Source organism: Gambusia affinis, linkage group LG04, assembly GCF_019740435.1.
Source record: "Gambusia affinis linkage group LG04, SWU_Gaff_1.0, whole genome shotgun sequence".
NCBI lineage: Eukaryota > Metazoa > Chordata > Actinopteri > Cyprinodontiformes > Poeciliidae > Gambusia > Gambusia affinis.
This window is the reverse complement of record NC_057871.1, coordinates 8,019,578-8,250,618: the sequence shown is the minus strand read 5'-3', so window position 1 is coordinate 8,250,618 and position 231,041 is coordinate 8,019,578. Positions and strand designations below refer to the sequence as shown.

Sequence of the window (231,041 nt, the reverse complement as noted above, 5' to 3'; positions counted from 1 at the left end):
AATAGATAATATCTCCATGCCAACCAGTCATTTTAGAGGCTTTCCAGAAAATAAGACCATGCCGTCACAAACATGTGAAGTTTGTTAAACACCACTAGTACTTTTTGTTACATGAGTCCTGTCCTCGTAACTCAGGTAGTCAGTGTGGAGGGTCTGGTTGCCTTTACTCTGTAGGTGCAGATTTGCTCTGCAAGAGGAGGGATAATGGAGCATTCCCTATGTTGCATAATTGACTTCATTCAGTAACTTTGAACAATAAACCGCAGACAAAATAAATACTAAATTGGCAGGAGAGATAAAGAGTTATATCTAAAATTGTTGAGGAAGCTTCTGTGAATTTCACTGTATCCACAGGCTTTGGTAAGAATTTTACCAAAGCCTGTGGATAAGAAGATAATATCTAAAATAAGGTTTTTACCGAAGTAGAGGAAGTGATGCTGTGGGCATGTTTAAATGTCCTACATATGAGGAAACTGAAAAGGATTCATATGATCTTTCAGCTGGACAACTATTTAAAACATATGTCCAAATCATCCTGAAATGAATAATGGGAGAGAACATCAACATTTTACTTTGACTATCTCTGTCCCTGAACCTAAATCTCATTTAAAACGATGTTACATTTGGGCAGGTTTAAGCTGTTTGCATTTGTCTTTTGCTGTTTTTTTATACTTTCACTTCATCAAACATTTGGGTCCAACTAATATCAGACCTTTGTATTCTGGGTTGATCGATAGCTTTCATCAGGAGAAAAAAAAAACAATTAAATAAGAACCTTCAAACTAATTAGATTTTGTTTACTTGTCTTTGTAATTCTGGGCAAATCCGCTGCTACAAAACATGAACTTTTCCCACATGATGCATTCAGCATTAGTATCAGACGGAGCCCTTACTCCTGCAGGAATTTTAGATTATAAATAGAATTTTTTTGTGTACCCAAAATGCTGAATATTGTGAACACACAAAACTACATTTGGAAGGGATAAAGAAGTAGGAAGAAAATGCAGACAGAGCCACTGCCATGTTGCTGATGCAGGTCAGGTTAAGAATTTTTGCATTAAAGAATATATAGTATTCCAGGCATGCTTCAAAGTAAAGCAGCCAGAGGAAGAGATTGCAGCTCAAGCAAGAGAATAAGTGCAGGAAAGTTACACTTTTGGCATCTGTACAGCATTTGGTATGCTGCTTTTTGCGTTTCCCCTACCAAAGTTGAAACGGTAAACTTGCTTCAAGAGTTACATCCATGTCAGATGATGGTGTTCGATAGCTGTGTGAGAGTGAAACTAATGAATTAGAGAACACAGGGTGTGCAGAGTGCATGCAGGTCTACAGGGAGCTCAGTCAGCCAAGGGTAACGGAGAAGACGGGAAGCCCACCTTGAATTTCAACATGCATTCCCGCTTCCAAATCAATAACCTCACCGCCCTTAAACGCTGAATTACGCAAAAGTGTGCACATCACGGTCATCTGCATAAACATACATACATGCATGCACTGAGCAGGATTTCAACAGGGAATATTCCATGTAAATACTCCAGGTTGTAGACCAAATATCATTACATAGTACAAAGAAGAACTTGGAGTTACTCTATCTTACCTTTCATTCTTTTGGTAACCAAACCTCTCCTATTTCCTAACTTGTGTCCAAAATATGCAGATAATTTTAGGAGAAGTTCCAGACGGACATTAGTGGAAACATGTGTTTGAATCAGCCATCCAAACACTATCAATCCCACAATCAGAACATTTTGAGCTTCCTCCGTGATTGCTTCTTGTTTAACTGAGATGCTTCATCTCAAATTCTTTTAACTTTGGCTCAGAGTTGGGCTGAGAGGAAATCAGGAGAATTTATAAGAGACGGTTATACAATGAAGTTCAGTTATCTTGGGAAAAATTATATTTGCCAATTTAGTGCTTTCATAATAATGAAATTGGCGCTACTGGCTATTTTGCATCTTGCAGACTACTGGTCTCTACTCCTTTTTCATGCTACATTGCAACCTATCAGCCTGAGTGGGATTAACTGATCCTGATAGCAGTACAAAGTGGTATGTGCTGGCACAGATTAGCATTTTGGTGAAAATTTTCACTCATCCAGGTAACAGTATTCCTCAGGTGTCAAATGAAAGCCAACTGGAGCAGCAGATCTTGAGGTTTTTTTTTTTTGCTTGTGACCCACTTTTCAAACTGTCATTTTTCGTTGATTTAAATTGCTGTAAGCCATATTTACACATTTTCAAAACATAGACTCTGTGAACTAAAAACCATGAATGACAATTTCGTCCTTCCATCAGTGCATAACTTTACATGTGAGATCAATTAAAATAGTCATATTAAATAAGTTGGATTATACATTCTGAAGAGGTTTGTTTGTTAGATTAAAATTACATTTTGAAAACAACAACCTTTAAGCAGCTATTAAACATTAGGTATTAAAAAAATATTTCTTATAAGTCTGATGTAATATTCTAATGCAATTCTTGCATTAGTTGTTAGTGGAAAATCATAATAATTCACAAAAATAAAGGTTTTCAAACATATATCTCTGCAAATTTGTTCTCTGTAATGTGTTTCACTTTAATAAAATTCTTAATTAAAAGGGCTTAAATAGGCTTTTCAATAATAGGTATCACCTAAGCAGGGTACTGTAGTTTTACATTTTATGTGATTTCTTGTTGCTCAAATAATATAAACTTACATTTATGTGTTTTCAATTATTTAAATTAAGAGAATCAAATATAGTTTAAACCAAACTGTTTCCAGAATTTAAATTCCAAGTAAGAAGAATCGACCAATTAGATTTGGTCGCGTCTGATTCAGTCTGTATGTCACTGGCAGACCCCACATACCCCTGATTCTCCTCTCACTCATTCAGCACTCCATGAAAAGACAGTAAAGGACACAGGAAAGTCACTGTAATCAGCAAGGTCTGCATGCTCACGAATTTATGCACACACACACACGCACACACATGCACAGACACCTCGACACACAAACAAATGTCCCTCCTCTGCTTTATGCAGCTGATATTGGTAGGTTACACTGTAGGTGGTGAAAAGTGAAAACATATTTGATTAGCTGAAATCTTAACCTTTTTCACGCAGGATGTAAATTTAACATTTTATATTTTAAAAACATGCACTTTCTCGCTCCCTCTGTTTATCCATACAAACAACCTGACCAAACTTGTATAGGAGCCTTATTTGTCTCTGGCAACCATTTCCTCCAATGACTCATATGAATTATAACCTTTATCAACCTAAAACAACTATTTCCCTACTATTTAAGTGTGACTTGATCGTCCATTAATGTCATTGTTGTTTTGATACCAAGAAAAAAAAATTAAGCAGTTAGTCAAATTGTTTGAAAAGATGAATGAACCAGACATGGAGTCATATTTTTTCCTAATAGCTTAGCTGATTTCTTAGATTTTTTACATTATATCACTTAAGGGAATGTGTTTCAGACGCTGCCCTAAGCTGTTTAAAGGTATTTTCATCTTAGTGTATGTAAACTTTTGTTTTATAAAAGAGTAATGGCATTTAGCAAATGTTGATAATTTTGGAGATCCTAATGGCCTAAAACTGGAAAGGTTTGATCTGATTTAATCTCAGACAGTGTATGAAAAAGGGTAGGGTCTTTTTTAATGCTGTATGTAAATCGTGAACTTTAACTGTTCTCTTTTTCACGACAGCCAACCCAAGAGTAACGAGGTGGTGACAGGATGGACTGACGAATATTAAAACTTGTCAGCAGAAACTCATGCACACGCTTTTAAACATTTATATTCACTGCAAATATGCCTCAGAGTCAAAAGGGAATGTGGACCCTTGCTGAGTTGCCAAGCCCTACAAAGGATGTCTCCTCAACAGCTGTATGAACACATATAGCACTTGTTACACACACACAAACACGCACACATACTTGCAATTCATACATGTATATGTGTGACCCATAAAGGGCAAAACTAATCTCTCCAGACATCCCCTCCTTTTTCTCACTTCCTCTGGTCAAACTAAAAGAAAAGCCTCAATAAATCACACAAGTACAAAAAGATACCCCATCTTAGCCTCCTGTGCTCTTTCCTAGATCTTTTGCTAGTAAACGTGAATGAGTGAAAAGACAAGGCCATGCTAGCTCCTCCCCTACACATGTAGTCCATCAGTCGAAACTGTCATTCACTCTCATTGACAGACATTTCCCATTCGTATTGTGCAATGTTTTTCTCCAAGACACATGCACGTTCTCTGCATTGCTTGGCAGACGACAAAAAGCATTGCACTAAAAAACAAATCTGTGACCTCTTGAAACAACTCACTGCAGTTCCATGCGGCTGAATTCTTGATGAAATGTTATTTGCATTGTTGGGGAACTGGGGGAGGCACTGCTGTGTGGTCTGTTAAAGGCAGCCAGAAAACACACCACACACTTAGAGCCAATCTTGAGCAAAGAGTCTGGAGTGCAACCGATTGCAATCAATTAGCTGAAACATCTGTGCATGGATGGGCTTCGGTTTGTACGTCTGTATAAAAGTGGGTGAGTGTAAATCATCACTGATTTTAAGCAAGAAACTGCACTTTCCTCCGTTTCCTCCCTGCTGTGTCTCATTGTTGGCCCAGACTGAGATGGAGTTTCTTCTGCCAGGCCTGGTGTTCCCACAGAAACACACACACATGCACACTACTAAGAGTTTAAGAGTCATTACTGCAGAGGAAAGAATGGCACTGCACTATTGACATGTGGGTTAGATTAGGCCTGCCTAGCCTTATAAACTTTGTTCTCTTCCAGAGACAGAGAGAAAGAGAAAGTAAGTAGGTTCAAGGTCCATACTAATGTATGTGGTAGAAAGTAGAATGATTGGGTAGAGATATTGAATTACAGTGCAGAAAAATAAATGGTGTGTAAATGTGAAGATCCTTTTCCAAACAATGACATTTTTTTTTTAATTACTTGAGATATAAATGGACACTTTGTAATTCAGGTGAATTTGCACTTTTAGAAAAAAAAATATTTTAATGTGATAATTTTTCTCACATTTATGCAGTTCCAAAAAAATTATTTGCACTCACTGAACTTCAGAATTTTTTTAGGCATACATTCAGACATTGTGCGATGGATTAACTACAATTTTGATGTAGCAACAAAACAAATCACAAAAAGAGCGGCGTGCATTTTATATTCAGCCCCCCTGAATAAGCAATTCTGAATCATAAGGGGATGGTGTGTTTGGGTGCAAAGTCAGTTTACTGACTCTCATTTTTTCACATCTTTCTTCTAATAGTTGTTGTATCAGCAGATTGTCCCACCTGAGCTGTGGTTCTATACAACTCCTTCAAAGTTACCCTGGATAACTTCTAATTAATGCTCTCCTTGCTCAGTTTGTCATAGCTGACATCATGTCTAGGTAGGTTTGCAGCTGTCCCACTAGTTCCATTTTCAAATGACTGACTGAACAGTGATACATGAGATATAAAAACTGTGGAATGTTGTGATATTGTTTCATAAACTAACCTTGTTTTAAACTTCTCCCCAACTTTATCTCTGATCTGACTTCTAAAGCTTTATGCCCAATGTGTCTCATTGGTCTCACATACTGTGGCTTAAATTGAGCTAAACAAAAATGTTTTCACCTAAGCTCCAACATTAAGTTAACCCATGAAGTGATGTGATATAATGAACTGAAACTACTGACTGCATCATGAATGCTCTGTATTTTTCAGCATTTCAGTGATAAATAGCATAATGTATGTTTTTCATAATAATTTCATCTATTTTCCAAGTATATACCTAAAAGGTCAGGTCTCCTTTATGTTGACACAACAAGAGGGATGATTTATTGTGGTTTCTAATGAGCTTTACCTGCTCTAACAAACAAAAAGCACGATGGTATGCTTACAAGCTGGTAGATAGAGAGGCAGAATTTCACTGCTATTCACTTGTTTGCTGTAAGCCCCACTGAAGGCCTGTAAATGCATTATAAACCCCAGACACATGCTGTTAAATCAAAAGACAGCTGTCTGGATTTATGAGAAGTCTGCGAGCACTGGCATTATCAGATGAAAATTACATTTTCCTGTGAATGTAAATATGACAGCTGTCAGAAAATATTGGAATTATAGAGCGGAGGTGGTGTTCTAGTCTTAACATCTTTTCACAATAACAATTGGTACAAAGCCAGTGACACTGGAGAGCTTAGTGCTTTGTTTTGTCCCTGTATTTTTCATGATACACTTATACAAACCGTGACCAGCTGATGCTTTCTATTACACAAAAAATTATATGGTGGAATCTGTGGTATCTAGTTTTGTATGTCAGAGTTAAGAAGGAGTCAGGTTTAATGCTTTAAAACATCAGCAATTTTCAGGATCTTGTCAGATCTCCCTTGAAAAAGAGACTCTTAATCTCCTGGTTAAAACAATTACATGAACGAATAAATAACTAGATAAATATCAAGAGAAGTTACATTTTTTACCATAGAAATCCAAGAATACATTCAAATTGTCAAAAGAATGTAAATAAACTTTGGGATGGCATAACTAAGCCATGTATATTATCTTATGTGCCTATACTCTGAAAAACAAGGTTGCTAATCCCATCATCCTGCACATTTGCTTGATGACTTCTGAGTGATTGTACTGTAATCTGGTCAATGCGGAAATTCAATCTGGAATTGGCTGTTTAGAATTGATTGGATTTCCAGCTAGCTGGTCACCAGTCAGGTCCAATTAAAGTGAAAATCTATGTATTCTGATCACCAGAAGATTTGTTTGTGCATCGATAAACTGAACTCCTCTTCAGTTAAAATAATAAATGAGTAAAATAAACATCAGCAAACAAAACTGCTTACTTTGTCTAGCATTACGTCTTAAAAATATAAGTGACAAACATGCGTTTCTTCACCTTTAGGTCAGAGCTAAATACAAATTCAAATCAGACTGGCGCAGGTTGTCAGACAAAATTGTGGTCATGCATTTCAAGCAGGTGAAAAGGCAGACAGAAAAATCCAGACAAGTAAGCTTGACAGTAGTGGGTTTTTTTCTCCTTAATCCTACAATTATTTGCAAAATAAAAGAGGACAGTGAGTCTTGCATATGTTTTTACTTGGACCATTTCCTTTTGCTCCTTCCTCCAACCTTTATCCCTGGGGCAAGGTCTGGCCCTCGACAACTCCACTTAAAATGAGCCTCTGGCCCCCTTCACAGTGCACCTTCACCCTCCTGTATATGTGCATGCATGAGTATTAGTCTTCAAAGTCAAGTGTCTTATTATGTGTGGAATTAATGATAATCCTTCCTAGTGCTCCTGTGCTGCATAAGCACCTCCAGCTGCTTTTTACCTTTTACCTCCAGAGAAACACACATCCCCCAGAGACTCACCTTACCTAAAGGGCCTGTGGAAATGTGAGATAGACAGACAGCTCAAACACAGAGAGAGAGAATGATAGAGAGACGTTAAAACCAGTTGGACAGAGCAGAAGTTATGAAAAGGCTTCTTTAAAAAGGCAGCGGGTCAGTGTCTCCCAGCACAGCAGTGCAACTCTCACACTCTCTGCGTGTGTCTTTGCAAACATCCAGCTCAAGTTAAACACCTCTTTTGTCACTTTTTGACCTTCCTTCCTCTTTTCCCATTTCAATACCTCAACATACTGAAGTTTATTGTTTCTAATCACCTCTTAAGATGATCCAAAGCGAATCCCAAATAAACACCATAAATAATCTATGGTTGTTCCCAATTCCTAATTAAAACTAATTAGTCTGAAATTATGTGTTCATGCGTTTAGATGCTCAGCAGTGAGCATGCTCCACCTGCAACATTTACACACAGAAAACACAGACACAACATTCTTGTAATAATTTTCTACATTTTTATTTTTACTTTGCATTTGCATGCATCTCTGCTTGGAATGTTTTCATAAAAAATAATGGCAAAGCCTTTGGAATGGGTTCTAAAAGTGATTTTCTGAAATCCTGTTTGTAAGGGCCCCCACTAAGTGCAACCAGAATCTGTGCCATGTCACAAATTGAAACATGTGGAAAGCTGTTATGTTGTGAAGGTAACTGTGTGTGTTCTCCATTCATAAATGGCATTCATGGAATGTTTTGACTCATTAAATGCCCAAATGATTTAACAAATAACATCTACTGGCACGAGAAGCTTTCCGAATCAGCTAGCTGGCACAAACTTTGAGTTTTAGACGTCAGCTCTAAATGTTTTTCTAATTTGTCCTACCTCATCCAATTAAACAGACTCCCACTGGTTTGTGCACCCTAGAGTGGAGTTAAAGGAAGTCTGTTTCATAATTTAAAGAGGAAAGTGACTGTATAAACAGCAGTGTAAAAATCTGGTAGATTTTGACTCCCACACTGTGCTGCAACAGTATTGTTGAACTTTTTCTCATTACAAATTACTACATAAACTTTATTGTGATAATTCAGAACAAATTTCTGTATAATTGTGATGTCGATGTGAAATATACGGTATTTCTAATAGTTATAGTATACATATATAATGTGGTGTGCATTTTGGTTTAGCTCAGTTTGGCCTGATAAACTGAAATACTAAGGGCAACCATTTGACTTCAATTCCAACTAAATCCAGTTGTTGTGTTAAGGCTGCAGGGGTTTGCTATAGAGAACATTAGAGAAAACAGCAGCATTGCTGAATGCAAGACGACCACCTACCTGAACTGACTGGTCTGGGCTTAATGGAAGAGTGGGAAGAAGGAAACTTTGCTAAGAGAACGCCATTAGAAGTCCAATGCACCCTGACCTTGAACCAATTAGAGAAATTCCTGTTTGCACACGTCGTACATTCAATCTGACTGAGCTACAGTTATTTTACAAAGAAGAAAAAGCAAAATGATTCTTTGAGACACTTCATAAGACTTGCACCAACAATGTATTTCACAAAGTATTGAGTTGTAGGTTGAATATTAATGTAAGCCGCCGCTTTCCAATGTCTTTGTAAAATTTGTGAAAACCATGCATTTTCCTTCCTCTTCACAAGAAAGCATTGCACTGTGTCAGTCTGGCTCATAAAATCCAGATTAATTATATCGAAGTTTGTGGTTGTAATATGGCAAAATATGAAAAAACTGAGGCGGTATGAATATTTTTAGTTATTGCCATATTTTGAGCCATTAACTGCAGAAATAATTTCACCTATCTGATGTATTAACTTAAAAAAAACATTCTCCATTTGCTGACTGACTCAAAGTTTTATTTTTCAGACATACATTTCTGCATTCCTTCTGTTTAACAGAGCATTCTGTCTTGCTCTGTTAAACAGGACGCCTACTGATTTGTACACATTACAGGAAAGTTAAATTGCAACTACTTTTAAATCCAAGGTGAAATGTGACATGAAACAATCCATACAGCATGATGTCTTATGTTTAAAATTAGATTTAAAATAGGAAAATGCAATAGGAAACATATGTCACAGTCAGTTGAGTGAACATTGGGTAGGCATGCCAAGTTAGCATACTGAGCCAATTTAATTGCCAGTGTGAACAATAAAATCCAACTAATACCAGCTAATCCAGTTTATATTAAATATGTAAGGTGGTTTTTTTATTGCATATGGAGAACTGGGTCTAATCCTCAAAAACACACACAGACATCCACACACAAGCATGGAGTCATGGAGTGAACCTCATCTGATGATTGATTTTAAAGAAGCTTAATTTGCCATTTCCATCAAGTTTATGCAATGAAACTAAAGTATTCATACTCACAGTTTTTTTTTATGTTTTGACACATTAACCACAAATTTAAACATATTTTTAGGATTTTATATAACAGGCCAGTGCTTAGCTATAAAGTGGAAGAAATTTTTCCCCCCATTCTTCTTCACTCAAAGTCTATCAGAATGGTAATAACCATCTATAGACATCCACTTATAAAAACCTGTCACAGATCAAGACAGAACTTTGATGGTGTCATTGAAACACATGAACATGCTTTCATCTACAACCATAATAGTTCTGTCTGGAAGATGAACCTCCATCTCAAGTCATTCATGCCTCTAACATCTTTTCTTCTATAATTATATTTAGCTCTATTCATTTTCTCTGAGTAGCCTGCAGCAGAAAGTATCCCCACAGCATAATGCTGCAAGAAAATTGTACTTCTTATGTTTTTTTTTCAACAAAGGCTTTATTTTGGTCATTTTTAATAAAGGTCAGAGTTGGACACATAATTGTCCTATTGACCTATTCTCTCATCTAAGCTAAGGATATTTGTGGCTCCCTCTGGCCTCCTTACTGCTGCTCTGATTTGTGATCTCCAGGTCAAGCCTTGGATGGCCATGTCATGGTAGGTTTGCAGTTATTAGGCCCAAGCAGCAAAGCGCTGCGAAGGCCTATTGTAATTGTACTGTTTATTCCATATGCTTTCCATTTTTAGACGGTGGACTGATCACGATTATGTGAGCCTTTAGTCTTGACAACAGCCCGTGATCTGTTCTTTGGTCTTCATGATGCTGTTTTTTCACTAATGTTCTCTAACAAACGTCTGAGTTCTTCACACAAGATTAAATTCCACAAAAGTAACTCTTTAGGAATTAGATTACTCCTGGAGACAGATGTCCCTTTATCAGAGTAAAGGGTCAGAATGCAAATGCACCCCACTCTACAGATTTTCATTTGGCAAACCTTTTCTACAAGTATCATTTTATACACAACTAAGTTTAGTGGCCTATCACATAAAAGCCGCATAAAATATATTTGTAATGTGAGAAAATGTGAAAATGTTCAAGGGTTATGAATGCTTTTATAAGGTACTCTGGCAGGAATAGAGGTCAGAAATAATAACATGGTTGATCTATTTCTCATCTCAGCAATTTTAAGCAAATGTTTCTATTATTTATTTAGCAAGTTTGTGCTGACAAACTTCGACAAACTGGATGACGTGTTTGGACTTACCAACACTGTAAAACGAAGGAAAATTTTAAAAGTGTAGCTACTGTGGTGCTCTCCTGAAATACATAACAGGATCCAGATGCGCTCTTGCACATTTAGGCACACACAGACACCTCTGAGTAGCCTTTATAAAGGCAGTTTGGACTGAGTGCGACCAAAGTGTTAAAGGTTCCTCTGGGCTGCTGCACAAGGAGCGGTGGGACCACCACCTCAGTGCTAAGCTGCTGTTGCTGCTGGTTTCCTGACTGCTCAGTACTGACCCATTCAGAATTGAAGGTAGACATCATTGTTATGCCATTCACATGCTTGCTTGCATTATTTCTAGACACGTGTGCTTTAAGTGCTAAAAGCTCATGTTAAATTTAATTAAATTGAAGTACTTTATTGTCCTTTAGTGGTAATTCATATACAACAGAGACCACAAAATCTACACATAAAATACACATTGTGCTGTAGAAACTACTAATGAATACTTTGATAGCTTCTTCTGTCCACACAGCAATTTCATGGCGCAGTTTTTTTTCTCTGGTAGTCCAGAGCAAGAAGACCACATTTATATTCCAAAAAAAACCATGGTTCTATTATATGTGATTCTCTAATAGTGCCATAGCATTTGTCCATGTTTTGTTTAACATACTGATAAAAGAGTCGGGGACTTCTTTGGGCAACAAGAAATAAAATGTCCTATTATAAATGTAGAAGAATGGTTTACAAGTTCTGTACAAGATCTGTAAGAGCAGCTGTCGTGTTTACCATATTTACCCTGGCATGAATGTACACCACAGTTGTGAATATCTGTGGAATTTCTTTCAAGGGAAAAAAAGAGACCAACAGAAATACAACAGAGTTCATGTCAGCTGCAAGACTTCCTTGAGCTGACATTGGTATATTATTGTGAGTTGCCAGACAACCCCACACCCACTCCTTGTGATTTAACAGCAAGCTGTCCATCTCAATTAAGTCAAATTGGTAGGAAATATCTATCAGTCTCACAATTCTGGCTCTGATCATCAGCTGTCAACCAAGTCTCCGTCAGGGCAATCATACAAATATTCTTACAGTCAGATGAGAACTTTACTTGTGCTTGGATCTCGCCGTTTTTACTCCTGAGAGATTGAGAGTTTATAAGAATGACAGATGGGAGTGGTAGGCGGAGCTCTGAAACTGCTCAGCAATCTTGGCTGCCATCTTAAAGTCTTTGCGTTATTATTGTGACCCAGTCTGGACATAATCAGCGTTCTCCTCAGGGCATAGTGGGCTGAATGCTGTTGGTCACGCTCCGTCCACCAGACTGCAGTCTTTCATCATCATCTCCACAGCGACAGCGCCTTAAGTCACCGTGACAATGAATACCACCTGGGCCTGTGACACTTGCTGCCTTCACCATGCTCTACATTCAATCACATGTGTCTAACTGCCCTCCAAAGCACCATATATCTGTGTGCTCTCTAATCAGCCTCCTGGCCTCTGTCCCCTTGTTAATCACTTCCACACCCACCATGAAAGTCAGAGTTGTAAATTCACACACCTTTCATGGATGCTCTTTGAATGAATGCAAAGCTCGGGTAATTTGCATCAGGAGACTAGAGATCTACACTGGAAAAGTGTTTTCATTCAAAAAATATTTCTCTAAGTCTTTCATTTAATGGTGCAAATAACAGAAACCTATCAGCAATTGTAGTTTTGCATGTTATCTATTTCCCTTCGGACCATTAAGCATACATTTAAACCTATGATTTAAGTGCATAAAGTGTTTTGGTGTTGTTTAATCCTATGAGATTCCCAAGCAATTACAAATTATTTAGGCAAACACACACAACTTAAGCCAGGCCTTTTAGACCCATTTGGGTGTTGGCGTTTACTTTTCTGTTGGCATCCCAACCATGAATGTATAAAAATAAATATCATCTTAATATAGTGCTGGATTACATTAACATTAATGATGTTGGGGTATGTATTATTTGAGCGAATGTCCACAGCCCAATGGTAATCCCCCACATTTTAATATATACAAGATCCCACATTTAGTCAACATGCTCAGAAAGTACCCTACTGCCATCATGTGGCTCCACCTATACAAGGCTTACCATTTCTTTAACTAATTGTACAGTCAAAAATTCATCACATACTGTTTTTCTAATGGACTGCTTTACGTTTATTTTTTTTTAAGAAAAAAAAAAGCCACATATGTTATCCAAGTAACAAGATAAGAGCTGTGGACCTTCACATGTTTGGTATACTCTTGGGAACAACTTCCTGATGCGGGAAGGTCCCATGTTCACGTATTCAAACACTTCCTAAGATTTCGGCATAATAAGCATGAATCCAAATGTCATATTATTCAGGAATAAGATGGAGTCTCTGTCCCACAGAGGAACAAGTTTTGTTCTAAATATGCACCACAATCCCCTAAAAAGTGAAGATGCTGGCTAAATCAAGTAAGAGTGTATTATTATCTGAGTTCCTTTACTAACATGGCATGATAGGTCACTCAGAGAGACAAAAGGAAACATAAAATGATTACTAAAAAGGTCTCATATTCTGAATGTAGGTCATGTGATCTGATCAAAGTAAACAATGTGTTTGGCTGTAATGACCATTGCTACATTTGAAGGACATGGGGGAGTTTGCGACCCTGAAAACACCATCAGGAAGTACAGGGGTGGCTAGGGAAGCCCATTTCTGCCACTCTGATAACAGAAAAAATAATATGATAGTTAAATCATATAACGAGAGATTGTTGGGGTTTTTTATCAGAGTGGTGGAAACAGGCTTCCACCAATAGCAGCATTAAGTTGCAAAGACATTTCTCTGCACCTGGTTTCTTCTTAAAATACATGGTGTCATGAGGAAAAAATGTTCTGTCATAAATATTTAAGCAACAATTCAGTACATCAGCTGCAAAGTTAAGCCTTGGGTACCTATGAATCTTCCAAATAAAAAGTGATCTTCAACATTAAAGGTACAGTATGTGACTTTTATTTAAAAATATGTTGTTGTTTTTTTTTACCATGTCATGACAGCATGTTATACAGATATTTGGTGAAAAGATTGATATTCTCTACACTGAGCTATCATTGCAGTCTGAAGAAATGGACTGCTGCTGACCAAAAAGAACCAATCACACCCAGGAGGAAAGTTTAAATGCTTTCACTAAAGTTTACATATTTACTGCTAAATGTGCTAATGGAAGAAATGACTTACCGTTACAGGAAAACCGTTTATCCGCCAACATCGATGGCCTTGCTAACTAGCCTAGAATTCACAACAAGATTTGCTGATCGGAAGAAGTTATAGTGGTGGTAGCAGAAAACATTGGGGGGGTGAGCAACGCCACACCAGCCTCTGATTGCTAATTTCTAGTCAGTACTGGGAGCATTACGAACAGAGGACCTCAATTTTTTCAGAAACAAATATGTGTGTGTGTATATATATATATATATATATATATATATGAACATTTAATGACAAAGTAAATTAACAAAGTAAATGTTTTCAATATTTGTGCAAAGCTGAAATACAGTTGAGTCAGTTCTCTTGAGAGAAATGGGATAAGATTCCAGCAAACTATTGTGAGCAGCTTATTGGAGAATACCAACAAGCTGCAACTGCAACCTCAGCAACTAGTCTCATGTTTTTTGCAGGTTTAATTATGAGCAGGTTCTCTGTCCATGCTGAAGAGAAGTCTCCCCATGTCACGATTCTGTCACTATTTTGTGCCACCATGTCAATTATACAACCAGGGTTTTCACAGAACTTGTACTTATATGAAGAAGAACACAGCTAGACTCTTTTTTTTTTTACTCATATTTACTTTGTGGCTGCGACAGACTGGCGACCTGTCCAGGGTGAACCCCGCCTCTCGCCTGGAACGTTAGCTGGGGATAGGCACCAGCAACCCTCCCGACTCCATTAGGGGCAAAGGGTGTATAGACAATGGATGGATGGATGGATTTACTTTGTGGCTAAAATGTGTTGTTTGCTCTGGACTATTTAAAGCACATTTAGTGCTTTAAATAGTCATGCAGTGGCCCCTGGAGAACTTATCTAAATAAGAAGGAGGTAATTAAGCCATTTCATTCCAGCGTTTTGTACTTGTGGCACATCTAAAAGCTGCAGGACAGTGGCCGTTGAGGTCTGGAGTTTGACACTCCTGATAAAGGCATTAGATTAAATTGTCTGAATATGAAGGAACAACAAAAGCTTTCAGATTTCTATTTGTAAAAAACAAGATGACCTGTTATCTTTTTCCCTCCCTTGCATATTTACACGCTGTTATGTTTCCCAACAAAATACACTGAAGAATTCAGTTGCAATATGGCATAATATAGAAAAATTCAAGATGTGTAAATACTTTAGTCGCTGTTTAATATTCACTGTGACCCTGCAAGCATAAGAGGGTAAAGTCGATGAATTGGTCGGCGGATGAATGTAATATAAACATATTTTGCAAGGCCATGTGAAGTTGTGTGGCTGTTTATCATTATCTCAGCTCCCTCTAGTGGTAAACTGCTTGGTGGAACATTTGTGTGGCAGTCTTATCCCGTCTCTTCTCAGGAGAGAGAGAGGGAGAGAGGGGGTAGGGATTGAGAGAATGGCGGCCGTGCAATGCACCCGATGCATGGTAGAAAGGAAAGGGTTTCGGCGGGAACTTGATTCCTGGCGACATAGACTGATACACTTCGTTGGTATGAAATCCTATCATGTTTTAGTTTTTCAAAAACAACTCAGTTGTTTTGACTAGCTTTGGCCACCAACAAAGAGCCCTGCTTCGACCTAAGCTACCTTGCTAACTAGTAGCTAGCTGGTTGCTGTCGGTACTGTAGTTAGTTTATAACTGTAGCTACTAGCTTGCGTGTTAGCTCCTTTGTCCAAGCTTTGCCCGCTAGCTGTTAGCCGGTGTTTGTTTTTTTAAGCATTTCCGTGTCAGTTTGACAGCTTCACACATATATCACGGCGTAGTATAATAACATATTTGTAATGTAGTAATGACGTTTACCGTGTTTGTTCACTGACACGTTCATATATATCGGCTATGCTAACGTGATGCTAGGCTAGGTTTAGGTTTCAGCTAACCTTTATGGGAGGGGTTTTGTTGATATGCAGAGAAAGCTAATGTCACATCAAAAGAATAAAAACCTGTAGTTGGCTCAAGTTAACAACTTTTATCAATTTAGCGCCATGTTGAATCCCGTTTCATGTTACTGCCTCAGAAATCCGGTTGTGTCAAGATTATGCTAGCTTAGTCCAAGCCAACGGTAGATAAGGTTTATTGTCCGACATGAAAATAAGAACCTAACCCAATATCTGACACTTAATCTATATGATAATATGAAGGTCTTACTAACCTTTGAATATATTTATTGTTGGAATTGAGTTTTGAACAAACCGCACCGGCATGATTAGAAGTTTTTTTCCTAGGCCTTGTATGAATTTACGTTAACAAATAACGCGATTAGGACCGTGATTAAACGCCAGAATATAACATTTACATAAGTGACAGTTTGTTACTCTTTGTCTTGCAGGGTTTGAAAGTATTCTGGTGGGAATTTATGGCCCAATGCTGCTGAGAGACCTTAATTTATTTGTGGGTAGGTTATTAATCCTTAATACTCGAAGTGTTTTGATCGTTGCATTATTGCAAGCAGACTGTCAAACTGATGAGTGTGCCTGTTTTAAACGCCCTGAAACCTTGTGGAGTACAAAGGAACCTTTTGATATTTGAAACTTGACTTAAAAATATTCCTACTTATGACTATTTTGAGGTGCCAGCTGTTGATCTTTTTATTTTCTCTGTATGATGGTTCACTCAGATTTTAAACAAACAATTTTTGACTCAGTCACGAACTTGTCGACCTGTTTTACGTGTTGCAGCATTTAAAGCACAAATGTAATATTACTAGTTGATTATTTCACAATATGGCCCCCAAAACAGCAGTACCTTGACCTGTGTTTGAACACCAACACCTGTGCATTCCACCTATGCATTTCTTGCATTGACATATTTTCACTCAATTATACTTGTATATAGATAACATATACCCAGTAGGTCATACAATGGGGTATTGTTTTGTTTCAACATTTTAATTTAACATTTATGCTAAATCCTACTTCCTGGATTTATTCCTACCTATAACATGTCCACATTTCTCTGTCACTTAACCATTTTAGTTCAGCTAACGACTAATATATTGTACACGGAAATAGGATAGCCCTTCAAAAACTGATACATATTCAGTTTTTGCTGATATTCACTGAAAAAATACATGCAACTTAAAACCTGTATGCTTTATGAAAATAGTTATCATTGCTTTAAGAGATAATAGTTTTAGATGCTTATTAGGGAATGTAAAATGTCCTCTATGGACAAAAAATATATATATACCTAATGTATTTTAATTTCATCCCTAACCTTACACAATACACTATATGCTATATAGTTATTCCAAAACATCAGACCTTAATAAATATATATATTTTTAAGTATGCTTGAAGTCATGAATCTGACCTGTAAATGTATTAATGTGTCAAAATGTAACCTATTTTTAGAGCTTATTTTCACTAGGTTAATGCCTTAGATCTAGGAGTGTGCTAGTCTTTCAGCCAATATTTTGAATATGAAACCAATTTTATCCATCAGTCTTATCTACCTCCATAAGGTTTGAAAACCAGCCACTGTCTCCTTTTGTTCTGTCATGAGAGAGAACTGATAAAAAAGTGAAATGAAATTTTAATTGAAAAGGAATCGATTATTTTGTTTAGAGCACTGATATCCAAACTACTACTGAAAATTAACTAAACATTTTTATTTTTATTTTATAGGACAAACTTGTGCAATATAAAACATGTTTGTTTTTGTTTCACAGCTATTAGTCACTGGGATTGGAACAATTAATGTGCCTTGTGATCTTATAAAACTTGACAGAGACGGTTAAAAGAAAAAATTGGTAGCGGTTGGAATTGGCAGGTCAAGCTGTTTTTTTTGGTTTTGTTTTTTTTGCTGTACTGGGACATATGAAACATTTTTGAGTTTATACTCAAAGGCTATTGCTACAAAAACACACTGATGCTACAGATTGAAGACAGAATAGTAACAGTCACTGTGTGTTGCAAGTCAGAAAATATAATAAAATGTACAACATCCACCATTGTCAGAGTTACTGTTGGACAGGAAATAATTTTGAGACACTGGAAATATGGTAGTAAACATGGGATTGACTTTGAGATCTGGGCGTATGCAAAAAGCAATCGATTTAATCTGTAAAACAGCCCCACAGTCCAGAAAAGTGAATTTATTGATTAGTCATTTTTAATCAATTTGACTGGTGGACAAGGTTTTAAGGAATCGAACTAGAGATCTACATTTGATTTTGAAATAAGCTAGTGGTGGTTTCTACCAAGTTGTTGTTATGTTACCGAGTAGATTTTATTTAATCTTTCTCCGTAACAGTTATTATTTATAGCATTATGTCATAGCTTCTGAAACGCCATGTACTTTTGAATTACGATAGCAGTGTGGCCTGCCAGCAGTAAAGGGTAAATTTTACTGGAAGTTAAATTTTTCCCTTTTTTGTAAAATTATGATCTGCAAGTTATGTTGAATCCCTCAGTGTGTAGGAAGTTTGCTTGTTGCACATTCTGCTGTTCCCAGTGTCATTTGAATTTTGCACCCACCATTTTTGTTGGGTCTCACTTTAATTCCATAGCTTAATTTCTCAATAGCTAAAAAGTTGCATGTTGATTTCTGCTATGAAAGGTGAAAAGGTTGTAAACATGATGCCAAAGAAATAGACCTATCACATGATATGCAGAACGGGTCAAGCTGTATTTGAGGAAATGTAGAGTTTTTGTTATGTTTTACAGACTGTGAACCTGATGAGTTGGATGACTGGTCGGCAGAGGCAAGCCTCTCAACATGTTCATTCTGTAATCTGCCACTGGACAAACTCAATGTAAGGATTTTTGATGACATTGTCAAATGCACAATTTCTCACACAGTATAATATAAGATCTGAATCAAGAACCAATAAGATAACTGGTTATTTTTCCTTCACGTAGGACCAAGCTGTGTCACCTCTCTCCTCCCCTTCTGATTACTCTCCTTGTCAGACCTCAACCATCTCTGAGAGCAGCCAATCAGCACACAAGTTCCTTCAAGCTGTGTTTCACAAGAAAGGTCAGTCTATTATTGATTGTGTTCACTGTTTTGGCCGTAAAAAACAAAACGAAGAACATGTACGGATCTTTTTTGATGTATGCTGAGTGTGACAAATAGAAATGAACTGAGAAGCTGAAAATATCAAATAAATAAATAAATTCTTTTAATGTGTTGCCTAGATAAAGACCAATTAGGAAAATTATTGTTGAAAACACATACATATATAGATAAATATTAGTATCAGTAATCACAATGTGGGGCTGTTTTGTAACCCTATATCATTGGGATATAATGTGCTGGCTTTGAGCAAAGTGAAACGTTTTTTTTTGTTTTTTTATTGTCTCTGAAGTCTAACTTTGTCACTTTAAGGTTTCACATGACAGTCTGACTCTGAACATACAGCAGTAGACCCTAACTGTTATTATTGTGTTTAGAGTAGATACCAGTCGGATCAGGATGTAAGGTCTAATTCTGATTGAGTCTGAAATTACGTAATTGGGCACAAATTCCTGTAAAATGGGACATCAATAGTTTGGACTGTTTCATGTTTGATATTTGAAGTGAAATCAGAATACCTATGTTGTCTGCAAATCTCTGGCCCCAACAAAAAGTTCAACATGATGTTACTTTGTGTCAAATATGTCCCAGTGTATTGTCGTGAAAGTAGTTCATCTTTGCCTAATTAAAACCAACAACAGATGCTGATGCTTCACCTGGTCTTCATCAAAATCTATAAGTTGAGGAAAAATTTTAGTTTACTTGCTGATGTCAGCAACTTAAAAGTTGTAAAACAAGAAGTTAATGGTCTTGTACTTTGGATCTAGCAAGGAAGAGGTTGTGTGTTTATATTTGGATTTTATGTGTCCAGTAGAGAACATAAAAAGACAGTACTTTAATAAGTTAATCTTTAGTTATACTACCTTTTGCCTTTTTTGTTCATAAGAAAATGAGAGAACATTTTTAATACGCCACACTACGTCACCTTTTTAAAAGTAGTGTTCTTCTTAGCTTTATTGTTTGAATATTAATGTACTGAGAAATGCTCACAGGCAAATTCCTGTGTTTGTATGAGCTTCAAGTTGTGTTTACAAGCTCATCTTTGCTCCATCATACAAATTGTCATTTGAAAGTTGAGTTGATTTTATCTCGATCGCTTCTCTTTGTGTTTCAGATGTGACCCTGGATTGTGATCCCAAAATACCTTCAGTTGCCCATGAACTGATGAAGAAGATGATACATAAGTTTGCTGAGGAGTATGCATCCAAGTGCCTGCTCCGTACCACAACAAATGGAGTTACAAGACCCTCATCTCCGGTGCCAGAGACATCAGATGCTCCTCTGGATCTCACAGTGAACCGAACAGGTGTGAAAAGCTGTTGGAGGTTAAAATACTTTGAATCAAAATAAACTTGAGTCCTTACAGTTTTATATTTATGAAATATATTTGCTTTTTAACAGATGGTGTGTTGGATCTCTCGAACCGGAACTTCACAAGCTCTGCAACAACATCACCCAATTCCAACACCTCAGGGTAAGTTTTATTTTGCATGGATTTATTTAGTCTAAGGTTTTTGGGATATTCAAAGAGAGAAAAAGTTATGAGGGAATAAGAGTAACTTGGCAACATGCCAAGTTATTTTATATACATTATTTATATTTCATCAAAGAATGCACTGACAATAAAATATTACGAAATTGGTGCTGCTGATCTTTTCATCTTCTCGCAAGTCAATACCAAGATGGGTGCTTCAGCCTAAACACTGTTAACTGACTTATAGTTTTGCAATAGCTTTTTCTTGTAAATTATGTAATGGGTAGCTCTTCAGCTCAAATAATTCAATTCTGTTGTACAGGTTTTGTAATCATAGATTGTCTTAAAAAAGTATTCACATCCCTTGAATCTTTTCACATTTTTGCTACAGTACAACCACAAGCTTTATTGTATTTTAGTGTCTTTATGTGATAAACCAACTTGGAGTAGTGTAAAGTCATAAAGTGGAAGAAAGGCGTACACAGATTTAAAAAAATGTGAGCTAGTAAATAATACTGGTAAAATTGTGATTAAAAATTCCGTGGCATCCATTTGTGCTTAGTTTCTGTCTTACACTTAAATGGGATTCTAAAGTTACCTTCAGAAGACACCAATTAGTAAATAGTCCACCTGTGTCTTAGGGCTGTGCAATAAATCAGTAATAATAGATATTTTAATATCAATAGTAAATATGATAGAATGTTCAGTAATTTCACAGAGCTCTGATTCAGAACCACAAAGCATTCTGGGGATGTAGGCAGAGGAAAGTCTTTAGCCCCTCAACTTTTCTCATGCATCTAAGCAAGATGAATGGCATTAACTAACTCGCTCACTTTTTGGGTGCCTAGCAACTACCTGTTGAGTAACTTGTGGAGCAGGATTTTCATGTTTCTCCACTGTGCCTCATAATTGTTTAAAAATAGCAAACAATGTGAAGTGAAGGAAGAAAATGAGTGCAACAGCCTTATTTTCAATATTTAAAACAAAAACTAATCAATAATTCTTGATATCGACTGATGTGAAACACTTGTGTCATGATACATTTTCTAGCTATGTCGTCCAGCCCTAATGTCCGATATTTAAAAAATAATAATAATTAACATTGACTGATATGAAATTTGTATATCGTAATACATTTTTCAGCCATTTTGTAAAAATCTGTTCTGTGAAGGCTTCAGTAGATAGTCAAGGAATATTAGTGAACAAAATGCATTATGAAGACCAAGGAACACACAAAACAGTTTTAGGGTAAAGGTGAGAAGTTTAATGCTGGGTTATAACACAATATTCCAATCTGGTCTAGTAAAAATCCACAACTGAATTGAGAGTTTTTGTTAAGACTCTACAATTTATGTCAACATACAGTCTCAATCGCGTCTGACTTATCTTGAGCTATTTCAGTCTGTAGATGCAGCAAGCAGGTAAGACACACAACAAAAAACTTGCAGTTAGTTTCAAAGAGAGATGGTTCCACAAACTATTTGCTCAGGGGGTGCTGCATAGAAATGCACGTCCAGATTTTTATTACCAAAGAAATTTTAAAATCTTGCCTTGTCTTCCTTTTGGTCTACAATTATGTACCGTTATGTGTTGGTGTATCACATTAAATGAAAACAAACTACAGTGAAGTTTGGGGATGTAATTCCTGGAAAATGTACAAGCGTTCAAAGTTTATGACTGCTGCACGACATTGTAAAAACTAGCTTGTATTTGATATCGATACTTTGATTCCATGGGGTTGACTCTTTTATCTCTTGAGCGGTAACGTCACAATAAAGGCTTCACCATTACCAACACCCCAGGATTGTACAATGAGACAATAAGGACATCATTGCAATACTCCACTACGCATTTACTTCCTCTTTTATTGAACTATTTATGACCAACATGTAAGTGCCTGGACATCTCAAAGCTACAGGGGTTGCATGCCATTCACAGACTGTCCCACCTGGACGTGAAGAGGCTTTTCTGCACACACAGAGTGTGTGTGACAGACAGGCAGCAGTGTGTGAAACAGACTGAGAACATACAGACATGAAGCAGTTGCAGTGATGTTACCAACACAAGGCATAAAGGAGTGGACCCCTGAGTCTTCACCCCACCCTGTCCCCTAAGCCAACCCTCATCATCACCTCCATCCTGACCCTGCTGTTTGGTCCTCCCATCCCTAGGAGGCAGCACAAGCCGAACGAGTACATTGAGAGGAGCTGGGAGCTGTCTGAGGGGTTGCTGTCCAAGGCTTTGAAGGATATCCGCTCAGGGAGGCTGCAGGAGCAGAGAGCTGCCTTGCTCTATGGGATACCCCTGCAAACCTTGCGGCAAGGTTTGGAAAGCTGGACTGACGGGAAGCTGGGTGTGCTGCATCAGCTTAAGCAAGGTGGCAGGGACTATAGCGATGAGGCAACCTCACACAATGCGATGTCCTCAACCCTGGGAGGAGAAGCCCGCCTTGTCCTACAGAAGGTGGCAGCTTGCGCTGAACAGGCGGAAATTGGGGGAGGGGCAGAGGAGAATTCAGAATTTACTTTCCCATCGTCTACTCTCGTTTTTTATCAGCCAAGTGTGCAACAAAAGACCCTCCCCTATTGTTTGTCCCAGCTCAGGAATGCTCTTCAGCGACCAACAAGTCCACCTCCCAGTTTGGGATCTCCCACATCCCTGCGGATTCCTCAGGTTCGTTCCGTGTCGGTGTCAGCAGGGAACTGCAGCACGACTGAAGATCTCCATCAAAGTACCTCACTAACAGAGAGTACTGCCAGTCTGTCTTCGGGATCTGCCAGACCTTTATCTTTCTTCAAACTCAGATCGCCTTTGCTGGCACAAGGCTGTTCAGACAGCACCAGCCAAATACCTCATCGTCTGGGACCACGCAGATCCTCATTGGATGAGCCAGAAGACGGTTGCCGCGATAAAGACAAACAACCCAGGAAGAAACGGGGAAGGTATCGCCAGTACAACCATGAGCTGATGGAGGAAGCCATCACCATGGTGATGGCTGGCCGCATGAGTGTCTCTAAAGCTCAAGGAGTTTATGGAGTGCCACACAGCACACTGGAATACAAAGTCAAAGAACGCACTGGAACTCTGAAGAACCCTCCCAAAAAGAAATCTGCTACCTTTTCTTCAACTAGTTCCAACTTGTCTGGATCCGGTACCAAGAGCAATTCCAGTAACTCAGGAAGTCTTGCATTAGCTGCCGACACGAAGAGTTTTTAGACCACAGAACGCCTCAAAGTCCTCAACACTTGAACAAACCAACTCTTACAAGATAGAAGTTTTCTGGAGACTTTCAGAAATTCAACTCTTGCCTTTAAGAAACACATTGATATTAATATTCAGGTCTTTTGTGTGTCTGTGATGTGATAGTCACACTTGAGGTTGTATTTTTCTGACATGGTCCTTGGCTGTTTTTAACCAGAGTTTTAAAAAATTGCACAGTTTTCAGGTAACTGGTGCTCACTGCTTCTTTAGTGTACATGGGCTACTAAACCGAATTCTCAAAACCACTGAAGTTAAATGAGTTTTGTGAATTTTAATTGCATTAATTTTTTTCCCCACAAATTCTTGTTTAGTGAAAGTGCAGTACCAATCTTTTGTACTCTCTTTTAAATTGGGTGCCGATAATATTTTCCCATAATGCCATTTCAAACTACTATGAAATGAAGCGGTCTGTAACAAGACGTTTCGTACAAAACATGCAAAGGGTGACATTTTGTACCCATTTAGAGAACTAATGATTCTAAATAATTCTCTTTAATCTACTGGGTCTACTATAAATAAATCTTATGTGACCTCATTTGGACCACTAAATGGGCCAAATGGGGATCTGAAAATAAAAAATACAGCACTGTTCTCAGAGAATGATACACAAACTAAGTTATACTTAAGAGTTATGAAACTACAAAAATACAATAATTTTACAGTTAGTTTATTGAAGTGTATTGCATGTAGGAAGTTGTGATATGGCAAATTATTGTGTTTTTCAGTGAGAAAACCGGCCCTAATTGTTAGCGTTAACTCTGCTGAGGATCAGTTATGAAAAACACAGCTTTGAACCTCTGGAGCTCTGAAATAAAGTGTGAATTTCATATTTGTTTCTTAGCTGCTAGAGTATTAGGCTATTCAGGTTTATATCAGTTCTTGGAACTCCATGGTAGTGGAGTATTGATGATTGTGATTTTCAGCTTTTTATCTCTCTGGGTTTTACCTGAGCTTCTCAAGTGACTTAGAGCCATTACAACTATTGAGGTATTTGCTAACATTGTGAAACACCTCTGATAACAGGGAGATTGTACATGACATAAAGAGTTTTATGTTCAAGAGATTAGTTTAAAACTAACTTTTGTGTGCATTTATTTTGTGCGGGCTTGTCTGGAACATTTGTTGGAATGCTGCTGTGCTGCATGTTTTACAGTGTGCACTGAGAAGCTTGGGGACACGTCTGTTCTTTGTACACGTACTGCTTGTAAACAATGTTCTTTTCTTATCAAATATTTACTTAACTCTGCTACAGTAGCTGTATTACTGCTAACCTCATACATGACTGCTGCTTAACTTTACTCGACTGTTCTCCCCGCACATAGGTGTGTAGCTTTGTTGAACACTTACATAAAACTAAGACTCAAAGATGCAGAGAAGAGCATGAAGCTGAAAGACATATCAGCGTTTGTTGCATGTACAGGGCGCATTGTCGTTGATAACTATTTGTTGGTTACTGGAGACCCCAATAGGTTTTTTTTGTGTGTGAAATCTCTGATTGTAACTATTTAATGCAAGGCTTAAAAGCTGCTGCTTCTTCTGTTGATGAACATTCTAGATGTTGATACTTTTAATGTTTGCCTCTCAAATGGGCCTATTTTTATGAATAGTGCTATTACCAAAGCAGCATTTCAGGGTCACCCACACAAAGCTGCTGTGATTTATTTTGCTGCTATGCTAGCCTGTCTGTTTCCTGTGCTCTTACACCATCTGACCTCATTCTATTATACCACAGGTCTCAAACTCCAGTCCTCAAGGGCCGCTGTCCCACGGTTTTTAGATGTGCCACAGGTACAAAACACTGGAATGAAATGGCTTAATTACCTCCTCGTTGTGTAGATAAATTCTCCAGAGCCTTGCTAATGACCTAATTATTCTATTCAGCTGTGGTGCAGCAGACACACATTTAAAAGTTGCAGGACACCGGCCCTTGAGGACTGGAGTTTGTCACCCTTGTACAGTACCTCTGAATCTCATACGTCCAGCGTCTAGTTTGGCATTGCTTGTGATGGAGCTCTTATATGTTTAGAAACATTTATGAGCTGTTTGTTTCTCATGGAAGAGAGCCTAAGTCTATAGTCATTACCAATACTTTAATTCCTATATGTATAGAAAGCCATTTAATGGAGAAATTCAAATCTATAAGGATATTTGCCATGTTCCTGCAAAAGCTCCCCGTCTCCCTATTTTCTTTTGTTGTATATGAGTATTTTTTATGTGATGGTTTCTACAATGTTTTGTTCACTGTGTCTCAAGCTACACAGTATTACTTTAAGTACTCAGCGATGGCTACTTATTGTATCAAAGGCCCTTTTCACACATGTTTTATATATATATATAGATCAAGTAAAATGAAGATAAAATCTAGAAAGTATATGTACAAGTTCTTAAATATTCACATGTAAAAATTGTTGAGTGTTTCAGCTCAAGAACTCAAACACGGTTTCAGACGCAGGGTAGTGATTCAACTTGGGAATTACCTAGGTGTTTATTGCCCATGGAAATGTTGCTTGTCCTTATTCCTCTGTAGCCTGCTGGTGAATGTGGTGATGAGGTTTTTAGGTGAATGCTGCTGAACATTTTACTTATTGCCACTTTAAAATTTATTTAACTGTTGTGTAGGATTTTTATTGAAATTATTCTCAATCTATTAACAGTACTTGTATAATACGTTTCTCTGCTCTTTTGGCACACAGACGCACAGGTGCTATAGGAAAAGGCAGAAAAACTTAGATAATGTGTTTATTATTTAATATTTCTTTAAATAACCAATTAGATAGTAAATCCTGAAGGACAGACAAACTGACCTAATCTATCCTCATTAGACCCATGTTAATGTTAAAAAATTAACTGTTAGAAATTATTAGTTTGAAAAAAAATATTTTTATTAAATGAAAAAATAATGAATAAGTTACATTGAAAAATAAATAGTTGGCAAAATAAATAAAAATAATGTATACGTAAAAGGGACTAATAAAAAGTAAGTTTGGAAATAAATTGCACCATTAAATAACCGTACTAATGGTAATACTATTAAAATGACTAATAATTCATGTCACACTGACTGGAAAACTGGAAATTCTTATTTTTTTTGTATATTTATGATATTTTATTGTACTATTTATTTTTATATTTTTTGGCAGCAACCATCCTCCATAATTCTTCTCACTTTTTACTGTTCTGTATTTTACAGACCTGTGGAGATGAAGGTTTTACAAAGGTCCATTTTAGGTAATTTGGAGAACACTATTTCATCTTAATGAAGCCTTCAGATTAAATAAAACTGCATGTGTGAAAAGGGCTGACCGATCAAATTATAACCAAGCCCAATTTCCCACAAATAAACGAGAACACTGTAATGTTTTAATGCAAAAGACTAATTGCAATACGTTGTGTATAGACATTTAAGTGAAGGGTTATTTTTGTTTGAACTGTTTGCAAATCAGTAAAGCAACTTCACATTAATCTTATATTTATGGATTAATCAACTATTGCACTATAATTTATTTATTCTTTTGTAGAATCCTGTTTTGTTGTGTTATGCATTGTTATTTATGAATTGTGATTCGTAACTGTGATTTTAGGCGTGACTGTAGACGTTTTTAATTTACGACGGGGCACTTTCATCCAGAGTGATGTGTAATGCTACATGTGCATGAACGCTTTTGAACTTGTATCATTTCAGTCCAGAACTGACAGAATTTCCTCATTGTTGTGTTTTTGTGTTTATGTTTCTATAAAATAATTTAAGTGGTATTTAGAAATTACCTTGATTATAACTCAACAAGAACACTACAGAATGTAATTTTATATTTTGTAAAGTTTGTCCTTTACAAGGTCTAGACACAGAAAGTACTTAACTATCAGGTAGAAAAAATGTATTCTCTAACACTCTATTAAAGTTAATATTGCTGAATATTTGATTTTTACTGGAAAACATCTATAACTGTTGGCTGTTTTGAACAATAGGTGACATTTTGAAACTGTTACTTTGTTGGCAGAAATGTTAATACAAACATACTGTTGCCATACAATGTGAAAATGCCTTTGAGCGCTTCTACAATCGTTCCTTTTGCTTTCAGCAGAACATCTCAGTCGCCTTCAGCAGCTGATAAATAAAACAGTTCTCCACATCAATCAATAAATTGTACTGGCTTTAATTCCAAAAATGTTTGTAGCACACTATATTTTGACATGGACGGCTGTTCTTACTGTTTATGAGGAAGTGCCTATGTTGTGCAATAAATTGGCAGCTTTACATGGTACTTACCTAAAATGTTTTAGTCTTAGCAATTAAATTTTTTGTTCATCAAAAAACCTTACCGGGAAAAAAATTTGATTTTTTTTTTTTTTTTTTTTTTAAAGCAAGATTGTGCTTGAAAAACTAAATTCTGAATTTTATATTAAAAATGCAGAAATGTACTTCCTGTCAAGGGAGATGATTTAATGACATGGCTGCTAGCCACCAACTGGCAAAATATGGAATAATTGAAAATACCAATTCAGCCTGGCTTCACAGAGACCCTCACGAGGACCACAGTTTCATATCTAGACATGTAAAACAACTAAATTAAATCTCCAGCTCATCTAATTTTGTGAATAATTGTTCTTAAATAAATAGTTTTCATAAAATTATAATCCATATAACTCCAAAAATTGAGAGAATCCAGGGGGATGAGGGGGGGAATAATTACATGGCACAAGTAATTTTCACTGGTATAGAACAAGCTCTCCATAAATTTAATAAGAAATATAAATAAATACTAAGCACAATTTAAGAAAAAAAGATATCACCAATCATATTTTTATATATTTTCTGATAACTTTATGCTCTTGTCGGGCGGTCTGGAGTTATGGCTTCTCCTCAGTGCAGGCGGGCTGAATAGACATGGTTTGTTTATTTTTGTCCAGTTAGAGCAATCTTTTAAGGTATAAAAATAAGCAAAAACAAAGCAATATCATTTCACTCTGTTTTATACTTTTATTTCACCCTAAAAGTTGCATGCATCTCCAGTCATACTTTAGTCTACTTTTGTTTTACAAGAAAGCATTATGCCACAGGTCGCTCCCATGTTACCTTCCTACACATTTAGCACCGTTGTATACTTAATCTTAACAGCAGTTAACCATCAACTTACCACACACTATATGATTATGTTGAAACATCTCTCCACATAAACATTTGCACGTCATGTATACCATACATACCCAGCGATAGTGTCAGTTCACAATAAATGTTATCTCAAGTCTGGATAAACAGCTCTGTAGAGAAATACATAGTCAGATCAGTCCAATCATAAAGATCGATTCAAATTCAATCCCAAGTCAAAGTTAGTTTACCATGGTAGGTCTTACTGTTTCTATCTCAATTTATAGTTGGTTACAGCTGTGCTGAAATTCTTTGTGAATAATTATTTGCTGACTTGTGTTTGTTTTGTTATATCCCTCTAAATGAAGGTTTTGCATTTTTATCTTTAGTTCCTGGCTGCCATCTGTTACAGAAGACGGGGGAGTTGTGGGACAACGAGGGACTACGTTACACCATCGTTCTGCTTTGGATGCCGTTCTACGTTCTCTCTGCCCACCACACCAGTCCTTACTCTACCAAATCCTTAAACTAGCTCATCAGGAAAAATTGCTTTCATTTCACAGATCAGTTGGTCAGGCTGAGTTTCACTGCTGTCATTGTGGCGTAAACCCACAAGTTGATATAAAACCCCATTCAGTCTTTTTAAATGAATGCAACACCCATCACTACAGGTTCTACTGCCCTTCAGGTGATTGTAATCATCAAAGTCGTTGCAGTTTCCCATACCATCTGGGAGACTCTGAATCTTATGGCAGGCTTCACCACCACTCTTTCAAAGACTGTAACAGTGAAAGTCAGCAGGGCTCAAGCTCCGACTGTGTGCAGAGGTGCAGGACAGAAAAGTGTCCAGCTCCATGCTCCGAGACGTTACACTGTAATTCCAGCCAGAGCCATGCAGCAGGCTGTGTAAACATGCTGATGTCAAATGTCTCGTCCACGCTGTGCACTTCCTCCTCTAGATTATGCAGGTCTGTCTTTCATAAGAAACACCTGTCTTGCTCCTGTTCTTGTTGTCAACCCCATATATGTCCGACACCTGTTGGAACCAGAGAAGAAACTGGTTTTGGAGATGGGGATAGCGCTTGTACTGTCCTGAACAGAGAGCGTAGTCCTTCTCCTCCTCGTCTTTCTCCTATTCCCCAAGATATCAGTAAGAAAATGGATGAAAAGCCACCATCACTTTCATATCACACTCAGGGGAAGGAAGCTGACCTTACAGGTAAAAACAGTCAGAGGAGTGCTTGCCACATGGCAGGTGTAGATGCCTCCACAGACGCCGAGCTGCAATATAATACTGTAGGACATAATCAGGCAGAACAGAACCTGGGGGGAAGTTCGCTGCAGGATATTGTAAGACGTGTCACTCGTAATCTGGACACAATCACAGCAGACCCTACTCTGGTCTCTACAACAGCTCTTTATGTTTCTGAGGATCAGTCCCCAGATGCCTCAACCAGCCAGCCATTCCATGCTGATGCCCAGCTGACTGAAATCATCACCACAGTGCTCCACACAGGCAGTGCTAGTGACTACAATCTTAATGAGCTGTTTAACCAGCATCATAACAAAGAGCCAAAGTCACCTAACACCCGTTCCCGGCGGCGGCAGGAAATTCAGGTCGCTACTGCAACACCTGCTGATGATGCATGTGCCAGAAGGAGTGCCTTAGCAATAAAAAGGGAGTTGGCTATGCTTGATCTGTCATACAGTAAGAGAATGGGGACGCAAGCAAAGAAAGTAAGACTGAAAGCAAAGAACCTGTCTGTACCTACTTCTGTCACTTCCCCAGACTCGGATCTAATTAAAGAAGCTTGTGAAAGAGAGACAGAAGCAAGGGTAGAACTTGGAAAGAATCTAGATCTAGGGGTTAATGAGGGAACACCGTGCATAATTTCTGTTGAAAGTGACAGGGACAAAGCTAAGGAAGATGTGAAGGCAGAGATGGTAACAGATGAACTTGAGACTGAACAGGAAAAGAGAGAAGGAATAACATGTTTTGGCAAAGGTGAGCCTACCATTTCTAATATTAGACATGCCCCTGAGCTGCTGAACACATGTGGAAAACAAGTTCTAAAAGGTGACCATGCAGTGCAAGCACAGACCGTATCGATGACTCCCATATCTACTATCTGTAATGAAGGGTGTGGGTGGAGCCAAGAAGAAGCCATATTAGTTCAAAACTATGATATAGACAGTACACCAGATAAAGGTACTCATAGTCCAATGAATGAGGGGCAGAAATGTAAGTCACATCAGTCCAGGGGAATAAGAAAGTCTGTGAGGAATATAGTCCCTCCACAACGGCTTTCTTCTTACATCACATGGCATACTCCTATTTCTCATGCCTCATCTGTAGAAACTGACATCACCCTGGCAAAATTAGACAGTAAAACTGCTCCTTACCCACAGGGACACAAAGGGAACCTTACCTTTGAGCCAACACCTAAGGAACCATCTGAACCAGAGGGTAAATGCCAGATCTTACAGAATACTGAGGCCATTGAAAAGGGGAGTTCTCAAAAAGAGAGCCCTGAAAAGGAAACTGATAGCAGTGATAGTTCTGCATATGGAAGACTCCGGCCATCTACAAGAAGACTAAAAGCTTTGAAGATGCTCCAAAATACAATAAATGTTAGCAGTCCACAAAGCCCCAAAATTCAGTACAGCAGCCCAATAAAGCTCATGTATGTATCCCAAGTGAAGGATAAAGAAGGAGTTAAGTATAGTCTTAAGTCAGCCGGTTCTGGTTCTAGTTTACAAACAGAGGAGGCATTTGACCCATGTGTAGAGTCTTCGTGGGCAGGGACACCTCAGAAGCACAAAAGCCAAAGCAAGGAGAATGCAGTATTGCCCACAAAGAAGAGTCCTTCACCAGCAAAAGCAGTTACCTCACATGAATCACCTACATCATCACTGGCCAAATCAGCAACATGTCAGTCTTCACCTAGGTCAGCTGCCTCTTCACCTAAAAGCAGTGCAAGAACAAGTGATGGTACTCCATCCAAACGTTTGTCTGAAACTGAGAACCAGCGATCACCACGTGACTTGATGTCCCTTCCTGAAACCACTCCTCCAAAACGACGTCCAGGCCGACCAAGAAAGCTAGGACCCCAGCTCGAGCAAAAAGTGAAGAGGCCCATTGGCCGTCCACGGAAACAGAAAGATTCAGATGCTGTATCGGAGTCACTAAATGGAAAAGGTTCCAAAACTGATGCTGAAGACGATGTCACCAAGAACCTTAAAATAACAGTTGTGTATGGTCGTTCGAGAAGAAACAAACGAGTGGTGTCTGAGAGTTTTGACCAGCTACAAACAGATTTCAACAATACTTGCCATGCAGTGGATCTTAAAAGTGACTTGGGCTTTTCATTACACTGCTCAACAAGGACCTCATGTATCATTAAATCATTCCCAGAAGAATTGAGTTTTATTAGAACTGCAAAAGAGCCCCCAACTCAGTCTATTAGTAGCATTAAAAGTCAGGTGCCTCTTGAATCTGCACCCTTGAGAAAACCAGGCAGACCTGCAAAAATTAAGATCTCTGGAATTTCAGTCACTGTTACTTCTGCGTCACCTCGGCGTCGCCAAATTCAGATAAATAGAGAGACCCGGATATCACCCAAATCAAAACCTCCAAAGAAAGTACTCCTATTAGAGTCTGAAAAAGAGCCTTGCATAGGCAGCAGTCCATTACCTATTCAAAGTAATTCAACAGAGGTGGTGGAAGCAAAGAATAGAAATAAATGTGAACTGCCAGATCAGACTATACCATTAAGGCACTCAAAAAGGGAGAGGAAACCCTCAATACACCTCGTGCATGCTGTTGCTACCTCTACCTTTAGGACATACAATTGCAGTCATGCTCTGTTGAGGCGCTCCAAGAAGCTTCTTATAAACAAGGCAAGCAGTGAAAGAAGACAGGAGGATCAACAAGCAAGTTTAGAAACTCAGACACTAAAACGACAGCCTTCTAGAAAAGAGCGAGAAAGTACCACTCAAGATCTGAGCAAACTGGCAAAGGTTTCACTAGAATCAATCTTTAGCCCAAGAGAGACGGTACGGTGGTGGGTGGCATCGGCTAAGGAGAAGACAATGAGCCAGGAGCTTGCCAGACGGATAAGAGTGATCTCTGACACGTGGGTCACTGATTCTCCTGAGGACCAAGACAAAGAAGTGGTCCATAATTCTAATCTAGACACAATGGGAAACAGTCCAGTAACCAGAAAGTCAAAAAAGTCCTCTGCGGTCCGAGCATTGTTTGATTGTTCACCCAACAAACCAAGGTCCTGTAGTATGCAGAAGATCTGCTCCTGGTTTATGCAGACCACCGAGACACAGTCTTTGGCTATTGTCAAGAAGGCAAGCTCCCGTAATCCATTTGAAATCATGCACTTCCCTCGTTCTACCAATAATAAAAGTGTTTGCCACAGTCCGCAGGCAGAGCGGCTCCGCAAGCATATCAAAAAGTTTCCAAAGACTGTACCAAAAAGTCCTCTACAGCATCAGCTGGCTATGCTACAACTGAGGAAGAAGAAAAAGGCTCATCAGATACGTCGGCAACTGTTTGCTTCCAGACTTGCAGTGGGCAAACACAATCGAGGTGTTATGTGGTGGAGATTTAGCTTGTCTGCTCAGTTTCAGGCCACTTTGTTTAGAGTGAGGAGAAGGTTTTTTACTTTGAGAGAAAGGGAGAGGTGGCAATTGTGGAAAAGTAAAAGGAAAAGCAAAAGAAAAATGGTCTCCTCAAACAGGCCAGTAGCAAATGTTCTTCAACTGAATCGTCATAAAGCATTACGCAGATCAGCAAAACAGCTGTCTGACTCTCTTCAGGAAAGTTCTCCCACCTGCTCTGTCGATCAAACTTTGAAACATGCTGATATCCACAAAGAGCAGAAGCTCTCTTCAAAAACCTGGAGTCCCGAGAAGCTGAAAGAATGTCGTGTGTTTCTGAGGAAGATCAACTCTCCAGATAACGAGTCAACCGAGGAGGAGGGGGACTCTTGCACTGTGACACTGGATAATGGCTCGCCTTCTACGGATTTCTTTGAAGGAAACGAGAAGGACCTGGAAGGAGTTGCTAAAGCTGTGAGAAATGGAAGAAAAAGGAGCTTGAACAAGAGGACTTGCTCAAGAAAGCGGTCCAATTGTGCACCTAAAACGGTCCCAAATGAGAAACAGAGGGGTAAACACAATCAATCTGAGGTAGCATCCCCTGAAATACCACAACCACCACCAGCGAAAGTGTTGAGACAATCGCGAATGAAGGGCCTGACCGGGCCAAGGTGGTGCGACTATGTTATTGGTAACTACTCTTTTCCTATTTCTTCAATTTGAAGACATTAAAATGTAATAATTACAATGAAGCCTATCAAATTAAAATGATCTGTTTTTCTGCCAGGAACCTAAATGAAGCAAGGGCTCCTCCTCTTTCTGGGATGAGGCTGCAGTTTAACCTGGTGCCTTCGGATGTTGAGCTGACCACGTGGACTGACTGCCTCACCATGGTTCAGTCTTACACTCAGCAGCTATGTAGCAGTCTAACTTAAAAAAAAGCTTGATGTTGCACTATTGTTATTCATGGACATGTATGTGCTTCTTTTCTCTGATCGTGTATGTTAGAGCATTACTCATTACTTTCAGGAGTTTTAATAGGTTGAATATTTATAAAGTGAAACCTTTGTTGTAAGGAAAGACGGAGCTCAACTCCATCAACACAGCATCGTCAGGTCCACCCCACATGAAGGTCAACACCACTTCTGTTCTTTCAGTTTGTAATTTTGCTATTTAAAAATCACTCCTGTTCTAAAATCTGTTAAATGTATAGGCTACTTTTTATATTTATAGGAGCTCTTATTTGAGCACCCTTAAAATACAAACTTTAATTTGTTTTTTTATCACATCGAAGATAAATCATTGAAATACTTTAACAATGTTAGTCTAATCCAAGCCCTTAGTTTATTTTGATTTAGCAGACTACAAAAATGCTTTTAATGAAGGAATGGTCTTTGCTGAATTGACACTTTATGTCCTTTTTAGGTAAGCTAGTAATTTATCACCCCAACTAAAAGCATTTAATTTTTTTGTTTCTTCATCTGCAAGTTTGCAGTGACTACATGCTCTTTGTTGTGTCCCACCAAGCAGTTGTAGGACATAAGCTTTGCTTTCTCTGTCCATTCGTGGTTAGTCGTAATCTAGTAATCTGTCTCGTTTTCACCTCCAGCATTCACTTAGTTGCTGCCAGATGTACTTCTTGCACTATTCCATGTGAGATTATTAATCCCACTACACAGGCTCCTTCTCCCATGTTTTGCACAGCCCGTGTCCCACCCCCAGGTCCTACTGTAAACTTAGAAACTCTCTTTGGTGCAATACAAAGCCAGATGATTTATCATTATTTAGAAATTATTTTATTGCTGACAGACAAATGGATGTACCCAGTTACCATTGGCCAAGGATGTTATTCACCTTTGTCCATTGACATGTAATGAGATTTTAACCCATTAAAACATGTCAGTACTCTTGCAGTCACCGATGTTCTCACGCTTCAACATTTAATGGGTTAAAACAGATCGCTCTGCTGTTCTCTCTTCAAAGAAGCAGGAAAGTAACAAAAACTATTTTTTTCCACCGTAGCATTAAATCATATTCTACTTCTAGCATTATTTACGGTATATGAACAGATGGGAGATGTTACTGCTTCTCTAGTTTGTTTTTCCTTAAGATGCCTACCTCCACTGGGGCTGTGCTAAGCCTACTGCTGTTTAGATGAGGCTAGAGAATTGAGTCATAGATGAGGCCAGAGAATTGACCAACACTAATCTGGGATCAGTTTGCTTTTCCTGCCATCTAAGAGCACATAGGTCAAAACTTAACCATACAGTGAGTATTATGACTGACTACACATTTGCATAGATTGTCACTGGTTGCATTTTTATCATAAGGGAGGTTTGTAAGGCTCGGTCTTGTGGTGAATAACCCTGGTGCTCTGTTGTATGTGTTTTTTAAGTGTTTTTATACAGTGCGTTGCAGATGCATCAGAGGTGTCTGTAACTGGATCAATAAAGTCTTTTCCAGTAAATCCTGAGTGATTATTGTTAAAATATACTGTATGAATGGGTCAAGGCGGTACATATTTTTAACAAGCCTTCTATTTAGAGTTAACCAAAGGGTTTGACACTTGTAGGCTTAGTTTTGAAACATAAGTTTAAGCCATGTTTAAAACAGGCTGTTAGTTCAGATATTTGTCCATTTGAGGACAACATGCAGGTAGCAATATAGAATATTGTGATGTAATCATTTTTGTCTTATTTCAAAAAGTAAAACTTATAGGGTATTATATGAATTTATTACGTAGAGTAAAATAATTACCATAAGCTTTTAAAAAAAAAAATCATTCTAATGACAAAATTCAGTCGCAAAATTAGAAAATTTTAGAATATCACCCTAGTTACACCTTTTGAACACGAGAAGAAAAGAGGGAAGAAGAGAGGACAGGGAGAGACAAGGCAGGAAAAATTCCACGAGAGGAAACGATAGAAAATAACATAAAACAGCATGAACAAGAATCAAAGGTAGAGTGCATTTAGTTAATACAGCGTTTTTCAATTCCAGTCCTCAAGCCCCCCTGCTCTGCATGTTTTAGATCAGAGGTCTCAAACTCCAGTCCTCAAGGGCCGATGTCCTGCAGCTTTTAGATGTACCTCTGCTGCACCACACCTAAATAGAATATTCAGGTCATTAGCAAGGCTCTGGAGAACTGATCTACACAAGGAGGAGGTAATTAAGCCATTTCATTCCAGCGTTTTGTACACCTGTGGCACATCTAAAAGCTGCAGGACAGTGGCCCTTGAGGACTGGAGTTTGAGACCCCTGATTGCAGAAGCCTGTTTATCACCCACATATTCAATTCAGGTGTGCGGCAGAAGGGAAACATCTAACACATGTAGGGCAGGGGGGCGCGAGGACTGGAATTGAGAAACACTGAGTTAATAGGACAAATTAAAGTCAAAATATAAATGGATTTCCATTTTCCTACTTTTATCCACCTTGAATAAGCAAATACAATTCCAGGCTGCATAGGAACCATATAAATATTAACATGAAGAGTTTAACGGCTGTTATTTTAATCTGTGACACAATCAGAATGGAATAAACAAACTGATGACTAATACATGTAAGGGAGACAACTTATTTTTCTATTTGTTTGTTTTTATTATAAATGTTAAGACAGAAAAAATAATGGCCCACAAATAAATTCAGTGAAAGCTTAAGATATAACAGCAATAGTTATTAGCCATGAATGTTTAGAGCTTAGTTATATTTACTAAGTAAGCTCTAAACATGAATAATTAGGTAATGAATAACTATCGCTATATAGACATTGAATACAACAGTAACAGGAGACAAATAAAAGACAAACATTTCTGTTCCTGTCGATTAAAACACTTAATCTGTCCAAGAGTGAACATTCACGACACATTGGCCTCCTGATTGATGAGAGGGTTCAGATCCAGTTTGGTTTTCTCCAGAGCTGCAATCTTTGCCCTCCGTGACGAACGTACCACAGGAGCAGACTCTGGGACATTTTCTCCATCACTGCAGCCAAACATAGATGCAGACAGACTGTAAAGGTATGGCTCTGTAAAGGAAAACTGGCATGTTTCTGTCCTGTTAAGGAAGATCTGAACTCACCTCTCCTCTGATGACTCAGCCTTTCTGCTCGGCCTTCTGCCCCCTTTGGCAGTGCTGGCTTTCCTTTGACCTGTGCAGACAGACACTCAGGTTACCTCCTGGAGCTGAGTCACCTCCTCCTCCTGTCAGGCACTCTATAAATAAAACTGTGCTGTGAATAACTGAATGTACAGGCACAGGGTCTGAATTACCTCTCTTAGGTCTCTTAGTGGATTTTGATGGATCTTCTGCTGCTGCTTCTACAGAGACACAATACATATTTACAGAAATTAAAGCTTTTCAGAAATACCCTCAGCATCTCTCAGGTTATAAGACCACTCCTTCACAGCAGGTATAACTGGATTTACACACATCAATTCGCTCAACCAGAGAATAATATTTAGAGAATATCTAAATGTGTGTACCGTCTGCGTTGACGTCCAGTGGTTGGAGAGCACTGGAGTTGACGACCTCTGCCTGTTCTTTAGAGTCCATCAGCTGATGCAGCATCTTCTCCAGAGCACGGAGGCAAACGCGATCCTTTACCACCTACCAGGACCCAAAGAGGAGCCGTCAGACATGAGGAACTGCAGCGTAGATCCAAGTCCAGTTTGTTTCAAAAATGCTTCCAAATGGCACCAAAGTGCTTGGACTTGTTCTCATCTGTACCTGTACGAGCTGCTGCAGCAGTGTCGTCAGGTCGTCCCTCACTGTCTCCTCTCTGCTGAGCTCCAGGTTGCTCAGGGTCTTGGCGTAGAGGCGGACTTCAGGCGCTGTGGGATCTTTGAGCATCTCTCCACACATACGCACTGCCAGATAGTCATGGACACACACCTCCTGAAAAACAAACAAAAAACACACACACCAGGACAAATTCATTGAACGTGGCTGTCATGTGTGAAGTGCCTTGCAGAAGTATTCAGATGTTTTGAGCTTTTTCAGGTGTTATCAAATGTAATAAGCCGACATTATACAGCTCATGATTGTGAAGTGGAAGGAAAGGAATATTTGGTTTTCAATATTTGGTTTTTTACTACATGCATTTGTGTCCAAAGGCATGACACCTCTAAATAAAATCCAGCCCAACATACTTCCTTCAGTTGCCCCCTAATTATAGATTCCAGTTCGATTAAAGAACATTAGTGAAGAAACCACATGAAAAGCCATTTGAATCGGCTGACATGTTTTAAAGCGCAGAGATCTTCTGCCAGAGACTTGCTTAAGTTCTTGGATGGTGTCCCGTCTTACCTCTGTGTTAGCAGAAGGTTTGATAAGTCCACTGGGGCGGGTCAGCTCAACTAGTAGCTCCACCACGTTGTTAATGTCCACCTCAGCCAGTGGAGAAGTGGCCGGGGCGTTCAGCAGAGTCCGAACTGTTGGCAGGAACGTCTCCTCCACGACCTCCTGGTGGGCTCTGTCACACAAACACCGCCTGCTCTTTAATCACATCGCAAAGAGAGGAAGCCCTCTGACTAAACCTGGGGGTGTTATTACTGGGAGACCTGCTCTCGCGGGCGTAGAGTTGGAAGAAAACTCCCAGACAGTGGCGCAAGCGGACATCGTCCTCAGTGACAGGATTGTACCACAGCAGCACCAGGCGTGAGAGCATCTTTGCACTCGAGATGCGACCCGTGTACATCAGCTTGGCCAAACCCTCTGCTGTCTCCGTCCGCAGGTCAGACATCTGGGTTTGTTTAACAGAAAAACATTCAAATTCCCTCCGAAAGTCAGACACAAATAAGGATGCAATGATTTTATGGATTATTCTGATGATTAATTGAAAACTGGATTAATGGATTATTAATTGTGCAATTTTTTTTTATCTAACCACTTAAGCTTATTTTATAAAATGTTGGAAATATATATAAAAATACAAAAATAATTCAATTCCTTATTTAAATAAAATTATTGTATTGCCTCAACTGTAATAACGGAACTCTTTTCGAGTCTGCTTTATCATTTGTACCAAAGGATTCATCTTCAACTAAAAATAATTCTTCTAACATGTGAAAATCTCATCTCTCTTCTTGAATTATCAATACAGTGCAAGACTGATCTGTTGACTATTTTTCAAAGAAAAAAAAAAGATCCTTAATAGGAGATTTTGGAGGGTAAAATATTTAGATTTTTTTTTTAATCTTAATTAAAAAATTACATCTGCTGTTTGACAAAATGTATATATTTTTTTGTCAAAATAAAAATGCTTTATTTTTCATTTGACCAAAATGAAATATTTTTGTCAAAAAATATTTGGACATAACTGTCAAAAATTTAATTGTTTTTCTTTCATTTAAGAAAAAATTCAGTGTTTTAATTACTGCAGAGTGTATTGCTCTTTCAACAAATGGCTTTTTTTGAGCTCCAGCTATCAATTAACCGATTACTAACTGAGTTATTTCAGCAATCGATCCATCACGGTTAATCCAATTGATTGTTCAACCCTAGACACAAACACTTATTTGTCAGCGGTGCATGAATTAATCAAGCTCACCTCACTGTCCAGGAACTCAGACAGCATCACCAGTATGCTCTGTGCGGAGTCTTCTGGAATGTTCCCCTTGTCCTCGGCCGATGTCGCGTCGCCCTCCTGCCTGTCGGGTGACAGCGGGGGCTGGACGGTCTGAGTGGACGCCGTTTCAGAGAGCAGCTGGAAGCCGAACAGCAGCAGTAGGTCAATGATCGCCCGCAGAGCGCTGATGCGGATCTTCACCTCATCCAGCTGGGCGATCTGAAGAAAAAACAAAAGCAAAGAAAACACAGATTCTAATTTTGTTCTCATTAATGCCTTCTGATCTATGGTGGCTCTTAACTTTAAGAACTACATTACCTGCAGTGTCTTGCAAAATTGTTCAAAACGGACTATATTTGATGCAAGTTAAGAGAAAATATTTGCTTTATTTTCTCACATAATAATTATTAGGGTATCTGCATCCCTAGAACCAAACGAGCAGAAGCAGCATTCAGCTTCTATGCACCACAAATCTGGAACAAATTTCCAGAAAACTGTAAAACAGCTGAAACACTGGCTTCCTTTAAATCTTCACTAAAAGCCCACCTGCTTATAGTTGTATCTGAAACGTAATCAATTACAAATTTAACAATGGCATTTGACTTAATGTAACGTTTTGATTGTCGACTCTATGTTGCATAACTGTGTTTTTGTGTTTGTTATGACGCAAAGCACTTTGAAATGCTTTGCTGCTGAAATGTGGTTTACAAATAAAATGTGATTTGGTTGATCTGTACGTTTCAGAAAGTCCAATTTAAGGCATTTTTAACACAACCTTGAATGAAATCTTAAATTGAAAAAAAGAATATTAGGAGGTGGTTGAGAGAACTTGCTGCATTACAATTAAACATTGCAAAACCTGAGATTTCTGGGGTTGTTTGTGGATGTCAACGTTTGCTGCTGTCGTCATTATTGCGTCCCATCCATTTGGTTTCATCCAGAGTGGTAATGGTTTGCATCTGCCTCTGTTGTTCATCGCTCTCCCGTGTGTCGAGCCCATCGCCCATAATTGATGCAGAATGCTAACCAACTAGCCGGCCAGGGTATATTAGCAGCTAGCTACTGGTAGCCTCAACCACCTCAGAACATCAGAATACAACTCATAAATTTGACTGATAGAAAAGTCCTGCAAGAAAACAAAAACAAGCTACGAGATGATATATTTCGTGATAAAAATCTAAAATTTAATTTAAAGTACACTTGCGTTTTTTAAAATGAATTTAAGACATTTTAAAGTCTTAATTTTAGACATAAATTTCAGACTTTTTAAGGATGGGCAGACACCATGATTATGCTCATGGATTTAGTGTGAAAAAGCAAAGAGGTATGAATGTCTCTTCATTTCAGATTAAATTAACTGAATATGTTTGAGCCATGCTGAAGGATTTGTTGCTAGAAAATGAAGCAGCAGTTGTTGTGAATCCACACAAGTATTAGAAGCTGCAAATGAAAAAAACAAAAACAATCTGCACACTGTTCAGGTACGAATCTGTTCAGAAATGAGTTCACCTGCAGCAGGAGGACCATGTGGGCTTTGGCCAACTCCTTGCTGTGCAGGGTGCAGGTTCCCAAACACACCACGGCCATATTGCGAACAGCAGGGTGAGCGTTTGCTATGGAGGGAAGGACCTAAGAGGACAAGCAGAGGAAATGAGACATGAACCACAGCTCTGCTTTTTCCAATTCTGCAATTTCAACAACACATTATTGGTAAAATGAGGCTGAATAAACATTCAGCTATTTTCTTAAGCACAAGTTAACACCCGTTTTGACAGATTGATTCAAAGCAGAAATATTTTTCTTCTATTTCTATTCTTGATCAAGATATTTTGGGTTCTCTCCTTTTTGAAGAGGAAGTATTTTTAAAACTGTCTTACGCAGACGCTATTTTAAGATCTGTTCACAATTGTTATTAATTCTTAACTGCACCTTCTTTCTGCTTTCTCGTTTTTGTTATCTACTCTGAAGACCTGCAGTAAGTTCAGAAAGTTGACATTTTTCTGATGCCTTGACTTTTACAGTTCCCCCAAAAAGCCATTTCTAGCAGGGAAGCTTGAATTGCTTTGATTTCTTTTTTTAGCCCCTCTGCAGCTTTGAAGGAATCAGAGTCAGACTCTGTGCAGCTTGGAGGAACCACATAGAGGAGCATGTTTGTGAAATGATGGCACAACGTTTGAGGAATATTTAGCAGCTGTCGAAGAAGGTTCCCGAACCGTTTTACTCCAGTAACAACTTAGCAGTGCCGCACAAGATGCTTCAGTCCAGTCATCAAGAGCTACGGTCTGGTAAGACAGCTCTGTAGCTTCAACAACGCTGAGCGAAGATTTTAATGGATTTTGAATCAACTGCAATTACACAAAGTTTCTGTGACCTGGTTTCTGTGATCATTAATTGCTTGATTGACATTCCTTGAGTAAAAACATTTCCAGACTCCATTTCTAACACATCTCAGTCATTTTGGAAATACAAAATTTTACTGTGAAATTAATGTTACAGTGAGCAGGAGGCCAAGAAAGAAGGGAAAGACATTGTAGGAGGCACAAAATTGAGGTAGCAAGTTCAGAAGGAAGAACAAGCAAATGATACTGAAAGGAAGGAAAGATGAAAATGAAAGAAAAAAGAGCAAGAAATTAAAAAAAAAATACTGGAAGGAATGTAGGTCAAATAAATACCAGAATGAATCAAATGCAAACTAATTACCAGTGATGACATCAAGGCACTTATAGTGGGACCAGTCCGAGTTTTGATGTTCATCTGCTTTAGCAGTTCAGCGCACATCGTCAGACACCTCAGAAGAGTCTCTGGGTCGTTCTGTCACAGAATATTATGATAAATTTTTATCCATCTTTCATAACTGCTGTGAATCTTCTCGTGTCCTTGCACACCTTCTCAGCGCGAACCTCCCTGTCGACTGGCTGGCTGCTCTCCGAGATCTCCTGCAGGACCTGGTTTCTTTGATCCTCTAGACCCGCGATGGAGTCCTTCAGCTCTGCTGCTCGACTGAAGTCCTGCGCAGCGATGCAATCCTCCAGATCCTGTTTGGCCTCGATGAGGCGAACCTTCACCTCTGCAAGCTGGAGGGAACCACAAGAGAGGAAGAGGAGGATGAGTCGAGTCATTCCTTAGCTGGAGTTAACTAGGTGAGTGGACAAAATCTCCCCCCTCCACTCAGGATACAACTGGACAAGGTAAACTCAAGGGATTAACCAATAAACGGTAGAGATGAAACTATTAATCGTGATTAATTGATCGTTCTTGAGATAATCGTCAACTAATTTAGTAATTAATTAACTGTAACTTTAAATTATAACTAGAGAATACAGATTGAATAAAGATTACCTCCTTCAGAGCAGTAATTAAGCCAAAACTTAATTCCTATTTGGCATTTAAGATAAAATATATCTTCTTGGTTTGTAAACATGTTCTACTCAGAACTGCAAGTGGCATTGTTTTAGCTTCACTTGAAAGCATGAAAGTGATGCTGTGTTATTGCATTTTCGGGAACATGTTTTTCTTTCTTATTTAAAAAGGGAACTCGCTTGTTTACCTTTATCTTTTAATGTATATCTAATATTGCATAAAATAAGCTTAAATGTTAAATGTTTTTTAATCAGAGCGTCAAAATAATCAATAGAATAATTGATTATTAAAATAGTTGTTAGCCGCAGCCCTAATAAACAATAAATATACAATCACACTAGCGCATGAAGTACATGAGTTATAATAATAATAATAACAACAAAAAAACACTTGTGTTTTTGCCCAAATCTGTTACGATGTTATCAGGTGACGGTTTCACATGTGCAAAAACGGCTGTATAATTGTCAGCAATTATGGAATCTGGGCAAGGTTTCTCCAAGTCTAGCCCACCTGGACCTGCTGCCGGCGGCTCCTGTTCTCATCCACCGGCTGACTGGCCTCCATGATGGGTTCTCTCACATCTGAAATGATCTCTGCCACCTGTTAAAGAAAACCAGCTCCTCTAAATATGAGTCGGAGAGGTGATGATTCAGCAGCCACACGGAGACACCGGAGGTAGTATTGCATTGTATTTCGTTTCTGCCTGACTGGCTCTTCAAGCTAAGGTGTTATGAATCTACTTTAGTTGATAAGAAGTCTGACTTGATGAAAATGTTCATCGTCTGATGTCAAAGTCTGGCTTACGGTCTGGATGCGTCTTTGGTCGTCTGGGATGAGGGCGAGGAGCTTCTCAGTGAGGAGAGACACCAGAGAGGACGGAGTCTGTGTGAGAGCCAGCATCTCCTGCAGAACCGCCAGAACACGCTTCCTACAAACACAACTCAGTTAGCCCAACATGTCATCGTACAGAATGTTATGACACACTACGTCTGCATCCAAGTATGCAGGTAAATTAGGACAAAATATTTGCAAGAAAACTGTAAAAATAACAGAGTTTCTATACATTTTTTTGTGTCAAAATTTCTCATTCCTTTTGGAAACAATGGAAGGACAAACTGTCAGATGGATGGACGAGACAGAGGATGATAAATTGTTCCAGAAGTTATTGTGATAAACGATGTCTATTTCAGACTATTTTCAAGTAATATAAACGGTAATGGCATAATAATGCAAGTACACCCTCTCAAAGATGAATAAACCGATAAGTAAAACCGGGTCAATATTAACAGCGTATGTTTATTTTCTAGTGGAGGAGGTTGGACATGTGGGTCATGTGACAGTGATGCAGCGCAGGAGTGTTTAATTGAGGCACAGAAGCAACGTAGGTGGTGTGGGTGTTTTTTTATAATGTTGAAAGTCTAGGATAATATATGCATCAGTAAATATCGATTATTGGTCAATAGCAATAATATCAGCTCAAATTTTTTATATCTTCTCATCCTTAATTGGTATTACATCCAGATATTTTTGCTCTAGATTTACCTGCCACCTTCCTCGTTGGTATCGAGGCAACCGATGAGATGGATGAGCTGCTGGGAGATGAACTCTTTGGTCATGACGAGCTCCAGCTGGTTGAAGTCAGCCCTCTGCTCCTCTGTCAGCACAGGCACCGCCTTCAGATAGCTACCGAAAACAAAGCAAAGAGTCAGTTAAACTCCAGCAGTAGCATCATCCTCCACCCTTATCTCGCTACAAACACACACACGCACACAAGCAAGGCAATACGGAGTAAGTCGCTTTCTGCAAGTTCAAGTATGAAGCATCTTAGGCAAGCCTGGCAGTTAAAAAACATATTTTTATTTTAAATAAAAATCACACATATATAAAAAGTGAGTAAAACACACACAAATGGTTAGGCACACGTTAAATAAATTAAATAGTAAGGTTTCAGTAATCCACACAGTTACATACATAAAGTACTCTTCAGAAAACAGTGCCTTCAGATACCTGTGGTTACAACATTGTCATAGAAATTTTGATTTTCAGATTTGTGTCACAAAGTAGCTACAATAACATTAAATACATACAAGAAAAACACAAAGGAACATATTTTACTTTGTATCTAATACAGAGAGGCACAAGGTCTTACTCGCAGGACCAATATAGGGGGAGATTGAGATTCCAGCCAAATGGAAATCAAAGGCAACTATTTAAAAATTGATTACAGCCCTTAGAAATAAATAAAGCTCAAAAGTGTTGATTTATTTTCTACAGATATTGGTGGGTAAAATCTCTTTGTAATATTTGGAAAATGTGTTTTAATTTTAAAGGCTGCCAAGTTTACCCAAAGCAAATATAACAGAAGGAAGAACAAGATTTGTACTAAATCTATGAGAGTTTTGTGCACATTTAAAAGAAAAAAATTTTATATATAAAGAAAAAAAAAAAAAAAAATCACATGACTGTTCATCCAGTCCTCTGTGAGCCATTTTGTACAACTTTATTTCCCACAAACCTGTGCTATTTATTCTACTGTTTGCACCTCCACCAATAGCATGACTTCAGCTGCTTTTGATCCATGGTGCATTCACTTGATGGAAAAATATTGTTTTTTTAAGTTACCAACTGACTGTACTTCCCTGTGTGCATCTCTTCATATTTTACAAAGTCCAACCAAATCAGAAAGCTTATACTTTTTTGAAATCCACTGACTTTATCGAACTCATTTAGAATAGACTTTGAAAATACAAAATACTGACTGCACAAAACTTATTTTGTGAATCTCTTATGTAGTAACTTACCCAAAGAGGTAGTCGCCATAGATTGCAGCATCTGGCAGCACTTGTTCAAGCATTTCCTCCCCATCATCTCCTTTACCCTTCAGGAACTCACACAAAGATCTCCAGTAAAGCACATTTTCACAGGTCATAGAGTCTTCGGGGATCACCTTTCTGTTGTTAAATCAAAATTTTATTAGTTTATGTCAGACAGAAAATGTTTAAATTGGCGCACGTGAAAGAAGGAAATCTGAGAGCCTACCTATCGTCGAGGTGCCCTCTGATGTGCAGCAGCTCTTCAGCTGGCATTGTTTTAAAGATGGCCTTCAGGGTCTCCATAGCTGTTTCTGCACAATTCTCCACATCCAGCCGGTGGAGCAACTCGATGATGTTTCCATCCAGCCGAAGCAGCCAAGCCGGCAGAAGGCGACTGCAAACAATGTCTCTCACCGACTCTGTAGCACACACAGCCGGTCGAAAAGACTGATTTAACACAAACACACTCATCTGAAACTGGCCTTTAATTTTATTTAAGAGCCAAAAGGTGCACAAAATTTTTTTAATATATACATATAAAATCAATAAAAGATGTCTTCCATGTTTTTATTTATTGTTGTCTTGTAACTTAAACTGCTTAGAAACAGAAACTACACTAGAAGGTCAAACTGGTTTCAGTACACTAATAGTTGAAATGTTTTAAGGTGCTATTTAAGATAAATTAATCATCAACCTGATAGATTTTTAATAGATTTGAGAAGGCTAAAAATATATTTTTTCATATATTTAAGCCTGATGATATTTTTAAAATGTACTGATGCTATTTATACATTGTGTGAAAGTGTTAAGCGAGACTTTATCTGTTGGCAATTCTGTTGCAATGGACATTTTTTTTAACCATGAAAAAATAAAACATTACCTGAGGTGTCATGGAGACCTTGCTGCAGTAGACCAACTCTCTGTGCGATGGTAAGAGCTTTAATGTGAACCTTTTCAGAGAGAACCTTTAGCCAAAGACAGAAAAATAAAGGTGAAATTACAGATGAAACCAGAGTTCCCAGTGATTTATTAACACACATCTTTTAGCTGACTGATTGCATGTGTACCTGGTAGGCCAGCTTGCGGACGTTCTCTTTAATGTCTCGAGTGCGTTTGAGAACTTTAGGTAGAGTCCGTGGCGACATCGCAATGCAGGAAAGAACGGCACGTCGCACCTCTGCGTTACTGTCATTTTCTAGGATTAACATGTAAGCTGAAAATACAGAAGAGACTAAGAATGACAGTTGATGGGCCGATACAAATTGAGGAATCACAAACATAGATTACACAAAGATGACAGTTCTCAATTGAGTATAATAGCAGAAAAAACAGATCAACTATAACAAATAACTTAGCTACAAAACTGGGTGCTTAACAACTTTCTGAAGTGCAATACTTACAAGATTTAAAATTAACAAGTAAAACAATAAAATAAAAAACAAACCATTGATGGTGGGACAGTCGGGATCCTTTGGCTGTTGAAGGCGGGTCATCGCTAAAGCAGCCTGAATCCTGACGTTGGGGAACTTGTCCGTGACTCGGACCAGCATGGCTTGGTGAATCCGATCGAAGAGGTCGTCGTCGATCTGGGCGTTCTCCGCCATACTGCCCAGCAACTTGTTGATCAACTGGCAGGCTCTGAAACGCACTGCATGACTGTTGGCTTTGTGAGACTGAACGGAGAAATGGAGGAAAAAAAGTCAAACAGCTTCTATCAAATTAAGGACAAGAAGTTTCACATGTCTCATCAGGTTTGCAGTGCAGGTATTTTAACTGTGAAGGATCATTTAGACATCCAGATACCGGTCCATGTCCTCATGGTCTAATCTGTAAAATTACTAACTGTTTACAGTTTTAGATATGGATTTTGAATGTGTTGTTTTAGATCAATCTTTTACTGCTGAGTGCTAATAAAGGTCAAAAAGAATATTTAAGCATATATGCTTAATACCTCTAACAGAAAGTTGAAGATGAAACTCAGAAATGGATGATCATCTTCATCTTCCTCCTCCTCTTCTTCTTCTTCCTGCTGCTCATCCTCTGCATTGGGCAGAGGCTGGAAACTTGTGGCAAACTTGGCCACAAACTCGATCACATTTTCAACAGCAGGCTCTCGTTTGTACACAATCATTGCATACTTCAGGTAGTGGACAAACTCTTCATGGAACAAAGTCTTGTCCTCAAGCTGGAGGAGGAAATGAAACATGTGGCTGATGATAGTTATGGGACAGTAAAACACAGGGGAAAAACAAACATTCAACTCTAAAACAAATAAAAGCAAAAAAGTATTTTGGATTGAAATAATAATAATAATAATAAAAACACAGTATCTTGCTTCATTTTATTTTATGTGGATAGACTACTGCAAAACAGCGTATAATTGTAAAAGCAAAATAAATTCATATGGTGCTGTTCAGATGACGGTTTGAACAGCACTCCATGCGATCTCCAAAACAAAAATTCTACAACCCTGGACCTTAAACATCCAATGTCCTGGATGTTTAAGGTCCAGGACATTGGACCTTAAACATACAAGTCCAATGTCCTGCATGTTTAATGTTTCTCCTTGCCATTTGTCAACTGGCTTAAATGAATGAGTGATTAACAGAGTTTAAAGTAACTGAAGGCATGCTAAAGAGGCAATACAAACACTTGAATCATTGTGCTGAAGTAGGGAAACATCTAAAACATGCAGGCTAGGGCTGGGAATCACTGGTTTAACATATTCAGACATCTCCACAACGTTGTCCCTGTTCTGTGTTCTTTTTGTTTTTGTCTTCATGGTATTGTTTCTTCTCTAATGTTCTCTTACAAAACGCCTTAGACCTTCCGAAATTAAATTGCAACCAAATTAGGCAATTTCTAAAACCATGCATTTTGGTATTTTACATAAGGTTGTCAATAAAATCTATTGAAGTGTGTGGTTACAAAGGTTAAAGCAAGACACTGTTTATTTGAAACAGGTTTATTAGAGAAACGTGTGTTTAGTAGGTAGCACGATTATCAGCTGTAGCCTACCTTGTTGTAGCGACTCTTCAGGCTCGCCACCAGCTTCGCCTTGTTGTTGTGTCCTTTTTGAGCCCGTTGAAACGCCTCCTTTAGCTCTATCTCACTGTCCGCAGTCATCTAACACCAAAGAATATCAAATAAATATAAAAACACATTTAAACAACAGCCAGCGTTTTGCCAAGTAGAGACCAACGTTTCTTTTCCAGCACTGACACAGCATCAGTCTGTTTGTTTAGATGACTAACACACTTTACATACAAACAAGAGCCAAAAAGAAAGTCCCTCACGACCAGCCGAGCTTTGTTTAAAACAGCATAAGTTTAATGTTACATGAAAATGGTTCGTCTATCAATCTTAAAAGGGTTATACGTTTACCTTGCTGTGAGGTTTCTAGTCGTAAAACTGCCGCCTGTTTTCAAATTTAACCGTACGAGGTGAGTTTCCTTTTCTATGAAGCCTTAAGGGCTTTACCGCCACCTGCTGGATGGGAGGGAAGGCTCTAACTGAGTTTGCATTTACTGGTTGTTCCTGCACTTTCTCCCTTTTTATGTTGCAATAGTTATAGTGCAGAGCTATGCCTCTGCATCACTGATTTCCAATGTTCTTATAAATCATTGTGGATTTGTTAGAACTTTGGAGGTCTGCCACTCTGGGGGAATGTACTGAATGTAATTCCATCCATTATTCAGACAATGAGAAATTCAAATTAGTTCATTTTAATCTTATTGCATGTCCACAATAAAACAAGCACATGTTTTTTTCGGATCAATTCCATATAACAGTAAAACTATCATCATGTAGCTCACAGAAAACACACGTAGTTAAAAACACATTGACCGAGAACTTAGAAACAACTGCTCTATGTAATGAAATGTTGATGTAAGTCATGGAAGCTGTCTTAGCAGGAGTTCAGCATTTTAACAATTTGAGGTAGAAAGCTGTGTTATAGTCTGGTGGTTCTAGTTCCACTGCTGCTGGAGGCTTGCCTGATGATAGTAGTTCAAGGTGTTCCTGGAGAGAGAATGAGTGTCTGACAGTGTCCTATAAGCTCTGCTCCTGCAGCACGTCTCACTCAGCTCCTGAACAGTTGGTGGAGACACCTCTGACCCTTCAGCTCCCTCTGTCTTGTTGCTGCTTGAGTTGCACCCAGAGATGCGCATTTTATATATAAAACCCTGTTTCGATAGTATTTGTTGTGTTAGTACCTTGGTTTAAATTGTTAAATGTATAATATACTACAGTATGTATTCATGCTGCAGCAAAGATAACACATTATTGTCCCATTTCCATTTAACTAGTCTATATGATGGATTTGCTGTTTTTATTATTTAGACCTCTGTAAAAATTTGGAACACACTCTTCAAAAAATCCTATGTGGTTTTCAAGTAAATTATTTTCATTGCAAACATTCTGCTCTGTGCCGAGACACAGCAACAGCAAATTAGCATGCAGACTCACACACCACTCAAAGCTTGCAACTGCAAATCTAAAAATAAGTGTTAGTTTGATCAATTTGATGATTGACATACCTTTGATATATACACTAAAGCTGTCCTTTTTTCATAGCCAGCTGACCAGCAGTTTGCAGTAAGATTTGGGGGTATGGCAGCTCTGCATTACTCTATGCTTCATGCAGAAACTTATGCTTTCTAGCATTTCACTAAAAGGACTTCATGATAATTTGAGAGAAAATATCTACCACAGTTTTAATAACATTACTCAAGACTTATTGGCATATTCTGTTACATACACTGAAGTATGGAGAACCAATTATATATCAATATCTACAAGGAGAATCCCATTTCTGAATACAATCTTTTAGAAGCTACCTTAAATAAAAACCGAAGGATAAAGGGAGGGTTAGTTTAAGGGGGGCGAACAACTGGATTAAGCCTATAGTGTGTGTGTGTTTTGAGCATTGGTGGCACCAAGGGGAGATCCACAATGGGCTGAAGCAGCATGGGTGTCACAGTAAGTTTGGTGGCTGTCTCAAACTATGGGCTCCAAATACCGGTAATCAATCAATCAATCAAATTTTATTTGTATAGCACATTTCAGCAGCAAGGCATTTCAAAGTGCTTTACATCAAATCAAACACAAAAACACAATGCAACATGGAATCAACAATAAAAACACAACATCAAGTCAGATTCCGTCAACCAACCTGCAATTGATTACGTTTCAATAACTATAATTACTGACAATAAGATTGTCAGTCATTGCTAGTTGTCACAGATTAACTGGATGTACATTTTTATGCTAGACAACTCTGTCCAAGTGTGTTCAGATTATTTAATTTTCTTCATATTTGTTTGTGATCCGACATTTGGAGCCAACTGGTTTTCCAGTATCGGTTTTATTAAGTGGACCCAAGAATGTGCTGCACAGGGAGCTCCTTCTGTACAGAAGAGAAGTCAAAACCATGTGGCATAGATAGATGCATAGTATGGATCAAAGCTCATTTTGGCACCAGCAACTTAAATAAGGGTTAGCGGTGCTAATCAAAGGTGGATGTGCAGCAGAGTACAGGAGTTGATCAGTCACATTTTGTTCTGTGCCAGTGAAACAAAAGGAGTGGTCACTAGCAGATAACCATCCAGCTGTTTAAACTAGTATTTTCTTAACTGGAGAACTGAGTTATGTTGCTTTCTCCTCTGTCAATATGAGCGTATTTTGATTCACTTATGACCCCAACAGTAAAATACACTGGAAATTCTGGCTTTGCTTTGCCAACCAAGAATAGGACATGGACCCCCAAATGGTCACCCCTTTTGTTAACTGCAGCCGTTCCTGTGCATGTCCTACATTTCACTGAAAGCTATCCCAAGAGTAAATATGCGATTCAAAACAATGAGAAATCATCCATTCCCCCATGTTTTCTGGATTTGCTGTGTTTTGTCCAACTCTTTCATTGGTCCTTCCCATAAATCTCCTCTGGGGGTGTTTTCTGTCAAATGCTATCACAATGCATACATTTGTCTCGGCTTTCCTATAGCCCCTGTGTATGTTTATCCAACTGATCACACGGACCCCGGAGACCCTCCTCCTCCTCCCTTCCGTACAGCGATCAGGGGCGGGGCAGCACTGCAGCAGTGAGCCTCTCCAGCAGCTGTCTCCGGTAATGTTCCACAGATACACACGCCCCTCTCCGCCCCGGCCCCCAGACAGGTGGTCGGACTGTACGCTCTCATCCTCCCTATTAGAATAAGGAAAAATATATACATCTGCTGGCAACAGGACAGGCTCGGCTGGCGCAAGCGCGTCCCCGATGGACTTCCAGCGTGTGACCTCCGCGATCACCGGGCGGCCAGCAGGAGGAGAGCGGGGCAGCAACCGGAACGCACCAGGAGAGCCCCGACGATCTACCGCCGGATTCCTGGAGATGCCGAGAGAGGATCTGCGCGCGGAGGGATGAGATGCACGAGTAGGAAGCTGACACGATTTCCGTGGGATTTTTCATCCGCGAGGCGGAAGGATCATTTCTGACAATCCTTGGGAAGTTCCCCTGGGAGAGAGAGAGAGAGAGAGGTGGTGGGGGGCTCCATTATGGCTACAGGCGCCGGTAAGGCTGCACAGTCCCCCGGGCCGGGCTCCACCGTGAACGGGACTGCGGCAGAGTTGGCCACCATCGAGCAGGAGCTCTATGACTACCAGATGCACAGCAAGATGTGCAAGAAGATCGCTCAGCTCACCAAGGTAAGATCCTCTGCTGACAGCGCGCGCGAGAGAGGCGCGCCGCCTGATGCCCATCTGTCGGGCTGACAGCGTGGTCCGACGGCTGACTCAGTATCACACCTTCAGATGTTGCGCTGCAAAACATGCTCGCAGTCAGAAAGACATTATAATATGCTGTGCCAGTAGGCTTGCAATGCGAAAGGTGATGGAGATGTTCAGCCACATCGTCTCGGGGAAACTTGGATCAGGTTGGAGCGGCTTCGTGACTGACGGTAATCTGAAATAGATCACCAAAAGCTTTAGGTGTAGGCTGCAGATCTCCATCGAGGTGGAAGCAGCGGTAAAAATGCGATTCTGTGGATTATCTCCGTACCCCTTGCTATGTGATTTAGACTTTCATCACCTAAAGCACATTGAATTGTCTTGTACTTGCTGTACAAATGAACTTGCCTTGCCCCGAAGGCTTCATGCCACTGTAGAATTGATACAAAAATCCAGAACAGACAAAAGAAGCGCTCATCTAAAAAAATCAATTACTAAAAATAAAAAAAAAGGAATAAGGCAGTCCCCTGCAACATCTTTTTATCTGGTAAGATACCATTAAGTAGTATTTTTTCCCCCACAAAAAAATTCTGTATTCACAATAATAATAAAAACAGCAGGTAATGAATATGGATTTTCTCCTCAAGGTTTCACAAATTACAATGTTTGTTAAAGAAAGGGGGCAACTGTTAGTTCTGCTTTGTGTTTTATGGGTCATTTACATAGCAAAACAACAAGAACAAAGATGATCAGTTATCCTTATGGTGGAAGAGCATTTTCTGACAGATATTAGCATACTCTAGATACTTTATTAGGTACACCATCCTAGTCCCCTTTTTGTCCCCAGTGCTGCTTTATTTTTTCTGTGGCATTATAAACTTTAAATGGAATGTAAGGAATCTAAGAGAAATTGATTTTAGTCCATGTTGGGATAATATCACATAATTGCTGCAGATTTGTCCATGATGCGAATCTCTCATTGCATTACTTTCCAAAAGGTGCTCTTTTAGATTCAAACATCAGGACCATGCAGGACACTGGAGTAAAGTGAGCCTATTACAATGTTCAAGAAACAGGATGGACTCATAATTTCATGATGTTTATAAATGCCAAATTCTGAGTTCGCCATCTGAATGTTGCAGACTATAATTGGATGAGACAACTTATTCCCAATCCTTTGGTGTCCTATTTTGGTGAATGTTTGGGAATTTTAGCCTAATTTTCCTGTTTGTAGCTTACAAAAGTATACATACCTTGGTCTTCTGCTGTTGTAGCGCACCGTCTTCAACATAGAACATGTTGTGATTTCAGAGATCTTATTCTGCGTAGCTTAACAAATGGTTATCTCTGTTACTGCTGCTTTTCCGTCATCTGGAACCGGTTTTCCATTTACATCTAAACAGCTGTTACTCACTATATATTTTCTCTTTCTGAGATGTTTACCTGTAAACCTGGTGATGAGTATGTCAACATCCCAGTAGATCAGCAGTTTCATTGACACGTTAAAGATGCTTCAGATGTTCATATTTAGATGTTTTAAACCAGTTTGGATAGTGAAGCTGAAGCAATGACAACAATAATTGTTGTCTCAAATTTGTTAGGTACAGATCTAGTATCTGTTTAAAATTTTCCATCAGATTGGTTTCTGTGCACATAAAATGAGTAAATGCCACATTGAGCTTAAATCACCTGGAACAGTGAAGAATTTGGCAGGATAGCGGCATTGCACACTGTCTAAACTACCACCTTGGCACTACTTTTTACTATAAATGCTACTTAAGCTATTGAAGAACTGCTCTCTGTCTGACTGTAAGTTATAGAGCTTCTTTTTATTCTCCCCTCTGAAGTTAATTGTGATGCTAGCAATAGTATAGGCTGTATTGTAAGCTCAATTATGGTGGGGCTAACTGTTGAGATTGGACTCGTTGTTAGCATGACAATTATTTTTGCTGAAGATAACCCAATAGGAAGCAATTGTAAAGGGTTCAAAGCTATTTAAATGGAGCACATCAACCTGACAAGATGGATATTATTACAAGTTGTCTAGTAATCAGGGCAGTTGACAGTTATGATATTTACCATTTAAAGACATGATTCATATTCCTATTTGCTCCATACTTTGGCATTTTTTTAATTTCCACCTTTTCTGCATCAGAATTGCCCGACTCCAGTCCTCCGTCCTGTAACTTTTAGATGCATCCTTTCTCCAACACCTGAATCTCATCAGTGAATTCCCTTATCAGCATTCCGTCCTCCACATATGCAGAGGCCTGTCAATGAGACATTCATCTGAGTCAGGTGTGCAGGAGACAAAATGTTGCAGGATTGCAGCTCTGGAACGCCTGTCCTGCAGCAGAAAACCAATAGCAACACAAATCCTAAAAATTATAAAGTTTATAAATACATTATTATATGTTATCATTTGTTTTTACATATAAATGTATATGTATATATATACACATTAATCCTGTCAATCGATTGAAATATTTAATCTCAAATAATCGTGTGATGTTCATAACTAACTCATGAATAATTTAAATGTAATCACAGATTTTTCAAAAGTTCTCAATGGACCTTTGCAGAATATTTGTTTAGGTTTATGCCATTCTTATAAGATTGTAGTGAATAAGTTTATTTCTTTCATGCAAATATATGTAATATAATTGCAACAATGCCTGTCATGACAAATATGAAAAGGACTGTATATTCTAAAAATTACCAGAAGTACTCTCATGCACATACGCCTACACAATATAACTGCTTTTTACTTATCATGGAGAAAAATAAAGTACTTTTGGTTGTAGGCCATCCCCACCTTGGGCCCTGGTCAACTGACCACCGCCCCCACCCCCAGTGGCCGTATTTGTAATGATTATAAATGTTTGATAACAAAGTCTCGCCATCCAATATATCCAGTCTTCTTGCATTCGACTCATATATTTGGGCCATACACAGTAGAAATAAATGTCTTTGAGGGCAGAAATACATTTAAAAATGTGAAGAAAGATGGAAGGAAAAGACAAGAAATATGCTGGAAACTTCGCTGGTCAGTTGTCGTGTGCCTCGTGTGAAGTCACCAGAGGCATGTGAACTTGTTTTAGATTGAGAGCGTTGGTTGTTATTGTGAATAAATTCTCAATTACAAAAAATAACCGGCTAGTAGCTTTAGCACTGCGTGTCTTTCTCCATGTGTCAGTGAGCTGGTACAAGTGGAGCAGCATCTGTATCTGCTCAGCTCCTCAAACACTAATCCTTGTTATGTGAGGGGGATTCTCCCGCTCTGTTCTCCACAGAAATGCTTACAGAAGCACGGCACGACCCGCTGCTTGTTGAACGACGACAATTACTGATGACTATGCACTTCCCTCATGGGTGCACCTCTGTCTTTAAAGTGCATGTGAGTGTGTGTCCATGGCTAACATGTATATTCTTTTACAAGGGTTCTCTCACACACTCACGCAAATACGCACACAAGCAAAGATGGCACAGATGAAAGGTCAGCACTTGTGTCTGCGCTTGTCCTGCTCTGTCCTTCAGCTCTCTTCTCCTCTCCTCTTCGGGGTGGACTTGTTTCTCTCTTTTGAAACTTTGTGTACGCCACGCCTGAGTCGATTTAGCTCAGATGACCCCAGTGAATAAACTTGAAACCTGTGGCTCCTGAAATATAGGAATCATCAAATCCGATATTTGGTGCAAGAGAGTGTTGGGATGCCTGCAGCGTGACACATGGTTTATTTGTGTTTTAGGGCAGGGTGTCGAGTGGAGAGAAAGCAGAAAATGGGGCAGCCTTGGTAACTTTAGATATTTAATAATCTACATGTGTAGGATGTGAAGGTACACACACTATCTGCTTGTGTTTTCCATCTCCCTCCCTCCTTTATGCTTTACTTTCACAATACCCCCCCACCCGCTCCCTCTCTCCATACCTCCATCCCTGACCTCCCCTCCCTCTCTCTCCGTCCCGCCTGAATGGGTGCTGCTAAAGATAAACCAGTTGGAGTGTGTTTACATGGCGGAGCAAGCCAGTGGGAAGACAGTGCCAGCTGACCATTTCAAGCCAGCTGTTGCGAATGTTCACACAACTTTAAACAGACACACACACGCACACGCACACACACACAAACAAGCACCTCATAAATTTTTTATGTGTTGTCATGCGACAACTACAGACTTCAATATATTTCTTTAGAACTTTATCTGATAGATGAACACAGATGCAAGGGAAAACGTGGACCATTTTTAAACTTTGTGCAAAGATTATATATGAAGAGAAAAAATTGACTGGACCACTCTATCACATGAATATGCTTTAATTTAAACTCTTCGATTGTAGCTTTGAATGTGTGTTTAGGATAGTAACCCTACTGGAGTGTGAACCTCTGCACCGGTCTCAAGCTTTTCACAGCCTCTACTAAGTTTTCCTCCTGGATTGCCCTCTATTCCAGTGTGGCTTTGACACACGTGATTCAAATGATTGCAGTCCAGCAAATGCCTGTTAATCAGCCATCAGTTAAATAATGTGTGATGAAGTATAGAAATACCTAAAACATGCAGGGCAGTGTGCCTTGAGAACTGTAGATGGGAGATTCTGCTCTATTCAACCCCATCGTCTCTGACCAGCTACTGTCTTCCCGCTGAAGAAATTTCTCCCCACAGCATAATAGTGCCACCACCCAGCATCACTGTTTGCTGGTTCAGAGTGATATGCAATGATAACTTTCCACCAGAAAATGTGATTTTAGTTAAATCTTGAATATGTCTGCTGTGTCCCATACATTGTTTATGGAGAACTGCAAACATAACTCCTTGTGGCTTTCTATTTTTTTTCTTTACAATTCAGTTAGCTGTAAAACTCTGCAGGTGCTTCACCATTACCAGGAGTGTGTTGGCTGCTTAGTAATAATTTCCTCGTCTGGCCTGTCATATTTATTGATTAGGTGACTTTTGGTTGGACTTCATTTTATTTAGGGGTTTCAGAATAAAAATGCATGCCTGACTGTTTAGATTTTCAGCTATAAAACCCCCTTCAGTTCATTGAAGTTTGTGATATGTAACATGAGAAAATGTGGAAAATTTGGCATAACTCACAGAGATCAACAGCAGCTATTTTAAAGCATCGGCTTTTGTACACATATACGGGGCCTTCTTTGATTGGCAGCTTTAAATCTGTCTTTGGATTTCCTGAGCTTACTGTCACAGTGCTCACTGCTTTGTAATCCAGCACACTCAGTACCCTGTGCGATATGTGTGGAGGTGTGTGTATGGATGCTCTCCTGTCTCTTTTACTAACCTCTCCTCTGTGCACCAACCAGTCAGATCATCTCTTCTTCTTCAGCTGCAGTGTCTCAGCTCTCCTGCACACTGGAGACAGATTTGTTTTCCACGCCTTGCTGACTGTGAAGTTATTGTGAATAAGCAAGGGCACTGGCTTGTGAGGCTACATGAATAACACTATCGACTGGCAGGATCAATACGGGGATCCGGAGAGTGGATTTACAGTAGGAGGAGGCCGAGCTTTCACCAGGCCGCCATGCCCAGTGTTTGCATGGATTTAAACTGAAAATGCTGTTTCAAAAGTACCAGTTTTTGCATTTTCATTTGGAACAGCCAGTACAAGCATCAGCATTGCAATAAGAAAAAGTCCATCCAATACATAAGATTTAGATATGAAAGTAAAATATCCACAGGCAATTTCAGCGTTAGTAGTTAAACAGAATGTTGAATTCATGTTTTGAGGGTAATCAATACTGCATAAATGTGTTACTTTTTTCTAGCACAAGATGGTAACAGTGGTTTAATTTCTTAATAATTGTAATTTGCAGATGATCCCATAAAACCAATATTATTCTTGGCTAGTGTTGCATAAAGTAGTTGCCTTACATGTTTTCTTCTGTGTTTTTGCTTTTTTGTCACATTTAAATGTTCCAGGACATTAAAAACATTTTGATTTAAGGATATTATGATTTAATTTATTAAATTATTACCGTCTGTGTATGTCTGCAGATGACCTCACAGGTTTTCTAGACCATTACAAAAGCTTTTTCTCTTTTTCAAAAAATTTCTCTCATCCTATCATTCTTTTGTTGATTAGGATTTGTGGACTTGGACTGTGATGCTGAAAAAAGAAACTAATCTCTATCGCCAATTGTTTCACAGACACATGAACGGTTGGAATTGGATTAAATATTGATTAGAATTGGAAATGTTTGTATCTTCGTCTTCACCAACAAAAACTTAACGTCTGCCTGAAGAAAGGTAACCCCAGATCATGATGCTTTCACCATCATGCTTTTCTGTACATCATCAAACGATGGTATTTGTTTGATGATGTACAGAGTTACTTTTTGTTAGCCTAACTTATTAGAGTTATGATCAAATATCAGGAAGACTCCACTGGGATGGATGTCTTTTTTTTTAATTAGCAGGTTCAATATAATTGACGACAAGAGTTACCCAATAAGACTGATTACTGAAAATAAATCACAAGATGCTTCAAAAATGCAACAGCTTGAGGTTGTGCACACTAATGCAACCTTGTTATTGCAGCTTTTTAACTGTTTTGCATTCCAGATTTGTTTATTTCTCAAAACGTGATATTTCAGCAGGAGGATGTAAGCGGCTGAGATCTGCTTTTCACAACTTCAACTTAAATTTGGTTATGAAGTGACGGCTTCGAGCTACACTACAGCTTGGCTTTAACTACAGCATGGCTATCGACGTTATGGACGGATAAAAATATTTATACTTTTGCAAAAAATCTGCTTCTTGTAAAGTAACTGTGAGAAAGACATATTTTTTATAAGATAGTATAAAACAAATGATCCTCCACATTTGGCACTGAACAACTTGAGTGGTCTTCAAATCCATGACCTCAACATTATTCAACCCTCCACCCCCAGGGCAGATTCCAGTGCACAACATGGGTCAGGCTGCATCAGCTGACGTCAGTTACTGACCTCGCCGATGCCTCTGCAGCTGAATGAGAATGAATCCCTGCAGCACTCCTCCAAATATTTTGAAAACTGAACCTTCCCAGAAGACTCCAGGCTATTTAACCGGCACATTAATGAAGATGGAGTTAATGAATGGGTTTGAGAAAAATCTTTGTCAAACTTTCCTCTTTTCTTTTTCATTTCTTTACCATAATAGTTATCTTTGTGAGGACAACCATTCACCACCCCTTCAGAAAACGATTTCATTTCCGAATGCCACAAGTCACAATTTAAAAAGCAAAAATTTTGTGGCACAGAGAGGAAAGAGAAAGACCAGCTCACATTCCCCACCGATGTCTGTTTGACAAAACCGTCAGATGTCAGGAAAAGAACATTTGCTCATTATTATTTGTATTGCTCATGTTTGTGTGAAGGCAGCGGGAATGTGTTTGCAATGGAGCGTGGCAACATGCCACCCTTCCACACGGTGAAGAGAATGTTCGGCAGTGCTGCGCAAGCGGCGTACTGCAGACAGAGAGGCGTCTGGATAAAATATGAGCCCATGTGTCTCCTGCGTCCACTCATGTGTCCATGCACACACAAACACACATCTCTGTGAGTGGGTAAGTGAGACGTAAGGGTCACCAGGAGATCATGATGACACTGGCGACATAGCTTAGAGGTTAAAATGAATCGTGGCGAGAAGTAGGCAATATTTTATGCACGGTGGATGATAATCCTCTATTTAGGGAAGAGAAATGACAGACATATGTACGCAGACTCAGATGTCTGTACACCTGGACAGTACTGGTTGACAAGGTCAGAGTTATACTACATACAGTTTGTCAATGAAACTGCTTAAACTGTTTTATTTCAGTATTGAGCTCCTTCTTTAGTCAGTTTAAAAAGTGTACTGATAGTGGCAACTGAGGAAATGGAGCTCTAATAAATAAATAAAGAGATTAAAAAATATATGCCCAACTTTATAGACATTGGAGCTTTCTCAGGACAGTCAAAACATTATTGGGTAATTTAGTGCAACTCATGTTGAACTTTGTCCTCAACATTTGTCGTTGTTGCTCATGTAACTGAACGTGGATATGGGGGAGGGGGAGCAAATAAAAGCATGCAGCACATCCAAAAACATTTGATTTTAGTTCTGGGTTATTTTTGCTTTATGCCAAACAATTTATGCATCTCATCACCCAACATGTTGCCTTATTCAGTTAGCTAGTGCTTTAGGAGAGGAGTGTTACACAACCAGGCCTATACTGGCTAAGTTTTGAGCTGAAATAAGCAGCAATGAAATTAAAAATACTTACACCTGTACTGATACCTTAGAATCATTCTATTCTCAGAAGTACTGCATAAAGCAGTTTTTCTTTCCTCCATCCTCTTCTACACGTCACAAGAGACAGGTGGGCAGAGACAACATGATGCATTAGAATACAGGGGAACGGATGATCGTCACAGGGGTTTGTTTAGTGTCGTGACAGCAAGGGGGAAAAACTTTTCTTAAACTGGGCCTTTTTTCTGTCTAGAGTTCTGCAGCCAGATGGGAGAAAAGTGAAGAACCTGTACAGAGAATGGTCAGGACTATTTGCTGTGGTGTGGTGATTCAGGCTGTGTCAGTCAGGCTGGGAGTGGGAAGGTGTACCATCCTGGATGGTATGTGTGAGATTTTAATGAGTTTGTTCTTGCTGGTGACAGTTTCATGAAGAAACACGGGAAGCAGAAGAGAAGAATGAGCTGATGCTGGTGATGAGGCTCAATTTACATAATAACATACAGCCTTTGTTGTGTATGATTTAGTGTGATGGTGACATGTTCACTGAAGTTCAGTTTGCTGACTGAACTTCCAGTACTTTCTGAAAGTACTGACCCGTTCTATCAGACAGTAACTTGCTTGGGTTGTTCTTGAAGGTGTATTTTCTGTAGAGTCATCTTTTGAGCCTTAAGACTCAACCTGATGAGTTCAACATTCTGAGACTGTGCAAAATATCAAAGCTTTTTACTCTTATCAAGGCTACTGTCAACATTTGTGTACCCCAGGTTTAGCAGAATACTGGAGCTTCACTGTGTGACATTTTTTTGGCAAATCTGTGTGCTACTAAACATGCAACACTATTGTGTATAACAGAACTCTGATATATAAATATGACCTTTTTCCTTACCTTTTATATGCTGGGAAACACATTAACACAAATGTTTCTAATGAAAGTTATGTTAAAACAGTTAGGAGTGTTGAATTTGCTGATGTGCATTTGGAAAATACATGTTGGTTGAAAAACCCCCACCAAACCCAACATTGCTACCCCTTAAAAAAGAAGCTGTCACATGTGTTTTAATAAACTCTTGGTAATTATTTTCTTTTTATTAAATAAGCAGGGCAGTGAATATATCTGTGCACAAGATCATGACACATTTTAAGTCATCTGGTTTTGCTTTTATGCATATTTGACTGGAATTGCTAAGTCCTGCCTTTTTCTTTTGTAAATGAAGCCAAGACACAAAGTATATTGTGAATTAAAGTTATTGTTCTTTTGTTTTCTCCTAACACTTTCCAGGTGATTTACTCGCTGAACATGAGGAATGAGGAGCAGGAAGCAGCCTTGCAGGCCTTAAGCCACGCTCACCATGACGAGCTGCACCGCATCCTGATGGAAACGTGCCACGAAGGAGAGGGGTCGGTCTTAAGGACACGCCTCCTTGAGCTACAGGAGTCTCTGGATGAGCAGCAGCGAGTTGGGGCTCAGGTGTGTCCCCCTATTCTCCTTTTTGTTGAACTAAATTAAACAGCCTATGGGTCGACTTTGGCATAAGAAGTCCCACCACACTTACACTATGCCATGGGTCAGCAATGTCTACATAACTAGAGATGTTCATATGATTAATATTGTCACATTTCTTCAGAAAATATATTTAAACCTCGTTGTTAGAGATGTGCAGCAGATTTAATTGCCAAAACTATAATGCAACAAAAATATTCTTCAGAAGAAAATCTGTTGGAGTGTTACGGTGAAATAAAAAGTCGTTTTAGGTGAGCGTTCGAATAGTTCAGAGGTTGAAACAGCAGCTAGTTACATTAAGCTAGACAATACTTTGACACAGACTGCTAGGCGGAGGTGCTTGCTTCACCGATCAGCCTAAGGGCCACAGGCTTCAAGAGCATCAACAATCTGTCTGATTACACACACAGAGCAGCAGAAGGGATCAAGGTTAACACAACAGAGAGACAGAGAGAGGTAAAGTCTCAATGAGGAGGCATCTAAAGACCATCACAGATTCCCCTACTAATTAACCAACTATCTCAATAACCTTTCACATCGTCTGCTGTACAAAACATGTATACATTATGGCATGATGTATACAAGCTCAACTTGCGCAAGCAAATTGTAGACTTCATTAAATTCTCGATGGAGAAAAGTAGTTATGTAAACTAACAGTTTTTTTTTCCAACTCAGCAATGGAAAAAAATATAAAAGATACAATAACTTGATTGAATCAGTGTTTTCCAAACTTGAACTAATCTTTGCTTAACCGCCTTTTGACTCAATTTCAGTAGCCTAACCTCAGCACAATTCCTCCTTAAGAAAAGTAAACTGCCATCACCATGCTTCACTGGGGTAATAGTATTTCTAGGGTGATTTTCATTGTGTTGTTATTGTGCCAAACGTTTCTCTTAGAACTTTGGTTGCATCAGACCAAATTCCGCATCAAGTGTGGGAGATTTTAGCAAAGAGAAAGGCTTTTGGTTTACAGCCCCACTCCTTCATTAACACACATGAGGTAAAACAGACAGAAGACAAACAGAAATGTCTGCATCTTCGTCACTTCATCACAGTTATTGTCAGGCTTTTGTTTGCCTCACTGATATTTTTTTAGCATCTAGCAAGAAAGTAATTTGCACATTCTAAACAAAATTGATGTTAAGAGCTTAAATATAATTAGTTAATCTTTTTGGATTAAAAAATATCTCACTGTGCATATCATTATATTTCCACAGCAACTATCTGGAAAAAGCTATTTTCAGTACAGTTAGATTTCCAAGGAAGAGAAATAAATGAGGCTCCAACCTGCCTGGTCTCAGTGGTGCTTCTTGATAATGATCTTTTGCCACATAATCAGTACTGTGTGAATGTCACCACATTGCTCCCGGCTGGCCTTTATGGCAACAACCGGGCTTTTTTCAAAGCGTCACCATGCTGTTTGCTCCACAGTCTCCATAGTTCTTACATTATAAACATCAACGATTAAGCTGTACCCCCTTTGTTGTCACGATGTGTTGAGGATGAGTGGTGAGGCAGACGCTGTGGACCCAGGTTGAGGTGAATGAAAATTATTTTAATGATGAATAATCCACAAAACAGAGCACAACAATGAATAAACAAGTCCAAATCCCTGGCAGCACTGCTGAGCGGACGCTGAGGCTCACACAGGTAGCAACAGAGAACATGAATGGATTAACCGACACACAGCAGAACAGACGCCAAATGAGACGAAAACCCGACAAAGACACAGGTGACACTAAGTACACAGGAGGTAATCAGGTAACCAGACACACCTGGGAACTATCAAGGGGTAGACAGGACAGCACAGACACTCAAAGGACACAGAAACTCAAAATAAACATACAAAAAAACTCAAACCATGACATTTGTATCTTGTTATCGCAACATTCTCATAGAGATGTGAATGTACCAAAAAAAATAATAAATATCCATCATGTGAAATAATATTAAAAAATTCAAGAAAAATACAAATTGTATAAACAAATAAATATCACATAGGAACGTTTCTCTCAGATAGTCTTCCAAAGGGGAAAGACAAAAGAACAAGTCATTTAAGTACAGCAGCTATATCTTGATTTTCAGAAGTAAAGAAATATTAGCCGTTCATCTAAACGTTAGCTTGGGTCGGCTCCTCACGGATTCTACAGGGTCTTTATCTGGGGGACAGAGATGGTAGATGGGCATAGAATGTTGATTTGTGTCTAGAGAATAATTTCTGTATTAATTTGCACAAACATTTTGGATCATTATCTCGATTAGAAGAGCAAACCTCTATTGATTTTACTGGCAGAGGATATAAGCTGGATATAATCTAGTTTTCCAAAGGGGTTGAGCCTAACAAGGTGCCAAAGGCCTCCACCTTACTTTGCAGTGGGACTGAGGTTTTTCTCCCTGAATTAATTTGTTTCACATCAAATCCGTTTGAAGTGTTTGTTGCTGAAAATCTCCATCTTAGTCTCATCTGACCAAATCAAACAGTAATAGTTTCGCAGACTATTTGCATTTGTGGTGGTGACACAGAAGATGTTTTTTTTTCCAAGCAATTTTTGCCATGTAGATAACATGTAATGGTTGTCATGGAGACTTGGTAACTCCTCTATTTGCTGCAGTTCTCTAACAGTGGGTGTTGGAGATTTTCTTCTTTTTTTCCTTAATGTGGTTATTTTTTTTCCCACTGTCTAAATTCACTCAAATTAAAGGTTGGCTTTTCGAAAACGTTTCAGGGTGAGATTATGGTGCCGCAGTAAAAGGTGTGTGTGCAAAGTGCAGCTGACGCTTTCATCCTTTGCCCCTCCAGGTTCAGGCAGACTTTGAGTTCTTCCGCATCCAGGCGGAGGAGAGGGAGCGCGAAACTGAGGCGGAGCTGAGGAAAGAGTTTCAGGTGAAACTCCGGGCTGCCGAGGAAGGACTCCTGGAGGCCAAGGCCGACCTGAGCGCCGCGCAGGACGAGAGCCTGAGACTGAGCAAAGACCTGAAGACCGCGGGCGAGCAGATCCAGGAACTGTACGCCAAATGTGAGGAGCTCCAGAAACTGGCTGACGAGGGCAAAACGAGGAAGGAGGAAGACAGGGAAAGAGAGGATGAGGAGAAGGAGAAGCAGGAGGACTTGGAAAGAGTGAAAGCCCTCCTGGAGGAGCTGCGGGTCCTGAAGGAGGAGAGGGAGCGAGCGGAGGAGGAGAAGAGGCGAGCGGTCAGAGAAGAGCGGGAGCAGTGGGAGCAAAAAGTGAACGACCTCCATGAAGAGAACGAGGAGATGAGGAAGAAGACTGAGGCGGAGTGGAGAGAGGAGCGGCAGCGGTGGGAGGAGAGGGAGGAGGAGGAGAAGAAGGGGATGCACAGCGCGCTGCGGGAAAGAGTGAAACGGGCTGAGGCGGAGGTCGAAGGTCACCTGGAGAGACTTTCTGAGAGCAAAAGGAGCACAGTGAAGCTTCAGGAGAGAATACAGGTACTGTCCTGCACCCAACAATTTTTTTAGTGATCAATTTGGAGATTAATTGATTAATTGGACTTTAAGAAATGGTACATTCTATAAATTTTAATTTTAATGCTTAAGATTTTTGTCATCCTAGAAATACATAAACAAATAAACAAATAATTCAATTCCTTCTTCAAAAAACAAGATAAACCTTTTATTACAGAAGATGCAACAATATAGCATTCCTATAGTGAATCTGAACTGGATGAAGCTAAATCTAGGTCACTTGAGGAGTTTTGGGTAAAACGCATTAACAGAAAAAGATGTTTTCATCTCAAATGTATACTGTATGTATTTTCTACAGTCTTTGGCGATGAATCGATTAATCATTTCAGGCCTCACAGATGCACAAAGAAACACGGACATGCTGTCTATCATCATGAACCAGAACGTGTGAAGGGAAAAAGTGATATCAAAGTGAAACGTTAGGCGGTGGGGGGTGGGGCTGCCTCAGTGCTGCTCCCTGTGCCAACTGTCTCCTAATGAGTAGCTTGAGCAGGATAGATGCACTGCAGCACCACCATTACCACCTCCCGCACGAGCATTAAGAAGCCCTGAGAGAGCTGGCACGGAGCTGACATAAGCCCTCGCAGCAGACCATTAAAGCCTCAGTGCTGGGCAGGAGACTTCCCTGACTCACCACATTTCATCCATCCTCTTCCAATACGTGCTCTGGATCTGTGTCATATCCCCCCCACACCCCTCTCAGTCATCTTTTCTTTCTCTTCTTTTCTCTTGTTTTTTTTTTTTTTCTGCCAACCTGGTCCTGTGCGCCCCCCTCCCGCCCCATCTCCACTTGCCCTTCTGGCCTTCCTGCAGGACCTGGAGGAGGAGCTGGAGCTGGATCGGAAGCGGGTGTCGGAGGCGGAGGCCGTGGTTAAACGGGCGGAGGAGGAGCTGGCTGTCGCCAAGGAGAGGCTGCTGCTGCAGGAGGATGAGCTGCAAAGCAGAGCAGGTAGTTGTTCAGTCTGCACTTTTTCACAAAACTACAATGTTTGTGTTTGTGACGACTTAACCCCAGTATTGCAGACAAATAGACATGCACCGGTCAGGTTCTTTTTCCGACTGATACCAATTTGTAGCTTTCTTTAAAGTCTGGCCTTGAAGATGGCATTTTTTTATAGACTACAAAACACAAAAGAGAAAAGAAATGCATTGTAGGTTCTTTTAAGAAGCAATAACTCAACAGGAAAGTGATATAAAAGAGCATTCCTAACCTTCCATTGATATGAAAAATAGAGGAAAAAAATATTTATTTTCAGTGTTTTCTCTGCCAATCCCCTATTAGAGAAGAATCAAAGAAGACACTGGCTGCTTCTGATCTTTGAGTTACTAACTATTTCTTCCAGTTGGTAAACAGTGCAAAACCCCCCCCACAAAATATCTTACTTTTAACCAACAGGAAATGTTACTTTTAATATATCAAATTTAGTGGTTTACTTAGATTTTTGATGAGGATCTCAAGATCTCCAGGCCTTTGCTGACTTATGACCCTAAGTGGGATCCAGACCCTCATTCAGGGAGCCACTGCAAAATGTCCTAGAGCTAACATAAGCAGCGCCTAGTAAGTGGCTTTTATAATTTACATCAACACATTTGTAACTTGTAACCTTGATAAAAGTTAAACAAATTCTGAATTTAATAAATGGTATTAAATGGAGGTTCACCAAGTACAGTTTTTTAAAGTAATTTAGATTTCGATAACCTTACCGAATTTGGACCAACAACTTTAACACATTACAAATGTAAAAATGTTTGGTTCCCAATTAAAATTGTAACTGTGTTCATCATAACACATTTCATATTTTCTTAAAAAAAGTATTCTCTAAAGTAAACAAAACACTCTGTCTCTATCATTGAAAATCTACAAAAATATTATAATCTAGACTATTGTTTTAGACAGCAACAGAGGCATACAATAAATTGAAAACATCTGAAAAACATCTAACACTATATGAGACAAATTTTAGCTACTGAAAGGGATAGTTTTAATTTTTTTAACATAATATTCAGACACAAAATCGAGATTTTCTAGTGTGTAGAGAAATGAATAAAATCTCAGAATGGTAAAAGACTAATAACACAGCACCCCAATTTATTTAAAATTGTTACATATTAACAATTTAATTTAAATCAACATTTTCCATTTCAGCATGATGCAACACTAAGGTTAGTTGATATCAAATGTCTACACTTTTAGCTTGTTTTCTTAGCCAACCATTGAGGTATTACGCTGCCTCAGCTCTGCACTCAGTATGCCCTGAGTGGAGAAAATCTTTGCACCTTTGCATAGCTGCCTGTGTTGCAACGGCATGATCGGCTGATTCTGCTGATCAGACAGACCGATACAGCTGCAACCCCCACTAACGTAAATTTAGCTTACTAACGCCGAAGCTGTTAGTCAGAGACAACTTTACAGCTGCCTCTGCTAAAAGTGCAGACTAGTTCAAATTTGCTAATGTAGCGTTTTATTCCTGGTGTAGGAGCATTTCCAGTTTGAGCTGCTGTAAATCGCTAAAATCACCCTTTGTTTCACATTTTTTCTCTCTGAGGATTTTATTCGCTTACAAGAGCTATTACTTCAAAAAACTTTGCTTCACAAAATCTGGACTCATCTAATACATTGCTACTTTATGATCATAACAATTAGATTTTGAAGTTTTTGGTGATTAGTACATGGCTGCAAATGAAGGGTTAGGTAAAGGGACACTTCAGACTGTTAGCGTCAAGCTGAGCAGCAAACAGAGATCAGTAGATAATATTATATTTTCTATTTCACATGTATGTTCTTTTTTTAAAAAGCAACTTACAAATATTGAAAGGGTCTTTGGTCAAATTCTGGTTCATTAACAGTCCAAAAATACAGAAATATCAATATTTTTTATTGGACTGGTCATAAATCTCTTGTACAATATGATTAAATGATTTCATTTTAAGGAAATTAAATTTATTTAGAAATGGAAAACTTTGTTGGATCTTAAAGTAGACATTCGAGGTTTGTTCGGAAGAAAATGCAACTTATTCTGAGCTCAATAATTTTTCATTGTTCACTGCAATATTAAAGTTTTTTACCTTAGGCTTCCACAACATAAATAGATGATTAAAATCCTCGCAGCTCTCGCACACCATGCAAAAGAGAAAAACAGCATCATGAAGGTTTCATGGTACAAAGCATAAAAAAGTGCTGAAAAAAAAAGATCTCATATTCCAGTGTCTCTACCAAAGCAAGTACCTTTTCAGGTCTAGATTAGTTTACATTAGTTTCTTTTCTGCCAGGTTCCGGAAGAAATCTACAAAACATTTTTGATTCCTATTTTATTTTGGTTTTTTTTACATTTTTACATAATATTTTCTAACCTAAAGTAAGACAATTTAACACTTCAGACCAGTTTTGCATGATTCCACTAATAACATTTCCAATAAGGTATGTTGCAATCCATTGCTCATCAAATGATGAATTACCATGGGTTCTCGAAGGTCTGAAGCCTCTCATATCTGAAATCTACTTTACTATAATATCATAATTCATTCATGAGGTGTAATTTGCCCTGCTCATTATAGTCTGTGGATTGTAATATAGAGCTTTAAACTCTTACAATCTGCCTGGAAGCTGAACAGCTCATCTTCCTGCTTTGAAGGAAGTTTGTTTTTCCTGGCATGATTGCCCTCACTCTGGTATTTTGTGTGTGTGTGTGTGTGTTAGAGGAGCTGCTGAACCGTGGGTGCTGTGAGGTGTGTGTGTGTGCTGAGCTGGAGGAGCTGAAGAGCCAGGTGAACCGCCTGCAGAGCAGGAACAGAGAGCTGGAGCTACAGAGCAGCGGCAGAAACAGCGACCACGCCCGACAAATACGCCAGGTGACACACACAAACACACACAAAATTGACAGCTTTGATAGGTCTTTGCTTACATGGAACTGTCTTGGAAATTTCCAGTACTTTCCAGAATTTACAAGGTATTCTCCTGGAAACAATGGAACGTTCCTACTACTTATTAGTTACTAGTTACTTACTAGTTAGTTATTTCACAGAACCTATTACTTGTCAAGTAATTTACCAGATACTTTCCTAAAACGAACCCACTACTTTTCCAGAAATGTACAAATGACTTTCATATTCAGATTAGCTTTATTTTGGTAAATTTACAACACTACAAGAAAAAGAAAAAAAGAAACTATAGGCTATATAAAACATACATACCATTAATTTGCAAAGAAAGGAATAAGCTGAAGCCAAGGCTTATATTTGCCTACTTTTCTCCAACTTACTTGTTACTTTGATACACAGTTTTGGAGAACAAACCATTAGTTGCATGGAGAAAAAGAATGATGTTCCCAGATCCTAACAAAGACTTTCTGGAACTTACCAATGAAAAAGTGTAAGGTATTTTAGAATAATCAAACGCGGACGATGTAGAAGCAGCAGTGATAGTTTGTTGGCTCATTTTAAGCGATAAAAGACGTAACAAAAAAAAAGGCGTTTGATTAAAGACGGCGGGAACAGCTGCTTTATTTGCTGCAGGTGAGTTATGTTTTTTCATAGTTAACATTTTCAACTGAATAAACATAACCACATATAATAAAAATATATAAAAATGACCTTTACATATAGTAATAAACATGTCCACATATCACCTCCGATGTCCACCGGACTCTCAGTTGCGCCATGTCAACTGTTTGGGATTCCCCTCGGTTCTTACGTCACCGCGCTTTCTGATTGGCTACCTGTCACATTCAACAGGCTGCGTTCTCAAAAAAAGGCTTCAGCGGGAACAACAACATGCAGAAGCATTATCTGACCGTAACCCGGGCCGCAGCATGTCATGTCTTGATTGTTCCGCGGTAATAAGAAGATTGTTAGTTCCAGTAAGTACCAAGTAAGCTCTGAGAAAGGCTCTAGATAAAAACCTGGTATGTTCTGGTTTGTTCCAGAAAAAAAAATCCTGAAAACTACTGACTGTCGTAGGCACCGCTAGCTAGCTAGTATTGAGATGTAACACATCATGTGCTGAATAAATAACATTTTTGCAGCATGCTGAAGCCCTGTCCAGTTTGCGCTCAGAGATGGTGAGAGCCCAGACCGAGGAGTTGCGTCGCATCCAGAAGCATGCCGACGACGAGAGGGACAAACTGCTGAAGGAGATGGAAAAGGAGAGGGAAAGCTTGCAGAAGGAACGGCAGCAAGAAAAAGACCAGTTTGAGAAGGAAAGAAGCAAAATCCGCAGAGAAAGAGACGAAGAAAAGGAAGCGCTCCAGAAACAAGTGGGGGAGATCACAGAACGTATCAGGGGGGAGAAAGAGGAAGAGGTGGACCGGCTGCGCAAAGAACTGGAAGTCGAGCGGGTTCGGATTCGGTCCCAACTGGACAAGAGCATGGAGCAGGTTGATGCGGAGAGGGCCAATGTGCAGCAGAAGCTGGAGGAGGAGAAGAAGAGACTGGCGGAGAAGGCTGAGGAGGACAGAAAGCGGCTGAAGGAGCAGGTGCGGAAGGCAATAGAGGAGGTGATGAGGAGGCACGCAGCGGAACTGAACAATGTCCAAGAAGCGCTGAGTTCAGAGAGGAAGACCAACCAAGAGGTCAGCACCTGTCTGCTCTGCACACACTTCATAGAGCTTATTAGTACCAACACAGAGCCACAAACTCATGTCCCTTCAATTTTCTCACATTTCGTCTTCTGCGAACATCAAACTTTGATGCATTCCACTTGATTTTTGTGAAACAGAGCAACATAAATGAATATTCCTGGAAGGCGATGAACGTCTCACAGCTGGAACTGCAGGATAAATCATTTCAACAGTCTTAAAATGACATCAGAACCCTCTAGTAATCCTGAATGTTAATGTTTTTGACAGCCGTCAGACTATGCTGCAAACGGGAACATGACTTCTCTGTAGCAAGCCGCTTGACACAAACTTTAAAAATAGTTTCCTGCTCAGCTGAATAATCAAGGATGATTATTTCGGTTGCAGTCTGAGTCAGATTTTGTACGTTATTATTTTGGATGAAGGAGCAAAATGCCACAAGCAATAATGTCTCCTTTCATCCCGTGGCACAGCTGTCTGCTCTCTGATGAACAGCTGGCTCACAGATGGGGAAGAGGTGGCTGAAAGCCTGATTTAGAGATATTTCTTACTCTGATAATAAATATCTCTAAATCAGGAGACTATTGTCCAAAACCTCTACCTTTTTTAGTTATTTTTCGTAGAGCTTCTCTGACGCAGTGTCTGCTGCTTCTTGCTCTTCAACATACCAACAAGACTTTTTACTAATACAGCCGCTGCTGAAGGCTCTTTATCCCACTGGATTTTATTTATGGGTATCAAAGTAAAAGGGACTGAATGAAAAAAGTTAGGCAACACTTTTCAGATTTTTATTACTCTAAAATGTTGAAAACTGCTGACAATTTTCCTTCCACTTCATGATCCTGCACAATTTCTTGTTGAATCAATCACATGAATCCCATAAAATTGCATACTGTTTGCAGTATTGACATGACAAGATGCACCTGCAGTTTGTTGGAACGATAGTTATAATGGTGGGCAAATATTCTTGAAGGTGTGTGCGCGTTTGGAAGATGAGAGACGGTCTGCTGAAGAGCTGCGGAAAAGTCTGGAAAGAGAGAAGGATGAGCTGAGGGCAAAACTGAAGGATACCAACGCTGAGGTGAGGAGTAACCCCAGATAGGATGTGAAATATATCATATTTTACTGTCTGCCATGGATTTCCGTTTGTGCCACAGATCTCCAGGCTGGAGGCTGTGATCCAGCAGAACGGCGAGAAGGAGAAGGTGGCTGGCGAAGCTGCACCATCGTGCGGTCCCCGGTGCTCTCGCCTGGAGGAGGAGCTCGGTCAGGCCCGGAGTCGGCTGGCTCGAGCTCAAGAGGAGGCCGAGAGACAACGTGACAGGCAGCAGAGAGAGATAGCCTCCCTGAGGGCGGACAAGCATCGGCTGGAGGATAAAGTCCTGGAACAGAGCCGAATGAGCACAGAGAGGAACCTTCTGGAGCAGAGCCAGCGGCACATGGAGGACCGCATCAGGTAGCAACCCAAAGTAGACCTGCCAAACCCGGTTCCATCTCAGAGCCCTCGCCCTGCTTTTAATCTCAATTTACTGCCTCATTTAAATGAGTAATGTTGTGGTTTCTGCAGACAGCCGAAATTCTGCAGTAATAAATATCAGTTGGTCAATAAGTGCTGTTGTTACATAAGTGAAGAATAAATCAATGTTATAATTCAAATGAATATTGCCTGAGCTGTGACACAGATGGATTTAGCATCTTTAGCATCTTATTTATCACTGTTTAGTGGTTAAGTGTGAAAAAAGCAGCAATAAACTTTTCTTTAAATTTGCTTAACTGCACTATAACATCTGCTTCACCTCCATGTCATATTCTGGGGAGGTAAGGGTGCATATGACATATAAATCTCTCACTTGAGCACAAAGTGAGATAATGTTATCTACAGAAACAATTCATTAAGACAAACGAGTCTCTCGACAATCGTGCATGTTGAAGAAAATGGTACCACTTTCTAAAGAAGGTAAATGACAAGAACCCAGGATGCAATGCAATGATTAGATGAATGAAGAAATGTGAAGACATTTTGGAAGTACCGTATGTAGCACACAGCAGCTCCGTCTATTTCAGTAGTTTTCAAGGTGCGGGTCTTAAGATCCAGTTCAGAAATGAAATAACAAAACTGATTATGGTAAAAGATATTTGGTGTTACAGGAGATGAAAACAACCATGGTAACAGATAGAAGTCACATATTAGCTGCTGATGCTGTTTTTGTTTACATCACAGCCTCATTTAAATGAATTAGTACATGTTGAGTTAACACTTTGGGCCACGCATTTTGGTAAAACTTTATTTGAAGGGGTGTGCATAAGACTGACATTGCACTTCATAATCATGACATAACACCGCTCACGTACATGAAGCAGCCTTCATGAATGTCTATGACTGTTGTCACGAAGCGTCTTTCTGTACATAATAACACTTTTAATGCAAGTTTGCATTAAAAGTTGCATTAAACCACACTATTTGGTAAATAATCATGTTTTTATGCAAAGTTGTCATTACACAGTCATGTCCATGACTGTGTAATGAAACAGAAGAAATCAGTATAAGGTTGGTTTGGAAATCAGTAAGAGGGCAAACACTTTTTCTAATTCACCATACTGGATTGGAAGCTTAAAGGTTTTGAGGAAAACGAACAAAAATACATCGAAGTCTGTGGTCGTAGCTTGACATTTTGCTCAGTACTGTACATCCGCCTTGTTCTGATTCGTCCCTGCAGGGCAGAGTGCGAGGATCGTCTCAGAGCAGAGTTCAGGATAGAGATGAACGCTGCAGTCGCTGAGAGTGAACAAAGGTGGCAGGGCAAAGAGCAGGAGCTGCAGGCCCAGGTATCAGAGCTGCAGGCTCAGCTGACTGAGCTGCAAGCACAGGTGAGCCTGCGTCACTAACTGCACTCTGTAAACTCATCCATCAGGCATGCCAGGCTTATTTCTCCAGTCTGTTTCACCCCATAATTCTAAAAATTTTCAAGACACATTTAAAAAGTCAGGGAATTTAATAAGCGCATAAATAAATATTTTTTAAAAAGCTGAGTTATCTTAATTATTCCCATAAGTCTTGTCTTTTTTTCCACTGAAGTATGCGTTTTCTTTGGCTAATCTGTAAGAGTCTGCATATTGCGGAACAATAGGTCAAATTATTTCTGCAAGCTCATCTCTGACGGTGCTGAGAGCCTTAAAATACTTCGCCTTGTGAGCTGTCACAGATGCAGGCCGAGAAAAAGACGGCGGGACAGGAAGATGACAGCAACGCCAACCCTGAAATCGACAAGCTGAAGAAAGAAGTCCAGGACACCAAGGAGATAAACAAGAAACTGAGGGAACTGCTGCAGGTACGCACACCCCACACACACACCCACGCCAGCACGCTAAAAAGTCCTACTGAACATGCATTACTTCATAGATTTTCTCTGTGATGAATAATTTAGCATCTTTGATGCAAGTGTTGCAGTAGAAAGAGAGACTTTTTTTTCTGTTAAAGGAGCAAGCCGATCTTGTAGACTGGAAGAATGCAGCCGTTGTAAAATAGATAAATGTGTGTGTGTCATTGTGTCAAAGGAGCCTCAGAGCCAGTCCTTGGCAGAGGAGAGACACAGTCACGCCATGGCGCTGCAGGCTTTGGAGAAGCAGGCCAAGGAAGATCTTCTATCTGAGATCAACCGACTTCAGACAATGCACCACCTGGAGCTGGGTAACGTTAGCAGGATTTATTATTTCCCTCTTAAAGAGAAAAAAATATGAAAACAAAAAAACACATATTCGTACACAAATGCCTCAACAAGAAAAACAAACAAAAAAAAAAACAGCACATTCTCACAAGTACATTCACAAAAGAGAGGAGGAAATGAGGACGCAGTCCAGTGTACACACCCAGATGATAAATTCAGCAGAGCAGCAGCAGGCGGGTGGGAGTGGACCGAACTGATTTAGCCTTCTGTCTGTGTTTGTTTTTGTGCGCTCATGAAATCAGACAAGCAGCGTGCCGAGCTGACCCAGCAGCACACCGAGTGGAGCCGACAGATGACCCAGAGACACATGCAGCAGATAGAAGACCTGCAGGCCCAACTACAAGCACACACGCAGATGATGGCCCTGCAACAGGTGACACATGCAGCGCCGCATATTAATCCCACCGCGTGCACAGACACCCACACTCTCTTTGCTCGCAGTTCGTGGCCGGCGCCCTGCCTGATTTAATCTTCCTCTGCGTGCGCACAGAAGCAAATCACAGCAGCTCACACCTGATACCATTATCTTTGGTATCAATAAAATCCTCCAGGGCTGTGGGATTGAGCCAGCACAGCGCGGTGCTCCGCGCAGCAGAACTAACTGCATGAAAAACAGAAATCTGACTCTGAACCGAGAGGCGAGCTCTGTAAGTTTCCTCTAACTGCTCTTTATCGGTTGTGCTTTTGTACGGGTGAAGGACCTGAAGCAGCAGAACCAGTACCAAGTATTTGAGCGACAGCTGGACGAGAGCCGCTGTGCCATGCTGGAGCTCCAGAGAGAAAACACGGCACTGAAAAAGCAACTGCAGGAACGGTACAGAGAAAAAGATTTATTTTGCCATTAAACACCTTTCACCCTTCTGGAGCCACAGTGCTATATAAGGTGTTAATTCCTCCTTAAACTACTTCATTTTGCCACATTAAATCAACAAAATTTGAGGCTGATGAGGGGGGGATTGAATGGTATGGAGCAACACAAAATAGTGCTTAATTGTAAAGTGGAAGGAAAATTGTATGTCTTACTTTTATTTCCAACTAAATATCTGGAAATTAAGTAGTGGCTCGGGCATTTGTATGCAGCCCTCTCAAAGCTAAGACATAAATATGCTTTGATCTAAACTGTTTAACACCATGTATCAACATAGAGATGGGGTGTTGGGGATAATGTGCAGCGAGTTTTTCACCTCTAACAGCATTTTGCATGCAAGATAAAAAGTCGACATATCTGACCTGAGCTCCTTCTCCCCCTTTTCTGCTGCATCTCCTATCTGGATTGTGGCAAACTGGAAATTGAATTTCTATACTTTCTTTCAACATAGGTTTCCTTTACGGTAATCTTCCATAAAGGCCAGCTATTTATCTTCCTGTCAACAGAATCTCCCACCTGAGCTTTGGATCTTTGCAGCTTCTCCAAAGTTACTCGCTTCAAAATTATCCACAACTTTCTCTTATCTGTCTGCTGTGTTCTTTGGTCTCCAATATGTGTTCATGAAATGCTAGACTGTTCTCGCTTTCCTCCACTTTACAGCTATTTACTATTTTGCAAATAATAGTTTCTATCACATAAAATCTTGGTGAGACTCAGTGAAGTTTGTGGTTGTAACATGACAAAATTGAAAAAGTTCAATTTGCATAAATATTGCAAAATGCTGTATTTGGTGTAAAAGTGATAATTCTCACAACATGAGGTTTTGATCTGGTTGTTTAATATTTGGACCTACAGTAGGTTCAAATATTAATCCGTGCAGGGACTTCACTAATCAGAAACTGTAAAAATATAAGCCTTCATAAAAAAACAGATAGGGAGCAAGGAAAAACAGTTCAAGCTACACTAAACATAGTTAATTAAGAAGAATGGGATCAGTAGGATTTACTATGTAAATTGAAAATGAACAGAAGATTGAACACATTCCCTGTGCTGGACCAGGATATGAATCTAGATATAGGCTGACTTGACAACTTTCCTTGATCTGATAAAGTATGTTTATTTAGTTGTGCATATTAGCATTTTCTGCTGAAGACAAGATCATCATAGTGCTTATTCTTTTGGATGTTTCTCCTCTTTGTAGGTCTGTGAAGAAGAATTCAGAGGTCGAGGAGAAGGAGGAGGAGAGCACAGACATGAAGAAGAACAGAGACGCTCAGCTGGAGGAGGAAGCACAACACCTGAAGGAGGAGGTGGAGAAACTCAGGGTGGAAATGGAGAAACTCGAGGAGTCCCAGAAACACTGGGAGGAGAAGAAAGAGGATGACCTGAAAGAGGAGGAGGTGGATGAGGAGAAGAAGAAAGAGCGAGAGGAGGAGAAAAGAAAAGAGGAGGTAGAGGAGATCAGAAGGGAGCACAAGAGGGAGATGCAGAGTTTGGTTTCGGAGTACAGCAGTGCGCAGAACCACTTGCAAGCTCGCATAGTGGCTTTGGAGAACGAGTGAGTAGAGAAGAGGAGGAGAAAAACGAGAACGCTCCAGATAATGAACATGAGAAACATTGTGTGTTTATTTGATGTACCTGCAGACTGCGGGAGCGAGAAGAACGCTGCAGGAGGAGGGAGCCTCGATGTGACGACATGTCTCTAGGGAGACTCCAGGAGCGGCTCATGGAAAGAGATCAGCTCATTAAACGCTTAGTGGTGAGAATACACACATGAACACAAGTTTAAGCTAGATTTTTTTAATGTAATAAAAGTTGATAAAACACGCAAATAAAGCAAATTTTGGTGTAGAAAATCATTAAATGGATCTGAGTTTTAGTCTAAAATTCAGTTGTTATCCAAACTTACAGAACTGACAAGACGCTAAAAAAGGAACATTATCTGTTGAAGTTGGGAGTGACAGATTGAAATCTCTGAACATGAGACACCAGACTCCTTAAGGTGTGTCAGGAAGGAAGAGAATGAGATTGACTTTGGGAGCAATAACAGTCAAAAAAAAAAAAAAAAAATCTAATGAGTTTCTTGCATGCTTGAAATGTGACCTTTACACTATGAACGGTGCCACAAATGAGCCACGAATGGAGTCCTGCAGACTGAAAGCCTGTTTTCATTTATTTAAATTAGGTCATAGGTTCTTTAAAGCTGTAGACAGGCATCGCTTGCCTTTTGGAGTGTTTGGTTTTGTTTGAATGTTTGAATTGAATTTTTTCCACATAAACTTATTGTACAAATCATTATTTCCGATGTTTGGATGATTTTTCCATCAATTCCAGCTCCAAGGAGCAACTTTGGGTAAATAAGCAGCGCTTTGTGAGACCAAGCATTTAGGTAGCCTGAATGGCTGCCATGGATGATTTCTAAAACATGCATTAAAGAATCAAAGCAACTCTCCAGGTACAGTTGATTTTACAAAATGCCCCCTCTTCAAAACCTTCTCAGAGTAATTCTCATTAATTGTGTGTGGTCATTTGTAAAGGAAGAGACGGCGTTTTAATAAAGTGTCCTCTGACACGGTGCTGTGTGGGCCATCTGTGTGGCATAAGGCAGATTAGCCTAGTTGCTCACAGAGCACAAATACAAGAACAAACCAGGCCAGTCAAAGTCCTTCCTCGTCCTCCTTCCCCACAGGAAGAGAGGCATCAGCTGCAGCTCCACCCTCCCGTCGCCGGGGACAACAGCACTCTCAGGCTCCGTGACAGCAAGTCCCGCCCCGGCAGCGTCACGCCAACTATGAGGGTGAGTTTGGCAGTTTGACGCATATCCACTAAGTCATCAAACACAGCCTCCCTTCCTCACTGAAGGGTTTTCTGAGCTGAGGCCAGATTGTGTTTTTGTTTGGAGATCGTCGACTTGACAGCTCACTTCTCTGTTGTACAAACTTGGTGCTGCAGTCTGAGGACTCCATTAGGCTCATTTTATTTACATCACTTAAAAACAATAAAAACTTGGATTTATGCAAGAGCTTTTCTCTGTGATGTGTGGCTGTTTGTCAGTGAGAAACCGTATATGGAAATGCTAAACAGCTTTGAAAAAGTAGAAACTGCTTGAGCTTTCTTCTAGTTGTTTTGATATAACCACAAAGTGTAGCATATTCCAGTGGGATTTATGTGATATGCCAACATAAAGTAATCATTTTGAAACGGGAGAAAAATTTTTTATGTTTTATTTGTGTAAAATAGCTTGACATTTATTTGTATTCACTCACTTTCACTCTGATACTTCTAAATAAAATCAAATGCAAAGAGATGTCTTCAGAAGTCCCCTGATTAATAAAAAGGGTGTTGCTGTGTGTAATTTAATCTCAGTACAAACCCAACCATTCTCTGAAGGCCACATAAGTTTTCTAGAGAACCAACAGCATCATGAAGACCAACGAACACAGCAGGCAGGTCAGAGAAAAAGTTGTGCAGAAGTTTAAAGCAGACTGAGCTTATAAATCAATATCCCAACATTCAAACATCATCTCACAGAGCTCTGCTCAATCCGTCAGCTGAAAATTTAAAAGAGTATGGCTCAGCTGCAAACCTACCAAGATATGGCCAGGCGTCTAATCTGAAAGGCAGTGAAAGGAGAGGGATAATTTGATAGGTAGACGTGCACAATTATCTGTTGTGGAAATTTGACATTTATGGAAGAATGTCTTAAGCAGAGTATGAGACTAGCTCTGGTAGCTCTGGTCAGGTAAGACCAAAATTGAACGTTTTAGCCAGCATGCTGAATGGCAGAAAACTAGCATTGCCCTAAACACACCTTCCATGGTAGTGGCAGTATCATGCCTTAAGGACAAAAATATTTACACTGCAATCCAGCAGGGGGATTCTTAACACACATACAGAGCTACAGTTCAATGCTGTAGTTCAAAGTGTATGTTATAATGGCCTAGTCAAAGTCCAAATCTAATTGAAGTTGAGTCTTTAAAAGTGATGCTCACACACTGTGTTTACAATCTGGCAGAACTTGAAGTGTTTTGCAAAAAAAAAAAAAAAAAGTAATATAATTTTCCTTCAACTTCACAGGTATGAATTAGTTTGTGTTGCTGTATCACATAAAGCCTCCCAGGAACACTGAGACCTGTGGTTGAACGTGACGAAATGTCAAATAATTGAAAGAGTATGAAGTGAGTAAATGCTGAAAGACAGATTAAAACCAGCTCTTTGTTTTGTGGCATTGGTAGTTTTTTTTCTAGGCACCAACCAGTCAAAGCTCTGACAATTGACAACAGGAAGCAATAAATCTGATTGTGATTTTCTTTCTCTGGCAGAGAAAGGATGGGGAGTCTCCCCCGCGCGTCACCAGCATCCCCAGCACCGCTGCCTACGACAGGAGCATCTTCCTTTCCCATTCCTCTTCATCGTCTTCCTCCTCCGTGCATCCACACTCCTCAACACTTCCACACCAGTCCAGCTTCCATCCCCACGTCTCTCCCCACTACTCCACCTCCTCTCTTCCACACAAGCACACCTCCCTCTCCCTGAACCAACATTCCTCCCCATCCCTCCCTCGCTCCCCCAGGTCCCGGACATCCTGCATCCCGCCCACCCCGGCGCCAACCGCTCCTCTGCCCGTCTGCCCCTCATCTCAGACGGGCATCCGATACGTGTCCCCCTCCTGCCAGGAGCCACACTCGTACATGCAGGCCCAGTCAATCAGGTATGAATTTTCTGATGTTTGAGCTTTCGCTTTTGAGACGAAACATAACCTCAATGTGTCTCCGTAATCAAAGGCAGCCAAAAAAAGAAGAAAAAAGATCTAAACAGGAACTCTTTGGAATTCTGATTAACTACCTTTTAGTCACCTCAAGCGGTTGCGTTCGTCACCCAGTGCAGTCTTCACTCTGAGCTGCAGGCGTTTATGATTTCCCGAGACTCTGATCTGCCAGTAAGATGGGAAATCACAGAGTGAAAAAACAGGATAACAGGTCTGCAAGTCAGGAAGAAGTTTCTTTGGCTCCTTTTCCATGATGCTTCAACTCAGTACTCATGAACTGAAAGTGGCCAATAAAAGTCAGAGAATATGCTGCTGAACTTCGTATTTGAAACTTTGTTTGATACCTTTGAGAAATATGATTTATTTCCCCCTATTTGTCCTCTTGACTCCCTATTAATCAACGCAGTAGGACGAGATCATAAGAAGAGAGGTTCTGGGAGGTTCTGTCCTTGTTCTTCCTGGTTCCCTGAGGTGGTGCTCCTGTTTCCTCGCTGAACCTCAGGGCTTCAGATGTAGAAGCAGATGTGTCTCTTTTATGACTGAGCTGTGTTAAATTGACAGCTCCACTAAGTGAACAATAGAAATTGATTCATCTAAACGCCTCAATAAAAATACTTCTACTATTAATAGGCTTAGGTTTTCTATAAATTACAGCATAATTACCTGCTCTGTCATTCAGCAACTAGAGCCTCCCACTGAGTCTCTTAATGTCACACAAACAGCCAGGTGAGAGTAAAGAGTGTAGCGTAACTTTGACATTAGCTACGTAAAACTGGAGCTAATATAAACATAAAATATACATAAAAACAGTGCTGCAAAAATTATTTTTAATGTTTTTTTTATTTTTTCATCTGTAGCTCATCCAGAGGATCCAAAGATTTTTTTCAACATTTTCTTAGCCTATAGGAAGCTGTTTGTTTACTAATCGTATCTAAATCTTTGTGGTCTTCTCAGATCAGTTGAATTAAATTTATCACAGGCAGATTTTGTGCACTGATTCAATGACTTCTTACAGAAATGAATTATTTGGAAATAAAAGCATAAAAGCTGCTGGCAACAGATGAGCAGCAAACTTTCCCATTTTATGAGTAAATACTTTGAAAACCATGAATGTTTTTCCTTCTACTTTACAATTATGCAAAACATTATGTGGGCTAATCACATGAAATCCATTTAAAAACATTGATGTTTGCGGTTGTAGGGTATCAAATGTTCAAAGGGTAAGATTTCTTATCCAAGGTACTTCATGAGTACATTTGTCTTTTCTTAAAAAGAAATATGTTTGGGGTTTTTTTGCGTGTGTTTTTAGGGGCCCATACCTGGAGCAGAGGGGGACAGAAGGGCTGAAGCAGGAGTGGTTCACCAAATACTTCTCCTTCTAAGCACAAATACACACACACACACACACACACGCACACACACACACAAACACACAAAGAAGATGCGAAAACATCTCAGACAAGATTCAAAGCTTCTTTTACAGAGACAGACTGATAATAACAAACACACACACACCCATGCAAACAGACAAAACCTTTAAAGCACAGCAGTTCACACAGTCACCCACAGACATATTTATGGGCTCATCACCAGCAAGGCCATCTCAGACATTGCCTCAAAGCTCAACCAAAAAGTGCTTCTCAACACATGCCTGACCTCTCCTCAGAACATAAGCCTGCCAGATGAAACTTTCTATAATCTGTTTTTTTTTTAAAGGCAGTCTTCCTTTTTTAACGCAGCTGTTTTTCTTGACCCATCACAGAGTTACTTCAGGCAAGTGAGCATTTTTTTTTTCCTAACCAACAACAACCAAGTGTTTCATCTAGTGTGGAAGCGGTTAACATATTCAGTCCAGAGCCAACATAAAGACGGACACACGAAACCCACGATATCATGTTTGTTTCGATGCAAAAATGTATGATACTCCTTAATGAAAACGGAATAAACATATTTTGTTTTTGTAAGTGCCTCTTTCTTGTCGGTTTTATGGAAAAGTATATTTGTCACTGATTTTATCAGTTCACAGATGGAAAAAACTTGATCAAACTGTTAGAAAGACTAAAAGAGAAGACTTTTGCTCAAGGTAAAATTTTTGCTTAAATTTTAAACATCCTACAATGTGATTTTGTGGATTTTTGTTTCTTTTAGATTTTCTCTTTCACGGTTCAGATTCATCCACCATAAAATTTACAGACCTCTCCATTCTTTGTAAGTTGAGCAACTTGAAAATTTGGTGGATTATCAAATTTCCCCCCTACAGTTTAGTGCCACACAATAAAAGCAAAAAGCATTTTTTTGTGTGTGGAGTCAAGTTTTGCCAATCATCAACTTAAAAGACCTGTATTTTTATAATTAGATGCCATTTCACATGGTCTCCCTGTGTTGACTTAAGACCTGGTACAGAACGTCTCCATTACACCAGCCATCCCCCTGCCTTCCCTCCAACAACAGTCTGAGTTTTAGTGACTTGGTTCTTGATTACTTTCCGTCACCAAGTAATTGTACAATGATTCATTCATGAATCATCTGAGCTACTCCATTAAATGTGTGAAAATAATCAGTTCAGAGCCTGAGGAGATGTGGAGGAGCCCATAAAGATGTCCAAGTAAAGAGGGACCAAACGAAATACACTCAAAAAGAGCGGGTGTTGCCAAGCAACAGGAAATTAATCAAGCCTTAAAGCACAAAGTCACAACTGACCTGGTTTAACATCTTGTATAAATTAGCTATCTATATGGCTTTGTAGATATATAGATAAACAGTGATGTCAGTAATGTGTTACTTAGTAACTCATCTGACTTCTGTTCAGTAAATATGAATTAACATGTTACCATTTCTAATCCTCAAATCAGTGGGTGTCATTCGTCATTTTACTCCCCGCAAGAAGTTTTGGGGAGTGACGTCTCGTGTAATACTACACAGTAACGCTACGTAAACAATGGAGGGAGGAGAGAGATGCACATTTTATAGCTGGAAATACAAATTACTACATTTTAGATGACAATATCAAGTTTTGTTGTTTGCTCACTGTGCTGGCAAATAAGACAGAATAATGAGTGATTTCCAGCACTTACAAAAAACATTTATTAGTGAGGCTGAACGGGGGAAAAAACGGCGTAAAGTTTAGCCTCTAGAGCAGGCATCTTCAAATCCAGGCCTCCAGGGCTGGTGTCCTACAGGTTTTTGATGTGGCTGTTCCACTATATCTGAGTCAAATAATCAGGTCATTAGCAGGACTCTGGAGAGCTTGACTACAGTAAGGAGGTAATTCAGTCGTGTGTTTTGAAGTGTGTTGAACCGGGGATACATACAAGCAGGCCTGACTGGATTTGAGGACCTGTGCTCTGGAGTGATGTGAGGTCATGTGATCTGACAAGTGATGGTCGCATCATGGTAAGAGACACAAAATAATCTTTGAGAAGTTATGAAGAAGTCTTTGCACAGTGGTTGAACTATCCTATCATCAATACAAGTGAACATTTAATGCAACAGTGGAAATAAATCTTGTTAAATTGCAGGAGCTTATTGAAATTATGCCACACAAGGGCAATGTTTAATAAAAGTTAAAGGCTACCCAACAAAATAAAAGTTATTTTTCTTTTGTTGGCTAGGCAATGTACAAATAAGCCTATATCAATTTATGTTGAGCTCCATCTCTAAGTAGATTTATGAGTAGATCTAATTCCACATCATGGGATAAAATAAATACCATTCATTTCTAATAAAAAGCTAAGTAACTCATCCCATTCAAATACCAAATCAGACTCAGGTTGCAGTTCATTTACTTGCAGTAAAATACAAAGCAATAACATTTCAAGATTACAAAATAATCACAAAAGTGAATCGTGCAGAATCAGCATGCTGCATGCAATTAACGTAAAGGTCAACAACATCGGAGAGCAATGACTATAAAAAGTCCTAAAAATAGAAAAGCTCAACACTAATAATCAACAACATTAAACATGAAATAAAGAGACGTGCAGTCCTGCTCACTTACAAATTATTTTAATGTGCTACATGTGCTTATTACAGTCACATGGTTTTCTTTGTGTGAATCTTCATACAGTTTTGTTGCCTGTGCCTATACCACTACCAGAACATCGGGCAGTTCTGCAGAGTGTCTGTGGCGGAGCTGTACTGGAGGACGTCGTCATAGAAACGAGTCAGTTCCTCTCGCGCATTCTTGGCGCCCCTCCCCCCTGAACTCTTGTACTTCATTGAAAGCAGCTTAGAGCACAGGTAGTGGAGCCACAACACGTTGGTGCGAGGGTGGTAGCTGCTCCACTTGTTTCTGTAGAGATGAAACAGAAACCAGGAATCAATACTACAGCTAAACACTGGGGAAAAAAGTAAGATAATTCCCTGGAGTTCTCTGGGCCTGTTGTACACCCAGGAACCATCACAAGGTTCCACCGTTAGAAAAAGACTTATTTTAAATTTAAAGCAACAATAAGTGGATAACTTTGAATTAACTGTGGGTTTTCTCCAATTCACCGGCTCAAAACTAGACAGGCCCAAACAAACACACATACTTCTCAATAATAGGATAAATGTCTCCAGGCGATGTCGCAGAAAAGCATCGAGTATCCTGACTGGATGTTAATATGTTTGGATGAATCATTTCGACTTATGCAAACAGTCATTGTGGTCAAACAGAGGAATAACTTTATCATTAATGTCTTCAGAGTTTAAATCTACAACCTGTGGGACAGTAAAAAGCTTTTAAGAGATAAATGTATTATGATAATCTCAATATGCATCATTACTCTGCTACTCCTATGACTGAAGCCCCGAAGACTCATTTAGCATGCACCAGCATCTAACATGATTCATGAAGCGTCCATCATGCAGACGGCAGCAACACCCAAACAAACATCTCTGCTAAGCAGAACAGTTTCACAACATGAGCTACCAGAGCACCACTGACCCGTTCTCCTGTCGCATCAGTCTGTAGATTTCAAACTGGTAGTCTCCCTGACCCAGGAAGAGCTCCTCGTCGTTTGAGATGTCACAGGAAACAGTCAGATCATCTGGAGGGAACAACATGTTCTACTGTTGGACGGTTTTAAGCCAAACCATGCAGCACGAGCGTTGCATAATAGAACAGCAACTGACCAATTTCTAGCCTGGAGAGGGAATAGTCGATGATGCGGACCAGCACGCCTTTGGTTTCCATGCTGTGAGCTTCTCCGTTGAGGAGGAAGGTTCCCGTCTTCTCTCTGGTGGCTTTCACAAGCACATTCCCCCAGTGGAGATCCCTGTATTACACAGTGAAAGTGCTCAGTATTTTAGGGTTACAGGATATCAGCATTTTAACAGTATGGCTCAACTAAAGGCTAGAGGTGCACCAATTAGTCATTTAGATATCCAAATAGCTCCATAGGGTCAAAATCCCCCTTCATTAAAAGCATCATATGTATAAACTTTTTAGACAAAGTAATGGTGAACTAAATATTTTTTAGTAAAGTTAATTGCAGGGTCTCTAATCACAGTTTCTCACAAATAAAGCCACATTTTGAGTTCAAAAACCCCATTTTGCTGCTAAATTGTTGAATAGACAGATGTATGAGCTCAGCAATAGAGCTAGCTTAACCGTTATTCATCAAATTGATGCTATGATACCTATTCAGCTTTCATGTCCTTCAGAAACCCCTGAACATTCATTGAATTTCTTTGAAAACAACACTTTAGAAATTTTGACTGTGACTTCTGTTTACACAACAATAGTTTTTTGTTTTTTTTCCCAGCATCCCATCTGATTGCTTTGCGAAGTAAAAAATAACTTCCAATGGGCCAAGGCAAGTGGCTGTTGTGTCATGCGTATGCGACACAACTATGCGATATCCCTATATAATGATGTGTAATATTTTTATGTTTTATTCTTTAATAAAACAAATATTTAATAAGCAAGTCAAGATAGAAACCGGCATCAGTCAGGAAAAGCCTTGTTGCATTTCTGCTATAGGCACTGATTCGGGTTCTAGAAGAATTTGAAATAACAGATGCAGCCACTATTACTCCACCTGTGTTCGAAATGCAGCTCCTGCTCAGCAACAGCCAAGGCAGCGGTGACTTGATGAAGGACGCTCTTCGCCACCACAAACGACGCCAACTTCACACAATAATGGCTTGAATTAACGCATGCCAAACAAGATGAAAACTGTCTTGCAATGTTTTGTTTTGACATCACATGGACACACCAGAGCTAAAGGTTTTTGAACTTACCGTTCCATTGCTGTTCTCCAAGTCAGCGCCTCCAAACTCAAACTCAAGAATTATGAACAACTGATTTTTCTCAAAGAAATCTGTGCAAAAATTCACAAAGAGACTCCATGAAACATTAAAACAAACGCTGGTCCTCAAATGGTTTTTCAGCACTTTTAAATGGAGAAATGTACTTTGAAGTTAAACTTTACTGTTCATCAGCCAATAACAACAAAATCTGAAATCTTCCGATTTCAACAACATAATAGCTATTAACACTTTAAACAAACCTGGCCGGTCATTCTCTGATCCTTTGCGTTGGTCAAACGTGTCCCATGCTTTCAGGAACTCTGGCGGGTAGCAGCCTTGAACGCAATGAAGGCTGGGAGGAAACGACACGCAATCGAGTTAAATCAACACAGATGAGACCTTCTCAACTGAAACAAAGAAATAAACTCACTCATTGAGTCCAATAAAGCCATGAGTCTGATTCTGCTGCTTCTCTTTCAGGTGGCTCAGCTCCCTGGTGAAAAAAAACATCCCATAAATGCTCGTCAATATTGCAGCTCAGCTGTACGATTCTGAAGTGGCTTCAAATTCTCCTCATTCTCAATGGCTACATGTAGACATCACAGCCAGGCTATTCTGGGAATGTACCTGGAATACCACTCACTTGGAGATAATAATCTCAGGAAGAATTTCTCCAAAGGTCTTCTGGTCCTCTCCATTCACCTTCTTGCTGCCCTCTAGTGGAATAACCTGAAAACAAAAGAGTGAGTTTACTGATAAAGTACGCAGAAGTTTCATTTGTGACTAACCGGAATTTTGTGAAAAATTATTTTAGCATCGATTTCTCACTCAGGGACTGATATTCAGCGAGCGTATCCTAATGCGGAAATACTGTAATGTAACAGCTGATGTTCTTCATTACAGATGACAAGACAATGGTCATTTGGATGAATGTTCAGACTATGGATGGACAGACAAATATAGACCAATGTATGAATGGATTTTAAAAAAAACCCAATGAATTATGAAAATAAAAACAGATAGAAGGATTGCTGAACTATATTGACAGACAACTGTCACACAGAGCCGGGAATAAAGTCTGGAGATGTTGCTATTTTTCTTTTCTGTTTTACTTTTCCAATAATTACGCAAATCTGCAAAAATATTTCAATGAAATCCTGCAGATCAAATTTTTGTTTTTAAGTGAAACCTCTGTGCTCCAACTGAAGCATGTTAAGGGTAGATGATAATGCACATACTTTGAGAGCCACCATCTCTCCCGCAGCGTTGGTGGTAGAAAAGACCTCCCCAAATGTTCCTTCACCAATCTTCACACACCGCTTCATCCGCTGAGGGAGAATACACTCTTCCCAGGACAGAGGACACTGCTGGCCGCACTCAGCATACACTTTTTCAGCATCCGTCAGATCTAGATCTTCACACACAACCTTAACAAAAAATAAATAAAAATCTATAACATTATTCCATAACATGTCAGTAGGTGTGTGTACTGAATGTTTTACCAGGGAGGTCTGGTGAAGCAGCTGCGCCTGCAGGCGTTTGGGGAGTGGAGTGCGTAGCGGAGTGGTAAAGAGATCCTGGCTCATGTCTGGTAGCCTCATCTTTAGGGGACTGCACATCACTGACCCAGCCTCACTCCTTGGAGTGAGTTGCACTGATGAGAGGAAGAGAAGTGGGATGGAGGGGTCGGTCAATCACAATCACATCTGAATATTTTGCGTCGCATCATTTAGAAATGCTGTGGGATATTATTACCCCTGCTTTTGCGATGAACAGAGAGCGCAGCTTTGAGGCGGCTCCAGGTGTGTGTGCTGGGTGTGAAATCAGTCAGCAGAGATGACAGGTTGAGCGGATTCGTCCTCAGCGGAGTGGAGAAATTGACTGCCGCTGCCAGCAACTCCTATAAATAAAGTGTGTTAACTTCATAAAGATACAATTCCTGCTTGGTTTGTTATTATGACACGCACTTGGGACAAATACAACTAGAGAACAACAAAAAAAGAATAGATCATGCTGTGAAGATGCATCAGGAGAGAAAGACAAATTGTTCCAAAATGATTGGAAGATGGATGAAACTTAATACAGGAAAACCCTGAAAGAAAATCTCAGGGTTGCAGCAGACTTCCAGCAGGAGAACCCAAAACACACAGCAAGAGAAAAGAGAACCGATTAACTCAAAGCATGTTCAAGTGACAGAACAGCCCAGTCCTAAATCAAATGGAGAATTTTTGACTTAGAAATTAAAAATATTTCTCTACAAAGTAGAAAACTGAATACATTATTTTCTTGTAGCTCAACCTCCGTTTGGTCTGTTGCATAAAATCTCAGTGAAATTAACCTCAGTTATTGGAATGTGACAAAATGTGAAAAGGCATGTGTGAATATTTGCACTATAGCAGTCATTGGTCCTGACTCGGATGTGTTTGTGACCTTAACATCCATGTGCGTTGAAATCAGCTCGTTGATGCTGCAGTCCACAGTTGTGCTGGTGCCCTGCTTCTTCCTGAACGCCTGCGCTCCAGCAGCACCCTTGTTCTTCCAGCGGCTCACGCTCATTCCGCTCACACACGCCTTCCTCGCCGTACCGCTCCTGTCTGATGACGGGCTCCTCTGTTTGTGGGCCCGAGTTCGCTTCGCTCTGTTGGGGAAACTTTTGATGGATTTTTTGACTTCTTTATTCGAGCTGACGCTTTTTGAAGCAGTTTTCAGGGAGGTGGCGTCTTCACTGCACTCATTGTCGGAGAAATGACCGCTCTGGTCATCACTGGATGAGTCCGAGAAGCTGGTTAAAGATTTACGCGTACCATCTTTAGGCTGCAAAATGTCTGTCATCTCAGAAAGAGAGAGTTTCTTGACTTTAACAAGAGCTTTGGAGGTCAGCGAAGCCTCCTTCAGCTCTGAAATGTCCGACGACTCTGCCTTAGCTTCTGGATTGTGTTCACACTCGGATCCTTGGAGATCCAGCTGAGATAGTGAAAGTTTCTTTATCTTAACTACACATTCCTTCGTACATATTGTGCCCTTTGCCGTTTTTCCATCTTCATCGGTTAACCGTGTTGGTGCTTCTCTGGCAGCTGGTGATTGTGTCTCCATTATTTCCTCATAGCTGTTTTGAACGTCATCAACACAAATCACAGACTCTAAGTTCTCCCCGTTTAGTTCTCCACTAAAGAGTTCAGGAAATTTCAAAACATTCACAACGTGGTCATCACTGACTGAATCTGCAATGTCCAGATTAGAAACTGGTGGCCCATAATCGCTGGTTTTATTGGTTGTTACGGAGACACTGCGACAAACCGATTCTTCTGAACAAAAACCAAAAGTCTGACTACACTCTGTGGAAGAAGGTACTACTTTTGATTCTGGGCTCCATAGCTCCAAGCAGGATGAGTAGGAGGTTTGACTGGAGAGCTGAGTAGTGGGGATGAAGTTTAATCTCTGCAGCTGAACCATACAGGGCTGGCTAAGACATCTCTCCTTCAGAGCCTCGATCAGCCACTCCAACCTTCCTGCTGCCGAAACGAGCACACTGCTGCTTTCAATGTCTGACTTTCCACCGTCCAAGTCTCCACGGTGGCATTCGGCATCGTTGCTGCAAACCCTTCTGCCTGACTCAGAAAATAAATCAAGAGACTGTTCCTCATTTTGATGCAGATTTGTATCTTTCTGCAAGGAAAGTGATGCAGGAAGTCGCAGTGAATCGGGGTCTTCTTGGAAAGTGTTCAACACGCCTATAGAGCTGCCCAAAGCAGACGGAGGAGAGACAACCTGACTGGGGAACTTTGGGTGTCTTCGCTTGTTGAAGTTGGGCATTGAGGGCGTGGAGCAGAAGATGGGTTTGCTCGGAACGGATCCGAGGCTGTTCTCTGCTAACTCGTTAAGGGAGATCTCTCTGAAAGGCTTAGTGGACCTTGGAGCATTCACTGAGTTCTCTGCGCTTGACAGACCAAACACTGGAGGGGCTCTTCTTCTCCTGGAGGGACGTTGGTTCACGCTGGAACCAAATGGTCTGGAAGTGAAGTCATCTGACGAGCTGAGTAAACTGACTGTAGCTTCAGGAGGTTTGGTGGAAGTGGCACGTCTGCGACGGGTTACGAAGCGTCCGCCAGACGGAAGGTGAACACTAGCATAAGAAAAAGGAGATACAAAGAGTTTGCTCTATGCTTTTTATGCAATTTTTATTCTCAAGTGTTATTTTGTTGGTTTTATCTTTGTATTTATTATGTGCCTTATCATCAACATGCCTATGAGACAAGAGGTGGAAATTAACCAAACTGGCTATAATCTCGTGTATTTACACGCTAGTATTCATTAATAGGTATTGTCCCATTTTTAAAAAATAAAGTTGGACTTACATTTTATAATACTGGACACCAACTGACCACATACCTGGAGTCTACCTTTGTTTTAGCTTGGATTTTTTGCATTTTCGGTACAGATGTTTCGCTCTCACTCGTACTGGTGGTAAAAACTCCCCGACCTCTCCGTCTTGTGAACACAGGTACAGATCCTACCTGTTTTGACCTGATAAAATACAGATCATGTCAGAAAGACAGCAGGGCAAGCAGAATTCAGAACACCTCACAAGGCTAGGGATTTTTTTAAGGCAAGATACAAAGAGCTGAAAATGATCTAACTAACTTAAAGCATGCTAGCAGAAAATATTTACATGAACCAAACAAACCTAGTTGTTTTTCTGCGCTTTGTGGGTAAAGGCGGATTCATGATGCTCTCCCCATAGTTGCTGGTCTTCGATTGACACAGAACGGCCTTCTGCTTACTACTGGAAACACCTCTGTTTTTCCCTCTATGTAGCAAAAGGTAAAGATACATTATATCAGCAAATACTGTGATTGTTAGGTCAAAAACGGTTGAAAAACATGTCATGATGTTGAAGGTTTCACTGCAAAGTTCAATAAAATCAAACAAATTCCCCCAAAAAAGGTTTCTACACACTTTCAACTTTACAATCAAAAACTTGAATGTGGTCTAATGGGATCTTATGTGACAGAGAATAAATGAATACACTTTATTAATCCCCGTTTAATTCACAAAAAAACAGTTCACAGAAACACAAAGTTCTAAAACATTTTCAAGAATAAAGAAAAAGAACTGGCCTGTAATATTTTCAGACCAATTAAGACCTGGAAAGCTTTATGACAGAGCTGGCCAGAGCTGACAGGGAGATGGACAAAGTTAAGTCTCAAAAGAAAACCTGATGGATGCAGTAAAAGACTTGAGACTGAGGGGGAAGTGAGACAACAAACTTAAACACACAGTCAGACCTACAATGGATCAGTGTAGATGAGCTCCAGTTAGTGTTCTATTTTCAAGTTGTAACACTTGAAAATTTATGTTCACAGACGCTCTGGATCAACAGCTGACCGAGCAAGAGCATATTTGCAGAGCAGAATGGGTAAAGCTGGCAGACATATCACAACATACATCTGTGATTCCAGCAAAGGTTTTGACTCAGAGAGACCCGACTTTGTATTCTATAAAATAAAATACACTGACATTCGCAGTTGTAAAGTGACAAAAAGTGATTTAATTAAACAAATGTTAATACTTTTCGGAGGCACTGGAAATAATATCCAATGAAAAGAGAATTAAATTGAGATTATTTTTCTCACACACCGTGTTTTCTTGGTTGGTGCCGGGTTAGGAGGAGATGGAGCAGTGTTCTCCTCATCACTCATGTTTTCATCACCAAAGCTCTTCTCATTCAAGCACAGCCTGGCTTTTTTCTTGGCAGGACGGTCTGCTCTTTGACCGCCATCCCTTGTGTACTTTCCCCTGTAACATTACAAACACAAAAAGAGAGGGTGTAAAATATAGAAGTGTTGAAACAAAAACAAACATTGCCAGTTTCTGTCAGACTGTTATGGTCCAATCTCACTGGATGATCAGTGAGCTTCCAATCTCTAGGTGAGATTCTGGATTAAAGTCATACAATAAATAAATTTTAGAACTATTGGCTTCATGATTATTATTATTATTTTTTTTTTTTTAAAATGAATCTTGCAAGAAATTCTTAAAAACTCCCCTGAACAAAAAAGGGGGAAAACTATGTTATAAAATAGAATTTAGTTTTGACTATACGTTTTGGTATAAATTTTGACAATTTTATTTCAAGTTAAGGAGTTGACTTGAAAAAAGACAAATTAAAGTGACACTTTATGAAACTTGAATACAAATTACCTTAAAAGAAAGTACACATTTTTCCAGACCTTTTCTGAGTGCATGAATTATGCAGCACTGCAGAATTAAGTCATAATATGCATTCAAAGATATACTATTGACCAAAATGAATACCACCGTGAGAGGCAGAGTTTCTACTGAGTAAACACTCCATAATTACACGAGTTGAGTCCAGACATTTAATTTTGCATAGGATATTTGATCCAGTCTGTTGTACAAATATGAACAGTAAGAATGTTGGAGCCAGGATGAGGGCCTTGAACTCACCGTGCCTTGCGGGGTTTTGCGGCCTCAAACACAGACAGGTCATCAGATGACGGGGTGCTGTCGAAAGCCTTCCTTCGGTCTTCTGGAGAAATCCAAGCCGAAACCTTCCGCCTCAGCTTACCGTAGGTTTTCAGAAACATTGGCTCAAATGGCTTCATGTTTCACATAAATTCAGCTAGAGCCGTGTTTAGGATCTAAAGTTGTCAAAATACAACAGAAATAACGTGAAACCACCGAACGTTGCTACACATAAAGAAAGAAGTTCCTCATGAGAGCTGATTAAAATATTAACACACCTACGCAGTTTTTAAACAAATTCTAGCAGAACGATTTATTCAAGTAAGAGGAAAAGCATGTCTTACGTGTTTTTCTGTGGGACGAATCTTCTCTCCATCGAGACAACCAACAACCGCTTCTTGTTCAAATTTCCGTAACAACGGTGATTGGTCAAAAACTCGCGTAAGTGTTACTACAGCGCCACCGAATGGATCGGGGTAATTACAACATGTGGACCAAAATAAAGCAAATGTAAATATTACACAGAAATATTAGAATAAAAAGTGAATTATATTTTTATCTAATTAATTACCTTATATAAAATTGTAATATAAATCTAAAAACAATTTGATGATGACATCTTTCTGTCCATCCATCCATCCATCCATCTATCCACAGGTTTATGACAACATAAACCTACGTACTGCATTAAATAAATAACCCATTAGTTTTTGATTCATGGTTTTATTACAGCTGACATTAAAAATAAAAATAAAGAAAGAAATAAACAATTTTTCTTATTTTATAGAGAAAAAACACATCCATTCTTTTTACTCAGAACAATGAACCCCGTATTTACCAAATAACTCTTGTTTAAAAAAGAATGCTCTTGGTCAGTGATTACATTTGAATCCAACCTGACAATGTGTGTAATAATTTGATTTAACCACCAGGGGTCCTTACACTACTACACTATTCCTCTCTGTATTTTCAAACCCAAATGTTTCGCAGAAATCTTTCATTGATGTGAGAAAGAATCACGAAGAATGTTTTTTCCATTATGAATGGATTTTATTTAAGATTTACACTTAAAAATCGAACAAAAAGAAAGCAAGGATAAAAACATTTCTTAACATTTTAAAGGTTTTTTTTCCAATCTGTAACTGTAAGGGAAACCATGAAGGACTCCAATGTATACCTTCAATGCTTGAATTATCACAATAAATATATTTTTTCAGTGAAACCCTCAGCTCAGATAAGGTGTTTACTTCTGAGAATTTTTTTTATTAAGCTTAAGATAACAAGCATCTATGTCATGACAGAGATTGTTTTAACTAAGTTATTCTTAGATAAGTAATAAATCACAGAGGGCTGTAACATGTTCAAAAGGAAACACATCTGTATCCTTTTCCACAGCTTTTGTATTTCCTGTTTTTTGCTAAATTTATTGTCACATTAACAGTTTTGTTCTTTGCCTTCTTGTTTTGGAAGGATTTATTCATTTCCCTTCTTTTACTACATCCTATTGCGTGTTATTAGAAAAAGAGAAGCCTTTGCAACCTTTGGAGCTTCCATCAATATTCCCAGACTCTGTCCAATGTTGCAAAGAAAGTAAAGAAATGTGTGCTTGGTTGATTATATTTCTTGGGAATATAGTTTATGAAATCTGTTTATTTCCCTTTAAATGGCACCAGGTTTGTGGTGAGCTATGGAAATCAATCCTGTGCAAAAGTGAGCCACAATTATTTCAAAAATTATTTCACCAAGAAATAAAGTTTCTTGGTGAATCAGTGTAAGCAAAAGGAGACATATTTAGAGTTTTTACATCACTATTACATTCACATTATTTCAAAATAGCCATCTCGGCCATTTTACTGTATGAAGTAAGAGAACTCAGTTTTCTTCATTTTAGGACTCTGATAAAAGCAAAAATCTGACTTCTGTCCTCTTCCAAAAAGACGACACCAGACAACACAAGACCATTGTTTTTCTGAGGTCACATGCGCACCTCTATATCGTCATATTGGTCTGACTTTCTTGAGACAAAGTGTTTTTATCAGCCAGTATGATGTAAAAAAAAACCAAAAAAAAAAACCCCAAAGAAGTTATTTTACCCTCATACACTTGAAAATTATATCAATGTCTGACAAAGACAATCAAGTCAGTCTTTAATTTCTGCTCATATTTAATAAAGGTTTTACGTGGAAAGATGTCCTCTTTGACTGTACTGACAATAGGATAATTTTTTTTATTAACTTCATATCTAAACCAATACAAATTTTGCCATTATTAACAGCACAAAGCTTTTATATGTGCACATACTGTTAAGGACAAATATTATATAGGCTCCAGTTTTGTACATGCTCTGTTCCACTGTGAACATGTCTTATTGATGTTTTTCTTATTAAAGCTCCTTCAAAAGGTTGCTGCTGAAATCAAAGCAACCCTGCACTGTAATAATCTCCAGTAGAGGTATTAATTTTCTCGTCTCCGTCAGTGAAGGGTCAATAATTAAAAAGAAAAAGTAGGATTGTTTACTTCCGGAGCAGCGTCCCTCGGTTCCTCCTCCCGGAGATCAGCTGCATCTGGGAGGGAGGAGAAACGGAAAGAAACCAGGAGGAGGAAAAAGCGGAGGGGAGGAGAAAGGAAAAGGCAGCGGCGGCAGCAGCAGCGGCAGCAGCAGCGGCAGATCCCACCGAGGAGTACGTGAACCCGCCGTAGTAGCAGAAGAGGTGAGTGATGTGGTATGAGGGTCATTTTCGTATGAAAACCGAAAAGTTGTTAAGCTCTGAACCCAAAAAGGAAGACATGAGAAAGCGGACAACTTCATTTCTTATATACGACACAGAAAGCGGAGGAATCTGGGGGCCCCCGCTGTGTTGCAAACCAAGGTGGAGGGAGAGGGAAGGACTCGGAGGCTGCAGCGGCAGATGACGGGGTGTTTACGTGACCCCGCTGCAGCTCCACTCACTGCGTCTGCTTCTGTTGCTTTTTATTTAGTTGTTTCTGAACCGGAGAACGGGAGAACGAGACAGTCTGAACACAGCCGGGGTTTAAATGAACGCGTTCACCGCTGAGCTTTAACACTAGCCGTCCACACCTCCGTTCCATGCCGGACACGCACACAGCAGCGTGCGTGGAAAAGATCCCGTTTCTGAGAGCTCCAAGCTCCTTGAGCTGCTGGGGTCTAATTCGTCTCTGCTTAAGCAAAACAACACCAGAAAACAACTACACAGTTTTCTGTCATTCAATCCAGTTTTTAATGCAGCAAAACTAATTCCAGCTTGTCTATTACCTATACATGTATCCATATTGTTTAGGTTAACTTTAGCTGTTCCATTTCTTTCCATAAAAAGATAATCATGGTTTAAATGTATGTTTTAACTCAAGTAGTGTTTATGATGAACTACTGGTGCTGGTGGATTAGGTGTTGCAGAAAAGTTGTACATCAAGACAATTTATTTTATTTTTTTTATGATTATTTGTTGTAATTTTACTTACTGTAACTGTACATTTAGTTAAAAATGTACAAAAATCTATAAAAAAAATAAATAAATAGAATTAATTTATAACTTGCGATTGCTACCAAAATCATGTACATCAAAAATTCTGACAGTTTTTTTAAAATGGGAAATTTGTGGTCATTTTTTCTTTCCTGAATTAATATTGAAACTTGTGAAAAGCTCGGACCTAGAATCACCACAAAATTCTTTTCAGAAGTTTTCAATAAATGTCTGTGATGGATGATCTTTCTTTTTAGCAGTAAGAATAAATGGGGGGTTTTATTAATGGCTTGTTAGTGTAGATATGGAATGTTTTCACCATTTAAAAGTAGTGACAGAGAAGACTCTGGTTTGAAACAAGCGATTAGGCAGCCAGAAGAGTAATCGCCAAGAATTTAAACGCTAACAATCCCAGAAATAACACTTTTAATGAAAAGCCAACAAAAACCTTTCAACATGTCTAAAATCATCTGTCCTCCAAAGCTTAGTTTAAAAACATGCCTCTTAAAGAATATTTATTTTTTTAAATAAACAATAATGATTGTTTCTTGGACTCACTCACCAGTGATGCTCAAGTGTTGCTCAGACTTCTGCTTCTACTTGTTTTTGTTCTAACAGCATTTACCTAAGATTCATGTGGCATATATTGACACATATGGGTACAAAGTATTCCACAAACCTGCATCCTACCTTTGATTAATATCGGTTTAATAAGGAGTTTTCTTAAGTGGAGGTCTAACAATAGCTTACATCCTCTTCGTTTTGACTCTTATTCAGCTTATAACATGCTGGGTCTTAGCGTTCCAGACAGACTGGAAGCTGCAGTGTCCAATATGGTGTCTGTCCATCAATTCTCTTTCATTTTGATGCCATCTTAAAATTTGGAAAACATAACGTCACCTCACCCCACATGGCATGGGTGCAAAACTGCTGCAAGCACAAAATGCTAGTATATGAAAGTTTGTGGTATTAATGAACAAATAACATCCAATATATTTATTTAGGATATGAACAAACAATATATCTTATCCTGAGATTTAGTGCAGCTACAACCTGTCTGTGCAAGGCACAAAGATATGTCAAATGACTGAACATGCTAGTAATTCATTACATTTGTTGGCAAAGTCTTAACGGGTTGTAAAGGTGTTGTAGTCAAATTTTTGAGTCGCAGAATAACATGCAGGTACAATGTATCCAGAAAGCATTCACAGCGTTTCACTCTTTCTACATTATGCTACGTTGAAGCCTCATTCAAAATTGTATTGAATTTAAATGTTCTATTTTGACAGTGTGTGATTTTTTGCATGTTTTGTAAATGTATTTAATGCATTAAAAATAGAAAACCAGGAAATCACATTGACGTCACTGGAAAACGTGAAGCACTGTGAATACTTTCTGAATGCATGGTACTGCACAAAGTTCAGTATTTTTCCTCACTCATTCCAGAAAGTGAAGACCAAAATTTATACAGATTCATCACACAGAGTGAAATATTTCAAGTCTTTACTTCTTGAAATTTCATTGATTATGGCTTACAGATAAAATTCTGTTATGAAATATTAGAACACTGTGAAAACATTAAGTTCTGGAAACTCATGTTGTTATACTCCAATCGGCTAGTTAACTGAAAACACCTTCAAGGGTTTCCTGAGCCGTTAAATAGTCTCGTAGTCTGTGTTAGGTTTATGGGGAAGTAGTCTTATGCACAGATGTCCACAAGACAGCTTTTGAAATCACAGAAGCCACAAAAGGTAATTTCCCAAAGAAATTAATTTTCCAAATTTCCCAACCTGTTCACAGATTTTTCTATTAAAAATTTATATTTCTATTAAATATATATTCATAGAAAGTTGAGTGGTAGGAAAAACTACACGAAGTTAAGTGAAATGCTCCTGCTTAAGAACCCAATTCTAAATATTTAGTTTGAAAGCAAAAAGGTGTCTTGGTGTTTCTTAAATGGATTTACCAAATCTCTTTTACAACTTAAACAGTTTGCTATTCATTTGTAATGCATTTAAATTTCACCAACTCACCACAAATGACAGAGCCTTGTGTTTTCTCCACTGTAGTCTTCTCTGTAGGGCTGCAATCTTAGCAACATAAATGGCTTATTGTGAAATGAATAGGGAATACATGACAGTGTTTCTCTTGACTTGCACATAGTACTGGAGTAATTTGTTGCTGTATGGGTTGCGCAGCCCCTGAGAGCGAGGCCAAGGCTTTGCATTGGTGCTTGGTGCTGACTGGACCTGGCTTGTTTAATCACTTCCACACTTCCTCTGCTTCTTTCTGCCAGGTCTTTCAGATAATACACTTGTTTGTTTTATGCAAAAGTGGAGTCGCTTATCTGATTGTTTATGTATTTTCATTTGAATGTTGTAGAAAACCTTCCTGTTTTTGTTTTCTTGGGGGTAGGGAGGGGCTGAACGGGGATCATGTGTTTTTGTTCCTTACCCCTCTCTAAAAACTTGCAGGAGCCCTGATTGGCTTTCACATGGGTCGGCTTTGTAGTTGGCTAGTTCATGTTGAGCCTGTTGTGTGTTTTTGATTAAAGTTGTCACAAACACTATCTACCAAAGGAATTGGCTTTTTTTGGACTGCGCCGCTGGGATTTCTCTCCTGTCTTGCCTCTCTCTCCTGGTTACCGTGGTGCTGATGCATTTGTTTTTGCATCACATTTGCACTCGCACGTGTCCTCCCCGTGTGTACATTCAAGAGTTCATAAAACACGATGGTCTAAAAGCATTGTGAAAGAAGCAGAATATGATGCACGGAGGTTTTAAAACATTTTCCCCCTGTTTTATGCAGTGATGATAATCTGCATGTCAGGATGTGGTGGTGATCTTTCTGCATTCTTGATTTGTTTATGCTGTGGCTTTTGGTTGGCTTGGTGAAGTTGTGCAAACCACAAAATTGAACGTGTCAGTGGCTGCTGCACCACCATAGTGGAAATGCAGCACTGTCATCCTCTTCCTGCACCGTCTGTCTCGCCTCCCTTTCTGTCCTATCAGCTTCCTCTCCAGTCTTCTGCTCTTCATTCAGACCTGGATTTTGTCTGCATGATGTCATTGCTGATTGCTCAAGACTCCTGAGTTGTTAAGTTGGTTTATACTCGGCCCCTCGTTCTATTTCCTGCCCCCCTCTTCCTCCCTCTCTCTCCCGACTTCATCCCTCTTTTCCTCATCACGAGCCCCCTTCCCCCCTCCAGCATTTTTCTGTACAACACCAGGAGTTGCTGAGTGTGGAAAAAGTGACTTGGACATTTATGGGCCGAGTTTTAGGCCAAGCACTGCATTCTGTTCCCTGTGTGCCTGTTTGTTTAGCCCTGCGCTTATGAAAGTGCCTCAGTTTGTAAAGCGGCCCCTTCTGTGCATAAATAGTTTCTGTCACCTCTCTTATGTGCAAAATGAAAAAAGCACACAGGCACAGCGAGCACAAAACGCATCTGTGTTGATTAAATTCATTAGCTTGTAAAATGTAAAGTCGTCTTCTACTCCTCCTTGCAGATTGAATGTATTTGTTCAAAATAAAGCTATTACTCTTTATAACATTTTCTACTTTCTCTCACTTTACAACCAAATATTAATTTGTACTATATCAAAATCTTATGAGCTAAACCAGCACAATGCAGCACATGAAATGGAAAGAAATGTGTTTTGTGTTTTTTTTTTTTTTTTTTTTCCCCCATATGATAAATATTACAGTTGCCCCCCTTTACTTTGATAGTCCCAAAAGAAATTCAGTGCAACCAATTCCCCTCAGAAGTAAACTTGGTCCTCCTGTTTGTAATTTGATCTCACTTTACATAACGTTTTTTCTGAGAAGGCCCCAGATGTTTGACAGAAAAAATCTGCATCATGAAGTCTAAGCAACACATCAATTTATGTTCTTAAAAAAATATGCCAAATTGTGAACATTTTGCAGAGCTTTGGTTGCAATGAATAAAATTTGCAAACTAGCACTGATCACACATCTCAGAGAAATGGAGAAAGTCCTCACTTCAATGCTGGAGGTTTGGACTTGGATTTTTTTCTGTCAACTTTTTCTAAAACGATATCTCAAAAAGCATTAATTGAATCATGGTTATGGAAAGGCTTGGTGAGAAGACAATCACAGAAGCAAATAAGAGGCCCCTGCTATTTTAGGAAATCCAGAAATCCACAGCTGAAATGTGAGAATCTGGTGACAAGGCAGGATTTTAGGTTGGCCTCTATCAAGTCATGTAGGGAACACAGCATATAGAGGAAAAAAAACACTTTTTGGCCTAACTGCTTGTGGCATAAAACTACATCTGTCCACTGCCCTTAGCTAGAGTTGCAAAGTATTTCAAATCACAATCCTTGTCACGATATGAAAATCTTCGGACCACTTTTCAGGGATAGTGGGTAGGATGTTATTGTTTCAATCCCATTTGTATAAATTCTGCTTGACAGTAATATTTTCGGACTGTTGGTTTGACTTTCACTGCCCTAAATGTCCATATACTTGGTATATGTAAGATCCTAATGCTTCCAAAGAATATTGGAACATTGTAATAAAATGATAAGAAGATAGAAAAGAGAAATTAGTTGTGATTTAATCTCTTCAACATTCAGCAGTATTATCAGCATTACACCCTGATATTGTGCAGTTGTACTGTAAACCCAAAATCACCACAGTGAAACATAGTAATGGCAGCATTATGCTGTGGGAAAGCTGATCAGACCTGTTGGGAAGATGATGGAGCTCAGTACGAACAATATTGGAAGAAAACCTGTTCAGAGATGCTGACAGAATTCTGAAGAATCACATTCCAGAAGTAACTTATTCTTTCATTAGAAGATCATTCAGAGTTCTGACCTGAATTTATTTTAGAGTCAGTGGTAAGTCTTGAAAAGTAATGTTTAGACTCTCACCATCCCATCTGACTGATTATAAAACTATTTTACAAAGAAGAATGGGCAATTGTTTAAGTTTCTAGATGTGCAAAGCTGATACAGACATACCTCTTAAAAAACTTGTGGAGTCAACTTTAACACGTGATTCTAGAAATCATTGTCAATGGGGAGGAATGCATAAATGTTTTAGGTTTTGGATCGTAAGGATAAAAAAATTAGGAAACTATAGTTTTTATTTAAATTCTCAGTTGTAGGCCACTTTGTGTTAGTCGGGCAAATAAAATACATTTGAAGTTTGTGATGAAGTTTGAAGGTTGAAGGGCTTGGAATGCATTTGTGTTTGGAGATTTCTTAGCCCCGTGGCCCCAGCCTATGAGTCTGTGTGTGGCCGAGGTCATGGACAACACCCTGTGAAAACGCTCGGAGGTTTGCATGTGGGTGCATGCTTCTCCTCCGTGGGTGTGTGTGAGAGTAATCAGATAAAGAGGGCAGAGATCAACAATCGCAGCCCTTTTTCCCCTGAGAAACAATACTACCAATTTACCATGACCAAACTGTACAACGTCGATGTTTGTGTGGATATTTTTACATAAATATTGGATAAAGAACAACAGAGAGTAAATACATCCCAGGCTGTCAAGTTGACGAGATTGCTGCACTGCAGTTTCTGCAGATTCATAAGCTGCTGTGGACTGGGAGACTGTAACGTGTGTTGTCAATCCTTCTCTTCGCTTTGTCTTTCTACCCCTTATCGATGTTTCTCAATAGGGTTATTGTGCTCACTGTCAGGCAGGCTGGTGTATATGTGTGTGTACGTGTGTTTGCGTGAGCATTGTTGTTGCAGGGAGCAGACAACCGTGAGGTGTGTTTGAACAGAGAAGGAGCACAGAGGCCCTGTTCATCCTGCAGGCTGTGAAAATGAATGATAGGGCCCCCAAATCCCCCCCCAGTCTGTCCCTCTGTCTGTCTGGTTTGACAGATTTCACCCACTTCATTTTCTGTTCTACATTGCATCTTTGTTTTCTGTCTTCATGTGTGTGCGGGTGTGCACGCGTGTGTGTTATGACAGCCCCTGGAAACCCTCACTGAGCAACTGTCTTCTTGCTGTCAAATCTGCATTGAAAATGACTCATGAGTATGCATGTTACTCTACCTGCAAATGACCTGTGCAGGCAGACCAGCATGAACTTCTGCACATTAAGGCAGCCCCCACCTCTTTGAATCCCAGCATTGGCAGATTTACATTCCCACCCGGTGCACACATGCTCACACTTTCTCATCCACTCTCTGTTTACATGTTTCTGTTTCTGATGTTGTCTTTTCCGCATCGCTGCATTTTCACATGTGTGCCCCCATTGTCAGCGGTTCAGATGCGTAAGGAGTTTTTGACCTTCCTCTCTCGCTCTTACTCTGACTTCATGAACACAAACATATTATAAGTGAGAAGTGGAGGCTCAAATGTGATGAAAGAGACAGTAAAGGCCAAAGCCACTTGGTGCCTCTATAAGCTGGGCAGCTGCAGCGAGTTTGATGATTGCTGTGGTGTCTCATTGAAATATTTGAGTGTTCTCCAAAGTAATGAAATTTTATCTTTTGCCAATAAATGAATCCAGAGCACTTAAGCACTATTGAGGTAGGAAGGTATTTAATTCGATTCAATTTAGTTTATGTATATCAGATATCACATATACAACAAGCACAGCCTCAAAAGGAATTTTACAAGACAGACAGATCCAGTTTATATCCAGAAGATAAATAGCCAGTCCAGTCGAGTCGTACATAGTTACAGACATTCCAATTTAATCCAAGGAAATAAAACTCAGCAATCAAATTCAGTTTATTAGGGTAACTGATAAAGTTTTCTATCACCGAAAACACATCACATTGCTTTGAGTCACTGACTTTGCAGCAACATCTACTGAACCAGAATGTAGCAACAGTAAACATATGGTGGCATCTAGTTGTTAACTGTACAGCAATCCTTCATACTTACAATGCGAGTGCAGAGAGGAAAGAAAGCTACCTTTTATGATTGATTCTGATATGTTTTTGCTTCATTTAGGTTGTGTGAGAGAGCAAGACCTGAAGCAGATAACAGAAAGGTGAAAGCTCAGCTTCACCTCACATGAGCTTTCAGCCTCTGTTTGTCATGACAAATGTTAGATTGTGAAATTTTGACTGGAAATGTCTGAGCTAAACAAGGGGTTTGCATACTTTAAGACATAGTCAGAGATATTTGTTTTATCTCGCTGCTGGTCATACTATCTTCAATATGCGATTCAAAAAGCTTTTTTAATTGCTTCACATAAAAAAACACTGAGATTTGAAATAAGCCATAAAATTCAGACGAGTGCATCTGGAAACATCTTTCAAATGTGTGTTGTTGTTTTTTTTTAAGATCTAATTTGGGTTGCATCTTGTTAAGAGGAGATTGTCTGGCTTGTTGCAGCTAATTTTGGAGATGTTGTAAGGGTCCAAATAGCAAGGCTCTTAGCTCACTGGGTCAAAATGTATGCCATCTTTATACAATTATGAATGCTTTTAGAATCTTTTAAATGTGGGAAAGTAACACTCCCCCTTAGCTGCAGCTGCAAGACTCTACAACAGAAAGCAAAACAACTAAGGACTCAGATGAACTCTGATGTCAGCCTTTTAAAAGTTGAGTGACTATTTTGAGTTTAAGTTCTCAAAGAAATAGTATGTAGGCCTGCAAGGATTTACCAACGTAATCAACCACAGAAGAAAAATATGTTACTGCTAAATTTAATTGCTGGTACTTTTCTTGACCACTAAAGACAATTTTGGAGACAGTATTGTTTCTGTTTTGTGATATCTAGTTGAATGCAAACTGTGCAAGGCAGAGTTGTTAATTCATGTTTGAACTGCTGCAATGCAAGACCATCTGAAAGGCAATCACACAAACTATGGGTGGGTATGTTTCAGTTCATTAAGACAAACACTTCACACCAAAACACATTAATCATTGTGTCCTATTGCTGAAGATTATGACATTGTGATTATGAAATGGACATTCCCAAGTTTCTATTTACACATTTAATTATGGCACATTCAGACATCAGGAAGTAGTATTCAAGGATGGACTCCTGGAGGTCCACTATCTTTCTGATAACATGTATGATTTATTTAGATTTCTTTATGATCTCACACCACAAAGCAGTGTTGTCTAAAAATAAAGCCACAGTTGTACTTCTAATTTCTAATTGCAGGTTGACTGATAGGTTGATCAGTCAACCTATCAGAAGCTTTCAAAGCTATGACAGTACATCATAAGGGTTTGCCTAGTTTATGTAAACCTATGACTTTAAAAAACAGAAATAAATTCTGCATTGAAATAAAAAGCATTTTAGTAATCCCAGTGACCTAAAACACTGACTTTAGTCTGACTTGATATCAAGACAGTGAGGAGAAACAAAAATAGATAGTAGAAACAATTATCCTCAACATTTATTTCTTTCCTAGATGAAGAGTATATTCCAGTGGCATTCACAACAATGCATTAAAATTGCTGTGGATTCTCCTCATGGCTGGCTTTAAAAGTTGTAAGAAAGAGCACCCAAACGGGATCTCACAGATAAAGCTGTTTTGCTTCAAATGTCACGTTGGTGCAATAAAAAAAGCAAAGAGCTTTTTCCCTGCAGTAAGCAAGCTATTTCTGCTTTTTATGTAACATTTTATGTGTGTTTTAGTCCAGACCTACTTGCCCTCAGACAGAAATGATTGTTGTGACTTTTTCTCCTAGATGGAGAATATATTTCAGTGACTGTACTGTTTTTACTTAAGCTAACTGTAGCATAGCCCAGTAGCAAGCCTTATCTCCAGTGCCAGGTGCTACAAAAAGAACTGCTGTCAGAGTCTGCTTCTCCTCAATCTTATTCACAAAGGCCATTTGGATTGGATTATTCCCAGAAAATGTCTGCAGATCTCTGAATATACTGCCACTGTAGGAGACCAGAATTTCATTTTCCAACATGTGCACTGCTGGTGTGCAGTCAGCATGATAACAACTTTTGCGTGGCCACAGATGTCTGCAGAGGCGCAAGGCAGCCAGATTCCTGCAATCAAGAAAAATCCTTCTTGGCGAGCTTCAAGTCCTCTGGAAGCCAAGACTCGAGCTAGAGCTTACTTGTGTTCTCTGAAGGTGCATACATATGAATTATTAACCAACAAAATGCGATACTGGCAGCTAACTGTCATTACCTCAGGCTTTATTGTGTGTTTTGCTGTAGACTTGTTAAATTCTTCTGTAGAGGTGATGGGCTTTATACTTCATCAAACTAAGTACTGCTCTTTTACAAATGAAAGAAATATCTGATTTGTCAAATGATTCTATAAATGGAACCTATGACAGCAGGATATTTACATTCAATCTCATGCTTGGCAAGTCACAATTTCTTTTCAAGCTGTTTCTACAAATAATGGCTTTACTAACTTAAAGCAAAGAGAAAAATGTTTAGTGTATCTGGCCTTCCTAAATGGCAGTATCTGTGTCTGGGTGCATTTTCGTGTCATTGTTCTGAGATCTTTCACGACAGACAGAGGTTGAAGGATCAAAAGAATAAAGCAGAGCAGCAACATTTAGCCTTCCTGTTATCTACTGAAACCTTCACCAAGTCAGTTTGCTTTCCCCTCTTTTCAGAAAAACATCTTCTTGGCTTTCCATATCCGTAGTAAAGCAGATTGAATTTAGACAAACATGTATGTTTTAATTTAAGTATTTAAAAATGACATGTCAAAGATTGCAGCCTTCCTGACAATGAACAGAAGAATCTGTTTTGGCATTATAGCATTCAAATGCTTTTAATTACTGAGCAGCTTCGTGCATGTTTCTACTGTTATTTTCATCTTTGTTTCCACGTCTGCTTTTGGGTTGGAAGGTGCCTTTGCCCTCACCCTAATCCTCCCTCAAAACATTTTCTAAGAGATTGAAGTTGAATCTCTGGCTGGATCATTTGAAGACATCAATATTACTTTCAGTCAGAAGAAACAATAAAAGAGGAATTTAAAACTAAATGTGCCAGGTGTATGATTAATGTCCAGGCTTAAAAGTAGTAAGGAAGTTGTGGTATCAATACTCTTAGAGTGATTGCTTTCTGCTATATTTTCTATTACAGCACCATATATATACCAGTTGGGGATTTATTAGTCTCTTAGCCAACATCATTTATTCTCACCTTGGAGAAATCATGGCCAATCTGCAATATTTCTTTTTATTGTATGGGAAATAGCACAGTGCTTTGCATACTGTAGCTTAAACCCACAGACTTGCTGCATAAAATATCCCTTCACCTTATCCCACCTGATGTTTGCATGCAGTGGTTTTGTATAACAGTAATAGTGAATATAAACGCTTCAGATTTGAATGTAAGTACTTACACAAACCGATATACAATCCTACTGTTCAATGTTTGATTGCATTAATTAAATATAATCTGTAACTTGCACAGAGATGGCCTCTGTAGCTCTGCACAGACTATGCCGTTTGTCAGATACGATACAGCACCAACCAGTGAAAAAGCCCACGTAGCCCATCATTTTCCCATAAAATGCTAAAATGTTGCATTATTTTCATAAGCAATAATTACAAGTAAAATGCGGTAACGTGCAGAACTTCATCTGCAACTCAATGTTTCTTGTTTCTTCAATAATGTAACAAATAAATATTAGAAAGCCAGTGCCAATATTAACTAATGTTAACTGCTTTTTATGCATTTAGTAATGTGACTTGATAAGAGCAATGTTTAAGCAGCTGATCTGATGTCTGCACACTGATGTTTTCAGAGCTGCTTTATGTGTGTTGCTAGGCCTGTCAAAAATAATCAATAAATTATAATTTTTTATAATTATTATAAATCAATAATTTTTTAATTTCATGAAAAATTAAAACAAACTAATTTACTTCCCTTGGCATCATTTATCGTTCCCCCCTCTCTTTCTACCCAAACCCTGGATGAAAAATGTCTTCAGTTTGGTGCTTTGGTCTCTTTATCTCTGTTTTGAAGGACAATTTTGTTTACAAAGAAGTTTATTTATTTTGGATCTTTAAAATGTCTTCCAGTTCCAGTGTCAAATGTTCATTAGAATTTAAAGTTTACTGATCTTTTAGAATGTGCTCTTGCCTTATTATTTTACCATTATGTTACTTTAAAATGGTCTCAACACATCAATATTATTGTTTATCGCAATAACTTCTGGAACAATTTTTCGTCCGGAAAAATGTGTAATTGTGACAGGTCTAAGGTATGTGTTGCTAGATCTGTCTTAATCAAATTCCTGTCAAAGATTAACAGAAAGCTCAAATGTGATAATTTACTAATAGACTCAGTGTCCACTCAACATGTAAAATTGTGGTTCCTGTGATCTTCTGTACAACTCAGACCTCTTTTATATGAGGTTTTAAAATATTTCCACAGGGTTTGTTGATGCAGCTTTTGTCTTGTTCCTTTTGGCAGAATTGCTCTTTTTATTGGGCACATAAATTTAGGTTTGTTTTAAACACACTTCAGTTCTGTGCTTGAGTCAACTTGAAGATAATGGTTTCACAGGTCCATTTTTCTAGGTCTTGTCACAGCTTAATCTTACTATATTTAGTGGACTTAGTGTTTTACCATGTACTTGATGGATTCATTACAAGGTTTGTTGCCCTGCTGCTTTTTCTCCACAGACTGGGCTTTTATAATCATGTCTCGATGTTAAAGTTGATGATGTTGACCACCTCCTGTGTGAAACATTGAGATACCCCTCTTTTTACTAAATGTCTTAAGGGCTTGCAGCTTCCTGCTCTTCCTTCTGTTGGAACAATTAACCCTCATGCAGGCCGGAGCCTGAATTGAATGAAACACATTCCTGCTCTGTGAATGCTCAGGATGTTGGGCCACAGAAACCTTGAATCACAGCTCCAGTGCTTGTGGTCATTTAGGTTTCTGACTCGAGTCGCTTTTTGCATTTAGTCTCAACTGAGTCACTGGAGAAGCATGTGATGACGTTCCAGCCTCTTGATGAAATCTTTACATGGAATCTATTAAATAGTAATGCAGCTACAGATTATATCATGAAGTTGTTACATTATCAGTGTGCTCATAATCACAATAAGAACTGTTTTCAAGTTATATTAGGTTTCCATATGTAACGGGACATGCATTAACAATCTGCAAATAATTTATTTGGCTATTCATTTTTGATGAACAATCTTGAAATAGTTTTAAGTTGACATAATTCTTAACATTACAGAAAGTTTGCTATGACATAATGCTATATTTAGAAATTCTGTAGCTAACGTTTAACTTTTAAGGAATTATATCTGAAAGTCTTAACCCTCCATGGTCTTAGTATGATGGAGCGCAGCAAATGTCCGAGTTGGGAAGCGAGACGTGGGATGTCCCATCAGACCATCAGTTGCTGAAACCACACACACAAAATCTTTTTTAAAAGCGCACACAGTGTCAGTTTGACTCCACTGGACCTTGCACAGGGTCCAATAAACCTGTCTTCCTGAGACCGTAGGAGGGTTAATAGTATTTGTCTGACATTTTTAAAATGTGCTACCTAAACCCTAATGCACTGTCTTTAGTTCTGATGGGGACTGTGCAGTTTTTTTTCCCTTACAGTTTTGGTTTGGGAGCTCATTTGCCTTAAAATCCGAGTTCAGTCAGAAATGTATTTTGCAAATTTTTGGTAACAACATTAAACAGGATGGTCAGGAAAAAAAAGAGGAGGAGGAGATGACATGAGGATCAAAACCATTAGAAACACAGCGACTGTTTTAGTGGTCTTGTTGGTTTCATTGGCAGACAAGGGACATTCTTTCTCCCTTGAGTCATTCTTTCTGATCCTCTAACTCTGCCTTGATATCTTTTTCTCACATGCTAGTACACTTTTCTGTAAAACCTTATTTCCTTTTAGGGACTAAAATCTAGAAAATCTGCACTCTTAGCCTCGGCTGTGATGTTAAGCCAATCTTTTGAGATATAGTTTGGATTTTTTTAATGTAATGTGAGGAAAAAAAAGACCATGTTGAAATCACTGACACTCATGGACTAAGTGCTGTGTCGTTTATGTCTAGACCTCCCTCTCCTCTCGGATGTCCTGCCACATCACAGCTATATATAGGATGGGTCTCTGGGCTCCCTCTGGGCTCGCCTTGAATCTGACAACCCTTTTGTGCATGTCTGTCTGCCTGTCTGTGTTCTTTTGCTTCAAGTGGAAGACTTTTTAATATGACTTCTTGACTCGCTCATTGTAAAATGAGAAAAGTGCAACCACAGGGAATTTTGCTTCAAGAGCTTTGTCTAATAAGAAAAAAAACAAAAACTTGCCTTATCTATAACCTTAAGAAGATATAAACACTTGGACAGCAGTTTGTTTAAAATGCAATAGAAACAAAGTAATGAGCTTGCCTTAATAACATCCTGCTCTCTTTTGCCTCAGGTGCTGTTTCTTAAGCTAAATGGGCCAAGCTGTCTTTGATTTTAATAGTGTAGATGTTTTTATGCTACTCACTGGCAGCAAGGATTCTGCTGAGAGCACTGTCTGCTGCAGGTAGAACAGTCTGAGTGGCAAAATGATGTTTTAATCAGGGTATTACCAGGATACACACATAATATCCGTTAAACTTCAGGCAAGTCACTTTTTTTAAAATATGTATGATGGTCATTGTTGTAAGACACTTGGGCTTATTGGAAATGATGACATGTTTGTAAGGATTTAGATTTGATTTAAGCACTATAGCAAGTGTTGCCTTTAGCTCTTTGAGCTTGAATGTAATCTACCATTATGCTGAAGCAAAATAGGCAACATAAAAAACATGCTTCAGTTTAAAATAATTTCATAAAGCTGGTTGGTTGGTGTTGCAGAGATTTGACAGTGGTTAGATATGGTGCATTCAATAAGTGGATAGTGGTCCAAATATGATATTTAACATTTTCTGTTAGGTGGTGTTATGCAAAAAGAAAAAAACAAATACATTTTATTGCAGGGTGTAAAGATGGGGAAAATAAATCCAAGAAAATGCTGTTAATAGTGCTTTCAGCAGTGGGGTTTGGAAAAGGTTTCCTCATTAAGCAAAGTGGACTTGGCATGGCTTGGTACCTTCCATTTATCAAACTTCTAGGAGGCAAAAGATAAATGGGAATGTTGGAGCGTTGCATTACACACAGTCATCAGTTTGCCCAATGCAGGACAATGTTTGTGACGCTTTTGTTGCCCCCCTTTCCCCTCTTTATCACAGAATTTTAAGGGTTTGACTTGATAAGTGTGTCAACAGTGGTTTTTTTCTATTAATCTTGCCACATAAAACGTTGTTGTCTGATGTAAATAAGTAACTGTAAAGAAACTCCTTGTTTTTTTACAACTGGTCACCGGTAGTTAATTTTGGTCAAATAAGCCTCTCATTCCTTCCTTTATATTTTATTTGCCTTGTCATTTTTTCAGCTCATAGTTTGCATTTGGTCAAAGGTTACTGTGTAAATAGACACATGTGGTGACAATTGATCAGCACTTGAAGGTGTTTCAAAAGGGCATGTGTGCATTCATGTGTGCTTTCTGCACTTCTTTTGCCCCACTTACCCTCATCCACTCAGACATGCCTGGGATTCTTTGGCACACCCTAAAAATTCCTCACGCCTTTCTTTTTTTTTGTGGTTATTTTTTTTTTCTTTAACTCCCCCAACCATAAAAACCATAACAGCAGTAAATGATATCTTTAGCTGTGCGACTACAGCACATTGAGGCACTCATTCATTCAAAACACAAAATGCTTGAAGCCTTGAAGTCTCCTTTTATCTCCACAAGTACAATTACACTGCAGCTATTTCTGCCCTTCCTTCACCATCACTGTAGCCTGCTGAGAAGTAGGTTCCAACTGTGGGTTTGTCTTTGCAAGTAAGGCCTCAGTGCGTGTTTGTCTGTACACAGGGTGGTTTGTTTAGACTGACGTCTCAAGCAGAGTGTTGCTTTGTCTCTGTTATTTCCCGCTATTGACCAAACTCCCTCCATTCTCCCTAAAGCTTCCGCCATAAGCTGCGAAAGCAAGACCGTGATGGCTGTTTTTTTTCCTAAGCTTCTTTATTGTTTTCATCCATTCATTACAAGCACAAACTCACAATTGTTAACAGGTTGCTGATGTGTGAACAATTTAGGTAGAATATGCTTGCATGCATGTGATTGAAGTAGATAATAGGATATGAAAAAAAATGTATTTTTAGATTTTATTTCCTGTTCCACAGTTAAGATTGTAAATACTTTGTCCGTTCATCCGTCCAATATATAAGAAACATATAGATGTAGATGTCCAATCTCTGGACTTCTTACTCAAAAGGAGGTTGTCCTGAACTCTACGTCACCAGTCTCATGCTCCTTAAGTAAGGCTATACCAATATTAGCAGCTTAGTCTGTAGAAGTTCATATGGAGTCCACCATATTCAAGAAATTATATGTGTTCTGAAGAGGCTCGTTTGTTAGATTAAAATTACATTTTGACAATAACAAGCTCTAATCAGGTGTTAAGCATACATTTCCTTAAGCCTGCAATTTTGTATAAACTTTTTTATTGGTTTGATGTAATATTTACATGTCATGTTTTCATTCACTGTAAGTGGAAAGTCATCACAATTAACAGAAAGGCTATTCAAACCCTCCATCAGTCATTTTGTCCTTCCACGTATTAATCCATTCACCAGTTCTCTCCATCCTTTCACACTTATCTGTGATTTGTGAGTTAATCATTGATTTTGTCTTTGCATTCCTGCCCTGATATCGTGCCGCCCAAGTACTTTTGCGTAAACATTTAAACCCCTGAAATTTGTGATTGGAAATAATTTGAACTTTAACTTGGATTGTTTTGCTTTCTGCTAATTTTACATCTCGCTTTAAGATGAATGTTCTTAGTTGGTTTAGTTGTTTTCAAGCCACACAGCCTACAAGTGTTGAAGAGGAATGGGGATGAGGAAACTGAAGAAGCCAGAAAGTTTAGCTTTGGGTTTCTTGTGGAAAAATTTTCCATCCAACCTCAAAGCAAATAGGCGAAAAGATTAGTGGATGATTCAATGTGCAAATGTTGCAACAAATCTTTTAGAGCTTGTGCTGACTTTCTGCCATTTCCTTCTTGATCCTGGGTATTGTAGATCTGCGCAGATCCGTTCTGTCAACAAAACCAGAGGATTCCTCAGCTGTTTTCAACATGTGGTTAAGAAAACAGTCAGTTCTCAGGATACTTTCTCTGTCATATCTCACTTCCTGTGTGCTGTCGACAGACGTTCTCCTTCCCGACCTTCCTGGTATTTCCATCTTTGAGAATGTTTTCTCTTATAAAACCTCCTGCTGCCAGTTAGGTGTGAACTGCCAAAATTAAAAAAAATAAAATCCTCCTGACCAATTTATTTCGTCATTCTTCTGAACATCTCTGGTGTTTAAGTGTGAAAACACATTTTTGTGTTTCTGGGTACTTAGAGATCTGCACATGAAGACTTAAATTAACAGAAAGGTTCATAAAATAAATCTGCAATGCAGACTCTAAGCCATTTACTGCTTTACATTAAAACCAAAGGACTTGAAATCAATTTCTATTAATGCAAAAGTTCGTGTCAAGCAGCTGAATTAGCTGAATTTCAGCTTTGGTAAAGAGTTAAGCAGTGAGATATTTCACAGCTCAGCACACAATTGTATTTTTCTGTAGTCATCATCTGGCATTGTAATTGAAGAGTGACAAACATCAAAAACCGTCCTTGTCAAAGGTGCTGGAAATAAATTCCACACATTGTGCTACTGGCGTACACTTTATCCTGATCAAAAAGTTGAACACGCAACAATTTGGATGCTCTATTTTGTTATTTGCCATTATATTATCAAGCATCAATTTACTTATTCGTTACTGTCTAGCATCTGTGTGCTGCAGTTTGCGTCTCTTGTCTGTCGCTTTTGAAACAGATGGGCTTTTCTCATGAGCACGGGTGGAGAGAAGAGGAGGAGCAGGAAGATGGCTGTAAATCAGGGTAGTGGAGAGAAAAGACTGGTTTTATGAGTGTTTACAGGCCTTCTTACTTATGAGAAAAGACAGCAAATCTCTTCTAAAACAAAGAAAAGGCAGAGGATCTGCAAGCCAGATTACATGCTATTTATACCCCTTGAACTTTTACATTTTGTCTCATTATAATGCCAATGTATTGCTCAAGCTTTTTGTGCGTTACCATCACAGAGGATTGCATAAGGAAAAAATGATGGATGATATTTTGGATTTAATCTGACAAGAACTGTGACCCACTTCCATGTTTGCTGTGAACCTGCACGGCTTGCTACAAACATCAAATGTCTTTACTGACACTCTTCTATTAAGGTTAAGTTTGTGTCATAGTTGTTTCCATCACCTCGCTTTCTGATTGGCTACATGTCAAATTCAGCAGGCTGCAATCTCGTTTGTCCTTGGGGAACACGTCAAGAGAAGACATTCCAACCTGTTGAACATCCCCAATTTTAGATTGAAACTGTCCTGACGTCCTTCCAAGCGGGTCGGATTACTCACTGCAGGAATATCTATTAAGATGATCTTAGGAGCCATCGCAATAATTGGGTTCCTTAAGATTGTTGTAGTGGGAAAATCTGAACTAAACCGGTATAACAATCTTACCATGTGAACTAAGTGGATTGTCATGTATTGGTAGGTTTGCAGCTGGGACATAATCAGTCGATCAGTGTTCTATGAGATATTTGATTTTTGGGTATTAAAAGTCTGGAAAATGCATATTTTTTGCAGTGTGGAAAAGTTTAAAGGGTATGAATAGTTTTTCGAGGTGAATGAATAAGGACGGAAAAGGTAAAGCAATCAGGATTAATGTAGAAACTATGAAACTATGAATGTAGAAACTATGCTGAAAACCCTGTGAGGAAACAAACAGTATGAACAGATGAGAGACCAATCAAACTTCTGGCTGGCACCCATTTGGCTTTTGGAGCTGAAGCGGATTCTCTCATTCCAGAGTTTTGGAAAAGATTTCAGTGACGCAGGAAACAGAAACAGGCAGACAGGCTGACAGAAGAGGTGGGGTGTTAGCAGCTGCTGCCTTTATTGTTGTTTTATCCAGACTGCCAAGTTTGTCTGACACCAACACACAGGAACAGTCAAAGGTCACTGTCCTACTCCATGTAACAATGGAGATCTAATTTCCGTCCGTCTCCCAATCTGCTGATAAAGTATTTCTCTGTAGTTTTGTTTTTGAAGGTGCTTTTGTTCTCTGACAGGGTAATGAACTGTTTACATGTGAGTCCATGTGGATGGCTTGCCCTCACACTTACTATTTGTGTGTACTGTGTGTGTGTATCAGTGTCACGGTTGCCCTGCCCACATAGGAGCTCTGTAATTACCCCCTTCACCCCCCCATGCAGCCCCTATCTACAGCAGAAGGCCTCTCAGGGCGCTGCAGCTCATAAAAGGCGTTGCATTCACAGACTCATCCCGTCTAGTTGGAACCCCCAACCAGATGGATTTCTGGGGTAGAAAGTTATAGTTTTAATGTTTGTTAGTTATTCTGCTTTGTAGCTCAGACATCTGTGTTTGGGGCAGAAAATGACACAGCATCCCACATGTAGTCTTTACTTAGCTGCTTTCAGTTTTTATTTTTTTGCTTCTGAAGCATTTGGCTTGCAGTGAAATAATCACTGAGGTTGAAGCAGAAACTCTGAGAGGAAACTCCACTGATTTTTAAATTTTTTTTCTTTACATCAAAGCGTGTTTACATGTTTCAGGGAGAACTGCTGCTTATACAAAGGCTGCTTCTGGTTCCAGAGGAAGTTCTGTGAAGTTCCCTCAAAGGATGTCAAGTGAAGCATGACACATGTAAAAAAAAAAATTGTTTTAAAGTTTTTGCCCATACCTAATCTGGATCTTAGTGGTCCAGAAATAACAGAGGGTAATGGGAAAACTGTAGGATAATTACAATTGATTTGATTTTGTAAGAACTTGTTCAACCAGTGTTCCTTTTCATCTGAAGGCTCAATGTGCTAATTTTTGTTTTTGTTGCTATGTTGGAAGTATGTTGGAACTTAGAACAGGTTTGGATATACCAGCCTGTTCCTGCCAGCAGTTAGATCCTCAAGAGGAGATCCAACAGCTTACAAACCATCAGCACCCTCATGTAACCGGTAAACATCACTGGCCTCACGGCAACAGTGTTATCAGATGTTGGTTTTTGGCTCAATGCAAATAGTTCTAAATCATTAACAGATTTGTTGTTTAAATCTTACTACTTTTAACAAGTGGTTTCCTATTTGCTGCAAATAGGAAACCACAGATCCTATGTGGTTTTCGATTTAAGAAAAAGATGCAGATCCTTTATAGCTGTTACATCCGGTCTTCAAAAACCAGTCATTGACTGTTTCAGGAGAAATGACTCACTAGTTTCAGTGTGTATCCGCCCATTTTGAACAAACATGTTTTCACTCTTTCACTTAAATATATTCCCCGGTATGCAGGCTTGTTGGTGCAAGATTCAAGAAATCGAGCATGCCTTATAATTCTAATCCAGAAACTTTCTCTCCTCTGTGTGTTTGTCTCAGTCATAGATGGGTTTTTAATATGCCTGTAACATCAGACATTTATTTGCATACCATTTTTTTCACTTCTCTGCTGTTCAATAACAGCAGTGGTTCCTCAAGATTCAATGCCAGCCCAGGCTCTTAAACACCTACACCTGCTATGTTGCTTCTCATCCAACACCTGATCCAGTGTGATCTCACCTGTCCCAATTCAAACTATTTGGGGGAAAAAAAGCATTAAAGTTTGTACAGGTGGTCCAAATTACACAGCTGCCCCTTACACGCCGCACCCTCTCACTGGAGTTGGTGGTTTGCCAATCAAACCAGATGCTTGTTTTTTGTGTAGTACGAGGACAGCACGGCCTAAGTACCACATAAGTATGGGTGTCAAGTAGCAGTTGTGCAATCCCATGGTCTGTCTTTGTTTAATAAATCTGCTATGTACCCTGGTAAACAGCTTTAAGTGTGAAATAACTTAATATGTGTTGCCTCACACTTTAGTCTGTTTATCAAATTCAGCAATTTAAAAATATTAGGTATACTTGATTGTCCAAATATGCAGTTATTGTCTTGAATCTTCTCTCACCATCTTTGATGTGCTGTTTCCAGAAGATGCCCGGCTCCTGCTGTCTAATCCAGCTGTGAGAGGGGAAACTCTGGCATATCTGTTCAAATCATGCACCCATTTAAAACAGTGAGAAAAGCAGCATTTATTGCAGAACTAATACAGTTTTATTTACACATAAGGGGATGACTATTAGCTCAGATTTGTCGTTGTAACGGCACCGACAGCATCTTGTAAAGGACAATATTATTCATACTCCTGGCATATTTATGTTCAAAGTAAAATATGTAAACAAAACAAAACATTATTTTGTCAAAATTGATTCTATTATCTATTATTTCTTTAATTTCCTTTCAGAAACAACTTTCTTGGCTGAATAAAAATATTAACTTTGATATTTATTGTTTTATATGTTTACATACACATAATGAATGAAGAATGAAGCTCTGGACTAGATAAAGTGGAACTGCAGGTCATTTACCATGGAACCGGGTTTGTAAAACTCATTAATCCCTAAAATACTTTGTTGTGATGCTAGTTTGCTGTATAACCTGAAATTCACATATAAAGTCGTGTTTGCCAAAACGGTGGGATGTTTATTACAGACTTTCTAGTTTGCTCTGTGAACAGGCATGTTTCTCTGCCCCTCTCTGAGTTTTGGTCTGGACTCCTAATAAGTGTTTTTGTAGCACAAGTTAGTGTGTGTTCGTGTGTTCATGGTGTTGTTTGAAAGCAGAAGAAGAGGAGTTGACTGGTCTCATGTGGCATTAAGTTTATGATATTTCCAGGCAGCACATTGTTGGCAAGGCTTCATGAAATATGAGCCCTGCACAAAATGAGCTTGTGTGTTCCCACATTCATAAGGTGTATATATGCAAACACACAGCCATCCTGAGTATTAATGTTTGACTGTGCTTGTGAATAATTAATACCTTTTTATTTGTCCTCCTTATGTGTACCCCCTATTCGCTCTCTGCTTGCCCTGCCTCATGCTCTGTTATTAATCCTGTTTTATGTTTTGTTCCTTCAGTGCACTGCTGCTTTACTGATTGGCTGAAGAAGGCGCTGCGGACTACCAACATGGACCTGCAGCATCCTGGTGTTTCTCAAAATTCATAGCTTTCTGGTAAGTATTAAGTTTTGTTTCCTAACAAGTCTGTTTTTAACATGTTCTGTAAAGCACGCATTCTTGATAAGAGTCCAAGTAAAAGTCTGGTTCTGAATTCATTCTATACAAGCTGTTGGCTGTTGTTCAAAAACGCTAAATTCAGATACCGTTGTGAACGTTACTGAGGTACATTCACTTTTTTTGGTTTCTGTGATGTCTCAAGAATCCTCACAGCCTGACAGAGCTGTAGGTTTCCACGGAAACCCGTGGCAGTCGGGTTCCACATGCATGAATGGGTTCTCTGAGGACCATCCAAGAAGTACTCAGGATTCCTTTCATTCTTCAGTGAGCATCCTTTTGCTGTGTCTTTCTCTCTCTTTGGTGCTCAGATCTGCGGCTGAGTCTTCAGAGCTCCAAGTGGCGAGAGGTGCTGGTCAGTGACTTCATACCCAACAGGTAAGAAATTCACATCGAGTCTCAACGTCCAGCTTTTACTTTAACCTGCTCAGTACCTAAACTCTCATGCATGAAATAAAATATATTAAGAGCCAAATATACATACAAAAATCCTTTGATTTGTCTTATTGTTCTTGGTGTTCATTACCACTCAAAACAAACCATGTTTTTAACATTTATGCGCAAGTATAATATGCTGAAATATGGTCAGCATTGCTTTTTGTATGTTTGAACAATCTGTACATTTTCAAATTATTATTATTATTATTATTATTATTATTATTATTATTATTATTATTATTATTATTATTATTATTATTATTATTATTATTATTATTATTATTATTATTATTATTTAAATGACCTTTGAAGCATTGTAAAATTAGCTGTGAAGTAGATGTAAAATTGAAAAATGTCAGAGAAACATTCATGTGAAGCTGATCTTTTAATCCAGTTGGCACCTATAAATGATATAATTTCTGTATTTAAAATAAATGAAACATTCAGATCCCTAATACTTTAGGTTAGATCTTCATTAAGGAAGCTTGAACAAAAATGCTTAATTTAAGGACTTTAGTTCACAATATTGTAACTAAACTCATCTCAGTCAGATTTTCCCACTGATTGCAGCGGAGTGGCCTGGTAAAACTTGGCCACAGCTCCGCGTTCGGGTATAAAATCATCTTAATCACAGCAGCCTTCACTTCTCACTCAGGACAGAGCTATTTTATGATAATCTAGCTAATCATGTTTTTTTGTTTTTTAACGTTGGTGCATATTGTCAAATGGATTAATCTCCAATTTGTTTTCTATTGTAGGTCGTCTGTCTCGTGTTACAATGATGTCAGTGGATGTGACCAATTGCAATGGCCCTGTTGCCACACCTCCTACCTCTCTCAGCCTCCGCTCTTCACACAATCAGCTACTCAGCAGCGACGTCATCAAGCAAGGCTCGGCCACGCCACCCAAGTGTCGCAAAAAGTATGCACTCACGAGCATCCAGGCTGCCATGGGCCTTGGAGAAAATGCGCCACCTTCAACATCGCCGTCTTTGACCCCGACGCAGCCTGCAGCCCCCAACAATCCCAAGCTAGCCAAGAACGGGGCCAACCAGCTGCGTAAAGCCGGTCAGGACCACAATAAAAACACAACCGACCCTGACCCGACAGACCCCGAGTGTAATCCAGAACCGATAACTGATGATCCCAATGTTAACACGGTAGAAGAGCAAGACAGTCACTCTCTGACGAACAACGACCGAGAGGAGGATGTGTTTGAGTTGGGTGCTGAGCAGCGGCCAGGATCCACCAGCGACGCCGAGTCGGAGCAGAAAACGGAATCAGATGCAGATTGTAACATTAACTGGACGGATGAGACCAAGCAGAACGGCAGTTTGGCAGATTTAGACTTTGTCCTGAACGTTGAGGCGGAGGAGCCCGACGACATAAGCATTCTGTCTGACAAGGAAATCCCATCAAAGATGAAGATGGAGGAAGATGAGGTGGTGGAGGAGCTGGAGGATGAGGAGGAGGAGAAGAAGCCGTTGCTGATGCTGAATCCCGATTCGCCAATGAAGGAGGAAAAAGTTTCTTCAGGTTCTGAAATCATCTCTGAACTCCAGTCCAACCTTGCGCTCTTCCAATCAGAAAAGAACTGTGGGGTTCCTCCCCCGCTCTCCCCGCCAAGGCAAGGCAGTCCAGAAGACACCCGCCTGCTCTCTGCTGCCTCCTGCCCCTCCTCTTCCTCCTCCTCTCCAGAGACAAAGAAGGACCGGAGGACTGGAGCAAAGACAGACTGTGCGTTGAACCGCATCCAGAATCTAAACCCCAGTGATGAAGAGTTGAGCTGGACTACTCTGTCCCAGGACAGCAACTCCCCTGAGGAGACAGGTACTCGCACAAAATCAAACTCCTGCTGTAAAGACTTTATTGCATTAAACTTTATAGCTTCTGTTGTTCGCTGACAGATTGTTTGTGAGCTGAGTGACTGGACTGGACTTTTTGTGTGTATGTTTGTGTGCTCTGTAGTGGTTGCAGCCATCCTCCCACTGATGACATGTTTCCATTTATGGTAACTCTGTTTGTGTCGGTGCATGGAAACAGTTATGCATTTACAGAATAACAAACGCTGCAGCTCTGAGCTCTCCTGGTACCGGCCTTGTAACCTCATGTGTGGTTAGTCGGTCAACTCTGTCCATCTGCAATGAATTAACACAAAATCTCTGCCTGACTTAATTTTTTTGCTTTCTGTACCAGAAAGTCTTTTTTTTTTTTTTACAAGATCCTCCTATATTAAATACACACTTGCTTTGAAAACTGATATTTTTCATTGGCCAGTTATCTGCTTCTGGCCATTAAATGTTATCCTGTCGGAAAGCCTGTGTGCGTCCCCTTTAAATGGCACCACAGAAAATGCATTTCTGGGTTTAGCAGCAGAGCTGAGTGTTTGAGTTAAAACCTGACAAATCCTTTCAACCACAGCCAAGCAGATTCTTCTGCTACTAACTTGTGTTTCATGTTTGGGTGGGCGTTTATCTTATTGCTTATCACTTATCATGATAAATTTCCTATCATGATATGATTTTTATTTATCATTGTTACAATAAATTCCAATTAATGATGTTTAAAAGCCCCTAAAATGCTCTGTATTGGCAGATTGTTAGTGTTACTATTTTTCTCCACTGTTTGTCCAGTAAAGGTGGATTTATTGAAATACATTTCAATAAATTTGAAAATATGATTAAATGCTGTCATTTTAGTGATACAAATCACACATTTTTATGTGATGGGTTTCCTAAATGGGCTATGATTACAGTGACAGACAGTCACACTTTTACAATTACCTAAAAGAAAAGGAATAAAGTAGTTCTTGTCATTTTTATGGTCATCACTCAGCCAGAATTTATGTGTTTGTGTTTTTCACTCTGAGAAGACGAGCACACTCAAGCTCTGATCTGACAAGTGTTTGCTAAGGTACGGACTACACTTAAGGCTTTCCATTCTCTCCACTCCCAAACTCCGGAGGTTGTCTCTGATGAATCCCGTTCTGTGAGGACAGAGCTTAGCTCTAAGACTGGAGATGTGGGTTTGCCTCTGGCTGCAGAATCTTACCTTATTTCTCTGCGATGAGTTTGCTTTCTAAGTCTTTTTTTTCCAGTGACGGAGAAGCTGGAACACCCCCTCTACCAGAAGCTGTTTGGCTTTGGCAGAGATATATTTTTATGAGTGCAGGCAACATACTTTAATGTACAGAACTAACAGCTGTACATTGTCAGACACAGCAGCTTAGTCATCTGCATATACATTTCCTCATATATGGCACCATCCAGATGTTTTAGCTGGTCTTGGGTCAATATTTAGCTCACTTTGTTTTCTGTGCAAGTCCTGTTCTTGCTTTTCCTCCATTAGGGTTTCAGCTACAGCACTTGTGCACTCATTGATAATGGCTGAGTCAGTAAAGCTTTTTACTTTGGCCCATAATCCATGCACCTCTAAGAGCCAATTCATTTGCATGTTGCTGAAAAATCAGACTGTTATGACCTTTACCCTTTTATATTTTGTGCCCTTCAGATTTATTTATTTTTTTTGAAAATGAGAAATCAAAGGACTTGTGTTTTGCTTTATAACAGCGTTCCACTTGGCTTATTTTTTAATTGACCAAGCTCTTAGGAAATAAGACTTTGTTTTTAACTCTATGGAGGAAGAATAAACATGCAAGGATCCATCCGTTGTAATTTCAAAATTGGTATTTTCTAATTTAAGGTGTCTTTTCAAGTTCATCTGTGGTAAAATTTTGTCTGGCAGTTTCTCTCTCTTCCTGGATTTTATGTAGAATGATCTCTTTTGTCATCCTGTTGTCTTTCAAAGCACTTGTTGCTTATGTCCTGAGCATCTGTTGATATGCTCATTGTATCTTGTCAGCATTGTGTTAAAATAAGATGCTAAAGTTTTCATTTGGGCCCATCAGACAAATGAAATGCTTCCATCGTCTTCAGCCATGATCTCTGACACTGTTCACTGCTGAAAATTAATTTGTGTCCTGTAGATTTAGGGCTTTTTTTGTTTTGCTGCTTTCCCGATGACTCACTGCTCTGTCAAGTTGAAGACTCGGAGCGTTTCTGTTTCATTTCTTTGCAAGTTTGATTGCCAGCAGCAGATCTTTCTGAATTTCCATACAATCTATTGAGCATCACAGTTCATTTGTTTGATCTCTGAGGCTTAATCTTGGTGTTCTTGTTTATATTTTAAATATTGGGTTCTGATTATATAGATTGACAATGATAGTTGTGTTGCTATCTGTGCTGACTAATGAAAAGGAGAAAAATAGATGTTTAAAGGTGTATTCCTTTATATTTTGGTGTCAGAAAACAAATCTTGGCAGCATTAATATAACTAAATCAAAATTGCTTTCATGTTCTTTAAATATTCTCATTAAAAAATATACTTTTCTTACAAAATGAAAGCCTTTGAAAACAGGCCAGTGGGAAACAAAACCTACATTACTTTATGTAAAGTGATAGCATAATTTATATTCCAAGACTTTTCTGATGGGAATATGCATTATTATCATATAGCTGTTTGTATTGAAGGATGGAGGAAGCATCCATCCTGCAATAAAGCAAAGAACGTTTTGTAAAGGTGAACTGAGCCGAGTCCCTCACATCCACCAAAAACTATTTTCTTCTACAACACTTTTTGCCCCAGAATTACAAAACATGTCTTGGCCTCCAGAAAACAACTAACATGAGGCTGAAGGATAAAAATGGGGAGTTTAGTTCAACCCCAGTCTGGGAATCGAACCCAGGACCTTCTTGTTGCAGGGCAACAGTGCTACCTATTGCACCACTGTGCAGCCTACTATTAGACATCTGAATAATAATTATTAAAGGAATTAAAACAGTATGCTTCTGTCATATGTCTTCTCACTAAGATTAATCAGATTTTACCACAGTGACTAAACAAGCCTAGTTTTTTTGCACTAAGTAGATTCAGATGTCTCTTAAACACCTTGCTGACAAATAATACTAAATAAAGAGTAATAAGAAGTACCACAGCAGTATTTTTAGCTTTAGATATTTTAATATTATTAAATAATAATGCTAAGTTCATAGAAACATAAAGGCCACTATTTGTCTTTTTCATTTAAACATAGTTCATTGAACATTCCTATATTATGGTAGTTATGCTCATGCACTGGAGTTTGTCTGTTTTTTAGTGAAGCAGAGACTTTTTGTTAGAAGACCAACCCAAGCTAATTTTACACAGAAAAGCTTGCAGATCCTGCTCTTTGTGCTTTCATTGTGCTTCATTGTCTAAATACTACCTTTAAGTTCAGTAGATCTCTCGCTTTGGACATTACAGACACAGTTGAAGATTTTACCCACCTACAGATGGAAAAATAGAGGCATGTAGAACTAAAGAGAGTCACTTGTGTCCTATTTAAGAAATTTCCTTCACATTTCTCATACATTAGCCAGCTTTTTCGGTACTTGAACAGAAAGCAACTGGTCTTCCTCTTTTCTTAAAGACATTGCAGCTCTTATTTTTCAAATAATAAAACTGCAGTTTTAATAGCTGATGCTGAGTTTCAAGACGATGGACCGAAGCCGGAGGGTTGTTTACATTTGAAGATATGACATCTCCTAGAAACAAGAGAGAAAGTCGAGCTGACCTATAATCAAGCATCCATGTCTACTACAACCTGCATGACTAAGAATATCCTTCAGCTTTCACATATTGTATGACAAATTATAGATGTTCTGGTCTGAGTTGTTTTATAGCCTCTAATGCCCTCAGCCAGAAAAGAGTCAGGGCAAAATCATTTATTAATTTTAATGTTTTGGAAAATCACTGGCATGTTTTTTCTTAAATAATGTTGATGTCACCAACTAAGCAGGGTTGGTGACATCAACTAACTCGCTCACCCTTTGGTTACCTGGCAACTCACCCACTCTTTGGTTACCTAGCAACAACCTGCAGAATAACTTGTTCAGCAGCAGTTTAAGGTTCTGCCTCCAGGCCTCATGACAGCTTAAAAATGATAAATTATGGTGTGGAGTTAAAACTGTCAATGAAACTGAAAAGGTCCTGTCAGTTTGGTAGAAGTTCAGATATTTAATTTATCAATAATTATTGATATTGATTGATATGAAACACTTGTATCGTGATTTGGTTTTCAGCCAAAAATCTGCTTTGCAAAACTGCGCCACATGTCTTGCTGGAAACAAAATCTGCCTCAACAGTAAAGAAAATGAACTTTGTGAGGGGCTTCTGAGCTGGACCCTGAGCCACCAGAGTTCAAATCAGGACATTGCTGCTTGAAATGAAGGCAAAAACAAACACCCACAGGAGAGCAACCTTCTGTCGTGTGTTTTACAGTCAGTCTCAAAATATCCTTCTAAAAATGCTCCTCTGCCTCTTCATTGCATTTCTGTTACATCTGATATGATAAACACACACCAAAGGGAAGGTGGAGAGAAAAAAAGTGATCAGCATTCTCATTAAGGCTTGCTTGTACTACATTGTTAATTTAACACTGTGTACTCAGATGTGCTCATTTGAGTACAGAAAAAGGAGACAGGTTTTGTTTAGTGCTCCACTTAGAAGATGACAACAGCAGCAAACCTAGTTCAACTGCAGGGGATGCACGACCTCTCCCTTCTCCTCTGTCTCAGCCTCTTTCTCTCTCTGTCTTGCTTGCACTTATCTCAGTGCTGCTTCAACCTGTTTTTTTTCTTTTTTCTTTTTAGATTTTGTTTTCACAGAAAATCTGCTTCGTATCTGAATACGACCACCCACGGCTCTTTTCTCCTTCATTCCCCTCAACCCTCTCTCTGCTGTGTCTCCCCTCTCTCTCTCTCTCTGTCTCTCTCTCTCTCTTTTTTTCTGTCTGTCTGGGGTTTTTGCTTTGATTACAGCAGCAGGTTCTTGGCTGTGAGAGAGGCAGCTAGCTAACTATGATGCTGGGGAAAGACTATATGCTGGCCATTGTGATTGTCAATTACGAGGGTAGGTGGATTTGTCGGGATCTGCTGGAGGTTTCACTGCGTGCTTAGAGTTTGAGTGCTGTCTGAGTGTTTCTCTGTAAGTGTGCATGTGCAGATTTGTAGACATCCATAGTCGTGTCATCCACGAAGTTCATGTTGTTGTCTGCTCTGTGCATGCTGCATCGTTCCAGTGATAAGAGACTGACAGAGGGGATGCATGGCAGTGTTTGCCAGAGGGAACATGTGTATGTGTTCAAGTGTTTTGCTCCCTTCCCCCTCTGCTCTGCTATACTGTATTCTTGAATGGAACTGCGTGCTAACTGGAGCTGTCACAGGCTAGTGCCTCTGTTGCTCGTGTGGCATTTTTTTAATCAACATCCTAAGTGCACTACAACAGCAGCGTGCATCATTGCATGCATGCTAAGTCGTTCCTTGGCTCCCACAGTGTTTGCAGAGACCGCCGCTGATGGTGTTGATCCATGATGAAGCCACCAAACATTCAAAACAATCTCAGCTCTCCTCACATTTTCTCTAACAGTGTTTCCTCCTTTCTGCGTCTTCATGCTGTAATCTATTTCCACTCATCTCACGCTGGCCTGAGTTCTGTCACAGTCCTTCCTCCTGATCACACCAGACAGTCAGCCTCTCTCCGTTGAAGCCTTATTTGCTTTGACCTATTTTTTCCTCGGCTTATAGAACTCCATCTCCCAGCAGAAATTGCTTCACAGTTCCTTGCTCTGAAAGACGCTGGAGTCCAGGACAGCACCTTGTGTCGTCAAGGTGCTGTTTCCTGCAAAACTATTCATACCCGGTGAACGTTTTTATGGGGCACGGCGATAAATCAGTATTACTGATTAATCAAATTTGAAAATTAAATTTTTGGAAAATCTGGATTTATTTGCATCAATTGGCCCCGTGCCTAACATTTGTTTGACTGGCGGGTTTTACAGCTTCTATTTATTTGGAGTTTGTTTTCAGGTCAACTCTATGATGGAATATTAGGGCCATGTTAAGATTTTTTATTTTTATTAATTATGAAAGTACAGTCATAATATTGCAAGAATACAGTGACATGAGAATAAAGTTTTAATATTACCAGAATAACCGACCCTGTTAAGTTTATCATTAACATGACATAATGTGGCATATAAAAACCTTTTTGAGGACGTTAAATGTTTGCATTTTCTTTTAAATGAATTCTATTTCCTTGGATATTATAATTGGATGTCTTTTTAACTATGTTTGGAGTGTGTGTGTGTGTGTGTGTGTGTCTGTAAGCACATGTTTTACAATTTCATCTCAATCAGGACAGACCGAGTCATAATGATAACATATGGCCTGCTGTCATGACAACATGTTTCATCAGCATCATCAGCACTTTAAGATTACTTTGCAATCACAACAGTCAGACACACACACGCACACCCACCCATACACACACACACGCTTGTTCTAGCTAGCCAGTCCTCCAGAGCTTATTTCACTTTTATGGGTTGCTAGAACCTGGGTTGCCTGGCATCCTTTTCTTTTTACTACTTTATCTACAAACTCCATTTTCTGCACACAAACATGCCGTCAGTGGTTCTGTGAATGTGTGTGCTTCTCTGGTAAAGTGTGTGCGCGTGTGTTTTTGGTAACTACGCGGCTTGCTCTTCCTCTAAACGTCTTACTGCCCCATAAAATACGGCTACAGTCAACTGCTCTGTGAGCAGATGTTGCATTCTGCTAGCAGAGAAGGGCTTCAGCTTCAAGAAATACCGCAAACAGTTTAAATAAGTATTTTTATTTGCAAACACAACCTTTAAAGCCATTCATAGATGCTGAATATTACTGTGCTTTACAGAGTTTGTATTTAAATATGCTGATCGAATTCACCAATCTCAGTAGAGATTGATGAATATAGAAAGGGTTGCGCTCTCATCAAAGCCTTTATGAGATTTTAACCAGTAAAATTAGAATATTTTGCAGTGTTTATGCTCTGATATCCAGATTAAAGCAATAACTGCGAAGGTTAGTTGATTACACATCGAATTTAAATTTGAATGGCGCAACAACTGCTGCATGTTTGTGAGTGGCTAATGTTTAGACAGGATTCATCTCATAGGGTTTGCTCATTTAAGATAAATTTCCTCTGAGTTAAAGCAGTTTTCTTCTGATTCAGAGCTTAATCAAAACCAAATTGTCATAAATTGGAATTTGGTGTCTGATTGTAATCTCGATTGAAGTTGTCTTTACTTTTCCTCTTTCCTGCAAGCTTAATGTTGTAATTGCATTACAGAATAAAAGGAACAATCAGCAAAGGGACAAAATGATTTTGGGAAATTAATTTCTGCAGTGGAATCCTTCAGGAAGCCAAAGTGTAAACACACCTCTAGAGGACGTTTGTTTTTGCCACTCACAGAGGATGAGCGAACCGACATGTTTTTAGACACTTGGTGCCGTTTTAAAACAAACATTTCTTGGCCTCATTGGACTACTGCGTGCGATGATTTACATTCCCACCTTCAGTGTCTTCTCTGAGCTTCAACCAAGCGCACAGTGGATGAAAAATAATTTTAAACATCATGTTCCCGCCTGAGTCTTAGAGGCTAGATGTGGGTAATGTTGAAAGACAACTAGGCTTTGGGTTTGATTTCAGGATTTTAGAGTTTTAGAGGGGACATGAATACAAAATTATACTACACTTTTGCTGATTTTCATCTGCAAAACATTTGGAAAGAAATGTATAACTTACTTTCTATATCACAGTTGGTTATTCCTGTGCTTCGGTCTAACACATACAATTCCTACAAAACACATTGAAGTTCAAGGTTTTAATGTGACAAAGATGGATACTTTAGGCGTGGCACTTGACTTGTGATTGATTATTTTAAAAAAGAAAACAAAGAATAAAACCAATGAATGAATCTAAACTTCAAAGAAGAAGATGACACAATTACAAGACTCATTAAGTAGCGATATGTCTTTATATGTGCACTATTCTTTTGCCATTGCGTTTCAAATGTATCTCTTTATTGTTTTAAAACCGAGCCCAGTGTTTGTTTGTTTCTAAATAGGTCTGAACCATTGTGTGTGTGTGTGTGTGTGTGTGGGCGTGTGTGTGCGTGTGTATGCGTGTGTAGGGGTGTGTGTGTGTGTGTGTGTAGGTTGCATAATTGTATCAACAACATTTGTCTCTGTTGCTTGAGAACATGGAGACATGGCTTATTTAAAAGACAGCTGCAGAGTGGTTTTGTAATCCTGGACAGCTGTTCCTTCAGCTGGATCATTCAGAAGAGAAATTTTCTGTGGTTATTTGTGAATTTGTCTTATTTTACAGGTTTTGTTTATTTCAGTTAAGCAATAAATTATTTTCTATACATTGTGGAAATTGATTTCAGGATTTAGTTTTAAAATAGATATAAGGGCTTGTGAATACTGTCTGAAAAGCATGTGAAGGGTCTGCAAGTCTTACTTTGATGTTTTAATCTCTCTGCAGATATCTGGAGTGAGCAGTCGTTCCAGACTGATCCCGACTTGCCTCCAGGATGGAAGAAGATCACAGACATGGCCGGCATCTACTACTGGCACATTCCTACAGGCACCACCCAGTGGGAGCGGCCCTCCACTCGTCCACCTCCACCTGGGCAGAATGAGACCCCGGCACTGGCTGACCCCACGGCCCCTGTGCCGCGTAAACACTCCCAGGGCTCCCTCAGCCCCCTGACCACTCCTGACCACGAGGTGAGAGGAAATGAGCTGAAATTGGTTGTTTTTTATTTTATGAATCTGCTGAAATGTCTACACTTGTTAATACGGTTTTGAAATCGATTTATGATTTTTAAATCCAAATCTACATTGTAGGAAACAATATTTTTTACATGTGTTTTTTTATACTTAGATGATTAGATGAGTTTCTGTCGTTTTCTGAGCTTGGGACTGTTGGGACGCTTATCCAGGGTTGCACATATATTCATGCACATAGAGCTGTATTTCACACAGAGTATGTTTCATTTATGCACAGAGAGCTTTTGGAGGAATGAAACTTGACCTTGCATGTTTCACTTTCAAACAAAAGGCTTTCTGTAAAAGTGAAAGTTTCTGTCGTTTTCTGAGCTTGGGACCTAAGAAAAAGTCCTGATAAACAACATGTATGATATAATTGCTGTTTTTCTCAATATGAGAAATTATTTTCTTTTAAGACACAAAATAAGACATTGTTACGCTAACAGACAGTCACAGAGCTCAGCAGAAGCTTTGTGACTGATACAACCTTCTTTTAAACAACTGCTTTCTTTTATGAAGTCATGCCAGGCGGAGATCTTTTTCAGAGCGTCGACTCGTTCAGGAAGCACGACCTCTGACAGCTCAGTGGAGCCGCTATCCAGTCATGAGTCCGCTCTCCCTACATGTGGATTTGTTAACAGCTGCTACTTTGTGAGTATTAGACCATCACTAAATTTGTATTTGGACAAACGATCACGGTCTCCTTATCATTGAGAATATTCTCACTGTAATTTATATGTATTTTGTAAAAACATATGTCACATATATTTATAAAACAACTCGAAGTCAGTCATATTAGATGGAGAACATTGATTATCATGTCTTGCCACAGGTTTTGTGTTTGGGGGAAAAACCTCCCCCATATCATAATGCTTCCAGTACTAATTAAAATAAAAAAAATAAAAAATAATTATTAAAATTTTAAAAATTAAAGTTTGGTCTCATCCGATCCAATCACATTCTTCCACATGTTTTCTGTGTCCTTTACATTTCTTGTGGAAAACTGAAAATATGACTTTTTCTGGCTTTCTCTTAATAGTTTATTTATTTAAATTCACTGCTGTTGTTAGAAGGTTGATGACAGAATAGAAAATCAAGTCTGCTTGGTTGCAAATGCTGAAGAATTAATAATTGAAAGACTTTATTTAGTGGCATCAGAGTAAACTTTCTAGATTTATACCTGTCAAAACAATCCGTAACGTGGAAGTTTTTGGTTGTCATTTAACAAAAATGTTAGAAATTACAAGCAGTTTGGATACCTTTAAAGAAGACCATGTAAATCTATTACAGTTTTACATTCTTTATTAAAACTGTCGTATGATCTGCGGCTGCCCTGATGTTTCAAGTGTCGAACGCGGTCGTGCTGCGACAATCAGTTGGCCAATCATGCTGAATGATGGAACAAAGTGAAGAGAGGAAAGGAGGCTGATAGAGAGCAGCAACGTCTAGATAAAATATTGATCCAGGGAGAATGGAGTGATGTTGATGGATGGATGTGCTCAAATGAGATTCTGGCACGTCAGTCTGTTGAGAGCGACCTCCACGCCGCTGGAGTCTTTGTCACTGCAATCCTGTTCACCATATTGTATATTTTATTCAATTTCTCTTTTTCTTTCCCTTTTTAGCCTCGTTCCACGTCCTTACAGGAGACGCCCGATCAAGAAACTCGTTCTCAATATCATGAAGATGAAGATAAGGTAGGAGAATTTGTCTTTGGTCTATCCTGTCCCCTTGGTAATTAACAATTTGTTTGTGGCAAAAATTAGGCAATTGATTCCTTTTGCAAGTGTATGATTTTGCTTCAGACACAGCATAAAAACTCACAACAGACTTTATTTGAAGTACAGCATATTCTTATTTAAACATGAAGTAGTTCTGTATACATTCTGAAGTAATTGCCTTCAAAATAAGAAAAGGACACTTTTACTGATCTCAAAATGTTTCTTGAAGGTTAAAAATGTTTTATAACCTTCCTAAATGATCACAGGCGTATTCTGTAACTGTGTATATTATATTAAACAATAGTTTATTATTAGGGTTGAGATAAAATGCTACAAAGGAGCACAATAATTAGGGATTATTGAACCCATTATTGTGCTCCTGAAATATGTTAAAAAAACATTTTTTATCACGTCAGAGAGCTCTACCTCTTCACCATCTACTGCATCTAGTTCTATATTTGTCTTATGTCCACTGGTGGATGATCTATGTACTACCAGTGGTAAGCACCTTCACTTTAAGTAAATACAAACATAAAGCAGCTATATATTTATGACTTCTTTAGATGTGAATGTTCATTGCAGTGGAAAATGATTACAAAGCTAATTTATTTTTGTTTCGTATGTCACCCTTAAATGTTTTAGCTCATCAATCAAATTTGAATATCAGGTAAATATACCAATTTAATTACAAAAAGCCATTTTCAAAAGATGGTTTCATTTATTAAGGAAAAAAGTTTGCCAAATCACGCCGGACCTCTGTGAAAAAATAACTTACCCCTTATTTATTGCCGATTACTATTTTTTTTAAAAAGCAAAAAAAAAACCCCAGAAAATCTGCAAGGGAATAAATCACAGCATTGTACATAAATTCTACATAATATATATATATATATATATATATATATATATATATATATATATATATATATATATATATATATATATATATATATATATATATATATATATATATATATATATATATATATATATATATATATATATATATATATATATACTTCAACATGAGTATTACATTTATGTTTAATATAAACTGTTCATGTATGAACATATAAAAATTATTTAATTCTTATGAAATATTTGTAGGGCGATTCCATTTAAAAGTAAAAACAAGTGTAGAATTTTCTAAGTAGTACGTCTCATCTCAGTGAGTTTGGAGTAAGTTTGTCAGATGACGACTTTCAACTGAATTTATTCCTCTGATGCCCCCTCCTCCTCCTTTGACTTCCATGTGTCGACCCAACGCTATCTGTGTTTGTGTCTTAATGCTTTATGTAGAAGCAGGTGTGGAGTGAATTTGGAGGAAAAATTGATAGTGAAGTGTGGAAGGCAAGTATTACGCACCCAACGCTGGTGACTTCTGCTCCTCATCTGTCCTTCCCCTCCCATGTTTGAATTTAATACTCTAAAAGTCACTGCTTGGGCAGCAGCATGCGTTGCTGATGCTTCATCATAGATGTCACCTCATTTAAGAATATGTTATCTGGCTGCAGTAACGCTTTTAGCTATTTTTTTGGGGGGGGTGGGGGGTTTAACTCGCGATTAAAAAAGGCTCATCTTTTCATCCTAATTGCACAGCTATACATGTGTTTGCACCTAGAGAATGTGTACATGTGTGTATCCAATGATTGTTAACATTTGTTTCTCAATGTAGCATGTCATGCTATGCTGTGCAACCACTTCTCTCATTTACCGAAGCCCATGGATGCATGCTGTTACATGCTGAGCGACTTCAAGAGCTTTGCATTTTAGTTTTTAAAATGTTTGTGTCTCTTCGGTCCAACACCCACAGGGATTTAAATCATTCATTTAATGAACTCTTAAAGAGGAAAGAATGTACACCCTCTCTAAAGTCTAGGGTTTTAAGTATCAGATCGTGATGAAATGATCAGGTCTGTCATCGGTTTAGCAATTTAAATCCACATAAAATACTGACTACTGTCAAACAGTAGTGAACATTTTGAGAGTTTTCCAGAAAGGTTTGAAGCTACTGAACACAGCATTTATGCCACTGCCTAAAGATTTGGCCATCCATTAACAGTCTCAATAACATTTTTTATTTTTTAAACCTCGGCTTTATATAAAGACGAAGCATTTCATCAACTACTCAGTCAACAGGTGTCATGATTTTGTCATTCATTTTTAGAAGCTTAGCAAAACAGTATATTTTAAATGTTAGTTCTGTGGGAGTATTTAAGATGTAAATTAGGTTAGTGATGTTTGTTTGGACAGTTTTAATCAATTTGATGTTTTTATTTCTGTGCATCAGGACCTGCAGGCAGCCACGGTGAACCCTGACCCCAGTCTGAAAGAGTTTGAGGGTGCTACGCTCCGCTACGCTTCTCTCAAGCTCAGGTGAAATGATTGTAAACTGTAGCAAATTTTTTTAAACGACTGTTTAAAAGCATTTAGATTCATGTCATTGCTATCCACTATTTTATTGCTGTATATACACTATAGTGCTATATTACTGTAAGTATTTTACCAACCACCATTCAGGTGGTCCAAAAACTTCCTTGGCCTCATGTGTTAAAAATAAACCTCATAAATTTAAATATTAGACAGACCTTTTGTTGATGTGCGCTCCTCTGTCCTTCATCTTATGCAGGTTTTTATTTTAACTGGCATTTTTGTCTTCTCAGGAATCATCCAACCACAGAGGAAAATGAGTCCAGCAGGGCAAACAGTGACCCAGAAGCTAAGGTTAGGAATTCATGTGACTTCATGTGTGTTTATTATCAATTTACATGCATGTTATGAAACATTTCAATTGTTTGGTAGCTTTGCATTCGTGTTTTGTTTTCGTCGTAACCACTCAACCATATAGAGGTTATTTGACGTCTTGCTGTGAAAGGATTCTGTTGTTTTTTTTTTTCTTTTAATATTTCAGGATTCCAGATAGTTATGAAGTAGTTTTTTATTTCTACTTGAACATGAAAAATACTTGAAGGTGCAAAAAAACCCTAAAAATATGAGCAGTTAAAAATGGGTTAAAATGTTGCACTGAATGTCGTTTTTAAGAGAACAAAGCTATGGTAAGAAAATTATTTAAATAATGTTTGCAGCCTGTTTGAATACAGAAAGCATTTGATGTCATTCTCTCTTCTACAGTTGTCTAGCTGGGCAATATTGCCCCCTACTGGAGGATTTCTTGTTGAACGTCTGTGGATTTCCTGCTGTGATCTTAAAAACATTCAAATCCAGGATCCAGACGATAAAACCTTCAGGCTTTAAGATCAATTGAAAAACAGTTATATCGCCCAGTTGATTTATTTTGCAACTGGATTATTAATATGCTGACTCATCGGCAGTCCAATTCAGTGAGGCTAATGTGAACTCAATATTTGGCTGGATTACTGGATAGATTTATTCTAGATTGAAACGGTTGTTTAGCCTGGTGGTATTAAGCTAAATTAGTGTAATGTGGTAGCAATCAGAAATTAAAGCTCACTGCAGTATTCTGTAGCTGCTTCTATCAAAGTCAAAGTTATCAACTCCACATCTCCTTTGATTATTCTAAAAGTACCTTTAATCTCTAACTCAACTCTCGCTCTCTTTGTGAGTCAGCTCCATGATTTGCACCGCACTTTCTCAGTTTACTTTTGAGTAAACAGCGGTATAGAAAGTTTTTAAACCACGACTGTTGATAGAGCAAAACATGTTGTATGTGTTTCATCATCATGCATCTCTGAAAGCTGATTGTGTAACTCACTCATGTTCTGTTTTTGTTTCCAGTGCTTTGCAGTGCGCTCTTTGGGGTGGGTGGAGATGGCCGAGGAGGACCTGGCCCCTGGGAAGAGCAGCGTAGCCGTCAACAACTGCATCCGACAACTGTCCTACTGCAAGAACGACATACGGGACACCGTCGGCATCTGGGGCGAGGTGAGGGACGATGCATTACACATATAACTTTGTTTTGGATGTAAAATATTTTCTAAATGATTAAAGTGAAATAGTTTGGAGGCAAGAAGTGTCTGTAAAAAAATCAAAATAAAGATTAGTGTAAAGTAAAATGGAAACAAGATAACAGCAATGGGATTGTGGATGTGAGGAGAAAGAAGTAAGAGGTTTTTTTGCTGCTCGCTGTGCTGTGAATTTATTTAATGTGAACTGACAGAACACGGTGGTAGAGAGCCTCTTCTTCCTTTTGATAGCCCTTTATTTCCATCCCTTCTTTTAGGAGTGAATAATTTATTTAGAGACCTAGGAATACATTCCTACACACCCCCACACTCATTAGCATCATATGGTAACATATTCCCTTACTGGCAAAGACAGCTAAGCGCCAGGATGTAGAGGTGGAAATTAAGTCAAACTACTTCTTTTAAAAGTTCATATGGATGTATTTAAATGATCACAAGACAAGATTTACTGAACAACAGGCACTGTGATCATACTGTTGCATACACCTACTTGTGGGTACAGGGCTTGGCTGGTTGGGTCACACACACAGCTGTTTATGGCTGCACAATTAGAAATTAATTAGATTGCAATATCATTGAATATTGCATTATCAATTGTGATTAGCTTTGATTCTCCACTTTTCTTTCTTTTACATGATCACAAAGCACCAAATATTCATTAGCATCTTATTCTCTAAGATCCGTTATCATGTGAGGGAACAAGACACAGTGGAGGTTCGTCCAAATGACAAAATACAGTATTGAAAAGCAGGATGCATTGCAAATATTACATCCAAGCAGAACTTTTAAGGACTGCTTTGATATTGTTTTGACGACTGCAGTTTGACCAGTTGTGAATATCTACAGTCATTCTACTCTATTAGTCTACAACGGTTCTGCCATGTCACTGTGTTTATTAGGCAGGTACATAAATGTTTCTGATATAGCAGCAGGAAGTTAGGACTGTCTGTTCTGATACCCGAGTGATTTATTCATCTGTGTGTATTTTTTGCGTAGGGGAAGGATATGTACCTGGTGCTGGAGAATAACATGTTGAACCTGGTCGACCCAATGGACCGCAGCGTGCTTCATTCCCAGCCCATTGCCAGTATCCGTGTCTGGGGTGTTGGCCGGGACAATGGCAGGTCAGTTGCAGTTCTATTTTCTTGTCCTTCTTACTCCAATAGTAATTTGGGCTTCAGATGCAGTGGTGCAAGTTACCTTTCATTTGTCTGTTGGCATTTATTTTCTGTGCTTGCTTTTTTTCTTCTTTTAAATGTAACATTTAATTCTTTGATAATTCACTCGACTCTCCCATCTTAGTGAAAGGTCATGGTTGCAAATAAAGACAGGAAGGAAAATTAATAGCGACAGGATGGAGTTCATGATTGATGATAAAGCTAGATTAATTAATGAAAGGAACATTTTGAGAAGGCTCTTTGCCATTGTTCATTTAGATAGGATATTAAAAAGCACTAGACCTTCTGTCCATTTTCCATGGCCTTTCGCAGCGACACTGCAGCTTTGTGACCATTAGGGGGAGCTGTTCACTTCTTCAAGCAAAACCAAAAAAAGAAGATGTGTAGACTAGAGTGGGTGGGAATTCCTTTACAGTCACTTCACACATTACTGCACCTAGTTATTCGATCTGAAATCCTCGAGAACAAATGAACTGACCTAAAATTACTCTGTCTAAAAATGAACGCGTGTCTTTTGCACATCTATAGACTGGAGTGCCAAAGCAGTGAGAACAGCTCAGCTGCAGCAAAAGGAGGAGGGGGCGGCATGGTGAGGAAACCGACGGGAGAGAGAGAAAAGCTGTCAGAGAGGGGGAGGTTTAGTTAGTTCTACCAGGGTGTGGATCAGACAGGTTGAAGGGAGTGCAGGAGCCTGGAGCATCACACTCTAGTTTTCAGGAATACACGCTGAGAGAGGAAAACAGACCTCTGTGAGTATGTTTGATTCCATCATTTTCTGATCTGTTGTGTTTGCAAAAAAGTAGAAAAACCTCAAATTTGCCGGTTTTCTAATCAGATTCTTCTGATTTGTGTTTGTATCTTCTGATCTGATGCTTGCTTATTGAGATTTTGAAGAAACTTAAGTAAAGTGGATGTGTTTGTTGCAAGGGACTGAATAGACCTACTGAAATCCCTAAATGATGGCAAATGTATAATGTAAATATGTAGATTTTAAAATGCCTTTTTCTCTTTTCTTGGTTGAAAAGAGATTTTTTTTCTCCTTTTAAGGAGAAAAAAATGCACCCAATTTTGTCTGCTTAATAGTAAAAAATGTGCCATCAAGGTTTATCAAATATTTATTGCAATCAGTACTAAGGTTCATAAAATTAATCTTTGTCCATATAGTTTGTACATTGACTTAAGACTTTTAAGTTTTGGCTAATATCTGATGTCAGTTGTTATATATATATATATATATATACAAAGCTATAAGAAACAGTATTGCAATGTAATGTTTCTAGGTTAATGTCAGTATTTAATAATTACTTGTCTAGGAGCAGTGTATGTGACAAGAGTTGCTATAAAACATTGTTTTACAGTTTTTAAAATAATAATAACAAAATGATTGGAGTTTAAGATTTAAATGGCCTTTTCGACTTAGATTAGCACTTAGCTCAGCTAGCATCACTAACACTGCAGTCTCTCTGTCTTTCAAGAATATAAGTCCTTACCATAACTAAGATTTCCTAATTTCTGCTAACATTTCCAAAAACAGCATGTTCCTTTAGAGAATAAGGTTTAAAGCTCAACAGAATTAACTACTGAACACTTTTATCTGGACTTCATTAAGCCTTCTTGTTTGCAGCTGTCCACATGGAGTATTGTTGTTTTTAGGACTTAAGCCTGGTTTACATGGTGATATTATTGGCTCTCGGAAGCAAAATCTTTCTTCACAAATTTAATTCAGTGGTCTGTGGCTGTGGTGTAGCAGGCAGAGCACTGATTTAAAGCTTCCATCACCAAAGAGTACTTTATATTCACAATATCTGGCGGGGACATAAAGTTTCTGGAAAAAAAAAAAAACATTCATTCAATGTGACTGAACACCTCGGCTTTAGTCCTCTTTTGTTCAACCATGAACGCTCCCACTGCCGTCTCCTTTTCCTCATCCTCTTCTCACTTTGCAGTGTCTGCCTCTACTAATCAGCACATTAGCGTCTGAAACTTTCCGTCTATTTATTGTTGGACTATGTCTCTCGAACCTTTCTGACAAAATTCTCCTACAACTCAATTATGTGGTGAGACAGGAGTTAATGGTAAGATCTAGAGCATAGACGGTGAGACGTACAATTCAAGTCCTGCACAGTATTTGACACGGCACAGTGTGTGGTGGGCTGTAGCCCTTATGTATAGTCAAGAAAAACATAAAATTTTAAAGTATTCACCGATTGGTCACCAGTCAGGGCTGATTAAACCCGACAACTGATTTGTCAGTGTCTCTGTAACAGAGGTTCATCTGCTGCAGGGATGGTTCTGTTCATTTCTCCCTCTGATTCTCTCACTGCTCTGAAGGCCTATAGCTGTTTTATCATTGTTTTATCTCTTGATATGCGGTGAAGCTTACTTGTTGTCGCAGGATTGCAGATTCCCTGAGCAAACGGGCGTTGACTTAATGATCACGTTTCATTTGAAATGAGATGCCACTCCCAGCTACTCACCCTGTTTCTCCGCTTCTCTTTTCTGTAACTTATTTCTTTTATTCAGACTGTACTTTAGTTCTTTTACACTTGCCTTCACCATTATTTTATACACTTGATATCAAAAATGCAGTCTTAGAATATCTGCTTTGATTTGCAATTTTCTTTACTTGCTTATAAATGTATGCACACCCCTTTAACTTTTTAATGTCACAAGTAACTTGATTTTAGTGATTTTTGCAGATTTTATGTGCTAGACCAGGTTTATGCAGGCTGTAACTTTGAAGTGAAAGGAACAATTACATGTGATTTTAATTGAAACCATTTTTATGCTTTTGAAACTCTAAACATGAGCAGCCATGAGAAAGCCAGGATTTTATCATTTTTTTCACTTTTCAACCACTCCAATCCTCTTTCTAACTTCATCGTCTTTTTGCATATCTTTTTAAACAATCTTCTGAGTAAACTATTTTTGTTTTTTAAATTTTTTCAGCTGCAAACAAGATGAGAAGTGACTGGCTGAAATGTAATAAGATACCTGTTAGCCTGGCTTTTTGCAGCTTGTTTCTCCCACTGCTGAAGTCAGTTGTTTTTAATGTGTGTTTTTTCATTTCTCTACTAACTGTCCTCCTTTCCTCTCATGCTTGCTTGGACACAGAGAGAGGTAAACACATTCCTTCCTCCCATAAACAATCCCCCCTCTGTCATATCTGTTAGTTTTATTGTTTAATTTCCTCTGTATCTCATTTCTTCTGATTTCCACTGTAGCTTTTGATATCCTGTATCACCCTCCACAAATACACAGGTTGACCTCCTGCGTCCTTGTGTGGGTCTACAATCTTTTTTTATTGGATGTGCAGACACACAGGAATGTTTGATTGTGTGTGTGAGGATATTGGCTTAAAGAGACCATCCGCTCTGTGTGTTTTGAATTTTGAATTGGCACGCTTTAGACTGGTCCACAATCATCCTCATGTTTTTTCCAGGACATAATAAAAACATTTATGCCTCATGAACTTGCTCACATTTGATTAGTGTGACTTGCATCTGTATTCGAATTTACTCTGATAACCTTAAACAAAAGTGCAACTTATTATCTTCAGACGTCACCTTATTAGTTGTTGTCCAGTTGTTTGAGATCTGATGTCCTCAGTGGTTTGTTAAAGGACAAACCAGGTTCATCTAATCTGGTCAGAGTTGATGGACCAAGATACAGAGAAATTTTGATAAAACCTGTTTGGCCTCTGAAGGAGTTTATCTTTCAGTAGGAAGACGGTCCTAAAAAGTTGCATGTGTGTGAATGTGTCTGCATCACATCGATAAGCTCCACTTCTCCCTCAGCTCTCATCTGTGCCCCCAGACACGTCGCTGCTAAACGGCAACTTGTTTTCTTTTTCAGGGACTTTGCATACGTGGCGCGGGACAAAAACACCAGGATCCTGAAATGTCATGTGTTCCGCTGTGACACGCCGGCCAAAGCCATCGCCACAAGCCTGCACGAGATCTGCTCCAGGGTGAGTTGCTCTAGCCGCAGGATGCTGCAAAATCCAAGTCAAGTTGAATAATGAGCCTCCTAAAGCTGAACGCCCAGTGCACTCCACTGTTAACACACATAGGAAACCTCTGAAATTAGTGCTTTACCATCACCCTCATTCTGTGATGCGACTTCCTGCCAAATGATGTTGGCAAGATTTTAGTTTTACCTCATCATTATTATTTCACAATATGTGTACTTGCGTTTATCTTTGCTCAGGTTATTTGGTGTCCTTGTTGTTTCTTCTACCCAAACACAATTATCAGGAGGCGCCCTGTACTCTGCACGGTTCTTCTGGTGAATATGGATTCATTTTTAAACACCGGCAGAATACTAATAATTGAACCGTCATTTGTTTTTACTGTTTCTGCTACAAATGTGGCATTAATAGATGTTGGTTTGTTCCAATAAAATATTGGCAGAGTTGAATCTTTAATTCATAGTCTGGAGGGGCTCTTTAAATGTCATGTTAGCCATGTTTATGATCTAATGTGGAGTAGAAACAGAAACATTTTATAGGTTGATCTGGGACTTGGTTGTTCCAATTTATTGTAAACCCCCAAATCAGTGCAATGAAACCAAACATGAACTATATTACTAAAAGGTTTGGGTTCCCCCCTTGGATGATTAAATGCAGATTTTCCAACCTCACCAGTGGCTTCAGGTGGATTAATACAACCGATAGGGTGATAACAATAAATCTTATTGTCAGGTTTAAACCACCTAGAACATCAAAGTACAAGACACTAAGGGGAAAGGCAAAAGAGAGTTAGATTCTTTTTAGTCGCGAGGAGAACGGACAAACACTCAGTTACAATCGCTACCCGCTCTGAAGTACGTCCTGCCGAGCCCTCTCTTTTTATTGAAACAGACGTCCCTTTTCACATGCACGTTGCAGCTCTAAAGGAAGCAAAAGGCAGAAAACAAAACATATGCAGCTGCAACGTGATTTATGGTTTAACAGCATGGCTAATTAGCACCACTATGCTATAAACTATCTTGTTACAAACACAAAAGGTCAGGATGTCCCCCTGCTGAGCAGCCGTCTGAGTTGACCAGGCTGACGCTGGCTGTTTCTGCATCCTTCAGCAGGGCCTCCTTCAACATACTCAGAAACACAGTTAGAACAATTTTACATTCATGATGAAAAGAATTCGTTCATGAACAAAAGAAGCAAATGTTTGATAACATAATAGTATATATACTATTAGAGAAATAGTATATTTCTCTAACATTTATAAAATGTCATCACTACTAATTACTCCACAATGAGGATGTCATATTTGGTTCCTGCTTGTTGCTGATTGTTTCTGGAGGGGACGATGGGGAGGTGGGTCATGTGGTGTGTGTTTGGTCATGTGATAGTGATGCACTGCAGGATTTTGGGAAGTTTAACTAAAGAAGAGAAGCAGTGGTGAAGCGAACAGTGCAGCCATTTTTTTTTTCTCAAGATGTGGGAAGGGAAGTAAAATATATCTAATGTATAACATTGGAAAATATCCAAACTGGTCACTGCAGGGTCAGTTGAGCTGCTCCTCTGATCTGACCAACTCCTGATTAAAGACCTCTGTGCTGCAGGTCTAGCATTTTATATGTTATAGAAGAGTAAAAAGTGTGAATGATTTTCTCTCTTTGAGCTGTTTGGTTCTATTGCTTTACTTCTTTAAATTGTAGTGCAGGAGGAAAGCTTTTATCTTTTTAGTTTTAAACTGTGACCTGTTTAATTTTCTCTGTTTTCCTGTGTTCATTGGGTAAACAGCATGACAGTATCAGCTGTGAAGCTGCTCCAGCGCTCTTCGTGTAATTGTTTTCATCCCCCTCCAGCTCCTGTTCTCATCCACTTTCACACACATTATTACATGTTCTCTTTTCTTCCTGTGTGTGTTTCCACCTGGGTGTGGAAATCCTTTCTTTTATGCAGATAATGACGGAGCGAAAGAATGCCAAAGCCATGGCAGGAGGTTCACTCCAGGACAGGATGCAGGCAGGGCTGGACCTCCCTTTACAAGGTGCGCTTCATCAATATATTCACCCTCTGTGTGTGTATGGAGAGACGATGGATTCTGCAAGAGACACGAAATAGTAAATGTTATTACCTTTGGGGCAGTGTGGGAGGATAGTGAATGTTTCACAGTAACATTCTTTGCTAAAGTGGCATGTTTTTACCAGAAGCATGAGAGCAGCTAGAAATACAAGTCATGTTGGAGTCATTAAACGCCACTGATGTGGCTCTAAATAACAATGTTTATATCTGTGGGTACAAAGCTTTGTTTTGGTTATGCTGAGTTAAACCTTACTGCACGTAGAAGTGTTGATTACTATTTCATTAAATAGAATTTATTGGCAGCTCATTATTTGGTGGATGCATTTGCATTCCCTAAAAAAAAAAAAAAAAACAATTACGAAAAAAGAAAAGTAAACTCATTCAAACTCTAATATATTTACCACCCAGCAGCATCCTTCCTCGCTCCCATTCGGTTTCTTTACCAAAACTACAAATTCTGAAAAAGTATCCAATGCCTTGCAGGTTTTAAAGGTTTTGGATCAAGTGCACAAGCATAATGACTCAGTGTTGCATCATCTCCTCTTTACACTGTCACGCTTCCAAGAAAGATGAAGGAGAAGTCTTTCATTCTTTCATGTCATTTCATCAAACACATTTGTTGGCAACCATGTTTAAAAATGTCTAAAGCCCCCAACCTTGAATCTTTTATTAAGGTAGCATAATTTATCTCAGGAAAGGTTAGAAAAACCCAACCTTTTAATTTTAGAACATTTGTTCAGTAGATAAATATGTCAGCAATTGTTTCTTTAAAAAAATAACTGGTTTCACAAGTATTGGTGCACTGAAAATTCCCATTAAAGCTGCATTGGGAGTTCTGAGAAAGCTGTAAAATTTGAAAAAGAACAACTTACAAATCTCTTTCTCAGAACTTGGGAACTATAAGCATAGCTGCAGCAAACCTGCAATTATGAGTAGGAACGACAGGAATGATGTGAGCGGCACTTGTGTGCATGTACATAAGTATGATTGGCATCGCTAAGACCCTCCTCTTGGCTCTGATTGGCTGTTCCTGACAGTTTGATATCGATAGATATGTGAATTACCACCTTTTGTCCTGTAAATATTTGTTCGTAATACTTCATTTGCAAGAACTTCATACTGAAGGTTTTTATTTCATCTAATTAAATAAACCTTAACAAACCCTTCTTGAGAGCAGTGCTAAGTTTGAATTGGGTCATGATGTCGTTTCATCTCTTGCCTAGTTTTGACACTGAAATATATTATAGCAGAAACGTGAGATCCTAATGTAGAGGTGGGAAATGGTGTAATTTAATGCACTACATTGTAAAACACTTGCTGTTGCTCCAAGCTGTTGTTAATGCCGTGATGAATTTTTCCCAGCAGAGTTTCCCACACCAAAGACGGAGCTGGTTCAGAAGTTTCAGGTCCTCTACCTGGGCATGATGCCTGTGGCCAGACCAATAGGTCGGTGCACCACGCTGATATGTGCCTGCAAATGTAGTTTGAAATTTCTCTGCAGTGTTACATTTGGTGCAAATGTGATTTCATTTGTGAATCTTGTTTGATTTCCTATAATATTCTCTTTTCCAGGCATGGATATACTGAACGGAGCCATAGACAGTCTGATTGGCTCTTCCAACAGAGAAGACTGGACTCCTGTGGCCCTTAATGTGGCAGATGCCACTGTGACCATCAGCAAAGACAAGGTCAGACATCTGCTGCTTGACTGTTCCCACTAAACTCTCCTGTTTTCTTTCTCTACTGCTTTTTATAGAAAACGTCTTCTTAGACACTTTCTCGTGCTGCTGAGTTGATTTTATTTTTGTCGTTGCTCAAACTGAAAACAGATTAGGCTTGCAATAAGATGCAGCCATTACTGGGTTAATGAGGTCTAACTAGCTGTTAGCGCTCACTACTTCAGGATTTATGTACCTTTCCAACAGCTTATAGTAATATGACATCTTTCTGCTGTAGGTTAAGGCCAATAATTACTTTGCAAGATCAGAGAAATTAGCTCCCTTTCTCAAAGCTACAAGAACAAAGTACTGTCATTCTGTCCCTGGTTTTTAAGTACTTGCAGCTTGTTTGTGAGGCAGAACCTTTCTCTTGTGTTCTAATCAAGAGAAAGAAAGCTTCCTGGGTTTATGAATGTTTTTGCAAACAAGAACTTTGTTCTTTTAACCACAAGTAATTGAGAACAAGTTTTTCTGCCCTTGCAGTAATGCTAGTGGCCTTTGGGGAACACCCTTGAACTTTGAGATTTCCCCAAAGCTGGCTACATTTCAAATGAAACCTATTTGATGACAGAGGTTAAATACTACAGAAGTTCAAACAGAAAATCTTTGCTATGCTTTGTTCAACAAAGTTATCACCTGAAGTTTTGCTCTTGCTTGCTTTCTTGCTGTCCCATTGAATCGCAGGCAGGTCTCTAAAAGATAATGTTTCCTTTTAAATAGTTCCTTACATCCATCATCTGACTTGGAGCTGCAAAACATTCAGATCACATGATTTTGAAGTGTTACTGAATATTGAAAAGAAAATATAAAACACGTTTGTAAGTTATGCTTTTGTCACTTCTCTTGTTGCTTTTCACAATCTCCAAACTTTTTCCCTGCACTTATTGATCTTGGTTACTAAAATCCACCTCAGTTATGAGCTTAATGTAGAGTGAAAGTCTAATAAAAAGTTGTTACAAAGCAGTTATAATACATACTACTTAAATAAAACAATAATCCTTCATATATTACATTAAAACTCTGACTTTATTGTAAAGACCTCATTGATTTTGAAAATAGACAGGCTTCACTTTTCATCCCTGGGTGCCAACTTCCACACTGAGGATTGTATTTGAGCAGATGATGTGCTCACTCCTTAGAAACGTTGAATTTATTAAATCAATTGAATTTATTAAACTACCAGATTCTAATCAGCAGCTAATTTCTTTGAGAGTCTCCACATAAAGATGGTCATCGTACCTCTGAATAAATATATATGACCCTTTAAGTGCATGACTCGGTCCAGTGATTGTGTTATGTCTTATTCAAATCAACTTTTACATGAAGGTAATTGTTTTGATTAATCTCACACCCATATTTCTGTCTAGGATGAAAAGGAGGTGCTGGTGGAGTGCCGCGTTCGTTTCCTGTCTTTCATGGGCGTCGGCCGTGACGTGCACTCATTTGCCTTCATAATGGACGCCGGCGGCCATCGCTTCGACTGCCATGTCTTCTGGTGTGAGCCCAATGCTGGAAGTGTGTCTGAAGCCGTGCAGGCAGCTTGCATGGTGAGTCTAACTGGACCGAAACACATTAATCCAACAGGACAAGTAGGAAGATTACAAAACTAAAGTTTGGAGGCAGAAATTGTGTTTTATTTCTTCTCCCCTTTGAATAAATAACCTCAGAGCGCAGTGTTAAAATCCTTCTGTTTTATATGTGCTACTTTAATACTAATTAATACCAAGAAAACCAGGTTTATTACTTTGATATGTCTGCATTTAATATTTATAAGGCATGCATAAAATCTGAAAAGAAACTGACATCAATTCAATTATCTTTGTTGTCAGTAATGACATTGGAGATAAAGGTTAATAGACTCATAGTGAAATTCCATAAAATGTAAATTATTTAACTTTGGTCTGATCTTCAGCAGCATTAACAGGTGCACACACACAGACACCTGGGCTGTTAAGAGTACAACATATCAGGTTAATAACTGCACCATGCAAACGTTCTTCCTCCATGCTTTCCCTGCAGTAATTAGCTGTACAAACTATTTATTTCTCCTCTCATTCTGTCAAACAATAATGGCTAAATATAAATTTGGTTAATGTTGCAGGTAGGGCTGCACATGTCGTTTGTTTTTCAGCTTTGATTTCACCCTTAAACATGAAATCCTTTCCTGTTGATCCATTAAATCACAGATGCACAATTACCAATGACTGCTGGTGAAATAACAAATGTTAAATAATGTTTTGTATCTTATATCTGAAAGTGGGCCTACTTTCTTTTCCCTTCTGATAGTTGTTCGTTTTAAGCAGGAAGGCTCAGATCAATATTAAAAATGATTGAAAGCCATTTAGCTCGTTTTGACATTTTAAGGTCCAGCACTAAATATGTCAGTGTTTCAGGGTCCAATAGAAGCATTTTATTAATGCTATAGTGAGTTAAAAATGCATGTTCACATGATCCAAATATATTGTATTGGTGTGTGTTAACCAACAAATAAAATAAAATAAAAAAAAGTTTATAGTTAGAACTTGACAGCATTAAGGGGATATGAATACTACAGCAAGGCACTGTGTGTAATTTTCAGAAATATTTTTTATTTAACTTATCATCATCATTGGTGATAATTATTGTTTACAGTAATCTTGAGTGAATGAATGAATGAATACTAATGATTTCACAGTGTGTCTATTCCTTCCTTATGTTTGCTGTGTTTACAACCCAAAAACACCATCTGCAGTGTGTGGAGTTTCTGCCAGCCCGTCGGTTTGGGCTGCACCTCTCCGTCTGCCGGCTGACATATGAGATTTGTCCACTGCAGGCCAGGCCATTGATCACACATCTGAACTTTGGATATATGGCCACCCACAGACTCGCACGCTCCGAAACAGATTGACGGTGCCAAGAATCGTTAGTCATTACTATTGATCACAGTCAGCAGCTTGCACCAGTCCAGCTTCCTCCTTGACTCTCCGTCTTTCTCTCATACACCTCCACTGCCGTCCACTCAGCAGCTGTAACTCTCCATTATTTACAGTTTTCCGCTGTGTTCTCTCTCTTTTTGTCCCACAGCTGCGGTATCAGAAGTGTCTGGTGGCCCGGCCGCCCTCCCAGAAGGCCTGCGGCTCGTCGCCCCCCGGAGACTCCGTGTCCCGTCGGGTATCGACCAGCGTGAAGCGAGGCGTCCTGTCTCTCATCGACACCATCAAACAGAAGAGACCCGTCACAGAGCTGCCGCAGTAACGGCAGCGAGCCGGTACAGGCTTCCCAACACAGCTCTCGGTCACCACGGAAACATCACCGCTTCGCTGCCAAGACCCCGTCTCCATCACAGACTCCAGCAGCAGTAGAATAGCTACAGGCTTAGTGGAGTCTCCAGTGGCTTTTATTTTCGTTTTTTTTTTTTTTTTTGGGGGAAGAAAATCTTAAGCGTTTCTCAGTCGAGTAGCTGTTAAAACAAAAACGATTCCCAATCAAACAGGAGCATCCAAGATAGTCGTGTACATGACTCTCATTTCTATCAGTAACGGCGCGAGGAGAAGAGGGAACAACCTGAAGAAGAAGCAGGAGGCGCTCCTTCAAGCACAGCACGCGTGCCATGACCGAGCTCATCGCTGACCAAAACGCTCATCTCTCCATGCTTTCTGTGTATCTGTGTCTGCGCCTGTCAGCATGAAGCTCCACACCGGGCCACCCTCCCTTGTCATCGTTCAGTCTGTATTGGCTCTTCTCCCTCTCGTCGTCCTTTAGTAAACCTAAACGTCAGAACAAAACAAAGAGAGAACGAGCGGGAAAAGCCATCATGTTCTTGTTCCTGGATGAACAAAGGAAGCTGCTACGGACTTGAGAGATTCCAGTGCAACCTGTTCAGCTGAGCGTGCATGAAGTTGTTGTTTTTTTTTATTTGTTTGCTTTTTTTTATCTAAATGTGAACCATTCGAAACAATGTGGAAACAGTGCTGCTGCTTTCAGAGACAGGAGGAGGAAAATCAGAAGGCTGCATACTTTTTGGCCTCGGGACGAGCGGTGACTCGTCACCGGAATCATCCTTCACATCTTTCCTGTTTTTGTGTTTTGTTTTTGTTTGTTTTTTTTCTTTTGGTCTTTTTATCTTTTAAGAAATTACAGATAATAGCCATATCAGAGGAAGAGCTGTGGGACAGTTTTCCCTCATTGGTATTCAGTGCTAGACTTGCTGGTTCTAACACAGGAGACATCAGCATGCTGGAGGGAAATCTGATAGTTTCTCTTCAATCCCACCTCACTCCCTGGAGACGCTGGGTCCTCTAATAAAGTGGATCACCTGGAGCAGGGGTCCCCAAAGATGGCCCTCGAGGGCCGGCATCCTGCATGTTTTAGTGACATGTCATTGACATCATTGACATGCTGAAAAGGTTGTAACTACCATCAGGGAGAGAACTAAAATGTGCAGGATGCCGGCCCTCAAGGACCGACTATGGGCACCCCTGACCTGGAGGAAGAGAAAGGAGACTTTAGAATTGTTTTTTTTTTTTTTTTTCTTTTTTCTGTAGGATTGTTTGGGTTCAGCCTTCAGTTTCAAAGGAAAACCCAGCAGAACGTTTGAGGGGCTCAAACTGAGCAGGAGTTTCTGGCGCTGCTATTTGTTTTCAAGGTTCTTCTACAGTCCAGAGTGCTTTTGTGTAAGAAAATCTTCATTTGAATTTGTTTTCACCAGTGCCATGGGTATGTTTTCAAAAAACACAAATCCACTTATTTCCCTCGTCTATCTCTGTACTGTCGTATATCGGACATGTTTGGATGTAAGATAATCTTTTATTCCACCTTAAACCTCGAACTGTTTGCTAAGCCCCTCCTTCAAAACGTTATCCAATCACAGCACCAGAAACTTTGCTTCTTTTTTCTTTTTACTCAAATTGTGTTAATGTTGGGAAGGGTGCCTAAAAACAATTAACTCATAGATCTGACAGGTGATACAAGATGAATTCAAGGGGTCGAGGCTTAGCAGACTAATGGTGTTATAGATCAAATGTCCTATGAAAGAATTAGTATACCACCAAGAAAAAACTGTTGGCTTTTGACTATATTCTTAAACGTTTTAGGTTTCATGAAATACTTCAGCCTCAAAAAAGGGAAATGATGAAATTATTTTGTGGGGACATTAAATCCACCCACGGCATCAGATGCGGGCGCTTCTTTCTGTATAGGGTTTCTATAATTCAAATTAATTTGTTTTGAGTTGGTGTAAAATAGTTTTAAATCCTTCAACATCCATCTCAAAGGATTTGTCGGCCCATTTTCCAAGGTTTTGGTCAAGTCTGTGTCATGGAGACCTAGTACAGCGTCACGTGATTTGTAGACTTCCCACTTGAAAGCACCACAACAGCGCCCCCTGCAGTCAGAATTTCTACTGAGAAAGTCGGTTTTTGTCCAATATGGCTGCCTTCAATACAAATTTCAGTGAAAGTAACCTGTATAAACTATTTATTTGCACCTCTGATGGTTTTATATTTATGTGCACTACCTGCGTTTTGTTGTTTTACAATTGGAAGACTTTATGCTGTAGAAAAAATAAAACCGCCATCCTTCACATTTAACACTATAGCAAACATAATTTGATTGATAAATAAACCAGCATGCCTTTGATTTAATTCTTTTTTGGTTTAATTTTTATTTTATATTGGCCATGTCGAAAAGGCAGATGGTCTCCTCCCAAAGTTTAAAAATTTATGAAACACATTATTTTTTAAACCTTTTTTTTGTCATCCAAACTAAAATAATCGACATCAATTAGTTTTTCTGTATAACGCACAAAAATATTAATTCCCAAGTTTCCTAAAAATACATAAATCTTCGTCTCGGTATCATGTGTCATCTCGAATAGATGATTTCTTATATAAATCAAATTGTTACACATATTACTGCATTATGACTGGTCCGTTTGGTAAAGATGATGCACAGCCTCGGCCCTTTGCTGCTGTTGAGCCTATTTGGTTTTAAATTAGCCATACTATTTCTAACTTTTGATTTTTTTTTTTTAAATACTAATTTTCGTGCCTTTTTCATTATTTTTTCTTCTTACACTTCTATGTCTTCCTCAATGACTCCGGGAAATAAAGCCTGATGTGCTTGTAATGCAATAATAACGTAAAACCTAAATAGCACACATTGCTTCAGTGAAAGTCAGTAGTTTTCTGGAAGAAGTCAACAGTTTCTGTGTGGTGTATTAACTCGAGACACAAGTGTTGGTGCATCTTTCTTGTTGTCTTGCCCGTAGCTCTAAAGTAAATTCACAAAACTAAAAGGAACTTGTTTTGTAACAGAGACTGATGAGAAAATTCAGCACATTTCCCTTTTTCGCAGAAAGATGTTGACATGTGAATAAGATGACATCAGTGTGTACAGAAAACCCACTCAGTGTAACATTTATCATTGTTATAAGCTATGCCTTTATTTTTGAATGTCTCTTATTTTCTTATACGTTATAAAAAAATGCCTTTTCTGAATCATACCAAATGGCCAAAGTGTAAAATACGTATATAAATTGTTGTAGATAGGAAAATATGAGAGCAAATAATGAAAAGCAAGGAGGCGGTTGGACATTTTTACACTTTAGTTGATGCTGAAATTAACTGTGCGATTTTTATCTATGCATTCTTTTGATCTGGAGAAAAAGGAAAGTCATGAGGAGCAAAAGAGAGATGAAGTGTATTGAACAAAACTATTTTTTATTTTATTTATTCTATTTTATAAAAGGTATATACTGATTTTATTAGTTGGAAGCAAGTCTCTCGATTCTGTCATTATTTCAGACCCCAGTCAACTCTTCAAACGTCACAAAAAGCTCCCGGTTTGCAGAAACAAAGCAGATAGAGGAATATATCTTCACCCTGTACAGTGATCACTTACCGCTGAGGGTCCACTGCTGCTCAGAGCGTCAGACTGAGGAAGAGGACGAAGAGGGCAGCTGCAGTGGACCTGCAGCCTTTCTGTCAAACTCACACAGACACCCACAGTCCATTCGATGGATGTGTTAGCTTCCGTTTGCTGCTCACCAATTTGTACACTTTAGCAATGTAACCAATTGTGAGAATAAATGGCATAAAACACTCTTCCTGGTCTCTTTTATTTGAATTAAAGCACACGTATTCCATTTTTTTCCTTTTTGATCTCTTTTCATTGAGAGGAAAATTTGAAAGATGATTTTAGTTTGTGTTTAGTAATGTTTTGATAACAGGCTCAGTCATCGGCATGCATCAATTAGTTTGACCTAATTGATGCATGCCGTATATGTATTGACCTTTGTTTGTAGTCAATACAGAGCAGCTCTGTCATTCTTTAAAATCTTTATTTTGACAGCTGCTCTATATTTCTTTCTTAATTTAACGTAGAATTTTGCTGGGAGAAAATCCCATCAGAGTTGGTGAGAGTTTATTTGTGATGGACTAGTAGCCTGCGTGGGTTGTACCGCGCCTCTTTCAGGGACTGAGACACATAAAAATAATCTGAAGTCTAAAAGGATCTTAAAAATAATTCAGTTTATTTATTTAGTCCAAGTTCACAACAAATGTCACCAATATTTATTTAGTCCAAGTTCACAACAAATGTCACCAATATTTATTTAGTCCAAGTTCACAACAAATGTCACCAATATTTATTTAGTCCAAGTTCACAACAAATGTCACCAATATTTATTTAGTCCAAGTTCACAACAAATGTCACCAATATTTATTTAGTCCAAGTTCACAACAAATGTCACCAAACACATTAAAAGACAGACAGATCCACATCTACTTCCACAAGCAGATTCAGGTTCAATCATGTAGCATTTGGGCCCAAGCATGTGGTGACAGCAGAGAGAAATGATGAACTAAGATATTTTGTTTTAGGATTTTCTGCTGGAGAGCATCAGTTATAAAACAAGACATTCAGGTCCTGAAGGCTGGAGAGTATTTTCTGAAGTCAGACGACTGTGTGATGGACAGTGTGTGCGTGTGCATGCGTTTGTTTGTAACATTTTTCTGACGCATACTACGACCCACTGCCTCTTGTGGGGACCCAAAAGCAGCGTTTCCCCACAAGGAGAAACGCTGCTTTTGGGTCAGGGGTTAGATTTAGGACTAAGGTGTGAATTGAGTTTTGGGCAGGGTTAGGATAGGGGTAAGATTTCAGTTGTAGAAATTAATGGAAGTCAATGGAAAGTCCCCACAAAGATAGCCACGCAAAAGTGTGTGTGTATATATATTTTCTATAATTTTCTCAGGGAGGCTGAGGATGACGATGCTAACTGATGGCTGGAGGTTGGAGACTGTGGCTGGGTGACGGAGCCGCTTGGAGAAGAGATTGGCGGCAGGATGTGACCTGCAGCCGTCGGCGCTCCCTGTGTTTTTCTCACGTTTCCAGATCGGCTCCTTTGTTTCTCCAGGCTCCTCTCTTCCTCCTCAGGTTGGATGTTTTCCCTCTCAGAGGTCATTTGGGCATGTGAGAGATGTTTTTCTAGAACTGGAGCTGAGCCCTCTTCCAGCTTCCGTACTGGTTTTCCGCTGATCTTGTGTGCAAGAGCTGTGATTGGAGACAAGTGTCTGGAGGGTTTTTCAGCAGACATTAAGGTCAGCGTAAGACGTGGTATCCGCCTCGGTTTGCTGTGCTGAGATGGATTTACTTTTCTCTTTGCTTTCTTCTTTTGCCCTTTTGCTTGATTTTTCAGACTTGCTGCATCACCTCTGCTCTGTTTTTTGTTTCTTTTGCTTTTTCGTTTTTTCTTCTTCTCTGACTTGGTCTTGCTGTCCATCCCTTCAGCCACATTTTCTTCACCTTCTGTTTCTTCTTCCTCTTCCTCTTCATCTTCTAAAGGTGGAGCTGGATCTACTCTGTCACTGATCTCTGCTGCCTCAGGCTCCTCCTGGCTGGAGGGAGATGAAGGCCTGCTGGTGCTCGAAGCGACTCGTTTCTTCTTCCTTTTGCTCTTCTTTGCAGGTTTTGATGGTTCAGGAATTATGCCACCCAAGAGACCCTTCGCTGCCGCCCTTGCCAACACATCCTGAACTGATTCTACCTTTGTGGGATCCGGCTGAAAATATAAAGACAAGTATTTGGTGACCTGGACTGTTAGAAGATTCAAACATCACTACATTTATTTAAGACACGTCTATATACACCTTTAACATTAAATACATTTTCTCTACCCTGAGAAACTGTATTTATCACGCTCTGAGTTAAATGTTAATGTGGTCAGATTCTGCTTCACCCATCTGTTTCCATTTTGTATCACCATCCTTCCATTTTAAAACTCAACAAGCAAACTAGTTTGTACTCATATGCGTGAACATGGGGGTATTTCTTGAACAGTACATAAAAACGCCTAAAAATGCAAAAAGTCTTACCTATAATTTAGGCAAATTGTGTGAGATTTTCTGAAGATCTAATTTTACACTCGTTCCGTGTAAATTTATCCCATAGGAATGTTAAAAGTAGGTTAAAATTGCCAAGTGGAAGTAAAAAAAGATACATTGTTTGAAGAATTTTCTACAGCTAAAAATCTGAATAGTGTGGAGTGCATTTGCATTCACCCCCTGCTTATTGTGGGCGTGGCTTCACAATAAGCTCAATAAATTGACTATAACCAATCTGCATCAGCAAAACCAATCAGGATCTAGCTTTTTGTTAGGTTTCAAATTGGTATGTTGGAAAATTTGTACAAAAATTGCATAACAGACATAGGATCCATTTGGTCCCATATATATCACTTATTACACGTTGTCAACTTTGTCCCTCCTGGGACAATTTTTTAGTTAATTTCCTGTCCATATGGGTCCCAGATGCGCAGCAAATGCTTTTCAATATGCTTTCTTCAGCTTTCATTAGGATTTCCTCTCTCTGTGCATCTGTGGGAAGCAATGAACAGTCCCAGATGTGAATGTACCATCTGCTGCTCTGATGGAATTTTGCCATCATTATCTTATCAAATAATAACCTAGCCTGCTTAAAATGTCTATTTTGTCATTGGGAATATTGTGTTTCTGTTTTGGGGTTTTGAGTCACCCCCACCTGTTGTCTCACTAACATCCTCTGGTTTGCGTGATGATGCTGTGTTTTTCCCTTAAATTCCAGCAGCGTTTTTCAATTGAATTTAAATCCAGGGACTGAGATGGAGATTCTTGGAGACTTCTTCTTTGTGGATATGAATGCAGCACTGGAGGCTATGAAATTATTGCTAGTCCAGACACAGACCTGCTTGACTGTGATTGCCATAATGTTTCAGTTGGCATGTGTGACCATGTCTGCACAGACAGTTTCAGCTAGACCATCTTTATTTTAGTAAATCAGCTTCTGCACAGTGACTTACAAAAGCATCAATACTTCACTGAAATCTCTCACATTTTGCAACGCGACCATTACCTACAGTAAGAAAATCAGACTTCAATAAATATTATACAACAGCAAGATGGGATTCAGGAGTCTTAGTGTCGTACTTCTAAACATATTCATACCCCATGAACACATTTTGTCACTTCAACAACATAAATAGAAAATTATTCAAGAGATCTGATTTTTTAAAAGTTTTTGCAATTACACATTAGAACGAGTTGGTGCACGCATCTGTTCAGCAATATCTTCTCTGATCCTCCTGAATGAAATCCATTGCAACCAGTTGCCACCTGATACCAGACATGTTGGAAAACTATCAGAGCACATCACCTGGAACGTAACATCCTAGCTGTAAAACACGGTGGTATCAGTATCATGCTGTGTGGATGCTGCCATCATACAAGCAGGCCAACAAATTCATTTACACAGGAGAGAGCAAAGGACAAATAGAAGTGGATGCTATATTTTTAAGATTATCCTTTTACTTCCAATTTACAACTACACACTGCTTTGAGTTGCATTAAAAACCCAGGAAGACACATTCAGGTCTGTTTTTCCAACATAAAGTGTAACAACATTTTGATGGTTTGAATACAACAAACTCTTGTATTTATTTCCGATTATGATCTCTAGTCAAAGCAGTACAGTACTGCTTTTACTGCAGGGGTATGAATACTTTGGCAAAGCAGTGTGAGATTCATTCTTTTTTTATTTTATTTTAATGAACATAAGGGTTTTGTCCCAATATGTATCAATTCATCAGCTGGTTTTAAATTGAAGCAGATTCAGTGGCGCATCCAACGCTTATGGCATTCATCAACATCTTATAATTCCTGGATTGTTCTCTGTGCTGATGCTCAGGCTCTGTGGCTTCACTGGAGTTTTTTTTTTTTCCCCAGCTGCAGCGGATCAAAGCAGCAGCATCTCATTTCCTACTGTGGTACTTCTCTTGTTTTATGAGTGAAGAGGAGAAGGGAAGAAATAGAAGGGGACAAGCAGATGAAGCCACAGTGTGATGCGACATGACTGTGAAGGGTAGAAGGAGGGTAGAATGCCAGAGAATGATCCGTTTAGTTTTGCTCTGAGGCACTGAAACGTATTCCGGGTTTGAACATATTTTGTCTTCAACTCGTCTCCTTTTTTTTTTTTTTTTGAGTATTGAAATAGCGCTGCAGTATTTCTACGGTGCAGCCCCCTGCATTAGGGTGTGCGCGTGTTTGCACACCAACGAGCTGACTGACCTCCCAGCAGACAGTAAAAGAGTGCCGCCTCAGCACTTCTCAAAGGTCTTGTTGCAAAGTAATCAAACGCAGACACACACTCACATTGATATAAATTCTCCGGCACACCAAACACGCACACAACAAAATCCTCGCTTCCCTTCAATCTCCACCGCAACCTTCACCTCTACATTTTTCATTTCCACATCTCACACTTTCTCTGACCTCCGTCTCTCACCTGCCGCGACAGTCTGGCTATGAAGCAGCCATTGGTGAACTGAGCGGGATGGAGCCTGAAGAACCTGGAGTCGGTTTCATCTCCTGAAGCGGAGTCATCGGGGAAAATAGGCCCATTCACCCTGAGAGACAAGTTGGGTAACATTTAAACAGCCTGGCCACTGTTCATAGAAATATTGTTACTGAATTACTGTCTAGGTGTGTGAGAGGAAAGCCTTTGTGTTCAAACTAAACAGAAGAATAAATTTCATATAGTAACAGAATTAGTTGATACAATTTTGTATTCTCTTCCCTGGCTGCCTGTTTCTTTAAAAATTCTAGTTTTTAAATGTCTAAATCTTTATGAGCTTTTACATTCACATTTCTCCCAGTAGACAGTTAAGATCTCAAGCTCAGAAGCTGCTGGTTAAGAGTGCTGCTGAAGGAGGAAATGACACAATAGACTTTGGCACGAGTTTGCCCAGACAAGCTGTGATAAAGCTTAGAACTGTGAGAATCTGGCAGAGAATAAAAGAAACCTCAGCGTATTCATACAGCTCAGAGATCTTGTCAGTAGTAAATGTGAGCCAGGTGACGAATGGGGAAGAAAATAAGGGCGCCGCACAAGCCAGGGAAAAGACTAACGATTAACAAGCATATGGCAAAATATGTCAAGACAAGATGACCACAACACAACTGAAATATTACATCTGTTATAAAAGAGTGATGTTAGACCAAAAATATTCAGAAAACCGAAATAGATTAGATCTGCAAAGTAAGCAACCTTAAGTTCATGTAAATCAAAAGTAGCTTAAGTACTTATATTTCAACCTGTTCTTATTTCAAACTGCAGTCCTCCAGGCCTGATGTCCTGCAACTTTTAGATGTCTCTCTGGCTTTGCACACCTCGCTCCAATATTAGCTCATTAGCAGAGATATTTAGAGTCTGACTGGCTGTTAGTGATGCAGCTTAGCCAATTAATTTGAATGTAGGCCAGGGACCGCATGGTCACAAACCACTGGTGGAAAGAAACCATGTGACAGCAGGTTTAGTATTTGTACCTGAATGGCAACAGTTTGGGGTGAGTGTGTGTTTTCTCCAACACTCTTCTGACCAGCTGTTCGTTTTCCTCAGGACACACTGAGCGAGTGCAGTAGACCACCGTCTGGACCTTTGGAACTAACATGACGCACAAATATAACGATCCAAAGTGCTGTGATCACGAGGCTTTTATAATATTTATGAATGTACTTAATAACATCAGAAATCCTTCTGTTTATGAGGCATATTTATGTTTAATCTGGCACAAACTGTTGCTTGTTTAAAATGCACAATGTTTACATGGTAGACATTGTTCTTATGTTTATCACAGTTTATACTCACAGGACAACGCGTGGGCCAGCAGCCGGGCCTGTTGGGTGGTGAGAGAGAAGATTTTGCTTTTGGAAATCGAGTCGTGGGATAAATCTGGCAGTAGGTTCCAGTCTGTAAACAGAGTTTTACAAATTCAGTTGAACTGAACCTTTTATTTATGAAATGAGAAGATATTTCTCATTTGGACATAGCTGGAGTTTCTTCATCCCTGTCTATAATTGAAACAATGATCTGTCAACCTTTGTTTCATTTCCATCAGTGTTTGGGGTTTATAGCTTCTTACACATGCAATACTTTTTATGCTCATGGTTGAGAAATATGTGAAAAAAATAAAATAAAATTACAAAGCAGCTGAAAACTCAGTAAAAGTTGGTCTCATTGTTGTGAAACCAAAGTCAGACATCAGTGCTTAGCACAGTGGCCCGCCTTGGTGAAAATGTTGTCTGAGAGACCTAGCAAACCGGGACTTTATGGCCAGCTCAGTGTGCCTGTGATTTCCTACTGTCCAAGGAATTTAAACAATTCCATGTTTAAATTGTAAGGGTTTAACTGATCTGCAGAAATTCAGTCATTAAAACTTTATTACAAGTTTGCAACTAAAATTTTATGTCAGTAATGTTTTCTATAGGAACCAGTTGTTTGGTAATAATAATAATAATAATAATAATAATAATAATAATAATAATAATAATAATAATAATAATAATAATAATAATAATAATAATAATAATTATAAAATCAATCAATCTTATTCTGCACATGTGGTTGGAAGGGAAGTCAAAATACAGCATTTCCTGTTCATTTGGGATTTCCTTTAACTAATATTGTTAAAATCTTTTATCTCGTACATAAAAAAAAGTAAAATCTAAAGTTGAACTACACATGTTATCATCTAATAAAGTTTATGCTCACAAACGATACCTGTAGCTGACTTGCTGCTATTGCGTTCTGTCATAACTTTAGCATAAACTGCAATTATTTTAAAATTATCAGTTTTTCTTGCTCTGCAATTATATTTACCTTTAAAGATCAAACAGTAATGTTTCAAATGCATACCTCCATGTTCACTGTGCATTGTGGTGACTGGGTCATTGAGGGCAGAGGATGAACACTGAGGCAAAACTATGATGACCTTTAACCTCTGTACAGTGACGTCCCACTCATTCAGGCTGCAGAAAGCTGCTGGCAGGACTTTGACATCTACAACATAGTGTAGAAAATCAAAAATGATTTTAAAACAGAAAAAAACCTATGCAGTGTGAAGTATTTAGTATACGTATTAGTTACTTCACATCTGTGCTATTAATGATAGTTGTTAGTAGCTTAAAGTTATTTAGAGTTAATTTTGAGAATTATTTGGCACTGGGTATTACGAAGCTTTCAAGTCAACAATAGAGCAGGATCTGGCAACTTGATATGCAGGTTTCAAATGCAAGTTAAGCTTCAGACTTTATTATCCCCTCGTCACATTAAGCTGTGGATTATACCCACAGCTTTTAGTCTGATGTACTCCCACGGAGTTTGTGACCCTGTCAGACGACACCACCACATCGGTCTTAACCTCAAAATTTAATATGCTATTTGTAAAACACTCCATCAGAAAAACCAAAACACACACTTAATGTACTGGGATTTATAGAACAAGAGATCAATAAAGACTTTGATAGGTCCACATTAAAACTACTCCTTGTCGATATTTATTCTGGTTTTTTAGATGTTTCAAAGTTTTGTTGGACTTTGGATGCTATTTTGCTCATTTTCAGTACTGACCATTTTCAGATTTTCTTCTTAAGATTGATGTATAAGTGTTTCCAACATAAAAGGTGAATCAACACTGAAAGAACCAATTTTGAGCTTGATCTTTATGCACTTGTTTACCAACGGAGTAGTTTCAGTCACAAGATCTGTACATTTCTCTATCAAATGAGAATATAAAACACAGCATGAAAAACAAACAAAAAAAGTAACAATTTAGCCTGAACAATCGATTTCCCACTGAGCTGTTTACTTGACATAAAACTCTACTGAACATAGCTGCTACTTAGTTAATCTCTCAGGTTTTGCTGTATTCATTTTTTACCCTTATTTGTTGAATAAAATTATCATTTATGTTTACTCAGGTTATATTTGTCTGATATTAAACTTTGTCTGATGATCAGAAACATTTGAGTGTGACCAAAAAGCAAAGCAAAATACATCTGTAAAGGAGTCTGTACATTTTTCACAGAACTGAGCCGATGCACACAAATCAGATCTGTTTGTCTTGTAATGTACCTTCAGATGATATTTGCTCTGCGTTGGCACTTTATAAATAAATTAAGCTGAACTGAATTGTTTCTTACTTTTGATTCCCATCTGAGAGAGCAGATTCTTCATCTCTTCTGTCTGCACAGGAGTGTGATCAGCGCCACACACCAGAACTCGGCCCGACCGAGCAGCGGCCGCTACGGCTACGTGAGCCACGGTCAGAGCTGAGAAGGAGCCCGCCACCAGGACGTCCCCTCTATCAAACAGGACCGGCTGTGACACGCTCACTGCCAAACACACACTCCTGTCCTGCAAAAATACAAAACACACACATGTTCCTCTGATAGGGATTCAGGGCTTGCAGGGCTTTCCTATTTTTACTTATCCAGCATAACAGAGCGATGTGCAACCAAAATAAAATCACACAACTTTAAACGTAAGTTTCAATTTAAAAAAAGGGCAAAATGTCAAATTGAGTTCAGCATTTGGCTTCTTCTTCTTTTTTTTTGTTCAAGGAACTGAGAATGTTTGTCAACATTCTTTTATTTTGCTCTCAAAAAAGTGTAAAATAAGTTGGAGCTTTGTACCAATGATATCAGTGCTCACTGAACCACCGCTGGAGTACTCAAGGCTGCAGCAGATAGCAAAGAGAGAGATCTTTTAAACTCATAAAACTATTTGTGATGTTTATCCTATTATACGCTGATTGTTATACCTGAATTTTAACCTTATTTGGTTACAGAGTAAGGCTTTAATTTTAAAATTTTCACTGAAATAAAGAGTAAAAAAATACACACGTTCAGCATGTTGAAGAAAATATTTTGTTCTTCAAAAACACTTTTTTTGAGGTATTTTCTTTCAGAACTCTTTGCTAGTGTTTACAGCTGCCCTTTGCTGCAGAAATAAAAAGCAGTTTTAACATGTTTAGCAGTGCAGACATTTCTACCTGGATGTTTAGCACATGTGTGGTGGTGAGGGCGCTGCTCTGAAGAGGTTTACAGAGGCTGCGGGAGAAAATGAGCGTATCTGGACAGAGAGGGTCCTTGGAAAATGTTGAACCTGTGAGGTCAGCCATGTTCTTCACTTCACTTAGGTTGGCACTTTGTAAGATTTTGCAAATTTCATCAAGACTGCAGAAAAGAGGACAAAAAATAAAGTTTTAAATTGAGCTAGACCATTGAGCTTTTCTGCAACAAACATCTGTGCTCCGGTGTGAAACAAGATGAGATAAGATTATTCAAAGGAGGATGATCAAAGGAGGACAATTCTCTCTATGTGAAATGTGAAATGTTAAAAAGGAAAACTAAGCAGTGTCCTATTAATAACAACTGGCAAACATGCCACTATTAGGAGCAGGGGAAGCAATGTCATCACATACCTTATTGAACAGTGATTTCTTAGCATTTTTCCCTACTGGATAAATTTTTCTTTCACATTTTTATGTGAAATTTTGTTACTGACTTTTTACACATCGTCATCCTTTATTTTCTAATACATGCCTCTGCCTTATTTACATTTAAATCATCATGCGTTCTCAAACATTAAGAAAAATCTTTGATCACTGGATGAGGTTAAAAAAAAAAAGAGTAAACTTTTACATTTCTTGGACTTTCAACTTCTGTGGGTTGTAGAAATTTCCCAAAAAGTATTCTTTTCACGTCATATCTGCACACGTAAGCCATAGACGAAAAAGCAAAACCAAAAATCTGTACCTGGAGTTTAAAGTGTTGACCCATGCGTAGTACGGTAAAGACTTGGCCCTGTGCTCTTTGGTTCTGAGGGAATCGGACAGAAAACGGGAAACGCTCCGCAGGCCGTGTTTCACCCTGAAGCGAGCCAGAGATGCAGCGAGTTTGACTTTCCATCTGGAAGAAATAAACAACACAACCACGCCAACGTTACGATTATAAGCATACTGATTTTATATGTTAATATGACACTTCTAAACAAACACCTCTGAAGGCATTTCTCCAAGTCTCTGACTTCAGCAACAACCTCCTGCTCTCCTTCAGCTGGATGCCGACGAAGCAAAAACCTCCTGTCCTGGAAGTCATACAGCATCACCATTGCCAATGGCAGCAAGTCGCTGTACTGTAAAACACATAATTGTTAGTTACTGGTAACAGAATGAGAATTTCTGAAGCCCCAATTTAGATTTTTTTTGCAAATATTATAAAAGGCTTCCCTACAGAGGCTCCTCCTTCCATGGCAGGAGGAATAAAAAAAGGGTCAAAATCTCTTAATAGGTTACAAAATCAGGATAAAATATGAACTTAAGAATAAAATATGAACTTGGTGATTGTCAGTAGAATTTTGTTAAATTTTAGTTTCTGCAAAACTGCCTTTATAAACCATTTTCAAAATTTTTCTAAGTAACTTAGACATCTCTTTTAGGCTCATGTAAAATGTTTTTGTATTTGTCAAATTTTTTTCTGCCTTTCTAGGGAGACACATTGAATGTTGTGGGAACAGAAATGCAACTCCTTGCACCTTTGGGCTTGTGCTGTCTGGCCAGGCTTCCATTTGAGGAAGATAAATCTGCTCCAGTGAAATAAAATATGAAAAAAAAAATAAAGAAAGAAACTGGGTTACACCTAACCTGGAGAGAAAATGAGTGCATGTGTGTCCAGAGGTTGGAATATAGATGCTGTGTGCTGAATAATAAAGGGATCTATGGTGCCTTTATGGTCTCACTTTCAGGCTAACGACACCGCAGCCTATTTCACTGCATGTCCCCCATCCTTCACTAAAGTTACCATTCAGGCATACACACAAACATGGCTATACACAAGTGGGCTGCTTCACTTTATCAGTGTGTGTGTCATTGCACATTGTTTTATGATGTAATTTACAGTCTACAAATTGCGGAGTGTGTCATCCTCTCTCTCGCATGCGTTGCTTGTCAGCCATAACCACTCAGACTGCATAAGATCTGAATACAAATGGGCTTTTAACTGCATCCCTGCCGGTCTCCTCATCTGACAACAGAAAACCTACACATGCACAGTCAGTCAGTGTTTTTAATCAGATTTGGGTTTGTGGACACTGAAAAGTTGAACCAGATGAGACTCACGATGTTCTGAGATTTGTGGAAGAAGCTGTCAAAAATCACGGCCTCCAGTAAATCTTGGTCTAGGAGGGGAAAACATCAGGTGATACATAGAAAATAAACTAAAAACTATATTACTCACCTTTTTTTTTTTAGAGCTAGCAGCTAACACGAACTCAAAGTCTGCAGAGCACATGGCATTCACCAGGAACTAATAAATCAGTGTGAAACACCTTTTACCTCAGTGTTATTGTCAGAAAACATTTTTAGAATCTTGCTGCTAGCTGAGCCTTGGAGCTACCCAGGAATGAGCTAAACACTGATAAACTAAAGGTGTCGAATGTGCAAAACAAAAGCAAACTGAAGTTTATACATCTGTATAATTCAAAAAGGACACACAAATCAAATGTCCAACTGAAATTTATTCTCATCCAGCTTGTTTGGGGTGATTTAAAAAATATATATCACAACTTGTGTCTATCAGGACAACCACAAAGGTTTTCATTTTATTACTTTTCCATATTTTCCCATGTGACCAACTTCAGCAAAATCTATTTTACAGTTACATTTTCTGTTCAATCAACCCACCTCATATAAGTGCTCATAAGCACTCATAAAGCAGATTTATATTCATGCCAACTGCACCTCTTATCACCTCCCACCCAGGCATCTGCTGCACCTTCAGCTCAAGTGATTTGCTCTCACATGGAGAAGTCAAATGAACGACTACATGCCATTTAATCTACAGATTGCATGTTGAAGTTAGTATTCACCAAGCAAATATTGGAGCTGACGCGTACTGCAGCCAAAGCTTTTCATTATGGAGATTAAGCTGCCAGCACAGAGGTCGTCGAAGTCCGAGGAGACAGCAATGAGAGCAGGTAAAATTAATTTAGCTACCATGTTATTCTGCAGCCTTCAATGCTTCATTTAGAAACCCTGGTCCTAATATTAACTCGGATTTCTCACGTCAGAAAACAAGTCTTACATTTGAGGGTGTTGAAAGCGAGCTGGTAGGCTTGTTTTTGAGTGGCCTCGTCATCGCTGTTGAGTGGTAACCTGTTTTCATACTGCAGAAGCTGATGGGGCTCCGGCTTCTCTCTGCAAAGCTGCTGAAAGATGGCTGCTGCCTGGAGAAAGACCTGATCCGATGGAGGGCAGACTGAGGACAAAGGGACAAGAAAGATGACAGCTGTGAGATGGTAGAATGGGAACGTGTGGAAATGTTCAGCTGGGCGAGTGGAGGAAAATGTAAACACTTTGATGCATCAGGTGAACATGGAAATGTGATCGCAAACTGTCATTCTACAAATTTATTTATTTTTTAATTATTTGACACTTAATATTTAATATTTAATATAAATTTCAACAATGCTGAAAACTTTAAGTAATGAAACATGATAAGATGAAAGTTTATTCTAAAAAGAAAAACAGCATATCTGGTGAGAAATAAATTAGAACAACGCCAGATTGACTGGGATTAGTTGGGATTAGTTGTAATTTTACCTGCCTGAACTGGGTAAAATACCACACCGTCGTTTACAGTGCACATGTTTACATCACTACTCAGCATTTTGAAGGAGGTTTGTCCTCTTTGAATATTACACAGTAGAGCAGGTCATTCGAGCAGCTTCACCCTGAAAGCAGGTCACAAAACGGTGTAGATTACATAGACTTGTTTGTTTAATTGTCCAGTGTCACAAAGGTGTACACTAAAACAGCTGAAAGTCAAACTTTAGGATAAAGTTTCAGTTTGCTTTGTTTTTTCTTCATTTGATGCTCACAGATCGGCTAGCTGACTGCAACCTGAGGCTGCACACATATCCGCCTCTTTCAGTTGCCAACAAAAGCTTTTGTTCAACATTCAACTGCTGCCTTTTCTTCATATGAACGATTTGAGAAAAACCGACAAGTTTTCCAGGTTAATAACTTTGCAGCACTTTACAAAACATTTAATTCGTTATTTCAGCTATGAGATTAAATCTCACCTGAGGCACGAGACACTGAATGAAGATGCGGCAGAGGAAGCAGAGAGGAGAGCGGCTGCTTGTTATCCTGATGGCCTCGCTCTTGATGAGAGATGATAATCGCCTTCTCTTTCTCAGAGCTCATATTTACGTCCTGTCTGGAGCCATCTGTAGTGTAACACAGGAGGAACAGCGTGCCAGCGTCGGCTGCTCGCGTTACACACAAAGATCAGCTCAGAAAAACACAGGTCAAGAACTGCTGAGAGCAGCTTGTTTAATTGTCCAGTGTCAGAGGCTGTGCAAAAATCGTCATACACTTTGACCTCTCTACAAACTTAAATTAACTTAATGGGATTTCATTTTACAGATCAACGCCAAGTATGGCACAGCTGAACTGTGAAGTCGATTTTTTAAATGTTTTTTTACGCATATTTAGAGAAACTGTTGCTTATTCTTTTCAAAACGGCTCAGCCTCAGTTTTATTGGATGGAGAGCGTCTGTGATCAGCAATTTCAATGTTTTGTAACAGAATCTCAGATGGACTTTTGTCTTTGTGGTCTGCAACTGAATCTGGCCATTCAAAACACGAGGACCTGGTTCAATGCAAATGTTTTCATCAAAGCTCAGGCAGAATTTTCCTGCCGTTGTCCTGCTAGATTCAAAGTTACAATTCGTCTGTTGGTTGCTTCTCTTTTTAAAGCTCTCTCAGTATAGGTGGACAACCACGTCTCGATAGGTTTAAGTTGCACAAAGTTTTTGGCTATAACATTAGAAAGTGATGAAAGGTTTGAATGCCTTTGCAATGTGTGTAAGTGGACTCCTCATGATACAATTACGCAAATAAAGTTGCATGAATAAATAAAGAGCTGCAGTACAATTACTGAACGAAGGCTCATCTATAACTCACCCACTAAACTAATCTGTTTGCAGACCTGCACTGGCTTTCACCTCATTTCGACATTAAACCAGGTCTACTCTCAGTCTGCATTCAGATTCACGCATGCAAACAGGGCGTACATCTCTGCACCTAAATTCATTTTACATAGAGACATGCAAGGTCCAGTAGCCTTTAATTAAACAGAGCCAGTAGAGGCAAAAAAAAAAGACAGAGCATAATCCTCTTTTATTACAGCTCTTCCCTTTAAAAACATAAGCTAGAGCTGACCAGAGATCCATGACATGCACCAAAACGCCAGGATAGTGCCTGTGGAATAAATCAGCAAATATCAGGCCGCAGTGACTTAATGAGTGTCCAAGAGTTTACTTTGTGCTCAACAGGCCGAAACTCAAAGTCATTTCAAAAAGTGGAGCTTGTGAAAAAAGATTAGAGTAGCAATCTGGACAGAGTGTAATGAGTTGTTTAATTTAGCTTCGCAAGTCTTACCGTTGTCACTCTGAAGACGGTTAGTGGAAACAACACGAAGAAATGCAGCTTTAACAAGAACCCAGAAAACCTCTGCTTCCTGCCTTGAGTTTGAAACGCCATGGCAACAATATGATAATGAAGGAGGGTGGACCCACTGTAAAAGATGTGCAAGAAGATGCACAACAAGATCTGCACTGGAGAAAATGTGACCGGTGTGCATTTGAACCACTATTTTTCCCCAAGGTGGAACACATTATGCTTTTGGAATTACAAAAAAATGACTGATTGGTCAGCTGACGAAAGAAGAAAAATAATATTCTTCATGGTGGCAAATAAATAAGTCATATTGCTTTACAGTTTGAAGACAACAGATATCAAGAAACTCAAACTGAGGAGAAAGGACTGTAAGTAGAAAACTAATGCAGTCCTTAGTTAATAAGAAATGTTCCACTCAAAGTCCTTCTCCAAAGAGTCAACACCATTTTTATTTTTCAACTTTTAAAGTCACCCATATTTCTGAACTTACCTAAAATATTCAATTCAAGTTTCATTAGTGGGAATTTGGATGAAAATATATGATAATGAAGGAGGGTGGACCCACTGTAAAAGATGTGCAAGAAGATGCACAACAAGATCTGCACTGGAGAAAATGTGACCGGTGTGCATTTGAACCACTATTTTTCCCCAAGGTGGAACACATTATGCTTTTGGAATTACAAAAAAATGACTGATTGGTCAGCTGACGAAAGAAGAAAAATAATATTCTTCATGGTGGCAAATAAATAAGTCATATTGCTTTACAGTTTGAAGACAACAGATATCAAGAAACTCAAACTGAGGAGAAAGGACTGTAAGTAGAAAACTAATGCAGTCCTTAGTTAATAAGAAATGTTCCACTCAAAGTCCTTCTCCAAAGAGTCAACACCATTTTTATTTTTCAACTTTTAAAGTCACCCATATTTCTGAACTTACCTAAAATATTCAATTCAAGTTTCATTAGTGGGAATTTGGATGAAAATCCCTTTAGTTTGCAGTTAATTTTTTACATCTAATGTTGCAATTCAATACAAAAACACATTTTTTCCCTTAGAGCTCAACACAAGTGATCCCCTTGAGCTTCACCTCGCTGCTTGTTCGCCTGCTCTGCAGCTGATTCCAATGCACAGGCCAGAAGCAGGTCACAGATATTTATGGGCTGCATAACTCTGTCTGACTGGATCTGATTGGTGAATGATCGTCTTGGTTAAATGAGCAGAGAAAAATCCATGCTGACCTTTAGCAGGTACTTCCCTTAACATGGGGTTTGACAAGAGAAAAAAAGCAGATGGAAATATGTTGTAAATAATTACATTTATGCATTTAAATAAATCACTGTTGTTCAAAATGAAAATCAACGTGACTGAAAGGAGAATTTATATGTGGGGAAAATAAACCAGAAAGGAAAAGAAAACGTTGACTTTTATGCATGTAAAAAACCAGTTTAACCATTGCAGCAAACTTTAAGAGACTTTAAAAATGTCATTAAATATGAATCATTTCCACTTACATTTGTGGCCAACGCAACAATCCCATTTTATTATTAATTTTTTATTATTTATTTATTTATTTTACTAATTTTCTCTTTCAACATGCTAAAGCTCTGGAATTTTCCCTTTCAAAATGTTACTAATTATACAAATTTAGTAAAATGTTTTATTAAACCAATTTTACAAATCTTCTCTTTCAACACGTTAAAACTCTGGATGTTGCATTAAACCTTTTGAGAGTTTAAGGTGGACTGAATAACTAGCAAAAAAGCTACTCTGGTAATCCTTCAAAGAATTACCGTAATGTAAAAATAGTATAAAAATATATCTTCTCTGCACTTGTTGAAATAAGATAAATGATGTAATTCTTTGTACATTCAGTCATATTGATTAAATTATGTTCTGGCTATAAGTCTCATTAGTCTCATCTAGTCTTAATGCTTTCACTAGATGCAAATGTAAAATCATCCAACAATAGTCTGTGTGCAATTAGTCAATAGTCTGTGTGCAATTAGTCAACATAATGTTTCACTTAGTGAACTGAATAGTGTTGTGAAGATAATTATAGCTTTGCGACATAAAACGACACCAAGCATCAGACACTAACACCTACGTGTTACTGCCTCCCTGTGAACAGCATCAAGCACTGCATGACTTGATGCAGTCAATGTTAGGAAGCTTGTGACCAACATCAAATGATCAGAACTATTTAAAGGGCCTTTCACATTTATTTATTGGTGAAGATGTGCAAAATGCCTTAAGTTATTTTCATATTAGCAGGAAAAACTTTAATTTAGAATTCCAACCTTCTGCCTTTTTAGCATGTTTATTCAGTGAGGGAGGAAAAATTTCATGTTTGAAAAAAAAATTCCCTGGGCCGGGAATCGAACTCAGGACCTTCTTGCTGCAAGGCAACAGCTCTTACTATGAATCATATTATTGTAATATTTTGGTGCCAATTTTGCAGTGATTGTGTTGCTTTTTTTCTTTTCCAACCCACCTTTTTAAATTTAAACAGCTCTTATGATCATCAGGAAAGCAAGAAGCCTAAACAGCAACATAAATATCTGTTTATTTTTTTAATCCTTTATTTGTCCTATTTATTCTTTTATTCATATATCTAGTTATTTATTTTCTATTCATAAGGTACAGCATTGTAGGACAGATGGCTTAATATTACAACATTTCAACGCTCTTTTCTTAGTTTCTCATATTTTTTCTCCTAACTTGCTGTTTGTAGTAAAAATGTGAGTGACTGTAATATCGACGCTTCACCGACAGAGGGAGACATTTATCTCTGAACAGCAACAGTGCTATCAAACGTGACCAATTACAAATCCTCTCACTGGCCGCATTCAAATGAGAAAAATAAAAATAAAAAATACATGAATGATTCTCACATTACATTTCAAGTGTTCTACTAAATAAAATGTTTATTTTTCCAGTACAGCAAAATTTTATTTCCTGAGCCAGAATGGCATTTGATGAACTTAAATCCTTTTTTTCTTCTTTTCTTCAGTTGCTCTCTCTGTAAGGTGGAACTAGCCAACGAGCATGGGGGAGATTTATCATTGTGTTTGGAAAAATCAGAGTGAGGTCTTCAGGCCAAATGAGCCTCGCTTCTCTGTGGGTGAGAGTACAGCTGGAGAGATTATCCCATCCAACACGCGTCATCAGTGTCGCCTCACAACAGGCCTCCAGTTGCTCTGGACGGGCTGTGTTTGTGTGTGCGTTAGCTTCAATAATCAGCTCTGTTGGAGACGACGGGTTTGTGCGGCCATAAGCTGACCTGGAATTTTTTTCAATAAAAGGTTTAATCTTTAACAGGAGGCAGTGCGGTGCCTGAGAGTTTCTTTTTTCCTCCCTTGTTTTGCTCCTTAAACCAATTTATCTGCTTGGTTACTTCAAACAACCTTTCACATGAATGTTACTCAGTCACAATATTTGCATTGCGATGGATTTGACCTCCAGTTGCATCAGTGCTGCTTGGTATAGTGCAATACTAGGCTAGAACTAATTTCTTTCATTTTGTTTGAATGTTACATTCATAACTAAAATTTCAGACATGAAGTTTGATGCCGTCTTTACTTTTTTTGTTTTGCCTTTTTATAAGTAAATAAAGAGATGAAAAAGTCTGCAAATAGGGAATGCAAATGGAATAGAACTACTTTATTTAATTCAACCTTTATTTAGCCAAATTAGTTATTAAGAAGAAATTCTTAAAATAACAACATGGCGTGGAAAGAAGCGTTTTTTGAAGACTACAAACCAGCTTCTGAATAACTATTTATTGACAAAACATAATGACTTCAATAAACGCATGAGTTCAATTTCCTTGCCCATCTTGTTTTGGCTTCTTTCTACAGTTATTGGATGAGGTCTAGGTCAAGGTGCTGCAGGATCAGGGTAAAGCCTTCACCTTGCACCTTTTATTTTTCCATCACCCAGACAGTCATGCCTGAAGCTGAAACACAAGGTCCTAAACAGGACTGATCCACATGTTTTTGCAGTAATGACAATAACACACAAATCTTTGATTATTCCTATTTTTCTTTTATGAAGCTTGTATTTGTGCATGTACATGCAAAACAACTTATAGAACCCGACAAACTCTTCCTGATTTGTTTGTTATCAAAGTATATTATTATTATTATTATTATTATTATTATTATTATTATTATTATTATTATTATTATTATTATTACTATAAGGCGATTGTTTAGCCAAGTCTCTTCCTGAAGCCTTACAGCAGTGTTTTTCTCCTCAACCTGACATTTAGTTTGTTTTCATTACAAACTAAAGAAAGTAAACATTGAAAGTTTTTTGTTATCCTCTGTAAGCCAGTCAGTCCAGGGCAGCTGGTCCTAGTCCTAATTTATTTATTTTTTTAAAATTTCCATTTAATGTTTAATAAAATTCTGATATGATGAGATGGATCAAATTTAGCAGGCAGCTTCTTAATTTTAGAAATTATTTTATTCTAAAAGAAATATTTTTTAAAAGCAAGTAAAGTTAGTGTATAAAAGATATTTTAGGCTCACCACCTATCAATCTGTATGATCTGAGTTCATGGATCCAGTTCACCACCACACACAGCTGTAACTTGATCCAAGTTTTCTTCTCGTTCTACGTTTTTTTGAACCTGAACCTTGATTGGATCCACTTGTTGCGGGTGAATAGCCACACTACCCCATCCCTTTGTGTGCCAATGTTTTGAATCATAAGAGTATCGGTTGAGTGTTTTACTGGGAATCTGGGCTCTCTGTGTCTCACATCGCTCTATTGTGCAGCAAAGAGGGCAGAGTGTGAGCTGCCTATTGTGAGGGAAGTTTACTTTGTTTACTCCTTCTGAGAAAAGAGCGAATGCAGAGGTATTGTATAGTATTATGTATGGCTCAAGAGCTTTTATCAAAAGAAAAAGTTAAAATGAACCCTGGTTTCGTTTAGACCCAATCACAGAAGGAGGTGCAGAGGGTCTTGTTGACTAATTGCCTAATTGGACACAAGAATGTCGTTCAAAAGTCGTGAATATGGTGTGATAACTGGTATCAAAACCAGACTCACCAAAGATAATTTTAAATAGCCTTCTTGAACACTTTGTCATACCAATTTAAAACTTGGTACAAATACATAATTAACCGGTTGCACACATATTTCTCTAAGGAATATGAACAAAGGGAACACAGTGTAGAGATTTTGTGTCCCTGGCCCATATCAGAGGCCAGTCTTCTGATTGTAATCTGTTTATTTGGTTCACCAACTTAGACGTTTTCATCTCCAGTAGCTTTGATAAATTGACTTTGTAATTTAATATTGCCTAAAAACATTTTCATAAAACCTTTCTGCTAATCTATAAAGATGAAATCCTCCAAGCTCCCTGCGTCCATATAAAATCACAAGAGGACTATCGTAGACAGGTTAAATCCAGGCCTTTGTTCAAAGCTTCGCTTCTGGTTGTTGTAGATTTGGACTTAATTGAAGTTTTAAATTTTACCCAATTACTTTTGTTTGGCCGTGACGTATGTAATGTGAAAGGTCAACGCTATGAAACTTACCGGAAATTGCCTGTGCTGTAAAGAAAACCAACCAAAAAAAAAAAAAAAAAAAAAACATTCTCCTCTAGAGAGAAGAGCCGACCCCATTTAGGCGGCTGTTAATGCTAATTCAAGATTAGCATTAATAATATTGCTAATATTATTAATTAGCAATATTGCGTGTTAGCAATGACCAACAGGCTGTCATTGCTAAAACTACAAGCAGACTACAATTATAAGTCAGCGCAGAAAATTGACGTCATCGTTCACAACTTCTCTGTTCGCTGGTTGGGTTATACTGGAGGAATGAGAGGAAGACTGAGCTGTGAAGCGAGATTAGCATCAAGTGGAATTGCGTAAAAAAAAAAAAAAAGCAATTGCCAGGTTAGTGATATCCCGCATAGCTTTGAGTTTTATTTAAAAAACAAACAAACAAACAAACAAACAAACAAACAAACAAAAACTTCTAAAATTGCAGATGTTGAACAGCACAGTCCTGTGCACATAGTCTGCTTTGAGGTCTCATTGAGGTTCTTTTCAACGCAGTAACAAGTGTTTCGTCGATTCACGTTTCTCCATCAGATTCTGTTTCCGCAACGTCTTCTCCGCTCCGCCCTGGCGGCAAAATACGCGCGTTACACCTGTTACCATGTCAGACATGATGAATTGTTTGCTGGTCCTGCTGGTTAAACTGCATTCATGCCTATGGGTTGAACAAACCATTACGTCATTGCTACATGCTGACTCTCTTAGGGCATAATAGAAGCAGCTTGGCTTCTACTTTTCTCAAACACCTCTTTGGTGCTTTCACAAAACAGATGGAGAGTTATAAAAAGACATCTTAATCTCACTGTCAAGTGTTTTGTGAAGTAGCTATTGTTGAAAGAAAGCCATTGGTATTTGCTTTTGCAGTTTGTCATGCCCATGTAGGGGACACAGCAAACATGAGGACAGTGGAAGAAGATACTTGGACTTAAACAGAACCTTCAGACTCACATGCAAAATCCTAAACTAACACTGGACAAAACTATGAACACACCATCCTCATGGTGGTGGCAGCATCATGCTGTGGGGATACTTTTCTTCAGCAGAGATTCGGAAAATGATCGCGATTGAAAACGTTTACAGGCTGGTAAATAAGCAAGAGTGGGGTGGAGGTTCACCTTCGGGACAGTAACCCTAAATACTCAGCGAAAATGGAACGGTCTAGATCAGAGAATATTCATGTGTCAGAATGGCCCAGTCAAAGTCCAGAATTAAATCTGATTAAGAATCTGTGGCATGGCTGGGAACTGATTTTCAAAGATGATCTTTATCAAATTCAGTTATATAGTTTGTACACAAAAATAAACATGAAACAAACCTCTCCTCTAAATCCACACATACAGAGCTTTGCTAAGGTTTGTAAAAGTGTAGCACATCACCTTAAACTAACTCACAGTAAAACACAGTGGGGGCAGCATCATCCTGTGGGACTGTGTTAGAATGAGCTAGTAAAGACCAAAATCTTTACTAGATTTTGGTCTTTACTAGTCTGTACTTTTGATGGACAGATGCTGTCCATCAAAAGTACATTAAATTCAGCTACAATGACTGTAAATGAACACCATCTCAATGAAGTGTACGGTGATTGGGGATTGCTATCTGATTGTGAAAAAGTTTCTGGGCTTAAAATACTTTTGCAAGGCCCTGTACCTGCAGTGTTGCAGGCTTAATATTGTGTGTGCATTTTTCCTTTATCTGTCTTTTCATTTAGGGCTTGTAAGATCTGTTAAGTAAGCATTAAAGTCAACGCATTGAGCAACTAATCCAACGGCCCAGCCTCCTCCCTACCAGAGTTCAGGCGCTGTGTTGAAACGATATTTCTCTGTGTGAGCACTTCTGACTCAATCTCAGTTTCCTATGCACACACACACACTTACAAGTTCCCTACTCTGTGAGTAAGTGCATATGTGTGTGGGTGCGTGTGTGTGTGTGTGTGTGGGGGGGGGACTTTATCTGAATGTATGCATGTATGTGTGTGTGTGTGTGTGTGTTGTTACTCTAAACAGGGATCCAGCTTCCTCACTTCTCTCTTCTGTCCTCACTCTGGTGGCTGGCTGGCTTGCTGCGGCTGTAACCGTTCAGCACATCGCTCTTGCTGCCTCCATGGTCTCCATGACAACAGGCTGTCACAAAGACGTCAAAAAGTCACCGAGCAGCTGAGATCAGGAAGAAGGAAGCACCTGGTCCCACCCTCGCCCGGCTCTCTAAGTAATCCAGGTAGGCAGACGCACTCATTGGGGAGACACACTGTTACACAATGTTGAATGAGAGATGAAGGCTGCTCTTTTCGGGAGTGTTGAAACAGAGCTACATGATGAAACATGTACCTTCAGGGAAAGAAAGGGAATAAAAAGAGGCCGCAATGTGAACAAGGACAACGAGAAGCTCCGGCTGTGTCACTGTTTTACTTTCAGTTCAGCTGCGAAGGAAGCAGCAGTCTCGTTAAAGGCTCGAATGTGTTGATGTTAGACATATTGAGCTTCGTATTCCCCTGCAAGTCATCTTCACGCTGACAGTAAAACACAAGGAACGGGATTGGGTGTCTGAGAGGAGCTGTTATTACATAAAGTTGTCATTATGGTGGGATCCACTTTGCTGACGTCAAAGAGCGAAGACAGTCGCCCCAAAGACGGCGAGTCATCATGACCTTACGAGGCAGCACAGGGTGATCAGTGGTAATAAGCAGGTGGTGGATGAGAGCAATCATGTGGCGAAGGTTTGGGATGAGGTGTGAAGGAAACCCCTCTGAAGGAATGCTGCTCTGGCTGTTAGGACACGCGCACACACGCGCACACATTCAGGCAGGTTGAACAGGGGCACAAGAGGATAGCATTTCCCATCCGGAATGATAGAAGGGAGGAGGTGTGCCGGGACTTTGGGCAGTTCTGATTCTGGTTTGGTGAGTTTCAGGGGCAGGTACTGTGTACACCTTACACACAGCAGCAGAGGCACGAGGCAAACGGCAGGAAGATTTCTAGTGAAACGAAAGCAGAGGAAAGGGAGAACTGAACACCTCAAAGAGTTTTGGATCCAGAAGCATCAAGGCTGAGTTTAGCGTCATGCAGCCCTGACTGGAGCGCTGCATCGGTCATGGTTTGCTGTAAAGGAAGATAGATTCTGGTGTCTCATAGGATCAAAAAGGTATTCACCGGGATGATTAGTGTGTCGGTTTGCGTGTGTGTGTGTGTGTGTGTGCGCGCGCTGAACTTTTTCATTTCTTCTACCTCCCTTTAGTCTCTCCCCCCTTCCAAGCTTTGAGGAATGTGGGGCTTATGTCAGTGAGAGTCAGGTACAGACTCACTAATTACCACTGCCCTTCTTCCCTCCATCCATCCCTCCCTCCCTCCGTCTGTTCTCTCCTTCTTCACCGTCACCTCCTGCTCTCTCCTCCACTTTAAGACCTTGCGGGCTCCCCCTCTGTTCTCCTGTCTCCCGCTGTTGCGTCTACACGTGTTGTCGTGACTGGAGCAGAGGAGAGGACAAACAGAGAGGATCTGAGTCAGGATCTGAAAAAACACCAAAAGGAGAAGAGAAACTCTGACTTGTCCTCTCTGCCTGTGTGAGTGTTTGGAGTTGGTTGCCTGAGATTTGTTCTCATTGTGCTTTTTGTGGGGGCCCTGTCACTGAAGACAGGAGTCTGCTTGACAACCAGCACGAGGCGAGCGGCGAACCTGACGGACAGCGCAGAGGAGGAGGTGAAGAGAAAGAAAGAGAAGATGAGAAAGTGACAAGTTGGATTGTTGCTTTTTGTGTGGTGGAAGAAGAACCGACAGCGACGCAGCGACTATACGTCCCATCCTCCCACAGGTTGGCTGGAAACTCATCACATGAGTTCTCTGCACTTTTTCTTCTTCTTCTTCTCCCTCGTTTTTCACTCTTGATCCCTAACAGATACGCTGTGAGGACATTGTGTGTTTTCTCACCTGGATGGCTCGTACTATACACACACTAACACACTGATGCACACACAGTGGGTATCTGTGGATAGGACATTTTTTCAGCTGGTCAAGTGATCACACTGACCCAGCTGACTGCTGTAACCTTCACGGCAAGGTTACAGTACGAGGTCTGGATGTTTATTTGTGTGTGTGCGGTTGTGTGTTTCTAACTAATGTATTGTCTTGCCATTTGTGTGTGTGTGTGTGTGTGTGTGTGTGTTTGAAAACTGGTCGAGCAGGGCGCCAGTCAGCCTTGGGTGTCCTGTTGTTGTACAAACGAGATTTAGTTGAGTGTGTGTGTCTGCGTGTGCATACACTGAGCCTGTAGTGTGTCTGTTTAGGAGGACTCATATCCAGCTGATATTTTCAAGAACAGATGTCTTGTGATGATGTACACTTTGAATTTAGATTTGAAGGAGACGTACTTTTGACAAACTCTGTCGGCCTCTTAAATAATATCTTTAACACCGTAGTATGTTTTAACCATGTAATTTAAATTCTGTTGCAGTTTTTAATCCAACTGAAGATTACACAACTTGTAAGATACAAAGCAAAACTGAGACTGAAACAAAAAAACTGGTAGTGAAACTCTTAAGTAATACATCACAAGTTCTGTAAAATAATTTGCACAATACAGCAGTGATAGAAGGTTTAATTCAAATCAGTCAAGTAATTTCCAATACAATCCAGAAATGTATTCAGATTCAGATGCAGCTCCTCGCAGTCCAATTCATGGTTCTATCAGTGGCTCTGTTTAGGAGAGACATAGTTAAAAACAAAAAGACGTAACCAGAATTAAAGTTAAGAAAAACTAAGAGAAAATGTAAAAGTAATAGCAGTTTTAGTTCCACCACTGGCTCTATCCAGAAAAAATTTCCAGCTAAATACTGAAGCACTGGGCCATGGGTTCTTTCTATGGGAAAGAAATACAAAGAGATGAGCCCAGTGAAGGGAAATAACAACTATACACATGTCTCTGTCTAGGAAAGAGACATTTCTGAACCCAGAAGCACTGAATGGAATTCCCTCTGTGTAAAATAAAAGCAAAGAGCATTTGCAAAGATGATGGCAGTGATAACAACGCCAGTGATGCATCTAGAATAGAGCAAAACATGGAAGGGTGCTTTACATAGATGATGAGGCAAAACGAGTAACAAAGTTAGAGGCAGTAATATTCCTATTAATAGCCATTTCAAAAAAATAAATAAATAAAAATGGAGAGACTGGTTAACCCCAGAAATACTTCATTCATCAGCTTTCATTACAATACATAAAGTGAGGGCAAGGAGGACTAATATATGTAAAACACAATGGATGCTAAAGTCCTTGTCTTACATGAGTTTGTAGGACAAAGTTCGTGGAACATAATAGAGACAGTTAACCTTGGCTCACAGATAATAAAACCTAAGAGTGTAAATTAAGTGTCCTCCAGAGATACAATCCTGTAGTTTTTGTGTAGATGCCTCCCTTCCTGGACTCAAATTGGACAATATCAGCATAAAAGATTCTACATGTAGGTGTAGGTATGTTTCATGCTTCAGCTGCAGGTTGATTAATATTCAAGAATGACTCAATCAATGCTTATAAACTGAGATTGTTTTCTTTATGACAATTTTCAAAGATGATGATTTATGTATCAGTTTTTAAACAATAACTTTGAGCCAGTTTTTTATTTTATTTTTATTTTTACTGAGTTTGTGTGTTACATCTCTTTGCTGTTTTATGAGGCAGCTTATTTGAAATGTATTTTTCTATTTCAAAAGCTGTCTCCATAGCGCCTCAAGAGCCTCAGAGGTTTTCACAAAATACATTGTGACATTACCTCCCCCACATTATGACACTTTAGAAAGTACGGCTATTTTAATGTTTTAAAAGCCTGACATTCTTTCGTTCTCCAAAGGCTGAATGAGACTGAGGAGTATTTACTGTAAATGTTTTTGCTGGTTTCTGAAAGGTGTGTGTCTGTTGAAGTGCTGGTCAGACCTGATGAGGTGGTGACACGTGGTTTCTTTGCAAGACCAAAACTAAAAATAGAAACATGGAAAATGGCAGAGCTGTGACACTTTTTTACTCAAACGATTCTGCCTTGGCGTCCCCTCCTCATTAAAGCCACGGGAAATTGTGCAAATAGGTCCGAAATGTTTTCAAAAAACAAAAAATGTCATTAAAAATTGAATTTGTATCTGGGCTGTTTTGTCAATATGACTTTAATGGTAAATCGTGTTTGGGCCGTTATTGGTTTCAGGAAGAAGAGACAAGTGACTGAAGCAGATTCAAACAAGAAGAATATGTGACATTTCTTTTGTTTTTTTAGAAGCGCGACTTAGAACATTGTTTAACAAACCTCAAACATAAGGAAGAGAAACAGCTTAAACGGCATGAATTAGAGGCAAACAGACACGTAGTGTACAATAAGGCCACATGATCATCTCAACCTGAATATGAGGAAGCACAGATTTAGTGCACTGTGCAGGCGACAAAGCCATAAACCAAATCCAGAAACTCCGGGGCAGAAATCCAGAGCTGTACCACGTACAGAAACTCATGCAGCTCAGGCAGAGAAGGGGACCTGTTAGCACTATTGTGCTGTTTATGAAACACCTGTAACCAGATCTGATCTCCTCTCCCTCTCTTTCTTTCTCCTTCTTTCCAATTCTTTCTGTTTGTTACAAACACACACATACCTGGAGAGCACAATGGCCACATTCTTCCCCACTGTCTACCCCCCCACCTTCCTCTTAGCTCCCATCTGACCGGGCCAAACACAGAGTAGCAGCAAGGAAGTAAAACAGGTCAAAATTACTGTTGCGTGATGTGTTACGAGAAGGCTTAATATTTAAAGTGTGCTCATTTGCAACAGGAAATATATCAGACTGTGAGGAATTTAAAGCTTCCTTTTGATAAAAACATAAAACAAGTATTAGGACAGATAAAAATGTTTTTTTGAAGAGGTAAATACGTATCCAGCTCTGGAAATATTTAAGAGACCTCTTCACTGAATCCCATTGAAAACCTCATTGTTATTCCACCAAATATTGATTTCTGAAACATTTGTATTGTTGTTTCTAGATGAATATGAACTTTTCTTTGCATTATTTGAAGTCTGAAAGTTATTTTGGTCATTTCTCATTTACTGCAAATAAATAAAAAATTTTAGCTTTGAATTTTGGAAAATTGTTAGTAGTTTATATAATAATAATAAAAAAAATCAGTGTTCATTTTACTCAAATATATACCTATGAAAAGTAAGATCAGAGAAAGTGATAATGTAAGTGATTTTAAAATTTTTTCCAGAGCTGTATTTATTTCCTTTCTACTGACCTTGCAGAAGTGTGTGTGTTGTTAGTCCTACATTTTGTTCAGGAGGACACAATTGTGTGGCTCTTTCGATAGTATAAAGTTCATTTTTAGAAATAAAAACAATATTTTATACCAGACTGTTTTGAGTAAGACAAACTGAAGATAATTTAAAAAATTTTTTATTTATTTATTTGGGAATCAATAATTTTAGTAAGAACGATAAAAAGCTGTCTTCCATGTCAAATGCTTTGTTGACCAATTTATACACCCTTCCTTCTCCATCTGCTCACTTAAAATTCTTTGCAAAACATAATTTCATATGTACCCAGAAAATGGACCTGTCGACTTGTTTCAGCAAACATCCTGTTGAAGTTTACACTGCAAACAGTCATGGATTACAGATTTCCTGTACTCATTAAGACTAATAATAATAATAAAAAAATCTTATTTAATGAGGCTTGGGTTTTAATTTTTGATTTATGTTCAGATGTGTACTTTTCTAGGTTTGCATTTCTGCTAGCATACACCGTTTTTATGAAGGAGGTTTTCCTAAAACGGTTCCTCATGACATTACATTGATATGATAATAATTAATTTATTCATCTGGAGGGTTCCTAGAATGTAGAAATCTAGAAATCTAATCAACTTGAAAGTAATCAACACTTTACTAAAGCCAGTTTCAACCCTCTGTTGCTCCACTAAGATGAGACATTGTGTAACTTAATGTTCCTCTGTGAATGTGGCGGCTTGGTTGAGTGTGTAAACAGGTGACATCCACTCTCTGCCAAGGCTGGATCAACACTCCCCGTCCCCTGTTTTTCCTCAGTCCCCTTTCCGCTGTTCAACCTTCGACCCCTGCGTAACCCCTCCGCCCCCCAGTGCGGTGACACCAGTGAACTCTCCATCCTCTCCTCTCGTCCTACACCCCTCCTTTTCTCCCTCCTCGCTCCTCCAGCCTGCTCAAGCCCTAATGCTCTTATTATGCTTCATTTCACTGTAAGTTTTATAAGTCACCTCTGCAAGAGAAAATGAGCGTACCAGAAAACAGGACCTTCTTTACGTACCCATGCGTATATGCCAGCACTGTTCTGTAGCAGCTGTTGCTAATATTTTCAATTATTTCCTTTTTTAATTAACTCTAAAGTAAGTCAGGTGATACAAGGACATTAACATTTACCCATTAAAAACTTCTTAGATCTTTCTATGGCAGGTTAAAGACACTCAATGTTGGCATTGATATTATGCTAATTTTATGAATTTCTTATGATGGATTTGAACTTTTAATTTTCAATAAACAAGTTTTTTTGGGGTTTTTTTTTTTTTAAAGAATGTTCCACCAGGATATTTGACTGATGTTCTTATCAGAATTGGTAGACTTCATTTTAACTGGTTGGTCTTCAAACAGGGTCAACAAATTCCCAGTATTAGTCAAGACAGAGCCATTTTCTTTAGACTGCTTTATCTATTAGATCTTGTTTTGATCTCTTCTGGGGGATCATTGTCCTGTTAGCACACCTAGGTGTCAGCAAGATTAATGTCATGATGACTGTGTTAGAGGTGTGGACCCAAAATGCAGCTGGCTGGAGACTGAATGTGGAGTTTTAATATGAAAATTTAATACAAATAAATGAGGAAAACTTCCAAATGTGAACAAACCAAGGGAGTGCAAAGAATCCAAAAAAAGCAATCAAAACTGGACACTTGAGTGGATCATAGACAAACAGGTGGTAAACAACAGAGAAAACAAAACCAGAGTGACAAGCAAAGTGATGAGACAGACTAACGACTTGTGACTGAGTTAGAAGAGCTTAAATATTGGGAGGCAACAACTGAAACAATGGGCCAAGCTAGATGAGATAACTGATTGCAGGTGTGAGTAGTTGGCACAGGAGCTAGCTGAGGCGCGGGGAGAAGGTGGCACAGGGAAGCTAAGGAGATATACTGGAGAATACAGAGGGGAGGAAACACCAGGGAGCTGAAAATACTCCTATTACTAAAGAAACAATAAGACTAAAGAAACCTGATAAACTTGAAAAAAGAAAAAATGTAATCTTTCCATTTTACCATTGTGTTTCCTCATACTGAAGTCATGTCAATGTTTTGAAGGAAGTTAGTCAAGAGTACTGATTTGAATCTGTGGAGGAAGATTAGGGTGATGACAGGGAGGTCTTCCAACCTCTACAAATTGGAGCTCATCACCAAAGATAAACCCTCAGAAATATTAACATTTATAAGACATGTTTGATGTCAATAGAAGTTTCTCCATTGATTACTCTGAAGGGTTTGTTTATTTTATTAAGAAAAATATAAAACATATTAAGATGGTTTTTCCCAAAAAGATGTTATTTTGTTGTATTACCTATTGAGAGATCCCTGCCTCATTTCCTGCCAGAAACAAGCTTGTTGGTTCAATGCTAATCATTTTTAATGTGCATCTCGGCAGGGTGTGAATAATTTTGGGCTTAACTGTATGTAAACCTCTGACCAGCACTGTGCACACATCCTCAGATTTCTGCTGGCTGTTCTCAGAGACACTCTCCTATGCATACCTGTTGCTCCACACAATAGTCCAGTTGTTCAGACAGCTGGCCGTGGCAAGGTGTGTGAGCATGTGTGATTTGATTCTGGTTTGGAGAAGAAGTAAATACGGATGGTATGTGTGTGTGTATGTGCTTGAAAGCGAGCAGCTCCAAAAGAAAGCCTTTCATGATAAGGTTTCACCCACAAGCACACATATTGCCTCCCTGGGTTGTGCCAGAATGGAATGTTCCATATGGTGTATCAGACTATGAACCCGTTCACAAAACTGATACAGAGTAGTCGCACGGAGGCCGCTCTTGCACAAACAAACACACTCATCTTATGCACAGACTCTCTGGTTCATTATTTTCTCTCTCGTGAGTCTCTTCCATGTTTCTCCTCTGGCCTGTTCCCACACTCCTGTCTTTTGTTGGGTTAGCGGCGTCAATGTGCAGGCGGGGCGACGGGTGTATTACACACAGCTTTGGTTTCTCAGGATGATTTCATTTTATTTTGGGTCTTAAAACACCTGACTGTTAGGTTTGCGTGACATCGTTTAGCAGTTCTGCCTTTGTGCGTCCCTGTTGGGGCGTTAGCCTGAGTTCACGGCCGCTGAATTCTAGCAGCTTTTCATTCAGCTCTTATCGGCCGGCTATACTTTCCCCTTCTCACCTTACTGGAGGTGGGTGTGAGAGGCTTTTAGGTGAGCGGCGTTGGGGAACATTTTGTCTTTCCAAGTAGCAGGGGATGGCAAGGACTGTAGGTTTGTAAAGAGATAAAATCCTTGTACATTAAAACACAAGTGCGAGGATAATAAAGAATATTCTGTAATGTAAGGAACACAAATGTGGTAAGATAAACTGTTAGGAGTTAAATTAATTGCTAAAAGAATAAAAGAGAATGTGGGAGCCTATTTGCAATTCCCTAGAAAATTAGGCATTCAAGGGTGTTTCGTGGAAAAAAAGTAAAAATCCTATTGCTCATGTATGCAAAATATTGTAATAGTCATTCTATGGACTGGACAAAATATGCGTTTCAGGAGAAAATAAATATTGTGACTCATTTATTTGAGTTTCCAAGCAAGTCCGATTGTTTCATGGTGAGATATAATTTCTTTCACACACATCCATCTTCTTTTCATTTTCCATTTAATGCTATCCTTTTCCACTCAATCTGATTATCGTGACAAACTTTCTGTCTAGATGAAACCTAAACTATCCAAGCGAGTTATTTACAGTAACCAGGAAAGCCTTCCTGAAAAGATGCTGCTCAGCTTCACACATTCTTACATTCTAGGTTACACTTCCACCTACAATTCTTTACAACTATTGTGCTATAATGAACTTGAGGTCTTAGATAACTTATTTCAGTTCACAGTGTAATATTTCCACAACCACGCTCTATTATCGCCTGATCTTTTCATTCGGTGACTAATGACTGCCTCCAGCCATCAGAGGGCTACAGGGGGGTTGCATCCTCAACAGACCACCAGTTCAGCACAAGCCAACAAAGTGACTCTCACCGTGGCTGTTTGGCTTGACTTGGATATTTTTGGACTGTGAGAGTAAGCAAGATAATTTTGATAAAACTGGGCTCGGTCTGCATGTCGCAAAATCATAGATGAATTTGAACAAACACGTCAGTAATTAAATCTGATTGTGCTGTAATCTGCATATACAGTGTTTTGCAAAAGTATTTACAGCCTTTAAACTTTTCTCACAGTTTATGTTGCATTACGTCCACAAACTTCACTGTATTTAATTGGGATTTAATTGAAAAAACAAATTGTGAAACATTTTTTGTTGTCATTTTTTTTTGTGTGTGTTTGTTTTCAGTCCCACCAGATCAATTAATACTTTATAGAACCACCTCTCACTGCAGTCACAGTGGTAGATCTTTAGGTTTATTTCTACTGCAGCTTTTCTCATCTAGAAACTAAATATTTGTCCTTCTTCTTTGCAAAATAACTCAAACTCAGTCAGCCTGAAGGGAGTGTCAGGAAACAAGTATTTTAAAGTTTCAGTAAATGGGCTAAACATCTGCAGACTAGAGTATCAGAATATTTTTCAATACTGCCACATTAATGCGTACAAACACACTCATATTTCAATTAGTTTGAGGATAAGTGCCTTGCCTTCTTTCAAGGAAGAAGTTGGAACTGAACCCCCAATTCCTTTTTCCACTAAGCCACAGCCATTCCACAAAGAAATTAATTAGCCCATTAGCAAGCTTTCTATTTGGATTTACCGCCGGAGTTTTACTGGGTCATTTCAAGCACATCCCCACAGTATGATGCTGCCACCACCATATGTTACTGTAGGGATTAGAATATGTTTAAAATACTGAAAAAAATTAAAAGAAGGTTTTGTTTCTACTTTTCTTGTGTTTGAATGATTCAGAACTGAGATGGTTGTGTCTGTGTTTTATTTTTGTCTTGAGCTCATCCTCTCATTTTGCCACAAAATGAAAAAAACAAAAAATAATTTGCATTTTATGAAACAAAACACAAACAGTGAAAACAAGCGCCTATCTACAAATTTATTTGATCATTTTCACATGGACTCTGTTGAAATTTTAGCTAAATTTAGCCTCCTTTACTTCATGAGGGCTCCATTTGTCACATGATAATTAGGATTATTTCCCGGTACAGGGAGTTAGGACAGTCATCCACGTTGACGTTAAAGTGGTTAGTGGTTATTGGGCAGAAAATAAGCAGCTGCACTGTGGCTTACATGTCATCAGCATGACAGCTTTTTGTTGTCCTCAAGTTTTTGAGCTGCTTCAGTGATTTTCCTCCCTATCTCTGCGGCACTGCCTTCCTCCTTCCTTTTCTCCTTGACCTTGGCGGTGACTGTAGCACAGAAATGCACACGCTGTGCCTTGTCCTCTGCTGGTTAGTGACAGGCCACATGACTGCATGTAGAGCGAGTGTCAGCTGACCGACTTCTAGGCAAAAGGGGAAATGTCTTTCATCAGAATGAAGGAAGGGGGGGAAAAATTAGATCTCGTTGTCTTGTATTTGTGTGTGTGGCAGGATGGCAGAGAGGTCTCGTTTTGTGCTGAGTCATTTTGCTAATCAGAGGAGCAACTCTGGAATTGGCTGACAGGAGTTACAGGATTTCACGTTGCTGGTTTTGCTGAGAAGGCGCGAAACAAGAGCAGAGCTGAAGATTTTCTCTCAGTTCAAAGTTTTACTAAGAATAATTGCTGTAAGTGATATGTTTGAACATTTTGTTTGAACACAACTGGCAATCTAGAAGAAGCTTTTCTGCATCCTGTTCCCCCCTGCTCTCTCATACTAACTCATAGTGTTAGTCACGGACAAATTATTTCTAACATATTTTACAGGTGTCGCATCTGATGCATATTAGAAGGCTGTTCGAATGGCGTCACAATGAGACCCAGAACCTCTGATGCTCACGGATAAGGCATGACTGAGTTTAGTGAATGGTTGATCATTTTTGTCTTGGAAGAGACCAGCTGTGGCCTTCTAGCCGATCTCATGTGTCCTGCAGGCCTAATACACACATTCCATTGAATTTCTGTTTATGTTTTCAATAAAAGGAGTACAGACTATAAAGTTTACAGACAATATAGAGCAGTCACCCCCCACCTGTGACATTGTTTCAGTTACTGTCTCTTTATTTTGGGTTGAAATTTACTTATCTAATGATGGCGTGTTTGACTAGTGCTGAGGAGGACTGCCTTCAATTAAATAGTTAATGTGTCGATATGCCCACTGGAGAACAAATTTAAATTTCCTTGATCATAGATTACATATTTTCAAATAGAATTATGAGCGGGTCAGTGTTCCTGAGTTTTTGTTTTATTCTGCAGTTCAAACAGGCATAAATTTCTGAATTCTTATCAGGGTCAGATTTTCAGGACAAAACCTTGAAAATGTTAAAGTAGTTGAGTGATCTGTTTTATTTCAGAAATTACAAACAAGAGAAAGACAATTCAGGAGTGCTGAGGGACTAGTTCATTTAAAAAAAAAAAAAATCTAAATTAATTTAGATTAGTTGATTTTAAAGTCTATAACACGTGTCAAATCAAAACCGAATTATCCAAAAGACTCTTCAAATCCCAGTTTGCAAAATGCCATAATGTTTTTCACTTTGTTTTTGTGAAAGTTAAATAAATAGCAGTTTTGGTGCTTTTTTTTTTTTTTTTTTTTTTTTTTTTTAGCAGTAACAGCTGTAGCTTATAACCCTGATGTAGAATTGAGGCAATGAAATGTCCTGTTTTTATTTTTGAAAGAGTGTGCATTATTCTGTGGGTTCTCAGTAGCTAATAAGGAAATCTAAAGACAGACGGGCAAAGTGCTAAACGTGGACACAGAAGAAAAAAGTCAAAGATCAAACATATTATTTGAATATAAAATCTATAGTAAAAGATTTGAAGAATTTTTTAAATTAAAATTTACTTGCAGAAAATGAAATGAATTTGGGAGCCCAAACGCTTTTCCAACCTCAGTGTTCATATTTCTATACTTATCCAGACTTTGCACATATCAAAAGGAAATTCCATATTTTCTGAGATGTCTTAAGACCTCATGTCTTGGTGTGTGTCTGCTTTGCACCTGGCACACGTTTTGTATTCCTATCATGCATGTGCAGTCTGTTGATACCGGTAATTAGCTTCCCTATTCTTGCTGCTGACAATAGGGAGAGTATTTTACATGCTTTATGAGGGAGTGCACTCTAATGTATCCCACACCAGAATTTAGACGATTCTCTGCTTCTGATTGGTTGGGAGGTGGCGAAAGGAGGGATCATGTTCCTTTCATGCAAGACTAGTTTTAAAGTAATTTTCTATAATCATGGGAGAGTCAGCAGTAAGAAAATGTGATTGTGTGACTGTAACAAATGTTAGGGTCAGCCTGCCCAAACAAGAGTCAACACAATAATCACTACGCTGAATTAATTATCTTGTTGTTTTAGAAATACATTATTGATTTATGTAAAATGTTTAATTGTCTGCATAATTAATCAGAATACTCAACAATCAAGACAGATAAACAGTTGCATGAGTACCTGGATATAAAATAGTTTGGTTATATAAAGTGGAAGGAAGTGGAGAACTGAAGAAATGTTCTGTATATGGAAATAATCATTTAGCTTTAGTTGTGTTCTGCCAATTCACATCATGGTAAAAGTGTGTCTTATTGGCACAACTTCTTTGTTCTTATTCTTACTGGACACCAAGATCTTTTGTCTCTTACAGATCAGTTGAAGTTTCTATTTAATGCCAAATAAGCATTTAAAACAGTCTCAGGGACTGATGGAGTACTCTGATTCGAAGCATTTATAACCACATGAAGTCCATTCGAGCCATGTTTCAAAGACATACAGAAATCCTGCTGCTATTAAAGAATATTTTCCCGCTTTTGTGATCTGTGAGGAGTTTTGATGATAAACAACAGGCTGCCACCAGCATCATCCTGTGGTCTGTTTGTGTACATCTTTTCATGGTTCATAAGAGACCTGCAGGGCCAGTCCCTCTACGTCTCTGTTAACACAGAGCTGATGGCTTTATATCTGCCCTAATGTTATGTTCAAATCAGCATTTTCCTGATTTATGTCACACAAAGGCACCATTTTTGAATGCTTCACATGTTTACCAAATGTCTTTCTTTTCTAATTTTCCTACTTTGAAACTGGAATCTTTTCTTTAGATCATTGTTGAAAACTCTAATCCAAGTCAATGTCTAGAACAGCTTTTAGATGCATCCCATCTTTAACACACCTGAATTAAAAGGCATGCTTGCCTCATCATTGTGTCATTCAGCTATGCAGACGGCTGGTAACGAGTTGCTGGGTAGTGGCTCACCAGGATTAGATCTGGGCATGACGATCTGGAACCTGAAACCTTGTTAATCATGACTAGTTTTCTTCTGGCACACTGACAGCCGAGGTATTTATTCATAAAATCAAAACTGCCCTAACACACATTTGCTCAAATATCAGCCCCGGTATATAAAACGTTTGTAACCAAGCCATGTTTTACTTTATCATACCAGGTTTTACAATAAGAGTTAGTTAGCACTTTTATTACATGGTAGTCAAGGGTAAGGTCTAAGTGACGGCTGAAAAAAATGATAACGCTTTACACATTTTGCAAACATTTAGACTGCTGAAGGAAATGCAAAAAAAAATTACACTGATAGAACAGCAACTCTTTATACTTAGGATATTTACTTACTGCTCTGCCCACCTCTAAACCTTTCAAACGTTGACCACTGGGATAGGCTACAGTCAGATTTTTGAAAAAGAAAAAAATAAATAAATAAAAATTACTTGCAGATTGTTAAGTAGTAATATAAACAAGAAAAAAATGTTGACAGTAGGCAGTGGTACTATTGATAATTAATATAAACACAACAAAACGTTGCTAGTTCATCTCTTGAAGTAAATGTTACATGTTACCTTCCATTAAACATGTTTTCCAGTGGACAGTATAAATGTTGCTGCAAAAAGATTAGGCTGAACCTGAAACCATGTAGAGAAACTGTGGCGCGTTCATTTGACTAATTTGGTTTCCAGCTCATACCAAATTTAAACCAAAAATGTGTAAAGAAAGTTTAACCTTTTTTAACTGCTGAGGTTTATGTTTGCAGGTAATTTTCCATTTTGAACTTATCTTTGTTTAATAAAATGGCAAAGTAGTGAAATGATGTTCTACACTGGAGGGCAGATTTTAGTCATTTTATAACTTGTTAGAGGCCGGATTATTTATACACTAAAGGCATGAAGTTAATTGAGAGTGCCGTTTAAAAACAGTTTTAGGCTGCAACAATCTACTTAGATTTCTTTAACTTGGAATGCTTTTTGATGTTTTAATCCAGTATACTTTTGTGTTTTTGTTTTTTTTTTGCTCAAGACAGACAAACACCAATGACTGAAGATGATATGCAGGTCTAAGCAAAAAAAAAAAAGGTTTTCACTGAGAGTGTATGGATGCGTCTTTCCTCTTGTTTTATGGTGTGCAGACCATAAGTCATCGTGATGCTTGTATCCTTCGTAGCCAGCCTGTAATGTAGGTTTATGATTCTGAATGGCCTTCACTTTAGGCACCCCAGGCCGTGCCGCAGAGAGATTTTATCATTTAAAACTTTGAACAGATTATCTACACGGTTTATGGAAGTGCATAGCAAAAACAGTGCCGATCACTGATTGCTTGTCCTTCATTAACAGAGTTGTTGGTTAATACGTTACTAAGGATCAGCAAACACACATACTTACATTGGTAGAGTTGCACCCCATCTGATAGCTGTTCAGGCTCCTTTTCTCTTCAGGGTTGTTTGAGGTTATGTACACTTCCACACATTGTCAGTCCTTCCTATTCTCTCTGACACTTGCTGTGTTTCTGGTCTGTATAACTGCAATGTGACAGCTTTGGTCTAGTTTGCATTGTCCGGCTATTTGCTGTATTCCCCAGTATGTGACCACCAAAAGGCCTTCCAGGTTTTATTTAGCACAACAGGATAGGATCTATCTACAATTTTTGAAAGACAATGCAGCTTAGGAATCTGACTAACCTCAGGGCATCGTGACATGAACAATGAATGAATATGAATATGAGTCTATGTTTTTATTAGGGTTAGAAACAGTTGAAACTGGATCCCCCAGTATAGAATAGCATAACTATCATTTTATCCTCAGAAAAGTGCAATGTTTTTAAGGATGAATACACACATAAATGTACAGTCAGGCTCCTGTTGCTGATGTTTGAACAGTTCAAAAGCTAAGCTAATGCTAGTATGTTTATTGTCCGTTAATTATGACTCAGTTCTGCTCACAACATGTTTCAGGGCAGTTGTGCTTAATCATACGCAGAGAAGACTTACATCACTTTGTCCTCCTACTTTATAACCTTACCACATTACTTTGAACATTTCTGTTTTAATAAGTTTCATCCACAGGTGGAGCTTTCCTAAAGCACTGTGCTGTCACTAGGCAAATCTACAGCGGCGAACAGAAACAACTACGCTGTAAAACAAAAAAAAGGAAAAGCTATTTACACCTTTTGTGGAGTATTTTTCATTACCTTAATTTAAAACATATGGAGATGCACATATTAAACGTGCAACATTTGCAATAAATTCATAGCCATATTTATTTTAATATAATGTTTTCTCTAATGATCACAAGACATTATTATTGTTCATTATATGAAAAACTTTAACAAAGACCATTCACATGTGGCATTAAAACCCTAAAATTAAAACATTAAAATCTGAGTGGTCAGATCACAGTTACCTGGTTTACATCCAAATAAACATGTTCATTAATGTTGATACATATCATCACAGATTTGTTTTATCATTTCTTAGACATCAACATAGCTGAGAATCATCTCTAATGAATATTGGTTCACTTCACTCTTAGTTTAGTGAAGCCATTTCATTCAGTCTATGACAGTTTACCTGTAAGACTGAACAGACCCAAGACATGAGGGACAGAGACCGTTACTCATGAAGCAGCATTGCAGTAAAACAGCTGACTGGTTATTTTTGGAAATTTATTAGATTATGTATTTGTGTGACTGAACATTCCTGAGATTGCAAACTTTGCTTTACCATCAAGGACGGGAAGTTACTGGGGATCAGATTGAGTCAACTCTACTACACACCAAGTGTACTATGCTACTCTATGTCATGGTACAGTGAAATCAGTAAGCTAGTGGTAGTTATCCTAGTAGTTAAATGTCAGATTAGACATATTAAGATTAGTATTGTGGCTGATTTTAACTTCAGTGAGAAACATTGTGATTATTCCTCTCCATTTTCCTGATTATCACAAACCCGTCACACCCTGTGCCCTTTAATCCCTTTACCTTCCCTTTTGTCCGATTCCTTATCAGGTGAGCAAGTGAGATATTGAAGGAGGGAGTAAAAGGTGGGGGTTACCTGTGCTGAGTGGCCCCACCTCTCCTCCTCTGGCCACTGAGAAGGGTAAAGTCAAAACCACCTTCGCTTACCTATGCACTCTGCCTGTCAACACCACAGCTAGGTGAATGGATAGAGATAGAGAGAGTTTTTGACAAGCGTGAGTGGATTGCCAGTGAAGTAAAACACACAGGCTGCGTCTCCTTGGTTTACCCTTCAGTATCTGCACCAGGATAAAGGTAAAGTGTTAATACCAGGATAAAATGTGTTTCTAGCTTTTTGACTCCTTTACATCGCTCGTCTTGTTCAAATTGCTGCTTCTCGTTGAGTGTGAAGATTAACTACTTTTTGCCTTGAAAGATTTTTTTTTGACCTCTTTATTAAAACCACCTCAACATTTGACTGTAGGTTGTGTGTCTGACCACAGACTCTTTCTTTAAATATCTGGTATTGATTGACTCATCCATTGTTAGGAAAAAGCTCCAGCTACTTGCCTTAAGAAGTTTCCCCGACATGCCTGTTTTACCAGCTCACTGTAGCCATGCTTGATTGCAAACAAAGGCAATCAGTGATGGGAAGGGTGATCAAGGAGTCTTTGCAATGAAACCAGTGGAACCAGTGGAGTGGCATGACGTGTGTGTTCAGGGTGGGGGATAAAAATAAATGCTTCAGTGATTACACAGAGAAGTTACTATTGTCGCCTTCTTCCGGGTTGTTGCTCATATAATATGTGGACTTTTGCCCCGATGAGGTGAGCTGTGTGCTTAGTGTGTGCATGTGCAGAAGTGTTCGGTGCTAGTTTCTTTTTAATGATCTGATTTACTTTTTTTTATGCTGATGAATTCCTGGAGCTCAACTTTATTTGCTTTGTTTGTCAATAGGGTGGATCCGAATGTGAAGAAAGGTTGGCTCATTTATCAGCCTGGAAGGAGGTGGAAATAATAATTAAAAAAAAGGTCACAGGCAGTCAAGTTTCTGATGAATGTTTTAATCTTGCTAGTTTATTTCACACCAGAGGGATTCATGGGATCATTTTTTGTCAGGAAACCCTCCTATCTGAATAGAATAAAAGCCAGAACTATTTCTGAAATTTAAAGGAACATTCTGCACTTTATAGAAATAGATCAAAAGGCTACACAAAATAAAATCTGATATTTTAAACCAATTTCGCACATTTGTTCTGATCCATCACTGGAGTGTGGCAATACATTCAGCTCACAAGACAAGATGATCCACAACATTAGATTACCAAGGAGACAGTATGAGCCAGTATTTTCAATGAGACTAACAAAAACACTTAATTTTTTTGTTTTGTTTAAAAAAAAAGGGTATATATTTCAAACAGCTGCATTTTAATGAAGAATCAAATCCAGATTTCACAAGTCGGCGTTTTGCAGATTTTATGCTTGTTTAATTCTAAGGTGGAATTATTCATTCTACCTTTTTCAGAAACAGAATAAATATTTAAATCTTAAATTGTATTTAAAGAATCCGTATTCTTTGCGAAAATCAACTTTGATTACTTTGATGCAAATCAGAAAGCTTTGTTTTGGTTCTAATGTTAGTAATACATGCCAGTGCCACTTTATTTTGTGACATGTTATAATTTAAAACACTAAAGAAACATATTTACAAAAAAATATGTGTGTTACTGATAAAAATAACATACAAATCATCTGAAGTGTTAAGAAATAGCTTACACCAGCATCTTTCTGTAGATGTAGCAGAGATATTAGATATTATTTTCTGGGTTGCTCAGCATGTTTTGACCAACATCAAGATCTGTCTGTTGTATTTCTTTTAGCAACTTAAAAAATCAAACTTCAGAGCACAAAATGAGAGCTTCAGCAGCAACCCAGTAGGGCGCTCCAAAGCATCATAGCATCTTGCAGTTCATGGTATTTTAGTGTTCACTTCCTTTCTTATGTCAAACTAGGAGCCTGAAAAACACTTAGGCCTAGAGGTACAATGTGTCAAGCTAAGCATTTAGTTTCGCATCTTTGGCTCATACTTTTAGGCTCACATCACACAAACTCACATCTGCTTTGCCAGACAGTCTTCACTTTGACAAGATAAAGTTTGGCATTTTCATTGTTTAATTGTTTTAGTTTTGATTGAGAAATTGTCCCACTCCTGCTGCTTTCACTGACATTGCTTCTGAATCAGTTCAATAACCTGAGCTCTGGCATGTTGTAATTAATGCTAATACTTACAAAAAAATAAGCACACTTTTGTTTAAAAGCTTCTTTCAAAAAGACACGTAAATGTGTAATGAGAAAAATTCTGAAATATTTTTGTTATCCACCATCAAACTCTTGAAAAGATCTCCTAAGAAGTCTGGCTTCTTTAAAGGATTTGTGCCTGTGCCACCCGTGCGCGCGGCTCTCCGTGGAGTGTGACCGAAAGCCTTTATCGGCAGTGCGACACGGTCAGCATCAGGACTAATTGTTTGAAACAATGTCAGCTTTGGCCTTGAGCGGGCTAGCTGATTACCCAGAGGAATGTATTCGTCTTAGGCAGCAAAGCCCCTAAAGCCAAAGCAGCTCTTCTGATTAGTGATGACTATGTTGCTGAATGAGAGGCTCCTCTGTTTGTAACTGTTGCCTTGAGTATGATAAATGTAACTCCGAGGCTTCTTTGTAATAACTGTCTCAGATTTTGGTGGATGAGTCGGATTGCGATGTTCTCTGTGACATTTGATATGAATGTGAAGGTCTTGAAAGACAGGCTGAGTGGAGGAGGCTGGGGCTCAGATTAAATGAAGTGGAATCACTGCTCTGTGCTGAAGTTAGAGCAACCTGGAGTCAGCCACCTAAAATTCTTCACTATTAAGAGCTTTTAGGCTCTGATGGAATGTTTTTTTTTCTTGCTGGCTGCTTTTATTCCTATCCTTCTCAATTTTTCTTCCGAATTTATTCCCTTCTCTGCCCCAATTCGCCATTTTTCTCTCCTCCCCCTTCCTGGCTGCTTGTCTTCGAGGTTGGTTGGGCTGAAGGAATGATGGTGACAGGTACATGGACTGGAGAAAAGCAGAAACAAAGAGGAAAAAGTGAGGAAAAGAGGGCAAAATGGATGACGAAAAAGAAGACCAGGAAGGGGTTCATGTTTTAGAAAATGGACCGTAGTTTAGATGATAATGTGCTCTGAAATTCCTCAGATAATGAGAATTCCTTCTTTTCAGTCAGCACTGTGACTAACTTCTCCATTGATCCTGCTGCGGTCGAGGTGCTGACAGCTGAGATCCTCTGCACGTGGACGTCATGTGTCCTGAAAGTGCAGCCACAGGGATCACTTCTCTCTTCTCAAGTTGTTTGGACAATTTTCCTGCAGGTCACTTTGATAATCTAGCTCACCACAGAACTGACGCTGCAGAATAGACTGAATTTCTGCTTTATGTGAAGTAGGGTCATCCTTAAGCGACATGCTGTACTCTGCAGAGATCTTTTTTTACTGATAAAAATATCTAGTTGTGAGGGCTGCTTGATACAATTAAGCAGGTGGAGAGATTAGAAGGCTATTTTATGTTTTTAAGGGAGTTTCTGCATCAGATTGGAAGGGAAACATTTCCAGGAAACCAAAATGTAGTTTGAGCAAGATCAAGAGGTCATTCTGTTCTGGAGTAAATAAACAGTAAAAGTAATCTAATCTTGTGACTCACTACTCATTTACTTACAGTGGCTCTTAAAAAGTTTCTCTGCCCAAAAAGTCAGGTCTTCAAATGAAAGATGCTAAAATATTTGAAATAATTTCACTAGCATTTATCTTGAGTAATTCATCTGAAAATCACACTAACTTATTATAAAGGAAAAAGGTGAGGTTGCCTAATAAGTTTACTTTTGATGTAATACTTTACTGAAGCACAGTTTTATTCATTTTCAGCATCAAGTACTGCTGAATTCACACCAGCCATCAATCAAAATTGATTAACTTGAAACAAAGTTTAGTGGATTTGTTCATTTCATGCAGCATACTCTGGGGTTACTTTTGAATGTAATTATTAAGATGAAAATTAAGCTGTGAGCAGTTCTACTTACCCCCTGGTTTTGACCCAAAAGCTGTCAGTTGTCAGTAAGAGGTCAGAGGATGAAGAGTGTTTTTATTTTCAGTTTAACAGTGAAAATATATTCCCAAATCATCAAAATAATGGCTTCTTTTGAAAGGAAATTATAGTGACATGGGGGAAGCCACAGTTCAGACCTAAATTTGACACAAAATCTTTTGGGGTTTTGTGGGGAGGGTTTTCCTCACAATCTGATTTATTTGGATACTTTGTCAAATCAAAACGTGAAGTCCTGATTTGACATTTATCATTACAAAAAATGATAAATGAGATAAAAGGTACTTGAATAAAATGTTAGTTCAAGGGTGTGCTCACTTAGGCAACCAGTTTACCACACCTTTTTTTCTAACAGATTAGTTTGTTTGTCAGCTGAATTAGGGTAAATGTTACATTTTACGTAAGAAATGCTTTGAAATTCATGGTCTCCTTTTACACCACAAAAGAGCCTGACATTTTTAAAGCCATGTGTTGATCTTTACAAGGCTTTTTACATGGTGTTTGTACTTTTGCTCATGTTGAGTACATTGGCAGCCTTATTGCTGAGTTTATTCCCAAATATTCATTGGTTTGCCCATGTTGCGGATTCCAGTATTGTTAATCTTCAATGTTCATTACATATGTATATATATCTGATCCAGGCCTCTTTCAGCAACCAACTTATCTGAAGTGTATCAGCTTCTCCTCCTTCTCTGTGTGGTTTCTCTTGATGTAGTTCTTCTGAGTAATTGTGCTCTCATGAACAAAATGGCTTTATCTGTGAAAGTTAGTCTGCTGTCGTGATCAAAGACCCATGGTAAACTTTGCATGCTCTTTTTCATAGCACAAACTATCCTCTGATAATTGGTTTAAAGGATAAATCTGATGACATTCCTTTTGTCTTGACAGCAAATCCCGTGAACAGGCCAGTTTGAACAATGATCCCTCTATTGCCCTTGTGACGAAACCCCTCATTGTATTAATGCTGCTCTGCACACATGTGAGAGCCCCTGTGCAATGCTGGTATTAGTTATTTTTAGATTGTAATAGCCAAATTACAGATCCTGATTTTTTTTCCCCTTCTGGAATCCGATCTGGGTCAGTTAGGTAAGTCATCCAGTATCTGCTGATTGTCTCAATCTGATACTTGAAATTTTACAGGCTTTTTTTACAGCCCAACTATGTGCAACATAGTTATTAAAGTCAATGATCTCCGCAAAGATTAGAATAGCTTGCAAACACTGACTGTTTTCCTCTTGGTATTGCAGTACTTATTGTCTGTCATATATGTTGAGTTTCTTAGTCTTAGTTCTTTCTTCTGTTTTGCTCTTTGCATATTTTCCTTTGGTTAGTAGGTTCTTTTGTGTTCTTATATACCAGGGAAAAAATGCAGAAGCTTGCTTTCAGCCAGCTGACCTGGCAATGTGAAGCAACAGGTGGAGGAAGGGTGGTTCAAGCTTCTGGCACAATGGCATTTTCTCATTAAAAACATTTCATATGGTGCTAACGCCTTAAATCCTTGATATGGGTGACAGCCTACCTCGTTGGCAACCACTCTTCATGGCATGGTGTTGAGGCAACCTGTGCTTAAATCCCTTTATCCTTCATGGATCATTTAGTATGTCTTGCATTAGTATGTGAAATGTCATTGACACCCTTTTTACAATTTTGCAGTGTCCAATTACTTTAGCATCTCCTCAAATGTTTGCTTATAATTTGTTGGATCAGATGTACGGTCACGGCTGGGTTTTGCTGCCTATCTCACGCTGAGCAAGAGGCGGGGCATGACCTTTACAGGTCACTTGTCCATCACAGGACAACATGAAGACACGCAGGACAAATAATCAAACACACTCATACCTAAGAACTTTACATAAAGCGATCTCTTAACCTAAAAGTAATGTGGGGAGGAAGCTGAAATACGCAGAGAACCCAATCATGTAGGGGGGAAACTATGCAAGTCTATTAAGAAACACTCCAGCCGGGATTTGAAGTCATAACTTCTTGCTTCAAGGCAACAGTAATACAAATTGCAACATTTTCTAGCCCAGGCCAACAGCAGTAATATCAGACAATATACCTGAAGTTACAAGTGATGAAAAAGTTCATCTAGCTGGGGTGCCATTAAGCTACGTAGTGCAATGTTTTCTGTATCCTTGCCCTTGGAAATGTCTTCTTAGAGCCATTCACCTTACCACCCAAATCACTTTTACCAGTGGTGATTGTTCATTAATAATAATTCTCCTCTGCAGGCATGCCAGCAACACGAGTTGGCATTTACATATGTAAATAAAAATAAATCATAAAAGCAGGCTTCAGAGCTAGAGACCAATGTAGGTGGTTACCCTGACACCAATCATTTGAATATGATTTGGACCCAGACCTACTACTGATTAAATAATTAAATCTAAGTGCTTGTAAGTAGAAGTGAAAATATTTAACTTTTTTTGTTTAAGAGAAAATCTGCATTGGTATATGCAAGAAACTGATTTTCTTGGAAGAAAATGGAAGAATTGTAATGTTTCCCTGAATCCCTAATGATTTATTGATAAAATTTATTATTTGGAGTATAATAAAAATCCATTCATATTAGTATTGGACATGGGGGAATGAACAGTGTCTAATTAGTGATTTAGTAGCCAGGTTCAGTGATTGAGTAGACAAGAATTTATTTTTTTAGTCCATCTCCTGACTGGTTGATGGGTTTAAAGGTTAACTGTTGACCTGATGGTCTGATGGTCCAGCTGTGCAGCCACTGGAACATCCGAAACCCTCGGAGGCGTGCAAGGGTCCCGGTTGGCTCACACTAATGACTGACAGTTAATCTTTGATTTAAAGTAACTTCAGTCACTCCCCACCTCACAATCACTCATTGTTTGAAAGGTATTACACGCAAGCCCACACACACATGTGCATATTTTTACACAAACACGGTTCACTCAAATTTATGTTCTTTTTTAAAATATTGCTCTTTTATCTCATTGCTGGATCAGTTCAGCAAACAGAGCATCTCATGCTGCAGTAGTTTTGGTTGCAGACAGAGACTTAACTCTTCATCTCCTTCTCTCCTATAACCATAGTAACATCCAGTTTATAGTATTCATTTGTCTTTGTCTTGTAATCCGATTACATAACCTGGGTTACATGTGAGTCATTGCTGTCAAGCTGTATTTATAGATGCCAGGAACACTTTTTCAGGTGTCATGCTAGTACATAAGGCGATTTTTTTTTTTCATTGTCCACCCGTTAATCACTGACCTTTATGCTAATAAACACTTTCTTGTTGGATGTTTGCTCAGTCTTTTAGGAGCCAGTTGATTTCAATGGCAGCTGAAACCGAGCACGCGGCTGACCGCACATTATCTTTCTTTCATTTCCCCTTAACTCCTTCAGTTTTTTTCTTAATTTTCAAACATAGACCCTTCAGGACTGTGTGTTTTCTCTCTCTCTCTCTTTTTTTCTTTTTCTGTGCTCTCTTAGCTGCCCAGGAAGGTGTGTGTTGTTTGTTTAAGTTGAGCTGCACTAGGAACACGTTCACCGTTGTTACAGGCAGAAAGACAAAAAAAAAAAAAAAAGAAAAAAGCCCAGAGAAATTTGCAGTATTGTGCTGACTTGACATTAACTCTGCTGATTACTCCAAGGCAGAATGTCCACTGTGAGACAAACATGAGGAAGTATTCAAACCCCGGTTTGAAGATTTCCTGCCACTTTCCCTAGATTTCTGCATCGCTAAGCAGAAAACCCTTCAACACTGTTGAAACTACATTTCCCATCATACATCTTCACATTTTCAAATTCACCATTCAGTTCTTTTTCACAAACTGTTTTTTCTCATCCAGGGGTGTGTTTTTTGTCCTTTGATAAATGTTCACTAAAAAAAAAAAAGCATTCCAACTCACCAGGAAGTCAACTGTGACATGATGTTTAAAGGGGAGCAAACTGAATGAAAAGTCTGACCAAATTTTGTAAATGCCTGACTAGTAGCTTTAAACGTATAAACAAAGTAAACAGCAAACATAGTCCAATAAAATATATTTAAAAAATGGCACTGAGACTTCTGAAATCGGGTTACTTACATATTTACATACGTATTTGATCAAGGTAGCATATTAAACATGTTTTACTGTGTCAAGATTTATTCCAAAGCAAAGTTTCTGTGAAGAGATAGATTTTATCCCTTCCCATCCTTCAAACTGAATTTTTTTGTCAGCATTTCTTACCAACTCTTGATCAGATCACACACACCAGAGGAACAGATAGTTATTTTTCAGATGTACTTAGGACAAATCAAAAAATACAGTTAGAGAAGGGGGAAAAAGATAAAAAAACAAAAAAAAACGATCAGATTTTAACAATACGGTTTAAAGAATTCTAATCAATTTAACTTAGCTATAGTCCTAAAGTCCATTTTGAAATGAATCATTATTTAATCAATATACAATCCTCCTGAAAGCAAGTCTCCACACACATGCCTTGGTATAAATGATGAGTTCTTTATAATGCTTTCCTTTATGATTACTGTTTTTTCTTAATTCCCATTCTCAAGTACATTTTCAATTCATTGGTGTTTACTTATGTCCAGCTTACTCCTTTCGTAGTGTCATCAACTTAAATAAACAAAAAGGAGGATGTGCAATTGCAACTTGCAAGTAGATGTTTTTCTTTTCATAGCACATGGATTACCTAGATACACTAATGATTTTTCTAACATAGTTGTGTATAAACGTTTTGTGCTTTATAAAAAGGGAAATGACATATAACGTAAAAATGTTAGACTGGTATCGACCAGCCACACTCACTGCACACAGTAGAACCTGTTTTAGCTCCACCCTCATCCAGCTCTCATGGTTGCAGATTTGATTCAGTGTGTGTGTGTGTGTGTGTGTGTGTATCTGTGTGTTGGTGTAAAGGAGGCTGGACTCTGTGCTCAGTGCCCTGCTGTACCTGTCTCTCATGGAGGTGGACTAACACTCCCTGAGCAGGCAGCCAGGCAGCGGAGCGCTGTGGAGCAGCAGGGGTAGATATCCTCCTATCTGACCACTCTCTGCTTCTGCTTCCTCTTTTCTCTCCCACCACCATCTCTCTCTACTAGGTCACATCTTTCTCAAGATTTTTTTTGCTGTGTTCCACTCTCGCTTCCCCCTTCTGTGCTGTTTGTCTTTGCTTCGTGGAGATCTGCAGTCCTTCGGTGCCAACTTTCTGTGGCTTCAAATGGAATGAGGCTATTTGTTTCATGAATTATACCTCTTAATGTGTCATACATTTAAAGGATGGCTTAGGCTTTGTTTGTCTGACTCATTAAGTACCTTTTGTGCTGTTGATTCATGTTGTGCTTAAATTCAGCAGCGTCAGGGCTTACAATTTAAGCATTAGTGTTGTCTTTGATCCTGTCCTGCTGATTTGAGACGCTGCTTTCCGCAGCTGCTGGGATCGACACTGCTAATCGATTGCCTCCACGCGTCCATGTGTGCATACAACAAAGACATCGCTTTCCTTTGGCCTGTTTCTGACAGTACGCCGACTCAGGATCTGTTCGTGCAACAGTCAGCTAAACATCAGTAGTGTTTCCTGCTCTTGCACATGTTGCAGTTTGGTTTCGGACGATACAATAATCTTGAGTAAAAATACCATGGTTTCATATTGTCATAGTTTTAATGTAAGGTTTAAGTGCAAAATATTGTCCCTTTTTATAGATCCGTTTTGTTAAAGTAATAAAAATACAGCAAAATGATATCAGCTGAGATTAATTGGTTATCTGGTCAGGTAGGATTCAGAGTTCAGTGCGGCGTTACCTTGATAAGAAAGGTTGGTGATGCTACTTTAGTTTCCAAAGCATTAGTATCCATTTTCTTAACTGAAATTATTTATAAGCAGCCAAATTTTTGCCTTTTTTTTTCCTCAGAGGAAAAAGCTTAGTTAGTTTGTTGCAACTAATGGAGGAGGGGCAGAGCTGTGTAACTCTGCTCCATAAAACCAGAGGATACTCTGGTCACTTTTCAAGGACTTTGAACCAAAGAGTAGGATAGCTTAATGGTTTTGAATCCATTATTTTTCAAAACATTGGTATAAATTGATACCTCTAACTGATGGCTAGTGTGAACAGGTAGGAGATTTGTTATTCGGCCAGATAACATGGAAAAAACATCAATGACAGATTATTTAATGTCAGAGCAATGAAAAAAATTTTATATCTGGGCAAAAAGTATTTTTCAGCAGTAGCCAATCTAGATTCATAAAATGATCCCAAAGAAAGCCCATAAAGCCCTTCCTCTCCACTCATAAAACAATCCATTTTCCAATATAAGGGTTAATATGCAGAGAATCAGGTGCTTCTATCAATCATAAACATAAGGTAATGGCAAATCTCCTTCGCAATAACTGAAACACTAACTTCCTTAACATTTACGTTCATAACCTTTGACCAGGTGAACTCTGTGTCTGAGCTCTGATTATGTTTAACCCGACCAGTGTTAGCCCTTCCTGTGAGAGGTTAGAGCTAAAGCTGAGAAATCTCACCTAGATCATCATAACTTTCCATAAGAGTCATCATCTGAATAATAGCCTGTGATTTGACTGAGGTTAATTATCTACTAGGTTCTTCTGCAGGTTTCCTCCTTGCTTCTTTCATTCACTAGGACAATTTAATATGCAATGAATGCATTGCAATATCTTTTGCAATGCATTCACTCCCATCTCATAGTTTTTGGCTGACTTTGGTTTTTACTACATTTTCTAGATATGATTAGATTATAAATCCACTCTAACCTTGCTGTCTTTACAGATTTATCTCACTTTATCACTTTCAGATCAGAGGAAGTAAGTAATAATCTTGGGTCGGTAAAATAAGCTATTAACACAGAAATTGAATGCATTATTAATTTACTTTTATTTAAAACAAGAAATATGCCAACTGCAGCAAAAATAATATTACCACTACAGTTCAGATCCTGTTTTCTATGTCATTTATATAATTGTATGTAGGTTTTTATACTGTGGTGTAAACATAGCATGAACAATAAGTGAAGCAGAAGTTTTCTGGTGATTCCTGTGCAGAATAAAGTTGCACCAGTTCAATGAGCTTCATTTTGGTAAATTAGTTTCTGATCATTACAATCAGGTTGGGTAGCTAGCCTGCAATCCGCTGGTTGAGAGAAATGCTAATTGTATTGACGAACTGTAATAATCAATCCGCATTAGCAAAATGAGGGTTAGCTTTTTCCACACCAAGAACGTCTTTGTTCTCACAACCAGAAATGTATGCAAACAGACAAGTTTGTTTATAAGTTGTTTTGTACACATCATGAATTGGAATGCACCTGAGTGTAAATGGTCTAAAGGACAATTCTTGTCACAATATTTTTCACTTGATAATGATAATTGGGAACATGAAGCTCCTTATCCCAAAGCTTAAGCCTCAGTGATTAGTCAGGAAGTAACTATATACATATTCACACCATTTGTCATTTTAATAGGCTAGTGTAAAATAAGCTTTATTTAATTCCATCTGAAGGACAGATGAGAATATAATTCTGTTAGGTATTGTCTTCTTGCACAGATCTACTTTTAAAGAGTTCATGTTAAGAACAGTTAAAGTTTTTGCTTCAGACATTATTTGCAGTGTGTTTCTTTTGGTTCAAACTGTTTTGTAAACTGAATCCTTTTGGGACTTACTTTTTGGTAACCCTAAGCTCTCCTGTCTTGGAGAAACGACCAACAGGTGCATGAATGTGTGGGTGACTAGGAGAACTGGATGTTGGGTCAGGTCAAATGACTGTGCATGTTACCATGGCTACTTGGCCTTGAGGTGTTTTCACCTCTGTCGACAGCTTTCGGTTACCATCAAAGTCAAGGGCATTATAACTGTCTAACAAAAAAAAAATCTAGTTTTATAACGCTCACTAAGGACTTTTAAGGTAACTATAACAAAGTAGTAATGTGGAGGCTGTAATTGGCTGCTACGATGTTGTGTACTGCAAGAAGATTTGGGGTTTTAATAACCTGTGGATTTTTCCGTCCTCAATGCTGGCTGTGTTGGAAAATAAGAAAGTAAGAGGTTTATGTTTGGGAAGCGGATTTCTGATTTTTCTCAGTTGCTCTTTTAGGGCCGGGCCTCCTAATGAAAGGACACACGCAGAGAAATACACACAGCGAAACTGCACCTGCATGCATCACATTCATATTGATAAGAGGGTTGAAAGTCCAGCAGCATTATGTAGTGTGTGCGTGTGTGCAACAGATTATTATGTATGAGCAACCATTGTGCAGATATTTGTGACTCCATATGGCATTGTATTTCACCCATAATACCTCACTTAGCTTTACTGTAGCCGTCCTCGTTATTTCTTACACAGGCGCATATGTGTCGCACACACACATACACGCGCACCCCCCCCCCCCCCCACACACACACACACACACACCCACACACACTGAGCATGTGACCAACTCAATGAACCTTGAGCTGGAGTTTTCATGGTTTACAGCCCTTCATTCTCTCTGATAGGGGTCATAGGTCACCAGTGGATCTGAGGGACTCAACAAAACAAGGTTGTAAAACAACTGATAGGGAAAGAGCTCTTAGGATTTATAGGTGCTGTATTTTTACTTGTGTTCAGGTCACATAAAATCTAACATGTTTTGTCATATAAACCGACAGAGAACAGTTTTCTTAAATGCATATTACATTGATTCATTACACAAAGAATGATATATTTCAACCATTTATGTGGTTTCTTTTGATGACTACAGAAGCTACCCAGTTCCAAGCAAATGAATTGAAAGTTGAGTGTAAAAAAAGGCGAACAAAGATTTCACAAGCAACACAGAGGGACATAACCCTCAAACAATTGTAAAGCAAAGCTCATTCAAGAGTTTGAAGAATTTTCACAAAATATATTGTTTAAGATCAGCAACCCAGATGTAGTCAGAACATGGGTTGTTGCTCAGTGGACCAAATTCTCCTTTCAATTGATGTCAACCTTTGCCTTTTATTTAAAAATCAATGTTTCACCATCTGGATAAAATATGGAGGGCTACATAATCTGCTTCAGGTCCAGGGTGAAGATTCCACAGTCAGTGATGATTTGGAAAGTCATGTCATCTGCTGGTTACCAAGTGAAGAATCACTACAGCCATCTACCAGGATGTTTTTTAAGAAAGGGAAAGCTCCCCTCTGGGGGAACTGTGTGGAGGTGCTAGTTTCATTTTCCAGAAGGTTGTGGTTTTTGCCCACACTGTCAAAAGACCCAATGTCTGGTTTAGTGCCCTAAACCCCACTGCTTTGCAGTTCATCTTATATAATGCCCTCATTTTCTTAGAATCTGAATTGTGGGTGTTCATTGACTTTAAGACATAATCATCCATGATAATATTTTAAATGTATCATTGTGTATTATGTTTTTATGTAGTAATAATTTCACTATATTTATGTTGAATAGGTGAAATAAACATTTTTGTAAAATGTTTTTTTTTATTATTTAGTAACATAGACCAGCATCATTGTTCTTGTTTTGTCTCGTTTCTCCTTTTACAAATTGATTTACGAAACTCTGTCCTTCTTTTTTGTCTCCAGGCTCAAAATCTGATTGGATGGTCTTGTCAGAATGACAGCGGAAGATCCCGTTTCCTCATCAAACATGAGCAACAACTCTACACCCTCCAAACCGTCCAAACCTTCAGGTGCCTCCTTCCATTCACTCCAAGGACAGATCACCCTCCCAGAGGGAGTTGCAGGAGCTCCCAATGAGGCTGCACTGTTGTCCTTGATGGAGCGCACTGGCTACGGTATGGTCCAAGAAAACGGTCAGCGTAAATACGGGCCCCCTCCAGGCTGGAGTGGTCCAGCTCCTCCTCGAGGATGTGAAATCTTTGTTGGCAAGATCCCACGAGACGTTTATGAGGACGAATTGGTCCCGGTGTTTGAGACAGTAGGCCGTATCTATGAGATGCGTCTGATGATGGACTTTGATGGGAAAAACCGGGGTTACGCATTTGTTATGTACACAGAAAAGCACGAGGCCAAGAGAGCAGTGCGGGAGCTCAATAACTATGAGGTGCGGCCTGGCCGGCTGCTGGGGGTCTGCTCCTCGGTGGACAACTGCCGTCTTTTCATCGGTGGGATTCCCAAAACCAAGAAGCGCGAGGAGATCCTGGAGGAAGTCTCCAAAGTGACGGAAGGCGTATTAGACGTGATAGTTTACGCCAGTGCTGCTGACAAGATGAAGAACCGTGGCTTCGCATTTGTAGAGTATGAATCGCATCGAGCAGCCGCCATGGCTCGCAGGAAGTTAATGCCGGGAAGAATTCAGCTGTGGGGCCACCAGATCGCAGTGGACTGGGCTGAGCCAGAGATTGACGTAGATGAAGACGTGATGGAGACAGTAAAGATACTCTACGTTAGGAATCTAATGATGGAGACCAGCGAGGAGACAATCAGAAAGGTACGATATACATTCTCATTCTTATTCCTTACATTTTTGGGGGGTATTGACTGTGTTTTTGAAGTTCTGTGAGAAAAGTTAGCTGAAAAATGACAGAATATGAGGCAATAAATGCTATATTTTGGAGCTCTAAACCTTGCAAGTAGGCCCTGAATGTTTTATTTGCTGAAGAAGAACAGCTATGGAGTAAATAACTGGTACGCAAAAAGCCACATCAGATAGTGAAGGGACTTGTCTTCTTTCTGGTCGTTGTAATTTTGCTTTAGTATACAACAAAAATGTAAGTGATGGTTAAAAGAAGATTAAAATTATTTTAATACCTCAACCCAACTGACATTTTTATTAATAATTTAGATGCCGTTGCCTTCTTTTGTTGACAGATTTTCAGCCAGTGGAACCCCGGATGCGTGGAGCGTGTGAAGAAAATCCGTGACTATGCTTTCGTCCACTTTATATCCCGAGATGATGCTGTGCTGGCCATGGACCACCTCAATGGCACAGAGATCGAAGGGTCCTGCATTGAAGTGACACTTGCCAAGCCAGTAGATAAAGAGCAGTACTCGCGTCAGAAAGCCTCTAAAGGAGGCGCTTCTGCTACACCAGAGCCTACCCAGCAGAACTACATCTACCAGTGTGACCCCTACACGTTGGCTTACTATGGTTATCCTTACAGCACGCTTATTGGACCCAACAGGGAATACTTTGTGAAAGGTTGGTTGTTTTTAATGCTTTTCAACTAATAGTTATTAAAAAAAAATCTATTATTTTGGTGAAAGAAAGAAATATCTATAAATATTGATGATAGCTGAAACTTGTTGGACCAGTACCCCTCCAGAGATTTCTGTTGACCTAAATAAAGCCATCAGTGTTTGTTAATGTCCACAATGACTAAAATTATGATTGAATCTTTGATCAATGTTTCGAAAAATATTTAGCTAATTGTCTGTGGCTCAAAATCAGAGGTCTGTTGTTCAAAGTCAAAAACAAAACAATTTGATAGACCAATGAATGCTAATCCCATTACTTTAAATGATTGACTGAATGTGGTCTTGGGTGGAAGCAGGAAAATCTTTTTGACTATCAACAATCATTGTGTTTTGGTTTTCTCTCCAAAGGATCCCCAATGATACAGAACAATGGTAATCCCTTATGTCCATATTCCTACTTACACCTCAAATGAACAATTAGTTTTCTTGCCATTACATTTTCTAACACCATCTTTTTTCCTGCTGTCCTGTCAACTACCATTTCATGCTGGGTTATTATAAAGTTATCACCAAAGCTCCAAACACCTCAGACTACAATTTAACTGTTTTTCAGGAATATTGCCAAAATTCCCCCAATTCTTCTCGACCAACTTCTGAGCAAATCCTTTGAGAAATGTATTTTGTACAAGCAGACTACAGCTACTGCGCTGGTTTTAAATAGATTAATCAAAATTTTTTGAAGTTATGCTCAAAGGTTATAGGTTAAGGGCAGTTAATGTTTTACTTGCAGCATCTCTCTTTGAATCCTCATTTGGTATTAATCTTAATTACTTGGTTCCAGAGGCAATCTCATAGTGATTTCTGCAATTTAATGAAATTTAAACTGCTGTTGGGTTGTTTTGGATATATACTTATTTTAAAGCCTCTTATTACTTACAAAATAGAGTGTGGAGGCTGTATTCAATATGTCACATTAAATTTGGTTTTAAGTTAGGGCAACTGATGGAAAAAGTAAAGTGATGGGAAATCAACATAATAGTCTTTAACTCAATGACTTTTTTCATCAAAACTAATACTTCTGTCCGACAGTCACTGCTAGGACATTTTTAAGACTGACGTTTTTTAAAATAGTCTGTTTTGGTCTTAGTTTCTAGCTTTAGCGTCTAAAACCTGGTGTAAGTTTTAGATGAAGATGCTATGAGAGTTATCAGCTGCAGGTAAAATACTAGCTGCCTCCAGTTTTTAAACAAAACTTTAACCAGACTCTTACATAAAGGTCAATTTCTCAAGTGGAGTTTCCAAAGATGTTCTGAACTCAACGTAAAATCCTGCTGCCCAACAAAACATCTACAAATCCCAGCCCACAACCCCATCATCATATTATACTGTAACTGTATTTTAAGCAGGTTCCGTGCGAGGGCGTGGTCGTGCAGCCTCAGGTAATCGTACCCCTGGACCTCGAGGGTCTTACCTAGGGGGTTATTCTGCCGGTCGTGGCATCTACAGTCGCTACCACGAGGGCAAGACCAAGCAGCCCGAAAAGCCCTATGAACTGATACCCAGTCTGGAGCTTCCTGCCTCCGTCAACCCAGTTGGCATCAAACCAGGCACAAGTCAGTGAGACAGACGTACTCATTAATGTCATCGCCCATCTCTTAGCCTTTACTAAACCTCTGTCCTGCGTGGTTTACGGAACCTTTCTTGAATTTGCATGACAGCTGTTGCTGGATGGTCATGAGTAAAAAGGCATAATATCAACCCATGTGAGCATGACCAGAAAGTAGCTGCTTTACTTCAGTCCTCTTTCTACCTCTAATCAAAAACGAAATGTGTTGTTTAGTGTTCAGACTGATAATAGTGCTGTGTCAAGGGAAAACAATGGGATTCATTGGTCAGCAGTTGTTTTAATCATTGAGGGAATTTAAACAATGCAGACCAGTGATGCATTCATTGGTTTAAAAGCAGTTAGGGATTAAAAATATATATCAGAACAAATACCCCAATTTGGACATGTCACACCAAGCTTTTCAGCTTAAATGTTTTTCAATTACCAGGCATCATAACCATAATGTTGAGACAAAATTTGATCTTCTCTATAAACTTTTGATTAGTGTGTGATTCCCCACACAGCACTGTTATCTGTTTAAACAGGGTTGTACTTACAGAATCTGCTTCCACAATATAATGCATTCACTCAGTTCCAATTTGACTTTATAATGGTTGAAATAGTTGAACTAAAAAAAAATTCAAATTAAATTGTTTTTCCCAACAATGTTTCAAATTTCCTCTTTTTTTTTTTTCATTAAATAGTTTCAGTCAAAATGGAGCTGAAGTGCAAAACTAATTCACAAATTTAAACTGTAATCAGCTAAATCATAATGCCAGTGTTTGGAAAAGTTGATCTTGAATAATAATACGATCTGATCCAAAAGAAGAAGGACATGACAAGAAAGTTTTGAGAGTTTTTCTACTTTGTTTCCTGCCAGTAAGAAGAAGGAAGTGCAGCGATGGTAATGCTCGGAAGATATTCAACTCATAAAGGAAACATCAATCAGGGCAGATAAATCTCAGCACAGAAAACTCAATAGCTCTGTTGGTGCACGTTGCAAAAAAATCTAGTTACATAATAAGGTAATTAACTATGTTTTGCTTATTCAGATTCAGTCCTGAGAAAGAGTCCAACCAGCTTTCCAGAAACTAGTTTGGAATTTGTCATACCTTCAGATATCATCAGTTTTGAAAGGAGGAAGAGCTGAAGACAGCATTATGCTAAGCAGTATCAACAATGGGATTGTAGTTCATTTTCAGATTAATACACAGGGATTTTCACATGAGAGTTCTGTTCAAAGAATATAAAACCTTTTGAAAAGTATTCAGCTTAATTATATGTTGTTTATTTGGCTGCAGAATAATGAGAATACATCTCAACATGACTAATTTGACCAAATGCATACAACTGAAACAAAATATTCAGATATATTGTAGAAAAGCATTCAACCTTCCTCATTTTCTGATGTCGTACTATATCTTTTGTTCTCTCTGTTAGGCAATTTAAGATTAGCTTTTTTTTCTATTTACTAAATCCTGAAGTTATAGAAAATATTTTAGAGAGGTTGCTTGGTCCTTTTATCAAAGTGAGAAGTTGTCATACATTAGGATTGGCATGCCTTTAAACAAACTAGCAAATCCCAGAGGATGATTAAAAGTTTCCTAAGCTTCACAATATTTGAGGTAATTGGAGGCACTCCTGACATCATGGTGAAATCAAAAGAAATCAGCTTATAGACTTCAACAAGTCTGGGTCGAATTTCCCAGTGCCTAAGGGTTCTATGTTCATCTGCTCAAACAATTGCATGCAAACACAGTGGAAATGTTCACCCATTGTGGCGTTCTAGGTTTAATAGATGAATCTAAAAAATTTTAAAAACAAAGTTTTGTGGGTTTTTTTGCAAGCCTGAGAATACCATCCATACTGTAAAGTTTATGGGCAACAGCATAATGTTGTCTGGGTGTTTAGTTGCAGGAGAATGATGAACTTCATCATGAAAGGACATAATATGGAAATATTGAAACAACATCTCAAACACATTAGTTCAACCCACAAATACCTAAGTAAATCATTCTAAACACAATACTAAGTTATTAGTACTTTGCCATTTAGAAAACAGAAATAAATGTGTGAATTATGTGTGTTTGAACACACTGTAGGGTTACCATGTGAGCAGTGCATACACAAAAGGGATTGACACCTAAGACCCTCTTCCTGGCTCTGATTGGTTGCTTCTTACCAGTGGCAGCGCATTTCTGTAGATGACAGTCAGACTACAGGAAGAGAAGAAGGCAGAGAAGCTAGATTTTTTTTTTTTTTTTTTTTTTTTTTTACAAATTGTTTGTCTTATGTTATACTTTCATGACACAGTGAAAAAAAAAAACATAGAACACAAACTCTTGTTCGTCGACATGCTGCATTACCTATGAATGTTGGTAATTATACATTTTAGAGTGGTGTGCCAAATTTGCTATGGTTCATTTTTTGGTGAACATTGAGCAAAAGTGAAACAAATTCAAAGATTTTTTTGTTTTTGGTAAGTCATATTATTTTTTAGATGGCACAAGAAAGAATTTTGATTGAAAAAAATAATCAAGGTCAACATGCAAACACTGGTATTATCTTTCTACTTTCTAATGCTAAGTTGTTTTGTCAACATCGTCATTACATTTGATATACTGGTCATTGCTTTAAAATCGTGTATTTATTTGGTCAATATTTGGTCAGTTTTCTTAAGTAGACATAACTGACGAAGATCGAGGAGTCGGTGTTTTGGTTTCTGTATGTTGAATCACAGGATCAGCACCATATTGAAAACTCTTTTGTGCATTTAAAACAATGACTGATGTTGTATTTGTATTGTGTTATAAAGATGTGTGTATGTGAAAGAGGGGGTTCGTTCAACTTTTCCATAGTTGAAAAGCAACATAATCTGAATCACACTCCAATTGCTGTTTTTGTAACTTATTTTTTCCCTCTTGTTTCAATCATCTCCTTCTCTTCTTTTCTTATTTTTCACAAGAAAAATAAGAAAACCTGTTAAACTAAGCATGATTGGATGCATGTTTGAGCATGGCTGGTTGTATGTGATTTAATCTGTCGTGGCCCCGTCTGTTATGCAGGCTTTCATTTTTGTACCTGTCTTTGCACAGTGGCATTGCCGGCTCTGGGTGCACAGTACCCAGTGTTCAGCGCTCCTCCTGCAGCCAAAGTGATGGAGGAGGGGAAAGTGCATTCAGTGGAGCACCTCATGAACCCTCTGACCATGCAGCACCCTGAACACAGCGCTGCCACTGCTGCTGCTGCCGCCACTGTCTTACCTTCAGTGTCCACACCTCCACCGTTCCAGGTGTGTCTTATAATGTCATACACAAAAGCATTCAGATAAATGTTTACTTGTTTTGCCTCATTACAAGTAAAACCTTATTGGACTTTTATGTGACGGGTCAATACTAAGTAGTGCATAATTATGAGACTAAAGGAAAGTGTCAGATGGTTTCATTTATTAAAATTTTTTATAAATAATATACCCACCTTGCACATCTGGACACTGAAATTTTTTATTCTACTTTACAACATAATCAAGAATGCACAAATACACTATCATTTTCTTTCTCCTTTTCAATTATCATTTTTAGTGGGTCTATCACATATTCACATCCCCACACATTGAAACATGCAAAAAAAGGAGAAAAAGTTATGAATGTTATTGGCAGGAACATGTATATGTTTTTTGATGTAAAGATTTAGAATATCCCATCTCATTCAAGGTTACACAAAGGTTGCAAAATCAAAACAGCTTTTTATCGGACGTATACTCTTAAAATCTTGGTTAATTTTTCTTTATTCCTATCTAAATCCAGTTTACCTGTCCTTCCTCCTTACCTAGGGCCGTCCAATGACTCCCGTCTATGCCATGCCCCACAACGTCCAACGCATCCCAGCTGCTGCCAGCCTGTATGGAGCTGGGTACGTTCCCATCGCTAACTATGCTGCCAACACAGCCGCTCTGGCTGCACTGCAGAAAAATGCTGCCATGGCAGCCACAGCATATGGAGGTTATGCTGGCTACGCCGTGCCCCAGGCCTTCCCCGCCGCGGCTTTCCCACTGTCCATCCATGACATCTACCAGTCGTACTGAAACGGGGGCTCAGATCGAGTCATCCAATGACTGAATCTCAACAGCATCTGTCCACGCCACAAAAACATCTTTTGAACTTGATCTCTAATGGGATACGTAGCAAAAACTAAGACTACAAGACTGGGACAAAATTATGGCCTGGTGTTTTCCATTAGTTGCTGTCATCCTCTCTATATTCCGGGGCTAGAAAGGGGAGCAGCTCTTTTAGACAGCGTCACTGTTTTATTTTCTGAATTTTGTAACACACTTCAAATGCTTCCCCTGCAACAGTAACCACAACTCTAGTAATATTCATATTGTCTCTCTTTCATTGCACCATCTTGTTGCTGTTGCAGCAGGGACATTTACGGTACTTTTTAAAGTATTTATGAAGAAAAGACGCATTATTAATGCTTTATTCCTTTTGCTTTTTTTTTTTTTTATCTTGGTTTTTTTTTTCTGAAACAGATCTATACACTGTGTAATGTATGAAAACAAAGAAAGCGAAGTAAATGGAAAGAAGGAAAAGGTAACCAGGAACTACTGATAAGATGATACCACTGTCTTTGGATATATCCATGTTTGTAGTCTTTTTCCATTAATATATAGTATTCTAGCCAGTTTTACATGCTGTAGATGATGCTATCCATGCTGGTTGAATGTGTATTGCTTTCCATATGCCCAATTGGTACTTTTTGGTGTAGTTTGTTTTGTCTGTTTCAGTTGTCTTAAATGAAGGTTTTAGGTCTTTGTTTTGTTCCCTGATTCTTTTGTCCCTGGTTATGAACTTCTGAAACATGTGTCTTAATGTTGATACACTATAAAAACTGCTGGGTTTAAAACAACCTAATTTCAGAGCATATCACTAACCAATTTGTGGGTCAAATGTAGATCAATCCAAGCTTGCATATGTATTTGAATTAAATTGAAAGATTTTTAGCTTAGCTTAGCATTAATTAAAAAAAAGTATCAAATTTGAATAAATAAGATATAGAAAGAAAGGAAAGTAATTAGGTACTGAAAGATTGTTAGTGACTAACAATTAATTTTGGATAAAAGACAAATCATGCTCACTATACAACACTATAAAATTATTATTTTGTTCCTTTCAGCAGATCTTTTATTAAACTCGAAAGTCAAAAATAATTGAATAGAAACATTTAAGAAAGTAGTAACTTTAAAACATAATTGCAAAGAAACTTAAAGTAGATGTAAAACCCTGTTTCTTCAGCCCATTTATATTAACTAACAGATTCTTTGGTCGAAACATTAGTTAGCACTAGGCTAATGTTGATCTAGAGTGACTAAGCTTGTTCTTTTAATGCTAACACTAGTGTTGTGGAAAATAATAACACAACCCACTGACATAAACACACAGCATTAATTTACCATCTTATCCTTTGGTATTTCATCCAGCAATGTTTGATCAGAATGTTTCATAGTTCAAAATGTCGCTCTCTAAACCGACAACCTTGGTCATAATTGTTGACTGATTGTTTGAAAGTACCTAAACACTCTCCCAACAGCAGAAACCCAACATTTGGGGTAAAAACTAACCCTGCAGTTTTTTTTGTGTGTGTACCTTTTAAAGATGGGAGTCCGAAAGGCACAAAAATGAAGAGCAAACTGGAATACATCATGTGCTTTCAGATGTTCCCCATCATTAGAAACTGTATTAATAGGGGACTAAGACTGAATAGATGTTTGTTTCCTACATTTAAGTATATTTTATTGTTGTTATGAAATGCTTGAGTCTTGAAAGGTGAACAAATATGTTTGTTATTCTTTAAAAATTGGGTTCCTACACTGCTTGACCCATTTCCATTTTTGGCAACCAAATACTTAATACACTCCAGTCTGACGACTTCAGAGAGACTCTTTGCGCTTGGCTACAGTGCCTTACATCACCGTACAGTACGTGCCTTCAGAAACAAAACAGGGCTGTGAGGTTGACACCAGAAGGAACAGACTCCCATCTGTGCACGGCACCTGAGTCTTCTTCTATTTGTATTTCCAGTGAACTTTATTTTTGTTATTACTGTATCATAGTGAGATGAGTGGGTTTGAGGCTCTGGAGTCAGATGTCAGAATGACTCTGCAGTAACACTCCTGCCTCCCTCTTTATTTCCCCTCCTCCAAATCACTCTAGACCAAGGTGCACTTAAACATATTTATAACTGGCATGGAAACGCCACCTTGAAATGAAGAGATATTAAATACAGAGCATGAACTCATGAGTGGATATGACTAGTTTGGCTGTTTGTTTTGCAGTGTTTTATTAATGTGTGAGTTTTACTTTGCCAACTCAAAAAAGAAAGTCTTTAAGATATGTTTTTTTGGGCACTTGTGAAACTTCAAACTTTGCTTGCAAGACGTTTAAACTGGAGCAATACCTCACTCTTAAATATGCAAGGAGGCATGCGATGTGCTGAATGTAGTGAAACCTCCAAACTACTTCAAGCAGCTGCTAATCAGGAAGTCACTGTCATTACAGTCACATAAACAGCGGTGAAAATATGTTCGGAACCTGTCAACGTTTTCCAGTAGTTACCACCAACTTTATGGTGGTCACAACCCAAGTAGTCGACACATACGAAGGACATCATAACAAATTTAGTGTAGAAGCCAGAGTGGGAACTCAGGGAATAAGTATTGAAAGTGTTTACTGAATTGCTCATTTCTCAAGAGACAAGACTTGTTTTGGTAATTACTACTTCAAGATGTTGTCTACATGCTGACTTCAAATCTTTCTTTTCTTTCTTTATAAATATCCCACTGGATGAAAGTCCAGTGATTGACTTGGCCAATAAAGACTTTTTTCTCTTTCTTTGAAATCAACAGAGTTTCCAACACTAATTTGAAATAATAAGAAACAAGATTGCTTTTCAAATACTCTTATATTTCATATGTTTTCTTAGCTTTTTGCTTTTTTTTACTTCCTTTGATTCACATGTTCAATATTTATTCCCTAGAGAAACACTTTGATTTCTCTGTATACATACATACATAACTTGGGTTATTAAAGTCAAAAGGTATAAAAATGTGTCACCAGGCCATTTAAGAACATTTTCTTATACTGGATGCTTATTTTCTCCGCTGTATATAAAATCTTTTTTTATGTAGACTTGTATTTTCAGACCAGTTTTAGTTTCTTTTTTTTGCCATTTTTTCATTTAGAATATTCTTTTACTTTCCACATTTTTTATTACCACACACAACTCTGAAAATTGTGGAGAAAATTGGACTGTTGATAAAATAAGTTATTTGTTTCAAGATGTTAAATGAAAAGCAACCGTGTTGTCTTGAGTTAATAATCTCACTCCAAGTTGTCCCTTTTTTTGCTCCAATTGAACTGGACTTCATGTAGAGGACTAACTGCTGTTAACTGCTTTTATGATGAAGACAGAAAGTCTGGATAAATATATATATATTTAATATATGCATTACATTTGTTATGTATGAAGTTAAAAAAGGTATAATATATTTCTTTACTTATTTACAACTTGAGTAGGGATAAAAGTAACAAAAGTAGAAAAATATATATTTTTTCCTCTTTGTATTACTTTTTTTTTGCCAAAAGTGAGCAATAGTTTTTAGCTTTTGACATTTATTGTAATCTTCTAATCTGTAACCTAATGTACTTTGGTGTTATGAGTGGGAACACAAAGAACCTTCATGTTCAGCTACTTTTTAGCAGTTTCAGCAAGGATTAAAAGCTAGCTCATTGAAGTGTTACAACCCTGGCATTTTAGCTGGTCGTGTTGCAACTCTGCATGTTAGTTTTGTTCAGAGAGTCCAACAATGAATTAGCTGCCTTTGGAATTAACAAAAAGGCAAAAAGCAAAACAAAACAAACATAAAAAACATGTCAGTGAAGTACAGTCTGGCTTAACATAGGTGTAAACTTTTAACTCCTCCTAGTGTGCCTTATTGCCAAGATGTATTTGCTAAAGCTTTGTAGACTCATTCAGACTTTTTTTTCTATTAAGAGGTTTGTTAAAAGAAATAAGACCTTGTTCTTCATTGTTATATTTATAGTGAAAAACACAGTAAATAAAGTGCTTTTGAAAGGATGCAGGATCTTTGATAATTATTTGTGATTGCATGCCGTACTTTTCCATGCCTTTTTCTCACAAGGAAGATTTTTCTCTTCAGCTGCCCTGGTTTTAGATTAGACAGAGTAATAGCAGAGTGGTAACTGAGTAGCTTCTGATAGTTTCAGAGGTAACCCATCTCTGACCTCATAGATCAGCAATTGTTGAGAAATGGCTGACATGGCAGAAAAAAAATCTTTCATAAATTTTGGTGCTGCTTGTTACCTTTACTCCAGATAAATGTGCTTCACCAATGAGAGCTTCTGGAAAGATCTGGGGCTCATGATGTGGGGCAATGGCAGCGGGAGAGAGTTCAAATCTCTGCATTGGCATCAAGTCTTAACTGACTGCTTTCCAAATATATGAAATAAATCGATCCATCTGTCTATCCATCAACATCACTTTGTCAATCAGCACTCTCCAACTCAGGCTGCTGGATCCCCATGAATTTCCAATTCAAATATAATACAGCAGAAACCAGATGAACTGTCATTCATCGTCTGTTGTTAATCAGATTAGATTATCAAATTTGTTTCTTTTGCTAAATACCAGACTAGTAAGAGAGATATTTTTATTTCTTTAAATCCTCAAGAGTACTATGCCTTTAAACCAACTCCGTTCTTCAGGGGCTGTTGTCATTCAGCTGATTAAAATTAATGAAGTAGACTCTCTGCATGTTGGGCCCTGGAAGGCCCTACAAAAGTTGTGTTCAATGGGTTCAGGTGTGTTGAACCAGGGAAACATTGAAATATCAAAGTTACTGGTTCATTAGGATCTTCCATTATTGTAAGTTATCTGAGGAAGTCCAGGTGATGATATGGCTTGATTTTTCACTTAGAAGATTTGGATTGATTAAAGACTCAACTTTGAATTTATTTCAAAGCAGCACCTCAAACAGAGTCCTTTATGTGTGGGGCAATGAAAAAATAAAAGGAAACTACAGCAAGACATCAGCAAGAGAACTGTGGGCCTCCACAAGTCATATTCATTCTTGGGTACAATCTCCACCTGCATGAAGATGCCATGTTCATTTGTTCAAACAATTATGCCTAGGAATAAACACAGAGGGAACATAGCATGTTCTGGGTCTCATATGTTAGCACAGGTTAGGGCAAAGTGTGTGCATCAACCCCAGAAACATGGCAAAAGAAGTTGTGAGGTTGGTAATACTGTCATTATTCATGGCAAACTGAGATCTACATCGGCTGAATGAATAAGTGGCTTTTCCAAAAGGAACATAAAAACAAATTACAATGTGCAAACACACTCAAGAAATAAGACATTAATATTTGGAGACGTCCAATCTGATCGAACTAGTATTCAAGTGTTAGGCCATAACTGGAGCTTCATTACATTCGAAAGTAAAAAGAGGAAGCTTGCCAACCTGAGACCACGATTCTAACTGTGAAGTACAGGGCTGGAATCGGAAGAATGATGTTTTGTGAGTGTTTACCTGTCGGAGGGGCGTGTGACAGGTGTCCTTGAAGGGATCATTCTACGTTTGTGATTGTAAACCATTACCTTCAAATTAGAGGACTTCCAGGGAGCTTCACACTCAGATGTAAACCATTCCAGTTGACGCTGGACATCATGGCTTAAAAATGGAGACAGAACCACATTGTATGGAAAACTCACATTAAAACCCTAAGATTCTCCAAAGAGACACCTTCCTTTCTCTGACTGCGTCTCAAGACTCTGTCCATGAACAACACAAACAAGGTCAGCGATAAGGAGATGTCCTGACAGAGTTCAGCCTCTACTGGGAACAAGATAAACTTTGTGCCATGAGTGAACCACAAGTAATTTTGTGGTTTTACAGGGTTTGGAAATATGTAAAATGTAGTATGCTAAAAATATGATTCATTGACCTATCTGCTGACCAAACTACATATAGTTTCAATTTTGCAAAGGTAAGCTATAAATGTAACAAGAGTAAAAAATATTGGGCTGCTCAAAATGATGGACTAAAAAAGTTTCAGTTGCAGAAAAGCATTGTCATAATAAACCCATTTTAGTATATCATTTTTAATGTCACATTTTAAAAGAAATTGGGAGATTTATCATCTAAAAACAATTATTAAAAGAAGAACCACATTCTCCTGTGATAGCATTATCAGGCCACAGCTCTGTAGTCATACATCTGCATATAAACATATTTATTGGTAGCTGGGGTTGTGCATTACACATAAAAAGGGGAACATTTAACTCCCAGACGATGAGTTCTAAGAAAGAATGCTGTAAAAATACACTGTGAAAAATTATAATGAACAAAAATCTGCTCTAAAATACAGTTTTATACAAATTATCATTAGTTGATTAGCATGTAGAACAAGTTGAGTCAACAGTAATGTGAAGTTTTCTGTCTGACACATGAGAGGTTTCTTGTATGATTGTGAAACAGTTTAGTTCTATGCAACACTCCATCTGCTCATGAGATTTTCAGCTTTTTTATTTATAGCTCCTTTAAGGTTCTGTATTTTTTTTTAATTATACTGAGTTCAGATTTGGTTGGATTGTTTTTCATTTTGCACCCATTATGCTGTAGACTTGCTGGTGTTCTTTTGATCATTTTCTTGTTGATGACCAAGTTTAGCTATCTGAACGAATGCATATGTTCAACTGTAGAATATTTGATATAGACATGAGTTCCTGGCCGGCCAATGACTGTAAGGTGCTAAGGGGCTGTGGCTGCAAAATGTGCCTAAAACATCACCCCTGTTCAGCTATGTTGGTATACGGTTTGATTGATATAGTGTTCAGTTCTCTCGAGAGTGCAGTGCATTATGTGTTGATTCCAAAAGTCTTGAAGTCCACACACTTTTCAAAGGTACATCACACTATGTTCTTTCTTCTATAAAAGAAGGTTTCTTCTAGTAATTCTACCAAAAGGTCATTTTTACTTTCACATTTTTTATAATTGCTCTGTTATGGATTTTAAAAATGAATAAGCCAAGAATGGCCTGCAGAGTTTTGTAGCTCCTGCAATTTTTTTTTATTTTTTGTATAGTCTTAAACACAGGGTGAATCTGCTGGAACAACCATATTTGCCAAGTTTTGGTCAATCAGTCATCTTCATTACCCCCAAGGGACAAGTATTATGCAAGCTATAACGAAAAAGAAACTTTGACATAACCCATTTCGTACACATATAAGAGATGAGGCAAAAGTATTATTTAAATCCAATGACAGACATAACAATGTATTCTTTTCAAGGAACACATTATTGTTGATGTCAAACACAAGAACTAATTTTAGCATTTATTTCTTTCTCTTTTTCTTATTTTTATTAAAATAAAAATGTCTGAAAATGATTTCAAAAACAATTCGGACAGTATCCAGTCAGTTATTAAAGGAGATCGGGCTTTTTCTGCTGTTGCTCCTTCTCTATGGAACAATCTACCTTTCCAAATTAGATCTGCCCACAGCCTGGATCATTTTAAATTGCTTCTTAAAACTCATTTTTATTCCTCGGCATTTAATTGAACTAGTGTTTGATACTTTGTTTTTATTTATTTGTGTTGTTGTCACTCTTGTACAGCACTTTGGTGCAGTTCTAAGCCTGTTTTAAAGTGCTATATAAATAAATTTGACATTGACACATTTACATTAAAACACATACCACAAAAATGAACATAAACAGAAAAAAGCGAATTAACAATACAGTATATCCAATTTACAAGTAACGGATTTTAAGAGTGACTTAGTCAGTAGATTACCATACTATGCTACTGCCATCTGGTGGTAAAAACCATCTTAGAAATCTGTAGCATGCCCGTAGTTCCGACTAGTCAGTGTATGTTTGCAATGGCAGCCATGTTAGCTCTGCATTCATCAGTGCAGATTACTGCTGTAACATAAAACACATCCACTATTAAGGTTAATATACATATTTAGCAAGCTACTTGCTAGTGGAATACATTTTGCGTTCTGGTCTGTTAATATCTTTTGCAGAAATGTATATTAGACTCAGAATTTAAGAGCATGTATTTCAAATAAACTAAAAATAATAATTTTAGTAAAATTGGTGGGTAAATCCTCTACATATATTGGTAGATTTCCTTACTATATGAAATACAATTTCTACTGCTCATTGGTCAAATTGGGTTTTGTAAGTAAAAGTCGCTCAACGCACAAAACTGAAAAATTTGTCATCTAAAATCCAATATTAAGGCTGATAGATTTAATGTTGACTACAACTCCCATCATGCCGCAGCATCAGTGAGCATGCGCACTCTTTCCTTAGCTTGCCACTACTATTGTAGATTTATAAACAAACCAGCTAAACTGAGCAGCGCTGCGCTATGGGCCACGAGGAGATCCAGATGAGTCTGAGAGCCGCTGTCACTCTTGAACACAGCTTCAGTTTATATTTGGCTTAAAGGAGACGCAACAAAGCGCACAAAATGGCTGTTCTCTGGGCCTTGGCGAATAAGTAGGTTTACTATAGCTTTAAGAACAAGAAACTAGTGTCTGCTTCTTTAAAATTATATTGGTTTATAGCTGAATAGATAATTAAGAAAAGTTTTAAGTTTCTAATGAATTAATGTGTGCATTTAATTTGCGACGAATCCAGCAGAAAATGCATCAATGTTGGACAAGGGCCGCTTGCAGTCAAAACGGCTTTAAAGCAGATGTGCTTAGTTATTCCTCACTTTGCTTGTGAACCTGCTTGACTATAAGAGGAATTAAGAGGTAGGACATATACCCTTCACGGTGATGGAACCAGTCGACAACAGAGTCGAGGATGTAAATAAAGACGAGGAACCGAAGGAGGACAAGGCCGCGGAGCAGACCCCGGCCACCAGTACGATTGGTACGCAGCGGAGGGCACTCAGAGAGCGGGGAGCGGGCCGACCTAGGTCCGGCGTCCCCTCTTCTGTCACGGAGGTTAACGGAGCTGCGCCGAGCGCGCAGACCTCCGGACGGGTTCTAAGGGACAGGTCAACCAGGGCAGTACCGGCCTGGCTAAAGGACTTGAAAAGCGACGAGGAGGAGGACGAACCGAGCCCGGACAGCAGTGTGACCAAGCGGCGGAAAGTTTCCATCTCCAAGCGGAGGAAAGGGCTAGATTCAGCGGGTCAAGTGGAAGCTGGAGAGGGGCTCACAGGAGACAGCCTTCAAGGCACAGAGTAAGCTTCATATTTATCAGCTCCTACTTAATAGATGCAGTCAACGACAGATGCACATTTGTTTCTAATGAGCCTCTGTAGAGTTGAAATGTGCATCAGTGGGGTCTGCTCCTTCTAAAAGCACGCCTTCTGCATGGCTCGTCCCCTACATGGGTGGAGTAAAACTTACCTGTCTTTAAAGACGTTCTCTTTATAATAACTGCTGTATTAATGTCATATGGGATGTTGTGTTATTGCTTGCCATACAAGGTGATTTTTTTCCCCCCTCTTCTCTTTAGTTCAGAAGACCCAAAGAAACCTGCCTCAGATGTTCAAGGTAATCCGTGGGATCCTTCACCAAAATCTTGCAGAAGTTTTCATATGGCTTCAACATGTCTATTTTTTTTTTTTTTTTTTTTTACATTACAGCCAGTAACTTTAATGTACATTATTTGGATTTAATGTGACAAAGTTGCGTATGATCATAAAGTGAAAGGGAAAAATTTAAGATTTTTTTTGTTTATTTCTTTCAGAAACAATTTATATAGTTATGTGTAATTATTTTCAGCCACTCACATTGTGACTTCAGATACAGCTGCTAGTTTTTTGGGGATTTGCCTGTAACAGTGTTGCACATCTAGACACTGACATTTTTGTCCTTTCATCCCTGCAAAATATCTCAACCAAACCCTCTGAGCTTACGGAAAATAGATTTTACTATGTCATTCTGGTAATTCTCTAATTCTGTGCTGTGATCTTTGTTCCACATCGATTACCTTGTAACACTTTTAAGATGCTTTCATCTGTTGTAGCTCTGGCAGTATGTTTAGTGTTGTTTCCCTGCTGGGAGGTGAACCTCCACCTTAAGCCTCAAGTCTTTTCCTGCCTTAAAGAAATTGTTGCCCAGTATGTAGTTTCATCCATCTTCCTTTCAACATTGTGAAGCTCTGTCGAGGCTGAAGAAAACACCCCCACAGTTTGACACTGTCACCAGCACAATTCACGTGGGGATGGTGTGTTGAGATACAGAGTAATTTTTATTATAGTTTTAAGTCTTGCAAAGATTTTCTTTATGTGTAGTTCAAAAAGTTTTATTATAAACTTGCCTGTTCAGGGCTCCTCGTGCTCCAGGTTTGGTGTGTCCTCTATGACTTTATTTTAACACTGTCTGTGTTCTTGACTCGCTCCCATAAAGGCCAGATTTGTAGAAAACACGACTAATAGATGCCATGTTGATAGACCCGCCCACAGGAGCTGTGGAGCTCCTCCAGAGTTACCATGGTCCTCTTGGCTACTTCAGTTAGGATGTCAATGTCATGAAGAATATGCCTTCTTATTACAGTAGCAAAATGTTAAATTGCACACAAATGAGCTCTATTCTCTGATTAGAAAACTTTGATATTTTCTGTGCTAGATTTTGTGGAGAGAAAACCAACTTCTCTGTCCCTTTTAAAAACAAGCTCCCCGCAGGATCATGCTGCCGCCACCATGGATCATCTTCCTTCCACTTTTACAAATATACACTACTTTGTGTTAGATACTTGACATGTGAAATCCTGTTGTTTTTAATGTGACATAATGAAGATGTTCAGGGGCCGTGGCTACTTTTGCAGGGCAATGCGGCTGTTGAATTAATGCCGCTCTCATTCATTGTCTGTGACATTCAAACAGAACAGATGTGTCTTTGTGTCTGTGCCACAGTTCATGGCATACACAAATGTTTCATGGCTTTCTATTTCCCTTCCAACTCCAGCTCTTCTTCCCAAACGGCCTCCAGCCCAGAATGATGCCAAGCTCCCGGCTGGCAGGGCGGCCCGGAGCGTTGCCAAGCCTGTGTGCAAGACCGAACCTGAAATGGAGACTCCAGCTGGTGAGTGACCTGTTGACTTGAGCGCTGTCACAGATCAGATAAATGCTGCAACATGTTGAAGGTTTTGTTTTTAAATAACCAATCAAAGCTTGTTTTAACTTTATTGTGATCTAATTGTACATCTTAATTTTAAATCCATGTAATAAAGATTTTAACACATTAATAACAGCAGTATGACAAAAAAACAAACCCAGAAAACAGAAGCGTAATTGTTATATTATATTATATACTGAAGAAGGTTGAAATCTGTTTTTATTTTGTTGTCATTTTGTTTTGTGCACCAGTGGAAGAAGAGCGCACCGATAGAGAAAAGTGTGACAAGTAAGTATATGCTTAGCATTTAGTTTAAAAATGACTTCTACACCATGAATACCATTGAAATCCTGGTCATATGACTAAATCTAAAAAAGGGTGAATGCAACTTTTCCAAGCAGAAGTTATCCTTACAACCCTGTCTTTACTCTTGGGAAGGGCTTTGAGGAAAATTAGCACTACAGTAAAACTAGTACTTATTCCATCCATCCATCCATCCATCTTCTTCCGCTTATCCGGGGTCGGGTCGCGGGGGTAGCAGCTTATTTTCAACACATATTATTTAATTATATTAAGTTTTAACAATCTGAAGTTAAACTTTTAGTTAAGTTATAAGATTAAAGTTTTATTTAATCTCTCTATTTCATTTTGTTTACATTTTGGATACCATCATCCTACTTTGTTGTATGAGAAAATACTTGTAATAACAGTAGGGCTTCTTATTAAAGGTTATCCTTACTTTAAGGGACAGACAGATTCAGTTCATGTCTACGGCAGTTCTTTACAATCTGGTGATATAGTTACGTTAAGATTAAATCCAGATGCAGTCAGATTAGTTCGGAATATTTCTTATCAGTTTAACAAGGTCAAAAAAGGGTCATAAAACCTCTCTAACCTAATCGTGATTTTTTTTTTTTCTTAGCGAAAAGACAGAAGAGGACAGCAAGGAGGTCGCAGAACAAGTCCCGGATGATGACGAGCTTCCTTATCAGGATGATTCGAATGACTTCAGGTTCCAGCTTCAGAGTCAGAGGTAAATTTGCACTGAGCGCACCACTTGCATCATAAGCTGTTCGCAGATCATTTGTTTGTTTGCGTTTTTGTTTTCAGCAGTGGTGAAGAGGAGGACGGCCTCAGCAGTGATGAAGACGTTCCCTTTAGAGACGACTTGAACGATCAAAGCTACGACCCGAGGGCAGAAAGATTTCTGTAGGGAAGCCTCACATCGCTCTTTGCTCAATTCAGATTCCTTTTGTGTGCATTGTTCTTTGATTAATATTCTAAACTATTTATGAAGTTGATTTTTTTTGTCTTCATTTTCTTCTAGGGATATTACTAAACCAAAGCGCAAAGTTCCTCTAAGATACAAGGAAAAGAAAGAGAAGGATAAAGCACCCAAAAAGGAAACAGAGTTTTCAGAGATAAAAGTAGAGGGTGCAGATAACCTGGAGACGGTGCAGGAGGAAGTAAAGCTGGAGGAGGAAGTAGCTGAGGATCTCGATGGACCCAGGAAGTAAGTTCAGCTTGTTACGTGTTTTTATGCGGCAGCTTTAAAGTCAGAAACATAGATTGTCTGTGTTCTTTTTGTTTTTTTTCCGTTGGTGTTAGTTGGTAACCAGCTGCTCTTCCTTATTACTTCCTTATTAATGCTTTTCACACTGAGTTGTATCTGTAAACACGGAAGTAAGCACATTTTATTTCTTATTTAATCAGGAGAGGCCGCAGGAAAAAAGACGACAAAACTCCACGGCTACCAAAGAGACGGTGAGAGTGAAACCTGCATAGTGTCTCAAACCAATTACTTCCCATAAATTTATTATAAAGATGTCTGTAATTTCTCAGAAATGTATTGTACAATGATGATGCTTTTTTGTTGTTGTTGTTTTTTGGTTTCTAACTTACCTAGTGTCTCTAGTGTACTTATTTCTCCCAAAATTATAATCGGCTGGGATTGTGATTGAGAAGCCTTACAGGCCTGTCGGATATTGACGTGTCTGTGAGGATCTGATTATAAGAGTCCATGATGTTTAACTGGGCTGTTTGCTTTACTCGTTCAGGAAGAAGCCACCCGTTCAGTATGTGCGCTGTGAGATGGAGGGATGTGGGACGGTGTTGGCTCATCCTCGATACCTCCAGGTTTGTCCCAGCAGCCACACACACACACACGCACACACACACACACACTCCTGAGATCAGCATAAAGATAAGCAAACTGGGATTTACTCACACATTTGAAACAGCCTGATATAAACAAATTCAAAGCCCTTATTAATTCTTATCTTGTTGCAGAGTTTAAATATATGACATTCTTTTTCTTTTTAATAGGACGACGTTCATAGTACAATGTCGATAAGACGGGTATTTAAATAACAGGGTTGCTATTCTGTCTGAAAAAGTGCGGGAAATGAAAATAACAATATGAAAAATCTTTGTTTTTTCACATTTGATTTTTTTTTCCCTTTCAGCATCTTTTTTTAAAAATTATTATTTATTGTTTTATTGTGTTTCATAATTTGAACTTTAAACCTGTAGAAATGTACTCCTCCATGGATACTTTTTTTTCTTAGATCAATAAATTTCCCTAATAGGTAGAGATTTTCTATCACCAACCAAAGTTTGGTAAAAGTTCTTGGCAGTCAATCTGAAAATTATATCTTGGTACATTTCGGCAGATATGGTTATTTCACTGTTTGGAAAAAAATAGCTTTTTTAGGTGTTTAGTGTGGAAACAAAAAAACAAAAGAAGGAACTGCGATCAGTTTTAACATAAAGAGTGTCTTTGGTTCTATTTCTTAAAGAAACACGAGGATATGTATTGCCTTTCTGGAAGGGTACAGAGTATATTTTTAAACAGTTTTATCACATTTTCTCCGCACTAGCATCATATAAAGTACCAACATTTACTGAAGAAGAAGTACGTTTGTCCCCACCCGTCTTGTGGGAGACTTTTCCGCCTTCAGAAGCAGCTGCTGCGCCATGCAAAGCACCATACAGGTACACAAATCGCTTGAACCTTTGATTGGTTTAAAAAGTCCTAATAAAAAAAGCTATATAGAGAAAACGTCTATAATTGATTCCATCCTTTTTTCTTTGATTGTAGACCAGAGAGATTACATATGCGAGTTCTGTGCCCGTGCCTTCAAGAGCTCCCACAATCTGGCTGTTCACCGCATGATACACACTGGAGAGAAGCCTCTACAGTTAGTGTTTCTCTGTTCATTAATGAAGCAACTATGCCGTTCTGATTTCATTTAGTTTCTCTTTGCCGTGCAGCTGTAGTTTGTAGTCGGTTTTTGATAGAATGCCAAATATTTCAAGTGTACCTCTGCAGGGCATTGTGTCTTAAGCTTTACTTCCTCCCTGTTTCAACAGATGTGAGATCTGTGGCTTCACTTGCCGCCAGAAGGCGTCGCTCAACTGGCACATGAAGAAGCACGACGCAGACGCCACCTACCAGTTCTCCTGCTCCATTTGCGGTAAGAAGTTTGAGAAGAAGGACTGTGTGGTCGCCCACAAGGCCAAGAGCCATCCGGAGGTGCTAATCGCCGAGGCCCTAGCGGCCAATGCTGGCGCCTTCATCACAACCCCTGCCTCTCTGCTGGAGCTGCCAGGACACCCCGCACAAGTGGATGTGGCGGGCATGGACGGGAACCATGTTGGGCAGGACGGCCACACGGATCAGCTGGGTCAGGACGGGCAGCATGTGACGCAGCAAGTGAGCCCTCAGGTGGTTTTACTGGGGCAAGACCCGAGCCTCCACACCATGCAGGTTCCCGTGACGATAGCCCTCACCCCTATCGACCCCCCCTCTCCGGCTGACAACCATCAGCAAACGCACCTACAGCTCCAGATGCCCGTCCAGTTCGTGCAGCAACCTCAGATCCAGCAGCTGACCCTCCACTCTGGCTCCATGGTGACCCAGCATCAGGCCCAGCTCCAGCCGGTGCCGCCCTACGCCCCCCACCAGCAGAGCCAGGCTCAGATCCTGCAGATGACCTTCCAGCCTGTCAGCCAATCGCAGACCCACGTTCAGCAGATCCCCATCTTGGCCGCCTCGCCGCGGCTTCAGACCCTGAACACGGCAGCTCCAAGCCCGCCACTGCACTCCACCTCCCAGCCACAGACCCAGGATCCCTCGTCGGCCAATAGGAACGCCTTCATTCTAGACAATCCGGTGCTGTCTTCCTCCTCTGCGCAGTGCGGCTCGCTGCAGCAGACGGAGGCGGTCGGGGAGAGCGACGTGGTGTGGGAGCAGACTGGACAGTCTGAAGACGGCGAGATACACGTGCAGCAGGTCATTATATAAAAAAAGCAAAAAAAAAAACACAAGGACTGTGCATGTGAAGAAGTACCTGCAGTATGGTTTGAGATAAATGTAGGATCACACAGATATAACTTGTCCTGTTCACTAATCGTCAAACTTGGTAGCTTTTTAGAGTTTCCGTATCAGGGAAAGAAGTGTTTGTGAATGTTTGTTGCCTTTGTACATAACAGTCCTGTAACTAGCTGTTTGAGTTTGTGTATTGCTGAGATTAGGTTCCAGTTATGCAATAATACACCCCCCAACCTCCTTCCCGTAAATATTTGCCATGAATGCAGAAAGCTGGAATACATGAATTTAATTTATGAAACCTGAACAGGGGCAGCATATTTTATTTTTAGCCTTTGTTATATATAGAAGGTCAAGAAACGTGTATGGTCACAAGGACATACATGAGATGTTTAAGACTGAAACTGAAATTTCAAGACCTTGAAAGTATGAACCGTCTAGTCTGAGACATTTGTTAAGATGTTTGTTTACCTTGCAGAATCAATAACTAGTTCAAACCTCACTAATGTCCTTCCTGTTTTAAGGAGCCAAAAGACGACCACTGACACTGCGAATCACTTATATGGAGATATTAAAAACAGTCACAGATTTGTCAATATCCTCTCAAGTGTAACATTGTTTGAAAAGAGAAGCTATGTAGAACATAATAATCTCACACATTAGATTTGTTCTATCTAGCACAAAAACACAATAAAGGATCCATTTATAAAACTTAATAAACGTCTTAACATTTAACCCAATGTGTTCAGTCATTTTTTGTTGAAAATTCAATGGGGTTTTTTTTGTTTGTTTTTTAGGGACAGGAGACGTTTCAATTAGAAATTCATAAGAAATAGAGGCATTTTTTTACTGCATTTATGTTAATTCTGATACATTAAGCAAAAATGCATAAACACATGCTGCAATGAAGCAGAAGAGGCTTATTTTGTTCCTCATATATAAACAATTATAACACAATTAAATTAGCTGGTTGTTAGCTCTATCTTCTCGTTTTACCAGCCTGCAGATTAACAAAATAGAATTCCCATAGTAAGAGTTGTGTTTCTTAGGCTTTTAATATCTTCCCAGTTTGTCTCTTAACTGAGGAGAAAGTGTTGGAAGTTTGATTTCAGCCAGCTGACCAACAGTGCACAGCATTACAAAAGGAAGAGGCAGTGCTGTGTCAGCTCAAACTCGTGACTTAAGACCTTGTTCACTTCTACAGGTCTTTGCAGGTAATTCAAAGATTTAAAATACAATTTGATCTGAAGGTTTTATTAAACAAAATCGTTTTAATTGTTGCTATAAGACACCCTTGTGGAAAATATGTAACCTTTTTATTAATTTTGATACATGCAGTTTTTTTCTTGCATATCTCTAAAAGACAGGAACGGTTAGAATGGAAATTTATGTGGTTTTCAAGCAGAATTTTCTTAAAATTTGGTTTACTGCAATACTGGTAACCAGTCCATGCCTATACTCACAGGAAAGAACAACAAATTGGTCCGTGTGTAACGGAGAAAAATTAATACAGCGACAAAGGGACATCAGTATGATGTCTGGTCCAGAACTCTGCCTCTATTACTAATTTAAGACATAAAAATTTACAAAATTAGTTATTCCCAGTTTATAAACCCGTCCTCAGGACATATTAATCCTCTCTCTGTCTCTCTGCATAGTATATTGCTTCAGTGCTCTTTTAGGGGGAATCAAAGAGTTACTCAGTCCAACTTTCCTCTTCTTCATCTGCTGCTCAGCCTCTTTTTCCTTTGATTCCTGCTGAAAGCTCTGGGATCCTCCCACAGGTTCTGGTGTCTGCTCACTCACAGATGGCTGAGAGTCGCTGGGAATCACCGCCGTCTGGAGGTCACTGTCGTGAGCAAACTTGCATTTGATACCAAACCTGCACCTTCCGTCCTTCCTGTAGGAAACACAGACCTTTTTGCCTCCTATCTGGGAGGGTCTTGCCTGCATGGTGAGTGGAACGTGTTTCTGTAGAGCACTGAGCTTCTGGTCGGCCTGTGCTTTGAATGGGTTGGTGAACACGCTGCTGTCAGACGAGGCGTTTAGAGAAGGTGGAGGTAGCTTTTTAAGGGTGACAGAGTTTAAGGGGGGTGGAGGCAGGATGGGCCGGGAGGGTGCCGAGGAGCCCAGGGTTTGAAGATGAGATGATGATGATGAATATGATGAGGACTTCTGATCCTCAGAGTCTGACTCACTGGATGCCGAGTCAGACTCCAGTAAGAAGTTGCGGCTCTTTTTGACAGCGGTAGCATCATCTTGATGAAAGCTTGAAAACAAAAAACAAAATCTGGCTATTACTAATCAGAAAACCAGCAAACCTATATTATGAAAGGATAAATGTCAGTAAATAAAAGCGTTTACTCACTCAGCTTTCCTGCTGTTTAAGTCTTCCTCCTCTTCATCACTGCTGGAGGAAACTCCATAACCAACCAGCGAGTTCATACTGGAGCTATGTTGTTAGCATTAGCATATGAGGTCGGTTTCAGGATAAGACAGCAACAATTCTGTACCAGAATTGCTGCTACCCACTTTAATATTTTAATCTATGAAAATAGCCTCGCTGAAATAAGTAATATCATTTCTATTACCGTTTTGCATCCAAACTGTTTGCTGTGGGAAGTGTAGCTGGAGCAGCAGATTATGTAGCTTTTCTGTTATTTACGTTCGTCTGGGCTTCTGCACTGACACCCACAGGAAGGGCGTGGTATAGCACTCCTTAAACCATGCAAAACTAAATACACTTGCTTATTATTTTTCTCTCCAATTAATACGGATAAGATTTTGTCATCGAGATTTGCTAAAATATCCACATTCCTACACCCCCACATATTTTAAATTGTTAATTTACTTCCACAAATTTAAATTTATTTTATTGATGTAATAATGATAAGTCAATATGTACACCATTGCACCAGTGTATAGAGAAAATGAAATGATTTTCAATTCTATTTTATAAATAACATCTGTGAACCATGGTGTGTATATCTGTGTAAATTCCTTCTCTTTAAAATCTATTTCAAACCTCTTCAGAAGTCACAGAAGTCTTGACTATAATTTATTCTCAGCATGAGTCGAACTGTTTTGAGAAGGTTTTGAAGGTCTGTTATTTGACAATATTAGACAAAAATAGTATCAAAAAAAGCTTAAGGAGTTGTAGAGAGGTTTATTGGAATGTTGATTAGACTCACAACAGGCTGAATGGCAAAGTGATAATGCAGAGAAGTAGCCAGGAGGCCAAGGGTAACTTTAGAGGAGCTCAGATGAGAGAATCCACTGTCAGGACAGCTATTATTTGTGCACAGAACTATGACTCTGTGAGAAGAACATATGGGCAACATATCGAATTGTTAGATGTGCAAAATATTTGGGTAAACAGAAAAAAATTAAGATGCAATTTAAGCAAAAGGTGGTTTTACAAAGTACTGAAAATTTAAATGCACATGAAACTTTACATTTATATTGATTAAATTTTTAAAAACGTTTTTCAACTTTACCATTATACACTTTTTTGTCATTTTATCATAAAATCTATCTGCAATACATTCATGTTTGAGGTTGAAATGTCACTTATAAGAAGGTCTAAGCTGTACATTTTCACAAAGTACTATATTTACTGTATCAGCTTTTGAATATTAGTTGAATTCACTACTGAAGTTTTAGTTTGCTTGTTTTTTCTGACATTCTATGAAAAAAGTGCAAATAATGTCATGTAAGAATTTGTCAGACAACTTTAATCACTTACTCATGTTGTTTATTGTCTATAATTTGCCTATTGTCAATTTAGGAAAGCCTAACAGGCTGGTAGAAGCAACTGAAATGTTTTGTCAGATCAGAGAGTATCACCAAGAGGGACTTTGTACAGATTCACAGAGATCGTCTCCTTAAAGGGGACATAAACTATATCGTTTCTTTGAAAGGGTAAGGGGTTCTAGTCATACACACCATATGTGTACTGGACTTGCCTCATATCATTTTCCTCATAGAACTGTGTGTATGTATGTTTATTGTTTTTACCATAGTTGATTAAAATGTTTTCCCCTCCATCATAAATACCCGTTATGTGTCTCTATGAATGGACAGTTTTTGCTGACAGATCACATCCTGTACTGTCGTGATGAGTCACCAGAGGAAAATTTATTTTTTTGTTTTCACTACTAATCACATACCAATAAGTATAACAGTCATGGAAAGTCTGCTACCAGAGCCAATTTTCCACCACAGCATGTACCCAGTCCTTTCCTGCAGATTTAAATCCAGAAGCCCACTCAGCTGCTTTTGCAGTTGAAGAAGTCTGAAAAAAAAGATGCATATGACACAGCAATAAATTCTGTTACACAAACAGAGAACAACAACAACAACAACAAAACAACTCTAGCTGTACCTGGCTAGCTAGTACAAAAATGTCCTTTTGTTTTTATTTCTGTTCCTAAACAGACCAAATTTATTGTAGGTT

The 231,041-nt window shown here is 38.8% G+C and overlaps 9 protein-coding genes across 37 annotated transcripts; 5 read left to right on the top strand and 4 right to left on the bottom strand.

Annotated features, from left to right (window-relative positions):
• The first annotated feature begins 15,442 nt into the window (after positions 1–15,442).
• lcorl (ligand dependent nuclear receptor corepressor-like) lies at positions 15,443–35,485 on the top strand. 2 transcript variants are annotated; one of them, XM_044114129.1, is made up of 8 exons: positions 15,443–15,609; positions 16,447–16,512; positions 18,785–18,873; positions 18,980–19,097; positions 20,251–20,442; positions 20,538–20,610; positions 29,347–34,259; positions 34,356–35,485. In XM_044114129.1, the coding sequence occupies exons 1-8, from the start codon at positions 15,516–15,518 to the stop codon at positions 34,361–34,363; spliced, it is 5,553 nt and encodes a 1,850-aa protein (XP_043970064.1). In that variant the 5' UTR covers positions 15,443–15,515; the 3' UTR covers positions 34,364–35,485. The 2 variants fall into 2 exon arrangements, with proteins under 2 accessions (XP_043970064.1, XP_043970065.1); XM_044114130.1 differs by lacking the exons at positions 29,347–34,259; positions 34,356–35,485 and adding an exon at positions 22,782–28,181 and having other exon boundaries at positions 15,447–15,609.
• Positions 35,486–37,147: 1,662 nt separating this feature from the next.
• On the bottom strand, positions 37,148–49,801 carry ncapg (non-SMC condensin I complex, subunit G). The gene is made up of 22 exons (XM_044115230.1): positions 49,694–49,801; positions 49,328–49,435; positions 48,261–48,494; positions 47,754–47,982; positions 47,377–47,522; positions 47,190–47,274; positions 46,536–46,728; positions 46,298–46,447; positions 45,039–45,179; positions 44,301–44,424; positions 44,007–44,096; positions 43,022–43,210; positions 42,837–42,947; positions 41,646–41,765; positions 40,119–40,355; positions 39,130–39,311; positions 38,876–39,041; positions 38,297–38,464; positions 38,053–38,176; positions 37,840–37,887; positions 37,649–37,718; positions 37,148–37,552 (listed from the first exon to the last, which is right to left on the bottom strand). The coding sequence occupies exons 2-22, from the start codon at positions 49,433–49,435 to the stop codon at positions 37,426–37,428; spliced, it is 3,042 nt and encodes a 1,013-aa protein (XP_043971165.1). The 5' UTR covers positions 49,694–49,801; the 3' UTR covers positions 37,148–37,425.
• Positions 49,802–51,612: 1,811 nt separating this feature from the next.
• On the top strand, positions 51,613–83,138 carry fam184b (family with sequence similarity 184 member B). 3 transcript variants are annotated; one of them, XM_044115096.1, is made up of 18 exons: positions 51,614–53,014; positions 62,535–62,723; positions 65,557–66,204; positions 67,054–67,189; positions 69,938–70,089; positions 71,262–71,807; positions 72,787–72,894; positions 72,971–73,269; positions 74,531–74,681; positions 75,008–75,142; positions 75,369–75,501; positions 75,781–75,911; positions 76,237–76,352; positions 77,608–77,964; positions 78,051–78,165; positions 79,096–79,203; positions 80,729–81,117; positions 82,484–83,138. In XM_044115096.1, exons 1-18 carry the CDS (start codon positions 52,865–52,867, stop codon positions 82,554–82,556), a joined length of 3,936 nt encoding a protein of 1,311 aa, XP_043971031.1. In that variant the 5' UTR covers positions 51,614–52,864; the 3' UTR covers positions 82,557–83,138. The 3 variants fall into 3 exon arrangements, with proteins under 3 accessions (XP_043971033.1, XP_043971031.1, XP_043971032.1); XM_044115097.1 differs by having other exon boundaries at positions 51,615–53,014; positions 75,017–75,142; XM_044115098.1 differs by lacking the exon at positions 79,096–79,203 and having other exon boundaries at positions 51,613–53,014.
• A 2,019-nt stretch (positions 83,139–85,157) lies between these two features.
• Positions 85,158–94,347, bottom strand: haspin (histone H3 associated protein kinase). The gene is made up of 17 exons (XM_044115116.1): positions 94,239–94,347; positions 93,877–94,070; positions 93,046–93,204; positions 92,093–92,215; positions 91,798–91,932; positions 89,839–91,531; positions 89,164–89,308; positions 88,911–89,062; positions 88,647–88,835; positions 88,052–88,137; positions 87,839–87,901; positions 87,669–87,760; positions 87,400–87,479; positions 87,198–87,286; positions 86,290–86,432; positions 86,102–86,204; positions 85,158–85,465 (listed from the first exon to the last, which is right to left on the bottom strand). Exons 2-17 carry the CDS (start codon positions 94,032–94,034, stop codon positions 85,264–85,266), a joined length of 3,612 nt encoding a protein of 1,203 aa, XP_043971051.1. The 5' UTR covers positions 94,035–94,070; positions 94,239–94,347; the 3' UTR covers positions 85,158–85,263.
• Positions 94,348–96,496: 2,149 nt separating this feature from the next.
• On the top strand, positions 96,497–151,350 carry apbb2b (amyloid beta (A4) precursor protein-binding, family B, member 2b). 9 transcript variants are annotated; one of them, XM_044113773.1, is made up of 19 exons: positions 96,497–96,605; positions 118,390–118,485; positions 118,857–118,923; positions 119,742–120,812; positions 129,387–129,631; positions 130,193–130,324; positions 131,299–131,370; positions 132,694–132,744; positions 133,685–133,770; positions 134,058–134,118; positions 135,151–135,297; positions 136,335–136,462; positions 139,631–139,636; positions 140,372–140,486; positions 142,428–142,515; positions 143,916–143,996; positions 144,123–144,238; positions 145,636–145,815; positions 147,332–151,350. In XM_044113773.1, the coding sequence occupies exons 4-19, from the start codon at positions 119,762–119,764 to the stop codon at positions 147,500–147,502; spliced, it is 2,730 nt and encodes a 909-aa protein (XP_043969708.1). In that variant the 5' UTR covers positions 96,497–96,605; positions 118,390–118,485; positions 118,857–118,923; positions 119,742–119,761; the 3' UTR covers positions 147,503–151,350. The 9 variants fall into 9 exon arrangements, with proteins under 9 accessions (XP_043969708.1, XP_043969707.1, XP_043969711.1 ...); XM_044113772.1 differs by having other exon boundaries at positions 143,913–143,996; XM_044113776.1 differs by lacking the exon at positions 132,694–132,744 and having other exon boundaries at positions 143,913–143,996.
• A 1,002-nt stretch (positions 151,351–152,352) lies between these two features.
• LOC122829521 (putative methyltransferase NSUN7) lies at positions 152,353–164,835 on the bottom strand. Of its 2 annotated transcripts, none has more exons than XM_044114131.1 (12): positions 164,702–164,835; positions 163,702–163,875; positions 162,738–162,796; positions 161,619–161,755; positions 161,377–161,529; positions 160,611–160,794; positions 159,760–159,973; positions 158,474–158,617; positions 157,427–157,528; positions 157,105–157,222; positions 156,065–156,185; positions 152,353–153,308 (listed from the first exon to the last, which is right to left on the bottom strand). In XM_044114131.1, exons 1-12 carry the CDS (start codon positions 164,823–164,825, stop codon positions 152,487–152,489), a joined length of 2,352 nt encoding a protein of 783 aa, XP_043970066.1. In that variant the 5' UTR covers positions 164,826–164,835; the 3' UTR covers positions 152,353–152,486. The 2 variants fall into 2 exon arrangements, with proteins under 2 accessions (XP_043970066.1, XP_043970068.1); XM_044114133.1 differs by lacking the exon at positions 164,702–164,835 and adding an exon at positions 164,220–164,342.
• Positions 164,836–173,665: 8,830 nt separating this feature from the next.
• Positions 173,666–215,224, top strand: rbm47 (RNA binding motif protein 47). 15 transcript variants are annotated; one of them, XM_044113587.1, is made up of 8 exons: positions 173,666–173,868; positions 175,281–175,458; positions 203,907–204,774; positions 205,155–205,485; positions 205,890–205,913; positions 206,885–207,094; positions 210,183–210,379; positions 210,920–215,224. In XM_044113587.1, the coding sequence occupies exons 3-8, from the start codon at positions 203,938–203,940 to the stop codon at positions 211,169–211,171; spliced, it is 1,851 nt and encodes a 616-aa protein (XP_043969522.1). In that variant the 5' UTR covers positions 173,666–173,868; positions 175,281–175,458; positions 203,907–203,937; the 3' UTR covers positions 211,172–215,224. The 15 variants fall into 15 exon arrangements, with proteins under 15 accessions (XP_043969522.1, XP_043969524.1, XP_043969529.1 ...); XM_044113585.1 differs by lacking the exon at positions 173,666–173,868 and adding an exon at positions 174,499–174,792; XM_044113589.1 differs by lacking the exon at positions 175,281–175,458.
• A 4,285-nt stretch (positions 215,225–219,509) lies between these two features.
• zfp91 (ZFP91 zinc finger protein, atypical E3 ubiquitin ligase) lies at positions 219,510–227,320 on the top strand. Of its 2 annotated transcripts, none has more exons than XM_044114084.1 (12): positions 219,510–220,373; positions 220,652–220,689; positions 222,106–222,222; positions 222,507–222,543; positions 223,178–223,288; positions 223,366–223,464; positions 223,583–223,768; positions 223,969–224,019; positions 224,313–224,391; positions 225,135–225,249; positions 225,356–225,455; positions 225,628–227,320. In XM_044114084.1, the coding sequence occupies exons 1-12, from the start codon at positions 219,961–219,963 to the stop codon at positions 226,559–226,561; spliced, it is 2,280 nt and encodes a 759-aa protein (XP_043970019.1). In that variant the 5' UTR covers positions 219,510–219,960; the 3' UTR covers positions 226,562–227,320. The 2 variants fall into 2 exon arrangements, with proteins under 2 accessions (XP_043970019.1, XP_043970021.1); XM_044114086.1 differs by having other exon boundaries at positions 219,516–220,373; positions 223,369–223,464.
• Positions 227,321–227,884: 564 nt separating this feature from the next.
• si:ch211-113e8.11 lies at positions 227,885–229,294 on the bottom strand. Of its 2 annotated transcripts, XM_044114088.1 has the most exons (3): positions 229,177–229,284; positions 228,954–229,037; positions 227,885–228,854 (listed from the first exon to the last, which is right to left on the bottom strand). In XM_044114088.1, exons 2-3 carry the CDS (start codon positions 229,028–229,030, stop codon positions 228,206–228,208), a joined length of 726 nt encoding a protein of 241 aa, XP_043970023.1. In that variant the 5' UTR covers positions 229,031–229,037; positions 229,177–229,284; the 3' UTR covers positions 227,885–228,205. The 2 variants fall into 2 exon arrangements, with proteins under 2 accessions (XP_043970023.1, XP_043970022.1); XM_044114087.1 differs by having other exon boundaries at positions 228,954–229,294.
• Between the last annotated feature and the right edge of the window lie 1,747 nt (positions 229,295–231,041).

Coding starts and splice junctions, on each gene's coding strand:
- lcorl (XM_044114129.1), top strand. CDS start 15,516: ATGGCGGCCGTGCAATGCACCCGATGCATGGTAGAAAGGAAAGGGTTT. Junction 16,513..18,784: donor AGACCTTAATTTATTTGTGG/GTAGGTTATTAA, acceptor TATGTTTTACAG/ACTGTGAACCTGATGAGTTG. Junction 20,611..29,346: donor CCCAATTCCAACACCTCAGG/GTAAGTTTTATT, acceptor TTTTATCTTTAG/TTCCTGGCTGCCATCTGTTA.
- ncapg (XM_044115230.1), bottom strand. CDS start 49,435: ATGACTGCGGACAGTGAGATAGAGCTAAAGGAGGCGTTTCAACGGGCT. Junction 47,523..47,753: donor CGACTGTCCCACCATCAATG/GTTTGTTTTTTA, acceptor CTGTATTTTCAG/CTTACATGTTAATCCTAGAA. Junction 42,948..43,021: donor GGGAGGTTCGCGCTGAGAAG/GTGTGCAAGGAC, acceptor ATTCTGTGACAG/AACGACCCAGAGACTCTTCT.
- fam184b (XM_044115096.1), top strand. CDS start 52,865: ATGGCTACAGGCGCCGGTAAGGCTGCACAGTCCCCCGGGCCGGGCTCC. Junction 62,724..65,556: donor AGCAGCGAGTTGGGGCTCAG/GTGTGTCCCCCT, acceptor TTGCCCCTCCAG/GTTCAGGCAGACTTTGAGTT. Junction 70,090..71,261: donor ACGCCCGACAAATACGCCAG/GTGACACACACA, acceptor ACATTTTTGCAG/CATGCTGAAGCCCTGTCCAG.
- haspin (XM_044115116.1), bottom strand. CDS start 94,034: ATGAAGCCATTTGAGCCAATGTTTCTGAAAACCTACGGTAAGCTGAGG. Junction 87,480..87,668: donor ATCAGAGAATGACCGGCCAG/GTTTGTTTAAAG, acceptor ATTTTTGCACAG/ATTTCTTTGAGAAAAATCAG. Junction 86,205..86,289: donor CCTCTCCAGGCTAGAAATTG/GTCAGTTGCTGT, acceptor TGTTCCCTCCAG/ATGATCTGACTGTTTCCTGT.
- apbb2b (XM_044113772.1), top strand. CDS start 119,762: ATGATGTCAGTGGATGTGACCAATTGCAATGGCCCTGTTGCCACACCT. Junction 132,745..133,684: donor TTGATAGTGAAGTGTGGAAG/GCAAGTATTACG, acceptor TCTGTGCATCAG/GACCTGCAGGCAGCCACGGT. Junction 144,239..145,635: donor TGACCATCAGCAAAGACAAG/GTCAGACATCTG, acceptor ATTTCTGTCTAG/GATGAAAAGGAGGTGCTGGT.
- LOC122829521 (XM_044114131.1), bottom strand. CDS start 164,825: ATGAGCTCTGAGAAAGAGAAGGCGATTATCATCTCTCATCAAGAGCGA. Junction 161,756..162,737: donor TCCACAAATCTCAGAACATC/GTGAGTCTCATC, acceptor TGTGTTTTACAG/TACAGCGACTTGCTGCCATT. Junction 159,974..160,610: donor CACATGTGCTAAACATCCAG/GTAGAAATGTCT, acceptor GTATTTTTGCAG/GACAGGAGTGTGTGTTTGGC.
- rbm47 (XM_044113589.1), top strand. CDS start 203,938: ATGACAGCGGAAGATCCCGTTTCCTCATCAAACATGAGCAACAACTCT. Junction 204,775..205,154: donor GCGAGGAGACAATCAGAAAG/GTACGATATACA, acceptor TTTTGTTGACAG/ATTTTCAGCCAGTGGAACCC. Junction 207,095..210,182: donor TGGCATCAAACCAGGCACAA/GTCAGTGAGACA, acceptor GTCTTTGCACAG/TGGCATTGCCGGCTCTGGGT.
- zfp91 (XM_044114084.1), top strand. CDS start 219,961: ATGGAACCAGTCGACAACAGAGTCGAGGATGTAAATAAAGACGAGGAA. Junction 222,544..223,177: donor GATAGAGAAAAGTGTGACAA/GTAAGTATATGC, acceptor TTTTTTTCTTAG/CGAAAAGACAGAAGAGGACA. Junction 223,465..223,582: donor CCGAGGGCAGAAAGATTTCT/GTAGGGAAGCCT, acceptor ATTTTCTTCTAG/GGATATTACTAAACCAAAGC.
- si:ch211-113e8.11 (XM_044114087.1), bottom strand. CDS start 229,030: ATGAACTCGCTGGTTGGTTATGGAGTTTCCTCCAGCAGTGATGAAGAG. Junction 228,855..228,953: donor TTAAACAGCAGGAAAGCTGA/GTGAGTAAACGC, acceptor TTTGTTTTCAAG/CTTTCATCAAGATGATGCTA.